General features: G+C 41.7%; 3 protein-coding genes and 2 long non-coding RNA genes across 7 annotated transcripts; 3 read left to right on the top strand and 2 right to left on the bottom strand.

Annotated features, from left to right (window-relative positions):
- The first annotated feature begins 58,727 nt into the window (after nucleotides 1-58,727).
- Nucleotides 58,728-83,337, top strand: LOC117806440 (nesprin-2-like). The gene is made up of 19 exons (XM_034675387.1): nucleotides 58,728-59,969; nucleotides 62,412-62,636; nucleotides 64,008-64,163; nucleotides 65,122-65,363; nucleotides 65,483-67,550; nucleotides 67,642-67,976; nucleotides 68,078-68,222; nucleotides 68,352-68,552; nucleotides 68,656-68,915; nucleotides 70,481-70,640; nucleotides 74,954-75,109; nucleotides 76,826-76,966; nucleotides 79,058-79,234; nucleotides 79,574-79,711; nucleotides 79,833-80,018; nucleotides 80,142-80,255; nucleotides 80,393-80,545; nucleotides 80,640-80,744; nucleotides 83,149-83,337. Exons 1-19 carry the CDS (start codon nucleotides 58,728-58,730, stop codon nucleotides 83,335-83,337), a joined length of 6,393 nt encoding a protein of 2,130 aa, XP_034531278.1.
- Nucleotides 83,338-84,437: 1,100 nt separating this feature from the next.
- On the bottom strand, nucleotides 84,438-92,514 carry LOC117805741. Its single transcript, XR_004629508.1, has 3 exons — nucleotides 92,435-92,514; nucleotides 88,361-88,451; nucleotides 84,438-84,554 (listed from the first exon to the last, which is right to left on the bottom strand). It is a non-coding gene; the product is annotated as an uncharacterized LOC117805741 (long non-coding RNA).
- On the top strand, nucleotides 84,452-90,699 carry LOC117805740. Its single transcript, XR_004629507.1, has 3 exons — nucleotides 84,452-84,537; nucleotides 85,175-85,252; nucleotides 88,394-90,699. It is a non-coding gene; the product is annotated as an uncharacterized LOC117805740 (long non-coding RNA).
- LOC117805737 (nesprin-2-like) lies at nucleotides 91,996-181,712 on the top strand. Its single transcript, XM_034674264.1, has 51 exons — nucleotides 91,996-92,275; nucleotides 94,256-94,450; nucleotides 103,438-103,665; nucleotides 109,437-109,559; nucleotides 110,345-110,460; nucleotides 110,798-110,909; nucleotides 111,164-111,298; nucleotides 111,562-111,735; nucleotides 114,265-114,459; nucleotides 114,785-114,889; nucleotides 115,240-115,350; nucleotides 115,454-115,654; nucleotides 115,736-115,909; nucleotides 116,253-116,384; nucleotides 118,933-119,126; nucleotides 119,203-119,341; nucleotides 119,521-119,766; nucleotides 121,384-121,536; nucleotides 121,672-121,848; nucleotides 122,057-122,212; nucleotides 122,383-122,526; nucleotides 123,647-123,817; nucleotides 123,949-124,082; nucleotides 124,158-124,362; nucleotides 125,635-125,817; nucleotides 126,373-126,480; nucleotides 127,097-127,251; nucleotides 127,372-127,519; nucleotides 127,604-127,698; nucleotides 129,031-129,262; nucleotides 129,727-129,921; nucleotides 131,358-131,483; nucleotides 134,507-134,662; nucleotides 138,636-138,794; nucleotides 139,635-139,801; nucleotides 155,945-156,107; nucleotides 161,358-161,545; nucleotides 163,490-163,640; nucleotides 164,930-165,112; nucleotides 166,501-166,638; nucleotides 167,678-167,872; nucleotides 167,995-168,307; nucleotides 171,093-171,229; nucleotides 171,363-171,492; nucleotides 171,728-171,939; nucleotides 172,069-172,269; nucleotides 172,746-172,874; nucleotides 173,477-173,668; nucleotides 176,228-176,302; nucleotides 179,247-179,296; nucleotides 179,580-181,712. The coding sequence occupies exons 2-51, from the start codon at nucleotides 94,412-94,414 to the stop codon at nucleotides 179,788-179,790; spliced, it is 7,956 nt and encodes a 2,651-aa protein (XP_034530155.1). The 5' UTR covers nucleotides 91,996-92,275; nucleotides 94,256-94,411; the 3' UTR covers nucleotides 179,791-181,712.
- A 2,363-nt stretch (nucleotides 181,713-184,075) lies between these two features.
- Nucleotides 184,076-249,048, bottom strand: esr2b (estrogen receptor 2b). Of its 3 annotated transcripts, XM_034674266.1 has the most exons (12): nucleotides 248,802-249,048; nucleotides 218,390-218,439; nucleotides 217,277-217,785; nucleotides 212,340-212,539; nucleotides 212,124-212,240; nucleotides 210,559-210,918; nucleotides 204,246-204,384; nucleotides 194,031-194,164; nucleotides 189,157-189,340; nucleotides 186,584-186,922; nucleotides 184,518-184,637; nucleotides 184,076-184,208 (listed from the first exon to the last, which is right to left on the bottom strand). In XM_034674266.1, exons 3-12 carry the CDS (start codon nucleotides 217,705-217,707, stop codon nucleotides 184,139-184,141), a joined length of 2,094 nt encoding a protein of 697 aa, XP_034530157.1. In that variant the 5' UTR covers nucleotides 217,708-217,785; nucleotides 218,390-218,439; nucleotides 248,802-249,048; the 3' UTR covers nucleotides 184,076-184,138. The 3 variants fall into 3 exon arrangements, with proteins under 3 accessions (XP_034530157.1, XP_034530156.1, XP_034530158.1); XM_034674265.1 differs by lacking the exon at nucleotides 218,390-218,439; XM_034674267.1 differs by lacking the exons at nucleotides 218,390-218,439; nucleotides 248,802-249,048 and adding an exon at nucleotides 223,606-223,677.
- Nucleotides 249,049-276,213: the final 27,165 nt, after the last annotated feature.

The raw sequence follows: 276,213 nt of genomic DNA, 5'->3' as shown, positions 1-276,213 counted from the left end.
ACTTTTTTAAACTCCTGCAGATTTGTTTGCAAAATTCTGACCTGTGATTTTCAGCTCCTGCCAAAGTCAATATTTGAGTGTGAGCGTGTGTGTGTGTGTGTACATAAGCAAACTGCAATGCTGCAGTGATCCTTTAAGTCTGGTCAATCAAGGTTTACTGCAGATAACTGAGTCAGAGGCGGAGGGGGTTTCCACTGGAATCATCAATGGATTATTGTTTTAAATGATCTCCACATTAGGATCTGCTCAGCTGTGATGCTTCTCTCTCTACTCATGCTGCAGTCTTATTAAATCTAGAGTCTGCTGTTTGATCTGGTGTATGTAATAGTGACAGTATGAAACTCTGGTGCACTTTCTTAGTTCTACTTTGCAGATACATTCAAAAGTAATGTGATGCACTTCCTTCCTTCCTTCCTTTTCTTCCCTGTTTCCTCCTCTTTTCTCTCATCCTTCCTTTTTCCCCCTCTAGACACAATACCTGAATCTCCCTAAAAGTCCTTCTCCTGTCAGCCTGCCTGTTCACTACACTCCTGCTATTTCTGCCTCACCTCTGCGAAAGGTAGACCTGACAGTCCTGACCCACACCTGTTTTATTTCTCACCGACTAACCCTCCAGTTACAGACACTCACAATAAAATCAGAAGGTAACAGTTCAAAATAATGCTGTCACTTTGACAGTAAACTAAAATGTATATAATGTTTCTCTCAGTCTACTTCACCTGTGAGAGTGCCACACCCCCCTGTCCCTGCATGGTTTAACAACAGCTGCTGTTTTGCTCTGTTTACAATGTTTTGGTGTTTGTCAGCCACTTTACTGTCTCTCCACATGGCATAACTCAGCCTGCCAAACCTTTACAGAACCCACAAACAGCCTTAGATTATAACGCTGACGACTTTATAGTCTCAAACGCGTCAGGAAAGTTGTTTACGGGGACGACAGCGCAGTTCCACAAACGTCAAAGTCAGTTGCCAAGAGTGAGAGGATTACCTGCAGATCGTGCGGTGATTAAAAGCAGGACTGATCATGCAGAATCAAACTAGTTTGCCCTGTTCTCTGGGAAGGGATCCAAAACCAAAGGGAGGGTGTGTTTCTCCATAACATGAATCAGCCCTGCAGTGCAGCTTCTCCTTACCTTGGTATCGCCTGTACGGCTGATCTCATGAGCAAGGGGGCAAAACACCTGTTAGCTCAGGTTTCTGACAAGATGCCAGCATGTTTGGATGAGGCTTCACCAGACATTTGAGTGTGTATCATGCATTTTATTTTGCTTCTCTACCCTCGTTTAGATTGTTTAGAATTGGAGAATAATCCTGTATGATCTCACAAGATATGCTGCAGGGCGAAGGGTGCATGAAGCTGAGGCTGAAGATGTTTTGCTAAATTAGGAGATTCCTTCAATTTGAGAATCACATCGAGGACAAAGCAGCTGTTGCTCTTTGTATTAGCACCAAATCAAGACATATGAATCCTGTGCTTTCACACATAAATAAGCAATACAGGCTCAATCTCCTCATTTACATGGACAGGAGGTGTATGAATGTGCCTGTTGTACATGTTTCCTTTTAAAATCAACTGTGCAGCCAAACAGACTCCTGTTGGGGCTTGGTTCTCTGCTGTGCACAGGCTTGCTGCAAGTTAAGCACATTTTGGCACACCAGCAGGCACTCTGCTTTGTGTGGAGGATCTCATGACCGGTGTTTGCCTTGTGGGAGGGTTTTTTTTTTTTTGCTGAACTCTTTCAGTTTATGGCTTCTTGATAACACATTTCAAGCAACAGATAGTAGTTCAAATGATTTGAGCACTAAAAGCTATTTTACAAGATACAAGATGAAATACTTTCCATTGATCTATATGGATGCAGATAAACAAACAAGGCTGTGTTTGTTTTGCACAGATTTGTATGTGGAGGCATGTTTGGGTGTGACCTTGCAAGCAGTCAAAGATGATAGAATATGATCACTCTACATGAGCTTCTTCTGTATTTTGACATCAGTATGCAGACAGAAGAGAATGATATCTAAACCTAAACATCACTGATCACAGCTTACCTTTTTAAAACGCATTCAAACTCAAGTCATGATCTATCTCAGTCAATAACTGTCGTGTTTTGTTTCACAGGCGACGCCTGATCAGAAAGCTCAGGAGGTGACCTGCTGGCTGGTTCAGGCCTACGACGAGCTGCTGGAGGGCTGGAACTCTACAGAGGGAGAGAGCTACTCTGAGAGATACCATGTACGTATCTAAAGCATTACTTCAAAACATTCCTGCTGCAGGGTTTTAATATCACTGCATACGTGGCTGTTACATTAACAGCAGCACAATCAAACTGTATTGCTGCATCAGATAGATAGATAGATAGATAGATAGATAGATAGATAGATAGATAGATAGATAGATAGATAGATAGATAGATAGATAGATAGATAGATAGATAGATCTTTATTTGTCCTTAATAAGGAGATTTGTTGCCACCGTCTGTACAGGAATACATGTATGAACACAATAAACAATAACAATGGTGCACCTCAGCCCACATATATACACACTGGACACATATGAACACACAGGACACATATAAACACACCGGACACATATAAACACACCGGACACATATAAACACACTGGACACATATGAACACACTGGACACATATGAACACACTGGACACATATGAACACACTGGACACATATAAACACTAGGGACACATATAAACACACATATAAACACACATATAAGCACACATATAAGCACACCGGACACATATAAACAGACCGGACACATATAAACACACATATAAACACACATATAAGCACACCGGACACATATAAACAGACCGGACACATATAAACACACCGGACACATATAAACACACCTGACACATATAAACACACCAGACACATATGAACACACCGAACACATATAAACACACCGGACACATATAAACACACCGGACACATATAAACACACAGGACACATATAAACACACCGGACACATATGAACACATCGGACACATATGAACACACTGGACACATATGAACACACTGGACACATATAAACACACTGGACACATATAAACACACTGGACACATATAAACACACCGGACATATATGAACACACTGGACACATATGAACACCCTGGACACATATGAACACACTGGACACATATGAACACACTGGACACATATGAACACACTGGACGAATATGAACACACTGGACACATATGAACACACTGGACACATATAAACACATCGGACACATATGAACACACCGGACACATATAAACACACTGGACACATATGAACACACTGGACACATATAAACACACCGGACACATATGAACACACCGGACACATATAAACACACCGGATACATATGAACACACTGGACACATAAGAACACACTGGACACATATAAACACACTGGACACATATGAACACACTGGACACATATGAACACACTGGACACATATAAACACACCGAACACATATAAACACACTGGACACATATGAACACACCGGACACATATGAACACACTGGACACATATAAACACACCGGACACATATGAACACACTGGACACATATAAACACACCGAACACATATAAACACACTGGACACATATAAACACACTGGACACATATGAACACACTGGACACATATAAACACACCGAACACATATAAACACACCGGACACATATGAACACACTGGACACATATAAACACACTGGACACATAGAAACACACCGGACACATAGAAACACACCGGACACATATAAACACACCAGACACATATAAACACATCAGACACATATAAACACACTGGACACATATAAACACACTGGACACATATGAACACACTGGACACATATAAACACACCGAACACATATAAACACACCGGACACATATGAACACACTGGACACATAGAAACACACCGGACACATAGAAACACACCGGACACATATAAACACACCAGACACATATAAACACATCAGACACATATGAACACACTGGACACATATAAACACACTGGACACATAGAAACACACCGGACACATAGAAACACACCGGACACATATAAACACACCAGACACATATAAACACATCAGACACATATAAACACACTGGACACATATGAACACACCAGACACATATATACACATCAGACAGATATAAACACACCGGACACATATGAACACACTGGACACATATGAACACACTGGTCACATATAAACACACTGGACACATATAAACACACTGGACACATATAAACACACCAGACACATATGAACACACCTGACACATATAAACACACCGGACACATATAAACACACCTGACACATATAAACACACCGGACACATATAAACACATCCGACACATATAAACACACCCGACACATATAAACACACCGGACACATTACAATGGCATTCTATATAGCAGTGCAATTGCTGATGGGACGAAGCTTCTGCCAAACCGGCTCAAATCAGGCTGATTATAGGGTGAACAAATGACATATGCAACCATTTCAGAGTAATCCATACATGCTGTTGCTTTCAGTTGATAAAAATGTATTACTATGTCTTAACTGCAATATTTACATATCATATTTTGTCACTACTGTTACTTGTATGAACTTCTTATGAACTGTTTTTATCTGTGAGCTGATCATCATGATGACATTTTCCATCCCTCAGGTATTTCAAACCTTTCTGGTGTCCTTCAATGAGCAGCGGCGTCCCATCATGCCTCTGTTGACGCAGATGAGACGAACCCCGAAACTGAGCGATGAGCAGCGGGCGCTCAGGGAAGCGTGGGACACCCTCACTGAAAAGGTCAGCTTCACTCAAGTGGACGATAACTCTGGAGCTTGTGCTGGGTTTGATTTAATTTAAACTTTATAGTGTGATTTAATGTAATTTACTGAGGTTAAGATGTTAGCTTTTTTAGAAATAGTAAATGTGTATTTCTTATTTATAAGGAATTCCATGCAGAATAAGTCTCTACTTATTCAATACCAATAAGATATAATATAAGCCAACAATCTGAGAAATACTCAGAGCTCAATCCCTTTTTGTTTGTGTACTCCTAGCATTCATGGACCTCTATCAATAGCCACACACTTACTGTATATTACATGTATTTGTTTCTTTGTCCTGTTGTATTTAAAAGCTGTTGAGCTTTCTTGTAATTAAATGTGCATTTCTCTCTCTTATTTTCCACTTCAGCTTCGTGAATATAAAATGGAGTTAGACATGACTCTCCCGGCGCCCCTGGACACGGTGGCTCGCTGGCTGCTAAAAACCGAGGGTGCTCTGGCCGAGGAGGAGGGCGACCCGCAGGACCACGGCCGAGCTGCAGACGAAGCCAGGGAGAAACAGGAGCTGCTGAAAGTGAGTACTGTCCGCATCAACAGAAAGAAGAAAGTGAATTAACTGATTATTCTGACTTTGCAGATCAAAGTCTCTCAAGCAGGATGGAAACAGAAAACAGAGATCTTTCAAAACAGGAATAAAATTCCCCTCATGTAATAAAACTGTTTTTATGGGTGATAATGAGAACACATCCTCCTCCTTTTACAGAATTTAAATGTCCAACAGAGTGATCGTTTGTGCTCAGACAGTGTGATATTTAATCATGAATGTGATTGTGGATGTTGCTGCAGGTCTGCCTGGAGGAGATGCCGCAGCACGTGAAAACCTTCCAGTCCTTCCAGAACTTGGATGAGTATGGAAACATGATGGTTCCCAGTGACAAGATGGACGAACTGAAAAGGAGGTGAGGAGACTTTAACTGTTTGACCGAGTCTTAAATGTGGGGAAATTCAATTAACTTACAGTGCTTTAAGTGATTGATGCACCTTTAGATACATTTTGATTTGTTGCTCTTACAACCTGGACCATTATCTAGTGAAAACTTTGTTTGAGCACAGAAAATGCACAAAATGTTACCAGCAAAGCACCAGGAAGTGAAAGATTTTGGATTGTGCTGGTGTATTTTAGGGGTGTTGACCATGAGTCATGACAGTGTGGGGTTTTCAGGTTATACTAACACACATTGTAAGGTTTCTAGTCGTCAGAAAGAAAGCTTGTTGTTCAGATAAATGAAAAATTGAGTCTTCTTCTTGCTTGATTTGATCATTGTCATAACTCTATTTATGGATGTTCTCCCCAGGTTCACCGGTGTGCGAGTATCAGCTAAATACCATGGAATCAGGCTGGAGTACCGGGAGCACCGCCACACAGTTATGGATCTGCTGGGGCAGATCAGGACAAAGCTGCGCGTCTGGAAGAGACCTTATATCTCGCCAGAGGCTGTCAGGGTGCTTCTGCAAGAATGGCATGTGAGTAGACAGATGTGGCGTGCTTGGAAATCATTTTCATGTATTGGGAGTGGTTTCGAGGAAGTGGTACGGGGGCTGCACATTATACACAGTGCACTGGATTTTGGGTGACAGTATCCTGTTGCAAATGCTATGCTAATACTAAATGCAGAGCTGCTAATGTTTGCATTTGTAGAATATACACTTAGCATGCCTTTAACACAAAAAGTTTACATTTAAGACTTAGAGTATGTGCTTTCCTCTGGCGCCACTCTCTAGACAAACTTGCAATCAACTTATTTTTCCAACAACTGGTTAAAGTTGAAGAATCATTTAAAGCTCCTGTGAGGAGCAGCGGTGGTTTGGTAAGCGGCTGTGCATATGAGGCACCGTGAGGCACCGGGCTTGTATGTGAATCGGCAACGCCACCCGGGGGAATTTCACCCCTGGGAAATATTAACCATAAATTTAACTTGCTAACTGAAATAGCTACAGGTTCGAGAGACCACTGGGAAGAGGCAGGTTACAATTTAGAGACTATTTATTTTATGACAAATGATCTTTTTAAAACACAGAATATAATATCAAAACAACCCAAAACAAAGCAATTATAAGGTAACTAAACTAACTCAAATAAATCCAAACAAATCAAGAAAACAAACAAAGCAATGAAAAGAAACACACTCATGCAAATCAAGATACTGAATCAAATAATGGGATGCAAAATAAGCAAATGAAAATAACCACACTCATGCAAATAAAGAGAAGTATAACAAAATACCCACAAACAACAGTTTAACACAAAAGACTTGAATTAAGGAAAAGGAAAATGAATGACTCAAAACCAATATAAAGAAACAAACAACCAAACCCATCATAAAGCAATGCAATATTAAGAGTAATGAAAGAAACCTGCACGCAGCCGTCTGATGACCGGGCTGCAGAGTCCGCAGAGCGCTGAGACGCCCCTGCTGCTGACGCGCAGGAGTAACAGCGCGGACTATATCCTCACGTTCAGGAGGATTAACAGTTCGTACAAAGGATCAGAGTCACTACGTCCCCTCTGTCCGATCCTGAATCTTTCATGAAGTTTTAGTCAGAACAAAAAGCGGCAGCTGAATCCAAGGCTGAAGGAAGAGCCGAGTGAGGGCCTGCTGCTCCAATTAACTGAAGTAAACAAGAACTACAGTAGGGCTGTCAACGAATATTCTAAATTCGAATATATATTTGAATATTAAAAAAAAAACGGAGATACGATTGTGAAAATTAATATTCGACTGTGGAAAAAAAAACACATCAGCGGCTGGTTTGAGAGTGGGCGCACTGCATAACTGGTCAGGGACAGGTCACAGGAGTCACACATGCACAGCGTGAAGCAGACGGCAGAGAGAAATCTTTCCGTCCCCGGATCCTCAGTGCGCTCTGAACCCGTCTTTTCCTCCGCTGGGAGTAAAGTGAATAAAAAGAGATCGGGCCTCTTCACATGTGGACTGTCTTCTTCACATGTGGACTGTCTTCTTCACATGTGGACTGTCTTCTTCACATGTGGACTGTCTTCTTCACATGTGGACTGTCTTCTTCACATGTGAACTGTCTTCTTCACATGTGAACTGTCTTCTTCACATGTGGACTGTCTTCTTCACATGTGGACTGTCTTCTTCACATGTGGACTGTCTTCTTCACATGTGGACTGTCTTCTTCACATGTGGACTGTCTTCTTCACCTGTGGACTGTCTTCTTCACGTGTGGACTGTCTTCTTCACATGTGGACTGTCTTCTTCACATGTGGACTGTCTTCTTCACATGTGAACTGTCTTCTTCACATGTGGACTGGCCTCTTCACATGTGGACTGTCTTCTTCACATGTGGACTGGCCTCTTCACATGTGGACTGTCTTCTTCACATGTGGACTGTCTTCTTCACATGTGGACTGTCTTCTTCACATGTGAACTGTCTTCTTCACATGTGAACTGTCTTGTGTTTTTGGCAAATAACCTGTCAGGCCTAAGACTCTACATTGACAGTGGACTAAAAGAGCCCAACTATCAGTGACACTGGGATAAAATGCAGTTTTTCCTCTCTTTTTTATACAAGCGCCAAGAATGTAAGTGGACTACTTTTTCGTTTTTAACTTTAACTTCAGTTAATGTTAATATTTGCTTCAATCACTGAATGAAGCCTGCCTATATTAGGGACAAGTGTCAGGACCTTTAATTGCTCGCACAAGTCTTGTTCAGCAGTCACTCAGCGCATTGCGCACAGAGAGGGGAGGGGGGCTAGCGAGCGAGCGAGAGGTCAACAGTCTTAAAAGTGTTACGGTATAGACCATTAGGTCATTTACTTGTTTTGTAATGTGTAGGTATGTTTTAGCCATGTTAAATCTGAAATCTCCTTGTATTAGTTTGTCCACCTGTTATTGACATAATGCGCAAATATAGATATTCGAATGGTTCGAACCTATGGGTTTTTCTTTAGAGCGAATATTCAATTGTCTTTTTGGAGCAATTTTGACAGCCCCTGGAGCAATTTTGACAGGCAAGAGCCACTTACCTCAGGACACGAGACGCCAAACACAAGGATAGTCTCCTGTAGAGCAACCTGTCCACCACGGCAGCCAGTCAGCCTCAGCCACACTGCAACAGGTGGAGGTAAAGTCACAAAGACGCACAGAGCGCACACACAATGGATAGACAAACGGAAAGGCGTGTTACCTGAACAGGTGATTATTCAGCACCAGATCGCAATCCTGGTCTGATGATCCAAACCACACACACACCGCAGATGCCGAGCCACACCGGGAAGTGGACGGGAGCGGGAGGAGAGGGCGAGCAATCACTCGCACCTGTATACATAGATGCCCGTGGCGCTGCCACAATTAGCGCAATGGCAAAACCTGGCACAGTGCCAACAGTGGCCAGGAGGTAAACAACCTCCGGTCACACATATCTTGAGAAATGAACGGTGCAGTCTCCACATGAACGGCAGGGTTAGTGTAGAGGCAGAGGGGATAAGACAGTCAGCACAGCACCAGGGACAACAATGGCAGGAAGTTTTAAAGACAAGCTGAAGGACCAAGTCCTCAGTACTGCACATCTGTACAATGTGTCGACGCCACTGCACAGCAACACACATGCCTGTCGAAATAACTGATGATGGATAAGTTTGATTTTATTAGTCAATGTTGAACCCTACAGTACTAAATGGAAATAAGTGTGGGACTGTTACGTCTAAGCATGGAGGGAAATGTTGGAAAAACTGAGCGGGCGATGCTGATGGTGTGTTCTGTCCGCCAGTCATCAGTTGCCTGAGTTGGATCAAGGTTTTGTCACTCATTGGGCCACTGAGAAACTGAGTTAAAGCAACAGTTCCCTCAGCAAGTTCGGCCATGTCTCTTGTTTACATCCCAAGTAAATTTGGTAGTCGCACACAGCTCTAGCTCTGTGGTGTCTCCTCTAGAGGTATCCGACCCTAGTCTGTATCATGACCAGCTTATATTTTTATTTTTATTTGTATGTCATGGAGAAGAGAAGTGTCCAATATGCATGGCTTATCAACAGGGGTACCTCAAGGGTCAGTGCTTGGTCCCCTCCTGTTCTCAATATACACCACATCACTTGGTGCAGGGATCCGCTCCCATGGCTGTTCCTGTCTTTTCCACATGACGACACAACTGTCCGGATCTCATCCTGCCAGTCCCACTGTGGACCCACAGATCAATATCCAGTTTGGATCACAAAACCTCATGCCCACTGATCTGGGTGTCATGATCGATGACCAGCTAACCTTCAGGGTTCATGTTGCCTTGATTGCTCGGTCCTGCCGTTTTTCCCTCTATAACATCAAGAGGATCAGACCCTACCTGACAGAACACGCAACACAGCTCCTGGTTCAGGCTCTTGTAATGTCACGCATTGACTACTGCAACTCTCTACTGGCAGGCCTCCCTGCATGCACAGTTAAACCTCTGCAAATGATCCAGAACGCAGCAGCACGTCTGGTCTTCAACCAGCCTAAGACAGCTCGTGTCACTCCCCTGCTCATGCAGCTCGCATCAGATACAAAACTCTAATCATGACTTACAAAGCAGTAACCAAAACCGCTCCAGTTTACCTGGAACCCCTCATCCAGGTCTACTGCCCTTCTCGCCCGCTACGCTCAGCCTCAGAAAGGCGCCTAGTGCTTCCAGCACACAAGGCCTCAAAATCAAAATCACTAGCTGGACTCTTCTCTTCTGTTGTCCCTAAATGGTGGAATGAATTGGTCAACTCCATTCGATCTGCAGAGTCCCTCTCTACTTTCAAAAGACAGCTAAAGACCCAGCTCTTTAGGAAGCACTATGCACTTAGCTAGACTGTTCTCCACTGTTGTCCCCAGTGGCAGATCATGTCTTCCAGCTACAGTTGACTCACACTGTCCTGCTCTACTCTGGGAATCTGTGTTCAGCTCTTGAGTGACCCAGCACTTGGTACTTTGGTCATTATTGTGGTGATGTTAATTGTTGATGATGATAATGGAAGGTCTTAAATTGTTTGGTTGCTTCATTGTAGATGTTCCTTATTTTACAAAAACAAAAAAAAATAAAATTCCTTACTTATTTTTGTGCATTGCCTTTACACTGCTTGGCAGTACCTGCACCCAAATGGACTTGAAGCACTTTGTTACTCTTACTGATCTTGTTTCCTCTTGTCTAGATCTTTGCTTGTGTTGTTCTTGTTCTCGTATGTACGTCGCTTTGGATAAAAGCGTCTGCTAAATGACATTGTAACATTGTAACATTGTAACATTGTATGTCTTATTCTTATGTCTTGTACAAAGAGAGCACAGTTTACTAAGTCAAATTCCTTGTGTGTTCGAGCATACCTGGCCAATAAAGCTGATTCTGATTCTGAAACTCCTCACAGGAGCTTTAAAAGTAACTCAGCCTCTCACTCAGCCTGCTGAATGTGTTTAAGAAATGTGTCTGATACTGCTGTGGACTAAACCTTCCGTTGACATGCAGGAGCTGGTGAACACGCAGGAGCTGCCGTCTTTGCTGGAAGCAGCTCTTCATAAGCTGAAGCAAGTTTCTGAGAAATACTCCAGCAAATCTGCCCTGTGTAAGTGATCTTTGTGACTTCATCTCTGATCGCAGGTTACTCTGTGATCTGGAATCTGAGTGAAGAGATCAAACAGGCTTATTTGAGCTGTAATGCAGCTTTGATGTTTGATTAAAACCTTTCTCTGGGGATCGGGCCAGTTGATGGAATCATTGTTGGATTGAGTATTTCTCTCTTGTGTGTTTTCACTCCTCAGCTGGAGATTATAACCAGGTGAGTCAGCAGGTGAAGCAGCTGGGGGAGGAAACAGCTGTGGTTTTAGAGGAGGTGAAAACAGCCAAAAGCACCATGGGGAGGGTCCTGTCTGCGTGGGACTCCTACAGCGACTGTCACAGCTCCCTGCAGGCCTGGCTCGCGCAGGGCTCTGTGACTCACTCCCATGGGCACAGAACAGAGGTAGTCTAAACACACTGAGTTATAAGATGTGATGTGTACTGTTCATTTAGTTGCAGATGATATATGCTTAGTTGACTAGTTGCAAACCTTTAGATCAAAGAAAATAACAATACAACCAAACGTATAGGTACACACCTTTTTTCAAATGTCTCTTTTTTTCCCCATGTTTCATTAAGGTTACTCCTGAGTCAATTGCAGAGTGGGGCTCACGACAGGCCCACCTGAACGAGGTGGGTAACTTCCTCATCGAGTCGACCGATCCTCAGACCAGCAGGAGCTTGGCAGAAGAGCTGCGCCGACTCAACATGCAGTGGGCCGAGTTTGTCAAGAAAAACACGTTTGTAAGTAACAGAACACGGAAAACCTGGTCGATGAGAAACCGTACGTCCGTCTATTGCGCATACCTCAGGTGTTAAATCGATGCTGTGGTGTTACTGCAATTAGAAACGATGCCGCCTGTACGAATGAAATGCATGTTTATTTTTCAAATATCAAATCATTAACTTCCTCTCAGTGACTTAATCTTTAAGTTGAAACTACATCAGAGACTACAGAACATGTACTTACTCGACCTCTGAGTACTGAACTCCCTGTTGGGCATTTTCACCATCAAACTGGTGGCCTACTTTCTTCTTTGTTTATTCGCAGAGCAGTGACATGTGACAGCAGGGATTTTGGTGACTTATGATCATCCCATTGTTATTATTGTTCTAGTACAGTGCTATGAAGGAGTGGCTTCATACAGAAAGCTGCACCCCACCTATACTTATTGTGTAAGTCCAGGATTACACTGTGTTGTCAAACTGCTTCATTGATCTGTCAGGTTTTCCTTTCAAGAAGGCGTGACAGATACTGTGGTAATTTCTGTAAAAATATTCCCTTATGCTATTGCATCATGTGCACTATGGTGTTAAGGTACAAGAGTCAAGTGTTCACTGAAGTGTTGGTATTATATGTCATTAAAACATGTGCTGTGGTTCTCTGTACAATAAGTCTTCAAAGCTGATCTGATAGGATTTTCTGCAGAAAGCAAGCAAACAGCTTTTGCAGGATTCTGTAGTCTTTTTCATTCTTGTATTTTCTGTTTACCTGCTTGATATTTAACAACTGTACTCGTGTTTTTTTTTTTTTCCAGGACAGTACGGCTGAGCCAAGAGCTGATGTCCAGGTCAGACCCCAAGATGTCCAGGCTCTGATCAGGGAAGCCACTCTTGTTCTAAAAGAGCCCGTGGAGACCATGGCAGGCCCCCTACGTACCTACAGAAAAAGACTACAGGTACAAGTCGATGGATGGCTTACACCTTGACAGAGTGGAGTAGCTTTGTTCAGCTGTTCGTCTCTATTAGCTGTCTGGACAAAGCTATCTCCTGAATGATTTCAAAGTAGTTTGGGAGAAGTATTATGCAGCGATGCATGTACTGAAGTTTGATCTCTTGCATAACAATGTTGATTCAAAAACAGCTGTTCAAACTGATGTCCACCAATTACAAACTGTGTTCTGCTCCTCAGTTCGTTATGAGGAAAATAAAAGAAGTGGATCTAGAGGCTCTGACTCCCTCCCAAGAATGCCCTGCGGATCAGGTCCAGAAACTGAAGATGGCTGTACCTGAAGTATGTCTGACTTTTTTCCCCCTTTTTTAAAGACTTTTAATGCAGTTTTGTCCAGAATTTTGGTAACACTTTACAATAAGGGTCCCTTAATTAGCGTTAGTTAATGCATTATTAAGCATTAAGTAACAGTTTAATAATAGTTTAATAATTGTTATAATGTATTACCTAACATTAACTAACACATTAGTTAATGCATTAATAAGCGGTTAATTAATGTCCACTGCTCAGAGTTAATTAATACATTATTAAGCATTAATAAAAGTTACAAAACTCAATTAGTTAACCATTAGTGAATGCTTTCTGGACCCTTATTGTAAAGTGTAACACATGTGTCCCTTAGGTAACACATTATAAATGCTAAACTGCCTCATAAGCATTACTTAACCATAATTAAGCATTAGTGAATGCTTTCTGGACCCTTATTGTAAAGTGTAACACATGTATCCCTTAGGTAACACATACTCTGAAGCAAAATGAGTTGAAATGTAGTTGAAGCAACACATATAAAGAATTCAACACATTTTATTTAGAATAAAACAGATAATCACAGATAACATCTCAACTGGCACAGAGAAGTACGGTGGCCCTGAGAGCTCACAGCACTGCAACTTAAGAAAACACATGCAAAAAGACAAAACACAAGCAAATTAAGAAAACATCTTCATCAATTTGACAACACATGCGCAGCATTTAGAAAACGCGATGCAAAGACCACAACACAATACATTAGAAAAACGCGCTGCAAATAGACAGCAACACAACAGAAGTGTTTCCAGAGGACACTTAAAAGTGATGCACACGCTTATGCTTATGCTGATGCTTATGAGGCAGTTTAGCATTTATAATGTGTTACCTAAGTGATGCATGTGTTACACTTTACAATAAGGGTCCAGAAAGCATTCACTAATGGTTAACTAATTAAGTTTTGTAACTTTTATTAATGCTTAATAATGTATTAATTAACTCTGAGCAGTGGACATTAATGAACTGCTTATTAATGCACTAACTAATGTGTTAGTTAATGTTAGGTAATACATTGTAACGATTATTAAACTATTATTAAACTGTTAATTAATGCTTAATAATGCATTAACTAATGCTAATTAAGGGACCCTTATTGTAAAGTGTTACCAGAATTTTTGTTAACTGTGTCTGTAACCATCTGTTACCATGAATGTACACTGCAACATGAGTTAATCTGCTTAGTAACATGCGTTTCTTTGATATCACAAGGTGATGAAGACCTTGTTTGAGGCGGAACAGGTGTGTGCAGAGCTGCAGCACAGTGTTTCAGGTCTGGACAGTCGCTTGGCTGAACTGTTGCACTGGGAGGCTGAGGCCAGGGAGCTCTACCAGCTGCTGAGGGCTTCAGAGCGCCAACAGCAGCGAGGACAAGACTCACGGGCCAGGGTAAGATCATTACCGTGACTGTGGTTCTCAGTTTTGATTCCTTTTAAAGGTCCAAAGAGCGCTTATACTAGTGAATAAGGAATTCTAATAGTCGTTCAATACCATCTACTTCCCCAGGTCCTGATTTCTCGTGGTCTACAGCTGGAGGGTCAGGTGGTCACAGAGGAGCAAGACCTGCAGATGATGGTGATGACAAATCAGAAGAACTCTCCCATCCAGTATCTACATGCCTCTGCAATGCAGGACCGCGTGCGAGCTGCTGTTGCTCAGTCACAGGTCGGTCATGTTTCTATAAACTGCCTCGGCAAGCATTTGATTTTTGCATCTTCTGTGTTTAACACCTGATCAGGAAACAACAACGACACAGCAGTGGATGAACAGCCTAGAGAATATTTATGAATTATAGTTGCAGTGCCATTTTTTGATGTGTCTGATTTCGATTCCAGGAAGCTGTAGGCATGTTGAGCAGCCTTGGAGCAAGGAGAGACAGAAGCAGAAGCCCTCCAGAGGGGACTCCTCCATCAAAAGTGTTTATCCAGGCTAAAGGAAAACCTCAGCATTTGAGACAGTCAGACGAAACGCAGCTCACTCAGGAGACTAAAGTAGTGACTCACCAGAGTCACGAAACCTTTGTGCCGAAGATAGTTGTGCAGGAATACAGAGAGACAAAGGTGTCATCTCCTCCAATGCCATTTACCTATGCACAAGCTTTGATGCATACAAGGACAACGTCACCACCAGAAGGCACGGTTCAAGTCTTGTCGGAGACGGTGCAAATACAACAGCAGACACAGGAACAAGGATCAATGGAGCAGCAACAGCCACTGCACCGAGAACAGACAGATAAAGAGGTACATCACCAGGAAATCAAGAAACAGAAACTACAAGAAGTGCAACAACAGGAGACATTGTCAACACTACCACAACAACAGCTGGAGCAACAAATGCATCAAGCTCAATCTCAGCAGCATGTGATTACTCAGGTTGAAACGCAAGTCAGGCAGACATCAGAGGAGCACAAACAGACTTCCACGCAACAATCACCTACAAGGAAAGCACCTCTCAGTTCCCAGGAGCTTCAAAGCAGGAAGTCTCAGGCCGTGAAGAACAGACCCTGGCTCCAGAAGCCAGCTTCAGCAGAGCATGAAACTCCTGCTGCAGGCCCAGAACAAGTTTCTAATCAGACAAGGCAAACACAGCCACAGTCAGAAAAACAAACAGTGACCACAGTTCAGGTTGTAACTCAGAATACAACAACTACCAGTTCGCAGCCTGAAGCAAGTGCAAAGATTACCAAGCAGCCACAACAACAGCAAAAAGAGCAACCAAAACAAACAAAGCAGCCTCAAAACCTAGAGCAGCAGCAAGAAAAAATGCAAGCTGAGCAACAACAAAAGAAAGTGACACCTGAGCAACAACAGCAGCATGAAAAACCGCAAAATCAACAGGAACAAATGCTGCAGCAACAAAAACAGACGCAGCAAAAACAGCCACAGCCTACCGTCAGACAGGTACAACCAGACTTGGGCACCAAGATTAAACCCCAGACAATGACTACGGCTCAGCCTCAACCACCAACAAAGGCCCAAAATAAGTTGCACCCTGAAACTGTAACTGAGTCCACGACTCCTGTGGTCAAGTCCACAAGTGTGTCTCAAACTACCCTAGATGGTCAGCAACAAACAAAGACGATGTCCCAAACCAGAGTGAGCCAAGGACAGGCACAAGTTCCTCCGCAGCCCCATGGCCCCTTGACGAAACAGGCAGGAACCCCACAACAGCTTCAGGCACAGGTTCAGATTCAGCCCCAACCATGTAGCCCTACTGGACCTCAGCCTCTAATGCATCCACAGGCCCATAGCCAAGCTGTTGCTCAAGTCCAGACTTGGGGTCAAGTCAGACCTGCTTCACCTATGCCAGCACCACTGCAGGGCCAAATTCCACCTCCTGTGCAGTCACACATTCAGATTCGCAGTCATCCTCAGTCCTGGTCACCGGTCAGGTCTCCATCTCCCAGGCCACCAACTGATGTCCACAGTCAAATCCATGCTCAGTCTGTGGCCCAGTCTCAAATCCATGTTCAGTCTGTACCCCAGACTCAAATTCATCCTCAGTCCCTTGTTCAGGTACAAACTAATGTTCAAGTGAGGGGCCAACCTCAAACCCATCCTCAGCCCATGACCCAGTCAATGGTCCAGGCTCAGACCCATGGTAAGCCAGTGGCCCAGCCAAGTCATGGCCAATCTGCAACACAGCAAACCCAAGCTCAACTTGTCGTCCAGCCCCAGGGTCATCCTCAGGGTCATCCTATGAATCAGTACCCCCTGAATGTTCAACCAGTGGTCCAGTACCCTGGTCCCATGTCTCAGAGTCCAATACCTACTTGGACACAAGTTAGAGGATCATCCCCAATGCCTATCCAGCACCCACAGGCTTCTGTACAAGTTCCACCTTACCCACAAGGCTACCCCCAGGGTCAGTCTCCATCCCAGCAGCAGTGGACGCCCAGACAGGAGCCACAAAACCAAGCCATTACCCAGCAAAGGCATCCAATTCCCCAACCACACCCTCAGCAAATGGGTCAAGCTCCACATTCTCAGGCTTATCCAGCAGGTCATGTTCCACCACAGTGGTCCCAAGCTGGACCCCAGCTCGTGCCACAGGTAAGACCCCCTGGGTATCCTCAAATGGGGCCACTATACAGTCAGGCTCAGATGCAGCCACAAGCACAACCCTGGACTCACTCACAGCCTCAGGGTTTAATGCAACAACAACAACAACAACAACAACCCCGGATGATAGGTTTTGATGCGTTTGCTGTCCAGACACAGCAAGGCCAAATTCAGCAACAGATATGGGGTCAAGCACCACATCAAGTTCAGCCCCAGTCATACCCCCAGCCCCATCCTCCACCTCAGCCCCATCAATATTCACAGGTTCAAACTCAACGTCACCCTCAGCCTCAAATGGGAGCTCAAATGCCAACCCAATCTCAGCAACCACAACAAGTCAGACACCAGCTTCCATCACAGCCTCAGCTCCGGCCTCAGCTTCAGGCCCAGTCACAAGCACAAATTCAGGCACAACCAACTGTACAAATGAAGCCCCAGGCCCAGACTCAGCAGTCTCAGCTCAATCTGCAGTTCCAGCAGCCAGCTCCACAACCAAAACAGCAGGCCCAGCTCCAACAACAAAAGATTCAGCCACCAAAGCCTGATTCTGCTCCACAACTACAACAGCAGGCCCAGCTCCAACAACAAAAGATTCAGCCACCAAAGCCTGATTCTGCTCCACAACTACAACAGCAGGCCCAGCTTCAACAACAGACGTTTCAACCACCAAAGTCTGACTTGGCTCCTCAGCCACAGCAGCAGGCCCAGCTCCAACAACAAAAGATTCAGCCACCAAAGCCTGACTCTGCTCCACAACTACAACAGCAGGCCCAGCTTCAACAGCAGAAGTTTCAACCACCAAAGCCTGACTTGGCTCCACAGCCACAACAGCAGGCCCAGCTCCAACAACAGAAGATTCAGCCACCGAAGCCTGACTTGGCTCCACAACCCAAGCCTCTGGCCCAATTTCCTCCACAACAAGTAGTCCAATCAATGAGTCAACCTAAGGTTCAGTCAACAACCCAAACCAAGGTTGAACGACCCACACCTGATTCCCATTTTCCACCACAACCCAAGGCTGAATTACCAATCAAGGTAGACTCACAACCACAGTCAAAGTTCCAGTCCGAAACAGCACTGCCAACAGAGGCCCAACCACCAACTCTACCTACGGTCCAGTCACCAAAGCAATCCAAGGCCCAATCAATGCCACAACCCCAACTTCAGGATCCAACTTTACTTCCCAAGAGTCAAACTGCTGTACAATCCAAGGCTCAGTCACCTCCCCAGGCCAGACCTCAGACCCAACCACATCCACAGTCAAAACCTCAAGCCCAGTCTCCTCCACTACCCAAACCTCAACAGCCCCAAACTGTTCCCTTCTCCCAGGTCACAGTGCTGTCTCAGACCCAGGCTGAGTCCCCAGATCTGTGCATTAAACCTCCAGCCCTGGCACAGGCCCCACCCCAGGCCTACACAGAGGCTTACGCTAAGGCACAGGCTTTGGCCAGAAATGGCTTTGAAGAGGCCAAGCACTGTCTGCAGGAGCACATCATGGAAACCATCAACATTTTCCAAGACAAGCGTTTGTCTGCTGAGCAAGCATCTGTGAAAGAGGTAAACGTCAGTACTGTAAACCACTTCTGTTTTATGATGTCATACTTAGTGAGTTACCTTTATTAGGTTTGCATACATCCATGAAATAAGAGGATAGTGTTGGTGCTCTTCAGTTTTAATCATGGAGAAAAAAATTCCTAAGGCACTCGAGAAGTAATATAGATACAGATTTAGTGCTGTAATAACCCTCTTATAGATAGTAGACATATCTGATGAAATAGAAGCCTGGTGGCTAAACTGATTTGAAGGAGCCAGTCTGCAAATACATATCCGCCTTTCCCCTCAGGAGACGTTGAGAACCCTTGACCCAGAGTTGCTGGAGGAGTTCCTGAGAGCAGCAGAGGGCATGGAGGCCTTTTGTACCCCCGCAGAGCTCAGAGACATGGAGTTCTACACCCAGTCGGTCAGGACACAGTGGGAGGTAGGACACACACACTTTAAGTGCAAATGTGTGGGATTGTAGTTGCTTTTAATATGATGTTTGTTAGATTTAATGAGACTCTTGTACTCGTTTAGGGTTTAAATGTGTTGGATAATTGCTTTTACTTGTTCACCATCAATGTTCTGAAACAGTTGCCAGCGTTATTGATATTAATGTAAGCAAACCTCTTAATTGTATAAGTATAAACAATTCAAATAGGAAAACTTGATTGAATCCTGTGTTCTAACTTGCTCTGTGATTGTCTTGCAATCATTTCATTTTGTCTCCCAGGACGTGAGAGCTGAGATCTCAGGCTTTTTGCAGCAATTACGTTTTGAATTAACAAGGAAAGACTTTAACAAAGCTGCCCTGCAGTGTGAGACGCTCTTAAGCTCCCGATTAGAAAACCAGGCCCAGGTAGTTCAATTATGAGAGCTTAGCTTTTGGCAGGTGTGCCTTGGTGGATGGGTATGCAGCCAGTTTGTCCGCTCTGCTTATCTAACCTTTGTTCCTCCCTCTTCTTCAAATGCTTCAAAGGACACTGTGACAGTGGGACTGGGTAATTGCAATATTTGATTTTAGTTTCACTTTAAGAGAGTGCTGTTTTTCTTTACTATCTTGATTTTATTGTCTCATGCAAAGCTGGTTGAACACTGCAAACAAACATAGAGATGCAGCGAAAAGAAAGGAATAAGCATGACATTCTAATCAGTTCAATAATAAGAGGAAAGAATAAATCACATGTTCAGTTGGAGAGTTGAAAACAGCATTCTCTTGGTGGGTCTCTATGAGGCGGCAGGTTAGCTTTTATGTTTCAGTTTGTCTGCAAAGCTGTCAAATTGCAAAAGCAATGTCAACAAATGTAATGTGACTCTGTGCAGAACTCTTCACATAAACACAGACAAAAATCTGAACAATATCATTTTGCTTGAGTCGGTGGTTTAATCGTTTGGTTTCATAACTAGCCACAATCAGTCCTGTGTCCTTACTGTCTTCTTTCGGTTCACTTCTCTCAGGCCTGTATCTCAGAGGATGCCAGCTTCGCTCAGGCAGGGCAGCACCTTCAGGCCTTGAAAGAGCTGTGTGACACTCTGAGCCCTGAGGATGCTCATCGCCTGGCTCAGACTCAGCTCAGGGAGTGTGAGAACAGGTTGGCTGCCATCCAGCGCCAATTCAGCGGAGACCAAGATGCACCACTCCCTGATCCTAGGTGTGTTTATGTATAAAATGCAGTCTTGTTAAAAGCAGTTGGCACTCACTCACTCACTCACTCCAGCATTTTTTTTTTTTCTTGTCTGATCAAGCCTGAAAATAACTTTTATAATCTTGACTTCATGTTTAAAGATGAGGATCATTTCCTTTTTATTTCTAAGCTGACTTAAATTCTTTGAATGTAGTATATTATTTATCTGTGTTCAATGTTATCTGTTATTGGATCTGCCAGTCATCAACTCCTTTGAACTTGTTAGACCAAACTTTCTAGTTTCCATTAAAGCAGTTGTATGACAGAAGCTCTCATGCAACAGTTGAGAAATAAAGGGAAACACTAAGAAACTATTGTTGTTTTTGTTTTCACAGGATGGCTGTTGCCTTCAGTGAGGATCTGAACGCACAAAAAGAATTTGCCAGACCAAGTGACAAACCTCAGGCCTCAGCTGAGGTATGACTCCCTCCTGCTGTAACACTGCTTTTTAGATCAAAACTACCCTATGAGCTCTTTCAAAAGCCCTTTTCTGGGAAAACTACTACCACTTGTCTATTTCTTTTTTACATTTCCATATATCTCTCTGCAGTTGCTCAAAGAGTGTCTGACCAACTGTAAAATAACCTCTTTTTCAGGTGGTTCCAGTGACAATGAAAACTGTCAGTGTGGAGAGGAAGGAGGTTGAAAAACAGACATCCGTAGAGGAAGAAGTCACTAAAAAAGAGGCTTCAGAAAGGTAAATGTAGCTTTGAAAATGTAATATAAAATACTAGGGGTGCAACGATACTCAAAATCCACGGTTCGGTTCAGAAAAAGAGAAATTTCCATCACTTTTTTTTTCCACTTGTAGTTTATTGAAATTTCCAACATTTGTTTCAGTTAAAAAGCAGTTTTTAAATTAAATTAAATGTATCAGGGGCAGCTATACCTGACACATGTTCTGCTGTGCATGGGGGGGTTGCGTGTGTGTGTGTGTGTGTGTGTCTGTCTGTCTGCGTGCGCATCTGCCGTGCGCGATAGAGAGCAGAGGAGAATTGTGAACGCGCGACCATGTACAGTCATGGCCAAAAGTTTTGAGAATGACACAAATATTACATTTTCACAAAGTCTGCTGCTTCAGGGTTTTTATGTGTTTTTGTCAGATGTTTCTATGGTATAATGAAATACAATTAGAAGCATTTCATAAGTATCAAAAGCTTTTATTGAGAATTACACAGAATTCATGCAATAAGTCAATATTTGCAGTGTTGACCCTTCTTTTTCAAGACCTCTGCAATTCTCCCTGGCATGCTGTCAATCAACTTCTGGACCAAATCCTGACTGATGGCAGTCCATTCTTGCATAATCAATGCTTGGAGTTTGTCAGAATTTGTGGGTTTTTGATTGTCCACCCGCCTCTTGAGGATGAACCACAAGTTCTCAATGGGATTAAAATCTGGGGAGTTTCCTGGCCAAGGGCCCAAAATCTTAATGTTTTGTTCCCCGAGCCATTTTGTTATGACTTTTGCTTTATGGCAAGGTGCTCCATCATGCTGGAAAAGGCATTCTTCATCACCAAACTGCCCTTGGATGGTTGGGAGAAGTTGCTCTCGGAGGACGTTCTGGTACCATTCTTTATTCATGGCTGTGTTTTTAGGCAAGATTGTGAGAGAGCCCACTCCCTTGACCTAAAAGCAACCCCACACATGAATGGTCTCAGGATGCTTCACTGTTGGCAAGAGACAGGACTGATGGTAGCGCTCACCTCGTCTTCTCCGAACAAGCCTTCCTCCAGATGCCCCAAACAATCGGAAAGGGGATTCATCAGAGAAAATGACTTTACCCCAGTCCTCAGCAGTCCAGTCCCTGTACCTTCTGCAGAATATCAGTCTGTCCCTGATGTTTTTACTGGAGAGAAGTGGCTTCTTTGCTGCCCTCCTTGACACCAGGCCTTCCTCCAAAAGTCTTCGCCTCACTGTGCGTGCAGATGCACTCACACCTGCCTGCTGCCATTCCTGAGCAAGCTCTGCACTGGTGGTGGCCCGATCCCGCAGCTGTAACACCTTCAGGAGACGGTCCTGGCGCTTGCTGGACTTTCTTGGGCGCCCTGGAGCCTGTTTGGCAACAATTGAACCTCTCTCCTTGAAGTTCTTGATAATTGGATAGACGGTTGACTGAGGTGCAATCTTACTCGCTGCTATAAACTTCCCTGTTAGGCCCTTTTTGTGCAATGCAATGATGGCTGCACGTGTTTCCTTGCAGGTAACCATGGCTAACAGATGAGGAACAATGGTGTCATGCACCATCTTCCTTTTAAAGTGTCCAGTCACTCAATCATGACAGATTGATCGCCAGCCTTGTCCTCATCAACACCCACACCTGTGTTAATGTGTGTGACACCTGTGTGTCATTGAAATGATGTTAGCTGGTCCTTTTGTGGCAGGGCTGAAATGCAGTGGAAATGTGTTTTTGGTGATAAAGTTCATTTTCAAGGCAAAGAGGGACTTTGCAATTAATTGTAGTTGAGCTGATCACTCCTCATAACATTCTGGAGTATATGCAAATTGCCATTATAAAAACTGAAACAGCAGACTTTGTGAAAATTAATAGTTGTGTCATTCTCAAAACTTTTGGTCATGACTGTAGAGACAGAAATGACATCCCGTCATGTAAATAAGATAAATAACATATTAGGATATTTAGTCTGTTCAATAAAAGAACAAGGTTTAGACCTGATCTATGAAAGAGGGAACCTTAAATCACTTCTGCTTTGACTTCCAAGGGGGGGCAGGACCCGACGGGTGCGCCCCCGATGTAACGGCAGGAAAACACTGTCTAGTATCAGGCTGAAGTCTTACACAGCATGCAGTATAAGACCACAAGTAATGCATAAACGCACTTTAAAAACATATCATCCAGACTAGCATCACTGCAGGACCACGGAACAACTCTGCTCTGCAACCAAAGAGGACACTTGTGCTTCCCTCTTGTGCGGGCGCGCGCTCACACACACATACGTGAACATATGAACCCAGCAGACCGTCGTGTGGTGAAATATATATTTCCATATGAAGCACAGTTAAAACAAACGTGACCAGCTTTGACTAACTGAATGTGGGAGGAGTGTGCAGTTCAGTGGACCTGTGCTCCACAATGCAGCCCAGAGGAGTCAGCGCAGATCCTCTGAACTTTCAGCACAGAGCGCCTCGTCAGAAGTTGATAAAATGAATATAAAATTGCGTATAGTTCGGTTCATAGGGCGTACCGAACCGTGACCACTGTATCGAACGGTTCAATACAGATACATGTATTGTTGCACCCCTATAAAATACATAATGTGGCTCACTTGCTGATTTTGTTTGTTCTAACTAACAAAACCTCCAGATATGAGAATTCAAAGAGGACTCTTCAAGCCAAACTAGCAAAAAATGATCAGAGCATCAAAGACGTTCCCTCGGACTCTGTGTCTCTGAAAGGTCTGCACACAAGGCTCCAGGAAATACAGGTACAGCATACACTTCGGTCTATCTGAAACTGTTTCTCAAATATAAAAAAATCTGTAAAATATTGTTTAAGCTTTTAATATCTTATAGCAAAGTGAACTCATTCCTTGCCTCTAATCCTGAGTTGAACTCTTCACAGTGTTTGAGGCAGGAGACAGAGTCTCTGTGGTCGGAGTATGCAAACCAGTGTTCCCAGCGCGGCAGCCCTGGTCTGGAGCAGGAGAAGGCGGAGCTTCAAGAGCAGTGGCGCACCCAACAGTCTAACCTGCAGAAGAGAGGGAGCTCGCTGGGCGCCGCTCTCAGACAGATCGACTCCACGGAGAACCACATGGTGGACTTCACAGACCGCCTGGACCGCTACCTGAGACAGCCCAAAGACATCACCGGCTTCACGCTGGCCAACACCAACATCATCAAAGATATCAAGGTCTTCTGTCAGACATGTTCATTTCATGTTCAAGTTATCTGTGCAGAAAGAAAAACAATCTCACACTCCACAGCCTTCTCATCGTACACCACCTCTTGTCTTCTCTTATAATAGGACCTGGATGACAACATCCAGAGCGAGCTGGACCAGCTGTCACGTCTGGACCCTGAATCCAGCGATCTGGAACCAAGAGACTGCCTCCCTCTCTCCCGTGAGGTTGAGGCTCACAAAGCCAGCTTGGACCAGCTCCGACAGCAGGTCCGCAAGAGCGAGGCATCTGCCCGCGCCCTTGACCGCTTCCTCATGTCCCTGCGCACTGTAGATGAAGACATCTCTGGAGTGCAAGGCGCCCCCTGCAGCGACCCTCAGGTACTGCAGGACTGTCGCTCCAAGATGTCTCTGATCAGGCAGAGCATCGACAGCCTGAAGGAAAAGGCTCCTCAGCTGGATCAGCTCCTGCAGGGAGCCAGGCTGACCGTCACAAGGGATGGAGTCCCAGCCTCCTGCCTGGACATGGTGACCACTCTGCTGAGGAGGCTGGAGGAGGCTGACAGCGGACTGGCCGGCCAACAGAAGGGCCTCCAGAAGGAGACGCAGAACAGATCCCTTGGCCTGAGGAAGAGGACTCTGTTGGGGGAGCTGAGGAAGACACAGGAAATAATTGAAGCACAAGGCCTGAAGGAGCCCACCATGCCTGCTGTGCACCACAGGTGTGTTTTATGTGCCTCCTCAGCAAACCACTGCGCAACCTGTCTCCACCCCAGCTCCTCCTTTTTGTACTGTCATATGTGTTGTCACTGATGCCTGCTCTGTTCTCTACCTTGGGGTCTTTGCTGCTGCTCTCCCTGCCTTGGCTTTAAATCTATGTACATGAAAGGGAGTGGAGGTGTGCTCTCCCCGCCTCAGGCTTTGGCATTCCACATATGTAAGTGGAGGGGCAGGGAGCTGTCACCACAAAATATAACTAACTGCATGTACATAATGATTCTCTTTGACGAGAGTGGTCCTGACTGAAACACACTTCTTTAATGTTTGGTCTTGTTCACTTCAGTGTCGAATCAATAGATTTCATCTTGTTTTCTCATGAAAGAGGTAGCTCTGTGAACCAAAGTTGGTAGACTTTGTGCAAAGAGTTAAGACCTATCCAAAGGCTGTTAAGCCAGGATTAAAAACAAATGAATATTTTGTCCTAAAAGAATCTAAAGAATGTTGTCCTCTCCAGGCTTCGTGCTCTGACAGACCTGGACAGTCAAGTTCAGTCCCAGCATGCAGAGCTCCAGAACCTCCGTGAACTTCAAGAGAAAGAGGGAGGAGGAGAAGAACTCTTTCAGGAGCTGGAGACCCAGTGGAAGGAGACCCAGCAAGCTTTCATTGAGGGGTAGGTTTGGTAGGAGAAGCACGGTCATGTAGCAAAATAGATTGTTAAAATGAGTCAAGCCAACAGGAATACTGCCGGTCACTTCACTGATATAGTGTTGCTGAAACTTGGTTTGATATGAACATTACCTTAAAGGTGACATATCATGCAAAATGGACTTTTTAATGGTTCTCTACCTGAAACATGTTTCCCTGGCATGTCTACAAACCCCCCCGAGAATGAAAAGAATCCATTCTGCCCCTGTTCTGATTTCTCCACCTTTCTGTAAATGTGTGCTGAAACGAGCCGTTTCAGACTTCAGTGTTTTTGTTACGTAACAACAATATCCGGTCTGTCACGGAGTCAGAGCTCGGAGCTTGTTCAGCCCACAGACTGTATAAAATAATACTGAGTCCCTCCTCCGTTTTTCATTACCTGCACAAATGTGTGCTAACAAGGAGCTTAGGAGGGAGGCATGCTAGTTGTAGGCTGTCTTCATAAACACAAAGGTCGGTTTGACTCCCCACGTCTGAAGATTTGAAGATCTAGTGGATGATTTTTTATATCGTGGATAAGTGCTAGCGCTATTTAGCATAGCTACTTAGCTACATGTCATAGCTGTAGCTGTGTACCAAGACACACGTCGACATACTGATAAATAAAACAACAAGAAACACAGAATCTGTGACCAATCCTTCAGAAAAGGTCCTGCTGCCTTTCTGGCAGAGGTCGGTTTTACTCCCCACGTCTGCAGATTTGAAGATCTAGTGGATGATTTTTATTTGTCATGGATAAGTGCTAGCGCTAATTAGCATAGCCACATAGCTACATGTTCATAGCTGTAGCTGTAGCTGTGTACCAAGACACACGTCGACATACTGACAAATAAAACAACAAGAAACACTAAATCTGTGACCAATCCTTCAGAAAGGTCCTGCTGCCTTTCTGTTAGAGGTCGGTTTTACTCCCCACGTCTGCAGATTTGAAGATCTAGTGGATGATTTTATATTTATCATGGATAAGTGCTAGCGCTAGTTAGCATAGCCACATAGCTACATGTTCGTAGCTGTGTACCAAGACACACGTCGACATACTGATAAATAAAACAACAAGAAACACTAAATCTGTGACCAATCCTTCAGTAAGGTCCTGCTGCAGGCGCCTCTCCGTCAGGATCAGATCCTCTTTTACAGAACATGATATTAGCTGTCAATAAAAGATAGGCCAGAGTTCTAAGAGGGATGGTGATGGTTGCATGCACACAGTCACAAGCACAGAAGAAAAATGTTTTCTTTCTTTTCTTTTGCTGCAAGAATAAATTGCATTAATATTTGACAGTTTGTGACAAACATGACACAAACCAGAAATATATATGCAGACAAGAGAAGGAGAGAGAGAAAAGAAAAAAAGAAAAAAAGAAGAATAAGAAAAAAGAAAAAAAAAAAAAAAAGAAGAAAAAAAAAAAAAAAAAAGGATCAGATTCTGGATCAGATTCAGAGGGTTGAAGTAACGTGATCTCTGAGCAGCCGTGTATATTCAGCCAACATGTAAACATTTAGATCAACGTGCTGGACAGCCGAGGCCACATCCACTTCCTGAGGGGGCGTGGTCAGAGAGAAAACAGAGTGTTCTGAGGAGGACTGAAAAAGAGGGATTTTCAGGCAGACCAAAATCTGATTTCAAAGTGTTTTTTTGAGCATAAACTTTAAAGACATGTTTTGGGGACCTCTTAGACCAATATATATTGATGAAAAAAGCGTGATATGTCACCTTTAAACAGGTAATATACCAGGCTGAACACACTGACATCAATAGAAAAGTCACAGTATTCTTCGTATGTCAGGCTACTCAAGAAACCCTTTTTGTTTTCTTCTTCTGGCAGCAAGAAGCAGTGCAACAACCTGCTGGACAATCTGAAGAAGTTCCAGAGCTGCCGCAGCCGTCTGAGCAACACCATGCAGAGAGCAGAGCAGACCATCAGCGATCAGGCCTCCTACATGGGCAAAGAAAACCTGCAGAGGAGTATCACAAAGGTCAGCACACCAAATAACATTTACACTCATTTTCAAATATGTGTTTGCAGAACTTCATCATGTGCTGCTAAAATCATTCATGTGCAGAAAGCATTTTGGTAAATGTAATGAACCCACATGTGTCTGTCTGTCTGTCCAGGTCGGTGATATTAAGGAGGAGCTGTCCGGTCTCGGAGAGCCGATGGAGGAGATGAGGGGAGTCTGCAGACAGCTGCAGGGCCAGCTGAAGAAGTTCCCCGACTGCTGCGAGACTCCCTTTGAGGCAGAGGCTGACACACTCATGGACAACTGGCTGGATGTAAGCATCTATGGGTATCTCTCTATATTAATATAGAGTACTTGGTTTCACACAGCCACCTGAGATCTCCTGTGAGAAATATTCAAACTCAAAGCTGCAGAAGAAGCTCTGGATTTGTTTTGTGCACAGCTTCTCTAAATATTGTTGATGTTTGCTTCTCCTGCAGGTGACGGAGAAGACAGATACTTACATGGATAACCTCCGGGTGGGGCTGGAGCTGTGGGAGAAGCAGCTGATGGTGGGGGGAGACGTGGACGCCTGGGCGGGCGCTAAGCTGGCCCTGTTTGCAGAGAGCCATCCCTTCCACAATGAAAAGCAAGTGCTCGCCATGAGGGTAAGACTCCCAGAGGAGAAGCTACAAAGACAGAATGAAAAAGTCCAAAAGGTTTATTTTGATGAAACATTTCAAAGAAGGAGGGAGTGGTGTTGATATTTTGTGTCTTGACAGGATGAAATCAATGCCAACGAGGACAACATTGAGCTCTTCCACAAGAAGTCTGTGGAGATCCAGGAGATGCTGCAGGGTCAGGAGGCACCTCTGGAACTGCAGGTGAGCTGCAACATTGACTGATCTTATTCCTTCTGCTACTAGATTAACTTATTGTTTTTTTGACTGATATGTCTGTGTCCTTTTTTACAAGGTGATGGAGACCCAGATGAGGAAGAGGATGCAGCAGGTGAAGGAGCTGTTCACTGACTGCACCGACGTCTTCGAGGAGCTGGTGGCTGTGAAGACGCACCTGGCTGAGAGGATCGATGAGTGTCAGGCGGCCGTGCAGAGCATTCAGTGTTCTCTCAGTAACATGGATGTCTCTCAACCTAAAGTGGAAGCAGAGCTACAGGTATGCAGCAGTTATGTGCTGTACCTCACTTTGTTGCAGTGCAGAGCTTTGTTTTGTTGACATTGCTACCTTAATTTGATAACCAGTGTTTTAACTGATTATATAAAATCAGATATTCAGAGGATTTTCTACCCTCTAGGGCAGTGATTTTCAACTGCTGTGCCGTGGCACATTAGTGTGCCGTGACAGATCGCCAGGTGTGCCGTGGGACATTATCAAATTTCACTTAATTAGTCCAAAAAAATCATATACTGCAAATAATTTGCGTCTGTGCCTGAAGTGTAGTGACTGGGGGAATAATTAAATACTTGTCCATGTACTGACCTGCGCTACCAACCGACTGGTTTGCAATAAAGAACACTTATGACCTTGTTAATTTAAGACAATATAATTAATGATGCACGCGTGAGGTGTATGTGACAAGATGTAGGCGTTGGATAAATATTCAAAAATGAAAACTCCAAACAGGGCCCTCGACAAAATTCTAACCTGGATGAAGAGCGTATTATGGGTGGTTGAACAGGCAACTTTTATGAGAAAAAATTACAACGGTGACTGCGAGAGCTCTCAAAGCTAGCTACTTAGTATCTGAACTCATAGCCAAATCAAAAAAGCCACACACTGTGGTAGAGACATTAATACTACCTGCAAAAGCCATTGTAAATAAGATGCTTTGCCCTGACACAGTCAAAGAAGTAGCTAAAGATCCTCCCTCAGATAAACACATTCATATATTGAGAGACTAAATGTGTCATTTTGTAAAACTTTTGGTTGGTAGTGTTACTCAGGATTTTTTTAATGTATGAAATGTGCCTTGGCTCAAAAAAGGTTGAAAAACACTGCTCTAGGGTTCTAAAAACTTCAAAGTCAGCTTTGCTTTGGTTAAAAAACACTTTACTCTCATCTGACTGACTGTTAAGATGATAATCAGGTGTAGTGCTGTGCGATATGGACAAAATTTTATATCCCGATATAGGTGATTATATATCCCGATATAGTATTTTTCCTTAAAATTACATGAAATGAATGGCAGTTTTCTCTCATATTTTTCAATTTATTTATGAAACACATATTTTATGTATAAAAACATAATAAAATGTATAAAAGACAAATTAAAATAAAACACAAATATCCAGTGGACAAGTACCATTCAAACTATCTGGTAGTACAACCAGTTTTAAAGGAATGCACTTAAGTGCAAAGAATTAAAATAAATACAATAACAATAACATAAAGTGCTTGAAGTACCATTCAAGTATGCCAACATTTAACAAGTGCTAATTGCATTTTGTGCATTAACACGTATGTGCACGTAACAAAAGTGCATAGAAAAGTGCAATAAATGAACTGTTTCAGAGGTTGAGTTTTATGAACACAAGTTTGTCAGGCTTGTTCTGACATGAAATGAAACCTCTTAAAATAACTTGTTGCTTTTTTTTACATTTTGTTTCACGTTTCACAGGTTGAGATATAGGAAGACTAGATTAGATAAGATAGATAAGATTAGATGTGTTCGAGTCGGTCGTAACGACTTGTTGGCGACATGTTTTGCAGATTACCGTTTTCTGGTCGGTGTCCGACTTTTTAAAACCAAACCAAAAGCCAAACCATGGAATTGCGGTTCCCTCTTTTCGGCACCAACTCCTCTTTCGGTTCTGTTTCCACTTTGTTTTCCGCTAAGCTCTCCGCTTCTGCCATGTTGTTACATCCATGCTCTATCAGTGCCGTAAACTAGTAGTTGTGAGTGACGTAAAAATGCTACCGCAAAGTAGTAGCGGTGCTGCAGCTTACATTAACCTGCATTCATCATCGTTCATACAATGTCAGTGAAGCAACAGAGCTAGACCAATACCCTACACATCAAAATAACGATATAAACGACAGAGGGTTATATCGTACGGTGGACGTTTTTATATTGCACTACGATTTATATCGTAATATCGCACAGCACTAATCAGGTGTAAATAATACGTCTTGTCTTTGGTGTTTCGTGCTTAAGTTAGTAAATCTGTTTCTACTCAACGTTAAAGTATCAAAAAATGGAAACATGTAATGACAACAAAACAATTGGAAACACAAATATCGTCACCCTATTAAAATAATGGCCTAAGTCATTTTTATAAGTTTTTGGGAAAACACATAAAACCTTACCAAATGCAGAGCATATGATATTTATGAATCACTTCAATCAAAAAGGCCTCGACAGTGGAGGACTGTTGACATACATAGAACATTGTGTGTCAATTATGTAACATTAAAGAATAAAGTGACTTAGGCTTAACTTTAAACCTGGCTTAAACTGCCCTTTCATTCCATTGTGCAAACTCAAAACTGAAATGACCCTGAGTTAAATTAAACAAATGTCAGGTACATCAAATATGTCAGGAGGTAGTCCCTCTCCTCACTTCTCCAGGTCTTCTTTCCTGGGATTTTATTGAACTTAACCCATTTCCAACATCCACCTAAACTGAACAAATGTCAGGTCAATCAAACACTGAGGAGGCGTGTCCCTCTCCTCACTCATCCAGCTCTTCTTTGCTGGGTTTTTGTACCTATCCCAGTACTACTCAGTTTATCCCCTGAATCTTCATTCTCGGTCATCTTGATTTGCCTAACTATGTGGCAAATTGTCAAAGAAGTGATGGCGCTCGACGGGCATCACATGTTTCATGGACTGAAGGTCCTGGAACGTCCTCTCTTTGATTGGCAGAGCAAGAATCATGTTTAGAGCTTCTTCTGCACTATAGATTCTGTTGCTTCTTAAAGCAGATGACATCATGAAAGCTTGTTCGATTGCCCAAGTCAGACATTTTATCCTAAAGAATCCAAAAATGTTGACTTAGGAGAAGAATAAAATGGCCTTAGTCACCCTCTTGACATAGGCCATTGTCCTATAGGGCATAAAGAGTGTAATCCTTTCAACTAAGGATTAAGATGATTTTACCAGAGGAGGCCAGAATCATCAAGAGATGATTTAGGACAAAAACTCATTTTCGTCAAAAGATTACCTAGGCCAGGGGTGTCCAAACTTTTTTCAAAGAGGGCCACATATGATGTTGTCAGAATACCTCAGGGCCAGTGGCTCCTACTGAGACTTAGGAATCCTAAAAGTTATATATGAAATATTTAATGACAATTATAATTTATTTTTTTTCTCAATAAATCAGTAACTAGGAAGTCCTAAGTTCTCAACAAGCTACGTTAGCAAATTGTATCTTCTTCTGGAGGAAAATGTTTTTCATTCGGGTCGGGCAATGTGGGAAAAATATTGTATCATTATTTTTCTATGGCAGGATCACAATCTGGATTTCATCACCCTTCAATCAATCAATCAATCAATCAATCTTTATTTGTATAGCGCCAAATCACAACAAACGTTATCTCAAGACGCTTTTACAAACATAGGAGATCTAGACCACTCTATGTTAAATTATGAACAGAGACCCAACTTCAAGACAGGGTAAGACTCAGTCTGACCCCACCTTAATCCACCATGAGCATTGCACCTCACAGTATTTAGCTAGTTACAGTGGAGAGGACAAACTTCCTTTAACAGGCAGAAACCTCAGGCAGAACCAGACTCATGTTAGACAGACATCATGCCTCGACTGAGTTGGGTCTGGGCTTCTTTTTCATGTTGTTTTTAAGACTTTTCTGACCAGCAGACAACATTTTAAGAACTAAATAATTCTTGTCCTACCTTCTGAACTATTTTTATTCACCAAATTTTGCCTTCTCTGTACAATTTCATAATTGTGATCTTGTCTTGTGTCCTCTTTTGTGTCTTCTGAACTTTTAGTGTTCATCAAGAACATTTTCACATCATGATAAAAACATTAATTTGAAAACCTGTCAGCTTTAAGAGTTCTTGTGTTTCCTCCTAAGTAAATTCTTGCAGAATATCCAGAGCTTTGAATTTATAAAAGTAGTCCATATGAAACTTTTTGAGACGTTTCTGGATTGACTTTAGTTTTGTTTGTGCGCTTGAAAGAGACTGTAAATGTACAGATGATTCAGAAGGTGATTAATTTCTGTGCTATAAATAACACAATACAAGATGGAAGCTTGGGGCCATAATTCAGTGGACCTTGGGCCGCGATTGGCCCCCGGGCCGTACTTTGGACATGCCTGACCTAGGCCATTATTTTAATAGGGTGACGATAGAACATATTGACATACTCCTCTATATTGATATATTGATCCTTATCTTAATCGTTTGTAATATCCTTACCATTTACTCTGTTTATGTCACTTTAATTTGTAGCGCTTGCTTATAAATTGCTTATTGTAAATATTCTGCGCTTCTATATTGTTTTTAATTTGATTGTATTTTATTCAGTATTTATTTCTTATTTTATTCATACTTTCAATTTATACTCTAATATTCTTCTTTATTGTGCATAGTGTTGCCAACTTCAGATCCGTCTAGCGACTCTTTTTCAAAAAAGTGACTAGTGACAAATCTAGCAACTTTTTCTGTTGTGTTAATGGAGACTTTTGGAGACTGACGTGAAAGCATGTATCGTTCTTACTCTACTCAACAAGCAGTGGATGCTGCTGTGAGTCCCTCCTAGCTGCATTCAGAGCAGGAGGCGTTCACCCCTCAGCATCCAGACTGCAGATGTATCACGCATGTATGAAGACACCGCTGGCTGATCCCGCCTCTTTTTGGTCCATTTAGATAGTTAATGTAGATTGTATATAATAAACATGTAGAAAATGTTCTGGTTGAAAAATTTAATGTTTAACTTTGATTTGTAGTAAGCTTATGAGTGTAGTTATAAACATATTTAGGGTGTTTTTGAACCTCTTTTTGTCTCTCCCTCAACGTTACACATCTCTCCTACAACGTCCTATACAATTCAGATTATGCAAATTAAATGATGATGTCATTTAGTGACTTTTAGGACAGCCAATAGCTACTTTCCTCACTGAGGAGTTGGCAACTCCTCCAGGATAAATCAAGTATTTCTGATTCTGCTTCTGATTAAAGAAGGAATTTTGTCAAATGAAATAAAGAGCTGCCTTCTTTAGCTTTAAGATTGTTTAATTCCACTTTCTGGGTCTGTCCGATGAGTTTGACATGAGGGATTAATGGAGCAATCACAAACTTCTGCTCTCTGTGTCTCTCTCAGGATTTGAGTGATGAACTGGAGTCTCAGGAGGAGCAGGCTGAGGCTGTGTTGAAGGAAGTGGGTCTGGTTTCCAGTGTGACCAGCCCTCAGGTGCTGGAGGTTCTGTCTGTGGACTGCAGCAGGCTTAGGGAGGCCATCTACAGAACCAAAGACATGATCCACCTGAAGAGAGAGGAGAAGGACAAAGGCCTGCTCAAAGTCATCAAAGGTCTGTGTTTACTCTTAAGATGAATTTACTCATACACAACCTTCTACGTACATCATGTGGAGGACATGTTCCTAATGTTTCATTTTTCTGCAGATGAAAAGCAGACCTTCATCGGATGGTTCCAGGACTTGCAGATGTCTGTCAACGAGTGCTTTGAGAACCCAGAGAGCAAAACAGATGTGGAGACATCCCTGCAAAGACTCACGGTACGTTGATATAAAAGTCACCCGGTAGAAAGGTGCTGCAGGTTGTTGCATGACAGTTGATTTCTCATGATGACTTTCTCGTCTGTCAGGGTTTCTTAAAAGCAAAAGACGCAGAGAGACGACTGGAGCAGCTGAAAGATCAGCTGGAGAGAGGAAGCCAGAAGGTTCCTCCTCAGCAGCTGTCTGAGTTCAGCGACTGGCTGAAGGAGCAGCAGGAGGAAGTGGAAACGTTCAGGACTCACTGCCTCAACAGGCAGAAGCAAATGGAGTCACTCCTCGGTGACATGAACAGGTATTCATTTTTGGTCACTAGACAATCACAATTATGAGTTAAATCTGTTCTTTTTGATGAGGAATCTCAACAAAAAAAAAAGCTTGTTGCTGGACTTGACTTTCTTGTTTTTGTTTTCTAGTCTACAGAAGCAACACGATGGCTTCAGGGACTGGCTGCAGACCAAAGAAAAACAGTCTGTGGAGTCGGACAAAGCTAAACTTCTTCTCAAAAACCTTCAGGATGAGAGGTGATCTTCAGCTTGCAAACAAACACAAAAGGCTGCTTTAATGTGACTCACATATAGAGACAAAGTTCACCATTTATTTACCTGAATATGTGAAGACATTAATGCACTAAAGCCTAAAACTGCTAGATGAAGCTTTGGTTATTTTACAGATAAGATAAGATAAGATAAGATAAGATAAGATAAGATAAGATAAGATAAGATAAGATATTACTTTATTGATGTCTGAGAAATATGATGCCTAAATCACAACTATTGAATGTATATTTGACAAATTTATTTTGCTCTATAAATAAGGTATGAACACAGAATGACTGAATTTGGCCTTAACATATGATAAAAAGTCATTGTTTCACAGATACAAATCATGGCATGTCTTCATATATCCTTGAAAAATGTATTTCATTCTGTTTATTCCAAAGCAGTGGACAAAATTTCCCCCGGGGGGAATTCAGTTGTTACAGCAACCCAGACATAAGTACAATCAAGAAAGAAGTTTCAATAAGTACAAAATAATTTAAATAAATAATAATAAAATAAAATAAAATAAAATAAATTAAATCAAATTAAATTAAATTAAATTAAATTAAATTAACATAACATAACATAACATAACATAACATAACAAATTAAAATAAAATAAAATAAATAAAATAAAATAAAATAAGATAAAATAAAATACAAATAAAAATAAAATAGATAAATAAAGCTAGAATACAATTTAGATATACAATGTTACAAATGGAATTTAAATTAAATAGAAGTAATTACAGGCAGTATTAAAACATTTCAGTAGTGACAGGTTGACATGGTGTGATTATGGTTGGTAATGACAAATTAAGCAATAAATATAAATAAAATAGAACACATTTAATCTGTTATTCTACTGAAAGTGAGAAGCTAGATTTGATATTACTGAAAAAAAAAACAGTGTATGCAATAATATATTAGACTTGAATCTTGAGCTTAATGTGCAGAAATCAGTTTAAAGCCAAAGTTAGAACATAAATGGGCTCAACAGTGTCATTTAAAGCTCCTGTGAGGAGTTTTTAGCCGGTTACCAAACAGCCTGAAATGAATACTAATGCCTCTTTGTGATCTAAACAAGCAAACAAGAGCATCAGCAAGAGGAGTGACTGTTTCTACACAGTTAGCTTTAATGTCAGAAACCACTGGCGGGGGGTAGGCATCAGATCAAGTGAGTAGCTATAGAAGGCCCATAAGGCCTCTCATTAAATGGCAAAGACTCTCAGTGAGTGATACATTTGACTGTAAGAAGAGAGAAGGATGAGTTTTTTTTGAATCGCACATATATGGGACAAAATCAGCAAAGACTGCTTTGTCCACAGGGGGCGCCAAAACCCATACAAACAGAAAGTTCCTCACAGGAGCTTTAAGGTTTATGAAGTTTCAGATATGTCATAGGTTTACTTGTAATGCCTTAAAAGACAAAACCTGGTAGCCTAAAACCAAAAAAATCACCAAACATTTTCCTTTCCTTAAGTTTTTATATCTTAAGCAAATCACTTTAAACTGTGTGTCGGTGACATACTCTCACTAATGCAGTCCCCTTCTCTATCCCTGTGACAGTGGTAAAGTTGACTCCCTCCGTGAGCGGCTAGCTTCAGTGCGCAAACAAGGCGTCAGAGCTGAGAGCCTCCTGAAGGACGGTGACAACTTGATACAACGCTACAAAAACCTGGAGGTCAGGCTGCAGAAGCAGGTCGACACCCAGGGCGCCCTGCAGGGGGAACTTGATAAGTTTGATACTCAGGCTAAAAGCACCAATACTTGGATCTCTGACCTTCTCCAGCCGCTGAAATCCCCTGGTAAAGACATCAAGACAGAGGAGATGAAGAAAAAAGCACAGGTCAGTGAGAAGGAGTACCTGTCATGTTGCATTTCTCAATTCTTTCTTGTTGCCTTTATTCCTTTATTCTCTTTTATTTCACTGCTCTTGTTTGCATATTTAAGCTGAATTCAACTGAGCACAACACATGCTAACAGAAATTATACATCAAGTTTGGAACTACCTGTTTCATGAGCTCATTTCCATGAATCAGGACGGTCAATGTGGCTGAACTCTGAAAACACTCTCAGAGGAAAAAGCAAAAAGTAGTGCAGAACAGTCTTCATCATTACACTAGCTCATTCATTTGTTAGCCATTATCTCAGAGTACTGTCATGGGCAAAAGTTTTGAGAATGACACAACTATTAATTTTCACAAAGTCTGCTGTTTCAGTTTTTATAATGGCAATTTGCATATACTCCAGAATGTTATGAGGAGTGATCAGCTCAACTGCAATTAATTGCAAAGTCCCTCTTTGCCTTGAAAATGAACTTTATCACCAAAAACACATTTCCACTGCATTTCAGCCCTGCCACAAAAGGACCAGCTAACATCATTTCAATGACACACAGGTGTCACACACATTAACACAGGTGTGGGTGTTGATGAGGACAAGGCTGGCGATCAATCTGTCATGATTGAGTGACTGGACACTTTAAAAGGAAGATGGTGCATGACACCATTGTTCCTCATCTGTTAGCCATGGTTATCTGCAAGGAAACACGTGCAGCCATCATTGCATTGCACAAAAAGGGCCTAACAGGGAAGTTTATAGCAGCGAGTAAGATTGCACCTCAGTCAACCGTCTATTGAATTATCAAGAACTTCAAGGAGAGAGGTTCAATTGTTGCCAAACAGGCTCCAGGGCGCCCAAGAAAGTCCAGCAAGCGCCAGGACCGTCTCCTGAAGGTGTTACAGCTGCGGGATCGGGCCACCACCAGTGCAGAGCTTGCTCAGGAATGGCAGCAGGCAGGTGTGAGTGCATCTGCACGCACAGTGAGGCGAAGACTTTTGGAGGAAGGCCTGGTGTCAAGGAGGGCAGCAAAGAAGCCACTTCTCTCCAGTAAAAACATCAGGGACAGACTGATATTCTGCAGAAGGTACAGGGACTGGACTGCTGAGGACTGGGGTAAAGTCATTTTCTCTGATGAATCCCCTTTCCCATTGTTTGGGGCATCTGGAGGAAGGCTTGTTCGGAGAAGACCAGGTGAGCGCTACCATCAGTCCTGTCTCTTGCCAACAGTGAAGCATCCTGAGACCATTCATGTGTGGGGTTGCTTTTCGGTCAAGGGAGTGGGCTCTCTCACAATCTTGCCTAAAAACACAGCCATGAATAAAGAATGGTACCAGAACATCCTCAAAGAGCAACTTCTCCCAACCATCCAAGGGCAGTTTGGTGATGAAGAATGCCTTTTCCAGCATGATGGAGCACCTTGCCATAAAGCAAAAGTCATAACAAAATGGCTCGGGGAACAAAACATTAAGATTTTGGGCCCTTGGCCAGGAAACTCCCCAGATCTTAATCCCATTGAGAACTTGTGGTCAATCCTCAAGAGGCAGGTGGACAATCAAAAACCCACAAATTCTGACAAACTCCAAGCATTGATTATGCAAGAATGGACTGCCATCAGTCAGGATTTGGTCCAGAAGTTGATTGACAGCATGCCAGGGAGAATTACAGAGGTCTTGAAAAAGAAGGGTCAACACTGCAAATATTGACTTATTGCATGAATTCTGTGTAATTCTCAATAAAAGCTTTTGATACTTATGAAATGCTTCTAATTGTATTTCATTATACCATAGAAACATCTGACAAAAACACCTAAAAACCCTGAAGCAGCAGACTTTGTGAAAATGTAATATTTGTGTCATTCTCAAAACTTTTGGCCATGACTGTACATTTGATGCTAAGGGAAATGAGGTCAAGTGGAATACATTCTATTTGTACATCTTTCAGTCACACCGCTTATTTAGCTCAAATGCATTCTTCATGTTTCATTACTTCCCTCTTTGTCATCAGGCCGTCCTGAGCTCCAAACCTGAGGGCGACTCCAAAGTGAGCGACCTGAGGAAACAGAGTGAGAGACTGTGCGAGCAGAAGGACATGGAGGAGAAGAAGAAACAAGAGGTCCAGCGGTCAATCAAAGAAACAGAGGAGCAGTGGAGGACGGCTCTGAAGACAGCTGAGCAGACTCTCAACAAGGCAGCAACTAAAGACCTGTTACACAAGGACCTGGACGCTTTTAAAAACAAGAATGAAGAAGTTCAGTCCTGGATTAGAGACCAGGAGCAGAACCTGAAGTCGCTTGGTGGTTGCATGCAAGTGGATGAGAAGATTCAGATTGTAAAAGTGAGTTTGAAATGGTTGTGTTGGGTTATTATTCTTTAAATGTCTTGTAAAACATGTATTTGTGAGGTGAGAGGAGATTTTTATTCTAAAGATATAATTCTTCTCTTCAGGCTATTCTTGACTCAAAGCCTGATGGAAATTCAAAGCTCCAGGATCTGAAGCAACGATGCCAGAATCTCTGTGACAACAAGGGATTGGACGACAGCAAGAGACGAGAGGTTCAGGACGCCATCAGTAAAACAGAGGAGCAGTGGAAGAAAGTCCTGAAGGCTGCCCAGGAGGCTTCAGACAAGACCGGGACTGAGGTTACAACTAAAAAGGGTTTTGATGCCTTCAAAACCCAAAGTGAGGGCACCCAGTCCTGGATCAGAGAGCAGAAGCAGAAGCTGTTGTCCCTTGGTAGTCAAACGCCATTTGAGGAAAGGTTGCAGGTGGCACAGGTGAGTTTACAAGGAAAATAAAATCACATTTTTCAAAACAACTTTATTTCAGCAGAACTGAATTAATTTTCAAAGTGCAAATTATTTAAAGTCATATGATTACTGAAGCTCAGACTTTCGCTGGGACATAGAGTGTATTCCCATTATTGTATTTAAATAATACCTATGTTTCTATCTTCACCTTAAGGCTACAATGAAGTCCAAACCAGAGGGGGAGTCTAAGCTGAAAGACTTAAAGAAACAAGGGGATTTACTGTGTGAGAGTCTGGAGGACAGCAGGAAACCCGAAGTCCAGCAGTTGGCAAAAGATGCAGAGCAGCAGTGGAAAAATGTTCAGCAGGCCGCCCGGCAGGCAGAGCTCCGGGCTCTGACAGACGACTTTGAGGCTCAGAATAAGAACACTCAGTCCTGGATCAGAGACAGACAGCAGAAGCTGCAGTCTGTGGGCAGCCAAACACCAGCTGAAGAGAGGAGTCAAACAGCTAAGGTACACTTGGACTTATTAGACTGTATTAGCATTATTCCTATAACCAACTTTGATAGCATTTTTTTGTAATTAGTATTTAATTGAATATTACATAAGACTTATCACATTTGGGTGAAGCACAAATATATATATCTATTTTTTTACATGAAACACAGTATATAAAGGAAATAATAATAATATTAATGACAGAAAATAAATAAAAATTAAACACATTTAACTTATAATAATTGAAACCAAAACTCACAGTTAAAAAAAAAATAATAATAATAATAATGAAAAGAAAAACAAGCATGCACCATGATCTACTCCAATTTAATAGCAGCAGTGCAATTCTATACAGTATGTGTGTCTTAGTTCAAGCTCAATCCACATTACCAATGTATTTCAAATAGTCTCCCCAACTGTTATAGCATTAAAGGTGGAATTACCATTGTTAGAATCTCTAGGAATAGATATTGATAGATAACTAAACCATGTTTAAGTAGACTCCAAACAACTCAATTAGTTTGCAAAGCCAGAAAATACACAAAACTAGAAGCCCCACGCTCCCTGTGGAGGTGGTGGCTGACAGGAGGATGATAGCAAAGCTCTCTTCTCTGATGGACAACACGTCAGACCCCCTCCAGGAGACCATAACAACACTAAGGAGCTCGTTCAGTGACAGACTTCTTCACCCGCGGTGTCTCATGGAGAGATACTGCAGGTCTTTTCTTCCTGCAGTGGTCAGACTCTATAACCAATAATATATATATGCAGTATATACACTACCGTTCAAAAGTTTAGGGTCAGCCAGACAATTTTGTGTTTTCCATGAAAACTCACACTTTTATTTATCAAATGAGTTTCAAAATGAATAGAAAATATAGTCAAGACATTGAGAATGTTAGAAATAATGATTTTTATTTGAAATAATAATTTTGTCCTTCAAACTTTGCTTTCATCAAAGAATGCTCCCTTTGCAGCAACTACAGCATTGCAGACCTTTGGCATTCTAGCTGTTTATTTGTTGAGGGAATCTGAAGAAATTTCACCCCACGCTTCCTGAAGCACCTCCCACAAGTTGGATTGGCTTGATGGGCACTTCTTGCGTACCATACGGTCAAGCTGCTCCCACAACAGCTCAATGGGGTTGAGATCTGGTGACTGTGCTGTCCACTCCATTACAGACAGAATACCAGCTGCCTGCTTCTTCCCTAAATAGTTCTTGCATAATCTGGAAGTGTGCTTTGGGTCATTGTCCTGTTGTAGGAGGAAATTGTCTCCAATCAAGCGCTGTCCACAGGGTATGGCATGGCGTTGCAAAATTGAGTGATAGCCTTCCTTATTCAAAATCCCTTTTATCTTTTACAAATCTCCCACTTTACCTGCACCAAAGCAGCCCCAGACCATCACATGACCTCCACCATGCTTAACAGATGGTGTCAGGCACTCTTCCAGCATCTTTTCACTTGTTCTGTATCTCACTAATCTTCTTCTGTGTGATCCAAACACCTCAAACTTTGATTTGTCTGTCCATAACACTTTTTTCCAATCTTCCTCTGTCCAATGTCTGTGTTCTTCTGCCCATATTAATCTTTTCCTTTTATTGGCCAGTCTCAGATATGGCTTTTTCTTTGCCACTCTGCCTAGAAGGCCAGCATCCCGGAGTCTCCTCTTCACTGTAGACGTTGACACTGGCGTTTTTGCGGGTACCATTTAATGAAGCTGCCAGTTCAGGACCTGTGAGGCGTCTATTTCTCAAACTAGAGACTCTACTGTACGTGTCTTCTTGTTCAGTTGTGCACCGGGGCCTCCCACTTCTCTTTCTACTCTGGTTAGAGCCTGTTTGTGCTGTTCTCTGAAGGGAGTAGTTCACATCGTTGTAGGAAATGTTCAGTTTCTTGGAAATTTCTCGCATGGAATATCCTTCATTTCTAAGAACAAGAATAGACTGTGGAGTTTCATATGAAAGTTCTCTTTTTCTGGCCATTCTGAGAGTATAATCAAACCCACACATGTGATGCTCCAGATACTCAACTAGCTCAAAGAAAGGCCAGTTTTACAGCTTCTCTAACCAGCAAAACCCTTTTCAGCTGTGCTAACGTAACTGCACAAGGGTTTTCAAGATGTTTCTAATCATCCATTAGCTTTCTAAAGCGATTAGCAAACACAATGTACCATTAGAACACTGGAGTGATGGTTGCTGGAAATGGGCCTCTATACACCTGTGTAGATATTCCATTAAAAACCAGACGTTTGCAGCTAGAATAGTCATTTACTGCATTAACAATGTATAGAGTGTATTTCTGATTAATTTAATGTTATCTTCATTGAAAAAAACAGTGCTTTACTTTCAAAAATAAGGACATTTCTAAGTGACCCCAAACTTTTGAACGGTAGTGTATATATGTTTTAAGATTATTTTACCCCTTTAATTTTAATTGCTAATAACCTTTTAATAATTGATATTTTATAGGCTCTTGTTTGCTTTATATATTTTTTGCACTGTCTACTTTGCTACTGTGACACTTGAATTTCCCCTTTGTGGGACGAGTAAAGGTATATCTATCTATCTATCTATCTATCTATCTATCTATCTATCTATCTATCTATCTATCTATCTATCTATCTATCTATCTATCTATCTATCTATCTATCTATCTATCTATCTATCTATCTATCTATCTATCTATCTATCTATCTATCTATCATAATAATAATAATAATAATAATGTATTTTATTTATAGGCACCTTTCTTGGCACTCAAAGTCACCTTACAACATGAAAAACAAACAGAGTTTCTATCTATCTATCTATCTATCTATCTATCTATCTATCTATCTATCTATCTATCTATCTATCTATCTATCTATCTATCTATCTACGTAAGCATGCAAATGAATAATCAACATGAAATGAAGGAGTAAACATAATGAATAGTTGGAGGAGCATACTTATAGATGCATTTACATTATTGACATAAACAAAAGCATGCTCAAAGTCATACTTAGCCTAAGTGCAGATGATCCAGAAATGATGATAACAGACATTATGACAGTTTTTTTTTAAATGTTTCCTCTTACACCAGCCTCACAGTAAGTCTTACACCTTGTAGTGGTAAATATTTCAGCAAAGTTCACTCTCATAAAGTATTTTTTTTAAGCACATCCAACACGTTCGTTCTTTGTTTTCAGTGTCCAAAGTTTTAAATGTAATAAATGTCGTCGGTTATGTTTGTAGGAGATCTTGAGCTCCAAACCTGACGGTGACTGTATGGTTAACAACCTGAGGAGGCGAGGACAAAGTGTGTGTGACCATCAGGATGCAGACCAGGGCAGGAAAAAGCACGTTCAGCAGGCAGTCAAAGACACGGAGGATCAGTGGAGGACGGCCCTGCAGAATGCCTCGCAGGTCGAGGCTGCTGCAGGAGACGAGATGACCCAGAAGACTGAGAAGAAGAAGCTGAAGGTAGGGGGACTCAATGTAAAACCATAGCATCACAAGATATTTTTACTACACACACAGGTTGGGTGAAAAAAATGATTACATTGAGGTGAATCTCAGCCCTTTGTGGTCAGTTAATGGATGCATCCTGAGTTGCCTCATCATGTGATAATCTTCCTTTTTCAGCTGAAAGAATGTGATACACATCAGCAGGAAACTAGCAAATGGCTTACAGACTTCCAAAAGAGAGTGGACTCACTGAACAGCCAAACCAAAGCTGCAGACAAACTGCAGGCAGCGCAGGTGAGCAGCTGATTCAGAAGGAGTGATGATCATGTAACAGGGAAAAGGACAACCCTTCATTTTTTGCACAAGAATCGATGATTATAAGAGTCTTTAAGCTCTTTTTCTCTCCTTTTTTAATCACATCTGGTTCTGTCTCAGTGCTCTTTTCATGAAGTCATCACATGCTAAAACGACCTGACCATGACTCCTGTATCTTTTTCCCTAGACTATTATAAGCTCCAAGCCCCAAGGAGACTCCAAACTTCAGGAGCTCAAGAGACAAAGCCAGAGTGCGTGCGCTCAGGACCTCGAAGAACACAAAAAACAAGAGGTTCAACAGAAAGTCAAAGACACTGAGGAGCAGTGGAAGAGAATCCTACAAGATGCTAAACAAGCCGTGGATCAGGCTGAGAGACAGTGTGCTCTGGAAGGCCAGCTAAAGGAATATGAAGGCCTGAGAGAGAAGACCAGGGCCTGGCTGGAGGACAAGCGTAAGAGCCTGGACTCTGTGGACAGTCAGAAAGATCCAGAGAAGACAATAAACGCTGCACAGGTCAGTTTGAGCAGTGATGGGTTAATTATAACTGTTAGAAAACTTTGTAATTAAAAGTGTTATTAATCAAAAATGTATATTCTATCCTCAGACTGTTCTGAGCTGCAAGCCTGAAGGAGACTCCAAGCTGACCGAGCTGAGGAGACTGAGCCAGAGTCTGTCCGACCAGGAGGACCTGGAGGAGAAAACGAAGCGAGAGGCTCAGAAGACCGTAAAGGATTCAGAGGAGCAGTGGAAGACAGTCCTGCAGTCCGCTGAGAACACCTTGAAAAAAGCTGAGGTCCAGTACTCACTCTCTAAGGAGCTGGAGGCCTTTGGGACCCAGGCAGGGAGCACCAAATCCTGGGTTCAAGAGCTGCAGAAACGGGCTGGGTCCAAGGGGAGTGGAACTCAGGGCAGCCGAGCTCAGCTAGAGGACAGGCTGATTAAAACACAGGTAAACAAAAGACACCATACCATGTTTTTGATGACAAGTGATGTGTTTAAATCTCCAGAGCTTGAATGAATAGGTCATTGATTTGAATAACAGTGATGTACATTAAGTGAAATACTTTTTGTGGGCTGTATGAAGTCAGAGGTAGCAAGATAGCCGCTCAACAGGGCAACATAACTAATAAAACCCCACATGATTCTGTGTTCAGGCTGTCCTGAACTCCAAATCCAAAGGGGAGGCTCAAATATCTGAGCTGAAGAAACGAGCGAAGAGTCTGTGTGAGCACAAAGATTTAGAGGGAGACAAGAGGAAGGAGGTCCAGCAGACGATCACAGACACTGAGAAGCAGTGGAGGACAGTCCTGCAGACTGCCGAGGACACACAAAGGTACAGAGAGCTGGTTTGAATGCTTTGAAGAGGTATTACATTGATCTGCTCTTTAAAATGAAGGTTAGATATTAAAAAACACAGCTGGGTCGCACACCATGAAGTAAAATGTCACAATGTTTAAGCGACTCACTGAATGACTTTTAAAAGCCCAAATTCTGTTTGTACTGTTTTGTTTTAAATGTATTAAAAAATCCCTTATCAAATCCACATTTATAATCTTTCCAGCTTGTGAGATGGAATCATAGATTCTGATTTCTAATGTTGTGAATGTGTCTCCTGTTTCCCATCAGACAGTTGAAGGGTGTTGTGGATCGTCTGGCGTCCTGCGAAAACCAGCGCAGCCAGGCTGAGGCCCGTCTCTCTGACCTTCAGAAGCAGACGTCCGGCATGCCACGTGAGTTCCCCTGGCCGGGTCTGGGGGAGAGGAGGCTGGCGGTGGAACAGGCCAGGGCCCTGCTGGACAAGAGCTCAGCTCTTGCTCCCGTCCTGTCAGACCTCCGCAAAAAGGTAGAAAAATCTCACGAGGACGTATTTTTTAGACCTCTAGGTGTTCTAAGTTTAAACAGATCTGAGACAATGTTGAAAACATCTGACTTTATTTCCCTGTCGTCCTGAAGTCTGCAGAGCTGTTTGAGATCACCAAAGACCCTGGCTTGTCAGATACCTCCTTGGCAGCCAAAGAGGAGTCCATTCCTGCTCTGCTGAAAGAGCTAACTGTGAGTTCAGCTCTGATTGGCCAACACTCTATAGCAGCAGTCTGTGATTTTTCAATAATGCCGTTGCTTTGAAAAACCCTTTACTGGAGATGCAGCTCTGATTCCAGACTCTGACAGACTAACTATAACCACATCACTGTGCAGACAGAAGTCAATTATTACACAATTATGATACAATTATGTTAGAATCATTGTTCTGTGTTTTTAAGGATATGCTACCCAGCCTGGAGCAGGGCATCCATGCGGAGAGGCAGTGCACCCAGCTGGTGGAGCAGCATGAAGCAGCTCAGGACTGGCTGAGGGAGCATGTCAAAGGCCTGGGGGCTCCTCCCACAGACAGACAGGGACTGCACAGCGCTGTCAACACTCTGAAGGTCAGATACTCAATAACGCCACAAAATCAATTGTTCAGACCCAGACAGGAGCCAGAGGGATGAATTTTGACCAGTCACTGAAACTGTTCTGGTTTTATTAAAACAAACTGAAGAAGTGTTGTTAGCACTGACAAACAAATGAGGAAGGAATTCAAGAAACTGAGATTTATTGTGTTACTCAAGTTATAATTTATACGTGTTAAAGGAGAATGTAGTCTTCATAAGAGTTTTCCTTGTGGTATTAAAAAAAATATTAGACATTCCTGGAGCCATAGGCGTTTCTAGCCCATTTTTGGGGGTGCTGGAGCACCTCTAAATTGAATCCCAGCACCAGGGTTCCCACGCGTCCTCAAAAAAAACACTTTGAAATCAGATTTTGGTCTGCCTGAAAATCCCTCTTCTTCAGTCCTCCTCAGAACACTCTGTTTTCTCTCTGACCACGCCCCCTCAGGAAGTGGATGTGGCCTCGGCTGTCCAGCACGTTGATCTAATGTTTACATGTTGGCTGAATATACACGGCTGCTCAGAGATCACGTTACTTCAACCCTCTGAATCTGATCCAGAATCTGATCCTGACGGAGAGGCGCCTGTAGCAGGACCTTTCTGAACCATTGGTCACAGATTTAGTGTTTCTTGTTGTTTTATTTATCAGTATGTAGACGTGTGTCTTGGTACACAGCTACGAACATGTAGCTATGTGGCTATGCTAACTAGCACTAGCACTTATCCATGATAAATAAAAATCATCCACTAGATCTTCAAATCTGCAGACGTGGGGAGTAAAACCGACCTCTACCAGAAAGGCAGCAGGACCTTTTCTGAAGGATTGGTCACAGATTTAGTGTTTCTTGTTGTTTTATTTGTCAGTATGTCGACGTGTGTCTTGGTACACAGCTACAGCTACGACATGTAGCTATGTAGCTATGCTAACTAGCGCTAGCACTTATCCATGATAAATAAAAATGACAAACAAATGAGGAAGGAATTCAAGAAACTGAGATTTATTCTGTTACTCAAGTTATAATTTATACGTGTTAAAGGAGAATGTAGTCTTCATAAGAGTTTTCCTTGTGGTATTATTAAAAAAAATATTAGACATTCCTGGAGCCATAGGCGTTTCTAGCCCATTTTTGGGGGTGCTGGAGCACCTCTAAATTGAATCCCAGCACCAGGGTTCACACAAATCCTGGAAAACAGTTGACCAGTTTTCCAGTACTGGAAAACACCTGGAAAATGGGAGAAAAAGTCAAATGTCCTGGAAAAATATTCCAACATGACTGTGTGCAACCTGACAAGGTTAAAAAAACACACCCCCATTCAACATTGGTGGACATTTTTGTCATTCAGATCTATTTAGGTCAATTAATGCACTGATCCTCTCATTATTATTATTATTTATTTATTTCAGAAAGGCAGCTTCCAGAGTCCTTTGCTGGCTCTTTTTTTTTTACTTACCTATTTTTATATTTTTTGAGAAAAGAGAAAGCTGAGATGAGAGTTGCCCATCATTGTTACTTGGTTGCACTAATGTAGTGATATACATCTGCATTATCTTATAATCAATTTGCCATAATTTTAAAGCATGTCAGAGATGATTTCATCGATAGCCATAGACTGCATGTCTTCAATGTAGACTTCCACTGAGAGGAACATATTAGACTATTTAGGAACTAAATTAGGAACTCAATTTAGACTGTCATACCAGCTTGATCATCACTGGAAATGTCCTGGAAAATGATCTCTGGAAAAGAGTGGGAACCCTGCCAGCACCCCTAAAGTTTGAGAGATTTTTATTATTATTCTTTTTTTACTGTATGTCCTTTTTAACAAGCTAGAAAAGTTTCAAAACCATACAGTACTAGGTTGAAATGTTAAACACAGCAGCTCCACCGTGTTTTACATGCTGTGCATTGCATTTCAAAGTCCAAATGATAACTCCAATGTCAATTTTTGGTATTTTTGTTTCTCACTATAGGGGGCTGGTTTACTGGTGAGGAGCTGCTGTATCAAAATGAGTTGTCTTCCCCCAGAATTTAGGGCTACCATATGTTTCTTTTATGAGTCCAATCCATTCCTCTTTTGCTGTGGCTCAGCATTTAAATAACCTTTATCAGATTTGATGGTTTAGTCACAGACTTTCCAAAAAAGTGTTATACTTTTCTTTCACACATATGGTAATGAAATTGCATTAAAATGTAAGAAACAGTGAAATTCATCTTGCCTGGCTCAGCACCCCCTACACCACAACATCCGATCCTAGAATCGCCCCTGCCTGGAGCCAACCAGTGCCCTGAAATATTTCCAATTGTGTACCTCTTTTCAAAGATGTGAAAAACTTCTTTGCTCTAAAACTTTCTCCCTCCTGATGCCAGGCGTTGCTCCAAACCGTCGACAGGGAGAAAAGAGAGATGAAGGAGCTGGAATCAGCCAAAGACAGTTTGCAGAGCCTCTGCACCCCAGGAGGTAAAGCTGCTCTGACCCTGGAAGTCGGCCATCTTAACGACCTCTGCACCTCTTCAGAGCATGAGGTGAGAAAGCGGCTGACGGCCTGCGAGACTCGTCTCGCTGAGCTGGACGGCCAGGCGGCCAGGAAGGCTCAGGGGCTGAAGGAGAGAGCTGCTGCCCTGCAGTGGGAGCTCCGCTCTCTGGATCAGGCTCTCAGCTACAGCGAGCCACAGAACAACATCGCTCAGCTCCAACAACACTGGAACAGCCTCAAGGTAATAACAGATTATTTATCAGAATACAAAACTAAGATTTGGGCTGACTTGAATGAGCTAAGTTTTAACAAATAATTCTACACAAATATTGGAGGTTAGCTCACAACATTACTGTCAAATTACCACTGCTAACTTTGCTCCAGCAGAAAAGTAAAACACACTTAAATTATGATTTTTTTTTTTCTTCTAGAAATGTGAGAAATCACTGAAAGATTTGGGTGTGAAAGTTCATGACCTTAACCAGGAAGTGAAGGCTACACCTGAAGCGGATGAGATGTCAGCAGAAATCCCCACCATGCTGGAGTCTGTATGCCAGCAACATGACAGGTACCCCATCTTACAACTGATTTCACCCCGTCTCTGTTGTCGTGCAGCAATTTATTTCTTGCTCAGGTCGTTGAGAAAGAGATAATAGGTTGTCTTTTGCATACCTAGTGAACTCGTATGACATGCAGTCACATCTGATTCTTCACCATTGGGGCTTTTTAAACTCTGTTTGGCCTGCTTAGATTCAAGATGATGAATCCACAGCTGGTTTCCCTCGATTTCAATTTAGCTTTCAGTTATCCTTACTAACAATAAGGATGCCTCAGCGGGTCATTGTGCTCTTGAAGAATGACATGACCAACATTTAAACCTAATACCACAAATACAGTGGGGAAAAAAAGTATTTATTCAGCCACTGATTTTGCAAGTTCTCCTATTTAGAAAGATGAGAGAGGTCTGTAATTTTCATCAGAGGTACACTTCAACTATGAGAGACAAAATGAGAAAAAAAATCCAGGAAATCACATTGTAGGATTTTTAAAGAATTTATTTGTAAATGATGGTGGAAAATAAGTATTTGGTCACCCACAAACAAGCAAGATTTCTGTCTCTCACAGACCTGTAACTTCTTCTTTAAGAAGCTCTTCTGTCCTCCACTCGTTACCTGTATTAATGGAACCTGTTTGAACTGGTTATCTGTATAAAAGACACCTGTCCACAGCCTCAAACAGTCAGACTCCTAACTCAACCATGACCAAGACCAAAGAGCTGTCCAAGGACACCAGGGAGAAAATTGTGGACTTGCACCAGGCTGGGAAGACTGAATCTACAATAGGCAAGCAGGTTGGTGTGAATAAATCAACTGTGGGAGCAATTGTAAGAAAATGGAAGACATACAAGACCATTGATGATCTCCCTCGATCTGGGGCCCCACGCAAGATCTCATCCCGTGGGGTCAAAATGATCATGAGAACGGTGAGCAAAAATCCCAGAACTACACGGAGGGACCTGATGAATGACCTGCAGAGAGCTGGGACCAAAGTAACAAAGGCTACCATCAGTAACACACTACGCCGAGAGGGACTCAAATCCTGCAGCGCCAGGCGTGTCCCCCTGCTTAAGCCAGTACATGTCCAGGCCCGTCTGAAGTTTGCCAGAGAGCATATGGATGATCCAGAAGAGGATTGGGAGAATATCATGTGGTCAGATGAAACCAAAATAGAACTTTTTGGTAAAAGCTCAACTCGTCGTGTTTGGAGGAAGAAGGATGCTGAGTTGCATCCCAAGAACACCATACCTACTGTGAAGCATGGGGGTGGAAACCTCATGCTTTGGGGCTGTTTTTCTGCAAAGGGGACAGGACGACTGATCCGTGTTAAGGGAAGAATGAACGGGGCCATGTATCGTGAGATTTTAAGCCAAAACCTCCTTCCATCAGTGAGAGCATTGAAGATGGAACGTGGCTGGGTCTTCCAGCATGACAATGATCCCAAACACACCGCTCGGGCAACGAAGGAGTGGCTCCGTAAAAAGCATTTCAAGGTCCTGGAGTGGCCTAGCCAGTCTCCAGACCTGAACCCCATAGAAAATGAAACATCACTGCTCTAGAGGAGATCTGCATGGAGGAATGGGCCAAAATACCAGCTACAGTGTGTGCAAACCTGGTGAAGACTTACAGGAAACGTTTGACCTCTGTCATTGCCAACAAAGGTTATGTTACAAAGTATTGAGTTGAACTTTTGTTATTGACCAAATACTTACTTTCCACCATAATTTACAAATAAATTCTTTAAAAATCCTACAATGTGATTTCCTGGATTGTTTTTCTCATTTTGTCTCTCATAGTTGAAGTGTACCTCTGATGAAAATTACAGACCTCTCTCATCTTTCTAAGTGGGAGAACTTGCAAAATCAGTGGCTGACTAAATACTTTTTGCCCCACTGTAGGTGATGTTCATTTTGCATGCTGCTCTGTGCTGATTGCATGCAGATACTTTAAAAATGTTGTGTTCAATATGATTATTATATGATCATATAAGGGTATATAATTGTGTCTACAGTCTCAAGTCCAGGCTGAGTGACCATCAGAGTACCTGCTCCACAAACACAACTCGCTATCTGATGGACTGTGTTCACACGCTTCAGGAGTGGAACCAAAGCAAACCATCAGAGTCCAGCTCGTCTGTGAAGGTTTCTGTCTTTTGATGCTTTTAAGGTTTTGCTTGACTTTAAAGGAAGGTGGATGAGTTAAGGCATTCAGGATATATAACATTCAACTTTTTGAAGTATTCATCAGTGGTAGTGAAATCAATTTTTCTCTGATTGCTGGCACTAACATGTTTGTTCTCCTGATCTTAGCATACATTAGAGGAGGGTGAAAAGTTGCAGGCCAACCTGCAGGAGGCGCTGTCTCACAAGCAGTTTCTGACAGACTGTCTCATGCCGGAACTGTTTGGCAAACTGGAGAGAGATGGTTCAGAGACGCTCAAAACAGCAGGCACACTGAAAGGTTCCCTCGTCAAAAACTTAAAGGTATTTAAGTCATGAAAGATGATTCACGTGTCCTCTGTCGCTCACTGAACTTTGCAGGTTATATTAAAAAAACATCTGTATTTATTAATGCTTTTTTTATCCTCTCATTGAAGGACCTTGAAGAAAAGAGTAAACAAAAGACATCTGTAGTGGCACCACCACGAAAAAACAAGCGCTCACCTGAGAAAACAGCTCCAGTCAACGTGCAGAAGAGCGGTTCCATGTTAGAAAAATCTCCATCCACTGAGGATGTACTGTCAGTTTCAGTTGAGCTGAAAGCTGATGCTAAAACATTAAAGCCAACTGTGACTGCGGTCCTCGAAGACCCAAAAATGACTACTGTGACACAAACCAGAACTGAAACAACAAAGAAGCAACCTCAGAGTCCAACAGCTGCTTCAGAGCCTGTTACCACACAGGTAAAAAGCACAAAGCCGGGCGCTAAAGCTGAGCCTGCAGAAGCTGAGAAAGTTAAAACTGTTCTTCAGGAACAGTTACCAATTCAGAAGGTTGGAGAGCAGTCTGCCTCTGCTGTTGGTGATAAATCTACAGTTGTACCACAAAGGAAGAAGTCCAAGACCTCCACCTCTGCTACAGAGCAGGCACCGACTAAGATGGACTCTGAAATGGTCAAAAGTGCTACTACTCAAGGGCCACCGGGAGCTGCTGCTGCTGAAGACAAGAAGAATGTAGCAACCATTGTTTTGGATGTATCAGAACCGTTCATCGCTGCACCCAGAAAGGGTGACACCGGGAATCTGAAGACTTCTGCACCAATCACAGAAGCAGGTGCTGAGCGACCAAAGTCTGCACCAAAAACACAAGAGCCAAAGAGTCCAAAAGATTCTGCAACAACAGAGCGGGTCAGTACCCAGAGTAAAACTGCGCAAGACTATGCAAAGCCTCAGGAAACTAAGAAAGAACCCAAGGATGGGAAGACGTCCACGGACCAGCCTGACAGTGTTGTTAGAAAAGAAACTAAGGATAAACCAAGCAGGAGGAAGTCAGATGATCCTGATGCTTTCAGCGCTCAAGCTTCATTGTCAGCTGCTGAAAGGAGTAAAGGTTTGGTGAAGGACCCTGAGAAGTCCTCCACCACAAAGGTCGTTCAAGAGCTGACCCAAACAGCTGCTTCGGAGCAAGGTGAAATGCAAGTGCCAAAGCGAAAGACTAAAACTACGAGTACGAAACCATCTCAGGCTGAACAGCAAGCCGGACAGATGACTAAAGAACCTGCTTTGAGTTCGATGGAGGAAGCTGAGAGTGTTGTTATGAAAGAAACAAAGCTTGTACCAACCACAAGAAAGTCAAAGAGTGGTGAGATTTCAACCAGCTTCCAGCAACAGGATATTAAGACAGAACCAGATGGCCTGAAGTCTGCTTCAACACCACAGGTGGTCACAGAACCAACTGAAACTGTTGTGAAAGAAACTAAGCTTTCTCCAACAAAGAGAAGGTCAAAGGATCCAAAGCTGTCCCCAGAACATACTACCAAGGAAGTGGCAGAGACTACGCAAGCGCCTGAAAGTCAGAAGCCTTTGTTGAGCTCTAAAGGGAAAACTGAAACTGTTGTAGAGGAAGAAACAAAGAAAATAGCAACAATTATCCTACATGATCCAGAGGTTGCATTGGGACAAAGTCAGTTGGTGCCACCCAAGAGAAAGTCAAAGAGTTCTGAAGCTCCTCTGAAACAGGCTGACACTGAGGAACCGAAGCCAAGAGAAGAGCGTGAAGGTCAGAAACCTTCTGGGAGTTCCAGTGACCAAACCAAAACTGCTGCTACTGAAGAGGCAAAGCTGGTTCCAACCAGAAGAAAGTCAAAGAACGATGACTCTCCCACAACTTCCAAGACTGATACTGTCAGTAAATCACCTGATGTAGTGAAGAAAGAACAAAATAAGAAAGAAGTGGACTCTCAAAAGTCTTCAACAGCAGATAAAGTCACAGCGCCAGCTCAGAAAGCTGTTGCAGACAAAGGTAAGGTTTCACCAACTAAACAAAGGTCGGAGGGCCGTAAACTTTCCCAGGAAGATGTTACCAAGGATGGAACAGAGAGCAAAGAGCCCGGTGGACAGCAGTTGTTGAAACAAACTGAAACTGTCACTCAGAAAGAATCAAAGCTCATACCAAGCAGGAGGAAGTCAAGAAGTTTTGATCTTCCCACAGCGTCAGAGTCTGGTACTACTGGGACTTCTGAGGTGCAGTCAAAGGAGGGTGGAGAACAACCTCAAAGAAGGAAGTCCTCTTCATCTGAACAATCTGTCACAGTGACAACAACAAGCAAAAGTGAGCTCTTAGCACCCAAAAGAAATGCAAAGAATCAAAATGTGTCAGTAGAGCAGGGGACAATGCAGGGTACTGAAAAGCCTGAGAGTCAGATAAACAACGTTTTTGTTGCAGAAGAAACTAAAGTTGTACCCATGAAGGGGAAGTCTGAGGAAGGCCCAGACGGTCAGAAACCATCTTCAACACCAGCAACAGTCAGAACAGCAACTGTAGTGACTGCTGCAGAAAAGACTCAGAAATTATCTCCAGAGCTTGCTACCAAAGAGCTGAAAACAACAACAACAACAACAACAACAACAACAACAACAACAACAACGAAAGATCCTGATCGTCAGAAGATATCTACAACTCCTGAGGTGGTCACAGCTAAATCTGAAAGCACAGCTGAGGACAAAGGAAAGCTTTCTCCAACAAAGTCTAAAGGTCTGAAGCTTTCTGAAAAGAAGGACACACAGGAGAAAGAAAAGCCTCAGAGTCAGATGACTGGAGCTGCTGTTGTGGTAGAAACCAAAGGTAAACTGGTTAAGAAGAAATCAAAGGAAGGTCCTGACAGCCAGAAGCCAGCTCTATCTCAAGGCGCGGCCACAGGCCCAACTGAAAGTACTGTTACTAGAAAAGAGAAGTTTTCACCTACTACAGAGAAATCCAAGAGTTTTGAACCTTCTCCAGAATCAGCTACAACAGATCTGACAAAGGCCAAGAAAGAGCCATCTTCAACTCCAAAGACAGTCACAACACCAACTGAAACTACTGTCACGGAACAAGGTAAGCTTTCCCCGACTAAAAGGAAGCCGAAGGATAAGAAACCTACCCCAGAACCTGCAAAAACAGGTCCTGACAGCCAGAGGCCATCCGCAAATACAGGGGTGGTCACATCAAAAACTGACAGTACAGCTGAGGAAAAAGGAAAGGTGTTACCCACCAACGAAAAGTCCAAGAGTCCGAAAGCTTCCCCCAAGCTTGCAAAGACCAAGGAAGAGTCTGACCCCAAGAAGCCATCTCAAACTCAAGAGGTGGTCAAAAAACCAGGTGAAGGTGCAGCTGTGGAAAAAGGAGCACTTTCACCAACCAAGAGGAGGTCAAAGGGCGTGAAACTTTCCTCAGAGCTTGCTACCACTGAGCTGACAAAGACCAAGGAAGAGCCGGGCAGTCAGAAGCCATCTTCAACTCCAGGTCTGACCACTACTTCAACTCAAATCACTGTTCTGGAAAAAGGAAAGCTGCCACCTTCCAGTGAAAAGTCAAGTCAACTGTCTCCAGAGCAAGCTAAGGCTGGGTTGACAATAACCAAGGATGAGCCTGACACTCGAAAGCCATCTTCAGCTCAACAAGTTGTCAAGGCACCATCTGGTCTTACTGGTGAGTTCAAAGATCTGCCAACAAGTTCAAAACCATCCTCAGAACTTGTCAAGGCAGAGCCTACAAGCCTCACTAAAGAACCCGTGAGACAGAAGTCATCCATTGGTGCACCCCAAAGAGTTGAACCCACCAAGGAAGGTCGAACTACTTTTGAGGAAGTCAGCCCAGTTAGCAAGAGGCTAACTCTTGAGGTTAGTGGCACCATTCAGGAGCTCCCAGGAAAGAAAGTGGCTACATTGATTCTGGACACGCCAGACAATTTTGGACTCACAGCTGATTCCAAGCCATGGATCTGTAGTGAAGGTACAACAAGTCAGACTCCTGTCTTGCTTAAGGGTGATACCACTTCTGTGAAGTCCTCAACACAAGTGGATGCTACACCTGTAGATTCTGAGTTACAGAAGACTAAAGAGAGATCTAAAGAAGTCCCAGAGCAGACCATTACCAAGACAACAGAAAAAGACTCAAGTAAATTACCTCAAACTGGACCACTTCTCTTCACCAAGCTTACTGGCATGCCATCTGAGGCCGATACCAAGGACAGGCTATCCAAAAACACAACGGAGGTTCAGCAGAGGTATTTGGTTCTAGATCTTCCTGAGACAGGGTTCCCCCAGGTATGTGAGACAAAGCCAGGTCAGCCGGCCTCCACTCAACCTACCTCTGCTGATCATGCAGCTCTGCCCCAAAGGTCTGCAACAGCATTCCCAGCAATGAGCTCATCTAAGCAAGACAAAGTTAAACCAACTGAAACTGTGAGCAAGCAGATGATCTTGGAATCTACACCAGCAGGACCCAAAGGGCTTAAGGCTAGTCAAGTTTCAACCAAAGACACTCGTGTTGCACCTAAAAGCCTGGAAGAGAAGCCTGGTGAAGTGGAGGAAATCCAAAAGGAACGTGAAGTGCGTGTCCTGCAGCTTGATATACCCACTGACCTGGAGCTGAAGAAAGGCGTATCTGTTCCTGGAGCAAAGGAGCCAAGGGTAGATATTGTACAAACGCGTGTCCAGTCCGCAAGACTACCAGAAAGCACAGATATTACGGCTGCTGCACCAAAGGGAGCTGAAGTTACACCTAAGGGAGTTGATGTTGCACCCAAGGGAGCTGATGTTGCACCTAAGAAAGCTGATGTTGCACCTAAGGGAGCTGATGTTACACCCAAGAGAGCTGATGTTACACCTAAGAAAGCTGATGTTACACCCAAGGGAGCTGATGTTGCACCTAAGGGAGCTGATGTTGCACCTAAGGTAGCTGATGTTACACCTAAGAAAGCTGATGTTACACCCAAGGGAGCTGATGTTAAACCCAAGGGAGCTGATGTTGCACCCAAGGGAGCTGATGTTGCACCTAAGGTAGCTGATGTTACACCTAAGAAAGCTGATGTTGCACCTAAGGTAGCTGATGTTGCACCTAAGAAAGCTGATGTTGCACCTAAGGTAGCTGATGTTGCACCTAAGAAAGCTGATGTTCCACCTAAGGGAGCTGATGTTGCACCTAAGAAAGCTGATGTTGCACCTAAGGGAGCTGATGTTACACCCAAGGCATCTGATGCTGCACCTAAGAGAGCTGATGTTGCACCCAAGGGAGCTGATGTTACACTCAAGGGAGCTGATGTTGCACCCAAGGCATCTGATGCTGCACCTAAGAGAGCTGATGTTGCACCTAAGGGAGCTGATGTTACACCTAAGAAAGCTGATGTTGCACCTAAGGGAGCTGATGTTACACCCAAGGAAGCTGATGTTGCACCCAAGGCATCTGATGCTGCACCTAAGGGAGCTGATGTTGCACCTAAGAAAGCTGATGTTGCACCTAAGGGAGCTGATGTTACACCCAAGGGAGCTGATGTTGCACCCAAGGCATCTGATGCTGCACCCAAGGGAGCTGATGTCACACCTAAGAAAGCTGATGTTGCACCCAAGGCATCTGATGCTGCACCTAAGAGAGCTGATGTTGCACCTAAGGGAGCTGATGTTACACCCAAAGGAGCTGATGTTGCTCCTAATGGAGCTGAAGTTGCACCTAAGGGAGCTGATGTTACACCTAAGAAAGCTGATGTTGCACCTAAGGGAGCTGATGTTGCACCTAGGGGAGCTGAAGTTAAGCCTAAGGGAGCTGATTTGAAACCCAAGGGAGCTGATGCTGCACCCAAGGGAGCTGATGTAACACCCAAGGGAGCTGATGTTGTACCTAGGGGAGCTGAAGTTAAGCCTAAGGGAGCTGATTTGAAACCCAAGGGAGCTGATGCTGCACCCAAGGGAGCTGATGTAACACCCAAGGGAGCTGTTGCACCTAATGGAGCTGATGTTACACCCAAGGGAGCTGATGTTGCACCTAGGGGAGCTGAAGTTAAGCCTAAGGGAGCTGTTACGCCTAAGGGAGCTGTTGTAACACCCAAGGGAGCTGATGTTACATCTAAGGGAGCTGCTGATGTGCCAGAGAAAGCTGTTAGGCCTAAGGAAGCTGAGGTTATTTCTCTGAAAGCTGGTGTTACACCAAAGACCACTGATGTTACGCCAAAGAAAGCTGATGTTATGCCAGAGAAAGCAGATCTTACACCAGAGAAAGGTGTTAGGCCTAAGGAAGCTGATGTCACACCTAAGAAAACAGATCGTACGGCAGAGAAAGATGGTGTTAGTCCAGAAAAAGCTGACATGATGCAGAAGAAAGCTGATGTTACACCGGAGAAAGCTGCTCTTCAGATTGCTAAGACAAAGATGCAAGGAAGCAGCGCTGAACGTCCAGGCAGTGTGGCGCTAAAGGACTCTGCTCTACCAACTCCTCTTGCTTCAGAATCATTGCAATCGCAGGAGACAGAGCCAGAATTCATTGAACTAGGCTTATATGAGCAAGGCGCAGTAAAACCAAGTCAAACTGAAACCAAGATAGAGCTCATAAAAACCACACAGAGGGGACCTACAAAGGAACAAGGGGCCCAAGGAGTGCGTCCAAAAGTTTCAACACTTGATGTTGCTGATGAGCCTAAATCCTTCGATTCAAATGGTAAACTGATCAGAAAGGAAAAAATCCACATGGGGCCTGACGTAAGCGTCCTACAGCTTGATATAATGAGTGGTCCAGACGAGGAAGGGAAAGCATCTGTCAGCGTAACAAAGGATGTTGTTCAAACAAGTTTCCAGACCGAATTGGTACCAGGAAACAAAGATAAGACTGCTCCTGGCATTAAAACTGAGGAGACAGTGAGAACAAGAGTAGATGTGCTAAAACCAGGCACTGAAAAGGAGTACATGACTCAGAGTGTGCTCTCTCAGCTCGGCTCTGTTGCTCTCAGAGCTGTGCTGCCAGGTGAGGCAGAGATGAAACCTGCAGAGAGAGGTTCAGACACTGCGACACTAAGTGAGACACTGGTGAAGCCAGAGCTGGGGGAAACCACACAGAAAGGACCCAAAATGACCAAGGATCGTGATGTGAAAGGTATGCATGCTGAGGTGTCAACAAAAGATGTTCATGGTGCACCCCAGAGCCTGGATGAAAAGTCTCTTAGGATGGAGAAAACTCCCAAAGGGGCTACACAGGCCACTAAAAAGGAGAATGAAAGCCAGTCTCTTGTTGCACCAAAAGGTGTAGGGATTAAAGTAGATCAAACAATCCAGGGTGATAGAGTGCTAGGAAACAAAGACCTGGCTTCAGCTGTGATTCAGCCAGATAAGACTGCAATGAAAATGGCCATGGCTGAAATTGGGTCCCAAGACCAGCCTGCTAAAGTGATGACTACCATTCAAGAAAAGTCAGACAGTATGAAGAAAATTCAGGGAGTGGCTGAAGTACCTGCTTCAAGCTTGAAACCAAGCCTTGCTGTGACTCAACAAAGACTTGTCAAAACCACACAGGAAAGCCTGAAAGAGATGAAGGATGGTGGTGTCCTTGAAAAACAACAAGGGTCCTCACGTGACGTGCTAGATGCACCAAGAAGCCTTGATGAAAAGTCAGTCAAAACAGGAGAAATTCCCCCAGTTGTGCGTGAATCTAGAACTGTCACAGTGGAAAAGGAACAAAAGATTGAACCAGAGTCTGCAGGAGAAGGCAAGGATGTGCCAACCACCAAACTTCAGCCGGACAAGTCTACAGTCAAGGTGACCACAGTGGAAGTGCAAGAAACCTTCACTGAATCCCTCCCTGATTCCAGTGTGGTCCCTAGAACCCAGAGGGAGAGGTTCTCAACGAATGCAGAGAAGAAAACAGTCCAGGGAGAGGAGGGCGAGAGGATGGTCCCAGTAGAAACTCAAAAGGCAATGTCAACGACCACCACCACTAGTGAAGTGACGCTTCAGATTCTGGATTCCCCACAGGTGAGACTTATGAAATAATAACTCCTGTGTTTTTAGTAGGTTACTGTCAAGACAGGGCGCTGGTTTAGCTCAGTTGGTAGAGTAGGTACAGAGGCTGCAGTCTTCGTCGCACTGGTCGTAGGATGGATCCTAAGTGGCAACCTCCGGTCTAAAAATATGAGTCCAATGCGGAAGTGCTAAAAACTGCAGTTCATTGAGGATCCACTTGAGGCTGGCTCCAGAAGTACCAGAAACCACATACACACTATGTCAAAGAAGACGATCTTTGCAGCAGAAATAAACATGTTTACAGCCTGGTGCAAAAGACCAGTGTAGTCTGGATAGCTCATATCTTGATCGGCTCACACTGAACGGGGGGTGAATGTTTTCATAATGCAGTAATTTCAATAGGGGGAGCCCGACTAAGGAATTGCTTAGTTGAATCTGATTCATCAGATTTTGCCCATAGTGGATGAATAGTGGAATGTTTGTTGTTTTTCCTTATTGACCCAAAGTCTGCATGATGGTGACCGCATGACAATATTACACATAACCCTTTACAATTAAGAGACTCATAGCTTAAAGTAAAAGGGACAACAGAATATTATAAGTATAAAACTTAAGAGTTTTTAAATCTATATTGCAAAAACAACGAGGTGATGAAGGAGAGAAAACTCAAATAAGACCACCATCCGTTAAACATGGAACAACGCTCCACTATAGAGAAAGGAATCAGGAGATATTTAAACAGTGTTCACACAGAGGAGAGCAGCACTGCAGAGGGTAGTTTGTCCAACTTAAGACTAAACATTTGTATAATGTTCAAAATCAAACCTGAACCAGCTAAAGGGTTTTTAAATCTCTTAACAGAACCTTTTAAAACAGTCTTTCATCACGTCTTTGTCTGCTTGAGTCTTTTCAAACTGTACGTGAGGAAAACCATCGTGTGTACGGGCAGAAGTGCGCTCCTTGCTTTGTTGACTGTAAATCCTGTCTTTGAGAATATCCTCTCTGATGATGTGGAGGTGGATGGGATGCTGTGGATTGTTTTTGAGGCTTCAGACAGCTTTGGGTATCCCTCCTCGTTCTTTTGGCCCCGTACAGTTTTTGTGTGGTCCGGTAATCCTTGATCTCACAGCCCTCTTCATGAAGCTGCTCCTCATCTTCATCACTAGTTTTTAGGATCAACTGAAGTTTTATTTCCTGACATTTTGAGCTGCCATGAACGTAGAAAAATTTAAAGACCAGCTGAGGTACGTCTGCTCCACAGGTCCCCGCTAAATGGGAGAGTCCACCTTTAATTACCAGGGGAGATTTAATTACCACTTTAAGGAGATTTAACACTTCAAGAGCTGTTCTCAGAATTACATTAAATAAGTCTATATTTATATAAAAACAGGATATATGAGACACTATTTTTAAGGGAAACTGGAAAATAATGTAAAATTAGACATTGAGCACCCCCATGGTTTGAATGGAATGATCCACGTTTCATATGCAAATATTCGACTATGAGATTGGCAGTCGACTAAGGCTTGTTAGAACGAATCGTTGAATATTCGACTATTTGGGGTCACCCCTAAATTTCAAAGATATTGAGATCACGAGTCTTCCAATGAGAGGCACAGCTGACTTGATTGACAGGCGGGAACACTGCAGCTGTTGGCCAGGAGGCTCAAAGCCCGCCTCTTTACGTCACAATCGCTCGACAGCAGCAATATGGCTGCCACCGACGATTGGCCTCAAAACAGCGATGGGTGACGTCACGGATACTACGTCTATACTTGAGACAGTCCATGATCGATCCCTGGTCCCAGAATGTCAATCCCCCCCTCTCTTTTATGTCTATCCTATCAAAATAAAACAAAAAGCCCTCATAATAATCTTTAAAAAGAAAAAGTTGATATCAAGAATGTAAAATGATCAGAGGATAATATTACGTTTTTAAAAGTGAGGTTGAAAAGCCAGAGGGAGAGAGAAAACAATAACATGTGAAAAAGAGGATAAATAAAGTTCTCTTGCTCCAGGGAAACCTCGTGAGTACATTCTGTATTATTTACAGTCTCACACTTGTTTGTACTTGCTTCAAAACATTCCCCAACTAATCAAGGTATATTTGATACCTCTGTGAAAGGTTGCAATTATCCAGATTTGAAGGTTCTTACATTTAGGGCTATGCAAATGGCAGTAGCTGCTGCATTTTATTAACATTACATGCACTTTAAGAATACGAGCCTGAGACATTAACACCTGCTCTGTTAAAGGTTTCACTGCCTCAGGGTAGTAATATCATCTCGTGAAAGTTAAAGGGAATACAGTTCAGTACACGTCAACTAGAGGAAACTTATACTTCAAAAAGGATAGACAGGTTTCACAAAAAGAGATTCAAATGAAACACTACACAGTACAGCTGTACGTCACACTGGATCTTGGAGTATAACAGTTGTTTTGTGTTCACAATAGGGGCAGGTGTACAAGACTGACAAGGTGTCACCAACTGCTCCAACCTGGGGTGAGCTCACCCTGGTGGAAGGATTGTCCCCCCAGGCAAAGAAAAGTCAGGCCGAGGCAAGTACTGTTGAGACTGAGAAACTTGTTCTGGAGGAGCCAGAAGGATCGGCCATGGGAAACATCTTCAAAGAAATACAGCTGCGCACAGGAACAGGACCCAGCAGTCCTGTCATGGAGGTATCAAAATGCAAATAGTGCTGTGAGAAGCATTGGCTGTATTCTTTTGTTGCATTCCTTTGCAGCTCTTTCTGTTCCTCTTTACTTAATATTGAAATATACAAACCAGAAATTTCTTACCCAAAGAAATAAAGGTACTAACTTTGCACTTTAACAAGCCTATGATATGGAAGAAAATGTTTCTTATTTGTTCATAAAGGCTCTAAATTGATCAAACAGGCTAAAAAATAGTAACTTTTTAGCTATTGTACTTCCCATTAAAGCTGGGGTTGGTAATCAGATTTAGATCCACTTTTTGTTATACTGGTTAAAATGATCTTTATGTCCTGATGGTAATCATTACATGATGTGTTCCTAAAAAAGAGTGAAAAAAAGCTGCTATCTACAGCCGGAGTAAACCTGGGAAAACACTAACCAATCACCGTTTTCTGGGTCCCCAAATTTTAAACCAATCAAATCCCGTCCTGCCGTTCTGCCCTCCTCCTGCGCGTACATTTCCCCGGCGTGCACTCCTCCGAGTCCCCGTCTCCTGCCTCTACTTCCCCTGACTCTATTTACTGCCCCTCTCGCTCGTCCTCGGGCCTGTCCCCTCTGACCTGATGAGGTGCTTTGCTCAGGACTGTAGTCCGGATCAGAGTCTAAAAAGCTCTCACCAACAAGCAGAATAATTAATGACGTTCAGTAAGTCCTACAGAAAATATAGATTTATTCTAGCGTCCGTCCGGACGCTGTAGTGATGACGAGCCGATTTGTGAAAACGTTGATCTTTAATAACCGGTCACTGTCGGCCGTGATCACGCCAACCAACAAAACAACAATCAATGTTTGAATGAATGAAGAACTTCTCCTCTTGTCTCTCCTCTCTCCCACTCGCACACTCTACACCTCTCCTGATGCCTTCACTGACCGTCAACACTGTAGGAATTAAGAACATCTACACTGAACAGGTTTAACAAACAGTAGAGTTGTTACAGTATTATATATGTGTTATAACTTTTCTCCTGATATTGTGTCACCAGTACAACTGGATAATGCTAGCATGATAGTTGTGAGTGCTAACAGCAGCCATGTTTGTTTGTGTTTTTAACTTTCACTATGATAATGTTTTGGTGAGGACTGGTTTTGAATCAGTCATGATCATATGGTCGAGAATCAGCGGCGCTCATGCATGTGAGCGGGGGGGCGTCGTTTTGGAGGAGCTCCGAGGGAGGAGGGGAGGGGTTAGACGGAGTCATGAGGAAATGCTACATTCAAATTCATGCTGGTTTTCCAAGACTACCAACCCCAGCTTTAACCCCATTTTGAGCTTCAGCTGTAATTAAACACTTCAAAAATGTGTTTGTAATGTCTTACGCTTCTGTGTGTCCTTAGGGTAAACCACAGGAGGATGCTCCAGAGGGTCTGATCACACCCACCAGTGACCTGGATGGTCGTCTCAGCAGGCTGGTGTCCAAAGTCTTAAGCTGCAAGAACCAACCAGCTGAGCTCAACCCAACGGCCATGGCCCAGCAGCTGGAGGAGGCTCAGGTGTGAAACAGAGTTACAGGGGTGCATGACTCACTGGAGGAGTAATGAAAATAATTCATTGTGGCAGCTGGATTTGCTGATACAGGTGGAGTTGGGCAGCAGATTGGGAAAACATAATTAGTGCCAAAGTGCCTCCAGAACTGGACATGTTTTAAATCTTCCAATATCTGTAGCGGCCTGTTCAAATGTTGTGTGAACGACATATTGGCAGAACAATGTGATTGTGCAACTGAGCTAAAACCACCTCATTACTTGTGTTAGTCAAGTACCATAAATTCCCATACACTGATGCAACCATTAATGCTACACTCCCTATGGCATGCAATCAACTTGCATCCTCAAAACTGCCACTAATCACCCACTGCAAGAGGCCTGACCTGGCTTGAATACACCCCCATTCATTGTGTATTGGAAGCAGCCACATCACCTTGCATAGCATGCTAACATACATAGTGCACGGACCAGGCTGGGGTCACAAATCACAGCAAAATGGTTTGAATACACCCCCATTCATTGTGTATTGGAAGCAGCCACATCACCTTGCATAGCATGCTAACATACATAGTGCACAGACCAGGCTGGGGTCACAAATCTCAGCAAAATGGTTTGAATACACCCCCATTCATTGTGTATTGGAAGCAGCCACATCACCTTGCATAGCATGCTAACATACATAGTGCACGGACCAGGCTGGGGTCACAAATCTCAGCAAAATGGTCTAAAGTTAACTATAGGATGAGCTCAACTACGGTACCAGTAGCTAGCAGGATTGCAAACCACACATGGGGAAAAGAGCTGGTAGTAGAAAGAGCTACACAGCTGCACAGACGCTGCAGGTTGTGGTCTCATGTCTCATATACCAGTGCAACTTGTATACCAGATTTTATGTTAGTAAATCACTTGAAACTACTGGCTTTAAACGATTGCTTCTGCGTTTCCTTTTTCCTTCTGAGTACAGAGGTGTCGAGACTCCGCCGAGGAACAGGTCTCTTTGCTCTCTCAGCTGAAAGGAGCTGACGCTGAGAACAAGGATGCTCTGGAGCAGGTGGAGGATCAGTGGAATACTATTGCTCAGGATGCAGCGGCTGCCATCGAAAGTAAGGAGGCCCAGCTGCGGGACGTGACTGATTACTGCATGCAGACCAAAGCAGCAGAGACCGCGCTGGAGACACTGGTATCAGAAGTGGACGGTGTTAGAACGTGAGTTGTCATCCATGGTTTCCTGTTGAAGTGGAGTTGACAAATAATAACTCTTGTGTGATGCTGAGAACAGTCGTATCGTCAGTGTGAATGAAGCACATGATTTTTTCTTCTTTCAGGTCTCCAGAGGAGAGCAGCTCCAAAGAGGCAGAGCGACTGTGCTCCTTACAGAGGAGTATGGAGGAGAACAGACCGGTCCTCGGGCAGCTGCTGTTGACCCATACCAAGTTGTGCCCACGCCTTAGCCGCTCTGAGCAAGCAACTGCACAGACTGAGCACAAGAGCCTACAAGAGAAGTGGAGGGGTCTGGAGAGAGATGTGGAGAGGTCATTGTATCACACAAATGTACATTCTCAAGAGACAAGCAGCCTTCAGTCAGAGATATCAAATCTGCAGAATCATCTGGAGACAATCGGTAAAGACCTTGCAGCCAAATGTCCTTCAGGTACTCCATGGGATTGCAAGAAGGCACAGCAGCTAATGGTGGCAAACGCCGGGGTCAAAGCTGCCCAGCAGAAGTACCTTCATTTGCAGCAGCAGTTAGAGGCGGTGCTCCTCAGCTCACACTGGAAGACAGAAACAGAAAAGATCCAGCAGGAGCTCCAGAAGGTCAAAGACCAGCTGAGCCACACAGAGGAGGTGGTGTCCTCCCAAAGCCAGAACAGCAGCAACCCCATCATGGAGAAAATCATCGTGGTGATGAGGGATGGACTGGCCTGGGCGAAGCAGACGGAGACTGACATCGAAGGCAGGAGGAAGAGGGTGGCTCTCCTGCCCGAGGAGGTGCACCAGCAGCTCAGAGACCTGAAGAAGCTGCAGTCTGAGGTCCTGGCCAAACAGTGCCAACTGGAGTCACTGGTGGAGGAGGTGACGGAGCTGCTTCCACAGCTGGACCAGGCTGAGGAGGTGCCGATGGTGCGCAAGTCTCTGGAATCCCTGGAAGAAATCTCAAAGTCCACTACCGACAAGCTAGCCAAAGCTGTGAGGGAGACCGAGTCAGGACTTCAGACCAGGGAGAAGCTGTCGGAGCAGGTGGCTGATCTGGATTCCTGGGTTGTGGCTCATCTGCATAGAGAGGTTTCCAGGAGTGTGGACAGCGAGCTCAGGAGTCCTGCTGAGTTTGATCGCAGAGTTCGTCAGATCCAAGATACGCTCACTGAGTCAGAGAAGCAGTCTGCGGTCTGCGAGGCTCTTCTGATGAAGAGTAAAGACATCGCTTCGGAACTCAGCATCACAGAAAACTGTCAGCTCTTTGAGAAGCTCACCAACCTGCAGGAGGACATCGGAGGCATCAGCAGCTACGAGAAGGCCAACAAGCAGGAACTGGACGAACTCACCCAGACTGTAGAGTCCAGCAAGGAAAACCTGGTAGCTGTTGAGAAAAGCCTCAGACAGATGATAATGGATCTAAACAAACACAGGTTCCCCATCACAAGAGAGTCCCTGCAAGCTCTGGAGCCTTGTAAGCAGATGATTTTGGAGCACAAGTCTCAGGTTGACCTTTTGCAACAATGGCTCCCCAAGGAAAAGTCAAAAGAGCTGTACTCCGTCATTTCTGATCTCCACAACAAAATGTCCACCGTGGAAACGAAAGCCAAAGATCACGAGGCATACCTGAACACGAGGCAGTGCATGGAAGACCTCAAGGAGAGCGTTCAGGAGCAGGTCCACCTCACCAAAGGCGACAACAGAGATAAGGTGGAGCAGTACAAAGTCTGTCAGACCCTTCTGCTCCAGTTCCCTCTGATGAGGTATTTGTCCAAGGAGGCTTATTCCAAACTCCAGATGATCTCCGCTGACCTGTACCCCTCACAGCTCAACGCAGAGCGACAGAGGCTGAAGCAAAACGAGGACGGCAACGACACCCTGGAGATGGCGCTCTACAACAACCTCAGCATCATCGAGTGGAACCTGCTGAAGGAGCTGGACCTGGACACTGAGAGGAAAGCCACCAGGGCGTTCCTCCAGAAGACCCAGCAGGAGCTCCAAAATCTCCCCAGGCTGGAGCCAAATGATACGGTCATTGACGGTGAATACAGGAGAATCATGTCCCTGAAAAAGACAGTGGAGTCGAGGATGAGGGTTCTGGAGGTTCTGGAGGAGAAGAAGGGAAACAAACAAGCGAAGGAATCCCAAGATCTGATGCTCGTGAAGAGAGCGGTCCTCAGTGAGTGTGACAAACAAATGGTAAGTTTAAAAACATCCAGTTTATGAATATTATCGCCCTAATGTGATCAATGTAGGTTGTTAAGAAGTGGTGTCATGCTTTATTTATCAGGTGAACGTCTCCAAAGCCAGAGAGTCTTTGAGGAACTACACAAGTGCTGTGAGACAGGCGGCCAGATTCCTGAAGGACATCGAGGGGTCTCTGCTGCCTCCGCACGGCTCCGCTGGCCTCTGCTCTGAGAGGGTGGAGGACGCGCAGCAGGCCCTGGCCTCACTGCAGCAGCAGTTCCAGACCCACGTGGAGAATCTCCAGACCCAGACTGTTCTGCATCCTCACCTGTGCCCCCAGAAAGTGGAGCAGCTCCAGGAGAACATTCTGAGCCAGCTGCTGGTGAGGATGTCCACTCTGCAGGCGAAGGGCAACGTACAGCTGGACCTCCTGAGCAGGTGAACGACAAGATGAAATGAAAGCCGTGTTTTTCTTTTGCATAAATCTGAGCAATGTTTTCTACTTATTGGAGATTAACAGGTGAGAATGTGTGTTTCAGGTGTGCTGAGAATTACAGAAAATACACCAAGAGTCAAGATGACATCATGAAGAGTTTGAATAGTGCGGAGAACATCCTCTCACAATCCATCTGTCAAAAAGTCACCTGTCTCGCTGACTGCACCGACCAGCAAGCCAAGCTTAAAGTACGTATGAGAGGATCCAAGGGTTTCTGCTACAGAGAGCTGCATCCTTTAGCTCTGGAATATTTCAGACCCAGATGATCACTTTTGTTGTTTTCTCACATGAAATTCTTTTTGGGATTTGTTTGCCAGGCTCTCTCTGAGGAGGTGGAGTCCCTGCAGAAGCATCTAGAGGAGCAGAAGGAGTGGTGCCCAGAGCAGAGCTGTTGTGGAGGCAGGGAGTCTGCTGTGACTGCTCAGTGGAAACGGTTAGCGAGACTGCGTCGCTGCACACTGTGGCTGACAGTCCACAGTAAACAGAGGGTCACTGAATGGAGTGATGTCACCAACAGTGTAAGTTAAACCACTTTGTTTTCAGACAAGCTCACATTTTCTTGTATTACTATTATTATTATCACTTATTATAAAAAATATTCCATGTGCTCCTTCATCACAGGTGGAGAAGGCCTCTGCTGTCCTAAACCAGGTGGAGGCGGAGCTTCCTGACAGCTCCCGCATTAAAGGCACTACTGAGGAGCTGCAGGACTTGCTGCAGATTTGGGAGCAGTACCAAGACAGGCTGGACTGTGAACATCGAGCCCTGTCTGCACTGGAGCTCCGCACAGCCAGGCTGCTTGGTGTACCCGCGCATCTCGAGCAGGCCCCGTCCATTCCCATCTGTCAGCAACTGCAGGCGATGCAGGGAAGATACGCCAGGTATGATACAATATGATACAACAGGATGCAATACGACACAATGCACTCCATTGTCACTACAGAGAAGTTTTGTTGGACTGAGTGTTGCACCCATTGAGTTCCCTCCACAGTTGTACTTATAAAGAAAGAAACAATAAAACAAACATCAATCAGGAATCCATACTAAGATACGGTACGATACGTTACACTACAATACAATACAATACGATACGATACAATACGATACAATACAATCCAATACAATATGATACAATACGATACAATACAATACAATACGATACAATACAATACAATACAATACAATACAATACAATATGATACAATACAATACGATACAATATGATACAATACGATACGATACAATATGATACAATACAATACAATACAATACAATATGATACAATACAATACGATACAATATGATACAATACAATACGATACAATACAATATGATACAATACGATACAATACAATACGATACAATACAATATGATACAATACAATATGATACAATACAATATGATACAATACGATACAATACGATACAATACAATATGATACAATACGATTCAATACAATATGATACAATACGATTCAATACAATATGATACAATACGATTCAATACAATACGATACAATACGATACAATACAATATGATACAATACTATTCAATACAATACGATACAATACGATACAATACAATACGATACGATACGATACGATACAATACGATACAATACGATACAATACGATTCAATACAATACAATACGATACAATAAAATACGATACGATACAATACGATACAATACGATTCAATACAATACGATACAATACAATACGATACAATAAAATACGATACGATACAATACGATACAATACGATACCATACGATTCAATACAATACAATACGATACAATAAAATACGATACGATACAATACGATACAATACGATTCAATACAATACGATACAATACGATACGATACGATACGATACGATACAATACGATACAATACGATTCAATACAATACAATACAATACGATACAATACGATACAATACGATTCAATACAATACAATACAATACGATACAATACGATACAATACAATACGATACAATACAATACAATACGATACGATACAATACAATACAATACAATACGATACGATACAATACGATACAATACAATACGATACAATACGATACAATACAATACGATACAATACAATACGATACAATACAATACGATACAATACAATACGATACAATACGATACAATACAATACGATACAATACAATACGATACAATACGATACAATACAATACAATACGATACAATACAATACGATACAATACGATACGATACAATACGATACAATACAATACAATACGATACAATAGGATAAGATAGGACTTCAGTGATATACTTTCTAGCACACCACTTTTTTCCCAATACGGCGAGTACTGTAATGTGAACTCTCTCTTTATGAACTCCAGGTTTAGAGGTTTTGAAGTTATTATAATATTGTTTTAAATGTTGGATCTATGTCTTTGTGTTTACACAGTGTGAAGCAGACGAGCAGGCAGGGTTTGGAAACGACCCGGGTGGAGCTGGAAGGGAGAGAAAAGGTCCGGGACGAGCTTCAGGGCATCAAGGTCTGGCTGGAGGCTGCAGATAGGGTTCTAACAGAGATGGAGCGGAGCGGCAGCACACAGGAGCTACAGGTCAGAATCCCAAAGAACATTTGTATCATCCCTTTATCTGGTGTCCCTAGATCGCTCTTCAAACAACACATCACAGAGAGCTCAGAGTTACAGTTACAGAGTGTCTCTCCCTCCAGCTAGCAGAGTGTAAATAATGAGTCTCTAATGAGAGGGCACCGCTCTGAAGGGAAGACACAATGATGCATTTGTGCCCTCAGTAACCAACCCTGTGTGTAGCTGCTATTTTTAACAACAGTACACAGCACAAACATGTAGATAGATGTTTCAACCAACACCAAAAAATATAAACTGTAAGGGATTATTAATTTTGTATGACAACTTTTAGCCCACATGGTTCATGGCATCTGAAGGGTTTTAAAGTAATGAATGACTGTAGAGAGAATCAGATTGTTGATTATCTGGAGCAGGTGTTCACTAAATATGTAACGTCTGAATCTAACCGTCTGGTTGGCGTGAGTCCTGCAGGCTTTTGGGTGTATGGGGTATGAACCCACCGACCCACAGAATCACTCTGCTCTTTGTCCTGAAACCTGAGCAGAGGCCAGCATCTCCTCATCCACTCTGGCTCTTTTGCTTCACACACACACACACTCTTACCTCCCCCTTGCAGAGGGTCTGTGTCGATGAAAGACTTGAACAAACCCCTCCATTACCCCCAAACCTCCCCCCATCACTCTACCTCCCTCACCCCTCCTCTTGTAGCAGACACCTTTTGTTCTGTGTGGTAAGTGGATCCTCCAGGTGGCCTCTGGAGCCAAGTCAGTGCATGGACGCACACATGTATGTACAGCCGCACTGGTGAGGACACTTGGTGACACAATCAGTCCTCGAGGCCCTAAACTCAATGTAAACCTTATTATAACAGTAACTCTGAGACAGTGTCCTAACCCTGAGAGGGTCCTAACCCTGAAGAAGCTCTCTCTTCAAGTACAAATCTGACTAAATGTTCTCCTCCATAAAAATGTATATTTGGATTTTTCTTGTATATCTAATTTAGAGTCGCTTTCTTAATGTTCAAAGTTTTTGACTTTTTCATAGATGAATAATGTCCCAACTTTTCTGTTATATGTCCAAACTTTCCTAATGTGTCCCACATTCCTATTATGGCCTCACTTCATGTGTATGCCTTCTCTTTCCCCAAATGGCTTCAGTTTTTCTTTTTCTTTTTTAAAGCTAATTAATGTCTGCAGTTTTTCTTTTTTTAACAATTTAATGTCTTCAGTTTTTAATTTATTTAAACTATTTAATATCTTCAGTTTTTAATTTATTTAAACTATTTAATATCTTCAGTTTTTCATTTATTTAAACTATTTAATATCTTCAGTTTTTCATTTTTTAAATTTGTTTTAATGTCTTCAGTTTTTATTTTTTAGAAAACTATTTAATGTCTTTAGTTTTTCCTTTTTTAACTATTTAATATCTTCAGTTTTCCTTTTTTTAAACTATTTAATGTCTCCAGTTTTTCATTTTTTTTTACTATTTAATGTCTTCAGTTTTTCATTTTTTTTAAACTATTTAAAAGTTTCAGTTTTTCTTTTTTAAAAACTATTTAATATCTTCAGTTTTTCTTTTTTTAAAAACTATTTAATGTCTTTAGTTTTTCTTTTTTTAAACTATTTAATAGCTTCAGTTTTTATTTTTGTTAAAACTATTTAATGTCTTTATTTTTTCCTTTTTTTTTTTAAAGTTATATTTTTTGGGGCTTTTTGCCTTTATTTGATAGGATAGTGAAGAGAGACAGGAAATGTGGGGAGCAGAGAGGGGGGAAGACATGCAGGAAATGGTCGACCAGCCGGGAATCGAACTGGCAACCCCTGCGACGAGGACTATAGCCTCTATATGTGGGGCGCTTAGACCGCTAGGCCACCAGCACCCCTATTTTTTCCTTTTTAACTATTTAATGTCTTCAGTTTTTCTTTTTTTAAAAACTATTTAATGTTTTCAGTTTTTCCTTTTTTTTAAAAAACTATGTAATATCTTCAGTTTTTCTTTTTTAAAAAACTATTTAATATCTTTAGTTTTTTTCATTTTTTAAAAACTATTTAATGTCTTCAGTTTTTCTTTTTTTAACCTATTTAATGGCTTCAGTTTTTATTTTTTTTAAACAATTTAATGTCTTTAGTTTTTCCTTTTTAACTATTTAATGTTTTCAGTTTTTATTTTTTTAAACTATTTAATACCTTTAGTTTTTTTCATTTTCTAAAAACTATTTAATGTCTTCAGTTTTTATTTTTTTAAACTATTTAATGTCTTCAGTTTTTATTTTTTTTAAACTATTTAATAGCTTCAGTTTTTATTTTTTAAAAAACTATTTTATGTCTTTAGTTTTTCCTTTTTAACTATTTAATTTCTTCAGTTTTTCTTTTTTTAAAAACTATTTAATGTCTTCAGTTTTTATTTTTTAAAAAACTATTTAATGTCTTCAGTTTTTCCTTTTTAACTATTTAATGTCTTCACTTTTTCCTTTTTTTTAAACTATTTAATATCTTTAGTTTCTTTCATTTTTTAAAAACTATTTAATGTCTACAGTTTTTCTTTTTTTAAACTATTTAATGTCTTCAGTTTTTATTTTTTTTAACTATTTAATGTCTTCAGTTTTTCTTTTTTTAAAAAACGATTTAATGCCTTCAGTTTTTCAAATGTCTTCAAGTTCCAAAAATGTCCTCACTATCCTCATACACCCTGATTAAACTGAAACCCGTTCTGTTTTTTCTTTCCCCAAATGTTTTAAATTTCCTAACATGACCTCACATTACTCACATTCCCAAATGTCTCCTTAATTGTCTTCAGTTTCCTAAAATGTCCTCACGCCCATGCTTTTATGAAATCCCCCCCTCCCCTTCTTTTTTTTCAAATGATGTCATCACTTCTCTAAATTTCCTCAGAAGATGTCCTGACTCTCCTAGGATGCCTTCACTTAAAAAAGGAAGATTTCCTCATTAATATGTCTGTACTCTCCTGAAAAGTCCATACTGAATTGTAGACACTACAAAAAGGCCTTATTTTAAATGTCCTTGCTTTGCAAAAATATCCTCAAGATTCCTAAACATCTTAACTCTCCTACAATGTCCTTTGTTTCTAAAATGCCCTTTACTACACACCAATAACAGAAAGTAAGTTTCATTACTTTCTGTTATTGTTCTCACATTTTCCATAGATTGTCAAAGTATTTCCTCTCTTTTCTATAAATATGTTAAATTATTAAAAAAACTCCCCTTATACACAGACTTCCCAAACATATCCCCAAACCCCAAATGTTCTCAGTTTGTTTTTAAATTGCAAATATCCTAATCTGAACTCTGCTTTTTAAAATATCTAAGTGTTCTCACTTTAACAAAAATGTTCAGACTACTTGAATTTCTTTTTTTGCCCTCAAACATTCTCAATTTCTAGAAATGCCTACAAATGCAAATTGTTCCTGAGGAGGAAAGACACAAAAGAATGCAGACAAACACTTGCCCCGCTCGGTGCTGCAAAGAAACTGTCCTCCCCTTATTCTCTCCTCCTTCTTTGTATCACACACACACACACACACACACACACACACACACACACACACACACACACACACAAACATGCATGCACACACACAGACAAACATGCATGCACGCACACACACAAACATGCATGCACACAAACAAGCTCAGCTTCCCGTAGTGATAACAAGATGCACCTCCCTTTTCAGCAGAGCATCGGACGTATTCAGACACAGGTAGTCTCTTCTGAGTTATCTCTTCTATGTTTACAGATTTTCTCGGTAGCTGTAGTCTGCTTTTGGAAAGAAGGATGTTATCATAGCTGAAAGAGTTTGCTTTAACTTTTTGCAGAGTTGGAGAACTTTAGAGAGGTAGGCGATGTTTGACCAAAGCAGCACAGAACAGAGAGAGAGAGAGAGAGAGAGAGAGCTAGCTGCTGCACAAAGCACTGAGGTCTCTCAGGCTGTGTTCAGAGATGTAGATAAGAGGGACGGCTGTGATTCTACAACATTAACACTGTTTGGTTGTTGCGATTACACAAACAGACATAGTTATACTCTTCTTAAAGAAATTCTGCTGTTGTTGACACTTTTAGTAAAGTGTGGTGTCGGTCACAGCTTTTGAAAATATGCTTACAAGTGTTTTTCCCTAAGAGAGCATTTCTCACTTCTGAGGAAACGTCCCAGCTCTCTGCGCTCTGCTATGAAATGTCATGAAAAAAGAAAAAAAAAGTAGACATTGTTATTGTTTGTATCGCAGAGAACACAACGTTTCCTTTCTCATTTCTTACTCTGTGTCCTCTTCGTTCACACAACTCTTCTTCTTCTCTGCTTTCAGGAGGTTCACAGCCAGCTGTGGTCCCAGAAGGCTTTGCTCCAGCGCATCATGGAGAGCCTGAGGATGAAATACTCGGACATGTACACCCTGGTCCCGGTCGACATAGACGGCCAGCTGAAGGAGGTCACAAAATCCCTTCAGAAAGTAGAAGTGAAGGTACACGAGTTGTTTATTATGGTTCTTTTTTTTTTTCTTTTTTTTTTTCTTTTTTTCTTTTTTTTTTTTATGTTTTCTCTTTTTTTCTTTTTCTTCCTCTTGTCTGCATATATATTTCTGGTTTGTGTCATGTTTGTCACAAACTGTCAAATATTCATGCAATTTATTCTTGCAGCAAAAGAAAAGAAAGAAAACCTTTTTCTTCTGTGCTTGTGACTGTGTGCATGAGACCATCACCATCCCTCTCAGAACTCTGGCCTATCTTTTATTGACAGCTAATATCATGTTCTGTAAAAGAGGGCGTGAACACCTAGGTGGGCCAAAAAAAATAAAAAAAATAAGAGAAAGTGAAAGAAAGATTACATAAGGATATACAAAGGGACAGGGAGAGAGAAGGAGAGAGAGACCTAACACACTTAGATGGAGAGGGACCATCTCACCATGATGCCAAAAAGAAAATCCGTGTGGTGATACTAATGATTAAGCAACCCTTAGTGTCCACAATCATTACTGAAGCTTGGGTCGCAGAGGGTTGCCGCCGTGCTGTGTTCTATTTGTGTAACAAGACCACCACTGGTGCAGATGAAACCACCTGGGTCAGACCAGCCGAGCGGTACGGCTCAGCACCCGGGCCGCGAGAGCAGTCAGACCGAAGGACCCAACCCGCCGCGGGAGACCCAGGCCAGGGGACAAGCCAAGGACCCAGACCGGAAGCAAGCAGGTACCGCCGGAGCACCCAGGGCGACCGCCAGGTCACCCAGTAGGAGGAAAGGGGGGCGAGGGGGGAGAGATCCCGCAGCCACCCCAAGGGACACCCCCACAACACCACCCCCACAGCCCCCCAAGATGGAGCCAAAGGAGCCACCAGGGCCGAGGGGGCCCGGCACCAGGAGCAGACAGCCAGGCAGACGGGCAGGACCAGGACCAGAGCCCACCAACCGGCGCGCCGGAGCGGGGGGAGGGCGGAGGCGGCAGGGCCAATCCCACCTGCCCCCCCCAGACGGCCCGACCACTCCCCCAAGCCACGCCCCCCACCCATGCCCTGCGACTGATGGACCAGGCCGCGGGGGCATGGAGGGACACCCCAATGGCTGCCGTAGTAACACCCCCCCAGCTGCGCACCCCCCCACCCCCCCAAGAGGACCGCGAGGGAACCCCGGGAAACCCGGCCCCGAGGGCAGCCGCGGACCAGGCCACTGGTGGGGGCAGCAGGGGGGCGGAGGGTGACAGGGACACCAGCCACCCACCCAGCCCCGATGGGCCCCCAACGAGTAGGGCCGAGCCAAACACTAAGGCCCCGCCAAACCTATTATGGTTCAAAGAAGAAGAAAACAAACAATACCGATAGGATTAGTCTGTCAAAGAAAATACCTAAGATAAGATAAGATAAGATATCCTTTATTTGTCCCACAACGGGGAAATGTAAGTGTTACAGCAGCAAAGTAGACAGTGCAAAAGAGTATAAAGCAAACAAGAGCCTATAAAATATTAATTATTAAAAAGTAAAAGTAAAAATAAGATATACACAACTAAATGAGTAAATTTACAAATATTTCCAAAACCAATGATGCAGTGAAAATGTGCACAGACTTGTAGCCTAGGTATAAACAATGTCCAGAGCAGAACTGGGAAGATGGATGCATTTAACTAAGTCGGATAATCATCCTTACAGTTGTTATTGTAATTCTCTGTGTCTGTACTTGTTTCATCCATCAGGTTGGAGAGGCGGTGGAGAGAAGTGGTCCCGTCCACAAGCTAGGGGCCAAACTGTCTGAGATCCAGGCTGGTCTGAGGTCGGTTCAGAAAAGGCTGGAACAGAGAAGCCCCACTGTGGTTCAAGCAAAGGTCACCCAGAAGGTAAAGTAGTGACATAGAAGTCATGTGGCTGAGAAAACTATCTATCTATCTATCCATCTATCTATCTATCTATCTATCTATCTATCTATCTATCTGTCTGTCTGTCTGTCTGTCTGTCTGTCTGTCTGTCTGTCTGTCTGTCTGTCAATCAATCAATCTTTATTTGTATAGCGCCAAATCACAACAAACGTTATCTCAAGACGCTTTTACAAACAGAGCAGGTCTAGACCACTCTATGTTAAATTATGAACAGAGACCCAACACCAAGACAGGATAAGACTCAGTCTGACCCCACCTTAATCCACCATGAGCATTGCACATCACAGTATTTAGCTAGTTACAGTGGTGAGGACAAACTTCCTTTCAACAGGCAGAAACCTCGAGCAGAACCAGACTCATGTTAGACAGCCATCATGCCTCGACTGAGTTGGGTCTGGAAAGACAGATAGAGGGGAGTAAGAGAGAGAGGTGATAGTGATGAGACGAGTCGTAGAAGCTGTTGCCGCTGGAGTCCAGCACGTCTGTATCAGCTGGAGTCCAGATCGTCCACAGCAGGAGGACGTCCACGGCAGCTCAGAGGAATCTACGAGACAAGGGAGCTCAGGGACTCCAGAAAGGTCTATGGTTAGTAACTTTAATGGGACAGGCAGAGTTAAAGTAAGTGATGAGGGGGTTGGGGGGAAGGGGGTGAGCTAGGATCCCAGTGTGTCAGTGTGCCAGTTCCCCCGGCAGTCTAGGCCTATAGCAGCATGACAAAAGCTGGTCCAAGCCTGATCCAGCTCTAACTATAAGCTTTATCAAAAAGGAAAGTTTGAAGTCTACTCTTAAAAGTGGAGAGGGTGTCTGCCTCCCGGACCCTGACTGGTAGATGATTCCAAAGGAGAGGGACCTGATAACTGAAGGTTCTACCTCCCATACTACTTTTAGAGATTTTAGGTACAACTAGCAAGCCTGCATGTTGTGAGCGTAGAGTTCTAGAGGGGTAATAGGGCACTATGAGCTCTTTAAGATAAAAGGGTGTCTGATCTATCTATCTATCTATCTATCTATCTATCTATCTATCTATCTATCTATCTATCTATCTATCTATCTATCTATCTATCTATCTATCTATCTATCTATCTATCTATCTATCTATCTATCTATCTATCTATATGTCTGTCTGTCTGTCTGTCTGTCTGTCTGTCTGTCTGTCTGTCTGTCTATCTATCTATCCATCTATCTATCTATCTATACATAAACACAGAGCTCAACTGCTGTTGGAACAGGTCCAAACTTCAGGGCCTGTGTCCACTAACAGCATTTATGTGCACTGGCATTTTCCATACATGTTGTTTGTGGCCTCACTCCTCTCAGCACTCTCAGTTGAAAATAGTTCAATCCTTGTACATTCATTTGCTTGTGAATGTCACTTTTCCCCACCTAGAATTGGGCTTTTTTTTCTTTTCTTGTGGGTACAATTTCCAGAGCTGCTGTTGAAGCCATGAATTGATTTTCCATTGGTTTTAATTTTTTCTTAGAAAATGTATTTGATTAAAAGGAAATATTTAGCATACAGAGCAAATTGAAACAGACATAATGGGAACTTTCAACATTCACAGCAACAACAAGTGCCCATGAGAAGCGCTCTCAGTCAGCACAAAGATGCTGGTAGTGGACATAGGCCCTAATGCTGCCATTAGAGTCTTTGGAAGTCTGTCGCTACAAATTAAACCGTTCTCACAGCTGCTTAGCATCTGTTTTTTTTTAGCACTGGATTTTGTGTAAAGCTCTTGGTTTGTTTTGGTTCTAAATCTTTGTGAAGCTATGTTGTCATAAAACTGAGTACAGGTGTAATTGGAGCCCCCTCATGAAAAATAGGAAATATGGCTATCAACAAAGCAACCCTGGTTTTACTATTAATTCACCTGATTCTGTCAAAAAAGGCTTAAACTCAAAGGTTGTTATTCATAAATACTGCCATGAGTACTGGATTTAATAAACGGGTAAAAAACAGGTACATTTATTTCTTGTGTTTTGGTTGAACTCATCATAAAATAAACAATAATGCATCAAATTAATTCTTACATTTGCTTGTGTGTGTTTGCTCAGCGTGCGTGGGACGAGCTGGACGTGTGGCACTCCTGCGTGGCGGCACTGGAGGTGGACATGCAGGACCTGGAGAAGCCAGAGGAGGCGCTGAGCCTCACAGAGAGGCTGGTGGAGGTCCAGCAGCTCCACTCTCAGATCGCTAAACAGGCGGAGCAGAGGACCACGCTCCTCAGCAAGGTCAGAGACACTGAAGACTTCTTTTACCCTTCTGAATGTGCTACTGTTTAACTGTATTCTTTAAGTCCCTTGTCTATGATTACTGTGTTAAAGTTATGAGCTTTTGTCTCATTTGTTTGGTGTCAAACAAATGATGTGTAATTAAATGTTTCCTTCTTTCTTTTCTCAGAACTGTGTATTTAAATCAAACTTTAGTTGTTGTTGCTATTTTCTGGGGAACATCTCAAAATCTGTACAACCCTGAGGACTTGAAGCCTTCGCTTAAAAAAATCAAATAAGAGAATATCTGTTTTCGCTGATTAAGGTTTTGAACAAAGTGTTGTTTGTGGTTCTGCTCAGTTCCACATTTGGCAGCAGGAGCATCAGGAGATGATCAAGAGCTCTAAAAGCTGGATGTCTGAGGCTCAGACTTGGCTCGCTGCCCCCTGCACCTACACCACGGCTAAAGATCTGAGCAGCCATGTTCAGGCTCTTCAGGTCGGTGCTCTTTACTGTTTTCCCCCTCTTCATGTAGCTCTTCAGTAACATGTGCTCTTGTAGTTAAGTAAATGGAGGTAGATGTAGTTTAAAGAAGTTTCCTGTCTGTGTTTTTTTGCAGACGGTGTTGAATGACTCGGCACAGATCCGAATCACCCTGCAGGACTTCAGCTCCGTCCTGAATGAAATGTCGCAGGTTTGTGATGTAACAACTCTTCAGGAGCAGCTGGTGGAAGCGGATCACGAAGTGGACAGTGTTCAAGACAGCTTCACTGCTCCTCTGTCTCAGCTGGAGCACGCTGCTGCTGTGAGTCTCAGACCTCTGCAGTATATCACACCTCTTTACCTGGATAGCTGTTTCTCAGCTCTCTGCTTGTGTACTTTGGCTTCTATTAAAACATTATATTTCTTGATTGTTTTTCATGTCTAGGAGGTGGAAGCAATTGAGAGTGAAGTCAGGAAAATGGAGAACAACGTGGCTGAGATTAAGACTTTGTTAACGTCTCCAGAGTCCTTCCCCAGCCCCAAAGAAGAGAGCCTCAAGGTGAGATGAAGGAAAGATGAAGAGAAGCTTGTTTTTCATCAGCAGTCTTTATTTGATATTTACAAAAATAAACTTAAAAAGTGTTTGCCAACTCTGAAGTCAGTCAGATATGTAAGAGTCTGTCCCACCCTGCACAGGCTGTTGAGAAGAGGATCCAGTCGATGAGGAGAACCATCGCTGAAATCCAAAAGTGCAAACCAGGACTTTGTCTACCAGAGAAGGCTGAAGACACTCTGATCGTCTTCACCGTTGTGGACCAGCTCCAGACTTTGCTGCTTGAGCTGGAGAAGGTTTGCCAGACACATCCATTAATCAAGTCGTGCAGTCAGGTAGTTAACTAGAAGAGGCCTTCACTGAACCTTCTGCTGTGTTTGTTTTTCATAGAAAGTCCCTGCTCTGTTCATCCAGCAGCCTCCAACTCCCGACCAAGCCAAAGCTCCAACACTGAGCTCTCAGTTTAGACTCCTACAATCTTCATCAAAGGAGGAGGTAAATCTCTTTTACTGTCCAAAATGTGCAACTTTTATGATTGCATTTCAAATTTCTATCTTTTGTAACTTTGCACTGTTTAAATCAAAATATTAAAGCTCCTGTGAGGAGTTTTTAGCTGGTGATGAAACAGACTGAATTTAATACTGATGCCTCTATATGACCTACAAAAGCAAACAAGACCATGAGAGGGAAGGGTGTGCATTTCTAAGTAGTTATTTTGGATACTTTTACTCCGCCACAGGGTAGGTGTCAGACGAGGAGATTACTGCTGCAACATAACACATTATGAGTTATGTTAGACATTTATAATAAAGAAGGTTGAGATGATTTGTCAGAGAAAAACAGCTTACACATGTACAGGACTGGAGCAATGAAGAGGTGTCACTTTGTCCACAGGGGGCGCCAAAATCAACAATACCTGAAACATCCTCACAGGAGCTTTAAACACAGAACAGGGAAGCTTTTTGACAAGCTGTTTTGAATTGTTTTCTTCTTTGCAATAATTAAAATAGCAAAAAACTCACAGATCCCACTAATATAAGGACAACTTCAACAATATACACTACCGTTCAAAAGTTTGGGGTCACTTAGAAATGTCCTTATTTTTGAAAGAACAGCACTGTTTTTTTCAATGAAGATAACATTAAATGAATCAGAAATACACTCTATACATTGTTAATGTGGTAAATGACTATTCTAGCTGCAAACGTCTGGTTTTTAATGGAATATCTACATAGGTGTATAGAGGCTCATTTCCAGCAACCATCACTCCAGTGTTCTAATGGTACATTGTGTTTGCTAATCGCGTTAGAAAGCTAATGGATGATTAGAAACATCTTGAAAACCCTTGTGCAGTTACGTTAGCACAGCTGAAATATGGTTTTGCTGGTTAGAGAAGCTGTAAAACTGGCCTTTCTTTGAGCTAGTTGAGTATCTGGAGCATCACATTTGTGGGTTTGATTATACTCTCAGAATGGCCAGAAAAAGAGAACTTTCATATGAAACTCCACAGTCTATTCTTCTTCGAAATGAAGGATATTCCATGTGAGAAATTTCCAAGAAACTGAACATTTCCTACAACGGTGTGTACTACTCCCTTCAGAGAACAGCACAAACAGGCTCTAACCAGAGTAGAAAGAGAAGTGGGAGGCCCCGGTGCACAACAGTACAAGAAGACACGTACAGTAGAGTCTCTAGTTTGAGAAATAGACGCCTCACAGGTCCTGAACTGGCAGCTTCATTAAATGGTACCCGCAAAACGCCAGTGTCAATGTCTACAGTGAAGAGGAGACTCCGGGATGCTGGCCTTCTAGGCAGAGTGGCAAAGAAAAAGCCATATCTGAGACTGGCCAATAAAAGGAAAAGATTAATATGTGCAAAAGAACACAGACATTGGACAGAGGAAGATTGGAAAAAAAGTGTTATGGACAGATGAATCAAAGTTTGAGGTGTTTGGATCACACAGAAGAAGATTAGTGAGATGCAGAACAAGTGAAAAGATGCTGGAAGAGTGCCTGACGCCATCTGTTAAGCATGGTGGAGGTAATGTGATGGTCTGGGGCTGCTTTGGTGCAGGTAAAGTGGGAGATTTGTAAAAGATAAAAGGGATTTTGAATAAGGAAGGCTATCACTCAATTTTGCAACGCCATGCCATACCCTGTGGACAGCGCTTGATTGGAGACAATTTCCTCCTACAACAGGACAATGACCCAAAGCACACTTCCAGATTATGCAAGAACTATTTAGGGAAGAAGCAGGCAGCTGGTATTCTGTCTGTAGTGGAGTGGACAGCGCAGTCACCAGATCTCAACCCCATTGAGCTGTTGTGGGAGCAGCTTGACCGTATGGTACGCAAGAAGTGTCCATCAAGCCAATCCAACTTGTGGGAGGGGCTTCAGGAAGCGTGGGGTGAAATTTCTTTAGATTCCCTCAACAAATTAACAGCTAGAATGCCAAAGGTCTGCAATGCTGTAATTGCTGCAAAGGGAGCATTCTTTGATGAAAGCAAAGTTTGAAGGACAAAATTATTATTTATACTAAAAATCATTATTTCTAACATTCTCAATGTCTTGACTATATTTTCTATTCATTTTGTAACTCATTTAATAAATAAAAGTGTGAGTTTTCATGGAAAACACGAAACTGTCTGAGTGACCCCAAACTTTTGAACGGTAGTGTAGATTATATTTGTAATCCAAAATGTGAAAAATTTGAAATAAAATGTCAATTTAAAAGTTTTTGTTCTCACAGTCGTCTAGAATTACATCATCACTTATAAAGTCCATTACTAAAAAGATTTGTGATTTTGTACTTCCATGATTGTGTTATTTTCCTAGTTATTGTTTACAGAAATATGTGTATTTATCAGTTTAATGAAACATAAATCTGTATTCTGTCTCAGAAGGAGGGCGGGGAGCAAGGCCAAATCAGAATTGCTCACGTTGAACAAGATGTACTGAGGAGATCTGGAGCCGCTCTCCTGACTGTAGAGCACACTTCACCTGAGCAGAGGAGGTCCTGGACCCCTGAAAGCACCAAGGTAAGGAAGCAAGGAACATACACCGTCAGTGTGAACTGTCCTTACATGTGAAAAATATTTAATGGTGTGCTAACAGACCATGTTTGTCTGTACCTGTTACCTGATTTAGATTAAAATAACATGAATAATGAGACCTTTATTTATCACCTAAATACTCATGACTTATAAAGGTGACTTATGTTTCTCTAGTGTCAAACTGTAAGGATTGTACGCACAGTTGTACTGATGAGGATCAGGGCCACTGTAAAACATTTTTTGGAGAGCAGACCCAAAACAAATATATATATATTAAGATCTGTCCATTTTCTTTAAAACTCTGACTTTAATCTCAGAATTCTAAAATTAAAGTCAGATTTTTAAATTTTTTTAATTTACTGGCTTAACCTCTTTAAAAAAAAGTTTCAGTGGCCCTAATCCTCATCAGTACAATTGATACTAACATGCATGCTTTTTAGTCCTCAACATGGTTTTAAAAAAGTTAAGCAAAGGGTCAGAAATGTTGTGATTTTTCTACTCACACTAATACTACTACTTTTTGAAACTGAGTTTTCTTTTACTACATATTGGTAAAAGTGCAGATGCTGTGACACTGACTTCAACATTCTGTATGTACAGTATATTGTTACGAGCAAGATTTAAAGAGACATTTGGAAGACACCATACACAAATGTTTATGTAAGAGAGACATTGTATTTCAAATTCTAAAATTGATTTACTATGAGAATCAAGTGTCAGTAAATAAACTAAATAAATTTAAAGCTGCATAAATTGATTTTTTAAAGGAAACAATGCATTATTTGTGGGACACATGGAAACAAATTGATGTAATTTTTCAGTTTAAATAAATCTGTTAAAACAATACATTTATGTTGCTTTAAATGTATCAAAGCTTTTTTTGTCCTTGGTCCAATTTTCACTAATTTTCATTCACTTCATATGCAAGCACTTGAAATATCACAAGAGTTTAAAATAATGTGATAAAGGTTAAAAACATGCTTCATCTCTGCTTTTAAAGAGAAAACAAACAGACCAAAAATAACCATTAGCAGTGATTAGCTCGCAGCACAATGTCCCAGATGCACTTTGACCAAACCGTCCTGTGTGACCCTGCACATGAGCGTGTCTCCGTGTCAGCAGCGGGAGCATGAAGGAGCCAGAGAGAGAACAGGGAATGAGGAGCAGAGAGTGGAAGAAGGTGGAGGAGGTGTTTTGTGGTGGCTCTGGGATGCTTTCCTTGGCTCTTCTCCAGAGGTAACAAAGACAGAGAGCTGTAAAAAAAAAAAAAAAAAAAAAAAACAACAACCCAACAACTTTCATCTCTTGTCTTTCTCTGTCCCATAATCCTTTTGGTCCCCTCTTTTTCTGCTTTAGAGGTTTTGTGACCCAGGGTGAACTAATTAAAGTGCAAGTTTTGAAGGTATTTAAAGCACTGGATGCCACAAGAAATATTAGTTTACATAATATGAAAGCACCTGAGACCTATGACTCATCCAATCAGCAAAAAAGGAATCCAGTTCAAGTAATTTGATTTGATATTATGACCTGGGTCACTCTGCTCTCAACATCACTGCTGGCCAGTTGTTCCTTCACCTTCCTCGTCTCTTCTTCCATCTCTATACTTTATGTATCAGCTGCTTCAGCTTCAACATCTCTTCACTATGTATGAATATCTCTTTCCATTTCTTGTTTTTTTCCTTTCTCCTACCTCTTTGCACATGTTTGGATTTTGTTCCCCCACTAGAGGGCAGTGTTGAACAGTGTTTTTACTCTGCGACTGCATTGTAGATTAATGTTAACTCATAAAAGATCACCAACAGTGCTCTCTCTTTCAGACATTTTACGTTATGAGTCGGGAGAGTGTTTTCATGTGTGTCATTGTTTTTTTCAGGAGCCCATGGTTTTCACTCCAGAGGAGTTGGGTGTCGCCTCTGAACGAGGGACTGAACAGGCTGAGGAAGCTGCAGAGGTAACTTAACCCTCAGTACTACTGAACATCATTATTAATTCAGATTTAAAGTCAAACAAAAAGAAGAAGCATCGGTCTGATGGCATTCGTGTTGTCACATTCATTAATGACCTTGAAGACTACTTACTACAGAGCGGCTGTCGGCCTATCAGCTTAGGCGACGCAGTAATTGATAATTATATGCAGCTTATGATGTTGATGTATGCAGATGACACAATTGTCATGTCTACAACAAAAAAGGGATTACAGAAAGCAATAGATCATATGTGTGAATTTTAGTGATAAAACTAAGGTTACAGTTTTTGGTTAAGTTTGAACGCGATGGAGAAATGTTAGAGATTGTACATGACTTTAAATACCTTGGTGTCATCATGTATTACAATGGTGCATTTAAAAGCACTGTTAAGGAGCTGCATAAGCAAGCCTCCCATGCAATGTTTTCCATGTTCAGCAAATGCAGAAAGTTTGACCTGCCTGTAGACGCCACATTAGATTTATTTCACAAGCTTGTTATGCCGGTTATGTTGTATGCATGTGAAGTGTGGGGGTTTGAAAATATAGATCTACTGGAAAAGTTACACCTTACATTTTTGAAGTATACCTTAAAAGTTAAAATGACAACCTGCAATAACATGGTGTATGGCGAGCTGGGAAGATACCCACTCTGTATTGCAGTTAACAAAAGAATGATTGGCTACTGGGGGAGGTTGATCACAGGTAAAGACAGTAAGTTAAACCGTATTATGTATAATTATCTGCTTAACCTGCACAACACAGGTGCCTATGCATCAACATGGGTTTTAAAGGTTAAGCAGATACTGGATGACTGTGGCCTGTCTTACTTCTGGATCACACAGCAGTGTAACAACATTAACTGGCTTAGACAAACTGTTGAACAGAGGCTTAAAGATCAGTTTTTGCAAAAGTGGCAAGGTGAACTGGATACAATGACATCATGTGATTTATATGTACAATTTAAACCAGATGTAAAACTAGAAAAATATTTGTTATTTGAAAAGCAGAAGTATAGACAGGCTTTTAAACTTTGTTTATTGATTTTCACATAGAAAAACAGTTACATCCAAAATTCAAAGTTTACACATTTTCCTTTTTTCTTTGAACAAAAAAAACACACAAATGACATACTAAATACAAAACAACAAATAACCCCCCACCCCGACACATACTCCCTCCAGACTAACTAGATAGAATTCCAAAAAAAAGGAAAACCTAAGATAAAAAGCAAATATAACAAAAATAAACCGATGAAAGCGATAATCTGAACATAGTAAGACACACCATGTTGATGCTCAGTCTAAAGACACACAGCAAGCCGAGCTCTCAACATAAGACAAGAAAGGGTCCCAGATCTTTTTAAAGATGTGAGCCCTGCCACCCAGGGTCAGCCTAATCTTTTCAAGTTTAAGAAAATAGAGTATACTCTTAATCCAGCTTGAATGGGTAGGTGGGGCAGAGGATTTCCAATTTAACAATATCAGCCTTCTGGCCAGCAAAGTCGTGAAAGCTAACATGTCCTTTTTGGCTGGAGAAAGAGCAGACAGAGGAGGAGACACACCAAACAAAACAGTACAAGCATTAGGGACCAGTTTTACTCCAGTTGCAATAGACAATGTTCCAAATACCCCAGACCAGAACGCATTCAGAGAGGGACAGCTCCAGAACATATGGGTGTAATGTGCTGATGCATGTTGACATCGATCACACAAAGAGGAAACGGTTCCATATATCTTTGCCAGACGAGCTTTAGTGTAGTGAGCACGGTGTAAAATCCTACATTGAGTAAAACTGTTTGGCACAAATAGATGATCCATGAACCCTCCCCCCAAACTTCATCAGAGACCATCTCTCCCAATTCTGATTCCCAGGTAGCTTTAAGGGTGCTCTGAGAGCCTGAGCTAAGGTTGCAAATATTTGAATAAATAGAAGAGATTGCTCCCTTTAGTGATGGGAGGGGCTCAAAGAAGACATCCAGAGATGAATCATTAGGGAGAGTAGGAAAGCTTGGAAATGCATTACGGACAAAGCTGCGGGCCTGAAGGTACCTGAAGAAATGCCCTCTAGGAAGTGAGAATTTGTCTACCAATTGCTGAAAGGATGCGAAAGCAGAATCTATGTATAGATCCTTCAAAGCTTTGATACCCAACCCAGCCCAGATAGAAAAGACGCCATCCAACAAAGATGGAGGAAAAGCAGGATTGGAGGCTATTTGTAATTTTAGAACGAATAACACCAGGATCCCTAAGGTCACGGGAAGGTATAAAGGCCTGGATAGAAAACTGAGGATTTGTCATCTCTGTAATGATGATAGTGTAGGGGACGAGTACCATATTTTGTTTGAATGCAGGAACACAAGCATTCTGAATACTAGAGAGAGGTTCACACCCAGGTACTACTTTCAACGTCCCTCTGTGTTTAAATTAATTCTGCTTTTGAAATCAGATAAGCCAAAACTTATCTGTAAATTAGGAGCTCTTCTGAAGAATGTCCTTCCATTGTTTAAGTAAGATCTGTTGTACTTCAAACATGCCGTGTGCCATCATTATATTGTTTTGTTATTTGTAATTTATGTTCTGTGGCTCCAGACCATGTGATCATGGTCTGAGCATCAAATTAAAAATGAAATGAAATGAAACATATCTAACCAGAACACCGAAACACACCGCCAAGAAGTCTTTCATTGTATTAAAAATCCTAGAATATCTTGTTCAACACACATCTATGTCTAAAAACTATAAAAAAAAACACATCAATGAAGTACACCATTACACCCATTACCAAAATACATACACTAGCATTTGATTTCACTTAGTCTGACTTAATCCCATCTCTAGAAGTCATCACTAATAGCTCCCTTATTTAGTCCTTATATATAAAATGTATACAATAATGCAACCCTCATCGTGTCATTTAGTGCAGTTGATGGTGTTTGAGAATCTTTGTGTCTTAATTCTTATACCGTTGACTCCCATCTCCACATTGTTGGCGTACCCAAACTTATCAATAACATCCTGTAATATAATTCCATAACAGAGTGTATCAGTAACAGTGTGACTTGAAATCTAAACACAGTGTATTTAACTGACTGACCTGACTGATCTTCTAACCCTGCTGTTTCTTCAGGCTGTTGAGGTCCCCACTGACACTCCAGGAGCAAGTTCATCAGAAGCTTTATCAAAACCTGTGGGCACAGTCAGAACTCAGTCCCTGCCTGAGAGCATGGTAAACACAACCGCCACTGTAAAAGTCTCCAAACCCGAGTCCCCGCAGAAATGTGTAGTCTCCTAGATCTAGAACTTGTTTGTCTGGATACTTTTCGCTTCTTCTTGATCACAGCATCCAACCTCCAGCTTCTGCTAGAGCCATGTCTAGAAAGGCCCAGACTTAGAGGCAAGCCTAGACAGCAATTCTTTTAGTGTGAGCTTAAGACTTATTATTGTTTTCTAGAGCCTTACCCAGGACTCTCATTTAATGCAATTTTTTTTTCCTTACCAAACTGTGGAATTCTTACTTCAGGCTTGAGGCCTGATCTACAGCATCAGATACGTCCACAACCTTTTCTGGATCTTACCGCTTCCTTTGCATCCAGACATAAAAAGCCAATTCTAGAAACAAGGCTTCTTTAAGATCGAGGTCAACATTGCCCTAGACTAAAGTTTATGACCCTTCCTCTAGAGCTCTTTATGCGTTATCAAGCCAGCTAAGGAGGTTTGGACTTTTTTCTAGAGGTAATGCAATTCAATACAACTGAACCGTACAACCCCAGTCTTCCAGACCCAAACCCCAGAACAAGAATTTCAACAATGGCTTGTTCTAGAACAGACAAAGTTTTTCAGATTCAATCCAAATCTCTTCTAGAATCAAGTCATACTTTCCACCCTTTTCTGGAATCTTGTAGAACAAAACCTGAAGCTTACTTTAAATCTTTCCTGAATCTTTTGAATAACAGCTAAACTTGGAACACCCTTTTTTCCTCTAGAGACAAATCTAGAACACCAGTTACAACCTGTTCTAGAACTACCTTTTTTTTCTAGAACGAACAGTTTTTCTAGACTTAACCAAAGAACTCGTGCTTTGGAATCCAGTCTAAATGTCGTTGCTTCTTTAGAATCTTGTGGAACAAGAGGCGAAACTTGCTGACACCTTTTCTAGAGCTTTTGTTTTTTTTTCTACAAACTCTTTGCTTTATTTAGAACTAAACCTAGAACCCTCCTCTCCCTAGAACCCATAAACACTGTATTATCAAACCTAGACCCCCCTAGTTTTAAACCCTCTAGTCTTCTAGAAATGTCTCACTTCCAGTCCTCAGTGCATTTACATGGCAGGAATTTCCAGATATTGGCTTCTGACAGTTTAGAGCTGTGGACATTATGTTTACATTGGACGTCTGGTTTTGAATCAGTGTTTTTGTTGAATGATGGAGAGTAAAGTAGACGATGAGGACTGAGTAATTAAATCAGATCAGATGTGTGCCAAATATGTTCTTTTTACAAGTATTTGTGTTTACATGAAGGACTACTGAGCCCGCCTATCCTCAGTGAAATTCTGCTCAGTCATTGACAAGTACTCACCACTGAGATGTGGTTTGACATGACTCAGCACATTTTATGCAACTATGTGAGAAGTGGTTGGCAGGGTGATGGGTACTATTTTACCAGACTTTGTGAGCAGACTGATAGTATTTAGCATGTGAGGTGGATGGTTTTTAGCAATCTGCTCTGAAATAAGCTTTTGCATGGACCTCTGAATCTGATGGGTTAATATGTTTTTATAAAAGGCAGACAGAAATGTACTAATAGGCTTATTTTTGCTGAACCATGTTTTTATGTATCATATATGAAATAGTGATTTGAAAGTGAATCTTTTCTCATGTATTATCCGAGCGCAACATAAACAGAGTATATCTGTTCAGTTAAACTCCTGTGTGCTTGCTTGTATGCATCGACAACTTGTATATCCATAACTGCTGAATATGATAATTGATTGTTGGAGATTTTATAATTGAGAAAATGACCTTCATTAAGATGACTGTTGACCATGAAAATGCACTGGTTTGACATGATTACTGATTAACACACTGCTGTGGGCAGGGGGAAACCATGTAACTCCAATTTTAGTATTAGATTAGTATTGATTGATGAATTGTAAGGATTGTGTTTAGCTCATCAAAAATTATGTTACTTGCTTTAATGCAAATTTCTTGAAAACTCATTTATGACTAAAGCACTTCATCTATATCAGTAACAGAACCCTTGAAGCTGTCAATTTGGAGATTCAAGGTTTTCACCTGAAGCAGCAGTACTGAGATGTCTTACATTACATGGCATGTTGCTGTACTTGTACCTTGTTCCACTTGTTTCCCCTTTCATGCTGTCTACATATCCAAACAAAAGCACAAAGACAAATAAAGACACAACAGTGATCCACTCCTCCGTCTCTCTTTCTCTGTGTCAGGAGCTCATGAAGGGACAGAGGGGGTGGACCTAGAAGGGATGAGGCCATGCATAGTATATAAACAGCACACATTCACCTGCAGGTTGCCTGTATACAGGCCATGGACTCATTCACACCTTAACAAAACACACTTGTGTACACATAAAGGAGAAATCAGAGATATAACACTTACAAGAACATAAAGTACAGAGCTTATCAGTACTACTTCAGTGGGGATGTCTTAAATTTAGCCACCATAGCCAACAACAGGCATTGCTCAGCAAGTTGTAACAAATGAAGGCTTGTGCTGCCCCTTTTAAGCTAAAATACTTGTAAAAAAAAAAAGATCCCTGCCCTGCTAAACAGCATGATGCATAAAAAATGGGAAATGCACCGTCCTCCTCCTAACCCCTCTAACTGTGCAGGAGTGGATGCAGAGTTAAGGCCTGGTTGCAGAAAAATAACTCTCTTATGCACCAAAATGAACAGAAAAACTGCTCCAAAATGACAAGACAAGCGTCCACAAAATGGTTTACTGGTTTTGTGTGCAGTTTTAATGTGCAGGTTTTCGCTAATTTGTCATGAACCACAAACCTGGTGAATGCCAAATATGTTTCTCTTGCATTAAAGCTGCTGTTGGTAGGAATGGTGTAAAAAAACGTAACTTTTTTTCTGCTGGGTTTGGAGAAAAGGTCATAACACCCATCGGTACTCATCTGCAAGTGAAGTAATTTGAGATAATGGCGAAATCTCTGCATTTTCCAATGCATATATATCAAGCAATGTTATTATCCCCCTCGTTCCCGTTATGACGGACCAATCATAGATAATCACCTACCTCTGTCCTGATTGGTTACGTTCTCCGATTGGTTATGATTCCGGCACTGTCATGATTGCGCACACCGATCTGTGATGGGGGGCTAAGAGGAAATCTGGTTGGGAGGGATAGTGTTGACATTCAAAGTCCCTCTCTCTGAACAGATGTTTACTCCGTGACTACCAACAGCAGCTTTAACCTCAGTGCACTTTTAATCAAATCTTGCATTTACAATAATAAATGTATTTTTTAGAGAGCTTATAAAATATCAGGAAGAGCACAATTTAAAAATGTTATTTTTAATTTGGACAAAAAAATTATTAAGTTTAAACTTTATTCTTTACATCCTTTTTCTCACTAGTTATATAAGTGTTTAAAGCTTGTTTAAACGTTGTCACTGATTACTATTTTGCTTATTAATAATTTAGTAATATTTTTATCATTGAAGGCCTTGTCATGTGTTGTGTCGTGGCTGCAGTACCGCCACCCGCCACTAGCTGGTGTTGTAGCTCTGGTCAATGACAGTTGCCACAATGCTACAGTGCTACCACCTGAGTGCAAACAGATGGCACCTCGTAGCGCGACATGGTTCAGCAGTATTATGATCCAGAAACAAGAGATAAAGACTTGTTAAAGTGGAATACAAACGCTCCACCGGCGCAATACAGAACCAGCTCGAGTATGTGGACGTTAACCGGCAGGGAGGACCAACGGCTGGTGGTGCTAGCTAGCTCTGCTAACATTAGCCACACTCGGTAAACCAATTTGACATTGCTAACTGGCCGTCTTTAATACTTGTATTAATCATTCTTGACTGTTTTGAGTGTTGTCTTACATTTAGACTAGTGGGCAAGTCAGAATTTAAATGTCCGTTTAAATTACGTTGACGCTTGTATACGCTAAATACATATTACCTTTATTTTGAAATGTCTGGCATCGGAAGCCGGAAGTGTTGTGTTTCCTGTATGTAGCTTGAAAGTTAGCCGATGATTTCGAGCTCCTGTATAAAGTAAAAAGTAATATATTTTAATTTAATGGATAAAGGTATACCTCTTGTAATCAATGTGGTTTCAGTTAAAGCTAAGCTAAATAGTTATGATTATGATTTTGGCTCTAGCTGAACCTACTTTCCCTCTATCCACTTCCTATCACACTTCATATACACTTAACATAAACACATAAATAATGTAAAGTATAATACAAATACATATAATAATACATATTGATCTTGCAAAAATCCTGCTTATTTATTAAAAAAATGAAGGTCTCAGAGAGTTTAACTTGTATTTTTCTGCATTTTTTAAAACTGCTATATTGGATTTGGGTAATTTTACTGATTTTCTTCCCTTCCCTTCATAAGATAAGATAAGATAAGATAAGATATTACTTTATTGATCCCCCGGGGGGGAAATTCAGTTGTTACAGCAACCCATACATAAGTACAATCAAGAAAGAAGTTTCAATAAGTACAAAATAAGTACAATAAGTACAAAATAAGATAAAAAAAATAAGTACAAAATAAAAATAAAAATAAGTAAAATAAAATAGATAAATACAGCTAGAATACAATTTAGGTATATACAATGTTACAAATGGAATTTAAATTAAATAGCAGTAATTACAGGCAGTATTAAAAAATGTTTCAGTAGTGACAGGTTGACATGGTGTGATTATGGTTGGTAATGACAAATTAAGCAATAAATAGAAGAATATTTGTATGTAATATGACCATGGGTTGTACTTAGAATAGTAATGTAATTTAACAAAATATAATATAGCAAGATAAATATATAATACAGTATATTATACATTATAATGCCAGCAGCAGTCAAGAGAGAGTTCAGGATGGGATGATGGATAACACAAAAAGGGAGAGGCCAGTTATTTTGAAGCATAATTTTAACATTTAGAAATGTAGATTAACCCCTTCAAATTACAAGTTTGCTGCTAGTATGGATGCAGACTCATGAAGTTATCTCAGAATATATGTTACTCAGGTCACCTTTCATCCAAAGAGAAGCCAAATGTTTTTTGTATATTTACATTAGATTTGAATGACATGAAAGACGCCTGGCATTCAAAGCAGACTGTGTTGACTCATGGTGTTCACCTCATCATAAGCCAGCTTTAAATCCTCTTAGAGAAAAGTTTCAACCTTTCAAAATGCTCATAACTCACTTTAAAGGAAGGGAGCAGGGCAGGGGTCAAAATAGTACAGAGAAAATAAAGGAGACTAAAAGAAGGAGCTCCTATATGTCATGGTCTGTTGGAAATGAAAGATCAGATGATTGACAGCTAACATGCTGTGACAGAAACTGTGTTTTATGAGGAAGTAGGCCAGTGTTTGAATGCTGGGTTTACTGCTTACTCAGCTCTCTGTCCAGCCCTCTGTCTCAGCTCCACCCCTGCAGCCTGAGGCCTCTTTTCTTTCTCTGTCATTCTCTCCTGTGATAAAGAGACGCTGTCACTGGAGCTCTGCCACCGCTCCAGGAAGTGGTTTCAGCCACAGGTGGGTGGAGCAGAGAGGGAGAGACACAGTGAGGGAAACAGAGTAAGAGATACAGATAGATTGAAGTAGAATGGCAGGTCAGAATTCCTTGTTCAAATAAATATTACAGCTACAACCTGCTCAGGTGGAGCCACTTTAAAGCTACAGTAGGCCCAGTTTAGCTCCCTCTCTACCTGTGACCCTGGAGCAGAGAGGCTCAGCCGGGTGTGTTGTGTTTGTGTCCCAGGACTCAGAGGAGCCCCCACGACTTGGGCCCCGCCCCGCAGAAGGTGTCCTCCATGTGTGCCTGGAGAGGGTCGGCCAGCTGGAGCTGTGGCTGCAGAAAGCTCAGAGGAGTCTGGTAGCTGCAGGACCGGCTGCTGCTGCTGCTGGATCATCGACCATGCAGGACAGCGTGGAGCAGCAGCTCCTCACCTGTCAGGTAAGCTCCGCCCACCATCAGGGAGTACCTAGATGACTCTGAGGGTAGAGGAAGTGAGATTGCTACAGTGAGATAAAACTAGACAAACTGTGAATTTTATTAAAGCTTTTGTTTCAACATACTTTTCAGAACTTTCAAAACGTGATAAAGGAAGCTGTTAGAAAACACTGATGAGTTTACTTTTGTTGTGTTAGTGTTTGAACTTTGTCATCTTTTTATTGCCTTATTGTTACCTTACTGTGTCTCATTTGATAGTCCATTTTATTGTATCAATCTACTCTTTTATGGAGTATATTTGCTTGATATAGACCTCAGGGCAGAAGCAGATCCAAGGGGTGGACAGCTCCTTTCTTGAACTTTGATTGACCACCCCAAAATCCTAAACCCTGATTTGGGGGACTGCCCTTAAATATGACATGGGACTTATTGAAAGCCACTATTAGGGTGTTGCAACAGGCTGCCTTTAGCTTTTTGCAGTTCACTGTTGCACAATTCCCTCTTGTTCGTACCTTAAATCGTGACCACGAACAAACATCTCAGTAAGTCATTAAAGCTGGGGTTGGCAGTCTTGTAGTTGAATTTGAATGTAGCTTTTCCTCATGACTCCGTCTAACCCCTCCCCTCCTCCCTCGGAGCTCCTCCAAAACGACGCCCCCCCCGCTCACATGCACGAGCGCCACTGATTCTCGACCATATGATCGTGACTGATTCAAAACCGGTCCTCACCAAAACATTCTCATAGTGAAAGTTAAAAACACAAACAAACATGGCTGCTGTTAGTACTCACAACTGTCATTCTAGCATTATCCAGTTGTACTGGTGACACGATATCAGGAGAAAAGTTATAACACATATATAATACTGTAACAACTCTACTGTTTGTTAAACGTGTTCAGTGTAGATGTTCTTAATTCCTACAGTGTTGACAGTCAGTGAAGGCATCAGGAGAGGTGTAGAGTGTGTGAGCGGGAGAGAGGAGAGACAAGAGGAGAAGTTCTTCATTCATTCAAACATTGATTGTTGTTTTGTTGGTTGGTGTGATCACGGCCGACAGTGACCGGTTATTAAAGATCAACGTGTTCACGAATCGGCTCGTCATCACTACAGCGTCCGGACGGACGCTACAGTACATCTACATTTCTGTAGGACTTACTGAACGTCATTAATTATTCTGCTTGTTGGTGAGAGCTTTTTAGACTCTGATCCGGACTACAGTCCTGAGCAAAGCACCTCATCAGGTCAGAGGGGACAGGCCCGAGGACGAGCGAGAGGGGCAGTAAATAGAGTCAGGGGAAGTAGAGGCAGGAGACGGGGACTCGGAGGAGTGCACGCTGGGGAAATGTACGCGCAGGAGGCGGGCAGAACGGCTGGATGGGATTTGATTGGTTTAAAATTTGGGGAGCCAAAAAAAGGTGATTGGTTAGTGTTTTCCCAGGTTTACTCCGGCTGTAGATAGCAGCTTTTTTTCACTCTTTTTTAAGAACACATTATGTAATGATTACCATCAGGACATAAAGATCATTTTAACCAGTATGACAAAAAGTGGATCTAAATCTGATTACCAACCCCAGCTTTAAATAATTTAGCTTCATAGATTTATGTGTTGCCATTCTTTTGTGTTACTTTATAATTATGTTTAAAAATATAAACAGAATATAAAATATTTTAGAATAAATAATTTACATTTGTGATTGTATGTAAACATACCCAAAGAGAAGCCTCAACTTTTGGAACTCCCTTTAGTGACTGGCTGCTGCATAGGTGTTAAGGCCCGCCTCTTCCATCGAAACAGATGGAACATGGCTCAAACTAGAATATTAAAATACACGTCCAAGTCTTTTTCAAACATTCTTTCTGTCATTCTGCTGATTTATATCCAAGTTGTCGTTTTTTGAGAAGTTTACTTTTTATAGTTGATTTTACAAAGAGAGGATGTGACATCATGATTGACAGCTCTGTTGACAAATGAGGGCAGATTAAAGGTGGAACAGAGAGAGAAAATTGTAACAAACACTAACACAAGAGTCATCAAGTTTTTTAGCACAACTAGCATCCACTTCAAATCAACATCCGTATCTGTTCAGCTGTGGACTGTACCCACCTGAGGGATCTCTGGTGTTTTATTGATAAGCTAACTGTGTGTTTTGGATAGAGGGAGAGGTGTAACATCATCTGATGTCAAGATTGTTTCTGCACATGTTGGACTCTGAAAATACGTCACCAGGACAACATGTAGCGCCCATCGAGGGGGTGTTTTGGCTTCACTTTTGTACAATGGGAGGGGATGGAGGCACATCATCCATATTAATGAACAGTCAATGGTGTGCACACATATGTCATGCCATGCTGGATAAGTCAGTGCCCCTGCTGGGCAACCCCAGTCAAAATATAATGGACATGCCCCTCACTCACAACAGTGATGTTGACCTCCAGAAGAGCACTGTGTGCAGTTGATGAGAACATAACCTGATGTAGAAATGGTTTAAAAACTATTGAAGTTCTTGCAGGTACATTTCAAACTTACAATTAGACATCTTCCAACATGCTAATCCCTCTATTAATACATGTTTGGCTGCTGTTTAATAAGACAGTCATGTGTTATTGAAGACATTTTGATAAGAATAAATGTCAGCTGTGATTCTTTCATCATTTAGTCAGAAAACAAATACATTTTCTACATTATTAGAAGCTTTTTCAATTAAATATCCTTTATCCTGGTTTGGCTTGAGACTCCTGAGAGGTAGTGTTTTCTGAGAAGATCACAAAACATTCTTGTAGAAACAGGCAAGGGCCTTCTAAAACTGTTGCAACATGGTTGAAATAACACTGAGATGCTAATGATAGCTTCAGACCAAGGCGCCTAAAAGTATGTTTTCAACAGGGTCAACAAACTCCTGGCCTTTTGTTGTGTCTTCCATTCTCTACTGGGTTAGAGAAAACAGGTTACACTGTGTGCTTTTGATCTACTGCAGTTACTGTAGTTTGCCGAAACATACAAAAATGCACCTACTGCAGCTTCAGTGACCAAAAATGAAGCTTCATCAACAGAGCATTGAGTGACAGAGAGGATAGAGTGCAGAGAGTTTCATTGACAGCTGATCTCTGGGAAAGAAAGTACAGATCAAATGCATTTGTCACTTTGTCTGGTAACTTGAAACAACAATAATTCACCCCACAGTCAAAGGATTAAACCACAGATGCACTGACTCAGTTTGAAGTTATGAAGAGAGAAGTTGAACTGGTTTTAAGATCAGCATGAGCAGTCTGAGATCAGAATAGTAACAATCAGAGGCCACTGATGGAGCCACATGACTGCTAAAAAAAAAGTCAGGTTACAAAGTGTCAGTGGAGGGGGGAAACATGATTTGGAAATCTTTCCAAAATGTAAATATTTTCTTTTATAAATAACATCTCCTGAGATCACAACAGATTTGTGATAAAATAAGTGCGTGATAGAGATGTTTTCGCGTCTTCGAATTTCCAGTTTCCCTCCTGCTCCGTTCACTGCTGTTCTTCTAAGACCTTTAGATTCCCTCTGTGTCTGAGTTAGAGTTAAAACAGTGTAATGACATATGTGAAGTACACTGCGTGCACAATTAGTAGGTATGTTGCATTTTTGTGAATATTTCAAAAACTATATCAACAGTCGTTTTCAAATTTGTCAAGAAGTCAGATAGTGAATATATTTCTTCAACTGTGTGGTTAAAATGATGCTTTTCAGCTGTATTTTTAAATAAATGCAGAATCTGCAGAAATGAGCGTGCCAAATTATTATGCAAGTTGGTGATAAGAGCATATAACTTGTGAAAATTAAAAACTAGGCACCGTTTTAACGTTCTATTGATTGAGAATAAAGGCTGCACGGTGGTGCAGTGAGTAGCACTGTTGCCTCACAGCTGGAAGGTTCCTGGTTCGAATCCCCGGTTGGTCAGGTGCCTTTCTGTGTGGAGTTTGCATGTTCTCCCCGTGCATGTGTGGGTTCTCTCCGGGTACTCCGGCTTCCTCCCACGGTCCAAAAACATGCTCACCAGGTTAATTGTTAACTCTAAATTGCCCGTAGGTGTGAGTGTGTGCGTGAATGGTTGTCTGTCTCTCTGTGTTAGCCCTGTGATAGGTTAGCGACCTGTCCAGGGTGTACCCTGCCTTCCGCCCGAAGTCAGCTGGGATAGGCTCCAGCCCCCCGTGACACCTAACGGGATAAGCGGTCAAGATAATGGATTGAGAATAATAATATTTACTACAACTGTATTCAAACTTCAACAAAAAACAACAGTTTTCTTTACATTTGTTACAAAATAAAAGTGTTAATGTCTTTGAAACATTTCAAATCTAATGTGTTTCTCTAATGTCCAATATAACCTCCTTTTCTTTCAGTGAGGGTCAGAGGTCACTGTAAACTGATTTAGTTTCTGAGGACTTCTCTGCTGACTCTGTGAGCTGTACCTTGTATGGCTTTCCAAAGATGCTCTTTAAGCTGTATTTCTTGCCATTACTGTAAATTATCTTCTTTATTATTGACCACAAGTTCTCAGTCGGGTTGAGATCAGGTGAGCAGGCAGGCCAGTTCATGAGATGTTCCTCTTTTGTATTTTCCTGCATGGAGGAAAAGACATTCAGCTAAAGTGAAAAAGATGCTAGTGTTCATGCGTGAGCACAATGCACCGTCACATGCCTCATGTTATTCCCAGGACAGGACGGCATCTCAGGGCTTTAAAGAGGATCGCCTCATGAACTGGCCTGCCTGCTCACCTGATCTCAACCCGACTATAATAGTCATAATTTGGCACGCTCATTTCTGCAGATTGTGCATTTATTTATAAATAAAGCTGAAAAGCATCATTTTAACCACACAGTTGAAGAAATATATTCACTATCTGACTTCTTGACAAATTTGAAAACGACTGTTAATATAGTTTTTGCAATATTCACAAAAATGCAACTTACTTAATAATTGTGCACGCAGTGTATAACCGAATATAAAAACAGTGGCATAATTTCCCTCACTATATAGCCCAAAAAGATCTTTATTTTCCTATAAAGTTGTAAAAATCTGCTTTCAGAATGTATTTAAAATAGTTTTTTAGAAATAACTTTTACATTTATTTTCATTTGTATTACATGACAAAATTGTGATTTTAATATAATTCTAGTTTTAACTCTAAATGTAGACTGAGCTCTTCTTCTTGGTTCTCAGGTCACAACACTCTCAGGCAGAGGTGTCAAAAGTATTCACATTCATTACTCAGGTAGAAGTATAGATACTAGGGTTTAAAAAGACTTCTGTAGAAGTTGAAGTATCAACTCAAGCTTTTTCAAGTCAAAGTGTAAAAGTTCTGGTTTCAAAACTACTTCAAGTATAAAAGTCAAAGTAATGTAAGGGGGAAAAATGCCATTAAGGACAAAAGCTTAGGCTGCTACACAGGGGCCTATAGTGTACTACCCCACCTCCCAAAATAAACATGTTTCTAAAGGCCATAATGACTATGATGTTATATTAATATGCTAATGTTGAAATATTTGAGTTGAACCTGTTTCAGCTGCATTTATGCCCATTGAAAATGATTGATTAAAGAACATATATGTGTACTACTGAGCATTAACGTGTTTCATGGAGCGGAGGATATGATGACTAGTTGCCTATAAGTATTGTAATGGTGCAAAAAGTCAAACTTCACAGGCATGTTATCAACAGCCTTTATTGGAATGTCAATGTACATTAATGTGTTTTTTTTTTTAAAGATGACAAGCCGAAATGAAATAAGAGTAACTAGGCTGTTTTTAAAATGTAAGGAGTAGAAAGTAAAAAGTGGGCAGAAAAATAATTACTCCAGTAAAGTATAGATACCCAAAATTTCTAATTAAGTAAGGTAACAAAGTATTTGTACTTCGTTACTTGACACCTCTTCTCTCAGGTGAGTCTCAGTGAGCCAGAGTTCAGCAACTGTTGCCTGCTCTGGTTTTATGACCTCTTAAGTTTTCTTTGTAGATAACCCGACTCTTCACTAACAGCTGGACTGCTGGTGAGAAAGTGAAACAACAATGGTCTCACTGAACAAACTTATAGCCGTCCTCCTTATCAAACTATCAAACATTCTTATCTCTCTTTTTTTTTTAAATTGGTTGACTCATTAACCCTTTCTGATATTTAATGTAGTAATACTTTAGTAACTGTTTCACGTCTCTTTAATGTAAACTGTCAAGGTGTTTAGTGCCAGTGGCTAATATTTGTATTGAGGGTGGTGTTCAAAGTGACTTCAATCAGCAAAGGGTTGTAGTTTAACTCTAACATTTGGCTCTTCATGACCAAGCAAACACAAGAAAGAAGGCTGCAGAAAAAGGCAGCAGCTGCAGCGGAGACGCTGCCTCTATGGCTATTTTTAGATTCATAATTCTTGATTAAAGGTGACATATCATGCAAAATCAACTTTTTAATGGTTCTCTACCTGAAATATGTTTCCCTGGCATGTCTACAAACCCCCCGTAAATGAAAAAAGTCCATTCTGCCCCAGTTCTGATTTCTCCACCTTTCTGTAAATGTGTGCTGAAACCAGCCGTTTCAGTTTTCAGTGTTTTTCATACGTCACAACGATATCTGGTCTGTAACTGAAGTCAGAGCTCAGAGCTTGTTCAGCCCATAGACTGTATAAAATACAACTCAACCCCTCCTCTGTTTTTCATTCCCTGCACACGTGTGCTAACAAGGAGCTTAGGAGGGAGGCATGCTAGTTGTAGGCTGGTCGGTTTTACTCCCCACGTCTGCAGATTTGAAGATCTAGTGGATGATTTTTATTTATCATGGATAAGTGCTAGCGCTAGTTAGCATAGCCACATAGCGACATGTTCGTAGCTGTGTACCAAGACACACGTCGACATACTGACAAATAAAACAACAAGAAACACTAAATCTGTGACCAATCCTTCAGAAAGGTCCCGCTGCCTTTCTGACAAAGGTCGGTTTTACTCCCCACGTCTGCAGATTTGAAGATCTAGTGGATGATTTTTATTTATCATGGATAAGTGCTAGCGCTAGTTAGCATAGCCACATAGCTACATGTTAGTATCTGTGTACCAAGACACACGTCGACATACTGATAAATAAAACAATAAGAAACACTAAATCTGTGACCAATGGTTCAGAAAGGTCCTGCTGCAGGCCCCTCTCCGTCAGGATCAGATTCTGGATCAGATTCAGAGGGTTGAAGTAACGCCGGTCTGTGAGCAGCCGTGTATATTCAGCCAACATGTAAACATTAGATCAACGTGCTGGACAGCCGAGGCACATCCACTTCCTTAGGGGGCGTGGTCAGAGAGCTTATTCTCATTTAAAGGCACAGACACAGAAAACAGACTGTTCTGAGGAGGGCTGAAAAAGAGGGTTTTTCAGGCAGACCAAAATCTGATTTCAAAGTGTTTTTATGAGCATGAACTTTAAAGGCATGTTTTGGGGACCTCTTAGACCAATATATTTTGATGAAAAAAGCGTGATATGTCACCTTTAAACACTTGAAACAGTTTATTGATCAGTTAGGTATGATATACTATAACATACTATACCATTGGATACGATGACAAAACACGTAACATGACACGACACGCAAAATAAACAAAATAGACAAAAGGTAACGACATGACACAACACGAAGTAACAAACAAAACAAAACAAAAAAAAACACAACACAACAGGAACAAAACGACATGACAACTAATGAACAAAGCAAAACTAAATAAAACAAAAGGAAACAAATGAACAAAACAACATGACACGACACAAACTAACGAATGTAACAAAACTAAATGAAAGAACATGACATGAAACAAACAAACAAAACAACATGACAACATGACAAAACAAACAAAACATAACATGTGATGAACTAATGAATGTAACAAAAAAATAAAATGACACGAAACAAACAAACAAAACGACACGACATGAGAAACGAAACAAAATGAAATTACACCAAATGAATGAACAAAACGGCATGACACAACACATCACAACATGACACAAACTAACGAATGTAACACAAAAATGACACAAAACGAACAAACAAAACAACATGACATGACGAATGAAACAAAACAGTTTTTACAGAATTTAAGGAATTTAAGGAATTCCTCTAATAATTGGTCTTTGTCAAGAAGTCTCAGAAAATATAAATATGTGTGCATAGTAGTTAAAGCTGCTGTGAGGAACTTTTAGCTCATATCGATTCTGGCGCCCCCTTGTGGACAAAGTGATACCTCTTATCTCCTGTCCTGTACATGCAAAATAATTGTCTTCAGACAATAACCTCATCCTGTTGTCTTTTAACATTTAGACTTATCTTACAAAGTGATTATTTGCAATGAAAACAGCCAAAAAAGGGTGTTTCTAAAGCGAGATGTCAATCATCTGTTCTGACACCTACCCCCACAGAGCAGTTTTAGACCTTAAAATGACAACAGAGAAGCTATCAGTATTGTTGTAGATGGTCTTGTTTGCTTTTGAGGGTCATAAAGAAGCATCAGTATCAGTTTCAGTCTGTTTCTCAGCCAGTTAAAAACTCCTCATAGTGCCTTTAAGTACTTTAAAACAACAATACTAAGGTCTCTACCTTGGTAGATAGATTATTATTCATTGTTGACGTTCGACAGGTCCGGCTCTGTATGATTCATTCATTGTTATCTTAGCCCTCAGTCACCACACTGCTGCTCTCACAGGATTTATTGCCATGTCCTTGTTCTGAGCTTCAGCAGGATTGACCCTGACAGTAACTGGAGCCTCCATTAAAGTTTCAGCGGTTACACACGTCACACAGTCACACGTCACACGTCACAGGTCACCTTTGAATGAAGCTTTTAGAGTAAACAAACAGCAGCTGATGGGATCTATTTTTCCATTCAGATGCACTGGATGCCTTAATTATGATCAAGATTAGACTCTTACTTTAAACACACAGCGTACAGGCTTATTAAATGTTGAATATGTGTGTTTTGATGTACAGGAGATGTTCCTGGAGATCGAGCAGAAGGTCTCCGGCCTCTCAGCCCTCGGCCCAGCCTCGGACCTGCAACAGGGCGAAATGAGAGCTGTGGGATCTCAGCAGGAAGATGCTGAGCTGCTGTCCTCCAAACTGGAGCTGCTGAAGGCAAACCTGGTGTCCTTCCACCAGCTGCTGCAGGAAAGACAGGGAGAGGAAAGAGTCAGCGTCTATAGAGAGCCACAGGAGCAGGTACATAGATTAACCTATGTCCAAATAAGAGTGAAAAACGTTGCACATTATGCACAGGAACAGTGTCTAATAGTGGTTGTACTTATGTGATGTTTGGAGGTGCATCTTCACTGTTTTTGTGCTTTTGTCAAAAAAACATAAAAGTAAGTGCACATGTGATTTGAAACATGCATGAAAAATGTGTCAAAAATAGAGATCTACAGTCATGGCCAAAAGTTTTGAGAATGACACAAATATTACATTTTCACAAAGTCTGCTGCTTCAGGGTTTTTAGGTGTTTTTGTCAGATGTTTCTATGGTATAATGAAATACAATTAGAAGCATTTTATAAGTATCGAAAGCTTTTATTGAGAATTACACAGAATTCATGCAATAAGTCAATATTTGCAGTGTTGACCCTTCTTTTTCAAGACCTCTGCAATTCTCCCTGGCATGCTGTCAATCAACTTCTGGACCAAATCCTGACTGATGGCAGTCCATTCTTGCATAATCAATGCTTGGAGTTGGTCAGAATTTGTGGGTTTTTGATTGTCCACCCGCCTCTTGAGGATTGAGCACAAGTTCTCAATGGGATTAAGATCTGGGGAGTTTCCTGGCCAAGGGCCCAAAATCTTAATGTTTTGTTCCCCGAGCCATTTTGTTATGATTTTTGCTTTATGGCAAGGTGCTCCATCATGCTGGAAAAGGCATTCTTCATCACCAAACTGCCCTTGGATGGTTGGGAGAAGTTGCTCTCGGAGGACGTTCTGGTACCATTCTTTATTCATGGCTGTGTTTTTAGGCAAGATTGTGAGAGAGCCCACTCCCTTGACCGAAAAGCAACCCCACACATGAATGGTCTCAGGATGCTTCACTGTTGGCAAGAGACAGGACTGATGGTAGCGCTCACCTCGTCTTCTCCGAACAAGCCTTCCTCCAGATGCCCCAAACAATGGGAAAGGGGATTCATCAGAGAAAATGACTTTACCCCAGTCCTCAGCAGTCCAGTCCCTGTACCTTCTGCAGAATATCAGTCTGTCCCTGATGTTTTTACTGGAGAGAAGTGGCTTCTTTGCTGCCCTCCTTGACACCAGGCCTTCCTCCAAAAGTCTTCGCCTCACTGTGCGTGCAGATGCACTCACACCTGCCTGCTGCCATTCCTGAGCAAGCTCTGCACTGGTGGTGGCCCGATCCCGCAGCTGTAACACCTTCAGGAGACGGTCCTGGCGCTTGCTGGACTTTCTTGGGCGCCCTGGAGCCTGTTTGGCAACAATTGAACCTCTCTCCTTGAAGTTCTTGATAATTGGATAGACGGTTGACTGAGGTGCAATCTTACTCGCTGCTATAAACTTCCCTGTTAGGCCCTTTTTGTGCAATGCAATGATGGCTGCACGTGTTTCCTTGCAGGTAACCATGGCTAACAGATGAGGAACAATGGTGTCATGCACCATCTTCCTTTTAAAGTGTCCAGTCACTCAATCATGACAGATTGATCGCCAGCCTTGTCCTCATCAACACCCACACCTGTGTTAATGTGTGTGACACCTGTGTGTCATTGAAATGATGTTAGCTGGTCCTTTTGTGGCAGGGCTGAAATGCAGTGGAAATGTGTTTTTGGTGATAAAGTTCATTTTCAAGGCAAAGAGGGACTTTGCAATTAATTGCAGTTGAGCTGATCACTCCTCATAACATTCTGGAGTATATGCAAATTGCCATTATAAAAACTGAAACAGCAAACTTTGTGAAAATTAATAGTTGTGTCATTCTCAAAACTTTTGGCCATGACTGTAGTGGGAGATCTCTATGGCACGAAAAATATTTTAATAACTTCTTTTCATTCCCAAATTTAGAACCCCCCCTCCTTTTTCTCTTACTGTCTTCATCCTTCATTTTCTCATTTAACATGTATCTGGTTTATGAGTATCAAAGGATGTTATGTTTGAAGGCCAGTTCTTCAGCTGTTGAGGGCAGATCAGACGCTGCACATGTGGCAAAGTCACTCCCTGATAATTATTAACAGGTTTGCAAATAAACCACCACAGGCTAAGGAGCAGCATGCAAGAGGCTTCATGCTGATCACTGAAGCAGGTCTGTTTAGTTTCATACCTGCAGAGGAGAAGCAGAGGTATTTTAGAGTCTTCTGAGGTCACAAGTCCAGTCTCAACACTCACATAGAAGAAACTGCACGTCCACATGCACATTTTACAGCTCCTGTGCAGAGATGTTAGCTGGTTGTAAAATAACCTGAAATGAATACTGATGCCTCTTTATGACCTGCAGACACACACAAGAACATCAACATAAAAAAACAGACTATCTGTATAGAGTTGTTCTTAATGCCTGACGCCGCTGCTGCAGGGTCGGTGTCAGGTGAAGTCATTAGCATCACTCTGCAGAAACAGCCTTTTTTTAAACACCTGTTGCAGCAAATATTCTCAATGAACAATACATTAAACTGTTAAAATACAGCAGGCTCACACATTTGTGATTAATGGATTCTTATTTATTATTCAGGACAAATTATGAAAGAGATATGAGATGCTGCTTTGTCCACAGGGGGGGCGCCAAAATCAGCACACACCAGTGATTGGTTGGTGGGACATCAGTATTAAAGTTAGCTCGATTACAAAGTAAAATCAGCCTGCTTGCAATGGTTGACAGATTAGCTTCCGTTCAGGTTCCCCAGCTACTTTCTCAACAAAGGGGCGGAGCTAACAGGTATCCCCTGTGGTTAATACACTTATAAGTACAACCCGACTTCAAACAAACCACCTACACTTTAACCAAAAACTTGCTCAAGCCTTTACCAAGTCAAACTTTATATAAAAGTTGATTTTTTTCACTTTCATATCTTTTTATTACATTTTTGCAGACAGTACAAACAGATGTCATACAAGTCAGATAAGACATAGTATCTGCATAGTATAGAACAAAAATCCCCCAATTAAACAGAAAGAAGAACAGACAAGACAATAGAAAATAAATCCCCATTACCCTGCCAACCCTCACCCTCCCAGCTTCCTAAGGTAGTTGTCCATTAGCGACCGTCTTATTACAGATACTAGTAAACAATACAAGTAGACGCAGAACAAACGTAAGTATAAGTACACACAGTTCAACAGTTAGTGAAATTAATAACAATGATAATAAATGACAATAATGGGCTGCACGGTGGTGCAGTGGGTAGTGCTGTTGCCTCACAGCTAGGAGGTACCTGGTTCGAATCCGCGGCCAGGCGGGTGCCTTTCTGTGTGGAGTTTGCATGTTCTCCCCGTGCATGCGTGGGTTCTCTCCGGGTACTCCGGCTTCCTCCCACAATCCAAAAACATGCTCAGGTTGATTGATCACTCTAAATTGCCCGTAGGTGTGAGTGTGTGCATGAATGGTTGTCTGTCTCTCTGTGTTAGCGACCTGTCCAGGGTGTACCCTGCCTTCCGCCCGAAGCCAGCTGGGATAGGCTCCAGCCCCCCGTGACCCCTAACGGGATAAGCGGTCAAGATAATGGATGGATGGATGGATAATAAATAAACAGACAAATAAATAAATAAATACAAATTTAAAATAAATTTAAAAGGGGGGGGGGGTTCTCTCTCCAGCACTCAACTCTGCTCACGCTGTGTCTCCAGCATCATCAGGAGTGATAGAAAGCTTGTCTCTAATAAAGCTTATCAGGGGGCCCCAAGTCTTGTTGAAGGATGTTAGAGACCCTTTCTGTGAGAACATTAGCTTCTCCAATTTTAAACAGTGTAAGACATCCTGTAACCATCTATTGTGAGTTTGGGGGGGATACAAGTTTCCATTTAAAAAGGATCGAGCGCCTGGCCAGTAAGGTGGTGAAGGCAATGACGCGATGAACAGTTGAGGGTACATTTTCTGTCAGCGGGAGACCGAACAGAGCAGTCAGAGGGGCCCGGTGTTAAAGACATATCAAGAGCTTGACCGAGAGTATCAAACATAGTGGACCAGAAGTTGGTGAGTTTTGGGCATGTCCAGAACATGTGTAAATGGTCCGCCGGAGATCTTTTACAACGGTTGCAAGAATCTCTATGATTTGGATATATTTTAGCCAACCTAGTATTTGAAGTTGGCTTTGTGGAGTACCTTGCACTGCATTAGGCCATGCCTGGCACATATAGACGATGAGTGGACCAGTTTTAAAATGTCTCTCCATTGGCTATCTGAAATACTCGTCTCCAGATCATGCTCCCAGGATTCCTTAACCAATGTAGTGGTGACTGGGTTCAGGAGGCCAATCCTATTGTAGATAACAGATATCAATCGTTTTTGGTCAAAGCTAAGAGAAAGGAACTGATCAATTTTTGCCTCTGGGTGGCGATTTGGGAAATGAGGAAACTGTTTTGGGATGAAGTGTCTTACTTGGAGGAATCGAAAAAAGTGAGTACTGGGCAAATTGTATTTTGATGACAGGGACGTGAAAGATGAAAAGACTCCATTTTCATACAAGTCGTTCGAGTGTTTTAAAGCTGGGGTTGGTAATCAGATTTAGATCCACTTTTTGTTATACTGGTTAAAATGATCTTTATGTCCTGATGGTAATCATTACATAATGTGTTCTTAAAAAAGAAGGAAGAAAAGCTGCTATCTACAGCCGGAGTAAACCTGGGAAAACACCAACCAATCAGCCTTTTTTGGGTGCCAACATTTTAAACCATTCAAATTCCGTCCTGTCATTCTGCCCGCCTCCTGCGCGTACATTTCCCCAGCGTGCACTCCGAGTCTCCGTCCCCTGCCTCTGCTTCCCCTGACTCTACTGACCGCCCCTCTCACTCGACCTCGGGCCTGTCCCCTCTGATCCGATGAGGTGCTTTGCTCAGGACTGTAGTCCGGATCAGAGTCTAAAAAGCTCTCGCCACGGGGGCTCTGACAAGCAGAAGAATGAATGACATTTAGTAAGTCCTACAGAAAATGTAGATGTATTGTAGCGTCCGTCTGGACTCTGTAGGGATGACGAGCCGAGTCGTGAACATGTTGATCTTTAATAACCGGTCACTGTCGGCCGTGATCACGCCAACCAACAAAACAACAATCAATGTTTGAATGAATGAAGAACTTCTCCTCTTGTCTCTCCTCTCTCCACCTCACACACTCTACACCTCTCCTGATGCCTTCACTGACCGTAAACACTGTAGGAATTAAGAGCATCTACACTGAACATGTTTAACAAACAGTAGAGCTGTTACAGTATTATATATGTGTTATAACTTTTCTCCTGATATCGTGTCACCGGTACAACTGGATAATGCTAGAATGACAGTTGTGAGTACTAACAGCAGCCATGTTTGTTTATGTTTTTAACTTTCACTATGAGAATGTTTTGGTGAGGACCAGTTTTGAATCAGTCACCATCATATGGTCGCAAGTCAGCGGCGGTCGTGCATGTGAGCGGGGGGGGGGGGGGGGGGCTGCGGCGTTTTGGAGGAGCTCTGAGGGAGGAGGGGAGGGGTTAGACGGAATCTAACATGCTAGAGGACATGCTACATTCAAATTCATGCTAGTTTTCCGAGACTGCCAACCCCAGCTTTAAGGCCGCTGGTCGACCAGCAGTGAAAGGCGGAGTCAGAACAGGAAGAGGGAAACGTCGGATTATTCAGAATAGGGGCAAGAGTAGAAGCCCTATGCAAGCCATGATGTTTGCTCGAGACAATCTTTATACACTGATGACAAAATAGATACTGATGAGAACCTCTGAAAGGATTGCTGATAATGATGATGACGATAACCCTTTTCCTGTTTTCTTCCTCTGTGTTCCTGTCTTGTCTCTCTCTCCCCAGAAGTCAGCACCTCCGGCAGAGCGCCCTCTTGAGTCCAAGCTGAAGCGCAGCAGCAGCGTGCAGGAGATCTTCTCCTCACCCAAAAACAAACTTCTCAGACAGAGCAGCCTGCAGCAGCAGAAGGTACTGGACTCACACAGCTGTTAATGAGTGATGGATTTTAATGTTTATGTTTGTGGGCTCTTATGCTTTTATTCAGAGAGGATAGGAGAGTGGATGGAGCAGGACTGGGAGAAAGAGGGTGGAGAATGACATGGGTTCAAAGGGCCGTGGATTGAAATTGAATCCGGGACGCCTGTTTTGAGGGCTATAGACTCCAAACTATGGAGGGCTCATGTCAGGTTTCAGTGGTGCATACATTCAAGTCAATGGAGAGAAGTGCTCAGACATTTTGTAGGGCATGGGCTCAGGCAAAAAGAAGAAAAGGGACTCAAATCTCACCACCTGCAGATTCATGCAGACACTTTTGCATGTAAATGTTCAGTTGTTATGACCCGTGCAGTACAGTCCAAAAAAAAAAATCAATGATTTCTTTAAGAGAGGGAAACAGAGAGGGTGCACTTTAATCTCCTCCTTTTACAGATATGGTGATAGTAAAAAAAAGCCTCACGTATAACAAGTTATCTTGTCTTCTTTTAAATGTTTGCATATAGCTCTTTATTACACTACTTACAGGACAAACACACCAAGCTGAACCACACCTGTTCAGTCAAAACCACAAAAATGTAACTCTGGTGGAGACGCCCAAAACTTGTCCAGTGACAAAATGAGGATTATCAAAAAAGCAATCTGTGCACTCAGCATATTAAAAGTAAAGCTAAACATAAACCTAAAATGATCATCCTTTCTCCTTGTCATGCAACCACTCTGTGTAACTGTACGCCTTGTTGTTGTTGTTTGTTGTGCAGGAGCTGGAGCAGGAGCTGACTGAACAGAGAGGACTGACTCAGGCCATCGCCAGGCAGGGCAGCAGAGCTCGACTCCACAGCCAGGAAACAGAGGACCACAGCCCACTGTCACCATGGTAAAATCAGTACTGTCACTTTAAATGTCTTTACATTTCTAACATATGTTGTAGAGCGAGTGTTTGGGATATATTTTAGGTTGTATTTATTTAAGTTTGTGCTCTTTAAAGTTGCCATGACACAAAATGTATGATAACTAGAGTTAACAGTCCCCGTCCTGGTGTTAGTTATCACCACAGGACAGAGAAAGGCCAAAGTAGAGATAAAAAAAACTAAACTAAATGTAAGAAAAAACAAAGACAGAGAGGAAAGAAAGTCAGAGAGAATTAGGAAAAGGAGAGAAGAAGAAAAAGAGAGGAATCAAGTGTTCATTTTCAGCCTCTTCTCTCCCTGCAGGTCGCCTCCCGCTGAGCCCGATGTGCACGAGGACGCTGCTCAGACGAGGTGGTATCACCTCCACAGCCGGCTGCAGGCTGTAGAGGAGAGCTGGCTGCTTCCTCCCTCTGAAGTAAGACCTTCATCATGAGGCCCTGAAGTGCTTGATTATCACTCTCAGAATACAGCAAAGAAAAGAAAAGTCGTTGTTCTCACCACGCTTGGTTATCACCTCCTTTGAGCAGAAGGCACTTTGTTGTCTCTTTGGTGTTTTTGGGGCCTCCTGCAGGGCCTGATGAGAGTCGTGTTCGTGTATAACTCTCCCTCTCTCTCTGGCTTCTCGGCTTTGACTTTCTCTCTTTCTTCTCTCTCTCTCTCTCTCTGAAGGTGTCAGACTCATCTGTGAGGCGTGGTGATGGAACAGCAGGACGTATGATTGGCACACAAACCCTGAAAGAGCTCCAAACTCATATCAGCCATCTGAGAGAGCTGGGACACATGGCGACAGAGGGTCTCAGTCAGGTGCGGGCTCTTTGTCAGAGGATGTGGTTGCATGTGACCCCTGGACAGCTGGTGGGTCCACATTGTTGACAAGAGGTTCCCAGCTCTAGGGTCAGGAGTCATGTGATAAGTTTAAAGGGTTTCTGAATGAAAAGCTGCTTTAACATATAACCCTTAGATTGTCATCATATCAAACCTTAGTTATGACACTGTGTATTAAAGATGCACAGACACAGGTTTGAATTTGAATTTGAATCGGGTTTGATTGACCTCTCTGACCCCAGGCGTCCCCTGAAGACGGCTCCAATCAGACGCTGGATGAGGGTTTGTTTCATGTTCTCTATGGAGCGTCCCTGTGTCTGTCCTCCGTCAACAACCTGCTGCACTCACCTGCTGGGACGGCACAGGAGGAAGACGCACAGGAGGAAGACGCACAACTGAGGCTGCAACAGCTGCAGGTGGGACCACATGTGAAGTTAAACCTTCTAACTAAGAGCAGACTCAAAGTTCAAAACCATACATTTAAGTATAAATCATGGGACAAAAGTTTAGTTCAGTTAAAGAATTACAAATTTCTCTCTTTCAAAATAAGAAGTAAAAGTCATTTGTCAATTATACACCCCTGAACATCTGTTATGCAGCATAAATTATGATGTCATCAGATATATAGTCCATCTCCTTCAACATTTGTGTTTGTGGGTTTTATGAGTCTCCACTAGACGTGAAAAGAAGTCTGTTTGTGCAGAAATCTTTGACAAACTGTGGCCTATTAACTTATTGAACATCTTTTTAAAAAGTTCATGGTACAAATTGCTAGTTTCAAGCCTAGTGGCAGTCCCAATTAGAGTAAATCTATCTATCCTCATGTCCATATATCGTCATTTCCGGTAAATATAAATGAGATGGTGGTAGCCAAAACTCCAAATTTGAGGCATCAAACCTGTTTGGATAACATCAAGGTGGCTCACAAAAAGTACATTCTTTTTTTTTTTTTTTTTTATACTTTATTGTGTCAATGTTATATATACATGACTTTCTTACAGGTTTGAACATTTTTGACACAACACTTTTTTTTTTTTTTTGACATTGTGACCCTCCACCCATACAGAATTGGAAAGTAAATTATATAGAAATGAAAAATAAATAGAAGGGGTTATCTAAATATAATCAAAACACAAAAATTGAAAATACATAAATTCATTTATAAATAACCCAATAGAATAAAATAAATATACATATATATATACATATACACACATACATACATAGACATACACATACATATGCATATATATATATACATATATGTACATACACACATACATACATACATACATATAAGGGGCATAAGCTTCAACATTTTCTTTTTTACAGGCACATATCTTTATATTCATTGATATCCTGTCCTTGCTTTGAAAGGTAGCCATCTTTTTTCAAATAACTTTTCATTTTTATTTATTCTATAAGTTACTTTTTCCATTGAGTAAAAGTTCTCTACTGTTCCTAACCACTTGAATGCACTTGGAGATTCCTTTTTTTTCCAGTTTCTTGTGATTTGCTTGAGCGCTGTTATTCTCAATACACAGAAGAGGTATAACTCGTTTTTTAGTCCTTTAGGACGTGTTCCCAGGAGTATATTTTGTTTTCCAACGCTGCTCTTTTTGCCTAGCATCTGTTCCATTTCGCTTATTACTTCTGACCAAATATTAATTTATTGAACATCTTTTTAAAAAGTTCATGGTATAAATAGCTATTTTCAAGCCTAGTGACAGTCCCAATTAGAGTAAATCTATCAAATTCGGCATACACTTCCACTGCTTCGCGGATGACACCCAGCTCTACCTCTCCAGCAAGCCCGACTCCACTCTCCCACCCTCCTCCCTCACCCTCTGCCTCTCTGAGATCAAGTCCTGGTTCACTTCCAACTTCCTTCAACTCAACAGCAATAAAACAGAACTCCTCCTTATAGGCACCAAATCCACCTTATCCAAAGCCGACAGTTTCTCCCTCTCCATCGACAGTTCAACAGTGTCCCCCTCCCCCAGGTAAAGAGTCTGGGTGTCATCCTCGACAGCTCACTTTCTTTCAACTCTCACATCAATAACATAACCCGGTCTGCATACTTCCACCTCCGCAACATCAACCGTCTCCGTCCCTCTCTCACCCCTCACACCACTGCTATCCTGGTCCACAGTCTTGTCACCTCCCGTACTGATTATTCTAATTCACTCCTCTTCGGTGTCCCTCACAAATCCCTCCATAAACTTCAACTGGTCCAGAACTCTGCAGCCTGCATCATCACTAGAACCCCCTCCTTTCACCACATCACCCCCATCCTCCAGCAGCTCCACTGGCTACCGGTCAAACTCAGAATCAATTTCAAAATCCTCCTGTACACATTCAAGGCCGTCCACAACCTCTCCCCTCCGCATCTCTCTGATCTCCTCCACATCGTCACCCCCTCTCGCTCCCTCAGGTCTTCCTCCTCCCTCCACCTCTCTGTGCCCCCCGCCCGTCTCAGCACCATGGGGAGCAGAGCTTTCAGTCGCTCTGCTCCCCAACTCTGGAACTCACTCCCACCGGACATCTGAAACTCTGACTCACTACCCCTCTTCAAATCAAAACTCAAAACCCATCTGTTTCAAACTGCATTCCCTGCTTCATTTCCACTGCTTCATTTTTAACTTGGTGTTACTTTGCTTGTTGTTTTTATTTATCTTATCGTGTTCTTTTATTTACTGTGTTTTTATCTGTCTGTAAAGCGACCTTGAGTGCTTTGAAAGGCGCTTCTAAATAAAATGTATTATTATTATTATCTATCCTCATGTCCATATATCGTCATTTCCGGTAAATATAAATGAGATGGTGGTGGCCAAAACTCCAAATTTGAGGCATCAAACCCGTTTGGATAACATCAAGGTGGCTCACAAAAAGTACATTCTTAGTAAGCATTGCTTCTTTAACAAGTATCTGAATCTTCTTCTCAGAGTCTATCTGCAGAGCTGGACACCCTCGGCAGCGAGCTAGCCTCTCAGGGGCCGAAGGTGACGCATGTCCTGGGATCAGAGCGTGGTCAGCAGTGTGTAGACGATGTGTGCAGAGTCCTTCCTGTGGTCCAGGCTGCACTGAGCAGCAGAGAGAAGCAGCTCAGGAACCTGCAGGAGGAGACTGCGAAGCATCAGGTCAGAGATGATCACTGTTGAAGGAAACAAGACCACTTTGAGATGAGAGCAATTATAAGTGAACAAAGAATCCAGCTCCCATCTCTAAAATAATATGTTTGAGTTGTTCTGTCTATTTTTGTTGTTCCTCTTCTCATCCAGTAACTCACCTCCTCTATGTAACACATATATGTCTGCCTTGTACCTACCTAATGCAACATATTTATAATATTCATAAATGCAAAATTTTAAATTGCAGTCTTCAAACATAAATAACCGTTTCTATGTATTTTCAATGAAAACCCTTTTTTGTTTACTCAACAGTCAGTGTGTTTTTAACCAACAGATCCATCTAAATGAGTTGCATGCAGCCTTCTCCTCTAACCAGATGACTGTGCAGCAAATAATTAATGAACACAATGGAAGTCTGGACCCTAACAAACCGCTGCAGGTACTGTTTCCTCAGAGATGTTTAACGTTAACAAGCCGTGCACAGTCTGAGTGAGTGAGTGAACTCCTGCTGATGTTGGAGTGAATCAACATGTGCTGTGTTCTGTGATTCTAGCTTTATATTCACTGTTTTATATGTTTCATATAATAGTAATCTTATATTTTCAGATGTTAATCTGTTAGGATAAGATGTTTGAACACATCAGTTTGGAAAGATTCATCAGATATTGTTTTTTGTTTTCTACAGAAGCTGGAATTGCGCTTATTTGTTCTTGTGTAATCACCAGAGCAGCAAGCCAAATAAAGGAATACCTTTTTTTTCATAACACCGTGCATGTGTTTTTTCTGCAGGCTATGGTTCAGATGCAGGAGTCTCTGCAGCAGCAGGTCAGCTCCCTACTGGAGGAGGCTGACCGACACAACCTGCCTGCATCTCACATCCAGCAGGCCAGACAGCTGCAGGTAGGCGAGCCGCTTTATCTCATGCGTGGGTCAGATGTCAAGAAAAGTAGTCATGTTTTCAAGGGTGTATCCAAACATCTCTTGTCTGTCTCTCTGTGTGCAGGGTGAGCTGGACAGATCTCTGGGTGGTGTTCGATCCTCCTGTGACGAGCTGAAGAGCAGTGTGGAGCTGCAGCAGCAGTATGAGCGCCTGGTCCACATGCTGGAGGAGCTCATCACTCTGGGCTCTGAACGCCTCACGCAGCAGCCTGACACAGAGCTCTATGATAGGGATCAGCTCCAGCAGCATTTCAACTGTCATACAGTTAGTACACTGAGGAAAATAGAGTTTAGAGTGTTTCAGTGTATATAAATGTGAAGCTACAAATATGCTTTCTGTTATCAGAAATTCTTCCAGTTCCTGGGCCATCATTTTGGGATCCTGCAGTACCTGACCCAGAGAGTCCCGGAGAGCGCCCTCCAGAAGTGGGAGGGCGTAGTGATGGGCCTGCAGGATGAAGTGGCTCAGCTTCAGCAGAGGGGACTGGAGATAGGGACCAGGATGCAGGACACATTGCAGGTAGTGCATGGACAAAAGTGTGACTGAACAAAATCTGGTGGACAATATGACAACATTTTCATTACTTGGACATTTGGATCTGTAGGATTTCAAAGAGAGGATAAGAGAGCACATGAATGTACGAGTAGTCAGCAATTAGTCCCAGAAAAGTCAAATATTTTCAGTAATACTGAAATGTCAAAACAGAATCTATGAACCAGGAAACTGTGAAGCAAAGTGAACCAATTTTTTTTTTGTAAATTTGAGTTGATTTGCAAATGAAATATTGAAAGTGAGTTATGCAACAGGTGGATTCAAAGTGTTACAACTCGTCTCACCTTCATCGTCACTTCGTCTGTTTCAGGTGTGGTCTCAGTGGGAGGAAGACAGCGCCTGGACAGACTCCCTTCTCAAAGACGTTGAGACTTCCATAACCATGATGCATGATGGGGCTGAATCTGAGGAGCAGATATCAAAGAAGCTCTCCGTCTATCAGGTACATTTGATTAATACACATGCTGTCTCTATTGTCTGGGGGATAATACTTATTTACGAGCAGGCAGCCGACCACAGGACAGAGCTCTTTCATACAATATTTGATTCTGCTGATGTGGAGGCTGTTGGGCGTGCTCTCTGTGTTGTACTTTGTGCATGCCACTCATAAACTAATTGGCTCAATTAAATACAAGCAAAAGGGGTTGTTTTCTGTAGGAGCACATGATGTTCCTCAGCTTTGATGTGAGTTATTAGCAGAGCAAGGACCTCCATCTAGAATTCATTTTGGTTCATATTCCCTGTTGCTCTTCTGTGGGATTGGAAATGTGTCTCTTATTCATCTGAAAATGAGCTGTGAAGACGGGGGCAGCGAGTGATGGAGGCTCTTACGGCAGTGATTTTAAGACATCTCAGACTCAGCCTGTCGTGTTCAGTTCCACAATACCAGGCTCAACTTTCACGAGCCAAACTGTATCAACTTTAGTTATATTTTGAGTATAGTGCCGTTGTTTAGGGCGAATAATGTATGATCGTAGTACTTACTTAAAAAACGTTGCTCTTTTTAACATGTTTAATTTGTTTTGGACGTATTTGCAACAGTTTATCCATCCAGCAAGATAAGACAGGTATCTAAAAGTTGCTTGGACACCTCCCTGTGAAGAAATGACACCCAGAATTCACTTCTCTGGGAAGTGCAGATCGAGTGGGACAGGAAGTCAGACACCAAAACAAAATGATAACATCCGGTTCATTTTCAGAATAAAACCCTCTGTTATCACCAGATCGTATTCCACTTATTTAACTACAACAACAAACCCTCATGGTGAGCGGAGGCAGGCCTGGAGTCAACAGGTCAGAGGTTTTCAGAGGACCAGAAAGACAACATGGATGAGGAGAGGAGGAGGAGAATCCTTGATTCAGTGATAACCACGGGAAAACCTCGGTCACATGACTCCAGCTGTCCGGCGGTCGCAGCCATAGACTGTAAATAAAAATGGACAGCGTTGCTCCGCCTCTTCCCGTTGTACGGTTCTGAAGCCAAAAAATCCCTCTCCTGGGCGCAGCCATTGTGCAGCCAGAGCCTGCGAAGCCACTGTAATAAGCTCCGCCCTACAGCGTAGCATCACAAGACGCTGTGTGTCCTTTGAAGTTTCTGTCTACGGCGGCTGTGAATCAAAGGAAACAGGAAGTAAAACCCCGTTTTTTAAACTCTAATAACTAACGAAAAAGAAACTTTTCAGAAAAAAGAGGCCTTGAACACAAAACACTCAAATACTAACTACATATCACCACAGCATACGGATGTGAGAAACATTCGTACGACGTGTATTTATTTTTTAAAGTTTGACTGCTCCCCCATTCAAATGAATGGGGGAGACGGATTTTTTGACCTATACTGCAGCCAGCCACCAGGAGGCAGTCACACTGCTGAAAGCCTCACCACCAGCCGAGCGAGATGCACCCCTGGTCGCAGCAGATCAGAGATCGACCGGACACGGATCTGGTGGAAGTCCTGTTTAACATTTACATTCTGGAATCTGTACTTTTACGAAGAGTTGGATCAACCTCAGCTTTCACATACATTTTAGATTTTTTTGAATATTTCTGTAAAGACTTGTGTCCCCAACACTGTCACTTAAAGGTGACATATCATGCAAAATGGACTTTTTAATGGTTCTCTACCTGAAATATGTTTCCCTGGCATGTCTACAAACCCCCCAAAATGAAAAAAATCCATTCTGCCCCTGTTCTGATTTCTCCACCTTTCTGTAAATGTGTGTGAAACCAGCCGTTTCAGACTTCAGTGTTTTTGTTATGTCACAACAATATCCGGTCTGTCACGGAGTCAGAGCTCGGAGCTTGTTCAGCCCATAGACTGTATAAAATACAACTCAACCCCTCCTCTGTTTTTCATTACCTGCACACACATGTGCTAACAAGGAGCTTAGGAGGGAGGCATGCTAGTTGTAGGCTGTCTTAATAAACACAAAGGTCGGTTTTACTCCCCACGTCTGCAGATTTGAAGATCTAGTGGAGGATTTTTATTTATCATGGAAAAGTGCTAGCGCCAGTTAGCATAGCCACATAGCTACATGTTCGTAGCTGTGTACCAAGACACACGTCGACATACTGACAAATAAAACAACAAGAAACACTAAATCTGTGACCAATCCTTCAGAAAGGTCCTGCTGCGGGCGCCTCTCCGTCAGGATCAGATTCTGGATCAGATTCAGAGGGTTGGAGTAACGCGGGTCTGTGAACAGCCGTGTCTATTCAGCCCACATGTTAACATTAGATCAACGTGCTGGACAGCTGAGGCCACACCCACTTCCTGAGGGGGCGTGGTCAGAGAGAAAACAGACTGTTCTGAGGAGGGCTGACAAAGAGGGTTTTTCAGGCATGCCAAAATCTGATTTCAAAGTGTTTTTTTGAGCATAAACTTTGAAGACATGTTTTGGGGACCTCTTAGACCAATATATTTTGATTAAAAATAGCATAACATGTCACCTTTAAAGCTAACAATGATTTTGTTTTGTCTTTTCTCAAAGGAGCTACGTGATGTTCTGCGCTCGAACAAGGCGCGTTTCGGTCGGATGCTGGAGGCGGGACTCTGGCTGCAGAAAGTGGGCTGCAGAGGAGTGGGCGTGTCCACGAGCAAGCTTGAGGCCTCCTGGAAAGCACTGCAGAGGAGGGTGGAGCAGGAACGCACCAACATAGACAGGAAAAGAAAGCTAAAGACAAGGTAATGAATTAGCATTTTTCAGATGAAGGCTGTGTTCTATTGGGGTGTTAATCACAGTTTTGCTATTTTCTATCAGGTTTCTTCGAGACTCTTCTGCATTTGCTGATTGGATGGGCGGGGCCAGAGAGCTGATTGACAGATGGAGTCAGCACACTCTCTCAAACAGTGAAGAGATGAATGTTGAACAGAGGCGGGACCACTACCTGCAGTTAATGGTGGGTAATAATAATACTTTCCTATCATAGATAACAACAATAATCTCTCCAAAATGTCATTATTTTCTAAATGTAATGATCTCCAGTATTTCTCTTCAAACTTTCAATCACAGTTATTTATAGTTCATGTATGGTAGTGATTATGAAGACACAGTGAAATTGATAGATCATCTTTACAGGCTTTGACCAAAGAGTTGGAGGCCAAATCTGGACTCAAGGTGGCTGTGATCGGTGCGGGAACCCAGCTGGTTCAGCTTGGTGAAGCAGATGGAGACTCAGATCTGAACCCCATGGACAAAGACACTTCACTGTCCCTGACTACAGACACAGATCAGAGCCCCATCGACTCCCAGCTTAGACAGACAGAGCTGGACTGGTCTGGTCTGCTGGCCGATGTTCCTGTCATACAACAAGCTCTGCATAAGGTGAGAGACTCCTCGTGATGTTTGTGAAAAGAAAGCATGGGATGTATCAGGGGTGCTTCTTAACTGTTTAAACTAGGGATGTAAATTTCAAGTATTTACGTGATCGATCTTTGGAAATGTTAACGAACAATTATCAATTAATCATCAGACACAGATGTAACAATAAATAAGAACAATAAAAAAATAGTAAGAGCTCAATTTAGGAAATAAAAAGAGTAAAAAGTAAGAAGCCAAGGATTCTTGTTTAGCTGGGACATATCATGCAAAATGGACTTTTTAATGGTTCTCTACCTGAAATATGTGTCCCTGGCATGTCTACAAACCCCCCGAGAATTAAAATAATCCATTCTGCCCCTGTTCTGATTTCTCCACCTTTCTGTAAATGTGTGTGAAACGAGCCGTTTCAGACTTCCGTGTTTTTGTTACGTCACAACAATATCCGGTCTGTCACGGAGTCAGAGCTCGGAGCTTGTTCAGCCCATAGACTGTATAAAATACAACTCAACCCCTCCTCTGTTTTTCATACCCTGCACACATGTGTGCTAACAAGGAGCCCTGGAGGGAGGCATGCTAGTTGTAGGCTGTCTTAATAAACACAAAGGTCAGTTTTACTCCCCACGTCTGCAGATTTGAAGATCTAGTGGATGATTTTTATTTATCATGGATAAGTGCTAGCGCTAGTTAGCATAGCCACATAGCTACATGTCGTAGCTGTAGCTGTGTACCAAGACACACGTCTACATACTGACAAGTAAAACAACAAGAAACACAGAATCTGTGACCAATCCTTCAGAAAAGGTCCTGAAAAGACTAGCTGTCATTACATAGGAAACAGAGAGGAAATCTTACAAAGAGCTACCGCTTGTGGAGACCTGTCACTCAGCTGTAGCCTCCAGCTGAGCGTCTCCGCTGTGTGCAACACCTTCAGTCAGCTGATTCACATCCAAACATGCTTTAAACTTAAAACACCTCCCTGATAGCTGAACCAAATACGAGACCACAAAATCAGTTATGCATAATTATTCACCTAGATTTACCTTCAGCACCAACATTAGGTTGACATTCAATTCAAAATATCTCATAAGCCTGGAAATGAGTAACACTAACCTGAAAATAACCAAAGTAAAGTATGTTTGTATGTATGTATTTTTAATGTCACTTTTTAAATTGAAACCTATATTTGCTTCTTCTTACCCAAAAGTACAGTACAGACCGGTTTGGTATTTCAGAAATGATACGACAGCCTTCCTGTCACCAATTAGTTTTGAACATCCCCACTGTGCAGCACAAAGCCAACCTGAGGACTCTTCTCTGCCTCATTGGTGTGAAACCATTCTCCCCTCCATCTTTCTGTCTGTCCAGATCTTTTCTCTGCTTGCTTCTGTTCTCCTCTGCTTCCAAACTCTCCTCATCTTATTCCATAACCCCCCATATCCCTATCTCCCTCTTACTTATTGTCTCCTCCTCCCTGCTCTTCTTATTACCTTATATTCCTATAGTTTTTGTTTTTAAGTTTTATCTGATAATGTATTGCTTTAGGTCTTCCATAAATCAAAAAGCAAATCAACACAATCTACAACAAAGACAACATCACAATCATTCTCTTCTTTTCCTCAGCAATGGATGAAGACGTTGAACCAGCAGGGGGCGCTGCTGGAGCTCCAGACTTGGTTGGAGGCTGCTGAGTCTCGGCTGGAGGAGCATCGCAGCAGAATCAACCAAACCTTCTCCAACAACACTGATCTGAGTCAGCTTCTGAAGTACTGCAAGGTACACAAAGACTGAATGATTGACTGCCTCAAATCTAAAAACAGAACTCTGATTACCTGAATGTTTCCAATCTCAGGACCCTTGTTTGAGTTTGTTTTGTTGATTTACTTTCTCTCTTTATATATTTTTTCTCAGGAGTGTCAGGCAGAGATGTCAGCCCATCAGGCCACTCTGGACTTTGTGAACCCTCCTTTACAGACACGCAGTACCGAGGAGGGCCAACAGGGGCGCTATGAACACAACCAGTTCGCAGATGAGCAGGGTTGTCTCAACCATCGGTGGCTCAGTTTGCAGGAAACTCTCAACTCTCAGGTCAGAAAGCCGATGTCAAAATGCAGCCAAACTATTTCACGTCAGTCTTGTTCGCTTTTTCTGAAACTTCAACAATAAAAACCATCAACACCATCTGTTCATACCGGTGATCAATAATCCAGATTTTCAGGCCAACATGTCAAGATCTTCTCTCATATTCTTAAGTCCTTGAAAAACATCTGCTGCTGTTGTTGTCTGTGGTGTTCAGATCACAGAGGTGGAGCAGGAGCTGAGGAACAGAGTGGAGCGGGAGGCCAGACTTCAGCAGATCAACAGCTGGATCACAGATCAGAACCTCTGGTTTGAGTCAGCTCAGACACCCAGCAGCCAGACGGAGCTGCAGAGGAGCATCAACACCTGCCAGGTCGGAGGTCACACCTGCACTCCGACATCTTTTATGACCTTCAGAACACCTGTTACAGATTTGCTACTTTAGATTTAATATTTAAGTCAGGAGGAGTCGTATTCTGTGACGGCTTTTGCAAAGAGAGCTACAGTTCTAACAGTTTGATCTTGCTTGGTTTGTATTTTTAGGATCTTGAGGACATGATCAGGAAGAAGTCTGAGGCTCTCCAAGAGCTGAAGGACAAACTTGTTGATCAGAGAGAAAACAGCAGCTGTGATTTTATGTCTCAGATCGAGAAATCCCTCCAGGCCTGTGCTGCTCTCACACAACAGGTGAGTGACACCAAGACAAACAAGATAAATGTTTTGGGCATTAAACAAACAAGTTATTATTTTTATTTAATTTGTCCTCTTCCTTTGTAACCCACATTTTATGTCATGTGGTTGTTATCATGTCCCAAATTGAGCGTAGCTTTAGTTCAGGCCGGCCACAAAGTCAAGCTCAGCCCACAGAACATCAGCCGATCCTAACACCACCTCTATCAGCTGACATTCTGTTTAAACTTCTTCCTCCCTGCTCCACACCACCTCCTCCTTTTCATGCTGTGTCTGACTTTACCAGTGTGATATATACTGTCACTGTTGCCTGCTCTGTTCTGTAGCTGTCTTTGCTGCTGCTCTCCCTGCCTTTTCTTTTCATGTATGCACATGAAAGAGAGGGGAGGTGTTTTCTGCCTGCTTCAGTTTTTGCCATTCCACGTATGATGTGGAAGGGCAGGGAGCTCTCAGACCAGAGCCATGCTGTGCTATACTAATTAAACTTATCATACACAAATAAATAATCCTCCTTGACTAAAGTGGTCCTGACTGATCTATGGATTGTGCAGAACTGATTCATACTTATACTTCTAATACAGAAAAGTAGGGAAGGTGTGAGGTCTTATATACCTTATATAACTTTGAGCAGGGGTTCTCAAACATTTTGGAGACAGGGACTCCTTACAGATGAGAAAATTGTCCAAGGACACCCTCATAATTGTAACACAGATTAAGCACATGCTTACTACCATTTGCACTCTTAGATGCCCTTGAAACTATTTGTATTGTAAATCGTATCAATGTAAATACTTCAAACCTGTACCATAGTGATAAACAGATAACACTTCAATTTGAATCAAGTAAATACCACTTGTATACTTTAAAACAGAGGGTCATTTCATTCCTTGTGGACTCAACATGACAGCATTTATACTTTTCAAGTAATTGATCTTAAACGCTTTCAGAAAATTAACAGTAGCAAGACTGGCATACCCCTTCGAGCCACTAAATGGTATCATAACAATGGTGTAAATGCTGTTTTGTAATTGTATTCTCATTGTTTCAGCCATAACTTGAATCCTTGCTCTTCGGTCTTCTTCGCTCTTATTGGATCATCTTGTCTGTTGTTCAATAGAATGATTCAGTCAAAGAGAAGCTGAATGAGGCCGAGCGGCTGTGGGACTGTGCAGAGAAGCAACTAAATCAGATGAAGCTGAAAACAGTGAGAACATCTCAGACTCTTGAATATCACAGCAGCCCTCAGCTCTGCCTTCAGGCTCACAGAGATCTCCATGAGAAGCTGCAGGTAGGTCTATGAAACCTCATATTTTATACGTGTTGGAAACATTGACGCTTAAGTACAGTTGTCCTGTTTGCAGCATGTAGATAAAGCATGATTCATATCAAACTGACAGCTTGTTTTTTTTGTGTTGGAAGCTCCTTCATGGGGAGAAAGAAGCTTCTAAGGCAGAGTGGGATGAGCTGCATCAAACTGTGTGCTCCCTTAAAGAAGTCATCACCCCTGCTGCTGCCGTCCTTCTCACAGAGCAGATAGACAGACAGAGAGACAGGTAAGACAGAGTATGCAGATACACAAAGTCTAACTCTTTCTTAACTCAATCAATAATCCTCCTCCTGTCCTGCAGTTGGACTGTGCTGTCTGGAGCATTGGACCAGCAGCTCCAGAGGAGTGGTGGAGTCCTGCTGTCCTGGGAGGTCTACGCTCAGTTAGCTGCATCTTTTTCTGAGCGACTGCAGACGCTGCAGGGCGATGAAAAATCTGTCCTGAATGGAGTGCCTGCAGAAGAAAGGACAGTGGAGCAGGTCGCTGAGAAGAAACACAAAGTTCAGGTGAGGAACAACAGTGACGATCAATTTGAAGAAGAAAAACAGTATAAAGATGACTCGACCTTCCTTTACCAGGAGCTTCAATATTTTAGATCAGGGGTTCCCAAACTTTTTAGACCAGGACCCACAAAATATCAGCGCCAGAGACTTGAGACCCCCATTGTCTTGAAGTGGTTTTATGTTGCTCACAGTTGCATGAAAAAGCCAACAGCATAATGTCCTCAGGGGTCATGTGGCAACAAAATAAAGAGGAAAATTGTAACATTTTTTATCTTTGCATGGTTATCTTTGCAAGAAATGATAAAATATTCAATTTTATGTCATGCAAAATATGGATCATTTTTGAAGTCATGTTGCAACCCCTCCATCAGTATCTCGCGACCCTCCAGGGGGTCCTAACCCGCACTTTGGGAACAACCTTTTTAGATGATTGAGGGGTTGAGTTATTACTTTTTTTTATTTAACTCTATATAGTGCCTGTGCCAACCTTTCTTCATCTGTTCACAAAGCACCTTTTCCATCAGATATTATATTCACTTTTTCAGTTCTCATCAGATCATCAATCAATCTTTATTTGTATAGCGCCAAATCACAACAAACGTTATCTCAAGACGCTTTTACAAACAGAGCAGGTCTAGACCACTCTATGTCCAATTATGAACAGAGACCCAACTTCAAGACAGGGTAAGACTCAGTCTGACCCCACCTTAATCCATCATGAGCATTTCACCTTGCAGTATTTAACTAGTTACAGCAGAGAGGACAAACTTCCTTTAACAGGCAGAAACCTCGAGCAGAACCAGACTCATGTTAGACAGCCATCTGCCTTGACCGAGTTGGGTCTGGAAAGAGGGATAGAGGAGAATAAGAGAGAGAGGGAGCGGTGATAGTGATGAGACAAGTAGTAGTAGCTGTTGCCGCTGGAGTCCAGCACGTCCGTATCAGCTGGAGTCTGGAACGTCCACAGCAGGAGGAGGAACCTACGAGACAAGGGAGCTCAGGGACTCCAGAAAGGTCTATGGTTAGTAACTTTCAATGGGACAGGTAGAGTTAAAGTAAGAGAAGAGGGGGTTGGGGGTGAGATAGGATCCCAGTGTGTCAGGGTTGTCCGGTATGTAAGCTGTGTTGCACAGAGTGTTGCTTAAATAAAAATCTATAACACCATTAAGTTCCAAATCCAAGTCTCTTATTCTTCCTTATTTCATCTCCTCTAAACAAGCTCTCCAGCCTCTCCAGTGCTTTTCTAAATGTGTGTCTGTGTTTTATTTACTTCAGAGTCTCCAGAAGAAGACAGACACTCTGCAATCCGACCTGGAGGAAGTGCTGGAGGCCTCCAAAGACTTGATTGGCCACCTCGAACCCTCAGCCGCATGTCAGGTCCAATCAGAGAGCCGCTTGTTGTCACGAGGCGTCCAGCAGCTCAGCCACAGCCTGACAGGGAAGCTGGGTCAGCTGCAGGTAAGACTTTGTGAATGAATGAGGCTGTGTGGGGGATTTAGAGAAGTCGCAGTGGACTTGATCTGGTCAGGGTGACTTAGAGGAATGCACAGGAATACTAAAATAGAAAGACATATTTAACTCTAGGTGCATTTTTGATATAAGCTGTCACAGAAACAGACACAGGTGGTGGAAAAGTTGCAAGAAAAGGTGACTTTTTATTGTGCACAAATCTATTCATGTGCTCTTTAACAATTTTAAATTTATATAAGACATTATACAGCATACTTAAGAGGACTTTAATGCCTTTATTTTCTTTAATTCACATGTTTGAAGTGTAAAATAAAATATAAAGTATTGTATTATTGTGCATGTCGTGATCAAGCACATATTTCCAGGCATAACTCTGGAGCAAACTGTGGTCCAGGCTTGTTTTCAGATTACTGCATTCCTATTCTCTAACCTGCCGCCTAGTTGCACTAATTGTCACAGTGACCTATAAATTAACAACACATATGGCCCCTCTGTGTGTGTGTGTGTGTGTGTGTGTGTGCGTGTGTGTCATGTTTGTTGTAGGAGGAGCTTGAGAGACTGCAGGAGTTCGGAAGCGTCCTGGAGTCACTGGAGAGCAACCTGGAGCTTTGGCAGGATCGTCTTCGGGATGTGGCTCAGACAGCAGACCAGGTGAGACGGCATGAATGGACTTTATGAATGACTTGCTACTTTAATAAAGACTATTCTAATAGAACAGTAGTGTTTTGAGTTATTTATAGCACAAATCTGCAAAAAGATTCTACTTTACTAGAAATGAGTGTCATTTTTCATACTTTGTTTGATGCAATTGTTTGTATTAGGATAAAGGCATCATCATTTCTTACATTTTTCAAACAATTTCACCACAAACTAAATTTTTGAAGCTATTCTGAAGCCTTTTTCAAATCACACAATCCTCCTCAGCAGATGGAGGTAGCTCTTGCCCAGGTTGGTGCACAATTTTAGCTTGGAAGGATCATAAAATGGACCTTGTTGTGAGATTACTGGAGATATATGGAGCTCAGTTTCATCTCAGAAGGTTAATCGATATTGATATTAGTGGACATGTGTCTTCAAGGACACTCACTTGTCAGTTTTAGACTAAAAACAGCTGACAAATGAGTCAAAATACTAAAAAAGGAAGTAGAAGTTCAAAGTAACACAGGACTAATTGGAGCTGTAGCGACCTTCACCTGTGATGTCGCGCGTGCAGCGTGTCCAGACTGTTGTGATCCCCATGTGATCTGAGATGCACCATATGTTCCAGTCTGGCCTCCTGGAGCTGAGCGGCCCGTCTGCTGACCTGGATGTGCTGAACGAGCTGAGCCACTGTCTAACACTGGGTGACGCTGCAGCACGCCGCCTGCAACGCCTCAACCACTGCTGGGCCGACACCTCTGCTAGCGCTGAGGAGGCCTGCAGGTCAGAACTCAGACTACATGTCCGGTTTTCAGTTTTTTAAAGAGCTGAGAACAGTTGGCATACATAAAGTAGACCTTCACGGTATCTCTGACAGAGTTTCTGTTTCTCACCCGCCCTCAGTGAGCTGCAGACGGAGGCACTGAGGCAGCAGAGCTTTGAGCAGAAGTGTGAGAGCTGGATGTCTTTCCTGCAGAGGATGGAGGACAGTCTGGCTGTAGACGTGGCCGGCTCCTACGTCGGCCTCAGACAGCAGCTGTGCACACACAAGGTACCACTGAGTGTTGACGAAACTAGCTTAAGAAACAAAAACAAGTCAATAAAGATTCAAACCTGATGTGTTCTGGTGTTTCAGCGCTTTCAGACTGAGCTGTCCATCGGTCACCAGATCCTTCATTCAGTTATCGCTGAATCTCTTCATCTGCTGCAGAGAGGAGAGGTGGAGGACAGGTAAGGAGACATAACTGTGAGGCAACTCATTTAAGCTGTAATACTTTAGCTATCTTTTTTCATCAAATAATGCTTGTTGGTTAGATTTTCCTAAGATATCTTACAAATCAAATACATACTTATCGTCACCATTGGGTAGAAACCTTCTATCTCCTAAACCAGGGTTCCCAAAGTGTGGCTCAGGACCCCCTGGGGGGTTGCGAGACACACATGCGGGGTTCTGAGATGTCTTCCAGAATGGTTTTTTTTTTTGTTATCTAAAAATAGTAAATTTTACTCATTATAGTAAAAATATGCAACAAAAATTAAAGCTAAACTTGAAATAAAACCTTGAAAATAGAAAATGTAATGAGTTTTCTGCCTTTCTTTGTTTCCAGATGACTCCTAAGTAATTATCAAAAGCATCAGTAGCAGCAGGTTAATTCATAACAGCACAGGAAACACAGACACATGCTCATATAGGTAGGGTCATTTTCTGCAGACCAGCTAAATGAAGCCACATTAAATCACTTTGAGGGACAGTGGGGGTCATGAGTCTTTGGCATCTATATTTTGGGGGTCTTGGGCTGAAAAGTTTGGGAACCCCTGTCCTAAACAACTTGAAGTGTTAAGTAGTGCTGCAAAACGACTGCCTAAACTGCTGTGCATAGCAGTAGCCTTTGTTGCTAAAATGCTAAATCAGTTAGCTTTATTCATCAATGAGATGTTCGTCATTGATTTGCTTCATTGAAAGACCTTTTTAAAGTTCACGTTTTGAACAAGCACCAACCTTTGGTGCTGAAAAGTGAAGCCAGTGCTACGTTCACAAAACTGCAGTTCCTCTCGTGTCCACTTGAGGCTGGCTGCAAAAGACATGGAATCCCTATTGGGTCCCATGTTAAAATGCAAATTTTCACAAAAAAATAAATATGTGAACAGCCGGGTTCAAAGGATATTTTTGAGTATGTAGCTCATTTGTACATTCAGTGTTATTGTATGTGGGTTAAATTTGTAATAACTCATCGGTTAAGGTAATATGAAAGCTGAGAGTTATACATGCACTACCAGTCAAAAGTTTGGAAACACCTTCTCATTCAATGGGTTTCACTTATTTTAATTATTTTCAACTTTGTAGTTTAATACTGAAGACATCAAAACTATGAAATGTTATGATTTTGCCGTAATCTGGATTACAACAGTAGTCAAATAGGGCTATCCATTGTGCAGATAATCTCTGATCTAAGTATTCTTATTTATTTCCAATAGGTTAAGTATGTCAGTAACAAACCAAAATAAACCTTTTGTAGTAACATTTCTTAACTCAAGTGACATCCAGCCTTGTTTTGAATCCAGGAGTGACTTCATCCTGAAGCTGGCCCAGCTCAGGGAGCACTGGCAGGGTGCTGTGCAGCGGGCGGACCAGCGGCGCTCCTTGGTGGAGGGCCTGGTGAAACACTGGCACCTGTACAGCCGCAGCTTGAAGAAGCTGCAGAAGTTCCTGTCAGAAACTCAAACCCTCCTTCCCCCCGCTGGACCGGCCTGCTGCAGCCTGCCACAACTCCGACGCTCTCTCCATGACCTCCAGGTGAGACAGACAGACAGACAGACAGACAGACAGAGACAGGGATGGGAAGTCTGGGAATTTAAAGCTAAGTGGAAAATGAAGGATTGTTCTGAATATTTCTGCAAACTCTAGTTCTAAGAGGTGCAGTATTTCAGACCTGAACAACCACAAAAACAATCAGTCTACTTTCTATAATGAATGATCTGCAAAATCTCTTCAAGTCGTTGATAGCCTGTGAAGTGGTTGTTGATTCCAAGAAGACAAAAGCGCTGCCTGAGGGCTGATCTAGAATTCCTGACAGCTTAACGACTGCTACTGATTACATTTACATCAAAAGAGATCATGAAGAGGGAGAGATTGGATTGGAAGTGATTGCAGATACAAGAAATAGAAGCTCCTCAATAAAAGGCAACAGTCAGGGAATATATAACACGGCTCTCTCTTCCCCTCTTCATACTTTCCCTCTCGTCCACCTCCCTCCTCAGCACACTGAGCTGCTGTTCCAGAGGTATCAGTCCAGTTTCATCCACACGCTGGAGGTCGGCCGGCAGCTGTTCTCCATGGGGGACGAGGAGACCCAGTCTCAGCTGCAGTCGGACCTGGGAACCCTGCAGGAGGAGTGGGATAACCTCCACAGCCTCCTGGGACAGAGGATGGACCTCACCGAGGCTATCATCAAGGTACTCTCTCAGGTTCTTGTAACTTAGCGGCTGTAGAGGAACATCTTATAACTCTTTTTTCACTACATGACAGTTTTGAGCTTCAGCACTAAATTTTGGAGTTCCTGGATGTTTCACAGAAGATGTGAAAACATGACAAGGGGAGGAAGAAGCACATTAAAAGAGGACATTGACAAATCATTTAAACAAGCCATTAATAATCAGAAGCTAAAATTGAAATCTACAACTTTTCCTTTTTTTGATATAAGCCTAAAAGTGCAGTTTTGTTTAATAGGTATTAAAATAATTGATTTAAAGGGAACTGTGAACAGGTGAGTCATCAGCTGTGATTTAAAGCCAGTGTCAATACCTGAAAATTAGAGTGATATGATGCACTTTCTTGGTCCAGGACTGAAGCTGGTTTTGTTTCATCTGATTGATCTTTTAAGCAGACCAGTAAACACTCTGTTACTGTAACCAGAGGATAAATGCATGGACAAGTGTTGCCAGGTCCTGCACGGACATGACTCCTTAAAGTGTGCCTTTGTGTAATTGCTTCTGTCGAATGAATATTTTTGAATTCAGTATTTGGTCCCAACAGTAAGAAACAAAACATTCAAAATTCAAACCGTTAAACAAACAGATATTATCCATCTTAGAGCAGCTTTCATGTTCCTCACACAGTAAAAGTTTCATCCTCTCAGTTAGCCTGATATGACGCCTGGTGTTTTTTTCCTCTGCTATGTTGGAGGTCCAGTTGCATGAAACCAGAGCAGTTGCCTCCAGTCAATTAAATCAAAGGGTCAGATTCCACTGGATGCACAAAATCAATACATCAGCAACATTATCTGATGAGTCACAGCTTCCGGCAGTGAAAGTGCTGCACTTTGTGGTCCTCCTGAGACACTTACATCAGCTCATGTGGATCCCATCTGCAATTCTTTGTTTTAGAGTCTGTCAGAGATTTTCTTTAAACTTTATGACAGAATTATTGACTTAAAAACATTCAAAGATAAAGACATTGATCAATAATAAACCCTTTCTTTGATCTTATGTTAAAATAAAACAAACAGGTCATAAAAAGTGTTGATATTTCTTGCTCTGTTGTGGCCCACTGTTTCTGGATTCTGGATGTTGCCTGTTTTGAAGTTGGGCACTGGACTGCTAAATCAGCTGTAGGAAGAAGTGATACCTTACTCTGATGTAAGAGTTGTGTTTTGTCACAGTCACCTGCTCTCTCTGAGTGTTTGGTCCTCCATCTGTCCCCTCTTACAGTTTCTGTTTCCCTAAAAGCCTCCAAGGTAATCCAATCTGCTCTGATTAATGACAGACGACACGTTTAGGATGTCAGAGACAGAGGAGCAATAACTGAATTGTTTTTTCCTCAAAGGCAATCAGCATTTCAACAACACATTGATCTGTATGAGTAATGGCTGTAATGTTTTGATGTGTCTCAGAACTGGGAGCGCTGTGAGGCCGGACTTGCAGACAGCATGCTGCAGCTGAAGGACATGAAGACCAGACTGAACGAGTCGATGCCAGAGTCGGACGACGAGCTGTATTGCACTGAGAAGTTCAACAAGGTACATCTACAAACAGCTGATTAAGTGAACTAAAATCAAAACACAGTATCTCAAGTTCTCAAGTGCACTGTTTAATATATATACAAAACATCCTCTGTGTAGACGGGGATACTTTGGAGGTAGGAGTAATCTCATTGGCTGAGTTAAACCTTGGTGGGTGGAGTCCCAGGAAACCTCATTGTGTTTGAAAAGTCACTGATCTGTGAGAAGTTTTAAATGATAATGCTACAGACTGAAATTAACAGGGATGCTTCTTTATGACCAAATCAAACAAACACCATTAATGACAAGAGTGATGATTTCTATAGGGGAGAACAGGGTTGGTTGTCACACTTTTTACTGTTTTGATGATCGCTTATCATCAAAACATCTTTCAATAGTCATTCCTACATTAAATTGAAGCTTAAGGTGTTGGCTTTAATGTGTATCACTCTCATTTTCCAACTCATTGTAACAAAGAGGCAAATAACTATCAAAGACACTCTGACACATTGTGACAACCAACCCCATCACGGGGTTGTTACAACAGCCCTATGTTACAACAGCCCTATGTTCCCACAGCCCTATGTTACAACAGCCCTATGTTCCCACAGCCCTATGTTACAACAGCCCTATGTTACAACAGCCCTATGTTACAACAGCCCTATGTTACAACAGCCCTATGTTCCCACAGCCCTATGTTACAACAGCCCTATGTTCCCACAGCCCTATGTTCCAACAGCCCTATGTTACAACAGCCCTATGTTCCCACAGCCCTATGTTACAACAGCCCTATGTTCCCACAGCCCTATGTTACAACAGCCCTATGTTACAACAGCCCTATGTTACAACAGCCCTATGTTACAACAGCCCTATGTTCCCACAGCCCTATGTTACAACAGCCCTATGTTCCCACAGCCCTATGTTCCAACAGCCCTATGTTACAACAGCCCTATGTTCCCACAGCCCTATGTTCCAACAGCCCTATGTTACAACAGCCCTATGTTACAACAGCCCTATGTTACAACAGCCCTATGTTCCCACAGCCCTATGTTACAACAGCCCTATGTTCCCACAGCCCTATGTTCCCACAGCCCTATGTTACAACAGCCCTATGTTCCCACAGCCCTATGTTACAACAGCCCTGTGTTCCCACAGCCCTATGTTACAACAGCCCTATGTTACAACAGCCCTATGTTACAACAGCCCTATGTTCCCACAGCCCTATGTTACAACAGCCCTATGTTACAACAGCCCTATGTTACAACAGCCCTATGTTCCAACAGCCCTATGTTCCAACAGCCCTATGTTACAACAGCCCTATGTTACAACAGCCCTATGTTCCAACAGCCCTATGTTCCAACAGCCCTATGTTCCAACAGCCCTATGTTACAACAGCCCTATGTTACAACAGCCCTATGTTCCCACAGCCCTTTGTTCCAACAGCCCTATGTTACAACAGCCCTATGTTCCAACAGCCCTATGTTCCAACAGCCCTATGTTCCAACAGCCCTATGTTCCAACAGCCCTATGTTCCAACAGCCCTATGTTCCAACAGCCCTTTGTTCCAACAGCCCTTTGTTCCAACAGCCCTATGTTCCAACAGCCCTTTGTTCCAACAGCCCTTTGTTCCAACAGCCCTATGTTCCAACAGCCCTTTGTTCCAACAGCCCTATGTTCCAACAGCCCTATGTTACAACAGCCCTATGTTCCCACAGCCCTATGTTACAACAGCCCTATGTTCCAACAGCCCTATGTTACAACAGCCCTATGTTCCCACAGCCCTATGTTACAACAGCCCTATGTTTCCACAGCCCTATGTTCCCACAGCCCTATGTTTCCACATTTCGGCATCTATAAGCTCTGCTTCAACCGGAACCCTTTTCGATCAGCCTATTTTATTTTTTCTTGTAATGATTTTGACGATTTCTGCTTCTGCTGATCAAAATGAAATTACTCATTCATTCATTCACTCACTATGCACTGCTTCCAAAAAGTCTTGTGGGAGGATAGTGCTTAAATTGAAGATAAATGTAGGAACACAAGACCTAATTTTGAAAATGTCATAGAAATGTTGGAACAAGGGGCTGTGGGAACATAGGGAGGACCCTCCCCTGCATGTTAGCGTCCTCTTGTCTATGTTTGTTACCATGAACTTGGTCATAACCAGACACAGTCTGCAGACAACTTTATATTCAATTTCTGCATAAAAATATGCAAAACCGTGCCATGCTATGAGATCACAACACTCAATTACAGGCGTTTCATATTACTGAAATATGAATAACTTGTTTAACCATTTAACTGGTAAATTCTGGTGTTGCCTAGCGAAGGTGACAATGTTTAATTGTGTAAACGTGCACATCCCCAGTATGTCCCCAGTCTGCTTTCTAAGCTAAGCTAACCATCTCCTGGCTACAGCTTTGACATCAGTGTGCAGAAAAACTTTAATGTTCTCTCATGATAACTAAAACAGAACTTTTCAGAGCTGAAAAATCCACAGAAGGAAGAGTTTGTTGTAAACAGGCAGTGTTAAGAAATAAACATAGATACGTTGCCCTTTTCAACACATACAAATTGAGTAACAGCTCAGATGTAGCCATGCTTTGAGGACATATGCACAAAGTAAGAGATCGACTAACAGACACTTTGCCCTCAGGCTGTTGGAGTTTGGGGAGGAAACGATCACTTAAAGTTTCAAAAGACCAAAGCCAAGTTAGAAACAGGTTTGACCCAACTCATCCTGTCTGACCCATCACTGCCTTTATCCTCTCCCCCTCCCTCATCCCTTCCCCCCCAGCGCTGCCACCCCTCCCCCGGCCCGGGCTGCAGCCTCTGGCCCTTAATCCTCTCACTGGGCGGGGAGAAAGAGAGAGAAAAGAGTAACAGGGAGAGAAAGAGAAAGGGGCCGGACAGAGACAGAGACAGAGACAGAGACATTAGGGAGTAGCTGTGAGAGAGAGAGTGAGAGAGAGAGCGCGCTCTGCAGAAGGGCTTCTCTGACGGTTTGTTGTGGTGGTTCTGGTGTGTGTTATGGTATGCAGGAGAACGAGGATTCCTTGGATGACTGGGCTGAGAGCCTGACGGAGCTGAGCACCATGAAGACGGATCTGTCCCAGTACATCATCGCGGACGATGTCCTGCTGCTGCAGGAGCAAGTGGAGCACCTGCACTGTCAGTGGGAGGAACTCTGCTTCAAGGTTAGTCTGCTGGGTGGGATGCTTTAAACTTTAACTCTGCCTCAAGATGTTCTCTTTGACCTGTAGAGTAAGATGCTTCTTCTGTTTATTCTACTGTACTCTCTCCACTTTTTATCACACTGACCCATAGTTCTGCATGAGTTGTTGCTCGTCTTTTAGGTGATGCTATTTTACATCCACTTATTGGAGTAGACATCGACTTAATGTCTTCACTGTAAAAGTTTTGTCAGACCCTGCAGCTTATGTTTTGAGTGCAGCAAAAGATGACAGATTAAATCACCTTTTCATGAATTTATTTGCTAAAATGTTTATGAAAAAACTTTCACTTTAAGTGCTTTTGTGTCGCCTGGCTCAGAATTATTGCAGCCAGATCAGCAAGGTCAGTCGCATCAAGACAGCTGGTGCAGCAATTCATATCAAATTGCAATAAACACACAGTGAGAGAGGAACACCCGCCAACCTGGCAAACCTTTCCCAATGCCAAGACACTTTAATGCTCCCTATGATGCCTCTAAACTCGACAGATCATCTGTTTTTCATCATCATCATCATCTAGTTTTTGTGGCTTCTCCATCTAATCAAACGGAAACCTCTGAGACACCTCATGCATTATTTCAAACACACTCCTCTTTCTCAGTCGGGCGTATTTGATCACTCTGGAAACATTTGGATCTTAACTTAACATTTTGTACAAAGCTCTTGCATGATTCAGCATCACTCTACTGTTGCAAAGATCCATTAAAGCAATCATGTCTTCTCTGTCGTGTCCTCAGAGGAGAAAGAGTTCATGAAAAGTTCAGAGTGGTAGTCCAGAACTGAAAACACATGTCGTCTCATCTCCTGTGTTCTTTTGCTCTCCTGCATCATGTTTGAGAACCATGATACAGCGGTGCTGGTTTTAGGAGGTAATCACTGAAGAGCTGACATCTGTCACTCTAGTTTTGCTCATCATGTTGTGTGCGAGTGCTGTGTTTCGGACTATCAGCAGGTCAGGTGAAATAACTTAACTCCTCAAACTGCTCCAGAATGCTGAGCAGAGACTGAGTACTCCATGCAGAAACTCAATCCTCATAATTAAATCAAAGATTATGAAGCGAAAAGTCACCTGACATGTTAGTCACCACTTCAGTATACACACTGCTCTGTTCTCATGTCCCCTCCTGTTATTACTACGTAGTTCAGGGTTTCTTTGCAGATTCAAAGGTCAAGTATCTCATGAAGAAACTGAGTTAGTAAATCTTAGGAGACTTTAAGAGTCGCTGAGGAGACCAACAGGTCTGGGTGGGGGTGCTGTGGGGCGACAGATGGTGACAGGAGAGAAGTGTTGTAATGAGCCGTGAGGGTTCAGGAGGACCGGCTTTTGTAATGAAATGAGTTTAGGGGGGAGGGGCAGTCGAGGTGATCACAGACTGACTTTCACTTTTTCTCTGTTTGTGGCATCAGACCAGGTGTTGAGTTAGTTTGCACACAGTGACATGTTTGAGAAGGTCTCATTCACATCACTGGAAGTAAAAGATTTCACTTAACTGTCAGTCTTTCAAACTTTACACCTAATAAAGTGAGACACCATCTAGTTATTGAAATGTCCTCTTCACTTATTCATGTTTCAAAGAAGCGATGAGCTCACCGCTGACTACTTTGTTGAATGCAGGTAAACTTTGATTCAGTTTGGGCTTAAGGTTGAAGTCATGCCGGGGATTTTTGACAAATTCACAGTTTCAGGAGTTGCTTTCAGTATAGATATAACAGAGGTGTGATGTTGTTGAGACAGAGTTGTCCCACTGTTGTGCCAGCATCACAGTGGCGAGAGTGGATACACTGTGAGTCGGCAGAGAAGGCAGGACGTAACAGCACTGTATGCAGTGTGAAAAATCCAAACTGAGCAAGTGTTTTTGTCTAAGTTCTCTTAAAAATAATTTAATGAGACTTCAAAATAATACACATTTACCTGATAAGTCCAGATAAATCACTTATTTTAAGACATCACAAGAACACTCAAAACACCAGAATTGCATGTAATGGTTAAAAAAGTACAAGTTAAAGGTGACATATCACGCTTTTTTCATCAATATATATTGGTCTAAGAGGTCCCCAAAACATGTCTTTAAACTTTATGCTCAAAAAAACACTTTGAAATCAGATTTTGGCATGCCTGAAAAACCCTCTTCTTCAGTCCTCCTCAGAACAGTCTGTTTTCTCTCTGACCACGCCCCCTCAGGAAGTGGATGTGCCTCGGCTCTCCAGCACGTTGATCTAATGTTTACATGTTGGCTGAATATACACGGCTGCTCAGAGATCGCGTTACTTCAACCCTCTGAATCTGATCCAGGATCTGATCCTGACGGAGAGGCGCCTGTAGCAGGACCTTTCTGAAGGATTGGTCACAGATTTAGTGTTTCTTGTTGTTTTATTTGTCAGTATGTCGACGTGTGTCTTGGTACACAGCTACAGCTACGACATGTAGCTATGTAGCTATGCTAACTAGCGCTAGAACTTATCCATGATAAATAAAAATCATCCACTAGATCTTCAAATCTGCAGACGTGGGGAGTAAAACCGACCTCTGCCAGAAAGGCAGCGGGACCTTTCTGAAGGATTGGTCACAGATTTAGTGTTTCTTGTTGTTTTATTTGTCAGTATGTAGACGTGTGTCTTGGTACACAGCTACAGCTACGACATGTAGCTATGTAGCTATGCTAACTAGCGCTAGCACTTATCCATGATAAATAAAAATCATCCACTAGATCTTCAAATCTGCAGGCGTGGGGAGTAAAACCGACCTTTGTGTTTATTAAGACAGCCTACAACTAGCATGCCTCCCTCCTAAGCTCCTTGTTAGCACACATTTGTGCAGGTACTGAAAAACAGAGGGGGGATTCAGTATTATTTTATACAGTCTATGGGCTGAACAAGCTCCGAGCTCTGACTCCGTGACAGACCGGATATTGTTGTTACGTAACAAAAACACTGAAGTCTGAAACGGCTCGTTTCACACACATTTACAGAAAGGTGGAGAAATCAGAACAGGGGCAGAATGGATTTTTTTCATTCTCGGGGGGTTTGTAGACATGCCAGGGACACATATTTCAGGTAGAGAACCATTAAAAAGTTCATTTTGCATGATATGTCACCTTTAAGTTTTTTGAAATAAGAATCATCTGTTATGTATCTTGAATTCAGATGTGTATCTGGACTTGTCAGACAAATGTGGCTTATGGTAAGTTTAATGACATACTTTTACTAGAAATAAGACAAAAAAACTCACTATTTGAAAAGAGTCTGTGTGTGACAAACCCTGTACAGAAGTGTGAAAGTTAGCAGGAGTTGAGCCTCTCTCCCATGCGTACAGCAACTACCACTCTGACTCTTTGTTGTCACATGACTGCAGCATAAAAAAGACTGACCAAAAGAAGCCGTTATCCCTATATTTAAATAATACTTTGCCTCTTCTCTCCTGGAAGTAGCATGATGTATTCCTCACCTTTAAGGGTAACTGTGGAACAGCTTTGCAGGGTACCATCGACGCTTCAACATTAGGTCCTCTTTAAAATACAGGCCCATTAGTTGTTTGCACACCACCAATAACTTGTTCATTGCTGCTATGCCAGTTAACAGCCTCTCTCTGGGTACAATATGCAATATTTGGATAACAGTAGAACCAGTCAGTGCTTTTTTACTGTAGTTTTGATAGCCTGTTTGTGAAGCAGAACCTCTCTCAAGACCTCATAGTGTAGGTATTAGAAAGCATGGTTCAACTCTCAGGTATTTTATGACAAAGCACCAAAAACCTGAACTTTAAAACAATGCAATGAGGTCAGATCTGTGTTATATCTTGAGCTTTGGGCATTCATAGTTCACATGTATTTCAGGAACAGTGGTTTCAAAACGAGAGCTGAAATCAAATCAAACTGATGTTAAAGAATGTGTTTATAGCAGTAAAACTTACATAGTTTCTTTTCTGTCTCTGTGTCAGGTGTCTCTGCGCAAACAGGAGATCGCCGATCGTCTGAACGCCTGGATCATCTTCAACGAGAAGAACAAGGAGCTGTGTGAATGGCTGACGCAGATGGAGAACAAGGTGGCGCACAACTCCGACCTCAACATTGAGGAGATGGTGGAGAAGCTGAAGAAGGTAAGAGAACACCACAAGTTCATATTCCTAATATGCATCGTCAGTGTTAGATTTATACAGCCGAAAACGAGTGATTTGTTTCTGGTGCTTTAGATAAAACAAATAAACATTGTACAGATATGAAGATAAAAACAGAGGGGCTTTGAACCTAAAAAGCTGGTTTTGTGTAAAAGTTTGATTCCCTCAGCATGTTCATTATGCTGTGTCACTCAACCAGCCGCTCTCAGTGATAGGACGTGTCGACTGGGTGGTGGAGGGACAGCCTGGGGCTTTTCAAAAAGCTGTGAATTCCCTCTCGATTGTTAAAGAGGCGACAGCTGTTCGAGCCCCAGCAGGGCCACGCGGGTTTGTTTTGTGTCGAGCTCTCGGCCCCTTTCATTTGTCACGGTGTGAGCAGGGCGACTAGGGGGGAGAGTGGAGGGTAGTAAAGGCGATTGCTGTTATAGAAACCCAAACTTATTGCCTCGACAGAGGGGATTAAACCTATTCAGGAGCTGGAGATTTAAATTTAGTGTCTTGCTCCAGCACACAGTCTTGGCAGGAGTTGTGTTGCTTTCTGGCAAACTTCCAGAGTCAGAGGTTGTCACGATTTCTTGCGTGAAGTGAAGGCTTAACTTTTTTGTTCTCACCCAAGGGACATAAATACTGGGTTTTGTTTGGAATATATATTTAATGTTTAATTATTCTTCCTTGAGCCATTCAAGAGCCAACCCTGTCTCTATCATCAGGCTTTAAACAAAGATAATATGTCCCTGTAGAGGATCAAATGTGAAACACAATCAATGGGGTTTCAAAGTGACTCTACATATTCTCTCCTCTTTGTTTGGTGATTTTCGTTAGGACTGTATGGAAGAGATCAACCTGTTCAGTGAGAATAAAACACACCTGAAGCAGCTGGGAGAACAACTCATCACAGCCAGCAACAAGACGAAAGAGACGGAGATCAACGACAAACTGAAGGACATCAATGACCGCTGGCAGCATCTCTTTGACCACATAGAGGCCAGGTAAGAAACACAAGGAATGAAAGAGGGAGACATGACAGGAGGAGAGGAGGGGTAGAAAGCTAGAGAAACTGTGTGTTGGCATTTTGGTCGAAAATGATGTCAACTATGCTATTGGTTCAATTACATTATTTCGAAGTAAATTCTTAAAAGCTAAAGAAACCTTGATGTCACGATTACCTAACTCAGTACGATGCTAATTACCTGCGTTTTAGCCAAGTTGCAACCTCTGGCTATGAGAATTGAAGCCAATGTGGAAGTGCTAAAAACTGCAGTTCATTGAGTGTCCACTTGAGGCTTGCTCCAGAAGTACCGGAAACCACATACACACCAATTCAAAAAAGCCAATCTTTACAGCAGAAATAAACATGTTCACATCCTGGTACAAAGACGAGTGTAGTCTGGATAGCTCATTTCTCGATCGGCACACAATGTACGGGGGGTGAATTTTTTCATAACACTGCGATTTCGAAGATATTAAGATCACCAGTTTTCCCATCATGAGAGGCACAGCTGACTTGATTGACAGGCGGGAACACTGTTGCTGTTAGGGAGGAGGCTAAAAGCCCGCCTCTTTATTTTACACTCGCTTGACAGCAGTTACGTTGAGTTCAACATTTCCAATATGGCTGCCGCCTACGATTGGCTTCAAAACAGCGCTTCAGAAACAGATGGGTGACATCACAGATACTACGTCCATTATTTATAGTCTATGGTTTTAGCATGCTTAAACCAAAGGTCTTGGTACTTCTCGAAATCTTGTAAACATATGCAGCTTGTGAAATATAAATCACACAATATTTAGCTGTAGCATGTTAGCAATAGCATTTGAACGCCAACATACTACTTATGTATCAATCATGACTCATTGAACCTGAGAGTAATAACATCAAAGTGTTGCAGCTAGCCAAATGCTTGTTGCGTGTTAATTGTAGCTGTATGTTAGCATGCTTTGGGTAGCATTTAGCATCAAAACAACGAATGAAATCGACAAAATCTAGCTAACATTTACTGAGGCTAAAAGTCTTGACAGTGTGAAGCCTGGCCTGGTTTCTAAAAAAAAACCAACCATGTGGAGATTAACTGACTTAAATGCCTTTTCATGGCAGAGCTAGCTTGTTTGTTCCCCCAATTTCAGTAAGCAGTGTGTGTTAGTCAGTGAGCTTGCATTTTTTTTTTTATGATGATGGCATCTCTCCACCCTCTCAGTGGAGTGATCTCTTTATAACTGCAGCTCATATGACTCTATTGATCAATAACTGTAAGAACAACCTGCCTCTGAAACTCACTTAAAGGGCCGCAGTGCTGGAAGAGATAACAGCAGCGTAGTCTCTCTTTCTTATGTAGTGTAAAAAACCTTCTTTATTTGAAGTCAGACTGCAGAGGTCACAGCATGACGGGTAAGGTTGAAATCGCTGGCTTTTCATGAGAATCCTTCTAAGCTCGCTTGTCCTACTTTTGCTGAAATTAGGGCTCTTTGGCTGAATATAGGTCCTTTAAGGTTTATCAGAGGTCAAATTTCATTTCCCATAAAACCTCACGCAGTTGTGTTTTTGAGTGTGTTTGTCATGACCTTTTTTTTTTTGTCCAAGCTGCTTTTTGTTACTTCAACCTGTGCAGCTGTATCTGTGTTCTGTTGGTTCCTATGTTCAGAATGGGAAGTGCACAGCTGTTATTCCACCGTGGCTGCAGATTAGAGCAGAAAATCTCAGAGGATAGAGTGATAGTATTATTAATCCATAAATGCAAACCTCATTGGTTGTTGTATGCTGCAAGCTGCTGACCTGTTCATGCTCCAGCTTAATGCCTCTTTACTGCTGATCTATGCTGTGCAATGTGACTGATAGGTTCAAGGAGAATGTGAACACTAACAGTAAGATTGGCTGGCCCACTGTGATAAATATTTGGCAACATGGGAAATCAAGGTGACTGTAGAAGCCTGACCTTGAAAATAATGAAGCTGGTGTGTGAAGGATGAACAGAGAACCTGGGAGAAAGAAGTTCCAACCCTTAGTGCTCACTTTAATGCTTCCTAACAGCTGGACAGTCAATGCAATCAATGAAAGGTGCTCAGCTTTTACTGGGTTTCATATCGGTAAGGGGTTTTGCTAGCCTGGGAATCAGATTAATCTACAAGCTTAAGTTATATTTGCTCTGGCAGATAGATTTGAAGCTCAAAGCTCAAAGATGGCGACCACCTTATTGGAAATGCTGACACCAAGCCTCTAGTGGACACACAAGGAACTACAGTTTTCTGCAATACAACACTTGCATTATTTTACCAGGAGTTGCTGCTTGGGTTTACTTCTTAGGCGAGCATTCACATGCAAACAAATCCCTTTGATTCTACTACTCAATGTGGAATGACTTCAGAATTTCATACAGGCGAGACTGCATTCAGGTTGCAGTCTTCCCTGGAGGCTTGGGTTTGGATCCCACCTCTGACAGGATGTGCTTTTTGGGTGACAGCTGCTCAGTTTGAGGAACTTGGCTTGGGAATTGGATGATCTCCCATTTAAGTTCCTGTATGGACCAAGTTTGGAAATTTGGCTGGTAGCTTGAAAGGTGCCACTTCACTTCATGGGTGCTGCTGAGGTGCCCTTTGGCAAGGCACTGGACCCCCACCTGTCCCCTCACTCTGACATCTCTTTATGAATTCATGTCCATGGGATCCTGTTTGTGTGTACACTGCCTGTCAAGTGTGGACACACCTTCTCATTCAATGGTTTTTATTTATTTTAATTATTTACAGCATTGTAGATTAATACTGAAGACATCAAAACTATGAAATAATCTGGTTTTACCATAATCTGGATTACAACAGCAGTCAAATAGGGCCATCTATCGTGTACTAACCCTACCTCTGAACAACACAACTGATGGTCTCAAACACATTAAGAAGGCAAGTCATTCTACAAATGAACTCTTGACAAGGCTCATGTTCATTAGAAACCATTCCAGGAGACCACTTCATGAAGCAGACTGAGAGAATACCAAGAGTGTGGAAAGCTGTCATGAAGGAAAAAGGGGGCTACTTTACAGAATCTAAAATATAAAACAGATTCTGCTTTGTTTAGTTTGGATGCCTTCGGTATTAATCAACAGTGTTTACAATCATTACAATAAATACAAACCCTTGAATGAGAAGGTGTGTCCAAACTGTTGACTGGTTCATTTTAAGTGTGTGTAACATGATTGAACAACAGAGTGAAAAATAGAATTTCCCCTCAGGGATTAATAAAGTGAATCAAATAAAACAGAATCTATCTGAACACAAAGAGAGGCTGCTCAGAGTTCAACTTCTTTTTCCATCAACAAAACTCAAGAAGTGAAATTGCAAATTTCCCATCTGTGGTTTGTAACAATGCGTCTGTGGATCAATGCATTCTATCGGTGATGGAGAACAGAATAACAAGCATGACTCATCATTAAAAGGTTGCAGATTTTGACCTTCTATACTTCTGTTTCTGTCAATCATAAAGTGACTAATGGCGGTCCAGTCAAAAATGATTGTGTTCTCATTGCTTACAAAGTCTATCTCAGAGACAAGTATTGTACATCAGCAGGAGCCCACTCAAACATCTGATCAGGGACTGCATATGGAAACTAGCCTTTTGTCCAACTCTGGCACATGTGCAGAATAATTCATTAATATGCACTGTCCCTGTTAAAGAAAAAAGCAGACTTTCTATGTCCCTTTTTCTGCATGTTTTCCTCCCCACCCCACTGTCAAACAGCAGGTTAATTAACTATGGCTGTATCCTCATGTTGCAGCAAAATAAAGGTAGAAGCGAGCGCCACAATTACAGTTACATTCCAGGCGAACATCAGGACAGTGTGTTAAACCGACGACTGCTCTGCGCTCTTACTAATTACTTGTTTACCTGCAGTAAGAGGCACAATGTTTACTCGATGTCCAGTCTGTTAAATCCACACATAAAATCAAAACAAACTGATCTAAGTAGAGTGGACAGTGGACAGTGCTGACTTGGAGCCAGAGTGGTTAAATCAGTCCTGTGGGGGTGGAGGGGATGGAGGTGACTTATCCTCCATGGGAATGACTTACTTAGATCTGCCATATGGTGACTGTTTAGTGACTGAGGCTATACTTTGTCTCTGTCCAGCTCTGTTTCTCTGCTCTCTTTTAAGCCTGAAGCTTTTGGCGTGTCTGTGTTGACCATGTGATGTTTAAATTTAGCTCCAACCGGACAGTGTGTTTGGTTGAGGAGGTGCATGATGAAGCTTTTTCAAGTGATATCTCTTTATTCATATTTTGTCTATATCGGCCGTTTTAGCACCATTTAATTTGAATTGTTTAAGGTCGTCCTTAAACAAGAGAGGCGGACACAGCTTTGTACCTTTTGCGTTACCGGTGGAATAAGACCCTTAAGACTGTTTGTAACAGGCATTAGATCAATCTCAAGCCTTCAGGTCAGTTCACACGTCCTGCAGGAGATTTTAAGTGGCAGCCCCAGCATGGTTTTTGGATCTCCATTCAAAAGAAACTGTATCCTGTCATGTCTTCAAAGTTGAACTGGGTGAAAAAGGCATTAATAACCTGTCTGACAAGATTGAATGTATTATGGAGCAACTGCAGACTTGTGTTTAGAGTAGAATATAGAAAAAACTGTCATAATGGACTCAGAGACTGGCATCTACAAATGACCTAAAACTGTTAGTGATGGATTGAAACCCAAAACTTGGATGTCTCACTCTAAACCTAATTAATGTGGACATAGAGGATTAACTCATTAATTAAGCAGAGAGGATGAATCCAAGAACAAGGGTGCGGGTCGTTATCATGACTTGACACTTTGTTAGCACAGAGGTATGACCTTTGTCTTTAACAATAAAAAGGGGACTGGAGTGTGAGGGAGCGTGACACACAATAGCGGATTTGGCCTCCCCTCAGCCGCCTCCCTCCCCGTCCCCTCAGGGGCTGACCGGCATAACAAGGCTAAGCCTGTTAATGAGTCGCTGCAGAGGCACGAGCCTCCTGTCTGTGATGGAATGTGCTGTCTTCACACTGTTCATTTAGATGTTTCATTTAGACCACAGCCGGGGTAAATACACATTTCTGTGGGCATTCAAAGGTTTTTGGTGAGGTTGAGCAGTCAAGGTCCTCATTTATGAATATGGTGAAGGCATTTCTACATAGTCTGGGTTTTATACATGGGGGTCTTGGTATATTGAAACAGAAAACGGCCTTCCAAAAAATGTCAACGCAAAAGCCACATTTCCACCAAAAGTACAAGGAACTATTTGTCCCAGGAACCTTGTGTCAATGTGGCCATGTTGATGCATGAAGAAGTAACAGCTGTTATTACTAACTGTTGTTGAATGTGACTAAACGACATTAATGACCCCACAGTGAACCAAAATGCTGCAAGTACTTGACCAATCATAATAGTTCAGAGCCAAAAGCTCCACCCCCAAATGTTCTGTCATTTTGGGAGGAACCTCCACCAAGCGTTGATTTTTTTTAGGGGGTGATGAATGCCTTTGTCCCGTCATTAAACTCTGGTCCCTGTAGTGGGAAAGCAGCTAAACTAGAACAAAAAGCATTCTTTTCATGCTGTAGCATCAAGAGTACCTTTTTATTAAGACCACTGGGCCAGGACCAAGACATTTCCCAGATTACATTTTTGAATGTAGACTTGTTACATAGACTTATTAATAACAAAGTTCCAATCTGGGATCTAAACGACTGAAGCCCATTTGGGGGTATTAGGCTCAGGATGTACGGCCTGTAGAGAGGGGGTGAAACTCATTAAGCTGATAAACCTGGGGAGTGTCTCCACACACAAGCTGCTTAACATGATCAGGGTACCATTTCACCATTGTTCTGTCCATGCTCATCACACCTCCAGACCAGAGGAGTTACAGGCTAAAGCAAAAGATGAAATACAATAATTACTGTTGTGCAATCTCCTTCAATTACAAGCAGTTCAGTTGTGCTCACCAGCATTACTTATAACAGAACTGTATCCCTGAGTATGAGCATTTCAGCCAAACAATGGAATAAATGTCTGAGTGTGTGTGTGTGTGTGTGTGTGTGTGTGAAAAAAAAGAGAAGAAGCTAAAAGTAGATTTGTAGATCACTGGGCTCCAGCCCTCACTTAACCCCCGGTCTCCTAATCCACCAAGGCTCTGCACGCCGAGGGAGGACACACCCCAACTCTCTCAGCCAATGGAGCATGAGGCTGGTTAGAATCCAGCAGCAGATTAGACTTGTACTGTATTTTCTATTGCATGCGTCATAAATGATATGTAACCGTTGTACCACCAAACACACACGGCTATTAGCTAAATCAAACTGAAATCAGAAACATCTAAAGTAAAGCTACAGTATGACTGATGTCCACAGTGTGTTGAAGTCAGTGTGTAGAGTCCAAAGAGCATCATAGGGTCTTATTCAGTCCTTAGTCATAAAATCTGCTCATGTAATACCTGTTACATGGTCAGTATATGCATGGATATAACAGATTACTATTGATGCTGTGATGACAAGCAGTTTGCCTCAGAGAATTAAAGTGAGTAAGTGTTTTCATTGGCCGGTCTGGTGCCAGAGTCCTGCACCGCTGTGTCACTCGTTTTGATAAGCAGCGATGGAGTTGCAGAGGAGCTGATTCAGAGTCAGTGCTGACCTCTTCCCTCAGCCTTTGTCTGCAGCTCGCCTCACTAACCTGCTGCAGATGACTGCTGAGGTTTTACTCGCGGAGGGATTAGACGCGTTGACACTGGCCCGCTGCTCGTCCTTTGTCCCCCAAAACAAACCCGGTGCTCTGTCAGCCGGCCCAGCAGCTGCCGTCTGCTGACGCGAGCCTTTGTGCCGACAGGGTCCTCAGCCACAGGGGCCACGCGGGGGCCACCGTCGTCTCCTCTTATTGTCTGAATGAGATGCATGTGCGGCAGATGTTTGTCTTTCTTCAGCCTCCTGAAATATCCTGACATCTTCATAAGCGCATGGACTTGTTTTATTCACTTCCTGTGTTGTCTTGTTTCTTCAATGCAATTTGTTGAGTTGTTAATTTCAAGTGAAGCTTTTGAATCTGTTTGTTTGGCACACATAAAAACAACAAAGCCCTTGGGTGCAACCAATTGGTTTGCCATCAGGAGCAATGTGAGGTTCATTGTCTTGCCCAAGGACAATTTAGTGTGGGGCCTTTGGGACTAAACCACCAATCTTCAGACTGAGAGACAACCTGCTCCACCACTGAGCCACAGCTGCCTTAATAATGCATGTCTATTAATTACAGTAGTACTCTCCCTTCTGCCGAAACACTCATACACGCCTTCATAAACTCCAGACTCGACTATTGCAACAGCATCCTTTTCGGCCTTCCCTCCACTGACCTCCAAAAACTACAACATGTCCAGAACTCAGCTGCCCGGTTACTCACCCACTCCTGCTCCAGAGCCCAAATCACACCCATCCTTCAGCATCTCCACTGGCTCCCCATATAGCACCGAATCCACTTCAAGATCTTGTACAAATCCCTCAATAACCTCGCCCCCCCTCATACCTGACCGACCTCCTCAAACATCACTCACCAGCTCGCCGCCTCAGATCATCAGATGCCAATCTCCTGTCCCCCTATCACCAAGTACTAGCACTGCACCTTGGGGGGGGGGGGCAGAGCCTTTGCCATCGCTGCCCTGACTTTCTAGAACTCTATCCCTCCACACATCCGCAACTCTGACTCACTTCAATCATTTAAAAACCCATGAACCATGAAAATCGCTATACAAATCAATTATTATTATTATTGTTATTATTAATAAAGACCCCTTCATTGGAACTAAGGGTTCAAATTACTGGGCCTATCTTAACTGAATTTACTCAGATATCAGATTTGAACAGCTTATTTTAGAAAAAGTTGTACAATAAAAAAATACTATAACACTAAAACAAGATGGAACCACAGTCCGCTTCAGACCAGTTCCTGGAACCTAAGGTCCAATTTGACCTGTATAGACCCCATGGATTTCAGGATTTCATTTCAGCCCCTTACATAACATGAAAGAATGAAGAGAAACACTCTCTCTTCATATTACATCTTTTATACTCCCTCTCACACCAGGTGCCAAATCTCCCATGATCCCTGTGGCTGAATAAACCATAATGGAACGCTTTGTTTTATGGACGCCTGCGCCTGAATAACAGACAGCCATTACTCTAACAGATCTTAGTATCTGGCAGTTTTATGTCTTCCATGTCTGAAAAGGAGCGTACATTAACAGTTATGTTGCTGTTATTTGTGTGTTGTTTCCTCTTCTTCTCCTCCACCTGTTGTTACCCGAACACGTCTTCTTCATTCAGTCTGTGATATACCACTCAGCGTCCTCGGCGAGCGTAACCCCAGGCGAGCTTACTTTATTTGGAAGGAAGGTGGCAGATGGAGGTTTTCCAGACGGAGGTTCCCTGCTGGCTCTGTGTGTGTTTTCAGGGTTGATGGCGATAAAGTCCAATCAGGTTTCTCATAACAGCCGCAGACAGCTGCACCTGTAATCTGCTGGAGATCTGGACTAACTTTAATGGGCTTTTCTGCTGCTTTGTTTCTGCTTATTGGCTTTGTTTGTTGTTGGAGAAGAGAGGCGGCCATAAAGTGATATCCTATCACAAAGGGTTTGAGTTAGTGATGTGCTTTGCTACTCTTTATTGCCTCAAAGATGGTCTTAGTTCTTGATTCTATGATATTCATGGACACTAGTATTGTTTAACCAGTGCAGCCAATCAGCATTCACTATTTCAAACTTGATTGGTGCAGCTATTGGTTCCTTCTTTCTGGTGTTTTTCAGCCCTTGAATTTACTTTGCAATACTTTAAGTGAGGGATGCTTGTTAAAGTCTTCTTTGTACATCACTTCATCCAATTCTCAAAATATCTGTCTTCTTATGGTTCAAATCAAACTGAATTTTCTCATAACTAAGACATCTTCTCTTGGGTGCTGTGTGTACAGCCCTCAAAGTAGTTGCAAGTTTTGACTCCTGACCATTTGCTACGTTACCTCCCACTCTCTCCTCCAAAACTCCCCCGCCTCTCTTCCATAGTCTCATCAATAAAGGTGCAATCAGCCCAAAAGTATTGTTTAAAAAAATCTCCTATTTCGTATGAAAACTGTGATACTCCTGGTATTCATCATCTTCATCTTTAGTCCACATTAGATCTATAAAATTAATTGTTGCTGATTGATTTGATAAGGCATGTGTGATCAGATTTCTATTGAGCCTTAATAGGGGATTCGACCAATCAGAATCAAGTATTTCACACAGCTGGGTAATGTCAATCAATCAATCAATCTTTATTTGTATAGCGCCAAATCACAACAAACGTTATCTCAAGACGCTTTTACAAACAGAGCAGGTCTAGACCACTCTATGTCAAATGAGTGATGAGACGAGTAGTAGAAGCTGTCAAGTCCAGCACGTCCGTATCAGCTGGAGTCTGGAACGTCCACAGCAGGAGGAGGTCTACGGCAGCTCAGAGGAACCTACGAGACAAGGGAGCTCAGGGACTCCAGAAAGGTCTATGGTTAGTAACTTTAATGGGACAGGGAGAGTTAGAGTAAGTGATGAGGGGAAGGGGGTGAGATAGGATTCCAGTGTGTCAGTGTGCCAGTTCCCCCGGTAGTCTAGGCCTATAGCAGCATAAAAAAAGCTGGTCCAAGCCTGATCCAGCTCTAACTATAAGCTTTATCAAAAAGGAAAGTTTGAAGCCTACTCTTAAAAGTGGAGAGGGTGTCTGCCTCCCGGACCCTGACTGGTAGATGATTCCAAAGGAGAGGGGCCTGATAACTGAAGGTTCTACCTCCCATACTACTTTTAGAGATTTTAGGTACAACTAGCAAGCCTGCATGTTGGGAGCGCAGTGTTATAATGAAGGTGAATTGACGGAATAAATAAATATTTGTTTGCTGATTGAAGAAGAAACATTTATTTCACCTGTAAATAGAAATCCAGTCATTTATCATTTATATGTCAAGCCTTTAATCAGGCGGGGCTCAGTTTGTTTTGTTTCTAGCTTCCTAAATTTGATGATTTGCTGCATTTTTAAATCATATTTTGATCCATTGTTAACATCTTCTTCTATGGTTTTAGACATTTGGTCACTTTTGAGTGTTTTTCTCAGTCTTTGATTACCTGTGATATACTTTTTTTTTTTGGCTATCTGGTGAAAAAGTAGAAGAATGAAGTCACAAACATTTTATAAACATGAACAAGAAAAGAAATTTAGATTTGGTCCCTCAAATTTTTTAACGAAGTAGTTCCTGACGAGTATACCTTGACTGCATCCAGATGTTGAGGGAGATTGAAGAAGGAGGGAAACGGAGGCAGACTGCTAGGGAAGGAGGGGAGGGACGGAGGGGGAAGGAGGGGGAGGCAGTGTTTGCTAGTGGATGAGCCATCGCCATGGAGTAGCCTCCTCACCAGCCTGTGAGTATCACTCTCGCTCTCTGATCTTGAAAACCTCCTCATGATCGGGCAGATCTGTCCGGCGTGAGGCTGAGGAGGAGTAGGGATGAAAAGGAAGCAGATCGGCTGTTTTGTTGTGATAAAGACGAGGAGGAGGAGGAGGAGGAGGAGGTGGTAGTGGAGGAGACAGGGAGGGAAGCAGGAGAGAAGGGGGATGGGCTGGGCTTTGTCGGTGCAGGCATGTAGACAGATGCTTGCATGCAGCGTCATTCAGAGCAGATTCAATTGAGACAGCTAGCTTGTGGCATCTCGTGTGTGTTGGTATTTCTGCAATGAGGCAGCTTGGACAGCAGGTGTGTGTGTGCATATGTATCTGTGAGGGGATGCTTTGAGCCTATGCATGTCCCTGAATGATCGCAGCAGCATGTTTTCTGTCACAGATGTTTTCTCAACCCAGCAAAGACGTGCAGCCTTGAACTCACACCTTCATGCATTCACACAAAAACACAAATCCACATGCGTGCAGATGCATCAGCAGCTAAATATAGGACGGGAGCTTCCCCCTCCGGTGTAAAGACAGCGTCAGCATCTCAGATTATCTGTTGTCTGTGTCATGCAAATTCAAAAACACTCGTCAGTGTCTTGTTGGCCTGGAAGTCATAAAAAAGCAGCGTTACTCAGATTGTTTGAAAGTTGCTTGTTGCTTTTTGTGTGTTTGGGTTGCATCATGCTGCCATGCAGGCTTACATGGACACTGCACACCTTGTATTTAAATGTACATGAAGTGTGCACAAACATGGCTAAACTTAAGCTAATATAATTTATTGCGTACAAAGTTTGACCTTTTTAACATGAAGAAATTATTACCCATTTCTTTGAGGTACAGTTCAGGGTTCTTTCAAGGTAGACTTCCACTGAGAGGAACATATTAGACTATTTAGGAACTAAATTAGGAACTAAATTTACAGTCATGGCCAAAAGTTTTGAGAATGACACAAATATTACATTTTCACAAAGTCTGCTGCTTCAGGGTTTTTAGGTGTTTTTGTCAGATGTTTCTATGGTATAATGAAATACAATTAGAAGCATTTCATAAGTATCAAAAGCTTGTATTGAGAATTACACAGAATTCATGCAATAAGTCAATATTTGCAGTGTTGACCCTTCTTTTTCAAGACCTCTGCAAACCAAATCCTGACTGATGGCAGTCCATTCTTGCATAATCAATGCTTGGAGTTTGTCAGAATTTGTGGGTTTTTGATTGTCCACCCGCCTCTTGAGGATTGACCACAAGTTCTCAATGGGATTAAGATCTGGGGAGTTTCCTGGCCAAGGGCCCAAAATCTTAATGTTTTGTTCCCCGAGCCATTTTGTTATGACTTTTGCTTTATGGCAAGGTGCTCCATCATGCTGGAAAAGGCATTCTTCATCACCAAACTGCCCTTGGATGGTTGGGAGAAGTTGCTCTCGGAGGACGTTCTGGTACCATTCTTTATTCATGGCTGTGTTTTTAGGCAAGATTGTGATAGAGCCCACTCCCTTGACCGAAAAGCAACCCCACACATGAATGGTCTCAGGATGCTTCACTGTTGGCAAGAGACAGGACTGATGGTAGCGCTCACCTCGTCTTCTCCGAACAAGCCTTCCTCCAGATGCCCCAAACAATCGGAAAGGGGATTCATCAGAGAAAATGACTTTACCCCAGTCCTCAGCAGTCCAGTCCCTGTACCTTCTGCAGAATATCAGTCTGTCCCTGATGTTTTTACTGGAGAGAAGTGGCTTCTTTGCTGCCCTCCTTGACACCAGGCCTTCCTCCAAAAGTCTTCGCCTCACTGTGCGTGCAGATGCACTCACACCTGCCTGCTGCCATTCCTGAGCAAGCTCTGCACTGGTGGTGGCCCGATCCCGCAGCTGTAACACCTTCAGGAGACGGTCCTGGCGCTTGCTGGACTTTCTTGGGCGCCCTGGAGCCTGTTTGGCAACAATTGAACCTCTCTCCTTGAAGTTCTTGATAATTGGATAGACGGTTGACTGAGGTGCAATCTTACTCGCTGCTATAAACTTCCCTGTTAGGCCCTTTTTGTGCAATGCAATGATGGCTGCACGTGTTTCTTTGCAGGTAACCATGGCTAACAGATGAGGAACAATGGTGTCATGCACCATCTTCCTTTTAAAGTGTCCAGTCACTCAATCATGACAGATTGATCGCCAGCCTTGTCCTCATCAACACCCACACCTGTGTTAATGTGTGTGACACCTGTGTGTCATTGAAATGATGTTAGCTGGTCCTTTTGTGGCAGGGCTGAAATGCAGTGGAAATGTGTTTTTGGTGATAAAGTTCATTTTCAAGGCAAAGAGGGACTTTGCAATTATTTGCAGTTGAGCTGATCACTCCTCATAACATTCTGGAGTATATGCAAATTGCCATTATAAAAACTGAAACAGCAGACTTTGTGAAAATTAATAGTTGTGTCATTCTCAAAACTTTTGGCCATGACTGTAGACTGTCACACCAGCTTGATCATCACTGAAAATGTCCTGGAAAATGATCTCTGGAAAAGAGTGGGAACCCTGACAGTTGTTATGAACAATCTGCTGCTCCATGTGCAGGAAACATAACATCTCTGTCCTGTGGGACTCATGCTCTGACAAGTTGGATCTTTATACCTGAAAAACAAACTAAAGGACTGAATACTCATGAGATGCACATTCATTCAGCTTCAAATATATTTGTAACACTTTATAATTATACTAAAATTAAAATATGTGTCTTAGGACTTAGCAATAGGGCTTGAGGTTCAGCTTGGGAGCTTTGTGGAAAATGAATTAACTCAAATACAATTCAAATCTAAACAGCTGTATTAAAACATAGGAATAATTCAATAGAAATCACTTGATAACTTGAATAAATGCACAAATATAAACTTTATTTGTCAATATGTCATAACAATTAATAAAGTTCATGAAAAGGTAGCTCAATAGAATTGATTCACGTGGTTCAAAATCACCAACAGGGTCAATAATACAAAATTCAAATCCAATAGAAAACTTATATGCTAACATGTCATTACATCAGCTGCAAAAATCCAGGACTGGGTGTGTTATAAAGGAGAAAGATCATCCATGTGTCACCTTGTGTTAATATGTATTTACAAAACACACAAAACCTGCTGTCACAATCACAGTGACATAACCTGCTGCATATTTGGATAAGGGCAACGACAGACCTCAGAGAACACAGGCACACTGAACTCAGGCTCCAGACTGAACCAGACAGACACACACATACACCTCTCCCCAAACACACACACACACTTGTCTTCTCAGAGGTGGTTTTTAGAGGCTCCCTCTCACCGACTGCTCGGTCACCCTCTCTGCTTTGTGTTGGTCTGTGCAGGAGAATGAACTGATGTAGGTCACTGACCTGAGAGCCGTACTGGAATGCACTCTGTTTCCCAGACTACACCCAGCTCTCCGTCGGATGTAGGTCAGCCCGCAGCTCGGCTGTTGTGTCAAACGTGAGAATGACAGGAGCACTTCTCAGACGCTCTGACGTGCTGCTGTAGTGCTGATCTGTGGTGTAGAGATGACAGGGTGATGGGTGTGATCTCACTGTGGACGGCTCAACTTTTGTGCACTGGTGTTCACTCGCATCTTAACGTGTCCCCTTACTGATGGTTTTAGTTTTAGAAGTGCAGTTTAAAGCTGCACAGAGTTTCTTCTTTTGTGTATCCACTCATAAAAACTCAGAATCAAAATCAACACCCTGAAATTTGTTTATTGAATACAATGACCAATTTTTAAGCTTGAAGAAAAAAAATTGACATTCCATATTGTCCTTTTTTTTAAAGTAAACTTAAGACTTACCTTTTTGATCTAGCTTTTAATTTGGAGTAATTTATTTTTAGCCCTTGACTGCATTATTATTATTATTATCATTATTATTATTATTATTATTATTATTATTATTTTATTTTCTATTATCATTTTAATATTTTTTTTTTATTATCATTTTATTATTTTAGTGTTTATTATCATTTTATTATTTTATTTTTTATTATTATTTTATTATTTTATTTTGTATTATTATTTTATTTTTTATTATTATTTTATTATTTTATTTTTTATTATCATTTTATTATTTTATTTTTATTATTATTTTATTATTTTATTTTGTATTATTATTTTATTATTATTATTATTTTATTATTATTATTATTATTTTATTATTTTATTTTTTTTAAATTATTTAAATTATTTTTATAATTATTATCTAAAGCATTGTTTTAACATGTATTTATTTATATTATTTATTTATTGTGTGCATCTGATCTCGTTAACTCTACCTTATTTTTAACTTTTCTTTCCACTCTTACTTATTTTATTAATTTTACTGTATTGACTTTATTTTATTTTTTAAGTATTTCTTTTTTTTAAATCATGCCTTCTATAATTTTACCATTGCTCTTGTTTTCTTACTGTCTGTTACTCTGTGAAGCACTTTGGGCTACATGTTTTTCATGTATGAAAGGTGCTATATAAATAAAGCTGAGTTAAGTTAAGTTGTCCCAAAAAAATCCCCCCCAAAAAAGGCTTGCCCAAAGCACTTCATATCTTTAAAACTTCCTCACAAATGTATCATCTTATGTCCGAATGAGGCTCAGTCTTTTGCTAAGACAGAAAAGAGAGGAAACACTTGTTGGACTTGGACTCGTTGGACTATTTTCAGCAGCAGATTAGTCCACATTTGGTGCTCTAGTGAGTATTCCTGGCAGCTAGAGTGTGTATGCAGGATTAAGTCAAAATAAACTACAATGTGTGTGATTGTGTGTGTTCATGGTGGTGGGACATGTTGCACAATGCAACAGTTTGAGTCGCCGCTGTTTTTGAATGTTTTTTGTACGATGACGAAGAGATAAACGCAAGCTTGGATGACGAGTGTTTAGAGTTATTTGTTGGTTTTTCATTAGATTTCATTCCACTGGGTTTTTGATGACAATTTAGGGATAATGTATAGTGAACATTGCACATGCACATTTCCTTGGGGCGGTAGTAGCTCAGTCCATAGGGACTTGACTTGGGAACCGAAGGGTCACCGGTTTGAGTTTGGACGAAGTTTGGCAAGTGGACTGGTGGCTGGAGAGGTGCTGGTTCACTTGCCTGGGCACTGCCGAGGTGTCCTTGAGCAAGGCACCGAACCCCCAACTGCTTGGGGTGTGCTGGTTTATGGCAGCATCCTCACTCTGACATCTCTCCCTTAGTACATGTCCACTGCATGTATATACCAAAAACTGTGCGTGTGGCATGCCCAAAAAATAACATGAGTGAAAAAATTGAATTTCCCCCTGGGGATTAATGAAGTACGTAAAAAAAAAAAGAAAAAGAGAGAATGGGTGGTTATGGGAATTATAATCCTGACAGGGTGAGTAGGATCCAGGTGTGAGTGGAAGTTAACATTTTTGCCACAGTGTCAACAGGCAGAAGTGAAATGTGCTGGACTCCCTTCTAATTAATTTGAAATTTGGACAAGACAGGTTGTCCCCAGCATTACTTTAGCTATTTAGACTTAAACACCATTGCTATACAGTTTTGACCAATCAGATTCAAGTATTTCACACAGCCAGGTAATAGTGAAAACAGGCTTCCACTCTCAGACATCAGGCAAAAGGACATATGACCACTGAAACTTTGGTTACACCTTTCCCTAAAGCGCCTTCTCTCTCTGTGCAGGGTGAGGAAGCTGAAGGAGACGCTGGTGACGGTGCAGCAGCTGGACAAGAACATGAGCAACCTGAGGACATGGCTGTCTCGAATCGAGGCCGAGCTGGCCAAGCCGGTGGTCTACAACGTGTGCCACAGCGACGAGATCCAGAGGAAGCTGGCGGAGCAGCAGGTGGGCAAAGAAGCGTGGTTGTGTTTGGATTTTGTTCAAGATCAGAGTGTTTCATCATTGTTTGAGAAGGGGAGAATTTACAATCCCAATTCCAATGAAGTTGGGACGTTGTGTTAAACATAAATAAAAACAGAATACAATGATTTGCAAGATATTTAATGTTCAAACTGATAAACTTTATTGTTTTTAGCAAATAATCATTAACTTAGAATCTTATGGCTGCAACACGTTCCACAAAAGCTGGGACAGGGTCATGTTAACCTCTGTGTTACATCACCTTTCCTTTTAACAACATTCAATAAACGTTTGGGAACTGAGGACACTGATTGTTGAAGCTTTGTAGGTGGAATTCTTTCCCATTCTTGCTTGACAGTCCAGGTCTCCGTTGTCGTATTTTACGCTTCATGCGCCACACATTTTCAATGGGAGACAGGTCTGGACTGCAGGCAGGCCAGTCTAGTACACGCACTCTTTTACTACGAAGCCACGCTAGGGATGTACATTTTAAGTATTTTCCGTGATCGATTTTTGGAAATGTTAACGATCAATTATCGATTAATTGATAATAAAAAAACATTATTATTCTTACGTCAACAACAATGCCAAATAGGTTGTTTTCCCCATAAATTTTATTTTCTACAGCAACAAAATGCATATCACTGACGGGATTGAATACAGGTACACGTTTGACACGCAGAATATCAACGATCAGGCTCATTCAAATATTCTCCGCGGACATAATCTTATAAAGTGAAGGCTCATAATACTAACAGAAAAGAACTTCAGACTCACAGTGTCCAGTTTTCTGTCTACTCGTTCTTATTGAGAAAAATAAACATGTGTATTCAGTCAGGTGTCAGCCAGGAGCGCAACCGGGTCATAATCAGTCCCGCTGGAGAAAAGCCCAGACGGCTCTGATGTTGCTGGTCTGTAAACGTAGCGTACCAGAATTTCCCACCTGTCTGTTGCCTTTGTATCCAAAGGTGGGAAATATCCTGTTTAAAGTTGTCAACCTTTGTGTCCGTGTTGTTGTTGGCAGCAGTTTTGTATTGATCCTCTTTTAAAAAGCGCACGTGGAGACCTGACGCACAGCCGCAGCCGCCAGCTGAGCGTCTGCGCTGTGCGCAACACCTTTAACAGCTGATTCACATCCAAACATGCTTTAAACTTAAAACCCCTCCCTGATAGATGAGTGTAATATGAGACCACATGATGTTTGTTCCACGGGACGGAAAATTGATAACAAAAATGTGTGTTTCGAGTAATTTCTTATCAATCAATTAATCGATAATCGATTAATTGTGGTCATCCCTACTCCACGCTGTTGTAACACGTGCAGAATGTGGCTTGGCATTGTCTTGCTGAAATAAGCAGGGGCGTCCCTGAAAAAGATGTTGCTTGGATGGCAGCATATGTTTCTCCAAAACCTGTATGTACCTTTCAGCATTAATGGTGCCTTCACAGATGTGTAAGTTACCCATGCCATTGGCTCTAACACAGCCCCATACCATCACAGATGTGTAAGTTACCCATGCCATTGGCTCTAACACAGCCCCATACCATCACAGATGCTGGCTTTTGAACTTTGCGTCCATAACAGTCCGGATGGTTCTTTTCCTCTTTGGCCCGGAGGACACGACGTCCACAATTTCCAAAAACAATTTGAAATGTGGACTCGTCAGACCACAGGACACTTTTCCACTTTGCATCAGTCCGTCTTAGATGACCTCCGGGCCCAGAGAAGCCAGTGGCGTTTCTGGGTGTTGTTGATAAATGGCTTTTGCTTTGCATAGTAGAGTTTTAAGTTGCACTTACGGATGTAGCGCCGAACTGTATTTACTGACAGTGGTTTTCTGAAGTGTTCCTGAGCCCATGTGGTGATATCCTTTACACATTGATTTCGGGTTTTTCATGCAGTGCCGCCTAAGGGATCGAAGGTCACGGGCATTCAATGTTGGTTTTCGGCCTTGCCGCTTACATGCAGTGATTTCTCCAGATTCTCTGAACCTTTTGATGATATTATGGACCGTAGATGAGGAAATCCCTAAATTCCTTGCAGTTGCACATTGAGGAACATTGTCCTTAAACTGTTCGACTATTTTCTCACGCACTTGTTCACAAAGAGGTGAACCTCGCCCCATCTTTGCTTGTGAATGACTGAGCCATTCAGGGAAGCTCCTTTTATACCCAATCAGGGCACCCACCTGTTCCCAATTAGCCTGTTCACCTGTGGAATGTTCCAAACAGGTGTTTGATGAGCATTCCTCAACTTTCTCAGTCTTTTTTGCCACCTGTCCCAGCTTTTTTGGAACGTGTTGCAACCATAAAATTCTAAGTTAAAGGTGACATATCATGCAAAATTGACTTTTTAATGGTTCTCTACCTGAAATATGTGTCCCTGGCATGTCTACAAACCCCCCGAGAATGAAAAGAATCCATTCTGCCCCTGTTTTGATTTCTCCACCTTTCTGTAAATGTGTGTGAAACGAGCCGTTTCAGACTTCAGTGTTTTTGTTACGTAACAACAATATCCGGTCTGTCACGGAGTCAGAGCTCGGAGCTTGTTCAGCCCATAGACTGTATAAAATAATACTGAATCCCCCCTCTGTTTTTCATTCCCTGCACAAATGTGTGCTAACAAGGAGCTTAGGAGGGAGGCATGCTGGTTGTAGGCTGTCTTAATAAACACAAGGTCGGTTTTACTCCCCACGTCTGCAGATTTGAAGATCTAGTGGATGATTTTTATTTATCATGGATAAGTGCTAGCGCTAGTTAGCATAGCTACATGTCGTAGCTGTAGCTGTGTACCAAGACACACGTCGACATACTGACAAATAAAACAACAAGAAACACAAAATCTGTGACAAATCCTTCAGAAAAGGTCCTGCTGCCTTTCTGGCAGAGGTCTGTTTTACTCCCCACGTCTGCAGATTTGAAGATCTAGTGGATGATTTTTATTTGTCATGGATAAGTGCTAGCGCTAATTAGCATAGCCACATAGCTACATGTTCATAGCTGTAGCTGTAGCTGTGTACCAAGACACACGTCGACATACTGATAAATAAAACAACAAGAAACACTAAATCTGTGACCAATCCTTCAGAAAGGTCCTGCTACAGGCGCCTCTCCATCAGGATCAGATTCTGGATCAGATTCAGAGGGTTGAAGTAACGTGATCTCTGAGCAGCCGTGTATATTCAGCCAACATGTAAACATTAGATCAACGTGCTGGAGAGCCGAGGGCTCATCCACTTCCTGAGGGGGCGTGGTCAGAGAGAAAACAGAGTGTTCTGAGGAGGACTGAAGAAGAGGACTTTTCAGGCATGCCAAAATCTGATTTCAAAGTGTTTTTTTGAGCATAAACTTTAAAGACATGTTTTGGGGACCTCTTAGACCAATATATATTGATGAAAAAAGCGTGATATGTCACCTTTAATGATTATTTGGTAAAAGCAATACAGTTTATCAGTTCGAACATTAAATATCTTGTATTTGTAGTGTATTCAATTAAATATAGGTTGAACATGATTTGCAAATCATTGTATTCTGTTTTTATTTATGTTTAACACAACGCCCCAACTTCATTGGAATTGGGGTTGTAGTATTATTCGGGGGGTCAGCCATATAGATTGCACTGAAAGAAACAAGGAAGATCTCAGGGGTGAACACTGGATGCAAAAAAATAAAACATGTTTATGTGAAGCACAACAAGATGAATACTTACACTTAACTTCTTCACTAGCAGCCATTCTTACTCTGACACCATGCTGAGGATGAGTAGCATGTCAGCATAATGTTGCATTCCTTAATTCACTGGATACTAAAGATATATCTGGAAGCTTTTATTTCACAGCTTTCAGAGAAAAATGGCAGCTCTGTGAATATGGTCATTTGTCATTTCATTGCATAGCGAGTTATAGCACAAGCAGCTCTTGCACTTTCCACATCTTTACTACTAAGATAAAACATCTGACAGATTGCAAAAGGGGGCACAGAGCCGGAGACTCCATTAGGACAGAAGTCCAATGGTGCAGCTTGAGGTAACTTTAGGTCAGGAAGCCCCTCAGTCACTCACAGGTGACGCACACCTGCTTTTGAACACTTAATATTCTGGCCACCCTGCAGACGTCCACAGCATAATAACAGAAGAGTACAGTCACATGTGCTGCAAAGTAAAATCTCAGGAGGAAGAGGAAGCCGTCACACTGAGCTGAGAGGCGTTAAATGTAGCAAATCTCAGACCTCAGCCGGGGGACAAAGGAGAGGAAATGGACTTTAGCCTGAAGGTCCATTTATACTCCGTCACACTGCTACTTTACTAGAAGGAGAAATGTTTTTGACGTGAGAGGAAGTGGAGGGAGGGAAAGCTAGAAGATGAATGAGATTTTAACAAACAATATGACTTAAATTTACAGTAGGCTGCTACCTTTGTTCAGGTTCATGTCTGCCTGCCAAGTTAGGGTGACTGGAAAAACACATTAATTTACAATCAGTGTCAAATGCAAGAATGAGAATAAATGACCCTCCATATGCTGAATGAATGTGTGCAAGTACAACCCTGATTCCATAAAGTTAGGACACTTGGAAAAAACATCTTTGGAGTTAGGTTAAAAGGATTGATGTAAACGGAGAGAGAGAGATGACAGACTGAAAAAAGGAGGAACTGAGTGACTTGTAAAAAAAAAAAGTGAGTAAGATAGTGGGAGTCATGCAGGCTGAATGAGACACTTCCTCCGAAAAAATAGCTGCAGCTCTCTCCATTAGTGGATGAAATGACTCCAGCGTGGATGGGCTCTTTAAGCTCTCAGCTGTCACCATGGCAACCCAGAGAGTGGTAACTTTGAACAAACAGAAGGCGACGAGTGCTGTCAGGCTTCAGCGGGAGAACACACACACTCTCACACACACAGAAAAACCCCGGCCTCCCTGACAGGTGAAGTCTGCTTGTTGAAGTAGTAGTATTCAGTGTGTTTGAGGTTTTAGCCTTTACAGTGTCTTTACAGGAAGTTTAAACAAATCAAAACACCTTATCATTTAACTTTGCATAACCACCCGCTCACTATACATCCGTACATATTAGGCTCTCTGATATTTGGAGGATCTGTGCCTCCTGTGGCTTCCAGCCCCTTGAATCTCACTCTGAGTATTTCGATGCATTGTCAGGGAAAGCACTGTACTTTTTCTTAGAGGTTTTCTGTATTAACAAACTGTGTGTGTGATTTAAGTGCGTTTGTGCCCTTTGACCTCCAGGACCTGCAGCGGGACATCGAGCAGCACACAGAGAGCGTGGCGTCAGTACTGACCCTGTGTGACGTCCTGCTCCACGATGCCGACGCCTGTGGCAACGACTCTGAGAACGACTCCATCCAGCAGACGACCAGAAGTCTGGACCGACGCTGGAGGAACATCTGTGCCATGTCCATGGAGAGGAGGATGAGGTGAGCGGTCCCACACACTCACAGATGGAGTATTAATTAAATACTCCAACACGTGTTGTAATCACTCATCATTGGCTGTTTTCCTGCTCTAAGGGTTCTCTCTATGGTGGCCCTGAAGGCCAATAGTAATAAATATTTCAAAAGCGCAAAATAAAATTCAGAATCACAAAATAAATTTCAGAATCAAAAAATAAATGTCAGAATCAAAAATTACATTTCAGAATTAGAAAATAAATTTCAAGAAACCAGAAAGGGTAGGACCATGGTACTTGTTTGTGATTGGCTGAACCAAAGTCCGTTCGGCATCAGTCATTTATCATTTACTGTTTACACTGGAAATTTAGTTTTTGATTCTAAAATTAATTTTGTGATTCTGAAATTAATTTTGTGATTCTGAAATTAATTTTGTGATTCTGAAATTTATTATTTGATTCTGAAATTTATTTTTTGATTCTGAAATTAATTTTGATTCTGAAATTTATTTTGTGATTCTGAAATTTATTATTTGATTCTGAAATTTATTTTTTGATTCTGAAATTTATTTTGATTCTGAAATTTATTCTTTGATTCTGAAATGTATTTTGATTCTGAAATTTATTTTGTGATTCTGAGATTTATTCTGTGATTCTGAAATTTATTTTTTGATTCTGAAATTTATTTTGATTCTGAAATTTATTCTTTGATTCTGAAATTTATTTTTTGATTCTAAAATTAATTTTGTGATTCTGAGATTTATTTTGTGATTCTGAGATTTATTCTGATTCTGAAATTAATTTTTTGATTCTGAAATTTATTTTTTGATTCTGAAATTAATTTTGATTCTGAAATTTATTTTGTGATTCTGAGATTTATTATTTGATTCTGAAATTTATTTTTTGATTCTGAAATTAATTTTGATTCTGAAATTTATTTTGTGATTCTGAGATTTATTATTTGATTCTGAAATTTATTTTTTGATTCTGAAATTTATTTTGATTCTGAAATTTATTTTGTGATTCTGAGATTTATTCTTTGATTCTGAAATTTATTTTTTGATTCTGAAATTTATTTTTTGATTCTGAAATGTATTTTTTGATTCTAAAATTAATTTTGTGATTCTGAGATTTATTTTGTGATTCTGAGATTTATTCTGATTCTGAAATTAATTTTTTGATTCTGAAATTTATTTTTTGATTCTGAAATTAATTTTGATTCTGAAATTTATTATGTGATTCTGAGATTTATTATTTGATTCTGAAATTTATTTTTTGATTCTGAAATTAATTTTGATTCTGAAATTTATTTTGTGATTCTGAGATTTATTATTTGATTCTGAAATTTATTTTTTGATTCTGAAATTTATTTTGATTCTGAAATTTATTTTTTGATTCTGAGATTTATTCTTTGATTCTGAAATTTATTTTTTGATTCTGAAATTTATTTTTTGATTCTGAAATGTATTTTTTGATTCTAAAATTAATTTTGTGATTCTGAGATTTATTTTGTGATTCTGAGATTTATTCTGATTCTGAAATTTATTTTTTGATTCTGAAATTTATTTTTTGATTCTGAAATTTATTTTGTGATTCTAAAATTAATTTTGTGATTCTGAGATTTATTTTGTGATTCTGAGATTTATTCTGATTCTGAAATTTATTTTTTGATTCTGAAATTTATTTTTTGATTCTGAAATTAATTTTGATTCTGAAATTTATTTTGTGATTCTGAAATTTATTCTGTGATTCTGAAATTAATTTTGTGATTCTGAAATTAATTTTGTGATTCTGAAATTTATTTTGTGATTCTGAAATTTATTTTGTGATTCTGAGATTTATTTTCTGATTCTGAAATGTATTTAGCACTTTTGAAATATGTATTACTATTAGCCTTCAGGGCCACCGTATCTCTCAGTTCCCTATCATCCAAAAGTGTTTCAACAAAATCCTCTTGTGGGTTGTTTTTTAGGATTGAGGAGACGTGGCGTCTCTGGTGCAAGTTCATGGACGACTTCTCTCGCTTTGAGGACTGGCTGAAGTCAGCTGAACTCACCGCGGCGAGCCCAGACTCAGCTGATGTCCTCTACACCAGCGCCAAAGAGGAACTCAAGAAGTTTGAGGTCAGCAGAGAAATCCTTCCCTCTATTTTATTAACCAAGTTTTGGAAAGGGGGGGACTAGAAGCAAAAAACATATTCATATAGAGCTAGCAAGATAATTTAAGAGGAACAGTTGAATAAAAGAGTGAAATAGAAACTATTAAATCAATTAGCAAAATTAAAAAAATTAAAATCAATGAGTGAATGAAAGAAAAAAGTTAATAAAAGTAAATTAAAAATAAATGTACCATTGTGGATAAAACAATATTACAATAATTATCAATACTGCTTTTTCAGTTTGGGGTTGCAGTGGCTGCTAGAGCCTATCCCAGCTGTCATTGGGCGAGATGCGGGGTACAACCTGGACAGGTCAACAGCCAATCACTGTGGTTGTTTTTACATATTGCTCCAGAATAACCTGGCGTTCCATCATTAGAGATCACAATCAGGAGTTTAGTTTAGACCCGCCTCCAACTTCTTAAACCAAATCAAATGTTGTATTTGGAAGTTTGTGTTCTTAAAGTAATAAATCATAAGCAACAGATTAAAAAAAAAAAACTTCAGTCCTTTGAATTTGGTAAATTGATCCTTTTAATGTCTGTCATGTTTTGTTTCTCCTTCAAATGTGTCCAAAAAAAGGATGATTTTAAACTTAACACAGTACAACTTTGTCTCATATTGCTCCTTAATGAGTTTGTAGAAGTGTACAACATCTGGTCACAGCTGCTGAGATAGAAAACAAAAGTTAACATTCTCCTTCTGACAGCATTTTTTAACCAGTTGAACACTTGTCTTTTATGTTCCCTGTTCCACCTAGTCCAGTGTCAGGGTCAGGTTTCCTGTTGTGCTGGAACACAGAGGCAACCTATGATGTGTCAGCCTGGATTAGATACCCAGATTAGCTTCCAGTAATCTGGACTCTGACGATGTGCGCTCATCTCCACAGAAACAGTGATCCAGTAAAGATGCAGTTGATTTAAACGGTCTGAATGAGGATGCGGTGACCTGAATACTGACTGTGAATGATACGTATGAAAGATATGAGAGTGTTTTGGTTAGAACCAGTTTGTTCTAATCCATAAACTGCCTGGGAAAGCTGTTAATCCTCACGAGCAGCTGTTAGATGAGACATGTTGTCTTTGTGATCAGGCTAATATATTTCATTTTATCCATCCTGCTTCAGAAAATGTGCCCTCAGTGCGTCAATTATTTACTTTGAGCTTAGTACCTGCAGAGTCAAGATTTAAAGAGTCAAAATATAGCAAACAAAATATCTGTGCTCATATTTCCTTTAATATGTTCTCCTCTCAGGCGTTTCAGAGGCAGGTTCACGAGCGTCTGACTCAGCTGGAGCTGGTCAACAAACAGTATCGCCGCCTCGCCCGTGAGAACCGCACTGACGCCGCCAGCAAGCTCAAAGTCATGGTCCACCAAGGGAACCAGAGGTGGGACAGCCTGCAGAAGAGGGTGGCTTCTGTACTCCGCAGACTCAAGGTAAAAACTGGAGGAGCAACTAAGAATGATGCATAAGAAACATCCTTAAAACAGCAGCACGAAAAATAAAACTCTGCGCATAGGAAAGGATTATTTATTTCATGATGACAATAAAAAGAATCAGAGAGCAAACCTCTCCACCTGACCTGTGCGGTATCTTCCCGCTCTCGGCTCTAAGCCGGCAGGATTTAGGTCACCTCTCAGACGGTGACGCGGCACGAGGCGTCACGTTGGCAGGGCGCTGTTTTCTCCATGTGGCGCCAAGCAGATGGAGGATCTCTATGTTGCTTTATAAAGGTTACATGTATTTAAAGAACGCGGCAGATTGCTGCCAGCTGACCTTTGACCTCAGCCGAAAGGGGTCAAGAGCGCTTCTTAAGAGAGATGTAAAAATATACAGATATAGCCATAAGTAGGGGATGATGTTAGCAGGCCACAGAGGACGAATCAATCAGTTTGCAGAGACACTGCCTGTGGCGGAGGTGTAGAAACATCCCAACATTTAAAAACAATCCTTTCTTTAATTATATCTATATTTATTTTTTATATTGGATGTAAAAAGAAGCAGTTTCCAAAGAGGTTTTAGAGCAACAGTTAAAGCTCCTGTAAGGAGTTTTTACATGATAATAGAACAGACTGAAATTAATATTGATGCTTCTTTTTGACCTTCAAAAGCAAACAAGACTGAATGCTCCACATAATTGTGTTTAATGTTTGTAACAGCTGCTGCAGGGGAGGTGTCAGACCAGAGCACATGTTGACATCTACATGACAAAAATCTGTAAAGAGCTTTAATATGATGAAATTATAAACAGATGGTAAAAGTGAATAAAATGCCACATTTTTTGCATTCATGACATTTGAATCAGAATTAAAATTTTCTGCATCCTAATGAATGTTTTAAAATGAACAATGGCTCATTAAAGTGTAACATAGTGACAGATTCTAATTAAGATAAGATATTACTTTATTGATTCCCTGGGGGAAATTCGGTTGCTGCAGCAACCCAGAAATACAGTAAGTACAATCAAGAATAAGTTTAAATAAGAACAATAAAATAGATAATTAAAGATAGAATACAAATTTACAAATTTAAGATATGTACAAAGGTTTTAGATAGTGGAAATTACAGGCAGTATTAAAAATGGTTCATTAGTGACAGGTTGACATGGACAACTAGCAATAAATACATTCTGAAAGTATTATTGAAGTAAACTAGAAATCATAAATCATCATGATTTATAATAAGGACATTGTACGCCTCCATGTTTCCTGTTCCTCTTTAGACCTGTCTTAATCTTTGATGGTGACACATTGAGAGGTGTACAGTTATATTAGATGATATTGTTATATCATTTTTAATCTCCTGTGCTTCTGTGCTCCTGCAGCACTTTACCTCTCAGAGAGAAGACTTTGAGGGGACCCGAGAGGGGATCCTGGTCTGGCTGACAGAGATGGACCTGCAGCTCACCAACGTGGAGCACTTCTCCGAGAGCGACGTCGAGGACAAGATGAGGCAGCTCAACGTAAGTTTGCACACCAGACATCATTGAAGACCAATGTTTGTTGTATTGAGGCAGATCTGAACACAGATTCCCAGAGTAGATCAGGACAGTGTGAGTCAACTGTAGCTGGAAGACATGATCTGCCACTGGGGACAACAGTGGAGAACAGTCTAGCTAAGTGCATAGTGCTTCCTAAAGAGCTGGGTCTTTAGCTGTCTTTTGAAAGTAGAGAGGGACTCTGCAGATCGAATGGAGTTGGCCAATTCATTCCATCATTTAGGGGCAACAGAAGAGAAGAGTCCAGATAGTGATTTTGATTTTGAGGCCTTGTGTGCTGGAAGCACTAGGCGCTTTTCAGAGGCTGAGCGTAGCAGGCGAGAAGGGCAGTAGACCTGGATGAGGGGTTCCAGGTAAACTGGAGCGGTTTTGGTTCCTGCTTTGTAAGTCATGATTAGAGTTTTGTATCTGATGCGAGCTGCAAATGGAAACCAGTGTAGTGAGATGAGCAGGGGAGTGACATGAGCTGTCTCAGGCTGGTTGAAGACCAGACGTGCTGCTGCGTTCTGGATCATTTGCAGAGGTTTGACTGTGAATGCAGGGAGGCCTGCCAGTAGAGAGTTGCAGTAGTCAATGCGTGACATCACAAGAGCCTGAACCAGGAGCTGTGTTGCGTGTTCTGTCAGGTAGGGTCTGATCCTCTTGATGTTATAGAGGGAAAAACGGCAGGACCGAGCACTCGAGGCAACATGAACCTTGAAGGTTAGCTGGTCATCAATCATGACACCCAGATCTCAGGCAGACTTAGTGGGCATGAAGTTTTGAGATCCAATATTGTATTGTATTGTATTGCTTTAGCCCTGTGATAGGTTGGCGACCTGTCCAGGGTGTACCCTGCCTTCCGCCCGAAGCCAGCTGGGATAGGCTCCAGCCCCCCGTGACCCCTAACGGGATAAGCGGTCAAGATGATGGATGGATGGATGGATGGATGGATGTATTGCTTCATTTTCTTTAGTATCATATCCCTCAATCCCTCCACTTGCTCTTGTGTCCCCCTGTGCAGGGCTTCCAGCAGGAAATCACCCTGAACACCAACAAAATCGACGCCTTGATAGTTTTCGGGGAGAACTTGATCCAGAAGAGCGCTCCTCTGGACGCCGTGCTGATCGAGGACGAGCTGGAAGAGCTTCACTCTTACTGCCAGGAAGTGTTTGGACGAGTGGCTCGATTCCACCACCGCCTTGTCAACAGACGCCCGGTCAGTACTGAATATAAGGCCAAATGTTTCTTATAGGAGAAGATAGTAAAACTTGAATATCTAACCCTATTACTTACTCACTCCTCCTAGTAAAGTTATTCTTTCTTCCTGATGTCTTTAAGATCCTGGAGGAGGAGAGGGAGCTCTCGGACCGGGACACAGACCACGACGACGCCCCTGATCTGACCAACGGGGCCTCCTGGAGCGATTCAAGGAGGAAAAAGGAGGAAGAGGAGGAAGTTCCAGCGGGAGGTGGAGTCTCAGCTGGACGGCAGGTCATGTGTCACCTCTTAGTGCCGCCTCTGGAGCGGTCTGGAAGAGAAACCCCGGTCAGCGTGGACTCCATCCCGCTGGAGTGGGACCACACGGTTGATGTGGGAGGATCTTCGTCACATGAGGATGACGAAGAAGCCACTTTCTTCAGTGCTTTGTCAGGTAATGACAACATGTTTGTTTTCCCTGTTCTCATCATATTATTATTTACTGTGATTAGACATGTGTGAAAAAATAAAGGTATTTTCAACGGCTAGATAAAGTCAGGTGAAAACTTTGGCTGTTTGATTTCAAACATTTGAGCCCAGCTGGAAGAAGAAAGGACATTTTCAGGAGTTTAAAGCAAGTGTTGGAGGGTAAATCTCCCACTGTTAAATCCTGAAAATATCAGCGCTAGAACATCCTGTAATTATCTAGAAAATGTCAGAAGATCATGTGTGACAGAAACTTGAATTTTCCAATCAGTTATCAGTTTATCTCTGCAGATCCTTCTTCTCTTCCTCTCTTCTTGGTATCTCTCCTTAGTCTTATCTGTTAACTTCTCTAAAACAGCCTCTTAACATGTACAGAGCTGCTTCCTATCCAGAGCCACAGGTGGACACTGTTGACCGTCACTCTCTCTTACAGATGTGAAGGTCACAGAGAGCTCAGAGTCCTTTGTTAAAGCGACTGTCAGAGCAGTGAAAGCAGCTTCGGGTAGGCACTCTGCCTCCTGCATGTGCCTGCTTCACTGTGTGCTCGCGGACTTGCATCTCATTTCCTAGCAACCCCAGATTCATCCAGCTGTACCCCACGTCCCTCATCTCACATCTCATTCACCCTTTTTCATTTGCAGCATGAGTTACAGATGAGGCTGAGCATCGCTGCAGCTTGTCATTTACTGAGAGGAATGCTTGATGAAAAAACGTGATTAAGATTGCATGATGTGACAGTGGATGTTTTTATCACAATCTTTTGTGTGATGTTGATGTTTTTATCCAGAAGTCCATAGAGGCAGTAGAGGAAATAAAGATCGGATTTTTAAGACTAAATAGTTTTCTCTCCTCCAATCATGACTCAGGAGAGTTTGGTGGTTTTTCCATGTAACATTTTAAGTATCTTACTTTTTTTGAAATCTGTGAAAATAGGAGAAAAGGTTATTTTAGTGGAAAAAATCTGATTATTAGCATACATTTAATTGAATTATTGAAAATGTGTTGGTAGAGGTATTGCTCCTTAGAAGTTCCTTAATTTTTCATAACTGTGAAACCAGCTTAAACTAAATTTGGCAAGAAAAAAAATTTTTTTCAATACCAGTGTTCTAATTTTCTTTATCTTCTATTACTGTCAATTATCAATCGTCATTGGCAGTTAATCACATATCAAGTTCCGTTATTTTGCATCTTAAGACAGTTTTTAAGTCTTTAGGTAGTTTTACAAGTGTAGATCATTTTTATGACTCACTGACGTCCAGGGATTCCTGGTTAATGCAACTGCATTTGTAGTTTTCAGGAGTTCCAGTGTTGTAGCTTTCCCTGTTTTATACAGGTCCTGTATGTGTGAAGTGTGTGTAGTTTAAACAAAATTTAGCTAAAAAAAAAACAAAATGTAAGACCAGTGTTCTAATTTTCTTTTTCTTCTATTGCAGTCAAATTATCTTTTTTCAATCACAATTAATCGCAAAATTTAAATAGTCTTGTGCAGTTAATCATATTTCAAGTGCCATTATTTTACATTTTAAGACAGTTTTTAAGTAAAAAGCAAAAAAAACAACATTTTTTAAGACTAGTGTTCTAATTTTCTTTTTCTTCTATTGCTGTCAAATTATCTTTTTTTTTTTTTTACCATCACAATTAATCACAAAATTTAAATCGTCATTGGCAATTAATCATTTTTCAAGTGTCATAATTTTACATTTTAAGACAGTTTTTAAGTCCTTATGAAATATAGATAATTTGACTCACTGACATCCAGGGATTCCTGGTTAATGCAACAGCATTTGTAGTTTTCAGGAGTTCCATTTGGTAGCTTTCCCTGTTTTATACAGATCCTGTGTGTTTGAAGCTATTGTGTAATTTTAACAAAATTTGGCCAAAAAAAATAAAATAAAATGTAAGACCAGTGTTATAATTTTCTTTTTCTTCTATTGCTGTCAAATTATCTTTTTTCAATCACAATTAATCGCAAAATTGAAATTGTCTTATTTGCAGTTAATCATAATTCAAGTGCCATAATTTTACATTTTAAGACAGTTTTTAAGTCCTTATGAAATATAGATCATTTTTATGACTCACTGACGTCCAGGGATTCCTGGTTAATGCAACAGCATTTGTAGTTTTCAGGAGTTCCATTTGGTAGCTTTCCCTGTTTTATACAGGTCCTGTATGTGTGAAGCTATTGTGTAGTTTTAACAAAATCTGGCAAAAAAAACAACAATTTTCTTTTTAAGACCAGTGTTCTAATTTTATTTTTCTTCTATTGCTGTCAAATTATCTTTTTTTTTACCATCACAATTCAAAATTTAAATCGTCATTGGCAATTAATCATATTTGAAGTGCCATTATTTTACATTTTAAGACAGTTTTTAAGTCCTTATAAAATGTAGATCATTTTTATGACTCACTGACATCCAGGGACTCCTGGTTAATGCAACAGCATTTGTAGTTTGTAGTTCCAGTTTGGTAGCTTTCCCTGTTTTATTCAGGTCCTGTATGCATGAAGCTATTGAGTCATTCAAAATGTTTTTCTCTTGCCTCTCTGGACATCTGTTGTTTTTGCATGTATGTTTATGACATGTGCTTTCATGTTGTGCATGCATCAGATGGTCATTGTGAAATACCTTGATTTTTTTTTTACCACTTTTGTTATTATTATATATTCTTACCTTTGCTTTGTGGGCTTTGAAAGCCTCTCTCTTCTCTACCTTGACACTCCTTTAATTCTACTTGTCCCCTCTCTGTCTCCTCAGTGAAATCTGTGACCGACCCGCCTAGCTGGCACCAGCCTGGCTCTCCTGAGAGGAAAAGGGTTCCTCGGGACCTTCTCCACGGGCTGAGCTCATCACCCACACACACGACCAGCACTCCCTTCCACCAGCAGGGCTACGTAAGGACACGCATCCAAATACTGAAAACCTCCTAAGTTTCCATGTCCCAGGAATTAAATCCAGCCTGATCAGGAGATGAGTGTTTGAGGTTAAAGTTGTGTGTTGTGTGTGTTTCTGTGTGTGTGTTTTCAGGCTAAGCTCATGTCAGAGTGCAGCGGCAGCATCAACACTGTGAAGAGAGTTAAGCTGATCCTGAACGATGAAGAGGAGTTAGACGATCCGGGTCTGACAAGCAGCACTGCAGACAAACAGACCAGCACAGGTACGCTATCAGAGATCCACAACACAGAGAGAGGTGTCACTCTGTGTGAATATCTGAAGAAATTAAAGAGGCAGACTTCTTTATTTTAGAAGGATAGGACTCGATTTTTGACAGCTAAGAAATTACATGCTAGATATAAGATGAAAGCATCCTAAGTACTTGGTTTCATGGCATACAGTAATCCAGCACAGCTGATTCACAGTGTTTAAGAACTCTGATCATTGTTTCTCTGCAGGTGTTATCGAGCGCTGGGAGCTCCTCCAAGTGCAGAAGTTCAACAAGGAGACGGACATCAAGCAGGACCTGGAGCAGTGGCAGAAGCTCAACTCTGACCTCTCTGATGTCACTTCCTGGTTGGGCAGGGTGCTGCCCGAGCTTGAGAGGCTACAAAGAATCGCACCGTCCACGAGTATACGAGACATCGAAGTGAACATCAGGAAACTGAAGGTAAAGCATCAGCAGGAGTCCGAGTCACAGATCTCATCAATCTGTCACACGAAAAGAGTCCAATTCAAGAGGCGTCACATGGTTTCTAAAAATGTACAAGCATTAATGTCTTCTCTCTGTCGTCTCCAGGAGATGCAGAAGACCTTCAACAGCTACAAGTGTCTGATGATCTCGGTCAACCTCAGCAGTCGTCACTTTCTGCGAGGGGACAGCGCCGAGCTGCGGGAGCTGCAGGAGGCTCTCAGCTCGGCCAATCACAGCTGGACGCAGGCCTGCGGGGGGCTGGAGAGCTGGGAGAGGAGGCTGCACTCTGCGCTCATGCAGTGTCAGGTGAGACGTTGAGACACAGCTGCACAATGACACCATCAGATAAATAAGAGTGTGTAGGAAGTGTGTAAAGGACTTCACAGACTTTAAGGCTTTATCAGTGTGTGTGTGTGTGTGTCTGTTCAGTGTGTGTGTTCAGGGTAAAAACCACAAGTGTCTGAGTGCTCTCACTTTGCAATGCCAAACTTTTATTCTATTTAAAGACACATCTTGTTTCCAGGCAGCATGTGATGTCTCAATAGTGTGCCCCATTCCTTATTTTTCTTCCATCTCAAGCCCTCACACACACACACACACACACACACACACACACACACACACACACACACACACACACACACACACACACACACACACACTCTTATACATGGCAAGCACAATCCAATCAGAGTCCCTGTGTACAGAGCTAAGGCCCAAAAAGACTATCAGCTCCTGCAACCTTTGACCTCTGCCTTTTTCTTCATCTTCTTCTTCATCAGGAGTTTCACGAGACGCTGCACTCCCTGCTCTTGTGGCTCGCTCAGGCTGAGAACAAACTAAGTGCTGTGAACGTCAACGACCCGTCCATATCACACCTGGTTCTTCTGGTGCACCAAAAATCGCTGAAGGTGAGCACATGACTGATGAACCACAGAATACAATACCTCTGTTGTGTTCATTATCTAGACGTGTTTCACTGAGTTGAGGGCACATCAGAGGACTGGAGTAAGTTCATGAATAGTTGCTAGTTCAGGGGTTTATGGGAAATATAGTCTTCTCTTTTCACATATACCAGCTCTTTTAGTGTAACAGGTACTCTGTCAATAAAAGCATTTTTCACGCATGTTTTTATTAAATTTAAATTAGGAAATGAGTTGTGTGTAGTGTCAACTGTTGTGCAGGATAAACACACAGAACCAACTTGCAAGCATTAATAAACTAGACTAAAAACAATGCAGAGTGCATGCATGTATCAGCAGTCAACACAAACAAATGGAGGAGAAGGAGGTTTGTAAAAGCTGTAGCTTCATAGAAATAAATAAGTAACCTCAAGTTAAACCTATAAATGACATTTTCCAGATCCAGTTGTAATCACTGATTTGGAGCATTTAATTTTGGCTGTGTGCTTCAAAATGAAATCAAGATAAATGTGCAATCTTTGATGTGATGTACTTTAGTTGAACTCTGCTGTTTTCTGACTCCTGTGCTCTCTGTCGCCCCCTGCTGCCAGGCTCTGCAGGAGGAGCTCCGTGGCCGACAGCGGCAGGTCTCCTCGCTGCAGGACATCTCCTCTCAGCTCCTCCTGGAGGCCCCGGAGGAGGACAGCATCGAGGCCAAAGAGAAGGTCCACGTCATCTGCAACAAGCTGTGTCTGCTGCTGCGACAGGTGGCTGCTGACCTGCACGTGCTGCAGGGACGACTGGTAGGTTCAGTTTGGCTCCATGAGGGCTGCATGAGGGCTGTTCTGAAGTTTTTCCACACACTGAATGATGGGCGGATTTTAAAAAGCGGTTAGATAAGCAAGTGTTGACAATTTGATGAGCTGAAAAAATGCACAACCGGGCTGTGTCCTTCTGACGTCAATGTAATATCTGAGTTTTGGTAATAACACCACAACAGTGATCTTTACAGTCTGTCTCTGTTGAAGCTGTTTTCCTACAAAGCACTGAGTTTAACTCTTTTTTTAAAGAAGAATCATTTCTAAAATGTAAAGTAATAAATCACAGCACCGAATTGATAAAATTATGATTTAATGCTACTTCAGATTTTTGCTTTTTGCCCCAAATTTCACCAAATCAAGTTTCCTGGATAAATCTCTGATTGGATGCCGGTTAGAGGGAAAATAAATATTTGTTCTAACTTCTTGATGCATGGAGGGAAGAGGAGAGCATTCATTCTGTCTTTACAAATAGTAACAAATTACATTTTTCTTTTCCCCCCAAGAGTTCCTGATAATCATTCTGAAATGACTCACTTGTAAGGGATAATTCGGTCGTGTAAAAAGCTTCCTTGCTTCAGTTGTATAGTCATGGCCAAAAGTTTTGAGAATGACACAAATATTACATTTTCATAAAGTCTGCTGCTTCAGGGTTTTTAGGTGTTTTTGTCAGATGTTTCTATGGTATAATGAAATACAATTAGAAGCATTTCATAAGTATCAAAAGCTTTTATTGAGAATTACACAGAATTCATGCAATAAGTCAATATTTGCAGTGTTGACCATTCTTTTTCAAGACCTCTGCAATTCCAAATCCTGACTGATGGCAGTCCATTCTTGCATAATCAATGCTTGGAGTTTGTCAGAATTTGTGGGTTTTTGATTGTCCACCCGCCTCTTGAGGATTGACCACAAGTTCTCAATGGGATTAAGATCTGGGGAGTTTCCTGGCCAAGGGCCCAAAATCTTAATGTTTTGTTCCCCGAGCCATTTTGTTATGACTTTTGCTTTATGGCAAGGTGCTCCATCATGCTGGAAAAGGCATTCTTCATCACCAAACTGCCCTTGGATGGTTGGGAGAAGTTGCTCTCGGAGGACGTTCTGGTACCATTCTTTATTCATGGCTGTGTTTTTAGGCAAGATTGTGAGAGAGCCCACTCCCTTGACCGAAAAGCAACCCCACACATGAATGGTCTCAGGATGCTTCACTGTTGGCAAGAGACAGGACTGATGGTAGCTCTCACCTCGTCTTCTCCGAACAAGCCTTCCTCCAGATGCCCCAAACAATCGGAAAGGGGATTCATCAGAGAAAATGACTTTACCCCAGTCCTCAGCAGTCCAGTCCCTGTACCTTCTGCAGAATATCAGTCTGTCCCTGATGTTTTTACTGGAGAGAAGTGGCTTCTTTGCTGCCCTCCTTGACACCAGGCCTTCCTCCAAAAGTCTTCGCCTCACTGTGCGTGCAGATGCACTCACACCTGCCTGCTGCCATTCCTGAGCAAGCTCTGCACTGGTGGTGGCCCGATCCTGCAGCTGTAACACCTTCAGGAGACGGTCCTGGCGCTTGCTGGACTTTCTTGGGCGCCCTGGAGCCTGTTTGGCAACAATTAAACCTCTCTCCTTGAAGTTCTTGATAATTGGATAGACGGTTGACTGAGGTGCAATCTTACTTGCTGCTATAAACTTCCCTGTTAGGCCCTTTTTGTGCAATGCAATGATGGCTGCACGTGTTTCCTTGCAGGTAACCATGGCTAACAGATGAGGAACAATGGTGTCATGCACCATCTTCCTTTTAAAGTGTCCAGTCACTCAATCATGACAGATTGATCGCCAGCCTTGTCCTCATCAACACCCACACCTGTGTTAATGTGTGTGACACCTGTGTGTCATTGAAATGATGTTAGCTGGTCCTTTTGTGGCAGGGCTGAAATGCAGTGGAAATGTGTTTTTGGTGATAAAGTTTATTTTCAAGGCAAAGAGGGACTTTGCAATTAATTGCAGTTGAGCTGATCACTCCTCATAACATTCTGGAGTATATGCAAATTGCCATTATAAAAACTGAAACAGCAGACTTTGTGAAAATTAATAGTTGTGTCATTCTCAAAACTTTTGGCCATGACTGTAGGTGCTTGTTTCCCTGGACACAAACTCCTCTACTCACACAGATTAGAGAGTCAAATAAACGTTTGTTTAAAGGACTGATTTTACAGGAAGTGCAAGTTAAAAGACTAAAGTCACCAAGACAGATTTTGAATGTTTAGCTAATTAGAGTAATTAGTAATTATTACAGTGTGGAAACATGATGGTCATCTGATCGCTACCCCGTTCACATATCAGTCACTCTGATTCAAACTGTAGAATCAATCAGAAGAGAGAAAACCACGTCAGTCTGTTGTTTGATATGTGTCACAAACATGACGCAATAATGCATTATTATCAGAGATGTATAACAGCAGTTGTTAGTAGTCCTCTTTCAAGCCAGTTGACTCTGAACCGGTTCAGTCGGTCTTATCTGATGTATGTTTGTTTGTGTCTGTGTCTCAGGAAACCAGCTCGACCAGCTCTGAGGTGGACAGCATCGGTCTGGGAACTCTCAGCTCTCCTCTGCTGCGGAGCAAGGTAAACTTCAACATTCACCTTTAACCTCTTTAGTTTGCTTTTTTAATTTGAATGCACATTAAGATTTGCAAATATTATCCTTGAAACATTTTATGTAAGTCATAGTAAAATGAAAGGGTGCTGGTTCAGCTCAGTCAGAGGAGAAGGCACCCAAAGTACAGAGGCTGTAATCCCTGTCTCACTGGTTGCAGATCTTACTCCTGTTCCTGCATACCATCCCCTTCTCTGTCTCCCCACATCTCCTGTCTCTCTTCAGCTGTCCAATCAAAGTCTGAGTCTGAGAAGATAATTGCACCTAAATGTTTCAGAGTAGAACACATTTAGAACTGTGTTACCTTTATACAGTTGTACTTGTGTAAATCAATCAATCATTCATTTAAGCTTTATTCATATAGCACTTTTCATACAAGTCAAATGCCACCCAAAGTGATGTACAGCGATAGACAAGAAAGAAGCAGAAATAAAATGATGGTGAGACATATTTAAAAACAAAAATTGATTTTAAATAGAGACTAAATCACCTGCTCTCATCTTTCATTCAACTACATGGCAGTTACTATGTGACTTGGCACATTCACTGCAATAACTTACCTTACTATCTATTTATCAGATAGAAGTGTACATAGTGTGTAGACATCTGTAAAGTTGCCATATTTTATTCTATTTCATTTTATTTTATTGTATTTTATTTTATTCTATTTTACCTTTATCATTGCTATTATTATTGTTATTATATTTTTTAACTATGTTAGTACATTGTTGTATTCCCCTGTCCCGTGTTGTAAGCTGCTGTAACAAAAGAATTTCCCCCAACAGGGGACAAATAAAGTATATCTCTTATCTTATCTTAAAGGTGACATATCATGCTTTTTTCATCAATATATATTGGTCTAAGAGGTCCCCAAAACATGTCTTTAAAGTTTATGCTCAAAAAAACACTTTGAAATCAGATTTTGGTCTGCCTGAAAAACCCTCTTCTTCAGTCCTCCTCAGAACACTCTGTTTTCTCTCTGACCACGCCCCCTCAGGAAGTGGATGTGCCTCGGCTGTCCAGCACGTTGATCTAATGTTTACATGTTGGCTGAATATACACGGCTGCTCAGAGATCGCGTTACTTCAACCCTCTGAATCTGATCCTGACGGAGAGGCGCCTAGATCTTCAAATCTGCAGACGTGGGGAGTAAAACCGACCTCTGCCAGAGAGGCAGCAGGACCTTTCTGAAGGATTGGTCACAGATTCTGTGTTTCTTGTTGTTTTATTTATCAGTATGTCGACGTGTGTCTTGGTACACAGCTACAGCTACAGCTATGAACATGTAGCTATGTGGCGATGCTAATTAGCGCTAGCACTTATCCATGACAAATAAAAGCTCGGAGCTTATTCAGCCCATAGACTGTATAAAATACAACTCAACCCCTCCTCCGTTTTTCATTCCCTGCACACGTGTGCTAACAAGGAGCTTAGGAGGGAGGCATGCTAGTTGTAGGCTGTCTTAATAAACACAAAGGTCAGTTTTACTCCCCACGTCTGCAGTTTTGAAGATCTAGTGGATGATTTTTATTTGTCATGGAAAAGTGCTAGCGCTAACTAGCATAGCCACATAGCTACATGTTCATAGATGTAGCTGTAGCTGTGTACCAAGACACACGTCTACATACTGACAAATAAAACAACAAGAAACACAGAATCTGTGACCAATCCTTCAGAAAGGTCCTGCTGCCTTTCTGGTAGAGGTCGGTTTTACTCCCCACATCTGCAGATTTGAAGATCTAGTGGATGATTTTTATTTATCATGGATAAGTGCTAGCGCTAGTTAGCATAGCCACATAGCTACATGTTCGTAGCTGTGTACCAAGACACACGTCGACATACTGATAAATAAAACAACAAGAAACACTAAATCTGTGACCAATCCTTCAGAAAGGTCCTGCTGCAGGCGCCTCTCCGTCAGGATCAGATTCTGGATCAGATTCAGAGGGTTGAAGTAACGTGATCTCTGAGCAGCCGTGTATATTCAGCCAACATGTAAACATTAGATCAACGTGCTGGACAGCCGAGGCCACATCCACTTCCTGAGGGGGCGTGGTCAGAGGGAAAACAGAGTGTTCTGAGGAGGACTGAAGAAGAGGGTTTTTCAGGCAGCCCAAAATCTGATTTCAAAGTGTTTTTTTGAGCATAAACTTTAAAGACACGTTTTGGGGACCTCTTAGACCAATATATATTGATGAAAAAAGTGTGATATGTCACCTTTAAAATAGATACTAATGCACACCAAAAACAATACAATATGTGTAATTAAAATAAGTTAAAGCGTCAAATTAACATTAAGAATATAGATGGTTAAAATAAATAAATTAAAAAGGGTAAGGATAAGAGTTGAAAATACAATTTAGGCTAAAAATATCAATAAAAATGAGTAGATAAAATAAAAAAATAAATGAATCAATAAATAAATGAATCAATAAAATGATCAGTTAAAATTAATAAAATACAAAAACAACATTAAAATCAATATAATAGTAAAAAGTAAGTCAGACTGAATAAATCAGTTTTTAGTTTATGTTTAAAAGTCTCAAATTAACCAAAACCAAAGTCATGCTAACACATGAACAATACGTGTGTTATCTTGCTACCTTTGCAGCATGCTAACATCAAGCTATTTGTATGCATGTTAGCTATTCTAGCTCTAATCTCACAGGATTTGGTGGCAATGTTTGAAAATGTTTTGGTGTAGTTGTTTGGTCTAATATCATCCATTGTCTTACTAACACATGAACAATACGTGTGTTGTCTTGCTACCTTTGCAGCATGCTAACATCAAGCTATTTGTATGCATGTTAGCTATGCTAGCTGTAATCTCACAGGCTTTGGTGGCAATGTTTGAAAATGTTTTGGTGTGGTTGTTTGGTCTAATATCATCCATTGTCTTGTTTGTTGCTGTAGGAGGAGGTTGGACTACAGGCTGCTTCCCCTGGAAAACGAGCAACAAGAAGGTAAACTTCTACAAACCAGAACTTCATGTTTTTTATGTAATTTAGATAAACCACCCAATGATTACACTTCACCCCTCAAGTTGAAAACAATGGCATGGTCAAAGTCTGAGAGCTTTCAACTTCATCCCACAGTCATCCTCAGTAAATGTAGAACTTCAGATGCAGCTGAAAATCTGTAAAAGCTTTTAAGTGGACTTAGAATTCAAGTTTAGAATGAAACAAAGTCAAATATTTATTTGAAACACTTTAAAGAACCATGTTTCTATGATCTGCCCTCATCCAGGGAGGAGAGGAGGGATTCATCCCCACAGCGGCCCCTCTTCTACCGGGTTCTACGTGCTGCCTTCCCCCTACACCTCCTCTTCCTCGTGCTGCTGGTTCTGGCCTGCCTGGTGCCTCTGTCTGAGCAGGACTACAGCTGTACACTGTCCAACAACTTCGCCCGCTCCTTCTACCCAATGCTGCGGTACACTAACGGCCCTCCGCCCACATGAAAAGTGCCACCATGGAGAACTTTGAGCCAATGGACCGAGAACTTCACCTTCTGCTTGGTTATAATCCAACATGGAGTCCCCAACAGTGCTGAGGTACAAGTTGGAGGACACCTCCTCTTCTGGGAAAGAACAGGATGCACTGCCTCCCTCGTCTGAAGGCCTCATCGTACACGTTTGACTAAATCGTACTGATGTATTTAAAATGTATTTATTGTTTGTGGAATTCCAAAAGTCTAAATATGAGAAGCCATATCCCCGGTTTGTTTGCAAGTTTTGTGAATTGCATGTGCAGATTTGCCATCTAACGTCCCCACCTAACATCAAAACGATTCAAGATTTATTTTATTATCCACTAATAGTTCCATTTTTCTACCTTGACTTGATCCAGTCTGAAAGATAAAGGACAGTTTTGTAACCAAAGCATCCAGAAGTAGGTACACTCGCCATTTTCTACCAATGCAGCAATTTTTTTCACAAAGGCAGCCACTTGTTGATAGCACATTTTGTACAGAACAGTTTGTTTGATCTAGAAGTATTTAAGATATAAAGATAAGATATGACTTTTTTTTAAATGATGGCAGTGACTCATCTGAAGACATGCCTTTCTGTAGCCAACAGAACTACTGAAACTTTATCAGATATTGTACTTTTACCGTTTGAAGGATTTTTGTATATAAGGGCAAACTACAAAGGAATGAGAAGTTCAATGATTGTTTCTGCGTATGCGTTTTTTGAGTGTGGCACTGAAACCTGTCAAAGTGAAATGGGCAATAGCTTGAACTGCTTTTATATTGTGTGTTTGTTTGAGGCTTTTGAAGTCATGCCGGCTAGTTGCAGTGTATTTTTGGCACTCCCGTTTTGAGAGCCAGTGTGATAAAATGTCAGATATTTTCCTATGATTATGTTAACTTTATGGCCAGTGTTTTAAAAAGATACATGAATATTTTAGCAGATCACTGAATCTGGGAGTTTTGCAGAAAGGCACAGATCTTAATATTAAAGCTGCATTGGGAGATTTTTCAACCACTAGGGGGCAAAGAGAGTCTAAACACACTGAGAAACCTTTTGAGCTTGCAGCTAATTGCTCTTAGCTAACAACAAGTAGCAACATTTTTTCAGTGTTGATTTACTTCTTGGACAAATGTGAAACATCAGCTGAGCAATGCAATGATTTCTGTAAAGCTACAGCACAAAGGAGCATATCTCAGTGTGTTTTCTTCTATCAGCAATATCAACATTTGAGTCAGTGTAATAAATACCATTTAATGCAGTCTAAAAGGCTGCTGTTGTGAGATTTTAACATTATTGTAGCAATATAAGAAGGGAGTTTAGGAGCAGCACAAAAAAAGTGTAACACTGCCATAAAGCTGCAACATCATTTTATGTAAAATATATATATTTATATAAGTATAACTTTACCCTTTTGGAATAAAAGATTGGTGTTTATGACTTACCCAGAGCTGTCCAGGTTGACTCCCTGGAGGTGTCACATGGAGTGGTTTTAAAAATGACTGTTTGTTATTATAGCCGTTGTGTACACGTGTGGGATTCACCTGAACGCTGCTTTAAATCTCTTCAGTCACGCAGTCATCAAAATCTTACCAGCCAGACTTGGAGTAGAACATGAATGTAAGTGATCTTCTGGGCTCTGAATGTAGCTGTGTACATGCACAATCAAAGATCATTCAATGTGTGTCATTTTCACTGTCAATGGTGTCGATCCCAAATGTTAAAGCCACTGTACGATTTGGTTTAAAAGTGTTTCCTCTGTATTTGTACATAATCTCAGCATCACACTCAGACGGCCAGACGAACAGAAACAAACCAGAAAAAGTGTGTAAAGTTTGATTTATTTTGTGAACTCTTATTTATGGGATGTATAGTTTGTCATTTTTGATTGACAATAAACGTGTTCGCCATGATTTGTGACTGTTTCATTTTTCTCTGGGGAAGAGACGACAAGTTAGACAGGCAGGCAAGAACTTCAACAAGAGCAGACATATCAATGTGTGTGTTTTGTACATACAGTCAGGAGAAACATTTTCAGGATCAAAATGATATATGTGTGTGTGTGTGTGTGTGTGTGTGTATGCATGCATATACAAGCCACAGACATCTAGAAAGAAAGGACAGTGAACATGTATCCGTCTATTAGCAGTGGAAGGATAATATGGCACTAAAGCTGGATGTACACTGTGAGAAAAAGAGGCACAAATGATGACTGGACATTAATCCAAATGATGCCGTTTTTGCTCTTCATCAAAGATTTTTAGACCAGATTTAAATTCAATCTATTTAAACCTGAAAGGCACCAAAACCTGTCAACCAGGGGTGTGATTTAAGACGACATAAAACACAGCACCATAGTTAAAGAAGTCAAGATACATATATTAAGACATGTAAGAAGATAAACTGTCCACAGACGTAAAGCCAACAGTTACATAGCTAAATTAGCTACATGCTATTTTAGCATTGTTACATTTAGCATTTCAACCGTACTGATGTTATTTAAAGGCCCTGTGAGGAGTTTTGAACTGTCTGAGAAACAGACTGAAAATGATACTGATGCCTCTTTATGACCTTCAATAGCAAACAAGACAATCAGCAGCAACACTGACACCTTCTCTGTTGTCATTTTTAATGCCTGAAACCACCCTGAGGGGGTAGGTGTCAGACCAGATGATGGACATCTTGCTTCAGAAACAGACTTTATTTGACTGTTTTCATGGAAAATAATCACATTGCCTGATAAAGTTGACTGTTGAACACAACAGGATGAGGCTTTTGTTGAAAACACTGCTTTTACATGTAAAGGACAAGAGATAAGAGGTATCTCTTTGTCCACAAGGGGGCGTCAGAATCGATACAAAACAAAAGTTCCTCACAGCAGCTTTAAGTACAGCTAAAGGTAAAAGTAATGTAGCTCTTTATATTTTAAATATTATGTCATGACATGAACTTAAATATATAAACTATCTAATTAAGTATACAGTGTCAAGCTAGACATGCTAATATGAGCGTTATTCAATTTTTTCCCTTCAATGTTTCGGTAACATTTTGGTTAGCTTAAGTGTAAGTCTTGTTGCAACTTCAAAAAACTGCATTCAGTCTCAAAATTTTAGCAACCTTGATTTTTCCATCATCAACAGTGAATCCACAAAGTCCACTTTGAGCTAATTCTGAGAACTCATTAAAAAGTTACACATGATCTTCCATGCTCGTAAGCTAACAGTTTGTAAAGTAATACGTAGCTCTTATGCTAACATGACGAGGTTAGCATGTTCACATGGCATTTTCTCAAGTATTGTTATGCACAGTAGTATGTTAGCAGTAGCGTGTTATCATTACTGTGAAAGTACAGCTAAGACTGACTAAAAACAGGTCTTCTGTAGAAAGTGCTAATTTTGTCAAGTTTAGCTTGTTAGCTTGAAAGGCTTCATTGTTAAAATATGGCTTGCATTTCATTGTTCAACACGTAGCAATGTTTATGATGTTAAAGTTACAGTTAGCTTATTTTAATGGTAAATGTACCTTACTTTAACTCTGCCTGTCCCATTAAAGTTACTAACCATAGACCTTTCTGGAGTCCCTGAGCTCCCTTGTCTCGTAGGTTCCTCTGAGCTGCCGTAGACGTCCTCCTGCTGCGGACGATCTGGACTCCAGCGGCAACAGCTTCTACTACTCGTCTCCTCACTATCACCTCTCTCTCTTACTCCCCTCTATCTGTCTTTCCAGACCTCTAACATGAGTCTGGTTCTGCTCGAGGTTTCTGCCTGTTAAAGGAAGTTTGTCCTCTCCACTGTAACTAGCTAAATACTGTGAGGTGTAATGCTCATGGTGGATTAAGGTGGGGTCAGACTGAGTCTTACCCTGTCTTGGTGTTGGGTCTCTGTTCATAATTTGACATAGAGTGTTCTAGACCTCCTATGTTTGTAAAAGAGTCTTGAGATAACGTTTGTTGTGATTTGGCGCTATACAAATAAAGGTTGATTGATTGATTGACCTTACAGGAAGTCCATTCTAAAGCCTTCTTCTCATCAGCTTCAGTGGTTTAAAGGGTCAAAGTGTAAACTAAGAAACGATTGGTGCCACTTGTGTAAATCCAGCCTTAGTTTAACCAGATGAACAGAAAAGAAAGCTTCTATTAACAGTCATTTTGTTAAAAGGCCACAAACTGCTGCTTTTTGTTTCACTGACACAAAAGTAGAAAATCCTTTAAAGTGAACAGGCACTGATAAAACACCAAAGTACAGAGTCAAAGTGAAGGAAATAAACACCATAGTAGTAGAGAAACACTGCCCTTTATAACCTCTGTGACTTTTAACCCCTGTGGGAACGTTGTTTAGAGTCAATGCTTACTGTGTCCACCCCATGCATCTTTCTGTAAGTCACTGCAGATGGCTTGTAGATGGCTTGTTCTGGATATTACACCGAGGTGAAAAAAGATACAAATACAGTTTATCAAAAGAGAGCTCAAACTGACTGGCAGAGGTTCAGCGATGTCCTCGTGAACACCGACTGTAGTGCACATTCACATGAAATATTAACACGCAAAATATACATTCAATTTTGACTTTTTTCAGACTAAAAACATCTCGACAAGAGAAAGAAAACTTTACCTCACAACAGCACTTATATTTTTTAATCCTTTTCTTTTTGTTTTCTTTTCTCAATCTTTGGGGGGACGGAAAAAAAACCCTTAAAGGTTCAGTTTCAGTTTCTCTTACAGTCCTGTCGCCTCCAAAGCAGTGTCCATGACACCTCGATCAGGGATGATGTAGTGCGTTGGGCCCATTGATGGACCTGCATCCTCGGTATCCATTGACCACTGCTGCTGATGGATGTAACTGTGAGGAAAGGAAATGAGGGTTGACAGAGGTTAGGTGATTACAAAAGAACAGTAAGTACATCAGATATTACACAAGGTCGAAGGGACAATTTTGATGTCCTAGGAGTAATTTTCTATTTTCCTTGTGTCCTCTTCTCCTCTCATCACATGTTCTTCCTCCCTTTCTTATTCCCTTCCTTCTTGCCTGGGTTTCTTTCATTTTTCTTTCCACCCACACCCACATTTTCATTCTTATGCTGATGACACTCAGCTATATTTATCAGTGAAACCAGAAGAAACCAATCAGTTATCTAAATTAGAAGCTTGTCTTAAAGACATAAAGACCTGGATGACCAGAAATGTCGTACTGCTAAACTCAGGAAAAACTGAAGTGATTGTTATTGGCCCCAAACACCTCAGAGAGACTTTTTCTAATAATATAAGTACCTTAGACGGCATTAGTCTGGCATCCAGCACCTCTGCTAGGAATCTAGGAGTCCTATTTGATCAAGATTTATCCTTCAACTCCCAAATTCAGCAAATCTCAAAGTCAGCCTATTTTCACTTGTACAATATTTCTAAAATTAGACACTTCCTATCTCAGAGCGACGCAGAAAAACTAGTCCATGCATTTGTTACCTCCAGGTTAGATTACTGTAACTCCCTCTTATCAGGCTGCCCCAATAAGTCTCTAAAGATTCTTCAGCTAGTTCAAAACGCTGCAGCTCGAGTACTGACTAGAACTAGGAAGAGGGAGCACATCTCTCCAGTGTTAGCTTCTCTACACTGACTCCCAATAAAATGCAGAATAGAATTTAAAATCCTTCTTTTAACCTACAAAGCCCTTAAAAATCAGGCACCCTCGTATCTTAAAGAGCTCATAGTGCCCTATTACCCCTCTAGAACTCTACGCTCCCAACATGCAGGCTTGCTAGTTGTACCTAAAATCTCTAAAAGTAGTATGGGAGGTAGAACCTTCAGTTATCAGGCCCCTCTCCTTTGGAATCATCTACCAGTCAGGGTCCGGGAGGCAGACACCCTCTACACTTTTAAGAGTAGGCTTAAAACTTTCCTTTTTGATAAAGCTTATAGTTAGAGCTGGATCAGGCTTGGACCAGCTTTTGTTATGCTGCTATAGGCCTAGAATGCCGGGGGAACTGGCACACTGACACACTGGGATCCTAGCTCACCCCCTTCCCCCCCAACCCCTTCATCACTTACTTTAACTCTGCCTGTCCCATCAAAGTTACTAACCATAGACCTTTCTGGAGTCCCTGAGCTCCCTTGTCTCGTAGATTCCTCTGAGCTGCCGTAGACGTCCTCCTGCTGTGGACGATCTGGACTCCAGCTGATACAGACGTACTGGACTTCAGCGGCAACAGCTTCTACTACTCGTCTCATCACTATCACCTCTCTCTCTTACTCCCCTCTATCCCTCTTTCCAGACCCAACTCAGTCTAGGCTGATGTCTGTCTAACATGAGTCTGGTTCTGCTCGAGGTTTCTGCCTGTTAAAAGGAAGTTTTTCCTCTCCACTGTAACTAGCTAAATACTGCGATGTGCAATGCTCATGATGGATTAAGGTGGGGTCAGACTGAGTCTTACCCTGTCTTGGTGTTGGGTCTCTGTTCATAATTTGACATAGAGTGGTCTAGACCTCCTATGTTTGTAAAAGCGTCTTGAGATAATGTTTGTTGTGATTTGGCGCTATACAAATAAAGATTGATTGATTGATTGTTTCAGTTTTCTGTTCTGTCCTCTTCCCTCTTCTCTCCCCTCCTAAAAACTGTTGTATTTTCCTTTCTTCATGAATTCCTCCTTCCTTTCTTTTCCTATTTTTGTACCTGTTATCTGACCTGTTATAAGTCAAATAGTTGAGTTCTTGGCCCAGAGTTGTAAATCAAATACTCTTGTTGACCATACTTCTTTAAAAATCTGAGTCTTTTCCTCCACTTTTGTAACTTACTCATTTCTGTCCATGTGGCAGCCGACCATCTGACTGTGAAACGGAGGAGATGATTGAAGAGGCAGAGCGTGCAGCTGTTCGTCCAGGATGTGGCCTTCAGCTGGCCCCTGTGCAGGCACGTGATTGTGGTCGGCTGTGGTCTGGTCTGAGGTCGGCTGCAGGTGAGACTGATGTTGGGGGTATTGATGCTGGTCCGAGTACGTGTCCGAGCTTGGTGAGGACGATGATTGACTGCTGCTGCTGCTTGAAGTGTTGGCGTCTAGCATCTCTAGGAGGAGGTCGTACACCAGCACCACATTCTTCCTCTTCATGGTGGACAGATGGTCCATGCCTTTGTTACTGGACGGAGAAGGCAGACGACCAAAAGTTAATCACATGTGCTAGATGTTGAAGAGAAAAGCAAGTCTGAATCACCTTTACAGAGTTCTGATGTGGTGTCAAGCTTTTGGTTACACTTTCTTATCATGAGGGTGGAGAGAAGTGATAGGAGAGTGCTACTACACTGTATCCCAGATGTTCTATTTGATCACTTGAGCGTCACCTCCCATTGCTAACCTATTACAATACAGACTTCTAAAGTGGAATACTTTGCTAAGCTCTCAAGTACAGCCATCTGAAATAATTAAAAGCTGAATGTCCCAAAATACACATCAATATCAGGGTGTATTGTTGTGCAGTATCAGTGAATGATCCTCTACATTGAGAGTCATCTGACAACTTAAAGCTCCTGTGAGGATTTCTTAGCCGGTCACAAACGGACAGAAATGAAGACTGTTCCCTTTTCACGACATACTAAAGCAAACAAGAAAATCAGCAAGACTCTGATTCATTTCACACAGCTTTTTTTGATGTCTGAAACCACTGGCAGGGGGTTAGGTGTCAGACCAAGTGATTAAAGGCACGCTGCTGCTACAGTCAGTAAAGTTTGACTGTTAAAGGTGACATATCACGCTTTTTTTCATCAATATATATTGGTCTAAGAGGTCCCAAAAACATGTCTTTAAAGTTTATGCTCAAAAAAACACTTTGAAATCAGATTTTGGTCTGCCTGAAAAACCCTCTTCTTCAGTCCTCCTCAGAACACTCTGTTTTCTCTCTGACCACGCCCCCCCAGGAAGTGGATGTGCCTCGGCTGTCCAGCACGTTGATCTAATGTTTACATGTTGGCTGAATATACACGGCTGCTCAGAGATCACGTTACTTCAACCCTCTGAATCTGATCCAGAATCTGATCCTGATGGAGAGGCGCCTATAGCAGGACCTTTCTGAAGGATTGGTCACAGATTTAGTGTTTCTTGTTGTTTTATTTGTCAGTATGTAGACGTGTGTCTTGGTACACAGCTACGAACATGTAGCTATGTGGCTATGCTAACTAGCGCTAGCACTTATCCATGATAAATAAAAATCATCCACTAGATCTTCAAATCTGCAGACGTGGGGAGTAAAACCGACCTCTGCCAGAAAGGCAGCAGGACCTTTTCTGAAGGATTGGTCACAGATTTAGTGTTTCTTGTTGTTTTATTTGTCAGTATGTAGACGTGTGTCTTGGTACACAGCTACAGCTACAGCTACAGCTACAGCTACAGCTACAGCTACAGCTACAGCTACAGCTACAGCTACAGCTACAGCTACGACATGTAGCTATGCTAACTAGCGCTAGCACTTTTCCATGATAAATAAAAATCATCCACTAGATCTTCAAATCTGCAGACGTGGGGAGTAAAACCGACCTCTGCCAGAAAGGCAGCAGGACCTTTCTGAAGGATTGGTCACAGATTTAGTGTTTCTTGTTGTTTTATTTGTCAGTATGTAGACGTGTGTCTTGGTATACAGCTTCAGCTACGACATGTAGCTATGTGGCTATGCTAACTAGCGCTAGCACTTATCCATGGTAAATAAAAATCATCCACTAGATCTTCAAATCTGCAGACGTGGGGAGTAAAACCGACCTTTGTGTTTATTAAGACAGCCTACAACTAGCATGCCTCCCTCCTAAGCTCCTTGTTAGCACACATTTGTGCAGGTAATGAAAAACGGAGGAGGGGTTGAGTTGTATTTTATACAGTCTAAAGTCTGTAAAGTCTGAAACGGCTGGTTTCAGCACACATTTACAGAAAGGTGTAGAAATCAGAACAGGGGCAGAATGGATTCTTTTCATTCTCGGGGGGTTTGTAGACATGCCAGGGAAACATATTTCAGGTAGAGAACCATTAAAAAGTCCATTTTGCATGATATGTCACCTTTAAAAGAGAGCAGGTTGAGATATTCTGTCAAGAAACACTTCTTACACATGTACTGGAGAAAATCAACAAAGACCACTTTGTCCACAGGGGGTGCCAAAATCATCTCAAACCAAAATTTTCTCAGAGCTTTAAGCTTGAAAGTCAATCAGATTAGCCCTCTTATTGATAAAAGTTTGTTCATTGGCTTCAAAAGCTTCACAAGTATATTTGATTTCACCCACTAATAAAAAAAAACACAGACATAAAGCAACTCTGACAAAGTGTGGTTTTTCCATCCTCTCTGGATTCTGCTGAGGTGTCCCTGTTTTATTGCCGTCTCGGGGGCCGTACCTGACGTGGCGGATGTGGGAGAGCAGCATGGTGAGGTGTCCGAGGCGCAGAGTCTGCTGCTGGGTCGACAAGCCCAGTTTGGAAATGGCCCAGACGAGAGCATCAATCACCGAGTCCAGCAGACGCAGCAGCTTGTTCCTGCTCTCCAGCTCCTCGTCTGTCTGAGGGGAGCTCGTACACAGATCTGAAACACACGGTTTAACAGACGCACATCAGAGCAGGACCAATCATCTGCCAACCTGCCTTTTATTTATTATTGTATGCTGTCAACTAAGGCTGCTTAACATGCTTTATTACACCAAACAAACAGCATGTGAAACTTAAAACCACTTCCTCTGGAGTCTGGAGAGGTGAACTTGATGGAGAGCACCCTGAAGTTGAAGATACAATAGAGAAATAACTGTGGCGTCAAAATCCCTAAGTCATTAGAGGGGAGCATGAATATCCTCATTCAATTAAAAGTTAGCATTTCGAACCATGACATTGATGACATCAGCATCATGATGGGCGTCCCAGATGTTACCATAGGGGACAGTAGAGAAAGGAAGCTATACATCATACTGTCCACCCAGCTTTTCCACAGGAGGACAAACTAAGCCCTGCTGTTCTCTTTGTCTATTTCATAAATCCTAAATTCCTCTCTGTGACTTTTCAGACTCCAGATCACTTCTTTCACAATTTGTTCTTTTTTTCGCCCCAGCTGCAGCGAAGCAGAGTCAACAGAGAGAACAGAGTCTGGCAGCGGATCCTGTGCGTATGTGTGTGTGCATTTGTGTGTGCGTACACGTAGAGAGGTCGATCACCTCGATGAGACCTGTTACAGTGGCTGCTGCTGGTGGTGATGGGTGGGTGACGAGGGGGACTGGGAGAGGACACTGTGACCGCTGGGATCACATGAAAGGCTAAAAACAAAGGCAGCGCAGCAATAAAGTCCATCTCCACAGGTCACTTCATACACAGTCTTCTTTAAACAAGCTGAAAGTTCAGCCAATCCAACTTTGTGGGAGGATTACTTTTAATGAAATTACATCCAAAGACTAGTGTAGTGGAACCTGGAGTACAGTTAAAAGGTCACTGATAATAGAATAAAACAGCTTTTATTGTGAGAATGTCAAACCATGAGTCAGGCTAAACTTTCAATCTATGAAATACTAGCACACTTAAAGAAACCAGAGAGTGTGCCGAGCGCTGAGGCTGCCAATCCTCAAAGATGTTTCATGACACTGTGAACGCTAAACATGGTGTTGGGGATTTGTTTCAAATATTTAAAACCTACAAATATTACAGACCTCGGGTCCTTTAAAGGTGACATATCACGCTTTTTTCATCAATATATATTGGTCTAAGAGGTCTCCAAAACACGTCTTTAAAGTTTATGCTCAAAAAACCACTTTGAAATCAGATTTTGGTCTGCCTGAAAGACCCTCTTCTTCAGTCCTCCTCAGAACACTCTGTTTTCTCTCTGACCACGCCCCCTCAGGAAGTGGGTGTGGCCTTGGCTCTCCAGCACGTTGATCTAATGATTACATGTTGGCTGTATATACACGGCTGCTCAGAGATCACGTTACTTCAACCCTCTGAATCTGATCCAGAATCTGATCCTGACGGAGAGGCGCCTGCAGCAGGACCTTTCTGAACCATTGGTCACAGATTTAGTGTTTCTTGTTGTTTTATTTATCAGTATGTCGACGAGTGTCTTGGTACACAGCTACAGCTACAGCTACAGCTATGAACATATAGCTATGTGGCTATGCTAATTAGCGCTAGCACTTATCCATGATAAATAAAAATCATCCACTAGATTTTCAAATCTGCAGATGTGGGGAGTAAAACCGACCTTTGCCAGAAAGGCAGCAGGACCTTTCTGAAGGAATGGTCACAGATTTAGTGTTTCTTGTTGTTTTATTTGTCAGTATGTAGACGTGTGTCTTGGTACACAGCTACAGCTACGACTTGTAGCTATGTGGCTATGCTAACTAGCGCTAGCACTTTTCCATGATAAATAAAAATCATCCACTAGATCTTCAAATCTGCAGACGTGGGGAGTAAAACTGACCTTTGTGTTTATTAAGACAGCCTACAACTAGCATGCCTCCCTCCTAAGCTCCTTGTTAGCACACATGTGTGCAGGGAATGAAAAACAGAGGAGGGGATTCAGTATTATTTTATACAGTCTATGGGCTGAACAAGCTCTGAGCTCTGACTCTGTGACAGACCGGATATTGTTGTTACGTAACAAAAACACTGAAGTCTGAAACGGCTCGTTTCACACACATTTACAGAAAGGTGGAGAAATCAGAACAGGGGCAGAAAGGATTTTTTTCATTCTCGGGGGGTTTGTAGACATGCCAGGGAAACATATTTCAGGTAGAGAACCATTAAAAAGTCCATTTTGCATGATATGTCACCTTTAAAGTTGAGTTTCTGTGACGCCGCCTACGTCAGCTTCTTTAGGACTGTTGGAAGTCCATTAGTACAGGGGTACCCAACTCAGCCCATGACCCCCAAAATATAGGTGCCAAAGACTTGCAACCCCCCCTGTCCCTCAAAGTGTCTTCATTTAGCTGGACCCTACCTCTATGAGCATGTGTTTCCTGTGCTGTTATGAATGAACCTGCTGCTACTGATGCTTTTGATAATTAACTGTTCACTAACCCTAAACTTAGGAGTCATCTGGAAACAAAGAAAGGCAGAAAACTCATTACACTTTCTATTTTCAAGATTTTATTTCAAGTTTAGCTTCTATTTCTGTCCATATTTTTTACTGTAATGAATACAATGTTATAATTTTAGATAACTTAAAAAAAAAACTTGCTGGAAGACATCTCATGACACCCTATTTGTGTCTCCCGACCCCCCAGGCAGGGGGTCCCGACCATAGACTGTAAAAAATATGGACGTAGTATCCGTGACGTCACCCATCTGTTTCTGAAGAGCTGTTTTGAGACCAATCGGCAGCAGCCATATTACTTCTGTTGAGCCAGTGTGACGTAAAGAGGCGGAGTTTGAGCCTCCTAGCCAACAGCTGCAGTGTTCCTGCAGTCAGCTGTGCCTCTCATTGGAAGACTAGTAATCTCAATATCTTTGAAATTGCTGCGTTAGAAAAAAATTCACCCCCCTCACAGTGAGAGGACATCAAGAAATGAGCTATCCAGACTACACTCATCTTTTGTACCAGGCTGTAAACATGTTTATTAACGCTGCAAAGATCAGCTTTTTCCCATTCATGTGTATGTGACTTCTGGTACTTCTGGAGCCAGCCTCAAGTGGATCCTTGATGAACTGCAGCTTTTAACACTTCCTCATTGACTCATATTTTTAGACCGGAGGTTGCCGCTTGGTCCCGACCCACACTTTGGGAACCCCCTTCATTAGTACAGACAATGAGACCGATCAGGTCTGCAATTACTGAACATGCCAACCATGTAACATCACAAGACAGTCTGCCAGATGTAATAAGGATGATAGCTTACAATGTTTATCAGGTAGGATTAGGGCCACTAGAAAATATGTTTTTTTGGAGGTTAATCCAGTAAAAAAATTATAAAAATAATCAATAAAAAATACTTTTTTTATTCCTGATTTAAGGAATAGTTAAATCAACTTTAATAATAATTACAAAAATGTACAAATTTCTTTTTTTTTACTCTTAAAGGCCCTGTGAGGAGTTTTGAACTGGCTGAGAAACAGACTGAAAATGATACTGATGCCTCTTTATGACCTTCAATAGCAAACGAGACAATCAGCAGCAACACTGACACCTTCTCTGTTGTAATTTTTAATGCCTGAAACCGCCCTGAGGGGGGTAGGTGTCAGACCAGGTGATGGACATCTCGCTTCAGAAACAGCCTTTAAAATAATCACATTGCCTGATAAAGTTGACTGTTGAAGACAACAGGATGAGGCTTTTGTTGAAAACACTACTTTTGCATGTATAGGACAAGAGATAAGAGGTATCACTTTGTCCACAAGGGGGCGCCAGAATCGATACAAAACAAAAGTTCCTCACAGCAGCTTTAACTAAAAATGTTTTACTTGTGATATCTGCTTTATAGGTGTTTCATTGTCATTTCCTCTTTTCAGGAGCCTGTCCCCGGGTATTTAATAAATATTTGAAGCACATGAACTTTGTCTTTTTACATTGCAGTCTGAACTATTTTGAAAATCCTGCTCTGAATTATGAGACATCAACTAAATGTATGAAGTGTTTCAGAGATGGAGCACTAAACCAGTGCCACCTGAATTTAGTTCTGAACAGTCCTTTCTTCTACAATTTTAATTCTTATTATGGTTCTTTTTTTTACTTTAAGGTGAGCAAACATCCCTTTAACCTACATTATGACATTTCAGTCAGACAACTCACGTTTCCTCATGATAAAGTTTGTTGCAGCATACAGTATTGTGTTTGGTGTAAGGGCTCTGAACCTCATTACTCCTCCTAGCTTATTTAAATGCAGACATTTAGGAGTAATGAGATATGACTAACCACCCTCGGAGTCCGCAGGTGGATGCCGGGGAGGAGGTGGGTACAAAGTTTTCACACAGCGCTGAGCAGGACAGCGGGAGCACTTGCAAAGCAGAGGCAGAGACAGGGAGACTTGCAGCTTAAATAGACCGCCAATGAGAGGATGTTGAGATCAGCTGATAGGGAGGATGATGATGTGTCAGTATGAATGAGCGCAGTTCAAGTTGTCTGCCTGAACTAGCTTGCAGGTGGCGGTAATTAGCCTGGTATTTGCTCTAGTCAGATTTGTTTAACCAGGTGAAATATGTGACAGGTGTCATTGACCCACTTTGTTCCAGATTTTTTTCATCCGTCTCTGGAGGACTACAGTGAGAACTCTGGTTTGTCTGTGTTAGTTCGTGAGACTCACTGGAGTTGAGGAGGATCATGGCCTTCAGACAGACGTACTCCTCCCTCTGCAGCTTCAGCTCACGAAACCGAGAGGTGGCAGCCAGCAGCATGTCGAAGATCTCCATGATGCCCTCCACACACTGGCCCTCCTCCCTACAGAGACAGGGAGACACAGAGAGAGAGAGAGAGAGAGAGAGAGAGAGAGAGAGAGGGTGAAACAGGGAGAATGAGAGATAACATTGAGAGAGAAGAGTTCAAAAGTTCAGGACAGAGAAATGTAGAAAAATTGGGCCGACAAAAAAAAATAATGGAGTTGGAAACGAAGAAGAGAGAGATAAAGAGAGCGGGCCTGTGTGCATTAACGCTTTTTTTAAAATATAAAACCCCAAAAACAGTTCAGTGTGTCAGGATTGTTGTCACTTTACTCACAGAGCTCTCAGTTTAAAATAGCTCAACTTTTGGAACATCGCAGTACTCATCAATGTCACTTCTCCATCACTTACCAATCAAAGTGCAGAAGGGGCGGGACTTCTGATATCAACTTTGTCAACGACTAAAACTAGACTGAAACTATAGAGAGCATAAAAGACTGAAATGTGACTAAAACTAACTTTTTATTAAAAACTAAGATTGAATCTGAAATAGCTGCCAAAATGAACACTGGGACATGGGCACTGCCTGAGAAATAAAGTGTTAGTGGACACAGGCCCTCCCAGTGTGAAAGGATAGGAACTAAAAAAAGGAAGGGGCTTGTAAACAGCAGCAACAGAGATGATGAGACAAAAGAAGACTGACTAAGAGTGAGATTTTTTTATATACAGTCCCCTCCAAATGTATTGGAACAGTGAAGCCAATTCCCTTATTTTTGCTGTAGACTGGAAAAATTTAGGTTTGACACCAAAAGATGAACATGAGACAAGAGATCAACATTTCACCTTTTATTTCCAGGTGTTTACATCTGGATCTGATACACAACTTAGAAGATAGCATTATTTGTAAAGGATCACCACATTTTTAGGTGAGCAAAAGTATTGGAACAGATACACTTAAAATACATTAAAGTGAATAAGACTTCATATTTTGTTGCAAATCCTTTGCTTGCAATAACTGCATCAAGCCTGTGACCCATTGACATCACCAAACTTTTGCATTCTTCTTTTGTGATGCTTTTCCAGGCTTTCACTGCAGCCTCTTTCAATTGTTGTTTGTTTTGGGGGGTTACTCCCTTCGGTCTCCTTTAGCAGGTAAAATGCATGCTCTACAGCAGAGGTGTCAAACTAATTTCAGTCCAGGGGCCACATACAGTCTAATTTGATCTCAAGTGGGACGGACCTGTAAAATCACAACATAATAACCTATAAAGAAGGACAAAAGTACAAGTACATTCTGAAAATGTTAACTTTCAATGAACTATCTTTTTGCAAAACAGCTTTTGTATTTTTCGCCATGATGAGTCTCAAATTGGGGCCAAGTATTATATTCTGTAAGCACTGAAACCTGCTGCGAACGCACCAAGTATACAAGTTTCCCTGTCACCTGCATTAATCAGGTGCTCTCCATCAGCACTATGATTGTAACTAACCCCCAGAGGACAGTGGAAACTTGAATGCAGTTTATGTCTTCTCTGTAATTTTTTCATTTTGGGAAGTCATTCGCGGGCCGGATTGGAACCTCTGGTGGGCCGGTTTTGGCCCGCGGGCCGTATGTTTGACACCCCTGCTCTACAGGGTTTAAGTCTGGAGATTGACTTGGCCAGTCTAAAAGCTTCCACTTCTTGCCCCTGATGAACTCCTTTGTTGTTTTTGCAGTGTGTTTGGGGTCATTATCTTGCTGCATGATGAAGGATCTCTTTATCAGTTTGGTTGCATCTTTCTTTAAATTGTCAGACAAAATGTTTCTGTAGACTGCCGAGTTCATTTTGCTGCTGCCATCATTGTTCCAATACTTTTGGAGGAGACTGTACCTACATAGCAAGCAAGCATATTATCTATACATCCTTGTCCCTTCTATATATTCACCTATACAATTATTTCAAAAGTGTCCAGGGGGACATTCATCTCTTTCAGGTTATGGCTATCTGTAGCTCTCCACATGGAAGAAGCAGAGGGTTTGATGTATTACATTAATGTACCCAGGACCACATTAGCACCTGGCTTTAACATTTAATCTGTATCAGATAGTCTTATTAAAGATTTAATCAGACTGTGATTGAATCTAGGAAGGTTGTAAAAGCTACCTGTAGAATGTGACTGCCAAGGAATAACAGGTCACCTGACACGATGCCTCCCTCGGCAAGGCAAGGCAAGGCAAGGCAAGGCTGCAAGGCTGCAAGGCAAGGCTGCAAGGCTGCAAGGCAAGGCTGCAAGGCTGCAAGGCAAGGCTGCAAGGCAAGGCTGCAAGGCAAGGCTGCAAGGCAAGGCTGCAAGGCTGCAAGGCTGCAAGGCTGCAAGGCTGCAAGGCTGCAAGGCTGCAAGGCTGCAAGGCGGCAAGGCGGCAAGGCGGCAAGGCGGCAAGGCGGCAAGGCGGCAAGGCGGCAAGGCAAGGCAAGGCAAGGCAAGGCAAGGCAAGGCAAGGCAAGGCAAGGCAAGGCATACACGAGGTCAACTCATTGTGCTTTACATTAAAACATTAAAAGCATTGGAAACATTCAGACAAGCATAAAAGAACACAATTAAAATGACAAATATAATAAAACAGAAAAGAAAAGGAAAATTAGAAATATATTAAAAATGACATTAAAATTTGAATTTAAAGTGAGTTAAAATAATCTAAGATAGGAAGGCAGTGGCAAATAAGAAAGTCTTATTTGCAGAATGCATTAGTACCAGCAGCAGCTGCTTCCAGTACTAACATGTCTTTAAAGTGAGATGTGAAAACTGCAGCAGTGCAGTGGAAAGACTTCTGTTTGAAGTGGGATGAGAACGTTTCAGCAGTAAGGATCAAGGTTTTGATTTAAGACATTTGACACCATACCAAGTACTACCGTCTGCAATTTCCTGGTTGGCAGGTGAGTGATCATATATCATAAACCGCTGAGGCTTATTAGTTGGCACAAAGAAAAGAGTTACTGTCAATGTGAACTTTTTTTTAATCTAATGATTTAACATCCTTTATGAAACTGCTCACATCTTTTCCCAAAACAATCCCAAGTGCTGATCAGTTCTCTTACAAACATTTGAACCTCTATGCAGGGTTCCCACTCTTCTCCAGAGATCATTTTCCAGGACATTTTCAGTGATGATCAAGCTGGTGTGACAGTCTAAATTGAGTTCCTAATTTAGTTCCTAAATAGTCTAATATGTTCCTCTCAGTGGAAGTCTACTTGTAGTCTATGGCTATCAATGAAATCATCTCTTACATGCTTAAAAAATATGGCAAATTGATAATAGAATATTGCAGCCACAGATGTACAGCACTTCACTTTATTGGTGCAACCAAGTAAAAATGATGGGCAACTCTCATCTCAGCTTTCTCTTTTCTCAATAAATATAAAATTAGCTAAGAATAAAACAAAAGAGCCAGCAAAGGACTCTGGAAGCTGCCTGACTGAAATAAATAAATAATAATAATCAGAGGATCAGTGCATAAAATGATCTAAATAGATCTGAATGACAAAAATGGCCACAAATGTTGAATGGGGATGTGTTTTTTTAACCTTGTTAGATCGCACACAGTCATCTTGGAATAACTTTCCAGGACATTTGACTTTTTCTCCCATTTTCCAGGTGTTTTCCAGTGCTGGAAAACTGGTCCACTGTTTTCCAGGTTTTCCAGGTATTCCAAGACGCGTGGAAACCCTGTCTATGTCTGAAACACCAACGGCTCACAGCTTCACACCAGGTCATTTACAATGTGGCAACCTCTCTCTCTCCCTTTGAGTCTTTCATGAGGATCTGAGTCTGTACACACGTTATAATGTAAACATGAAAAGAAGGCAGTGACATTATGTGACAGAGACAGAAAGCCTCACATGTTGAGATAAGAGTCAAATAAAGAAACAACACTGGAGCATGACTCTGCTCTCCAGCTTTGTTGCAGCCTCTCTTTGAGTGAATTGCTGGATTTGCATCCAGGATGTTTTCTAACAGGGATCACTCAGCGGAGACAAATAAGACTGTGTTATGAAAACACATCAAGGTTAACCTAAGCCTATAGTGATAGTTTCCCTGGTAGTGGAGGCAAAAAGGTCAAACAGTAAACTCAACCCACCAGTACAGAGATAAAGACTCAAGTCAGTCCTGTTTCTTCTGCCTTCATCTGCTTTTATTATTCTATCATTTGTGACTGAACAACAAAATCTGCTCCAAGAAGACCAAATCTGAAATAAATGGATTCTACTAACAAGTATTGTGTTTCACTAAAGCCTGATAGATATTTCCATAGAGTACTAAACACTAAACACACATCAATAAGCCATACTGTTGCACTGAGTGATGGATGTTCCTTCATTACCATAAACACATATTTGGACTGAATACCATATTCATGATCTGCATGGCTCAAATTCTTACTCAAGCACCAAATGTGTGTTTATCTTTTAGAATAGATTTTAAGATTGTTTTATTGGTTTTTAAATCTCTTAATCGACTTGGTCCTTCTTATTTATCAGATTTGCTTTTATCATATGAGACAGTGAGAGCCCTCAGATCTTCAGGTAGTGGACTTTTAATTGTACCAAACGTAAAAACTAAGACTCACGGTGAGGCAGCTTTTTATTATCGTGGCTCACGTCTGTGGAACACCCTGCCTGGGGATCTGAGGGCTGCCCAGAGCTTAAATATTTCTAAAAGCAAACTCAAGACCGACCTTTTTAGTCTTGCTTTTAACTAAGTTTTATTTTTATTCTTATAATAATAATATTAATAATACATTTTATTTATAAAGCGCTTTTCTGAAAACTCAAAGACGCTGCACAAAGGATAAAAACATCATATAAACAACATAATAATAAGAACATGAATAAAATACATTTAGACGCAATCATACGTTAAAAGCAATTCTAAACAGGAGGGTTTTGGTGAGTGATTTGAAGGTGGACAGGTTGGGGCAGTTTTGAATGTTAAGTGGTAAGGCGTTCCAGAGGGTGGGGGGCGGCGACAGAGAAAGCTCTGTCCCCCAAGGTTCGGTGCGTGGTGTCAGGTGGTAGGGAGAGGAGGTGGGCGTTGGAGGATCGGAGGTTACGGGAGGGGGTGTGGTGATGGAGCAGGTCGGTGAGGTAAGAGGGGGCCTGGTTATGGAGGGCTTTGTGGGTGAGAAGGAGGATTTTGAAATGTATGCGCTGTTTGATAGGGAGCCAGTGGAGGTTTTGGAGGATAGGGGTGATATGGTCACTGGAGCGGGTGTGGGTGAGCAGGCGGGCGGCAGAGTTCTGGATGTATTGTAGTTTGTTGAGTTGTTTTGAAGGAAGGCCATAGAAGATGCTGTTACAGTAGTCGAGTCTGGAAGTGATAAAGGCGTGGATCAGGGTTTCTTAACAGTTTTATCTATTAATTTATTTATTACCTATTTCAAATTTAGTCCTTTTATTCTACTTTATTTATTTACTTATGTATTTTAAGTCTTGCATCTTATTTTCTTTTAATGGTTTAATATTTTAGTCTTTTATTATCTTAGAAATGTATTTTACTTTGATGAGTTTAATTTCCTGTTTTGAGTTTTAACATCTTATTTTCCCTCCAGTGTTTCCTCATTAAGATAACTTGAGAGCGTTTCCTCAGTTCGTTCAGCAAATTATTTCGTTTTTTTTTTAAATTTATTTATTTATTTTATTTTTATTGTTTTTATTATTATTGTTGCATATATTGTGTTGTTAACCTTAGGATTGTGGGGTGGGTTTGGGGTCGGGGCTGGGGCTGGGATCTTTTTCTAAATTGATTCTATTTGAAGTTGTTTTTCTTTTACAGCACTTTGTGTCACAATGTCATTGTATGAAAAGCGCTTTATAAATAAAGTCTGATTGATTGATTGATTGATTGATTTATTTGCCAAAAATCTGAACCAATCAAATTCCTCAATTTCCAACAGTTTGGGATGCTGTATAAAGACACTGCTTTGCCTTTTGATTTTAAATATGAAGCTACACATCTAGGTGACAAATGTATGGACTGGTACAGAACAAGAGTTTATAGCAAATAGGTTTCCAAACTTTAAGCTGTGTCAAGGAAAGCTCTTTAGCTTCTGAGCTAGAGTGCTTGCTGACAGACACCTACCAATATTCTAAGTGTTCACATATTAAAGAAGACATATAAAAAAGTGCCTTGTGGAGCTACTATTGAACTTTCCTGGCTTGTAACTGTATTGCAAATTGTCATTCCCAGCAACTTAAAGCAACATATCTGTGAGGTGGTATTTAGACCTGGTCATGCAGTGAAATGTAAATGTCCCTGTTTCCCAACTGACCTGTTTTCTTGATCTCTATTAAATCTAATGCAAGTAATGTATATACCCTTTTGTATACCCTGTTCCAAGTTCTGTGGAAATTCCTCAAGACAATTCAAAGTGAGGCTCAGTAGTGTGTGTGGCCTCCACGTGCCTGTATACACTCCCTACAATGTCTGGGCATGCTCCTGATGAGACAACGGATGTTCTCCTGAGGGATCTCCTCCCAGACCTGGATCAGGGCATCAATCAACTCCTGGACAGTCTGTGAGGCGACGTGGCATTGGTGGATGGAACGAGACATGATGTCCCAGAGGTGCTCTATTGGATTCAGGTTTGGGGAACGGGCAGGCCAGTCCATAACATCAATGCCTTCATCATGGAGGAACTGCTGACACACTCCAGCCACATGAGGTCGGGCATTGTCATAGATCAGAAGGAAGCCAGGACCCACTGCACCAGCATATGGTCTTACAATTGGTCTGAGGATCTCATCCCGGTACTTAATGGCAGTCAGGGTACCTCTGGCTAGCACATGGAGGTCTGTGCGGCCATCCAAGGATATGCCTCCCCAAACCATCACTGACCCACCGCCAAACCAGTCATGTTGGAGGATGTTGCAGGCAGTACTCCATGGCATGTCTAGACTCTGTCACGTCTGTCACATGTGCTGAGTGTGAACCTGCTCTCATCCGTGAAGAGCACATGGCGCCAATGGCGAACCTGCCAATCCTGGTGTTCTTTGGCAAATGCCAATCGGCATGCACAGTGTTGGGCTGTGAGCACAGGCCCCACTTGTGGACGTCTGGCCCTCATACCACCCTCATGGAGTCTGTTTCTCACAGTTTGAGCAGTAACATGCACATGAGTGGCCTGCTGGAGGTCATTTTGTAGGGCTCTGGCAGTGCTCCTCCTGTTCCTCCTTGCAGAAACGAGCAGATAGCGGTCCTGCTGCTGGGTTGTTGTCCTCCTACGGCCCCCTCCATGTCTCCTGGTGTACTGGCCTGTCTCCTGGTATCTCCTCCATGCTCTTGACACTGTGCTGGGAGATACAGCAAACCTTCTTGCCACAGCGTGCATTGATGTTCAACCCTGGATGAGCTGCACTACCTGAGCAACTTCTGTAGTTTGCAGACACCGCTGCATGCTACCTCTAGTGGTGAGGGCACTGGTAAAATGCAAAAGTTACCAAAAATCAGGCAGAAAGGATGAGGACAGGGAAATGGTTTGTGGCCTCCACCTGCAGAACCATTCCTTTATAGGGGTTGTCTTGCTAATTGCCTCTCATTCCCACCTGTTGTCTGTTCCATTTGCACAACAGCAGGTGAAATTGATTCACAATAAGTGTTGCTTCCTAACTGGACAGATTGATATTACAGAAGTGTGATTGATTTGGACTTACACTGTAATTTTTAAGTGTTCCCTTTATTTTTTTTGAGCAGTGTATATACATACACATATATCTATACACAATTACTTTATATGTAACCTAATTATTTTTGATTATTTTTTGTCTTATGTAATTAGTTTAAAATTATGACCACTTGTTTAATGTCAGTTGTTTGCAATACTACTGTTATTGCTATAAAAAATGTGAAAATGTAAACATAAAGTGTTAAAAAAACCCAACAACAACTGTATTAGCCATTAGCTAGCAAGATAAAGGGGTTTATTAGCCAGTGGTCCCAAAATCACCACTAGCTCTCTAGCTCTACTTATTTTGTCAACAGACATAATACAACTTTTCCACTTTCTAGGTCGACCAATGAGTTCACGAGTTGGAACAAGATGACAGATTAAGTGTTGAAAATGTAGGTGGTGTATCCCCTGAGGAGTATGAATGTCTATTTAACAGCAGGTGATTAATGACGTTTCAATAGATACTTTGTGCACGACTGATCATTTTGGCCTCATGGATGTGCATTGTGATGTCAAGGCTTGTACACACTTTTTAGGGTTCATCCTCTGAGTGTCATGAACATCAATAACAAATTTCATAGCAGTCAAAATGTCTGTTAGTAAATCATTGGTATTAAATAACTTAAATGAAAATATGTAAAATATCAGCAAATACAAAATATTTTACCTGCATAGTAAATACAAGCTGAGAAAATGTCATGTCATCTGTGTTTGTTTGGGTTTGATATGCCCTGCACTCTGCAGCAAACCTCTCTCTGCAAGCTGAGCCAACGACTACACCCAACAACCTCAAACTTCACTTCATACGGTCTGATCACCAAAAGAAAACATGTTGCTTTAATTTTGCATTCACTTTTAAGAAACGAAAGGTACAGTGTACACTGCTAACTACCAGGAACCTGCTGGTAAAGTGGTAGCCTAATTACAGTGTGTTTACCATGAATACAAAGGGTGAAGTGAGGTGCCAGAAAGAGCCAGCCGCTGTCTGGACAAAGTTGAAGGTCAGCGTGGAAGGGAACAGCGAGTGATAAAAGATTTTTGGCAAGGAAACGATCCGGCAGCCCAGGAGAATCAAAGATAAATCTGCAGCAAATGTTGCTCATATCTTTACTGCTCCAAGGTCTGATTGAACTCCCCGTTTATTGTGTGATGTCAGCTCGTCAGCAGAGTGTAACAATGTGGGAAGATAACGCTGTAACCACCAACACTGGTATGGCAAACATAAAGCAGCTGCACACGAGACTTCGCTTCACAAAGATCATCAAGAACCAAAACATCTCAAAATAGAGGCTGTAGCTTTCATTTAAGACGGAGGTTTATTTCTGATTCCCAACATAGTCATGTCCAATAAAGAAGAAATAATAAGAAAAAAAAATCAGGCACCTTCGTATCTTAAAGAGCTCATAGTGCCCTATTACCCCTCTAGAACTCTACGCTCCCAACATGCAGGCTTGCTAATTATACCTAAAATCTCTAAAAGTAGTATGGGAGGTAGAACCTTCAGTTATCAGGCCCCTCTCCTTTGGAATCATCTACCAGTCAAGGTCCGGGAGGCAGACACCCTCTCTACTTTTAAGAGTAGGCTTCAAACTTTCCTTTTTGATAAAGCTTATAGTTAGAGCTGGATCAGGCTTGGACCAGCTTTTGTAATGCTACTATAGGCTTAGACTACCGGGGGAACTGGCACACTGACACACTGGGATCCTAGCTCACCCCCTTCCCCCCAACCCCCGCATTTACTTTAACTCTCCCTGTCCCATTAAAGTTACTAACCATAGACCTTTCTGGAGTCCCTGAGCTCCCTTGTCTCGTAGGTTCCTCTGAGCTGCCGTAGACGTCCTCCTGCTGCAGACGTTCTGGACTCAAGCTGATACAGACGTGCTGGACTCCAGCGGCAACAGCTTCTACGACCCGTCTCATCACTATCACCTCTCTCTCTTACTCCCCTCTATCTGTCTTTCCAGACACAACTCAGTCGAGGCATGATGGCTGTCTAACATGAGTCTGGTCCTGCCTGAGGTTTCTGCCTGTTAAAGGAAGTTTGTCCTCTCCACTGTAACTAGCTAAATACTGTGAGGTGCAATGCTCATGATGGATTAAGGTGGGGTCAGACTGAGTCTTACCCTGGCTTGGTGTTGGGTCTCTGTTCATAATTTGACATAGAGTGGTCTAGACCTCCTATGTTTGTAAAAGCATCCTGAGATAACGTTTGTTGTGATTTGGCGCTATACAAATAAAGATTGATTGATTGATTGAAGATGCAGTTGAGATTCTGCATGAAAAAGCTAACTAGTCTTTGCTTGTGGGAGTGGAAGGCAAAAGACTTTTCCAAGAGCCTGCCTCACACAAAAACTCTCTCCGCTGATGTAAAACCTGCTGGAACTTTGCACTGCACTTCCAATGACAGGAGGTATGAAAGATGCCAAATCCTGCTCACCTGTTGAGTTTGAAGTCTGGAGAGAAGATTAGTTTTCCAGGATGATCCACAGACCTCCACATCAGGCCCAACATCAGAATTTCCAACCAGCAGCACTTCAGGAGGTGAATCTGATCAGCGAGACTCAGCTCTACAAAGCCTGTGGACAAAGGAGGCAGTGGAGTAATCGGCCACATTTGGACAAAGGCGTAACATCAAAAATCTTGAATTCTACCTGGATTGGAGGACATTTAATGTCCCTGGATCATATTTACACTGGGCACATTTATAACAAAATTCTAAATCAGAATGAACAGATACAAGAGCGTACCGACTACCATGTAGGTCACTTAATGCATCAATATGTTAAACACAAGTAGAGTTGCTATTCCTCCATCACATGCACAGATTGTTTCTAGAATCCTGGACCACACTTTTGAGCCTAGAGCACAAGAATATTTGAGCCTGTGGACTACAGAAAGTGAAGTAAGTTTTGATGATATAATGTGGTAATATATTTAACACATTTGATGTATGGTACTAATGTTTAAGTTGCAAATATCACATATAAATGTATTCATACAGTAGATAGCTACTGGGTAGGGTCGGAGAGATGAGTAATATTTAAAGGTAGGGTTGGTAGTCACGGAAAACTAGCATGAATTTTAATTTAGCATATCCTCAGGACTCCGTCTCTGTCAGTAAATAGAGTCAGGGGAAGCAGAAGCAGGGGACGGGGAGTGCACGCCGGGAAATGTACGCGCAGGAGGAGGGCAGAACGGCAGGACAGGATTTGATTGGTTTAAAATTTTGGACCCCAAAAACGGTGATTGGTTGGTGTTTTCCCAGGTTTACTCTTTTTTTTTTAGCAGCTTTTTTAAGAACACATTATGTATTGATTACCATCAGGACATAAAGATCATTTTAACCAGTATAACAAAAAGTGGATCTAAATCTGATTACCAACCCCAGCTTTTTTTTTTTTTTTTTTTTAAGTTACATTTTTTGCCTTTATTTTATAAGACAGCTGAAGAGAGACAGGAAATGTGGGGAGTAAAGAGTGGGGGAAGACATGCAGGAAATGGTCGACCGGCCGGGAATCGAGCCGGTGACCCCTGCGACGAGGGCTGTAGCCTCTGTATGTGGGGCGCTTAGACCGCTAGGCCACCAGCGCCCCACCAACCCCAGCTTTAACTCAACATTCCTGTTTTTGCTCTTTAATGAAAGAATTGATTGTTCAATAAAATATTTAACACTTGATAAAGTTCTACTAACAAATAAATCTGTTTTAATTGGATAATTTTGGATGGATGTCTGCTTATAACAAAACAAATATTAATGCTTGTATATGATACCTTTCCATGAAATTCCCATAAATTCCCATAAATTCCCATAATTCCCATGGAAAGTTTCCAATTTGGAATATTTCCAGAATTCCCCAGCTTAACTTCCGATGAAAATTTACTGAAATGTTTCCAGAAATTTTCCACCCCTTTGCAACCCTAAACACAAGGGCTTTAAATATCCACATTTAGATTTTCTCTGATGTTCAACAAATTAGATACCAGATCAATCATATAATCTGTCAATGACCTAGGTTAGTTACAGAACAGAATTACAGTAACTAACTTCACATAAAAGGTTAGGCAGACTCTATATAGGTTGGTGCACTTAGCCTAGCTTATAGCGAAAAAAGACTAACTGGTAATCTTAAATTAATTACATTACATGGCTTCAAATCATTTCTAAATTGTCTTGTGTTTATCTAGGCTGGGAAAAAAAACACAAAGAGTGTAGGTGGAGATGAAAAATTACAAGTTGTAGGCTAGAGAAAGTTGAGCGTATGACTGGTTGGTAGTCACACAAAACTAGCATGAATTTGAAATGACTATATAAGTAATGGACGTAGTATCAGTGACGTCACCCATCTGTTTCTGAAGCGCTGTTTTGAGGTCAATCATCGGCGGCGGCCATATTGCTGCTGTTGAGCGATTGTGACGTAAAGAGGCGGGCTTTGAGCCTCCTCGCCAACAGCTACAGTGTTCCCGCCTGTCAGTCAAGTCAGCTGTGCATCCCATAATGGAAAACTCGTAATCTTAATATCTTCAAAATTGTAGCGTAATGAAAAAATTCACCCACGTACAGTGTGCGCCGATCAAGAAATGAGCTATCCAGACTACACTCGTCTTTTGAACCAGGCTGTAAACATGTTATATGCTGCTGTAAAGATCGGCTCTTTGAATTTGTGTGTATGTGGTTTCCGGTACTTCCAGAGCCAGCCTCAAGCGGATCCTGGATGAACTGCATTTTTTAGCACTTCCCCATTGGACTCATATTTTTAGACCAGAGGTTGCCGCTTGGGTTGAACATGCAGCTAACTTGTCTTAAAGGTGACATATTCAGCTCTTTTTCATCAACATATATTGGTCTAAGAGGTCCCCAAAACATGTCTTTAAAGTTTATGCTCAAAAAAACACTTTGAAATCAGATTTTGGTCTGCCTGAAAAACCCTCTTCTTCAGTCCTCCTCAGAACAGTCTGTTTCTCTCTGACCACGCCCCCTCAGGAAGTGGGTGTGCCCTCGGCTCTCCAGCACGTTGATCTAATGTTTACATGTTGGCTGAATATACACGGCCGCTCACAGACCCGCGTTACTTCATACCTCTGAATCTGATCCAGAATCTGATCCAGACAGAGAGGCGCCTGCAGCAGGACCTTTTCTGAAGGATTGGTCACAGATTTAGTGTTTCTTGTTGTTTTATTTGTCAGTATGTCGACGTGTGTCTTGGTACACAGCTACGAACATGTAGCTATGTGGCTATGCTAACTAGCGCTAGCACTTTTCCATGATAAATAAAAATCATCCACTAGATCTTCAAATCTGCAGACGTGGGGAGTAAAACCGACCTTTGTGTTTATTAAGACAGCCTACAACTAGTATGCCTCCCTCCTAAGCTCCTTGTTAGCACACATGTGTGCAGGTAATGAAAAACAGAGGAGGGGTTGAGTTGTATTTTATACAGTCTATGGGCTGAACAAGCTCCGAGCTCTGACTTCCTGTTACAGACCGGATATTGTTGTGACGTATGAAAAACACTGAAAACTGAAACGGCTGGTTTCACACACATTTACAGAAAGGTGGAGAAATCAGAACAGGGGCAGAATAGATTCTTTTCATTTTTGGGGGGTTTGTAGACAGGGAAACATATTTCAGGTAGAGAACCATTAAAAAGTCCATTTTGCATGATATGTCACCTTTAACTTTCCAACTAAACCTGACTCTGCCGTCTCTGTCAATATCTATAAACTCCAGTCTCCTTAATCAGAAGTTTTTAGCCTGAAATGCTTTCCTAACTCTAAAGCACCCTGCTGATACAGGTAAATAATGAACAAAAGGTGAGCCTGTTTGAGGCATACTTTCCATCTTTTTAATACACATTTGGAGTTTCTCCTATTTATATCATATTATCTTACTGGGAACTTTTGCAATTGTCCTTTTAGGCTGAACATTTAATTAAAAAACAAGCTGATTTTTGAAAAAGGAGTTTGTTAAAAGTGTATTTTCCTTCTTTTGGTGAAAAAATGGCTGCTGCAACTGCACCCAGCAAATACAAGTTTTAAAAGGAGTTCACAAAATATGTTATGTACGGACAGATACAGAATTGCCTTATGCTCAAAGTGCACTACTAGAAAAGACCTAAATTGACATAAATTGAACAGCAACTAAGTATCTTACAAGAGAGCGCCCTCCTCACCCGCCTGTGCTGTCTTAGATCTTTTATAAAGCAGTGAATGCACACTAATTTTCACTTCTGTCAGAGCTAGAAAAAAGTCTGAGAAAATGGTCTTTATTCAAAAAAAAGAAAAACTGTGAGTCTTTGTGATCCCCTCACATTTACACCTCTCCTGGGGAGCTACCTGCTGGGCTGAACACTGGCTGAGATGAGGAGAAGAGAGGAGATGAGAGAAGGAGGGGAGGAGAGCGAGAGAAAAGAAAGAAGAGGGACAAAATATAAAAAGGGGACAGGAGTGAGGAAAGAGAAACAGGATGAGTCATGAGTTATGAGCAAGGGATGAACGAAATTAAAGAATCGCAGCCCATACATTCAGACCTAAAAGGTTAAATATCAAACTCTCTGAGTGTTTGTCATCCATTAGTGCAGCTCTTATCTCATAACTTTGTGTATTTTAACATCAAGCCCAACATCAGATGCCCAGTTCACATCTAAAACTGGAAGGAGACATGTTTACTGTGGCCTCTGTTTTGTTTTTACCTTTTTAACCCTCAGTCTGGTTTCCTTGTTTTCAGAAAGACTATTTCTCCTCATTGTTGATGGTGACAAACCAAACTGCTTCCATTGGCGGTGACTAGGGGTGGGAATTGATAAGATTTTATCAATGTCAATGCCATTGTCGATTCTGCTTATCAATCCTATTCCTTATCAATTCTCCTAACCATTCCTGAGTATTTTTTTGAGGGGGAAAAAAGTAGTTCTACACAGTCTTCAGCACCAAAAGGAACCTTTTTATTTTTTCCAAAATGATGTCTGCACAAGACTGAACATGAACATATTCAACTTGAACATACTGAACAATAGGTCAGTGGTGGAGCCACACAGTTTTGACTTAAGTGGCCAAACTGGGGCACTGACTGTTGAAGGGTTGGACAGGCGTGGAAAACATTAGGGGCTTACCCCAAACGTAGGAGGGTTACTTCCAATAATCACATCTACTTTAACTTCTTTTTATAAAATAATTTAACAAATGTTACATTTTTGTAGATTTCTAACGTTAACATTAGAAATGTAACTCGACAGTGTCAACATTTAAATCTGCTGAACTGAACTCTTTAAGGACTCAAAATGAAGATGATTGTCCAAAGTCACAGCATCAACAAAAACAATATTCAAATCCACAGAAACTACTGTCTCTGCAGCTCGCTGAAACGCAATAGCTGATTTGAATAGAAGTAATGCCTCTGACATGGCAAATAGCCAATCATGTTTAAGAATTTCAGGGTGGCCAATCAGTTTTCAGAGGTGGCCATGGCCACCCCTGGACATCTCCTGGCTCCACCACTGCAATAGGTTCACCTCATTCTTGGCTGCCTGGATGAAAAGACTTTGAATTTAGAGAGGAAAATCGCTTTTCCTCCGGGGGTCATCGCGGAGGTATTTTACCCACTCTTGGTGCCTCCTTTTCGGCCGCGTGAGTCTGGACGTAGCCCCTGGAGCCTGGAGGAAAGGACTTTGAATTTAGAGAGGAAAATCGCTTTTACTGCGGGGGTCATCGCGGAGGTATTTTACCCACTCTTGGTGCCTCATTTTCGGCCACGTGAGTCTGGATGTAGCCTCTGGAGCCTGGAGGAAAGGACTTTGAATTTAGAGAGGAAAATCGCTTTTCCTCCGGGGGTCATCGCGGAGGTATTTTACCCACTCTTGGTGCCTCATTTTCGGCCGCGTGAGTCTGGATGTAGCATCTGGAGCCTGGAGGAAAGGACTTTTAATTTAGAGAGGAAAACGCTTTTCCTCTGGGGGTCATCGCGGAGGTATTTTACCCACTCTTGGTGCCTCATTTTCGGCCACGTGAGTCTGGATGTAGCCTCTGGAGCCTGGAGGAAAGGACTTTGAATTTAGAGAGGAAAACGCATTTCCTCTGGGGGGCATCGCGGAGGTATTTTACCCACTCTTGGTGCCTCATTTTCGGCCGCGTGAGTCTGGACGTAGCCTCTGGAGCCTGGAGGAAAGGACTTTGAATTTAGAGAGGAAAACGCTTTTCCTCTGGGGGGCATCGCAGAGGTATTTTTTCCCACTCTTGGTGCCTCATTTTCGGCCGCGCGAGTCTGGACGTAGCCACTGGAGCCTGGAGGAAAGGACTTTGAATTTAGAGAGGAAAATCGCTTTTCCTCCGGGGGTCATCGCGGAGGTATTTTACCCACTCTTGGTGCCTCATTTTCGGCTGCGTGAGTCTGGACGTAGCCCCTGGAGCCTGGAGGAAAAGACTTGGAATTTTGAGAGGAAAAATACTTTTCCTCTCCATGCTTCCTTGTGGTTGAAGGAGTTGTGTGTGAAGTAATGCAACGTACCGTACCGTACCGTGCCAACATTTGAGGTGTACAAGTCGGATCTGGTTTTCGATTCCCACCCCTAGTGGTGACCCATTTTACAGTGAACACATGGCCTAAATGTATACCCTGACCCATAATCTTTTAACAGCGGTTTAACTCGGCAAGGACTGGGGAGCATGGAAGGTATAAACATTTCTTTCATGGAGTCCAAATCTTAACTGAGACTGAAATATGATTATGACCAAGGATTCAACAGTTTTGATCTTACCAGGGATCTTTTTAGCCCAGCTGATCATGAGGACCAGTTCCTTGTCTGCCAGGTTGGTGAGGGACATCATCATGCTCGCCTCGGTAAAGGGCTTCTTCAGTTCCTCCATGAGGTAGATCTCCGGTGGCTCTGCTTCCATGATGCGTGAGATGAATTCCTCTGGGCTCATGGCTGCATTGTATACATGGTTCATCTGAGGGAGGGGGGCGACTGGGGCGAGGGGCCCCTCCAGGTGGAGATGCCGTTGTGCTCGAGCACCAATCCCCATCCTGACCAAACCCCTGCCTGCGGGATCCCGAGGCTGGGGTCCACCACGGCGGTGTCGGGTTCCTCGATAGCTGCAGCGTTCACGCCTCACACCTGGTGGAGAAACAAGCAAGAGAAATAGTGTTCCACGTTAACTGAGAAGTCCCTTTCTGTCATGTGTGAAGTGACATAGATGTGTTAGAACAAATTATATTGACTAGTAGTAACCTCAGAACAAACCCCAAAAAATAAGTGCACTTTTTAGTAGTTCCTTTGAAATGTAATGAATTGGAAACTCTCTGACTAATAGCATCAGGGTCAATGCCTCCTAGAGGGTCCTGAGTTAGCTGCTTTTGGCTGCAAGTCAAAAAATTCCAATAACCAACAGCAATCTCAAATTCAGCATCTTACACTGGATAACATTTTTCCTGGAAATCCTTACAGACAAAATTGCAGTGTACTTTCCAAGGCAGAGTGCCACAACCTGGAAGCAGCCTCACAAACCGACAGTGAAAAATCTGCAAATTTAAATCTGGACATGAGCACTCCCTACGAGACACAAATGTGTATTCCAAATTGGTCTTTGTAGATTAATTTATGTATTGTTTGTTTCTTTTTTTTATACCACATGAACCAAAAATAAATAAATGGCGAGCCAGAGGCAAAAACTAATAAAACCTCTCTTCCATCTTAGCTGTGTTTACAAAGATGTGGTTGTTATTGGGAGTATTCTGTGGTGTAAAACGGTTTACTCTAACTCCTCGTGGGAACAGCTTGACATTTTGGGAAATAAACCTGTTTACTTTCTTGCCTAGAGTTTGACGAGAAGATTGATACCTCACATGGAGTATCTGCTCTTTCAAAATGAAACAATATCAGGGGGGCAGTTAGCTTAGCTTAGCATGAAGACTTAAAAGAGAAGGAATAAGCTAGCTTGGCTCTGTTGAAAGGAAACATCAATTTGCATCAATTTCTTTTTTGTACAGATACAAACAAGACACATGATGTCAATTAGTGAGCTTTGGAGGTACTGATAAATTAATTGTGTTGCTTTTAAACAGAGCCATGCTGACGGTTGACCCCTAAGCTAACACCGATGGAAATAAAACCTGATGTTCTGAGTTTTTCTGAAAACAAATAGAATATTGAAATGGCCTGAAAAGTTATTCTACATTAGTATAAAGGTGATTCAGGGCCTGTGTTTTCAGAGGTCTTAAAGTTTATTTAATAACAAGCTCACAAGTAACACTCCGAAGCTTTCTTCTTTTAGAGCTTGAACTTCCTAACTGCTCTAACATGACAAGACATCAAGTACTTACCACATTTCATCATGCCCACTTCGTAGCATTTACGGAGGCGGCAGGCTTGGCAGCTTTTACGTCGGTTCTTGTCGATAGTGCATTGATTTGTGGCAGGGCAGATGTAGTCATTGTGTCCTAATTATGAAAGTTCAGACAAAAAAGCAGGATTAGTTCCACAGAAAAAGAGAGGGAGAAAAGGTTGAGTACACATGGACAGAAAGGCGGACTTGATACCTTGGATACTCCTCTTGAAAAAGGCTTTACAGCCCTCGCAGGACCACACGCCGTAGTGGTACCCCGAGGCGTAGTCGTGACACACGGCGCAGAAGTGCATGTCGGCTTTCCCCACTGCAGACGAACACAACGAGGGGTTCACACCATCCAGTCCTTCTTCTGATCTCTTCCCAGGCGGCTTGTTACAGTTGATGATGGAGCTGCAGGAAGAACCAAAAACTCTGTGAAAGAGGGGCAACTTGACATTTGGAATTTTCGCCCGTCATTCAGCTGTTATTACTCTGAAAATGCTCCATAGGCGCATTTCTGTCAACTGGAAAATAGCATCTGAAAACTTCATCATTGAGACATAATGGGCATAAATCTCCAGCATCAATGGCCAGTGCCATCATGAAAACCAACTGATGCCACAGATAATAACCGTATCATATGAAGTTTAGCACGAAAGGAAGAGGTGCAGCCGAAGAAGTCCAATGTTGGGAGTAAATCTATTCACCGATGGATGAGTGACCGTCTAATGAGGTTCAAGCAGGATCCAACCTGTCATCATCACATGGGTAACACCTCACAGAGTCTGTCCTGCATCTAATAAAGGGAGTGAACGCCAAAGTTTCTGCTTTGAAGTTATCACAGTGGCGTGGGAGTGTATTCAAGGTGTAGTCAGCACACTCTGACATCACTTCTGGGTGTGGTTATGAGTGTAACAGACTTCAGACTTAAGATAAGTATTGACTTCTTTACTTAGGTTTGTGGTGTTGTTCATTTAAGGCTTCCTTGTAGTGACAGAGAATGAAAGATTTACAAAACAGTATAAAGCTGAGGTGTGTCTCTTCTCCAAAAAACCCTCCTGTAGCAAAGTAATGTTAAATTTTTTTTTTACAAAATTGAATTGGTGATCTGAATGTATATTATAGCATCATCACTAGAACCCCCTCCTTTCACCACATCACCCCCATCCTCCAGCAGCTCCACTGGCTACCGGTCAAACTCAGAATCAATTTCAAAATCCTCCTTTACACATTCAAGGCCGTCCACAACCTCTCCCCCCCCGTATCTCTCTGATCTCCTCCACATCGTCACCCCCTCTCGCTCCCTCAGGTCTTCCTCCTCCCTCCACCTCTCTGTGCCCCCCGCCCGTCTCAGCACCATGGGAGCAGAGCTTTCAGTCGCTCTGCTCCCCAACTCTGGAACTCACTCCCACCGGACATCCGAAACTCTGACTCACTACCCCTCTTCAAATCAAAACTCAAAACCCATCTGTTTCAAACTGCATTCCCTGCTTCATTTCCACTGCTTCATTTTTAACTTGGTGTTACTTTGCTTGTTGTTTTTATTTATCTTATCGTGTTCTTTTATTTATTGTGTTTTTATCTGTCTGTAAAGCAACCTTGAGTGCTTTGAAAGGCGCTTCTAAATAAAATGTATTATTATTATTATTATTATCTTCATACACTGTGTGCATAATTATTAGGCACCTGAGTATTTTTGTGAATATGTTAAAAACTATGTTAACAGTCGTTTTCAAATTTTTCCAGAAGTCAGATAGTGAATATATTTCTTCAACTGTGTGGTTAAAATGATGCTTTTCAAATTACATTGGCTGTATTTTTAAATAAATGCAGAATCTGCAGAAATGAGTGTGCAAAATTATTATGCAAGTTGGTGATAAGAGCATATAACTTGTGAAAATTAAAAGCTAGGCACCATTTTAACGTTCTGTTGATTGAAAATAATAATATTTACTACAACTGTATTCAAACTTCAACAAAAACACATGACTTTACATTTGTATACAAAATAAAAGTGTTAATGTCTTTGAAACATTTCAAATCTGAAGTGTTTCTCAAATGTCCAATATAAGCTCCTTTTCTTTCAGTGAGGGTCAGAGGTCACTGTAAACTGATTTAGTTTCTGATAACTTCTCTGCTGACTCTGTGAGCTGTACCTTGTATGTCTTTCCAAAGAGGCTCTTTGAGCTGTATTTCTTGCCATCACTGTAAATTATCTTCTTCAGTATTGACCACAAGTTCTCAGTCAGGTTGAGATCAGGTGAGCAGGCAGGCCAGTTCATGAGATGTTCCTCTTTTGTATTTTCCTCCATGGAGGAAAATACATTCAGCTAAAGTGAAAAAAATGCTAGTGTTCATGCATGAGCACAATGCACTGTCACATGCCTCACGTTATTCCCAGGACAGGACGGCATCTCAGGGCTTTAAAGAGGATCGCCTCATGAACTGGCCTGCCTGCTCACCTGATCTCAACCTGACTGAGAACTTGTGGTCAATACTGAAGAAGATGATTTACAGTAATGGCAGAAATACAGCTCAAAGAGCCTCTTTGGAAAGACATACAAGGTACAGCTCACAGAGTCAGCAGAGAAGTCATGAGAAACTAAATCAGTTTACAGTGACCTCTGACCCTCACTGAAAGAAAAGGAGGTTATATTGGACATTTGAGAAACACGTCAGATTTGAAATGTTTTAAAGACATTAACAGTTTTATTTTGTAAACAAATGTAAAGAAAACTGTTGTTTTTGTTGAAGTTTGAAAACAGTTGTAGTAAATATTATTATTTTCAATCAATAGAACGTTTAAAATGGTGCCTAGTTTTTAATTTTCACAAGTTCTATGCTCTTATCACCAACTTGCATAATAATTTGGCACACTCATTTCTGCAGATTCTGCATTTATTTAAAAATACAGCTGAAAAGCATCACTTTAACCACACAGCTGAAGAAATATATTCACTATCTGACTTCTTGACAAATTTGAAAACGACTGTTAACATAGTTTTTAACATATTAAAAAAAATACTCACGTGCCTTATAATTGTGCACACAGTGTAGTATATTAAAAGGCAAAGACAGTAAGGATATCAAAGATTTTTACAGAGACGTAGCAAAGACTGAATCAACATCAATCAACAAATCATATGTTCTGCATCATTTATAACTCTTTCTTTTTGAAGATATTAAGCTTTCAAGTTTTTGTTATTGAGGAGGTTAACGCCCCACCCAGGGGTGTTCATAGGATGGGATGTTTAGAGGTGCTGAGCCGTGCAAGATAAATTTCACTGTTTCTTACATTTTAAATGCAATTTCATTCCCACATTTGTGAAAGAAAAGTATAACACTTTTTGGGAAAGTCTGTGACTAAACCATCACATCTCATCAGATACAAAACTCTAATCATGACTTACAAAGCAGTAACCAAAACCGCTCCAGTTTACCTGGAACCCCTCATCCAGGTCTACTGCCCTTCTCGCCCGTTACGCTCAGCCTCTGAAAAGCGCCTAGTGCTTCCAGCACACAAGGCCTCAAAATCACTAGCTGGACTCTTCTCTTCTGTTGTCCCTAAATGGTGGAATGAATTGGCCAACTCCATTCGATCTGCAGAGTCCCTCTCTACTTACAAAAGACAGCTAAAGACCCAGCTCTTTAGGAAGCACTATGCACTTAGCTAGACTGTTCTCCACTGTTGTCCCCAGTGGCAGATCATGTCTTCCAGCTACAGTTGACTCACACTGTCCTGCTCTACTCTGGGAATCTGTGTTCAGCTCTGGAGTGACCCAGCACTTGGTACTTTGGTCATTATTGTGGTGATGTTAATTGTTGATGATGATAATGGAAGGTCTTAAATTGGTTGGTTGCTTCATTGTAGATGTTCCTTATTTTGAAAAAAAAAAAAAAAAAAAAATTCCTTACTTATTTTTGTGCATTGTCTTTACACTGCTTGGCAGTACCTGCACCCCAAATTGACTTGAAGCACTTTGTTACTCTTACTGATCTTGTTTCTTCTTGTCTAGATCTTTGCTTGTGTTGTTCTTGTATGTATGTACGTCGCTTTGGATAAAAGCGTCTGATAAATGACATTGTAACATTGTAACATCTGATAAAGGTTATTTAAATGCTGAGTCACAGCAAAAGAGGAATGGATTGGACTCAAAAGAAACATATGGTGACCCTAATTTCTGGGGGAAGACAACTCATGTTGACACAGCAGCACCTCAACATACACATAAACAGTATGTATGTTTCTGGAGTAAACCAGCCCCCTATAGTGAGTACCAAAAATACCAAAAATTGACATTGGAGTTATCTTTTGGACTTTCATTTGAAATGCAATGCTCAACATGTAAAACGCGGTGGAGCTGCTGTATTTTTGTTGTTAAAATATTACGTTTCAACCCAGTACTGTATGGTTTTGAAACTTTTCTAGCTTGTTAAGATAAGATAAGATAAGATAAGATAGTCCTTTACTCGTCCCACACGGGGAAATTCAAGTGTCACAGTAACAAGGTAGACAGTGCAAAAAAAATATATATATATATAAAGCAAACAAGAGCCTATAAAATAACAATTATTAAAAAGTTATTAGCAATTAAAATTAAAGAGGTAAAAAATAAGCATATCTTACAACATATATATATTATTGGTTATGGAGTCTGACCACTGCAGGAAGAAAAAATGACATACAGTAAAAAAAAAATTAAAAAATCTCTCAAATTTTAAGGGTGCTGGGATTCAATTTAGAGGGGCTTCAGCACCCCCAAAAATGGTCTAGAAACGCCTATGGCCCCACCTCAACTCCACCTCTTTGCCTGTAGTTAGGTCGGCCGAAAGTTAAGCTGAGTCAGCAAGAAATGGGTGACACCAAAGAGACTATGTCCATGTATTATACGATCTATGGTCAAAACTGAGTCCCTGTCAGGGTTCTATTTCACTTTACACCATCGACTACTTTGATGGCACGATTCAAATGTAACCTTTAAAAAATGTATCCAGAGTCTCTAATGCCACAGATTTAACCACAGTCATCAGGGGTACGACAATCTTAGACACTCTATCAGAGCTTCAGCTCTTATTTTGGGGTCTAGCTTTTATGGCACTAGACAAAATTGATTGCTTTAAACCATGGGTCAGTGTCTGTAAACATACCTGCTGCCGTTGATGTTGTGTGGTTTGGACTCCAGCCAGGGTGCATGTAAGCCGGGTTCATTGTAGCCAAGAGGCTGTGGACAGCGGAGAGTCAGTGAGGGCAGGTTGGGGTGACTGTGGGGGGGCCAGAAGGCTGACGGGCTAAGGGGGGCACACAGAGATGACGGGCTGTCTGTGGCGGGCGGTCGGGCATAGCTCAGCACAGACGGGCTGTAAAAGCTCAGAGGTCCATGGCCATGGTTGTACTCATGGTTATTGTCCGTGTATGGGGAGGGGATGTAGACGGTGTGGCTGTCCATGCTCCGAGGAGGGGTGTACACGGCAGGCAGGAGACCTGGGGAGCCGGGCCTCTCAGAGACTTTGCTGGAGTCCACCTCCTGGAGCTGAAGCAGTGGTAAAGAGTCGCAGTCCAGCCCGGGGGAAGAGGCCATGTCAGGAGGGATCTACAGTGATGATGAATATGCTGATGCTGCCGGTTTCTCTACTGCATACTCTGAAGAAGACAAGTCCTGTGGAGGAGAGAGACTGTCATGTAATCTATCAAAACATGAAATCAAAAACTAAAGAAGACAAACCACAAACTGGTAAATGTCAACTCACCACTAGGATCCCACTAAGAGCTGATTTTAAAATCAATTAAAACTGCTTGAAAACATTTTCCATCGTCTGATTACATTTAAGCGAAAACGCCACTAATACTATTTAATCCATTCAATGACAGAGGACCAAAAAGTTATGGAGAAAACATGAACCAGGATACAGAGGCTGTAATCCTCATCACAGCTGTCACTGCTTTCAACTCCCCTTTGCTGCATGTCTTCCCCTCGCTCTCTACTCCCCACATTTCCTGTCTTTTATTCAGCTGACCTATCCAATAAAGGCAAAAATGTTTTGTTATTACATTATTCTGCTGTTGTGAGTTAAGTGAAAAACAACAGGGATCACTGTCGTGGTTCTATTCCAAGGACACTCGAGAACGCACATGAAAACCAAAGACAATGTCATGTTTTTCTTTCCTGTAATCAAAGTCAGAGGGCACAATGAGATCCTGCTGCTGCACGTGTGGACATAAGCAGATCAATCAATGATTACAAGGAGCTTTAAGAAACACACCTCACTGTAGGAACTATTCCAGAAGCTTCTGTAGACGTTGAGGAGCTTCCCTGTAATCAAACCAGATAAACAGGAGGCTAAGTTAGTGTTTCATGTTTATATTACATGGCCCTCATAGACCAGGGTATACTCGTTGGGTGGCATTTGAAGAACTGCTCATGGCTAACTGATATCAAACACAAGCCATGAGACTCCTGCAACTAATACTAATACAGCTTCTGGTTCAGATGACAGTCCTCCCTATTCTTGATTACGGTGACATAGCCTACAGGTCCGCTTCCAACACTCTCCTTCACAAACTGGATGTCATTTACCACGCTGCTATCCGTTTTGTCACTGGAGCCCCATTCACCACTCACCACTGTCACCTGTACTCTCGGCTGAACTGGCCTTCACTCCACTCTTGCAGACAAACACACTGGTTTCTATTCATTTACAAATCCCTCACTGGTAAAACCCTGTTATATCTACAGTCACTAATCAAACTTCACAGCACAAACCGTAGCCTGCGCTCAAGTAGCCTTATCAACCTCATCCCACCCAAAGCCCGGACCTCCTTTGGTCGCATCTCCTTCCAGTTTTCTGCTGCAAATGACTGGAATCACCTTCAACAATCCCTAAAGCTGACCTCTCTCATTCCACTCGCCACTTTCAAAAAACTAATACACCCCATAACTCAACATCACTGCACTTGCTTTTAAATTGCTTTTAAGTTGTTCACTGCTGTCATATTTTTGTATTGTATTGTTCTGTCTCTAGGGTCTCTCTGTATGTCCTCTCTGTTTCTTGTTTTGTCTTTTATTTATTGTCATGCCACCTGTGTTGCCTTCTCGCCCAGGTCGTTATTGCAAATGAGAATTGGTTCTCAATTAACTCACCTGGTTAAATAAAGGTTAAATAATAATACAATATTCAGCTACACTGTAGAAAACTGCAACAGTGGATATGTAATCAAGTACCAGGGCTTTAAAGGGCTTTATATAGGAATACTTGTAAACTGATGACAATGACATGAAAACTCCTGGACTATAGGAACTACAGTGAATACAATGTGCCTCCTGCAATAACCACTCTTAAAGGTGACATATCATGCAAAATGGACTTTTTAATGGTTCTCTACCTGAAATATGTTTCCCTGGCATGTCTACAAACCCCCTGAGAATGAAAAAAATCCATTCTGTAAATGTGTGCTGAAACGAGCCATTTCAGTTTTCAGTGTTTTTCATACGTCACAACGACATCCTGTCTGTAACAGGAAGTCAGAGCTCGGAGCTTGTTCAGCCCATAGACTGTATAAAATACAACTCAACCCCTCCTCTGTTTTTCATTCCCTGCACACGTGTGCTAACAAGGAGCTTAGGAGGGAGGCATGCTAGTTGTAGGCTGTCTTAATAAACACAAAGGTCGGTTTTACTCCCCACGTCTGCAGATTTGAAGATCTAGTGGATGATTTTTATTTATCATGGAAAAGTGCTAGCGCTAGTTAGCATAGCCACATAGCTACATGTTGGTAGCTATGTACCAGGACACACGTCGACATACTGACAAATAAAAGAACAAGAAACACTAAATCTGTGACCAATGGTTCAGAAAGGTCCTGCTGCAGGCGCCTCTCCGTCAGGATCAGATTCTGGATCAGATTCAGAGGGTTGAAGTAACGCGGGTCTGTGAGCAGCCGTGTATATTCAGCCAACATGTAAACATTAGATCAACGTGCTGGAGAGCCGAGGCCACATCCACTTCCTGAGGGGGCGTGGTCAGAGAGAAAACAGAGTGTTCTGAGCAGGGCTGAAGAAGAGGGTTCTTCAGGCAGACCAAAATCTGATTTCAAAGTGTTTTTTTGAGCATAAACTTTAAAGACATGTTTTGGGGACCTCTTAGACCAATATATATTGATGAAAAAGAGCGTGATATGTCACCTTTAAGGCCAAATTACACCAGATCCGTGTCCGGTCTGTCTCCAATCCATCATGGCACCGGATCTGATAGGTTTCTATTCTAGTCAATCTGTTAACTTCCACTGGATCCGCGCCGTTGCGTTCCAGCTGCGTCTCTGATCCGGCAGGTCAGAACGCAACGGATCAGATACGCAAGACTTCTATTTCTGCCAGATGCCGGAGCACAACGCATCAATTCAGCACAGAGCAGATGGAGCGGGACAGGAAGTCAGGCACCAAAACAAAATTAAAACCTGGTTAATTTTCAGAATAAAACACTCTGTGTTATCACCAGATCGTTTTCAACTTAACTATGACAACAAAAATGTAATTTAGAGCAGAGCCAGGCCTGGAGTCAACAGGTCAGAGGTTTTCAGAGGACCAGAAAGACAACATGGATGAGGAGAGGAGGAGGAGAATCCTTGATTCAGTGATTACCATGGGAAAACCTCAGTCACACGACTCCAGCTGTCTAGCATTCCTGCTCTGTGCTGCGTTCCGAAAACGCAACCGATGGGTGTTGACGGACGAGAGAGCACAGAGCAGGACCGTAGCGGATCGGACATGGATCGGACATGGATCTATTTTCTGTCCCAGACTGTCATGTCTTCTTAACCACCTCCAGCTTTCTTTCTAAGTGACATTTTTGTGAATGATGCCAAAAACCTTGGGGCTGAGCGGGCAGCCTGGATTGGAAGCTCACCTAGTTTTGGCCAGTTCAAGTATTCCCCAAACCATAAATGAATAATAATACAGAATAATAAACCATAATGCTAGGATGCTCTGCTACCTGGATGTAAACAAGCGCAGAAGACACATTGGCACCTTGTAGCACAGTACGGTTTGTCAGTATTTCGATTAAGAAAATGTGGATAAAGTTGTGTTGGCTGTGTCTGGTGAAACTGGAATATGACCACTTGACTGGAGAAATACATAACCGATAATGATGCAAACATGAAATCCCTGTGACCAAACGGTCTGATTTCAGTTTGGCCAAATAGGTCTACACAGGCTAGGTGGGTCCCATCCTTCAAAAATTGTGTCCTTGATATGTTGTAGCCTCTGAATCGGTACACAGCTAATAGTTTGAGATCAGAAGAAACAAGGAACTGCATGAAAATTAAAAGATGAAAAGCTCCAGGTCTAGATGTGACAGTAAATCAAAATGGCTCCAAAATGAAGTGGATAAAAACATATTACATAACCTAAAGAATGATGTCAAATGCAAGCATTCATCGCTGATAACACTTTATTTTGTTTGCAAATTTCAAAAGTCAGTCAACACTGTAACACACAAAACTGCTCCTGGACGTAATGATAAGAGAGCTGCACAACATCTACTGTTTTTATAAAGTTTTTAACAAGTTAGAAGTGACCACAGAATGGACAGGAGACAGTGTGCCAAACAGTCCCAAGGTCAATCACATTGACTGTCAATATGTGTCTCACCCATGTCAGGTCAGAGTGGTCTTAGGCACAACAATGCACCCTGAACACCGGGTTCAAATACAATCAATGTATGCCTTAATTTTGGGCCTCATTTATAGTTAGCATTTCTTAACTGGACACCTTAAAACCTGCCAACATGCTCTCATTACGGTTGATTTAACTCTTCTAAACATATGAGCAAAATCCAGGCTGATAAACTGTTAAATAAACTACACCTGAGCCGTCACAGTCACAGGAACAGCTAGTTAAGTTAGAGAATATCACCCAGCCTTCTTCTGCTCCTCAGAACACTATTTTTCATGTAAACACCAAAGCTTGTATTGTAAACTCAGGAAATATGGCACCTTCTGGTGACTTGTACCATCAGTTTTGGTCAATTTAAGACTGTAGTGTTCATTTAGGGAAATATGTGCCTCATCTAAAGAATGTTACAATGTTACAATGTTACAATGTCATTTAGCAGACGCTGTTATCCAAAGCGACGTACATACAAGAACGAGAACAACACAAGCAAAGATCTAGACAAGAGGAAACAAGATCAGTAAGAGTAACAAAGTGCTTCAAGTCCATTTGGGTGCAGGTAATGCCAAGCAGTGGAAAGGCAATGCACAAAAGTAAGTAAGGATTTTTTTTTTTTTTTTTTTCTTCAAAATAAGGAACATCTACAATGAAGCAACCAAACAATTTAAGACCTTCCATTATCATCATCAACAATTAACATCACCACAATAATGACCAAAGTACCAAGTGCTGGGTCACTCAAGAGCTGAACACAGATTCCCAGAGTAGAGCAGGACAGTGTGAGTCAACTGTAGCTGGACGACATGATCTGCCACTGGGGACAACAGTGGAGAACAGTCTAGCTAAGTGCATAGTGCTTCCTAAAGAGCTGGGTCTTTAGCTGTCTTTTGAAAGTAGAGAGGGACTCTGCAGATCGAATGGAGTTGGCCAATTCACTCCACCATTTAGGGACAACAGAAGTGAAGAGTGCAGCTAGTGATTTTGATTTTGAGGCCTTGTGTGCTGGAAGCACTAGGCGCTTTTCAGAGGCTGAGCGTAGCAGGCGAGAAGGGCAGTAGACCTGGATGAGGGGTTCCAGGTAAACTGGAGCGGTTTTGGTGATTGCTTTGTAAGTCATGATTAGAGTTTTGTATCTGATGCGAGCTGCATGAGCAGGGGAGTGACATGAGCTGTCTTAGGCTGGTTAAAGACCAGACGTGCTGCTGCGTTCTGGATCATTTGCAGAGGTTTAACTGTGCATGCAGGGAGGCCTGCCAGTAGAGAGTTGCAGTAGTCAATGCGTGACATTACAAGAGCTTGAACCAGGAGCTGTGTTGCGTGTTCTGTCAGGTAGGGTCTGATCCTCTTGATGTTATAGAGGGAAAAACGGCAGGACCGAGCAATCGAGGCAACATGAAAGTGAAACAATCACACCAGCTCTCATTAGAAAGGCATGGATCTTAAACACTGCAGACTTATGAGGATCAACATTTTAAATGTCAAAGAAGTAACTTTGGTAATGTGCAGGTTGATGCCCGTTTTGGGTTGACCTATCAAACTTGAGGAAAAGTTGCAGATATTGGCCAAAATTGCAAGGTTGTATACAATGTGCAGGGATTGGTTGAATTTTGGTACAATTTCTGAATCCAAGATGGCATTGACATTAACCGTGTACATGGTAATACCATGTAACTAACTGGTTCATATCAGGGGGTGGTAGTGGCTCTTTACGCTTATTAGAGCCCGCCATAAAACAGAGGATAGACGAAGGAGAAGCAAAAGAAAAATAAGACTTGGTTGCCAGCCCAGACCACAAAAAAGTTTCCTCACCAGTTTGGGAGTTATTTGGATCTTGTAAAACAGACAGGGTGTTTGTGGACACTCAAATCTGCAGAAAATGCTCCACAGCAGTGTATGCAAAAAGTTAGAAAATGACAAATTGATAAAGAAAATTTAAAGATGTGATGGGTGGACATTGAGTCAAAGATATCAGAGTGGTTAGCTGTCTGTGCTCTCACACACACAAGCTGCAGCAGCTAGTGATTTTGATTGAGTTGGCATATGGTTGGCAGGTGTTGGGCCGTGTGGATGTTTTGTTACCGGTGTATCTGGTTGCTTTTTCACTCTTCATTATTAGTGTACTTGTTCTTTCTTTTATATCTTTTGTACAATTATGGTTGCATACTCTGCTAATGAAGAGTTTAACAGTACAGTTGAAGATTCAGCTGATAAGGTCATCCCCGCCCAAACACAATTTATAAATAAATACTTTGATAATATTGTTATTGTGGATTTTCCAATAACTGTGAGGTTAAATTCTGATATTGGGACAGCCCTCATCTCAACTTTGCAATTGCAATCTTTCGATTGGTTAGGGTTAATGCTAATCATAGGTGATTCTAGCCCATTTTGGGGGGTGCTGAAGCCCCTCTAAATTGAATCCCAGCACCCCTAATTTTTTTTTTTCTAATGCATGTTTTTTTAACAAACTAGAAAAGTTTCCAAACCATACAGTACTGGGTTGAGCTCCATGTTTTACATTTTGTGCATTTCAAATGAAAGTCCAAAAAAGAACTCCAATGTCATTTTTGGGTATTTTTGGTCCTCACTATAGGGGGCTGGTTTACTCAATAAACATACATACTGTTTATGTGTATGTTGAGGTGCTGCTGTATCAAAATGAGTTGTCTTCCCCCAGAAATTAGGACTACCATAAGTTTCTTTTATGATTCCAATCCATTCCTCTTTTGCTGTGGCTCAGCATTTAAATAACCTTATCAGATTTGATGGTTTAGTCACAGACTTTCCCAAAAAGTGTTATACTTTTCTTTCACACATGTGGGAATGAAATTACATTAAAATGTAAGAAACAGTGAAATGTATCTTGCCCGGTCAGGCAGCTCTCTGGGTGCTCAGCACCCCTAAACAATCTGATCCTAGAATCGCCCCTGATTCTAATCAACACTTATCAAAGCAACCTTATGGAGATAGGAGACTCTGTCAACTAGTCCCATTAAGCATTCCCTCTCCTTTCTCTTTGGATTAAACTGAGTTTCCAATTTGGACATGCTACATCACATCAGTTTAACATCCCTCAGCCTTTGTCTTGCAAATGTTCCAGTTATGCCATGATGTGGTTCAATAACACATTCACAAATGGTTCAAGTTAAACTTTGCAGATATTTAACCAGCTTCATATATCAGTACAATGTGGGTAGAAATAACAAATGAACAATGTGTAACTCCAAGATGTTTGAACCCAGAACCCTCTTGCAGACTTTCACCTTCTCTCGGGCTGTTTCTTCGAACTACAGATTCTGCCACTTAGTATTTTGTACACTACCGTTCAAAAGTATGGGGTCACTTAGAAATGTCCTTATTTTTGAAAGAAAAGCAGTTTTTTTTCAATGAAGATAACATTAAATGAATCAGAAATACACTCTATACATTGTTAATGTGGTAAATGACTATTCTAGCTGCAAACGTCTGGTTTTTAATGGAATATCTACATAGGTGTATAGAGGCCCATTTCCAGCAACCATCCCTCCAGTGTTCTAATGGTACATTGTGTTTGCTAATCGTGTTAGAAAGCTAATGCATGATTAGAAACATCTTGAAAACCCTTGTGCAGTTACGTTAGCACAGCTGAAAAGGGTTTTGCTGGTTAGAGAAGCTGTAAAACTGGCCTTTCTTTGAGCTAGTTGAGTATCTGGAGCATCACATTTGTGGGTTCGATTATACTCTCAGAATGGCCAGAAAAAGAGAACTTTCATATGAAACTCCACAGTCTATTCTTGTTCTTAGAAATGAAGGCTATTCCATGCGAGAAATTTCCAAGAAACTGAACATTTCCTACAACGGTGTGTACTACTCCCTTCAGAGAACAGCACCAACAGGCTCTAACCAGAGTAGAAAGAGAAGTGGGAGGCCCCGGTGCACAACTGAGCAAGAAGACAAGTACAGTAGAGTCTCTAGTTTGAGAAATAGACGCCTCACAGGTCCTGAACTGGCAGCTTCATTAAATGGTTCCCGCAAAACGCCAGTGTCAACATCTACAGTGAAGAGGCGACTCCGGGATGCTGGCCCTCTAGGCAGAGTGGCAAAGAAAAAGCCATATCTGAGACTGGCCAATAAAAGGAAAAGATTAATATGTGCAAAAAAACACAGACATTGGACAGAGGAAGATTGGAAAAAAGTGTTATGGACAGACAAATCAAAGTTTCAGGTGTTTGGATCACACAGAAGAAGATTAGTGAGATACAGAACAAGTGAAAAGATGCTGGAAGAGTGTCTGACGCCATCTGTTAAGCATGGTGGAGGTAATGTGATGGTCTGGGGTTGCTTTGGTGCAGGTAAAGTGGGAGATTTGTACAAGATAAAAGGGATTCTGAATAAGGAAGGCTATCACTCAATTTTGCAATGCCATGCCATACCCTGTGGACAGCGCTTGATTGGAGACAATTTCCTCCTACAACAGGACAATGACCCAAAGCACACTTCCAGATTATGCAAGAACTATTTAGGGAAGAAGCAGGCAGCTGGTATTCTGTCTGTAGTGGAGTGGACAGCACAGTCACCAGATCTCAACCCCATTGAGCTGTTGTGGGAGCAGCTTGACCGTATGGTACGCAAGAAGTGCCCATCAAGCCAATCCAATTTGTGGGAAGTGCTTCAGGAAGCGTGGGGTGACATTTCTTTAGATTCCCTCAACAAATAAACAGCTAGAATGGTAAAGATCTGCAATGCTGTAATTTCTGCAAAGGGAGCATTCTTTGATGAAAGCAAAGTTTGAAGGACAAAATTATTATTTCAACTAAAAATCATTATTTCTAACATTCTCAATGTCTTGACTATATTTTCTATTCATTTTGTAACTCATTTGATAAATAAAAGCGTGAGTTTTCATGGAAAACACAAAATTGTCTGGGTGACCCCAAACTTTTGAACGGTAGTGTATGCTGAGTCTCACTGTCAATTAGTGAAGAGAGAGGCAACCCCTGAGCATACCTAATTCAAAACACTCTGACCAGATTAAAAAGCAAAAAGTTGGGATGCAGGAATCAGACAGAAAAGGTAACCTATGACAGCTTGCAGGATGGCAGAAGAGCCAAGGCGTGGCCTTTAAGGGCAACAGGTTCAGTGCATTCTGGTTATTGTAGGTCACTTTGCACTGAGGACCTTTACTTCTATCATTTAGCACCAATTTCAATATTATTAGTATTTCTCAACGCTAGCGACAGCCTTTGCCAGCAGTGAAATATCCCTTTAACAATACAACAAAACCTTATCACACCTCAGGGATGCATGAATCTTTCCAAACTGTCACACTCTATTTGTGCCGTTATTAAACTGACTGTTACACCGAGAAGAACTGTTATTGTATCCAAGGAAAAGCAACCATGAGCACTAAACAAAACCAGATCAAGGTTCTTAAAACAGGCAGCACAAACAGTTTTATACAGCCTGGCCGTAAATCAGGAAATCAGACCGGTCCAAAGAACACGGTGATGCAAAATCATAGAAATGAGACTTGTTTCCTTCAATCTGGATGACATTTCACACCCGAATATCTTCTTTGACTTGCTAAATTTAAAACACTGACTCACTGAAGTCAATTCACCGCAGTTTTCACAAGTTCTTGGAAACATTCAACAAACCAAAGCTCGTTCATTAAGGTTAGAAACAGAACAAGACATGAAAAGAGATCAAATAGTTTGAATAACTCACTTAATTCTTCAAGCTGTGTGGCCAAGCAGTTCAGCTGTTACCCATAGACTATGCAAATATCTGTTTTGACAGAATGTCTGAGCTGAAGTTTGAGCTTTGGACAGACTGGTGTTCGTGGCAGCCTTCCATGGTAAACCACCAGGCAGGCAACAAAGGGTCAAAGGTGCCTCAAAGCAACTCTTTATCCACTGATTCATTCACGTCACTGCTCATCTGGTCTTAAACCAACAGGTCTACAAGGATAAAGCTTTTACCCCGTTTTAGTATGATAAATATCCATTTAAAAATAACTTAGAATATATAATTCCAGGAAAACTGGTGTTGAAAAGAAGCAAATGTGGAAGCACAAAAACTGAACCTCCTTGAGAGATGACTTGAAGCTGGCTCACAAAGCAAAGACAACCCAGTCAGATCCAGTCCAGTGAAATTAAAATGCCAAGCTGCTATCACAGGTCTTGAGAAATGAAGCCGATGGGGAAGTGCTAAAAAACTGCAGTTCCTTGAGTGTCCACTTGAGGCTGTCTGCAAAAGCACCTGAAGCCACACACGCACCCATTCAAAAAAACATCTTAACAGCACTAATAAAAATGTTTACAGCCTGGTTCAACAAGCAAAGAGGGTATTTTTTTATAACTCAGATTTGGGGATATTAAAATTGAAGGCTAAGAGTTCAGCATAATCACGGCTGGCTTGCATGTCACACGGGCGCACTGCAGCTGTCAGCGAGGAGTCTAAAAGCCCGCCTCAACTCCCTCTCTTTGCTTCTCGCAAGGTGGACTGAAAGTTAGGTTGAGTCAGCATTTCCAATATGGCGACCACCGTCAATAGACTTCTAAACTCTTAAATTGTAGCGATTCTATGGATCCATTATTTTCTACACATCCTCAGACAGAAGGGGAGCCAGACTCATGAAAACCAGAAACTTTTCATTCACACCTGATGAGAGGCAGGGTCCATTTAGAGACTGTGCTTCTCTCTCTTTCTCTCTATGTGTGTGAGGAGCAGACATATTGATGATTAAATTATTGTTAAAGGAATTCTGTTCAGACTAAAATTGTGGGCGTGGCACACTGTCAAGTTTTGAGGTTTTCTTGGCAATCTGCCAAAAACTTGGAACATTTGCACCACCTGAGGCAGTATATACTCTCAGATCTTGCTTTCGCATCATGTATAATATATAATGTATATTATATATAATATAATATACATCTATATATATTCAGTAATGTATGATGCGTTGGGTCGAAGAGGGCGGGTGTATGTTTTTACTGAATATTGAAGTTTCGGCATGGATTTTGAGCCCCACCTTAGTTTAACACAATGACATACAGGTGCCGCCACTGATTATGCAAATCATACAAAAGACTGTTTACAAAAAAGGCACAGGCTTATTAACTATACTATAAAAACAAGGAGCTATATCTTTCTTTCACAATTCTTTTTTTTTTTTTTTTTTTTTTAAAGTTATATTTTTTGGGCTTTTTGCCTTTATTTGATAGGATAGTGAAGAGAGACAGGAAATGTGGGGAGCAGAGAGGGGGTAAGACATGCAGGAAATGGTCGACCAGCCGGGAATCGAACCGGCAACCCCTGCGACGAGGACTATAGCCTCTATATGTGGGGCGCTTAGACCGCTAGGCCACCAGCACCCCCACAATTCTTTTTATTGATTTCGTAATTACAGTTTGGTTTAGTTTAGTTTATTCACACACATCATCACAAATATACATCTATATATATTCAGTGAACATCTCAAAATGGTCGGATGTGTGGAAAGGGGTGATCCCAAGGAAGCTATTTAAAGCTTTTAATAGGGGCCCCAATTTCCCACAAATAAAGTGGCAACAGACAAGATACAACAACAGCAACAACAACAATTAAAGCCGCAAGCGGCGATGAACGGGCCCTCGCACACCCGCGGCCGCCGCCTACGCGAGCCGTCGCCACATGTAAACCTTCGCCTGATATTTCCCATCACATGATGCGAAAGCAAGCTCTGAGAGTATATACTGCCTCAGGTGGTGCAAATGTTCCAAGTTTTTGGCAGATTGCCAAGAAAACCTCAAAACTTGACAGTGTGCCACGCCCACAATTTTTGTCTGAACAGAATTCCTTTAACAATTATTTACTCGTCAATATGTGTGCAATAGAATGTGCCTTGTTTGGACTGAATCAGAGAAAAACTCTAGGAGGAGCTCTCAAAAGTATGCACCCTTATTTGGGCGTCATTCTTCACATTCAAAGCTGTATGTGCGTTTGATGCCCCGCCTCAACGCCTGCCACGCCCACATTTTTTGTCTGATCAAAATTTTTTCTGATAATTTTTTCTCGTCAAGGTGTCTACTATAGGTTGCCCTTGGTTTGGACTGAATCGGAGAAAAGCTCTAGAAGTTAATAGAGAAAGTATGCACCATTATTTTGGCCCCGTTTTTCATGTTCAAAGCTAGGTGGCGCTCTTCCTGTTGAGTTTGGGATATGGGTGCAAGAGGCTTTTTTGTGCGTCCTGATGCCATGAATATGCATAAAATTCTTCAAGCATGTAACTCAAAATAACCCCTATGGGGAGGGGGTTTTGAAAACTGTAGGGGGCGCTAGTGAGCACATTTTTTTGATTTTTTTTTGCGAAACCCATAAAATGTCGCAATTTTTCCCAGCACTGACGAGTGTGTTGGATGAGGTGAGATAACGTGCACTTTAAAGTCACAAAAATCCATATTCCGAAGTTTTTTTTTGATGCCCCGCCCCAAAGTCTGACACGCCCACAACTTTCGTCTGAACGGAATGCCTTTACTTTGTATTAATCGTCAATGGGTTTACTATAGAATGTGTCTAGTTTGGACTGAATCAGAGAAAAGCTCTAGGAGAAATTAGCAAAAGTATGCACCCTTGCACGGACCCAGTTTAGTCCCATTTTTCATGTTCAAAGCTAGGTGGCGCTCTTCCTGTTGAGTTTCAAATATGGGTGCAAGAGGCTTTTTTGTGCGTCCTGATGCCATGAATATGTGTAGGACTTTTCATGCATGTAGCTCAAAAAAACTCTATGCGTGGCATGTTATTTTTACCTCTAGGGGGCGCTACTGACATTTTTTTTTGCGAGACCTATAATAACTTGCAATTGAGTGTGCAAAAATATCTGCGCTTTCATTCATGTTCAGGGGTCCAAAAATGCGTTTTAAGTGGCATATAATGTGACATTCTTAACCCATTGTCGAGCTCATTCCATATCTGTGGCCCTCTGCATACAATGCTAAAGCTGGAACATTTTAACCTAAGTTTTTTTTCCAGTAATTAGATTTTTATTCCTGGTAGCATGTGCAGAAGTAGGTGGATTGGAATGAGCTCACATAATTTCTGATTTAATTTGTGGACTGTTTGGTACATTACACAGGTGTTCTGGAGGTAATTGTACTCGGTTAGCCTCAGAAGACTATAATGCATGAAAAGTTTTCCTGTAGGAGAAGTGTAATCAGACCATGAGATTGTACGTATGACTTTTTTTTTGGAGAGCCTCAAGTTTCTTTAAAGGTGACATATCATGCAAAATGGACTTTTTAATGGTTCTCTACCTGAAATATGTGTCCCTGGCATGTCTACAAACCCCCCGAGATTGAAAAGAATCCATTCTGCCCCTGTTCTGATTTCTCCACCTTTCTGTAAATGTGTGTGAAACCAGCCGTTTCAGACTTCAGTGTTTTTGTTACGTAACAACAATATCCGGTCTGTCACGGAGTCAGAGCTCGGAGCTTGTTCAGCCCATAGACTGTATAAAATAATACTCAACCCCTCCTCTGTTTTTCATTACCTGCACACATGTGTGCTAACAAGGAGCTTAGGAGGGAGGCATGCTAGTTGTAGGCTGTCTTAATAAACACAAAGGTCGGTTTTACTCCCCACGTCTGCAGATTTGAAGATCTAGTGGATGATTTTTATTTGTCATGGATAAGTGCTAGCGCTAGTTAGCATAGCTACATAGCTACATGTTCATAGCTGTAGCTGTGTAGCAAGACACACGTCGACATACTGACAAATAAAACAACAAGAAACACTAAATCTGTGACCAATCCTTCAGAAAAGGTCCTGCTGCCTTTCTGGTAGAGGTCGGTTTGACTCCCCACGTCTGCAGATTTGAAGATCTAGTGGATGATTTTTATTTATCATGGATAAGTGCTAGCGCTAGTTAGCATAGCCACATAGCTACATGTTGGTAGCTGTGTACCAAGACACACGTCGACATACTGATAAATAAAACAACAAGAAACACTAAATCTGTGACCAATCCTTCAGAAAGGTCCTGCTGCAGGCGCCTCTCCGTCAGGATCAGATTCTGGATCAGATTCAGAGGGTTGAAGTAACGTGATCTCTGAGCAGCCGTGTATATTCAGCCAACATGTAAACATTAGATCAACGTGCTGGAGAGCCGACGCACATCCACTTCCTGAGGGGGCGTGGTCAGAGAGAAAACAGAGTGTTCTGAGGAGGACTGAAGAAGAGGGTTTTTCAGGCAGACCAAAATCTGATTTCAAAGTGTTTTTTTGAGCATAAACTTTAAAGACATGTTTTGGGGACCTCTTAGACCAATATATATTGATGAAAAAAGCGTGATATGTCACCTTTAAGTGTGTTGGAAATGTGTTACACCATATGATATTGCAGTAATGTAGATGAGGCTCAAATAAAGTTTTGTATAGGGTGAGTAGTGCTGAGAGGGGAAGAAAGTGTCTCAACTTAAAAAACAAAGCAGCATATTTTGATAGTTTTTCAATGTGGCATTTGTAATTAAGAGATTCATCAATGATGATCCCCAGAAATCTAGTAGAGCTGACTCTTAGAATATTTTGTCCATTTATCCTGGGACAGATTTGCTTACCGTTAGCTTTTTTAGAGGAGCGAAAGACAATGTAGTTTGTTTTGTTGATATTTAAAGTGCATGTAAGCATTGACAGTGTAAAAAAAAGTAGATATAAAGAGTGTGTGCACCAAAGGCAGTACTTCAGTACAACACACTACAACAATTTTACTGGCCTTTTCATGACCATTACCCCAAGCCCCTCCCACCCAAACCTCACATTGCTTACATAAGGCAACAAAAAAAAACAAAAAAAAAACAGACAGACCAAATTAGGTAAAATAAATAAATAGAATAAAAAAGCTAAAAACTAAAAAATTAAATAAACATTAAGGCATTAAAGATAGATAGAAGGATGAGGGGGAGAGAAGGAGAAAGAGAGAGGGGAAGGAGGGCAACTAAGCTTCATCTGGGTGAACAGTTGTTTTGTCTAAGTATTCAGTGAAGGGCGTCCAGGTCTTGTCAAAAGAACTTCTTGATCCCGTAAGTGAGAATCGGATCTTCTCAAGTTGGATATGACTAAGGATCTCCCTGAGACAGCTGTTATGGGAAGGAGGGAGCGTGTGCTTCCACCTGAATAGTTAGTATGAGGCGTCTAGCTAGCAGGGTCGTAAAGGCTAGAGCCTTGGGTCCTCAGGATGCGTGGCGTTACGTTATGGCTCCATCTCTGGAGCGTGCCCCTGCGGCTCAAGTCTATTTTTGACGGAGCCCGCGCCCAGGACGCGTCAATATGCACAGAAAAAAACAACCTGGACAGGAAGTCAGGCACGAGGATCGCATGCAACATCCACCAATCTCAAAATAAAACATCATACACGGACTCCCGACCGTTTAAAGATCCTATAGATCAGAAATACCCATCGATTTTGGATGTAAGATACAAACAGCCACATATATGTGATCCAGGTCGACTACAACAGGATTTTAAGATGATCACTGTGTCAGAAGGTAACAGGACTTTAAGATGATCACTGTGTCAGAGGTAACAGGACTTTAAGATGATCACTGTGTCAGAAGGTAACAGGACTTTAAGATGATCACTGTGTCAGAAGGTAACAGGACTTTAAGATGATCACTGTGTCAGAAGGTAACAGGACTTTAAGATGATCACTGTGTCAGAAGGTAACAGGACTTTAAGATGATCACTGTGTCAGAAGGTAACAGGACTTTAAGATAAGATCACTGTGTCAGAAGGTAACAGGACTTTAAGATAAGATCACTGTGTCAGAAGGTAACAGGACTTTAAGATGATCACTGAGTCAGAAGGTAACAGGACTTTAAGATAAGATCACTGTGTCAGAAGGTAACAGGACAACAAAATAGAGCCGAAATAATATTATTAAACTCACTGTTAAACTGTTAAGTTTTGTTTTTGCAGGTTTAGAACTTGCAAAAACAAAACTTAACAGTTCTGCAGCATTCTCAGTGATGATAGAAGCACAAAAGTAATGGAATACTCTCCAAATGAGCAGAAATTCAACCACAGAAAGGCTCTGTGACCTGTTGTTTGTATCTGGTTCTCTCTATGCTGGACCCAGCTGATCCTGGCTGCTGTACGCTCCCAACATGCGTCCTGTAGACCAGGGCGTGAGCCCTCGGACGGAGAAAACACATCGGGTAAGACATGCCGTTTGGTCGCTGAAAGGTTGGGCACTCCTGAAGGTGGGACTCCAAATAGGACTGTGAGTGGGTCAGGGAGAAGGACTGTATCAAATACTGTTCCCAGTGTGTCAAAAATTTGATTCCAAAAACCTTGTAGTTGCAGGAAGGAACAAGGAGCTATATCAAGGAGTTGTATGTTAAAATTTTTTGATTGCCAATGAAACTTACAAGGAATTTAAGAAAGTTGGTAACAGTGGAGGCAGTGTAAGAGGCTAATATTAAACAGGGGGCTTTGCATGGTAAAGTTATGGAACCCCTGTCCAAAGGTTCTTTTAATCTGTATTCAGTATCAGCCATGTGTCCAGTTAAAGTGTCAGAGAGAGTTTCTGCTCTCTAACTGTGAAACTGTGGTTTTATTTACAGTAGATACAGGGAAACATTAACCAAATGTTTCTTGTGAGGTCAGAGTCTAATGCTGCTTGGACAAATAGACCTTATTCACTTATTCATACTCGTATACATGTGTTTCAACATCTCATCCAAATCTGCTGTAATGAACTGGAACTCCATTGTGAGTTTTGAATGACGAATGATGAAAAAAAAAACCTGGAACACCCTGCAGAGTCCAGTCAAAGAGGAAGTCCATCAGACCCTGTTCACACTGGCAAATGTTTTTTTTCTCTTCACACAACAATGGCATCCCTTCTGAAGAAAGAAGCTTGTTTTGAAGAGAAATATAAAAGCAGAACTGAGGCTCAGATCTGCCACCTACAGAGGATAGAAGACACAGATCCACAGGGCACACACTGCTTCAACAAAGCATGCGTCTGACTCAAAAATATCTCCAGAAATGCATGAAACAAGACCGGAGCATGAATGAAAGTACAACATGTTTCTTCATTGAGCACGGTTTGCAGGCCAATGTATCAAAAACCTGTTTATTTCCCTTGTATAAAGAAGCGTGGAGCCCTCCTCCCCTCAGAACAAGGCTCCCAGCCAGCAGCACATACCGAAACACAAAGACCCCCAGCAAAACCATTAGCCGGACTCTATTCCTCCTTTCTCTCAGCCCCACAAAGACGACAAGGAGCTGCTGGAGGAGCTGAATTGAAGAGGTGGACAGATTACATGGGAGCGGGAGGAGCTGGAGGGAGCTGCTTCTGGCTCACAGAGGAGCCTGGAGAAAAAAAAAAAGAAGTGAGAAGCTTCAGGCGAGCAAACAGGCCGATTAGACTGTGGGGATTTAGAGTTATTTTACCTGTCAGAGCTGCTGCAGCCGCTACCTGCCTCACACGTCTATCACTGACACTGTACTGCAGGAAAAAATACTCCATCCTCAGCAAGTCATTTCATCTGCTTCTGAGCATTTCTCCAAACTGATATCACATGTTTTAAGATCAGATGTTTCATTACTTTATTACATTATTAAATTCAGATTAGAAACAATTTGCCATCCTTCAGTTTTCTACATAGAGATTCCTCTCAAGCTCACTAATATTTATTTTATGTTATGAGGAAAACTAAAACAAGACTAGTCTGAAATGATTATTTAATAAAATTTTCATGCATGAAAGTACAGTCATGGCCAAAAGTTTTGAGAATGACACAACTATTAATTTTCACAAAGTCTGCTGTTTCAGTTTTTATAATGGCAATTTGCATATACTCCAGAATGTTATGAGCAGTGATCAGCTCAACTGCAATTAATTGCAAAGTCCCTCTTTGCCTTGAAAATGAACTTTATCACCAAAAACACATTTCCACTGCATTTCAGCCCTGCCACAAAAGGACCAGCTAACATCATTTCAATGACACACAGGTGTCACACACATTAACACAGGTGTGGGTGTTGATGAGGACAAGGCTGGCGATCAATCTGTCATGATTGAGTGACTGGACACTTTAAAAGGAAGATGGTGCATGACACCATTGTTCCTCATCTGTTAGCCATGGTTACCTGCAAGGAAACACGTGCAGCCATCATTGCATTGCACAAAAAGGGCCTAACAGGGAAGTTTATAGCAGCGAGTAAGATTGCACCTCAGTCAACTGTCTATCCAATTATCAAGAACTTCAAGGAGAGAGGTTCAATTGTTGCCAAACAGGCTCCAGGCGCCCAAGAAAGTCCAGCAAGCGCCAGGACCGTCTCCTGAAGGTGTTACAGCTGCGGGATCGGGCCACCACCAGTGCAGAGCTTGCTCAGGAATGGCAGCAGGCAGGTGTGAGTGCATCTGCACGCACAGTGAGGTGAAGACTTTTGGAGGAAGGCCTGGTGTCAAGGAGGGCAGCAAAGAAGCCACTTCTCTCCAGTAAAAACATCAGGGACAGACTGATATTCTGCAGAAGGTACAGGGACTGGACTGCTGAGGACTGGGGTAAAGTCATTTTTGGGCATGACTGTACAGTCATGGCCAAAAGTTTTGAGAATGACACAAATATTACATTTTCACAAAGTCTGCTGCTTCAGGGTTTTTAGGTGTTTTTGTCAGATGTTTCTATGGTATAATGAAATACAATTAGAAGCATTTCATAAGTATCAAAAGCTTTTATTGAGAATTACACAGAAGTCATGCAATAAGTCAATATTTGCAGTGTTGACCCTTCTTTTTCAAGACCTCTGCAATTCTCCCTGGCATGCTGTCAATCAACTTCTGGACCAAATCCTGACTGATGGCAGTCCATTCTTGCATAATCAATGCTTGGAGTTTGTCAGAATTTGTGGGTTTTTGATTGTCCACCCGCCTCTTGAGGATTGACCACAAGTTCTCAATGGGATTAAGATCTGGGGAGTTTCCTGGCCAAGGGCCCAAAATCTTAATGTTTTGTTCCCCGAGCCATTTTGTTATGACTTTTGCTTTATGGCAAGGTGCTCCATCATGCTGGAAAAGGCATTCTTCATCACCAAACTGCCCTTGGATGGTTGGGAGAAGTTGCTCTGGGAGGACGTTCTGGTACCATTCTTTATTCATGGCTGTGTTTTTAGGCAAGATTGTGAGAGAGCCCACTCCCTTGACCGAAAAGCAACTCCACACATGAATGGTCTCAGGATGCTTCACTGTTGGCAAGAGACAGGACTGATGGTAGCGCTCACCTCGTCTTCTCCGAACAAGCCTTCCACCAGATGCCCCAAACAATGGGAAAGGGGATTCATCAGAGAAAATGACTTTACCCCAGTCCTCAGCAGTCCAGTCCCTGTACCTTCTGCAGAATATCAGTCTGTCCCTGATGTTTTTACTGGAGAGAAGTGGCTTCTTTGCTGCCCTCCTTGACACCAGGCCTTCCTCCAAAAGTCTTCGCCTCACTGTGCGTGCAGATGCACTCACACCTGCCTGCTGCCATTCCTGAGCAAGCTCTGCACTGGTGGTGGCCCGATCCCGCAGCTGTAACACCTTCAGGAGACGGTCCTGGCGCTTGCTGGACTTTCTTGGGCGCCTGGAGCCTGTTTGGCAACAATTGAACCTCTCTCCTTGAAGTTCTTGATAATTGGATAGACGGTTGACTGAGGTACTCGCTGCTATAAACTTCCCTGTTAGGCCCTTTTTGTGCAATGCAATGATGGCTGCACGTGTTTCCTTGCAGGTAACCATGGCTAACAGATGAGGAACAATGGTGTCATGCACCATCTTCCTTTTAAAGTGTCCAGTCACTCAATCATGACAGATTGATCGCCAGCCTTGTCCTCATCAACACCCACACCTGTGTTAATGTGTGTGACACCTGTGTGTCATTGAAATGATGTTAGCTGGTCCTTTTGTGGCAGGGCTGAAATGCAGTGGAAATGTGTTTTTGGTGATAAAGTTCATTTTCAAGGCAAAGAGGGGCTTTGCAATTAATTGCAGTTGAGCTGATCACTCCTCATAACATTCTGGAGTATATGCAAATTACCATTATAAAAACTGAAACAGCAGACTTTGTGAAAATTAATAGTTGTGTCATTCTCAAAACTTTTGGCCATGACAGTACATTTTTTTGTTCTAGATTACAGGTGTGATAAAACACAATTTCAATAAGTCACTTTTGGCCTTTAGAAAATTATGACAGGAGTGTTTCACATTTCTGACACTACAAAAAAATAATTTCAGGAAAATAATCTTCAGAAAAATGTAATCAAAAAACACCAGTGCAGGTTAAAGTGAAAAAAAGTCTTAGTTCAGTACTATTATTTTATATATAAAGGAATACCTATGAGTGCATTATTGTGAATATGCAATGATAAAAGCTGTGCAGTTAAATATACCTGTGTAAAAGATTGCCAATATATAGCAACAAGTTGTGGAGTCAAAAGTTTGGAAACACCTCCTCATTCAAGGGTTTGTATTTATTGTAATGATTGTAAACACTGTAGATTAATACTGAAGACATCAAAACTATGAAAGAACATATATGGAATTATTTATATTTTTAAAAAGTGTTAAACAAAGCAGAATCTGTTTTATATTTTAGATTCTGTAAAGTAGCCCCCTTTTTCCTTCATGACAGCTTTGCACACTCTTGGTATTCTCTCAGTCTGCTTCATGAAGTGGTCTGCTGGAATGGTTTCTAATGAACATGAGCCTTGTCAAGAGTTCATTTGTAGAATGACTTGCCTTCTTAATGTGTTTGAGACCATCAGTTGTGTTGTTCAGAGGTAGGGTTAGTACACAATGGATAGCCCTATTTGACTACTGTTGTAATCCAAATTATGGCAAAACCAGATTATTTCATAGTTTTGATGTCTTCAGTATTAATCTACAATGTTGAAAATAATTAGAATAAATGAAAACATTGAATGAGAAGGTGTGTCCAAACTTTTGACTGGTAGTGTACATCCATAACATGATGGACTTCTTTCTTCATGGCAACAAAATGCTGTTCTTAGATCAGGCATGCTTATAGACTGAGACCTTAATTAAAGACAACAAGACAGAAGCATATCAGCAAAGACATTTAAGAGTGTCATATTTAAAACAGAGAGAGCAAAATGCTAATTCATTAAAAAGTGCATTAATAGAGTTAAGTTATATCTATCTTGCTGGGTTATTTTTATTGTATTATTGTGCTTATCATTGAAATCATATAGATACAGCTGTAAACAAAAAAGGAAAAATGAAGAATTGTGAATACCATTGTTTAAATTGTTGAATTTGAAATAAAAACTAAGTTCAAAAGTGCATTAATGGTGCTATGGTTGCAGTGGGTTTTCGCAAAGGATATTCTGAGGTGACACGTTACAAATGATCTAAACAGAAATGTCATCTCCTTCAGTCACAACAGTCAAAGCTGAATTTATTCATCGCCACTAAACACGGGGTTACAGAGTTTTAGGTGAATATTGTCAGATTGTCAGAGGTGCTGCTAGGAGCGGGCACTGACAGCGTCTGTCTCCATCTTCATGTTGGTGTTTCTGTGACACGGCGTGGCGTGTGTGTTTACATTTTACAGCCATGCTCAGTGTAGTGGTGTGAGATTCAGAAATGGAGAAAATTGCCGCGACTGTTGCTGATGTTTTCTTCTTCTTTTGCTATTTAATGCAGTTAGCATTCTTCTTCTCCTGTTACTTAATGTTACTTAAACCTTCATTGATGATGTAACACATGACGGCAGCAGCAAAATGAACTCTGCAGTCTACAGAATCATTTTGTCTGCCAATTTTAAAGAAAGATGCAACCAAACTGATAGAGAGATCCTTCTTCATGCAGCAAGATAATGACCCCAAACACACTGCAGAAACAACAAAGGAGTTCATCAGGGGCAAGAAGTGGAAGCTTTTAGACTGGCCAAGTCAATCTCCAGACTTAAACCCTGTAGTGCAGTGGTGTCCAAACTTTTTTCAAAGAGGGCCACATATGATGTTGTCAGAATACCTCAGGGCCAGTGGCTCCTACTGAGACTTAGGAATCATAAAAGTTATATATGAACTCTATTTAATGACAATCATTTAAAATTTTGTCTCAATAAATCAGTAACTAGGAAGTCCTCAGTTTTCCACAAGCCATGTAAACATTAGCAAAGTGTATCTTCTTTTGGAGGAAAATGTTTTTCATTAGGGTCGGGCAATGTGGGAAAAATATTGTATCATTATTTTTCTATGGCAGGATCAAGATCTGGATTTCACCACACTTCTTTTTCATGTGGTTTTTAAGACTTTTCTGACCAGCAGACGACATTTTAAGAACTAAATAATTATTTTGAACAATTTTTATGCACCAAATTTTTCCCTTTTCTGAATAGTTCCATAATTTTGATCTCGTCTTGTGTCCTCTTTTGTGTGATCTGAACTTTTAGTGTTCATAAAGAACATTTTCACTTCATGATAAAAACATTAATTTGAAAACCTGTCAACTTTAAGAGTTCTTGTGTTTCTTCTTTATTGCCGTCTTGCAGAATTCCCAGAGCTTTGGCTTTAGACAGGTAGTCCATATGAAGCTTTTTGAGACATTTCTGGATTGACTTTAGTTTTGTTTGTAGAAAGAAACTGTGATTAATTTCTTTGCTATAAATAACACAATTTAATAACAATCATTTTAAATTTTGTCTCAATAAATCAGTAACTAGGAAGTCCTCAGTTCTCCACAAGTCATGTAAACATTAGCAAATTTTATCTTCTTCTGGAGGAAAATGTTTTTCATTAGGGTCGGGCAATGTGGGAAATATTACATCATTATTTTCCTATGGCAGGATCAAGATCTGGATTTCATCACACTTCTTTTTCATGTTGTTTTTAAGACTTTTCTGACCAGCAGACAACATTTTAAGAACTAAATAATTATTTTGTACAATTTTTATGCACCAAATTTTTCCCTTTTCTGTACAATTTTATAATTTTGATCTTGTCTTGTGTCCTCTTTTGTGTCTTCTGAACTTTTAGTGTTCATCAAGAACATTTTCACATTTAAAAACCTGTCAGCTTTAAGAGTTCTTGTGTTTCTTCTTTATTGCCGTCTTGCAGAATTCCCAGAGCTTTGGCTTTACACAGGTAGTCCATATGAAGCTTTTTGAGACGTTTCTGGATTGACTTTAGTTTTGTTTGTAGAAAGAAACTGTGATGAATTTCTTTGCTATAAATAACACAATTTAAGATGGAAGCTTGGGGCCATAAATAAATGGACCTTGGGCCGCAATTGGCCCCTGGGCCATACTTTGGACACCCCTGCTGTAGAACATGCATTTTATCTGCTAAAGAGGAGACTGAAGCGAGTAACCCCCCAAAACAAACAACAACTGAAAGAGGCTGCGGTGAAAGCCTGGAAAAGCATCACAAAAGAAGAATGCAAAAGTTTGGTGATGTCAATGGGTCACAGGCTTGATGCAGTTATTGCAAGCAAAGGATTTGCAACAAAATATTAAGTCTTATTCACTTTAATGTATTTGAAGTGTATCTGTTCCAATAGTTTTGCTCACCTAAAAATGTGGTGTTCCTTTACAAACAATGCTATCTTCTAAGTTGTGTATCAGATCCAGATGTAAATACCTGGAAATAAAAGGTGAAATGTTGATCTCTTGTCTCATGTTCATCTTTTGGTGTCAAACCCAAATGTTTCCAGTCTACAGCCAAAAGAAGGGAATTGGCCTCACTGTTCCAATACTTTTGGAAGGGGACTGTATATGCCAGTTTAACCAGATACAGACAAACTGCACTGCGCTACACGATGCCGTCATCTGTGCATGTTTACATCCTGGTGGTAGAGCATTATCGCATTATGGCAGTATCTATTATTTGGAGCTACAGCCCTGACTAAGACACAACATTACCTGGGATTTTGGGGCTACACTCATAGAAACAGAATCATTTGTTTAACCAGCTAATAATTCTAATACCAACTAGCGAGGGTTACAATGTTTATTTGTGTAGGTGACTTAAAGGGTGCATCCCCATCCACATTTCATTCTCTTTTATTTGTCTATAAAAAATGGCCGCTCACTTTGTCCTACATTATTTATCATAGGCATACTAATCATGAATATATTTTAGCCTTTGCATTACATTATTGACTTCCTTGAGCTCGTTAATATTGACCTCAGCCTTGAACGCGCAGCAACAGGCAGCACCATTACTGTAACCGTGTATCCCAAGAAGTAAAAATGTAGCTGTGCAATCGTCTTTCTAAAATAAACACTCACCACACAAACATGGCTCAGAAAAAAAAGTCTGTATCTAGGAACATTTTTCAGCAACAAGGCTGCAACTATTTGCAGGTGCTGTGGCTCAAAGAGAGAAACAAAACACACAACCCTCTCTGTCTCTGTTTGTGATCCTCTGTAGGCGGAGAGGGTGGAAGAGGACATGGTTCTTAAAGTCCTGATCGAGGACTAAAGGTGACAGGAGGTTAAATTTGGTTTGAAAGGCAGGCTGCAATAAATGTTTCCAAATCAAGTGGTGCATTTTTAATTAGAAACACGATGGTGTTTAGAAGACGCTGCCGTATTGTAATATAGTTCAAAATGAGACTCAGAGCTACAACATTCAAACATTCTAAGGCCTGAATTTTAAGGAATCAAGAAGCATCAACCAAAGGTGTTCTCTAATGCAAATGAAACAATGTTCATGAATCAAATTAAAGAAAACAAAGTGATCTCAGTAATGCATTCAGCTATCAGCAGGACAGCTGACTGCTTCACACAACAGCAGCAGGAAATGTGAAGTCCAACTACACACCTTCTACAAATGAAGTCTTTATGATACAGGCGTATCTTTTACATTCAGTGTGGTATCTTTAAATGACGTCTGCTCCCATACGGACTCAGAAAACCTGCTGAATGCATTTCCTGCCTCAAAGCGCTCTGATGAATACTCACAGCGACTTTCACTTTCAGACACAACCATGACTGCAGTAATCAGAAACGTGCATCTCACCACACCCATGTTCCCGGTGTGAACCAATCAGGATTTAGCACTTCCAAAAGCTGAGTGGTGCCGTGCCAGCTTGACCCACTCATTGTATCCTTTTTACAATTTCTCTTTTTAGCTCTGTTGCTTCTTTCAGACCTGTTACCTGTGTTAAATACTTGATTCTGATTGGTCAAAAACCCACATTATAAATGAATCTCAACCACAAATGCAACGCCAGTGACAACATGATGATATCAAATCAATCCACAGAAAGGAGTCCAGCACATTTCACCTCTGCCTGTTGACACTGTGGCAAATATTTATGTCTGATCTGCAAAGATGGGAAATAATGAGTAATCCTGGTTATCCTCCTGGACATTAGTGCAGCTTTCGACACCCTCAATCACTCCATCCTCCTCACCCGCCTTCAATCTTCCCTCGGTACCACTGGCACCGCCCTCTCCTGGTTCAAATCCTACCTCTCTGACCGCCACCAGTTTATCAGCATCAACAACCTCAAGTCACGCACAGCCCCCCTCTCTCATGGTGTCCCCCAGGGTTCGGTGCTTGATCCCCTCCTCTTCATCATCTACATGCTCCCCTTTGGTCACATCATACGCCGCCACGGCCTCCATTTCCACTGTTATGCCGACGACATCCAGCTTTACATTTCAACCACATCCATCACCGCTGCTTCCAACACCACCCTCACAAACTGCCTCACTGAAATAAACTCCTGGATGCAAACAAACTTTCTCAAACTCAATTGTAATAAATCCGAAGTTCTTATCATAGGCCCAAAATCCCTCACTTCCACCTGCCCGGACTTCTCACTCACTATTGATAAATCCACTGTTTCAGCATCCACCCACATCCGTAACCTTGGTATCATTTTTGATCAGTCACTCAACTTTCAACAAAACACATTTACAATATTTCAAAAAACGCTTTCTTCCACCTTAAAAACATCGCCCGTCTCCGCCCCTCCCTTTCCTTCACTGCAGCTGAAACTCTCATCCACGCCTTCATCACCTCAAGACTCGATTACTGCAATAGCATCCTCTACGGTTCACCCAACACCCTCCTCAACAAATTACAATACATACAAAACTCAGCTGCACGCCTCCTCACTCACTCCCGCTCCAGAAACCACATCACCCCAGTCCTCCAGAACCTCCATTGGCTTCCCATCCCCTCAAGAATACAGTACAAGATCGTCCTCATCACCTACAAAGCCCTCCACAATCTAGCTCCCTCCTACCTCACCGACCTTCTGCAGCCATATAATCCCTCCCGCAACCTCCGCTCCACCAACGCCAACTTCCTCACCCCTCTCACCAAACCCAAGCACCGAACCTGGGGGGACAGGGCCTTCTCTGTCGCTGCCCCCACCCTCTGGAACTCTCTCCCCCAACACCTCAGATTCTTTTATCTTTTATCAGAATCTTTTAAAGCGCTCTTATAAATAAAATGTATTATTATTATTATTATTATTATTATTATTATTATTATTATTATTATGCTAATTGGAATCCTGACATGGTGAGCAACACCCTGAAGTGATTTTTATTTGCATAACCACTTCTTCACTACTTACTTTATTGGAAAAGGTCAGAAAATGTTTCTAGAATGTGTTCATCCTTATATGAAAGCATCACTTTTTTCAGCTTGCATTTTTTTCCTGAGAATTGGTCCTGATTGGTGAATTGATTATCAAAATAGCGACCAATATTCTGCTTCTCTTTCAGCCATATGAGGGAGTGCACATGAGAGGTCAAAGTTAGACTAGTTAGACGTAAGAATGGCAGAAGCAGCTGGAAGCATTGGTTGAAACTATTCTTTCTGTCAGACTGTAGACCAGGGGTGTCCAAAGTGTGGCCCAGGGGCCAATTGCGGCCAAAGGTCCTTTTATTTATGGCTCCAAGCTTCCATCTTAAATTGTGTTATTTATAGCAAAGAAATTAATCACAGTTTCTTTCTACAAACAAAACTAAAGTCAATCCAGAAACGTCTCAAAAAGCTTCATATGGACTACCTGTGTAAAGCCAAAGCTCTGGGGATACTGCAAGATGGCAATAAAGAAGAAACATAAGAACTCTTAAAGTTGACAGGTTTTCAAATTAATGTTTTTATCATGATGTGAAAATGTTCTTTATGAACACTAAAAGTTCAGAAGACACAAAAGAGGACACAAGACAAGATCAAAATTATGGAACTATTCAGAAAAGGGAAAAAGTTGGTGCATAAAAATTGTTCAAAATAATTATTTGGTTCTTTAAATGTTGTCTGCTGGTCAGAAAAGTCTTAAAAACAACATGAAAAAGAAGTGTGATGATATCCAGATCATGATCCTGCCATAGGAAAATAATGATGTAATATTTCCCACATTGCCCGACCCTAATGAAAAACATTTTCCTCCAGAAGAAGATCAAATTTGCTAATGTTTACATGGCTTGTGGAGAACTGAGGACTTCCTAGTTACTGATTTATTGAGACAAAATTTAAAATAATTGTTATTAAATATTTCATATATAACTTTTAGGATTCCTAAGTCTCAGTAGGAGCCCCTGGACCTGAGGTATTCTGACAACATCAAATGTGGCCCTCTTTGAAAAAAGTGTGGACACCACTGCTGTACACCATCAGAAGTTCTCTGTGAAGTTAACTGGTTCAAGTTTGATCAGTTACCTTCTCTGAGGTCAGACCTTTTCAGGGTTTTTCAGTGCACGGCTGCAACAGAATATACAGGGTACACTTAGGATTCAACAAACTGCTGTTTGTAAGAGACTGAGAGGATACACATTGTGTCTAATATTGGAAATATGGAAAGAATGACTTGCTCACTAAACCTAAGAACAGATTAATGTTTGCATTACTGGGAAAAATGGACTGTGTATGCAGCATTGAAGGATTAATAAGCCATTACAGAATGGACTGACTGTATTTCCCCTATTATAACACATGGATGAATAGATGATCTACTGTTTCTGTTTCACTGAGCTGTGTTGTCTACCTATGCCTGTTTACAAAAATAAAGTATATTAAATAAATAAATGTGTCTGTCACTATGTCCAATATGATTACACTCTAATACAGTGTGACCAAGATGCGGCAGAGGAACACCACCCGTCTTTCACTGCTCTCCGTAGCCTGCTTGGAAACACCCTGTGAGGGCGACGGCAGTGAGGAACCACACGTACCACGCTGCTTTTCACTACGGCTGTGTTTTAGTTACGCTCTGTACTCGGGTATCTTGGGTGATGGACAACCTGAGGATGGAGTGGGAGAGGGGGGGGGGGGAGTGTATAAGGAATTGTTGAGCAGAGTGACCTTGGTGAGTTCGTCGGCGCCAGTCGGCGGAATTCTTTTTGACGTGGGTGAAACCAGAAAAAGGATGTTCTTAAATTCCAACTTTTTATTTCGGGTAACTACAGGACTTCCCTCCATCCTCCCCTCTACACACACACACACACACACACACACACACATACTTCTGACTCCCCCACAGCTCAGTTATTCACAAGTGGAAAAGGAATCTGGTATTTACAATAATGGCACGATTATTATTACACCATGAGCAGTCTCAAGGCCGCGAAGAGGAGGCTGAGAGCCGTACATCCTCATTGGTTTCCACTGTGGGGCCTTAAAAACAGCAGCAGATAGGGCCGGGATTGTTGGTGTGTGTAAAACAAACACCAGTGGCGTCAAATGATTAGATTAGAATCCAAACGTCTCTTACAAAAAAACACAGTTTGTGAAAAAAAAAGTTCACCAAGACACTTTCAGTCAAACACCTGTTAAAGTCACGTTCTCTGCAGTCACGCGTGAACTCACTGCAGGAGCCTGATAGAAATCCTAACTTGATTTTTGTGAGTAAAATCTGAACTAACTGATCTCACTGAATTGATTTATCCCACTGTTTTTTTACTTTGCACACTCTTAAATGCACTTTAGCTACAGAGAATAATATAATTAAGTGCACAAACTGTCTGCAGAGCATCTGCGCAGAGGCAGTGAGTCTTGGATGAAAGAGTCACTCTTGCACTGAGCGACCTTTTATAACCAACTTGATATTGCATGTGATCATTTTTATTTTTGATGTTTACTTAAAACAACTAGCTCTACTTCACAGGGCATTTCTTACATGAAATTATTCAAATTAAAAAAAAACACACATCTAGTTTTTACATATTTGGATCCACATCACTTCTTTTTCCAGTTATTCCCCTCATGTAAAATTCAAATCCTGACACAAAACATTCACATTTTGTTCACTATATCTGCATCAGATATATCGGCTCAGAATTGCACCAGTCTTTCTACTTCAAGCTGTCGTGAGCGTTTTTTTCTCCTCTGGGAGTTTAACAAAAACATTATATTAAACTGTTTTCCAATGTGCAGCACCAGAGGTGACCACACTCTGCTTCAGGGCTGCCCTTTTTTTTTGTACTTATGAGACACTGAATAAGATGTGGACCCATGAGGGGGGTGAGTCAGGCCACATCGTATAGCCTATCTGTTCAAGGTTATAAAAAAACGGCTAAAGTTGTAAGGATAGTTGTGTGATATGACTAAAAGGCTCCAGAATGGACTTAGAAATATGCCATTAAATACATGACTGAACTATCCTTTGTACACTACCAGTCAAAAGTTTGGACACACCTTCTCATTCAATGTTTTTTATTTCTTTTAATTACTTTCAACATGGTAGATTAATACTGAAGACATCAAAACTATGAAATAATCTGGTTTTGCCATAATCTGGATTACAACAGTAGTCAAATAGGGCTATCCATTGTGTGCTAACCCTACCTCTGAACAACACAACTGATGGTCTCAAACACATTAAGAAGGCAAGTCATTCTACAAATGAACTCTTGACAAGACTCATGTTCATTAGAAACCATTCCAGGAGACCACTTCATGAAGCAGACTGAGAGAATACCAAGAGTGTGCAAAGCTGTCATGAAGGAAAAAGGGGGCTACTTTACAGAATCTAAAATATAAAACAGATTCTGCTTTGTTTTACACTTTTTAAAAAAATTAAATAATTCCATATATGTTCTTTCATAGTTTTGATGTCTTCAGTATTAATCTACAGTGTTTACAATCATTACAATAAATACAAACCCTTGAATGAGAAGGTGTTTCCAAACTTTTGACTCCATAACTTGTTGCTATATATTGGCAATCTTTTACACAGGTATATTTAACTGCACAGCTTTTATCATTGTATATGCACAATAATGCACTCATAGGTATGCCTTTATATATAAAATAATAGTACTGAACTAAGACTTTTTTTTAACTTTAACCTGCACTGGTGTTTTTTGATTTAATTTTTCTGCAGATTATTTTCCTGAAATACATTTTTTGTAGCGTCAGAAATGTGAAACACTCCTGTCATAATTTTCTAAAGGGCCAAAAGTGACTTATTGAAATTGTTTAACACTTTGTGGTTCATTCAATAATTCCATATATGTTCTTTCATAGTTTTAATGTCTTCAGTATTAATCTACAGTGTTTACAATCATTACAATAAATACAAACCCTTGAATGAGGAGGTGTTTCAACACTTTTGACTGGTAGTGTATATGTAGAGGTTTATGGAGGTTTTTTAAAATAATACATAATACAGTAATTCACACAGTAGGGGAACAAACTATATTAATTACTTAAAGCAATATCAGATAAAACACTCTAAATTCCTATTAAATTTGTACAATTTTAAAGCCCTTCAATTGAAACCTCACCATACATTTCTGCATGATTTAATTCGAGGTACTCAGCACACCTGTTCTAAACGTCACTCATCACGCCTTTAAATTTTCATTGTCATTTTAGTGGTAATAAGTTAATTACCGTCCAGACTACAGTGACTAAATTAAGTCATGCATGAAGTGTTGAAGCTGCAGATCACTGCGTAAAGTTTCGAAAAAGCAGCAAAAATCACCGTCACACCTGTTGATTGGTTTTAAAATATGGCTTACGGACAAACACTTTTCAAAGTCAGCTCACAAAATACACTGTCATGTCACTAACCTGTCACTCGGTCCAGGCGGGGATCTAAGGCAAAGATCAGCAGCTGCTGTCGGAGTTTGAGTCGCGTCTCTGCGGCTCCAAGCAGTCAATGAAGGCAGCACAAACAAACCCGTGACGCGTCAAAGTGAAACTATATGTGCACACTTCAGCTGGTGCAGAAGGCGCTCAAACCTCCGCGTTATTCCTCCAGAGACTTCTTCACTCCAGGCTCGTCATTACTATTCCCCTTCATCCTCTCCCTCCACTATCAAAGTGTCACATTTAAGGTTTGACCGATTTGGCGACGTCAGTGATGGCCACGCCCCTTTTTTTTAGAAGAGACGCCAGGCAAGAGGAGGGTCACAAATTTTGGACTTCAGACAAAAGGGACCGAAACATACGGAAGAGGATTAGGGACATTGAAAATACAATAAAAATTAATTATTATTATTATTATTATTATTATTATTATTATTATAAGAAAAAAAGTCAGAATTCTGAGATTAAAGTCAGAATTCAGATTTTTTTTTCTCAGAATATTAAAGGCCCTGTGAGGAGTTTTTAACTGGCTGAGAAACTGACTGAAAGTGACACTGATGCCTCTTTATGACCTTCAATAGCAAACAAGACCATCAGCAGCAACACTGACACCTTCTCTGTTGTTATTTTTAATGCCTGAAACCGCCGTGAGGGGGTAGGTGTCAGACCAGATGATGGACATCTCGCTTCAGAGACATGGAAAATAATCACATTGCCTGATAATGTTGACTGTAGAAGACAACAGGATGAGGCTTTTGTTGAAAACACTACTTTTGCATGTATAGGACAAGAGATAAGAGGTATCACTTTGTCCACAAGGGGGGCGCCAGAATCGATACAAAACAAAAGTTCCCCACAGCAGCTTTAATAATAATACAATTTTCATTTATATATTTTTTTCAATGTGGGTGAAACCAGAAAAAAGATGTTCTTAAATTCCAACTTTTTATTTCAGGTAACTACAGGACTTACCTCCATCCTCCCCTCTACACACACACACACACACACACACACACACACACACACACACACACACACACACACACACACACACACACACTTCTGACTCCCCCACAGCTCTTCCGTAGAAACATTATCTGTATACACGTCGTTATCATACCTTTTTTTAAGCATTATAATGTGAATGCAAAATTGTCTTGTGGTCTAACTCTTTATTGGTTTGATTTCCCTGAACCCTCATCCACTCAGAGTTAATCATTAAGAGATTGAGCACCAGTGGTGGACAAAGTACACAGCTTCATTACTGAAGTCAGAGTACAGATCCTCCAGGTCAAATATTCCTCCAAAACAAGTGAAAGTTGCTCTGTCAGATTATTACATGAGTTAAAGTTCTGAAGTACTTCCTTTTAAAGATACTCAAGTATTCAAAGTACTTCTTAAAATATCTCAAAATGTTGTATTTTCACAATACATAAATGCAGTCAAGAATACATAGAAGTACATTCTGTTACCTTATGTTTATTTAGAAACCATTACTTGAAATCTCTAAAAACTATACCATGGAATAGAAACAGAGACTAAATTACTCCAAGCACAGACACCTTAGTTTGAAATGATCATCTGGAGTTAAACAAACGTTACGTAGCTCAACACTCTTTCTCAGGTTGGACTGTGAATGTTTGTATGTTTGGGCAAAACAGGGAGAACATTTCAAACCATACGTATCATTCTTCATTTCAAAAACCTCTAACAGGCTGAAGATATGACCATGGGTGCTCAGGTGGAGAATTATAGCCATCATTACCACCTCTACATGAACTGCCTGATCTGAGTGAAATCTTCTCTGTGTTTGCTCCACAAATTCATGAGCTGACTTCAAAGCTAAAGTAGAGAGTAACTAGAGCACTGATAGAAATGTAGTGGAGTCAAAGTCTAATAATTGTCTTCTGAATGGAGTGGAGTAAAAGTAATAAGTACCCCCAAAATACTGTATAATACTCAAGTAAAGTACAGATCCTCAAAACATGTACTTAAGTACTCAAGTAAATTTACTCTGCTACTGTCCACCACTGTTGAGTACAATAAAATACAACATGAGAGGCCAAATCAACCTGCAGGTACAACCCGTGTTCAACAGGAAAAATATGTTCGTATAAAACTGTCATAACGTTACAAAAAACAAAAAAGCCAAACTAACAAGACAGCTAAATTAAACTCTCCATGTGTATCCTCCTGCTGCGCTCTGTTTTGGATATGATTCACTTCAGCCACCTGCTTTTTTTTTTTTCCACCAATGAATCAATTTATAGCAACATCTGAGTCATTGTAATACATTTGGATTTAGAGCATTCACTATGAAGAGTCACTGCTGTTAGGATAAAAACAATAAAACATCTTATCTGCATCTGTGGTTTTCTTCTCTTTATTGCAGTTTCCTCAATGACCAGGGCCGGATCAGCTCTTTAGAGGAACCATGGGCAGAAATTAAGTTTGGGCCCCCTTCAACATTTTTTGCCGCTCTTGTTGTTTGTGTATCTGTAAATGCAGTTCTATTTGATATTAAGAAAGGGAGAAAGCTTTTCCACCATTTGTAACATGTGTATCGTTTTCTATTATTTATTTTTCTTTTTTTTATTATTTCTTATGACAATTGCGGAGGCAGCTAAATGTATGCAACCCCAAAGTCTTTGCCAATTCCTCCCATGGAATTAAGTTTATTGTATAGAATTGCATAATATTGTGTCATATCGTATTGTAGGGTTTTTCTTCATGTCTCAAGACTCTTTTACAAACAGAGCAGGTCTAGACCACTCTATGTTAAATTATGAACAGAGACCCAACACCAAGACAGGGTAAGACTCAGTCTGACCCCACCTTAATCCACCATGAGCATTACACCTCACAGTATTTAGCTAGTTACAGTGGAGAGGACAAACTTCCTTTAACAGGCAGAAACCTCGAGCAGAACCAGACTCATGTTAGACAGCCATCTGCCTCGACTGAGTTGGGTCTGGAAAGACAGATAGAGGGGAGTAAGAGAGAGAGGTGATAGTGATGAGACGAGTAGTAGAAGCTGTTGCCACTGAAGTCCAGCACGTCCGTATCAGCTGGAGTCCAGATCGTCCGCAGCAGGAGGACGTCTACAGCAGTTCAGAGGAACCTACGAGACAAGGGAGCTCAGGGACTCCAGAAAGGTCTATGGTTAGTAACTTTAATGGGACAGGAAGAGTTAAAGTAAGTGATGAAGGGGTTGGGGGGAAGGGGGTGAGCTAGGATCCCAGTGTGTTAGTGCGCCAGTTCCCCCAGTCGTCTAGGCCTATAGCAGCATAACAAAAGCTGGTCCAAGCCTGATCCAGCTCTAACTATAAGCTTTATCAAAAAGGAAAGTTTGAAGCCTACTCTTAAAAGTGGAGAGGGTGTCTGCCTCCTGGACCCTGACTGGTAGAAGATTCCAAAGGAGAGGGGCCTGATAACTGAAGGTTCTACCTCCCATACTACTTTTAGAGATTTTAGGTACAACTAGCAAGCCTGCATGTTGGGAGCGTAGAGTTCTAGAGGGGTAATAGGGCACTATGAGCTCTTTAAGATACAAGGGTGTTTGATTTTTAAGAGCTTTGAAGGTTAAAAGAAGGATTTTAAATTCTATTCTACATTTTATTGGGAGCCAGTGTAGAGAAGCTAACACTGGAGAGATGTGCTCCCTCTTCCTAGTTCTAGTCAGTACTCAAGCTGCAGCGTTTTGAACTAGCTGAAGAATCTTTAGAGACTTAATGGGGCAGCCTGATAAGAGGGAGTTACAGTAATCTAACCTGGAGGTAACAAATGCATGGACTAGTTTTTCTGCGTCGCTCTGAGACAGGAAGTGTCTAATTTTAGAAATATTGTGCAAGTGAAAATAGGCTGACTTTGAGATTTGCTGAATTTGGGAGTTGAAGGATAAATCTTGATCAAATAGGACTCCTAGATTCCTAGCAGGATGCCAGACTAATGCCGTCTAAGGTACTTATATTATTAGAAAAAGTCTCTCTGAGGTGTTTGGCTGCACATTGGCTGCCTGTTGCTTTTCGTATTGATTTTAAAATTATTTTACTAGTTTTTAAGGCACTGCATGGCCTTGCACCAGACTACATCTCAGAGATGCTTTTAGTATATAAACCAGGTAGGTCTCTCAGATCCTCCGGCTCCTCTCTTTTAGCTGTTCCTAAGAGCAGAACTAAAACATTTGGTGACGCTGCTTTCAGCCACTACGCTCCCAAACTATGGAACAGCCTGCCGGAGGATCTGAGAGGAGCTGATGGAGATATTGAGACTTTTAAACGTAAACTAAAAACATATTTATTCAGTCTGGCTTTTATGTAGGGTTTAACAATTTTATTACCTACCTTTTATTAGAATATTGATTTAAATGTTGCTTTATTATTTTAGTAATTTTAACTGTTATCTTATTCTATTTTTATGTATTTATTCATTCATTTATTTAATTTTATTTATCTACTCAGTTTTATTGATATTTTTCAGCCTTAGTTTTATTTTTCAACTCTTATCCTTACCTTTTAAATCTATTTATTTTAACTATTTTTATTTCTTAATTTTGATGCTTTAACTTATTTTAATTACACATATTTTATTTTGGTGTGCATTGGTCTCTATTTTATTTTATTTTTATGTTGTTCTTATTTTTAATTTGTATTTTTATTAGTTTTATTATTATCATTATTATTATCTTCCACTAAAATGTCTTAGCATTGTCTCATTTCTGCTTCTTTCTTGTTTTCAATCGCTGTAAAGCACTTTGGGTTGCATTTTATTTGTATGAAAGGTGCTATATAAATAAAGCTTGATTGATTGATTGAATAACAATCACTTCATTTTTTTCTGAGTTTATGTTGTGTTATTGTATCAAATTGTTTTACATTGTATCATACTGTATGTATCATATCATATAATTATAAATCATATTGTATAGTATTGCATTGTAGTATATTAAATCGTATTGTATCATATTGAATAGTATCATATTGTTCTGTATTGTATCTTATAGGACTGTATTGTGTTGCATTGTATTGTATCATATCATATGATATATAATATTCTACTGTACATCTCTATATGTACATTTTATTGTTGTTGTGGCCCAGTTTAAACCCCATGGAAGTAAATAGGTTTCTTTTTTGGCAATGTAATTCAGTTGTTAAGTTGCATTCAAGAGATAATGGAAATTACAGTTTCCTGTTAGTGAATAAAGACACATTTTTAGAATGCATTTAATTCTGACTGCTGTTAATTTTACATTTGAATGCCTTAAAAAATAAAGCACTGCAGAACTTGTTAATGCATGTGTGTGTTAATTCAGTGTAATCATTTCTGAGGCTGCAGTTTGTGGTGTGGTTGCACTAAATCATGAAGTGTTCACAGAGAGGTGCCAAAGTTAAGACATCGTGTCACACAGAGGTCTTACATCGAGCTGCTAGAGATGTGTTCATGATGGTGACTTACAAGAAATGTCAATAGCATGTTATATTAAAATTAAAATTGGAGTTTTAATGTGAGTCTCTTAATTCACAGGATATTATACCACACATAGATATTTGGATACTTAGGGTTCCTGAATAAAAAGGGATTTTTAGTCAGTTTGAGTTTGATGACAACATAAAAATGCTACCTTTGCTTGGGGAGTTTAATATCATGTCCCCACTCTGTAGATTATTTTACCTCCCACACACACACACACACACACACACACACACACCATAGAAAACCCTTAACCTTTTAATCATACTTTCAGCATACATACATATTCAAGCTAATTGTGTTTAAAGAGTATTTTCATAACAGAAGCAATAATTAATCTGTGAAAGCATTCATTTGTCAATCAAGTGCCTCATTTACCAACTCACTGAATTTAAAGCACCACAGTTATTTCCATTTGATGCTATTAGCCTTTTTTTTGTTAAATCTATGTGGGATTTTTAAGCAGTAAAAAGGTGATCAAAAGAAACCTCTGCAGGTTTTTTCTCTGCAGCTCTGTCGGCTCTGTGAGGACAGGATTCAAAGCTCCGACATGTCCCTTTTTTCGATTTGATTTCCTCCTTTGATTTATATTCTCTAACTTCCTCTCAGCATTGGAAGGTCATATTGATTTATTTCAGCCGTCTCTTACATTGACCTCGTCTCTGCATCGTAGATTTTCTGGGACATTTTGGTTCAGCTCTCTGCGAAAAGCTTCAGATGAGATGATCAGCAGGATTGAAGTTGTACAGTTGCATATGTTACTGCTGAAATGAGATCAGCTTACAGAGCTGATTGCAAAGGTTGGGTAACATATTTGAAGTTTCTCTGCACTACAAAGGGCTAAAAGGTGAAGTCAGACTGATTTAGGACATACTTCCCTTTGTGCAGTTACACAAGAAAACGGCTCAGCAATACTTACCCTCTGTTTTACAGCAGGTAGCAACCAGGGTTATGACCCACTATTTCCCCCTACTATAAACTAGTTAATTACATGGTGTTGTTGTATGCTTACTTTTAGCATTTTTTGACTGGAGGGGCCAAACATGATACAAAAGAGTCCAAAGAATTATTATCCTTGTCCAAAATTTTTAACTTTGAGGTAACTCAAAGTGGCAACATGTAAATCTGCTGAACTTAACTCTTCAAGGACTCCAAAAGAAGAGTCACCATTTAAAGAACCAACAGCAAAGAAGCTTCTAAGCAGCCTGCTGAAACACAGCCGAAAAAGTTGTTCATTTCAATACTTATGCTAATAGCCAATCACGGTTTAGAATGAGAGGGTGATCAAGGCTACCCCTGGATCCACCTCTGGTTGTGACCCAGTTTTAAATACATCAAGCTAGGTCAGGTGGACATTCTACCATGGCCGTGGGAAGTAGGGGTGCCGAGGGTGCTGCAGCACCCACTGTTGGAAAAGGCATCACACAATTTTTTTCTGAATGCATAGATAAGTTGAAATAAATACATTAATTAACACAATAAAACATTTTTAAAAAAAAATCATTTTCATTGTATTATTTCTGAAAATGTAATGCCTGAGGAAGATTTGAGAAATTATTATAGAAATTTTAAAAAAATGTTCATTTTAAAATAACCTGGTGCCTGGGCCCTGTGTGTGTGCCTGCTTACAAACTGAACGTATTTGGATAAGTTCTTTTTTTTTGTTTTTTTTCCTTTTTTTTCTTTTTTTCTCTTTTTTCTTTTCTTTTCTTTTTTTTTTTTTTCTCTTGTCTGCATATATATTTCTGGTTTGTGTCATGTTTGTCACAAACTGTCAAATATTAATGCAATTTATTCTTGCAGCAAAAGAAAAGAAAGAAAACCTTTTTCTTCTGTGCTTGTGACTGTGTGTCCCAACCCGCCACGGGAGACCCAGGCCAGGGGACAAGCCAAGGACCCAGACCGGAAGCAAGCAGGTACCGCCGGATCACCCAGGGCGACCCCCAGGTCACCCAGTAGGAGGAAAGGGGGGCGAGGGGGGAGAGATCCCGCAGCCCCCCCAAGGGACACCCCCACAACACCGCCCCCACAGCCCTCCAAGACGGAGCCAAAGGAGCCACTAGGGCCGAGGGGGCCCGGCACCAGGAGCAGACAGCCAGGCAGACGGGCAGGACCAGGACCAGAGCCCACCAACCGGCGGGCTGGAGCGGAGGGAGGGCGGAGGCGGCAGGGCCAATCCCCCCTGCCCCCCCCAGACCGCCTGACCACTCCCCCCAGCCACGCCCCCCAGCCACGCCCTGCGCAGGAACAGATGGGTGACATCACGGATACTATACTATACTATTTGGATAAGTTCTGTTCAATGCACTTTACTGCCTGATGGGTCTGTTTTACCAGGTTTGGCTTGTATGCTCTTTGCTGTCAACAGGGTATGGAAGTTGCAAGTCGGGTATTTGATACCTATTAAAGTAGCCTGTATTATAGTCGTTGTTGATGTGAATTTATAATGAAAAGTTCTCTTGAAAGCTTGTATCCAAACCATCCATCCGTCCATCCATCCATTATCTTGACCGCTTATCCCGTTAGGGGTCACGGGGGGCTGCAGCCTATCCCAGCTGGCTTCGGGCGGAAGGCAGGGTACACCCTGGACAGGTCGCCAACCTATCACAGGGCTAACACAGAGAGACAGACAACCATTCACGCACACACTCACACCTACGGGCAATTTAGAGTGATCAATCAACCTGAGCATGTTTTTGGACTGTGGGAGGAAGCCGGAGTACCCGGAGAGAACCCGTGCATACACGGGGAGAACATGCAAACTCCACACAGAAAGGCACCCACCCGGCCGGGGATTCAAACCAGGAACCTTCTCGCTGTGAGGCAACAGCGCTACCCACTGCACCACCGTGCAGCCCTGTATTCAAACCAGATAAATAAAAATAAAATGTATGTGCGCTCTCGCCTATCAGAAAAAATATTGCACCTCTTACTACAGCACCCCCAACTTAAAGCCACTTCCCACGGTTCTGCATTCTACCTGCTTCATTAACCCATTCTTCTTGCCCCAACCAACTGAAAGGTGGCACCTCTGCCTGTTCACACTGTGGCAAATATTTCTGTCTCAGGTTGGTCTATAAAATTGGGAAATAATGAGTTACCAGTCAAGCTGCTCTCACATCTGAGAGGAACTACTAGACTTAGTTTTGTGAATAGAATACTAAGCAAATTGGAATTCTGACAGGGTGAGCAAGACCCTGAAGCGATTCTTTTAAAGCACTACATGGACTTGCCCCTCTATATATCTCTGAGCTTTTATCCCTTTACAAACCTGGTCGCAGTCTGAGATCCTCAGGCAGTGCTCTGCTAGCTGTTCCAAAGACCCGACTGAAAACCAATGGGGACAGGGCGTTTTCAGTCAGGGCTCCTACACTCTGGATCAGCCTGCAAGAGGAGATCAGACTTGCAGAATCAGTCCCTTGTTTTATGTCGTTACTCAAGACACATTTTTAAAGGAAAGCTTTATTGTGCGATTTTATTTCATTTTAACTCTGTTTTTAAGGGTCTGTTTTATTGCATGCTTTATTGCATTATTATTGTAATAATAATAATAATAATAATAATAATAATAATAATAACAATAATTATAATAATAATAATAATAATAATGATGATGATAATAATAATAATAATAATAATAATAAAAATAATAATAATAATAATAATTATTATTATTATTATTATTTGCATAACCACTTGTTTACTACTTACTTTAAAGAAAAGATCATAATTTGTCCTTTCTTATATGAAAGCACCACTTTTTTTTAGTACACACAGCTTGCGTTTGTTTTCTTGATAATTGGACCCCAATATTCTGGTTCTGCCTTGAATAAAAATAAAGTGAGTCATCTTGTGCCACCAACCTCTAACACAGTGCAGATAAAGAAACTACATTCTACCAGAAACAAGAAGCTCATTCCTCTTGTCCAAACTAACTTAAAGGTGGCCGTTACATCTTAAAGGTGACATATCACGCTTTTTTCATCAATATATATTGGTCTAAGAGGTCCCCAAAACATGTCTTTAAAGTTTATGCTCAAAAAAACACTTTGAAATCAGATTTTGGTCTGCCTGAAAAGTCCTCTTCTTCAGTCCTCATCAGAACACTCTGTTTTCTCTCTGACCACGCCCCCTCAGGAAGTGGATGTGCCTCGGCTCTCCAGCACGTTGATCTAATGTTTACATGTTGGCTGAATATACACGGCTGCTCAGAGATCACGTTACTTCAACCCTCTGAATCTGATCCTGACGGAGAGGCGCCTGTAGCAGGACCTTTCTGAAGGATTGGTCACAGATTTAGTGTTTCTTGTTATTTTATTTATCAGTATGTAGACGTGTGTCTTGGTACACAGCTACGAACATGTAGCTATGTGGCTATGCTAACTAGCGCTAGCACTTATCCATGATAAAGAAAAATCATCCACTAGATCTTCAAATCTGCAGACCTGGGGAGTAAAACCGACCTCTACCAGAAAGGCAGCAGGACCTTTTATGAAGGATTGGTCACAGATTTAGTGTTTCTTGTTGTTTTATTTGTCAGTATGTAGACGTGTGTCTTGGTACACAGCTACAGCTACAGCTACAGCTACAGCTATGAACATATAGCTATGTGGCTATGCTAATTAGCGCTAGCACTTATCCATGACAAATAAAAATCATCCACTAGATCTTCAAATCTGCAGACGTGGGGAGTAAAACCGACCTTTGTGTTTATTAAGACAGCCTACAACTAGCATGCCTCCCTCCTAAGCTCCTTGTTAGCACACATGTGTGCAGGTAATGAAAAACGGAGGAGGGATTCAGTATTATTTTATACAGTCTATGGGCTGAACAAGCTCTGAGCTCTGACTCCGTGACAGACCGGATATTGTTGTTACGTAACAAAAACACTGAAGTCTGAAACGGCTCGTTTCACACACATTTACAGAAAGGTGTAGAAATCAGAACAGGGGCAGAATGGATTTTTTTCATTCTCGGGGGGTTTGTAGACATGCCAGGGAAACATATTTCAGGTAAAGAACCATTAATAAGTCAATTTTGCATGATATGTCACCTTTAATCAAGAGAGAGAAAGCAGAGAAGACAAAAAGCCTCATATGACTTTTCAGATGCTATGCACTTCTGCCTGTGTTCACACACACACAATATGCTCTGGCAACTTAATCTGCTTTCAATCAGTCATTCAAATCATAAAATAATGTTCACAACTGGACTGAGTTAGAGAGAAAAGGGGAATCATTCCAAAACATAAACAGCCTGATCAAATTAAATAATGCTGCCGTGGAAAAAAACACTCTCTGTATTAATGCCACAATGTCCCCCATAGAGCAGCTACTGCTTCAGTGTCCAACTAAAAAATCTATAACTCGTTTCTATAATGTCTTGAGCCAGACTGATGAGTTGAACGTTCCAGCTGCTACAAAAACACGAGATGATGAACTTGGAGTGAATATTGGTGAGGATAAATGGGGCGCGATATGGAACCATACAAGAAAGATATCAGTTTGTAATCGTGCTAGACTACTGCAATTTAAAATCCTGCACCGCCTGCAGATCTCTCCCAGTCAAAGACATAAAATGAATCCCCAACTCTCACCTATGTGTTTAAAATGTAAGTTTTCAGTAGGGACCTACACGCATTGTGTCTGGTTCTGCCCTAAAATTCAAGCATATTGGGTTGACATTTTGCAAGATATGGAAAAAATTCTTGGTGTGACTTTGTGCATGAATCATGTCTCTCTGCTCCTGGGTTATCCATGTCAAGATGCTACTGTTGGTACCTGCTCTGGCAGACTGTATAATATTCTTACATATGCTGCCAGGAAGAATATATTCTTGTCATGGATAAGTGAAAAACCACCATCTAAGGCTAACTTGCACAAGATAATCTTGGAGTGTTTTCCAGTTGAGTACCAGGCAGGGACGAAGTTGTCACGGTCCACCATCAAGCGAGTCTTGCACAGAGGAGGTCTCCATGGACGTAGGCCTCGGAAGACACCGCTGCTCAGGAAGAAACATGTGGAGGCTCGCCTGGCCTTTGCTAAGAGGTCATCTGAAGCAAGATCCTAACTTTTGGTCAACCATCCTGTGGTCTGATGAGACAAAGTTGGAGTTATTTGGCCATATGGATGTCCAATATGTCTGGAGGAAGAAAGGAGAGGCATACAAGCCGAAGAACACTGTCCCCACCATCAAGCATGGTGGTGGAAGCATAATGTTATGGGGATGCTTCTCTTCCAGTGGCACAGGGAACCTTGGTCCAAGGAATCATGAAAAAGGAGGATTACATCAGGATCCTTGATGAAAACGTGAAGGAATCTGCTGAGAAACTCCAGCTCGGCCACAACTGGACGTACAAGCAGGACAATGATCCTAAACACACTGCCAAGGTAGTGAAGAAATGGTTCAAGGACAATGATGTCAACGTCCTAGAATGGCCAAGTCAGAGTCCTGACCTGAATCCGATCGAGAACTTGTGGCGAGACTTGAAGACCAGAGTGATGGCTAGGAAACCGACCAACCTGACCCAGCTTGAGGCCTTTGCCAATGAAGAGTGGGCCAACATTCCACAGAAGACATGCAGGAAGCTTGTGGACACGTACAAGAATCGTCTAGAAGCAGTCATAAAAAACAAAGGCTATGCTATTGACTATTAAAGACATTTGATTAGGGTATGAATAATTTTGAACATAGCATTTTTTGGTAATCCATCAATAAAATACCTATGAAATGAAGATTTTCTTGAATTGTGTATTGTTGTCATTCTTTCACTTGTTGGTCACATATAATTCCTAAACAAACTTGAAAAAAATGCATTAGTTTCATCACAAAAATAAAAAATCACAAAAATTAACAAGGGTATGAATAATTCTGAGGACAAGTGTATCTGTGTATGTATATATGGATGTGTGTGTATATATATGTTGTATATATGTTTTCTTTTCTTTATTATTTATGATGGATGTGCAGACCAATGTTGTGCAAGTTTTTTGTTACTGTTATTTGTGAAAAAAAATGAAAAAAAAACAATAAATATTTAAAAAAAATAATAATAATAATGCTGCCGTGCTTTTGTTTTAGGGACTGTTTAAGCAATGCATTGAACATCATCAATAATGGAAATATAAAACAGAGACGACACTGGAGGAGAAATGCAACAAGGCAGAACAAACAGAGCTTTGACTGAATCCAGCTTTGTTTCCTGCCCTCTGTTTGTTTGCCTCAGATGAATCATTCCATCCGTTTTATAGTCCTTTATTAAAACAGAATTCTTCCCCTGATTCGTGGATTCTTCCTCTGCCTTCTTCAATTATCTTCTAATAATTTTGTTTGCTGGATTATCCGCTGACACACACACACTGCAGGCAGCATGAGGTTTTATGATCTGAGGCAGAAGCAGGGGACTATTTCCTTTCCAAAAAATCCTGAGTGAAGGGAGGAACTGAGTGTTCCCTCTTATGTCCTCTCTTCTCCTTTAGCCTTTGCTCCAGTAGCACAGAGACCAGTGAGAGAGAAAAAGATTAATGTGCCCTCCCCTCAGGCTGGGAAATGCACGCATGTGTGGGAGGGCTGTGAGTTTCAGAGTTTGAATTTCACGTGTTCGGACAGGGTATCGACACAAATGTGGAGTTGCTCTGATTCTTTGGAGTCCACATTCTTTGCAAATGAAACCTGATTCATCCTTTGCCCACATTTCATTCCTTAATCATGTCTGAATGAGTTTCATCGGCTCGCTGTGCCTCGCCTGCTCTGGCAGTAATGACAGAAGGGTAGAAGAGGATGGATTCCCAACTCTTTGGTCCGCCTTCGACCTATTCCTCCAATAACAGACTGAATGCACAGCTGTATGTACACTGAGGTGAAGCACAAGTTGAGCTAAGAGGGGACTGATAGATAGTTAAAATCAATAAAGACGTATCCTCTGAAAGAGAGGAGCTGAGCTGAGGTATCAAGGAAACAGGATGTACAATCTCTGGGAAGCTAAGGGGAGAAATCAATCAAGAACTGAAGCTCTGGCATCCGTCACCTGTTTCCAAATCCATGGTCAATTAGTGCATACCTATCAACACAGTCTGCATGTGAAAGCTCAGCATGGAGGCAATCCAACACAATACATTTAATTTTCAAAGCACATCATCAGTAATCCACCCTGAGTGAACACTTTGGCCGTAATGGCGAGAAAAGAATGACCTTAAGCTTCCAGGAGCAGAACCAGACTCGTGTTGAACAGCCATCTGCCTCGACTGGACGGGCCAAGAAAGTGGGACAGAGAACTGCTGAGAGGCGAGAGACAATTTCCTTAGTCTGGTCTATGTATCTGGTTCTTGTTCATAATCTTAGTGAGATCATCCAATCATTTCAGCAGGATTTTGTTGTGTGCAGGAAAGCAGCATGTGAAGAGCAAGAGGGGCCAAAAGCCTCAACCGTAGTGCAATGCCCAGAAACTTAAGATATCTTCTGGAGATGCTTTTAATAACCTCTGGGAATGTCTCTCTGTTGCAGCCAATGATGCACTCTTAGATGTCGTCTCTTAAATCTAACTCCATTCTCACTCCTTAAGTTGCAACAAACAATTACCATTCTGCAGAAATAGGATATCTTAGCCTTTATGGACTGTGTCCATTAATAGTGGAGGGTTTTTTTTCAGTCCCATGACCTGAATTTTAGAGCGCTCCTCGCCTACACGTCACATGTCCCACTCTCTTATCCATCATCCAATCCTGCCCTCTGCTTCTCAAATTGGCGGTCTATTTAAACTGGGGAAAAACCTCCCATCTCTCCCTCTGCCTGTCAACGCCTCTGCTGCTGCATGCCTATTGCTGATATTTTCTTCTTCCCCGCCGCCTCCCCAGCTTCCACCTGCAGGCTCCGGGGGTGTTTAGTATATTTTGCTCATCACTCCTCAAAGTCTGCATGTAAACTTATCTGCAGGGAGTGATGAGGCCGGAGCCTGGGCGCCAAACATGAATATGTACAGTCATGGCCAAAAGTTTTGAGAATTACACAAATATTCATTTTCATGAAGTCTGCTGTTTCAGTTTTTATAATGGCAATTTGCATATACTCCAGAATGTTATGAGGAGTGATCAGCTCAACTGCAATTAATTGCAAAGTCCCTCTTTGCCTTGAAAATGAACTTTATCACCAAAAACACATTTCCACTGCATTTCAGCCCTGCCACAAAAGGACCAGCTAACATCATTTCAATGACACACAGGTGTCACACACATTAACACAGGTGTGGGTGTTGATGAGGACAAGGCTGGCGATCAATCTGTCATGATTGAGTGACTGGACACTTTAAAAGGAAGATGGTGCATGACACCATTGTTCCTCATCTGTTAGCCATGGTTACCTGCAAGGAAACACGTGCAGCCATCATTGCATTGCACAAAAAGGGCCTAACAGGGAAGTTTATAGCAGCGAGTAAGATTGCACCTCAGTCAACCGTCTATCCAATTATCAAGAACTTCAAGGAGAGAGGTTCAATTGTTGCCAAACAGGCTCCAGGGCGCCCAAGAAAGTCCAGCAAGCACCAGGACCGTCTCCTGAAGGTGTTACAGCTGCGGGATCGGGCCACCACCAGTGCAGAGCTTGCTCAGGAATGGCAGCAGGCAGGTGTGAGTGCATCTGCACGCACAGTGAGGCGAAGACTTTTGGAGGAAGGCCTGGTGTCAAGGAGGGCAGCAAAGAAGCCACTTCTCTCCAGTAAAAACATCAGGGACAGACTGATATTCTGCAGAAGGTACAGGGACTGGACTGCTGAGGACTGGGGTAAAGTCATTTTCTCTGATGAAGCCCCTTTCCGATTGTTTGGGGCATCTGGAGGAAGGCTTGTTCGGAGAAGACGAGGTGAGCGCTACCATCAGTCCTGTCTCTTGCCAACAGTGAAGCATCCTGAGACCATTCATGTGTGGGGTTGCTTTTCGGTCAAGGGAGTGGGCTCTCTCAGAATCTTCCCTAAAAACACAGCCATGAATAAAGAATGGTACCAGAATGTCCTCCGAGAGCAACTTCTCCCAACCATCCAAGGGCAGTTTGGTGATGAAGAATGCCTTTTCCAGCATGATGGAGCACCTTGCCATAAAGCAAAAGTCATAACAAAATGGCTCGGGGAACAAAACATTAAGATTTTGGGCCCTTGGCCAGGAAACTCCCCAGATCTTAATCCCATTGAGAACTTATGGTCAATCCTCAAGAGGCGGGTGGACAATCAAAAACCCACAAATTCTGACAAACTCCAAGCATTGATTATGCAAGAATGGACTGCCATCAGTCAGGATTTGGTCCAGAAGTTGATTGACAGCATGCCAGGGAGAATTGCAGAGGTCTTGAAAAAGAAGGGTCAACACTGCAAATATTGACTTATTGCATGAATTCTGTGTAATTCTCAATAAAAGCTTTTGATACTTATGAAATGCTTCTAATTGTATTTCATTATACCATAGACACATCTGACAAAAACACCTAAAAACCCTGAAGCAGCAGACTTTGTGAAAATGTAATATTTGTGTCATTCTCAAAACTTTTGGCCATGACTGTATTTGCTGCTACAATAAACAATTTAAACGCGAGTTGTCTGACTGAACTGTTGTAAAGGTTACAACTGTTGTAATGTAATGTTCTGCAGTGCTTACTTTTGTGGTGACTGCTAACTCTGTTTTAAATTGCTTGAATATGAACTTCAGCTCGCCTTGTGTGGACAGTTGAATTTCTGCTAGCTCTGGAAAACACTTTGGATTTTCATAGCAGCTTCACAATAAAAGCCCCTTTTTCTAAAGATGCAAGGTGAAGATTTTTGATCTGTAGCAGAATATCACTTCAGTTCAATTCAGTTACCTACCTCTACTTGAATGCAGCAAGGATACATTTCAAAAATACAAAGCACACAAAAAAAGAACAACATCTCAGTGCACTAACAAGAAGAAAAACTCATCTCCTGTTAGGATTGTGCGGAGTTCAAACTTTTCCATACATTATTTTGACAAAAGGTGTTATCACTTGTGGACGGCACATGGTGAGGCACACACACACCTGGACACACACACGGACACATTTTTTCTCCCTGTGATTGTTGTAGTGAGTGCACATTAGTGATGTTACGAGATGTGCTGAGGCTTCGAAGCGTGTGGGGGTGTTTCCGTGAAGCGCGTATCGAGGCTTGCTTCATTGAGGGGAGGAGCTGAAAATGATGACGTCCGAAGCCTCGCTGCCCGGCTGTACCACGTGACTGCTTCGGCAAGTGGTTCAGATTTTGCTGCGAGGTTTGACCTTTTGACAGCAATATAAACCCCTCAGGCTCCATTCATAATGTGGGTTTTTGATGGAGAGCTGCGGTCAGTTCAGAGTTCGGACAGAGTTTTGATAGTTTGGATACTAGAGTTTGGATAGCGTTTATATAGTTTGGAGAGTTTAGAGAGAGAGAGATGGTTTGAAGATTTAGGAGTGAGGAGAGGACAGGTAAGACGGAGCCAGCTAGAAAGAACCAAATTAAGTGTGGACCTGTTGCAACTCTGGTGTGGTCTTGGCCTAATGGTGAAGTGCACACCCATGAAATATTTGGCCCGGGTTTGAGTCCAGCTTGAGGCTTTTTAATTGCATTTTTTTCCCACTCTCTCCCAGTTTCTACACGGTCCTCTCCTCTATGAATTAAAGGTGTCAAAGCCCAGAAAATATAACTTTAAAAAAAAGAAAGAGGAGGATTTCCCCTGTGTGGTAACATTTTCATTTAGTAACTCCTAATAACACAAGCATATTCAGTGCCCTCTTCCTAGTTCCACAATCACTTTCACTGTCCTCTACCTGCTTAAGCCAACTCCATCTTCCTAAAGTGACAGAAAAATATAAATACGGGGGGGGGGGGGGGGGGGTGATTGGCCCTGCCACCTCCGCCCTCCCCCTGCTCCGGCGCGCCGGTTGGCGGGCTCTGGTCCTGGTCCTGCCCGTCTGCCTGGCTGTCTGCTCCTGGTGCTGGGCCCCCTTGGCCCTGGCCCTTTTGGGGACCTCTTAGACCAATATATATTGATGAAAAAAGCGTGATATGTCACCTTTAACTTCTATTTTTATAATGTAAAAACTACCTCTGCAACTCACCACTGCACTTTATCATATTATTTTAGCCTGTACATATTAGTCATGCCTCTTTGTTGTTCTTTTGTATTTATAGCTGATGTTATTGTTATTATATTTTTATTTTATTTTTTATTTGCATGTCTTATTCTTATGCCTTGTACAAAGAGAGCACAGTTTACTAAAGTCAAATTCCTTGTGTGTTCAAGCATACTTCGCCAATAAAGCTGATTCTGATTCTGATTCTGGAATTTCTCGATGACGAAAGAGGGAAAGAGTCAGCACAGCTTTCTTATCAAAAGCTCATCGGTCACGTGACATAAAACCACGTCTGCGTCATAGGTTTCTATTTGTAATCCTCCATACCAAACAGAATAAGCACAACAACCTTGTGTTCCCCAAACATAAGAACTTTTCTTGAATGCCAACTCGTCTCTCTGCTCATTTAGAGGCTATTCTTCATGGAAAGCTCTGTACGGTTTCCTATCACTCATCACTCAAAGTAGAAGTAAAGTTACACTGTAAAACAATCCCCGATGACATCACCTCCTTCCCTAACTGTTTCCTAACAAAGTGTCTTTGAGCTTTACCCGGCTTTTAATTGTGATCTGGATGCACCGAGCGGAGCAGCGTGGGAGTGAGGAGGAGCCGCAGGAGAGGTTACCTTGAACTCTTGTACCTCCAGTCCGTGGAAATCCTTCTCTTGTCTGGACAATTTAGGGCCTTTTCTAAATTCCCTGGCAGGACACCGGCTGCTTTCGGCCCTTGACCAGAGACACAAAACCCCTGCAGCAGTTTTTTTTTAGAACTACTCCCTGTTTAACAAGGATATGGGATCCATGGCGGTTAGCGGATACTCTACTACAAGGAAACAGAAACACCAGAGTATTTTTAAACTTCTACATTACTCTCATTACAGATTATAAAACTAAGCTAAGAAATTCAAGGTCTGCATTTAAAAGAAGACCAAATGCAGACACTTAAGTTATTTTATCTCAACCTTTTAACTTAGTCCTTTACACCTTTGCCGTGTGCCTCAATCAGACAATAAAAATAGTGCCTAATACAATTTTCCACTTTTTTTTTTTTTTACCAGTGTGCACATAGAAATGCAACCGCAATAACATGACAGGCAGAAAACTCTGAAAACCAAGTCTTAATAACTAATTGTGATGATATCAGAAGGAGAAAACAGAACAGGGTATGAAGTTTGGCTCCATGCACCGGTGTCCGTCAACACTAACCAGCTGTGTTTTCAGAGTGCAGCAAAGAGTAGCTCCCCCAGACAGCCCAGGATTACAGTATCAATGGTATTCCAACTCTGTGATGAGATTTTCCTCATCCATGTTGGTCTGATGTCCTCTGAAATCCTCTGACCTGACGTTTTAATGTTGTTTCTATGCCTGGCTTCCTGTCTGGGTTGATCTGCTCTGCGCTAACTGATGCATCATGCTTTGGCATCTGATAAAACTAGAAGCCTATGTATCTGCTGGAGAGGGCTCCAGATTGCCAGAGTCTAGAGCAGATAAAATCTTTTGGGTGATTGGGTCGTGATTGCAATGGGATGCAGTTCCTCAAGTGTCCACTGGAGGCAGGCTCCAAAAGCCAAGGAAAGCCCATTAGAGCCCATATTTAAATGCCTATTTTTACAGCAGGGACAAACATGTTTAAAGTGTATTCTTGGTGGGCTCAGTTCACATCTTACATCCAAAGTAAGTGTAAGATAAACTCAGAGCTTGTTAACTTAATTAAATATTGTTATGGCTTTATTCCCAAGATGCACCCATAGACAGTATAAAATATAGACGTAGTATCCGTGATGTCAACCATCTGTTCCTGAGCGCTGTTTTGAAGCCAATCGATGGAGGCAGCCATATTGGAAATGCGGAACTCACAAACACAGATCAGGTTTGGCGGGGCCTTAGTGTTTGGCTCGGCCCTACTCATTGGGGGTCCATCGGGGCTGGGTGGGTGGCTGGTGTCCCTGTCACCCTCTGTCCCTCTGCTGTCCCCTCGGCTGCGGGGGCCTGGTCCGCGGTCGCCCTCGGGGCCGGGTTTCCCGATGGTTCCCTCGCGATCCTCCTGGGGGGGTGGGGTGGCGCGCGGCTGGGGGGGTGTTACCACGGCAGCCATTGGGGTGTCCCTCCATGCCCCCGCGACCTGGTCCATCGGTCGCGGGGCGCGGTTGGGGGGCGTGGTTGGGCCTTCTGGGAGGGGGGTGGGGGGGATTGGCCCTGCCCCCTCCGCCCTCCCCCCACTCCGGCGTGCCGGTTGGCGGGCTGTGGTCCGGGTCCTGCCTGGCTGCCTGGCTGTCTGCTCCTGGTGCTGGGCCCCCTCAGCCCTGGTGGCTCCTTTGGCTCTGTCTTGGGGGGCTGTGGGGGCGGTGTTGTGGAGGTGTTCCTTAGGGGGGCTGCGGGATCTCTCCCCCCTCACCCCCATTTCCTCCTGCTGGGTGACCTGGGGGTCGCCCTGGGGGTCGCCCTGGGTGCCCCGGCGGTACCTGTTTGCTTCCGGTCTGGGTCCTTAGCTTGTCCCCTGGCCTGAATCTCCCGCGGCGCGTTGGGTCCTTTGGCCTGACTGCTCTCGCGGCCCGGGTGCCGGGCCGTACCGCTCGGCTGATCTGACCCAAGTGGTATCATCTGCACCAGTAGTGGTCTTGTTACACAAATAGAACACAGCACGGCGGCAACCCTCTGCGACCCAAGCTTCAGTAATGATTGTGGACACTAAGGGTTGCTTAAGCATTAGTATCACCGCACGGTGTGTTTTTGGCGTCATGGTGAGATGATCCCTCTCCATCTAAGTGTGTTAGGTCTCTCTCTCCTTCTCTCTCCCTGTCCCTTTGTATATCCTTATGTAATCTTTCTTTTACTTTCTTTTTTTGTTTTGGTCCACCTAGGTGTGCACGCCCTCTTTTACAGAACATGATATTAGCTGTCAATAAAAGATAGGCCAGAGTTCTAAGAGGGATGGTGATGGTTGCATGCACACAGTCACAAGCACAGAAGAAAAAGGTTTTCTTTCTTTTCTTTTGCTGCAAGAATAAATTGCATTAATAATAATTGCAGTTTGTGACAAACATGACACAAACCAGAAATATATATGCAGACAAGAGAAAAAAAGAAAAAAAAAAAAAAAAAAGGAAATGCGGAACTCAACCAGGCAGAGTGTGACGTAAAGGGGCGGGGTTTGAGCCTCCGAGCCAACAGCTATGCGTTCCCGACCGGTAGTCACGTCAGTCATGTCCTTATTTGGGCAAAAACTTGTAATCTTAATATCTTCTGAACCATCACGTTAGAAAAAAATTCACCCCCCGTACAGTGTGTGCCATTAGAGAGATTAGCGTTGTAGGGCCAAGCCGTATTTTTGAACCAGGCTGTAAACATGTTTATTAATGCTGCAAAGATCGTCTTTTTCCCATTCATGTCTATGTGGTTTCCTGTGTTTCTGCAGCCAGCCTAAAGCGGCGATGAATTGCAGTTTATTACACTTCTGCAGGGGCTTCATAGTTTGAGACCGGAGGTTGCTGCTTGGTTGCACCACATCCTTTTCTCAAGATTTTAAAAAGATGCCACTTGCTCAGATTTCAATAATTGAGCTGTTGTTTTGAATTGTCATCTAAAATGAAAAACTCACAAAATAAAATGACCTCTAAAATGATCTCTAAAAATATCAGCTCCACCAAAGTAAACCGAACTCACTGGACTCAGAAAAACAGATGTATTCTGACCATTTTTTCAGAAAGTAGAGATGCTTATACAGCACACACACACGCACGCACACACACACACACACACACACACACACACACACACACACACACACACACACACACACACACACACACACACACACACACGCACACACACATTCATCCAAACACACAAACACAGACTAACAGACAAACAGAAACTGGTCAATCCAGTCCATCTTCCATTTATGTTGTTTGCTGGTATCTGTGTATTATCTGCTTGTTGCTATGGGATTTTTTACCACTCGCCCCTCGCTCGCCCACGCTGGTCCTCTAAAGCCAACAACAAGCACAAATAAACACACACGCAGAGGATGGGAACAAGAGAACACAAATAAAGTTAAAGGAGAAAAGACGGCAGCATTAAACTTGCCATTACATGCCAATATCCTCCCAAAGTAATGTGTGTGTGTGTGTGTGTGTGGTTGTGTGTGTCTGTGTGTGTCTGTGTGTCCCTGAATGGTTGCTGGCAGAAAGTGGGAAGTCAGTAATCAGTTTTTAATCTGCATTTAATTAGTCAAGTTATCTGAGTACACATTCAGCTCTCTACTTTTTATTAAACAATGATAGTGATTTTTTTCTACAGTGAAGCAGGGTCTGATGGGAAAACTTGTCTGTCAAAGAATATCCCATTTCTTCCAGAAGTGGCCTTATCAAGCTTAATTTAAGTTCAATACTTTAAATCTGTGGAACTTCTGTAGTGTCTCTGCATGATTTACAATCCCAAAAGAAACTTTTAAAACCCTCTGTCCAGTGTCTTTCTGAAAAAAGAGGTTCCAGGTACTGTCTCTTTAAGCCCCCTCTCCCTAAAGCCTGATGCTAGCCCTGTGATTTGGGACACAGCTACCAGTGTTGCCAACTTAGAGACTTTGTTTCTATATTTAGCGAGTTTTCAGACCCCCTCAAGCGACACTTTTTCAAAAAAGCGCCCCACATACAGAGGCTACAGTCCTCGTTGCAGGGGTCGCCAGTTCGACCATTTCCTGCATGTCTTCCCTACTCTCTACTTCCAACATTTCCTGTCTCTCTTCAGCTGTCCTATAAAATAAAGGCAAAAAGCCACAAAAATATAACTTAAAAAAAAACCCAACTATTGACAAATCTAGCAACTTTTTCAGGTGTTAAATGGAGACTTTTGGAGACTGGTGTGAAAGCATGAATCGTTCTTATGGAAGCTGCTGTGAGTCCCTCCTAGCTGCCTTCAGAGCAGGAGGCGTTCACCCCTCAGCATCCAGACTGCACATGTATCACGCATGTACAAAGACACCGCTGGCTGATCCCGCCTACTGTCTCTGTTTGGTCCATTTAGATCAGGGGTGTCAAACTCATTTCAGTTCAGGGGCCACACACAGCCCAAATTGATCTGAAGTGGGCCGGACCAGTAAAATCACAACATAATATGTTTGTATGGTCTTTTTTGCCATGATGAGTCTCACAGTGGGCTTTTGCTCTTTAAGCACTGAGACCTGCTGCGAACACACCAAACACACAAGTTATCCATTCACCTGACACCGAGTTTAATGTTTACTGCAAAAGAACAGATAGATTATAATAATGAAGAAGGTAAAGTGGACTATTTTGGACTCCTCAGTTCCAGCATGAACAGTTTGCTTGCTGGACAGTGTTGTAGGCAGCGGCGTAGTGCTAGTGTTAGTAGTTAGTGGATCATCTTATAGTGCCCCAAAAAATCTTTATGAATCTCAATCGGATTATGCAAACAGCAAGTCATTTATTTTATCACTTTGAGAAAAAAAGTCCTGAAAAAAAAAAATGCTTTACAGCTTCTAGTTCACTCAGTCAGCACCATAGACTGTATACAATATGCTGCTCAACTGCAGTCGAGCTATTGTGATGTAAAGAGGCTGGCTGACTAGCCAACAACTACAGTGTTCCCGCCTGTCAGTCAAGTCAGCTGTGCCTCTCATTGGAAGACTCCTAATCTCAATATCTTCCAAATTGCTGCATTAGAAAAAAACTCAACCCCTACAGTGTGTGCCGATAGAGAAATGATCTATCCAGACTACACTCATCTTTTGTACCAGGCTGTAAACATGTTTATTTCTACTGTAAAGATCGTCTTGAGCCAGCCTCAAGCGGATCCTCAATGAACTGCAGTTTTTAGCACTTCCACATTGGACTCATATTTTATAGACCAGAGGTTGCCGCCTGATCTCAACTGAATTTTGCAAATAGCAAGTAATCTATCTTCTCACTGTGGTGGAAATCTGGAAATGATAGACTCAAACAACAACAGTTTGTCTTTGTGAGCTTTATTCCGGCCTTCAGTGAGCTTTGCAAAGCGGTCAGATGGCAGAGTGATCTAACAACCGAGACAAGGTCTGCTCAACTGACCCAGAGTGAAGATACAACACGTTACTTATCCTCTTCAGAGAATAATATTAACACATCATTGAGCATCTTCAAAGAACTGTGAGACAAACAAGAGAGTTTCTTATCACCTCTTGCTTCCTGGTCACCTTCCTGACTTCTCACCTTATGGTCTGCTCCTCAGCCATGGGAACAGATAACAATAAGCAAATCACAGAAGGCTTGGTATTTGTGAATGTTTCTAGCTTCTGATCAAAGCAAGAACAACATACTATCATGTCTGTATTTTTCCCACCACATCACTTTAAGAAAAAAAAGCATTGCTCAGGTTTTGGTTTACTCCTATGATTTTATGTGACCCCCCCCCAGAGGACAAATCTGAAATAGTAGTTACTTTCATTGAAAAATTCCAGTTAATGTGTTCTCTGTAATTTCTTCACTTTGCAAAGTGGTTCCGCGGGCCGGATTTGAACCTTTGGCGGGCCGGTTTTGGCCCGCGGGCCGCATGTTTGACACGCCTGATTTAGATAGTTAATGTAGATTGTATACAATAAAAATGTTGAAAATGTTCTGGTTGAAAACTGTAATGTTTACTTTGATTTGTAGTAGGCTTATGAGTGTAGTTATAAACATATTAAGGGTGCAGGAGCAATAGTCAGTCCCTCCAGGAAGTTGCGATTTCGCGGTCGCAACTATCAACGCAAATTCAACCAATCGGCGCGATTTTTTTGGGCCCCTGCAATTTTTTACAATCAGCGCAACTTTCCCACAAATTTGACCAATTACCTTAATCTAAGCCCCTGTACGTCATCGGTTTTGTCATCAATTTGACTTCCTTGGAACATAAACGTAAGTCCTCCCTTGATCGGCACTTTTCAACAACAAAACACGCACAGAGAACGGGTGAAGAGAGGGGACAGCAGGCAGGACGAGTCACCATGACAACGTTATTATTTATAGTTTGAGGGGCTCAGTGTTAGCTTGGTCTCTACCTGCAGCAGGTGTGCTTTATGAACCAGCTCTCCTCACCTCCATGCATCTGTCTCATCTTCATTGAGGATTTTTACCCCCCGGTGTGCGTTAGTGACAAAGACACAACCACGGGCGTCTGTTTACTATTTGATGTTTGACGTTGTTGCCGTGGTTACCGTAAAAAGCTCAGCGTCTACAGCTTGATTTAATCCAGTTTGGTGAAACATCAGACACATTTAGTAAGTTTTGATCAACTCCTCGTCATCAAAGATTCAGATTCATTTCAGAGTGCCGTGAACTGACTGACTGTGCATCAGTCGCTGCGAGGTGCATTCAGGGACCGTCGTAAATGTGCAATAGAACCTTTTCATAGCATTTTTCTGTGAATCAAGAGAATCAAAATACAGTCAGTGGCCACATCAAGAATGTTTTCTAAAAACATCTGTAATTTAGTATATTTACTTGCCCCTGAGATGTAATTGGGGGACAAAAGCAAAAAAAAAATAATCGCAACTTTCACCACAATTTAAAAAAAAAGCTGTCTCAAATTCAGGCTTTTTGGGCCGCAACAATCACAAAAAAATCCTGCGAAATCCTGGAGGGACTGAATAATGTAATATAACTCATATGACCCCACTTCAAAAAAACTGAAATATCCCTTTAAGAAAACGACAACGGAAATCCTTCGAGCAGTGCCCGTGTTCTTAAATTGTTACTGTAAAATAACTTCTGCACTTTATTTTATCAAACTGCTTGTATTTTATATTGTAATGTTTGTTGTCATTGTTATCTGTTTGTTTTGTTTAGTATGACGTGTGTTGCTGCCTTTCTTGGCCAGGTCACCCTTGTGAAAGAGTGGTCTAGACCTGCTCTGTTTGTAAAAGCGTCCTGAGATAACGTTTGTTGTGATTTGGCGCTATACAAATAAAGATTGATTGATTGAAAGAGGTCTCGATCTCAATGGGTCTTTTATCTGGTTGAATAAAGGTTAAATGAAATAAAATATTTTTTTTTGCTTGTCAGAGCCCCCGTGGTGAGAGCTTTCTAGACTCTGATCCGGACTACAGTCCTGAGCAAAACACCTCATCGGGTTAGAGGGGACAGGCCTGAAGTCGAGTGAGAGGGGCAGTCAATAGTGTCAGGGGAAGCAGAGACAAGAGGAGAAGTTCTTCATTCATTCAAACATTGATTGTTGCTTTGTTGGTTGTCGTGATCACGGCCGACAGTGAACAGTTATTAAAGATCATCGTGGTGAGAGCTTTGTAGACTCTGATCCGGATTACAGTCCTGAGCAAAGCACCTCATCAGAGGTCAGAGGGGACAGGCCCGAGGTCGGGGCAGTAAATAGAGTCAGGGGAAGCAGAGTCAGGGGACGGGGAGTGAACGCCGGGGAAATGTACGAGCAGGAGGCGGGCAGAACAGCAGGACAGGATTTGATTGGTTTCAAAAATTGGACCCTAATGACAGGGATTGGTTGGTGTTTTCCCAGGTTTACTCCGGCTGTAAATAGCAGCTTTTTTTTTACCTCTTTTTTAAGAACACATTATGTATTGATTGCCATCGGGACTTAAAGATCATTTTAACATTTAATGACAAAAAGTGGATCTAAATCTGACTACCAACCCCAGCTTTAAATCTACAACTTCAAGTCTAAACACCTTTTCTCTCTTTTTTTTACCAGACTGGTAGGACTCCAACTTTTCATTGACTGAAGATTTAAACAAGATCTGCCTGCATCATCCAAACCAAGGAGCCCCCTTTTGATTTGAATTACTCTGATGTCCGACAACATGATAATCACACGAAACTAAGCCAAGCCCAGAAGCCACACGGGCAGTTCTACACAACCCAAAACCAGATGAATGAATGATTATCACATCTGTCCTCTCTAACTGGTTACACAGGTGTGCTTTAAAGAAGTGGTTGCTCTCAGAGTGGACCAACGTAAACTCTCACATTCAGAGTGGAGTGTGTTTTTGCATCAGTGTTGCACTGCTCTCGGCACTCTGCTGCCATGGAGATGTTGAGGTTGTTTACCCAGGCCGGGCCTCATGCGTGGAGGAAAGTGAACTGATTCAACTTGTGTTTTTCCACTGTATGAAATTAGACTTCTGCTCAGATATGATATGTTTCTATCATGTTTCACATCTCTTCTGGAAGCATGAAATGAACTAACCTTCCTACCTGAATTCATCTGTTTATCCCTTTTTTACATCTGCCTTTAATGATATGGTCAATATGGTTATGGTTAATTCTCAATATGCTAAAGCAATATGGTTGGGGCTACACTTTGGAGCAATCATGTTTCTATTGATGAGTGATAAAGTACAGATTGGATAAAACATTGTGGTTTTTGTTCTCGCTGACCTATTGAATTCTATCTTCATTACTTTGTGTGGTTGCAGGTAAAATCAGAAATGTCCTGAATGTCCACCATGCATGCCAAGACAAATGTAACAGCTAATATGTGTTATTGCCAGTGCAGCACTTTGAGGTTATCACGAGTAATTTATATACAGATGGAGTTAAAGCTAGGGTTGGTAGTCTCGGAAAACCAGCATGAATTTGAATGTAGCTTTTCCTCATGACTCCGTCTAACCCCTCCCCTCCTCCCTCAGAGCTCCTCCAAAACGACGCCCCCCCCCACTCACATGCACGAGCGCCGCTGATTCTCGACCATATGATCGTGACTGATTCAAAACCGGTCCTCACCAAAACATTCTCATAGTGAAAGTTAAAAACACAAATAAACATGGCTGCTGTTAGCACTCACAACTATCATGCTAGCATTATCCAGTTGTA

The sequence above is a fragment of the Notolabrus celidotus genome, chromosome 22 (assembly GCF_009762535.1).
Source record: "Notolabrus celidotus isolate fNotCel1 chromosome 22, fNotCel1.pri, whole genome shotgun sequence".
Classification (NCBI taxonomy): Eukaryota; Metazoa; Chordata; class Actinopteri; order Labriformes; family Labridae; genus Notolabrus; species Notolabrus celidotus.
Note: the sequence above shows the minus strand (reverse complement) of the source record. Positions and strands in the feature narration are given on the sequence as shown.

Excerpts from the sequence above, each read along its gene's own strand:
- LOC117806440 (XM_034675387.1), top strand. The coding sequence starts at position 58,728 with ATGAGTGGTCCAGACGAGGAAGGGAAAGCATCTGTCAGCGTAACAAAG. Across the intron at positions 75,110-76,825 it reads TTCAGAAAGTAGAAGTGAAG|GTTGGAGAGGCGGTGGAGAG; the intron begins GTACACGAGTTG and ends TTCATCCATCAG. Across the intron at positions 80,019-80,141 it reads AGCTGGAGCACGCTGCTGCT|GAGGTGGAAGCAATTGAGAG; the intron begins GTGAGTCTCAGA and ends TTTCATGTCTAG.
- LOC117805737 (XM_034674264.1), top strand. The coding sequence starts at position 94,412 with ATGCAGGACAGCGTGGAGCAGCAGCTCCTCACCTGTCAG. Across the intron at positions 116,385-118,932 it reads AGAAGCTCTCCGTCTATCAG|GAGCTACGTGATGTTCTGCG; the intron begins GTACATTTGATT and ends CTTTTCTCAAAG. Across the intron at positions 123,818-123,948 it reads ATCTCCATGAGAAGCTGCAG|CTCCTTCATGGGGAGAAAGA; the intron begins GTAGGTCTATGA and ends TTGTGTTGGAAG.
- esr2b (XM_034674266.1), bottom strand. The coding sequence starts at position 217,707 with ATGGCCTCTTCCCCCGGGCTGGACTGCGACTCTTTACCACTGCTTCAG. Across the intron at positions 212,241-212,339 it reads TTTCAAGAGGAGTATCCAAG|GACACAATGACTACATCTGC; the intron begins GTATCAAGTCCG and ends TTTCATAATTAG. Across the intron at positions 210,919-212,123 it reads AGTGGGCATGATGAAATGTG|GTGTGAGGCGTGAACGCTGC; the intron begins GTAAGTACTTGA and ends TTTCTCCACCAG.